Source organism: Erpetoichthys calabaricus, chromosome 3 (assembly GCF_900747795.2).
Source record: "Erpetoichthys calabaricus chromosome 3, fErpCal1.3, whole genome shotgun sequence".
Classification (NCBI taxonomy): domain Eukaryota; kingdom Metazoa; phylum Chordata; class Cladistia; order Polypteriformes; family Polypteridae; genus Erpetoichthys; species Erpetoichthys calabaricus.
The window spans coordinates 250,489,107-250,766,597 of NC_041396.2; the positions used below are offsets into that span (position 1 = coordinate 250,489,107).

Consider the following 277,491-nt stretch of genomic DNA (forward strand, 5'->3'; position numbering starts at 1 on the left):
TTTTTTTGCTAGCCAGTGTTATATAGGGGGGCGCTAAACATCTCTATATTATAATAAAAAAATCTTGGGTCGAGACGTGATCTTCTCAGAAAGACACTTTAATGTCCCGCGAGACAAGGTAGTGAGACAAAAGGACAGCTGCTGTACAGGCTTTTAAATGATCAACACACAGTGCAACAAGCAGAACACGCAGCTCAGCAGCAGCTGATCCGACAGCATCTCCTTAGTGTGCGTTCAGCCCCCCTTCCATAGGGTGAGCAGCAGAGACGCGAAGTGGCAGGCGCGTCATGCGACACGGGGGAGGGGGTGTGTGAGTGAAGTGAGCAGGGGGCAAAGCCCCCTAGTTTTAAACATTTTTAACAGCACATTTAATACATACAGTAAGTGCCTTAGGCAACAGTGATAATTCTGAAAAAGCACAATGTACTGGCAAATGCAATATAGTGAAATGCATAACTGTATATGAAAATGAATGATAAAGTGTTCCACTTCACTTAAAGAAACTATTTGTTGTTATTTTAGATTTTTATAAAATATGTTCAAGTGTAAGTAATTTAGAATATTGTATCCTGATATACACTCCCTTACTCTGTGTCCATTTTCTGAGGGAGATAAAGTAAATTAGTAAAGGCATATAATTTTTTACTGTTATTACTGCACTTTGTAATGTGTCTCTTTTATAGTGAAAGCATAGAACCATCTTTCTGGTTTTTGGTGCAACACATTTAATGAGTAATCAAACTCACAAAAGATTATAAATATAAACCCACAACAAGACTAGCTGCATATCAGTTTATCTGAGCCCAATTTTCAGTTACTTGTAATAGGCTTAAGACTGGAGACAGCCTGTTAGGTATGTCCTATAGAATGGTCTACATAAGTTCAGCAACATGTTACCTGCTCATAATTTTTGCACCAGTTGCAAATGTGTTTTCCTTCAACTCGGTTTTGGATATCAGAATGATGTATAATTGTGGGAAGTTTTCTGATACATTTCACCCTTGCTACCATAGTCATCCAGATGTAAAGGAATACAGTTTTCTGATATTTTCCCAAAACACAATCAGCAATAAAAATTAAAATATTTACTCCATTCCGTTTTCCACATATACCCATATATACCCATCTTGTTTTCTGCATCACCTGTTTGAGTTAAACCACATCATAAATGTGGTTTCATCATAAAATCTGGTTACAGCTTTATCTAATCATGTACTGACCTGCAGCACAGTGCTGAGGTCTCTGAATGAAAGGGACAAGTATCAACCAAGGAAAAGGGACATAAACCACCAGCCTCAATCTCTAAAAAGTTTATGTTAGAATCCATCATTTAACTGTTAATTGCAATATAATTTACAAAAAGAGAATATAAAAATGTCATTTTTATCAAGAGGTGCTGGGCCTACAGTATGTGAAAAGGTGGTATTATTCACTGGATGTGTTGGGCACTAGGACCAGTACTAAACATCTCTATCAGTAGCGCTTGTCTGTTTTGAATTGACATGATATGATTGCAGTGATGTACCACAAGGCACATGTGCAGACGGCAATGGCTCCATGAGTTACGACATTAAGAAATTTGTCAAGTGTAAAATACAGGAAATAAACATTTTTTAAAACTACATTAGGGCAACTAAATTGGTGTTGATGTAGAGAACTATCCCAAATTATGCAGGTAGTCTCATCAGACTAACGAACAACAGCTTACTTATTAACAATTGTCAAATCTGCAGTCTCCCTGTGCATCAAGTAAGCAGGTTAACCCCATCATCACAGCAGCACACTACCACTCTGGATTTCTTCAAAAGATAAACAATAATATTCCTTCTGTAATATTATATGTGTTTTTCTTCTTTGCATGAGACAAGCATATTTGTGGGCAATATGAGGCTGTCTTTACAAGGAGCATTATTTTAAAAAGTTGACAAAAGGACCAGATAAATTTTCAACAATTGCTTTTTGTGTATTTATTCTTGGCAAAAAAAACTATTGAATGGAATATAAATCAAACATTGAGGTTTAATTTTTTCTAGAATACAGACATAAATGTGTTTGAAGTCTTTATTACAAGTTATTATGGCTGCTTGCCAACTTTATTGTACTAATTATTTGTCAAATGGTAAATGTCAAATGGTGTGTATTCTGCCAATTCAGAAAAAGTCTTTGCATCAGGGTTCAAATCTTAGTCTGGTTATTTTTTGTATAAAGTTTACATTTTTTCTCTGGTTTCATTTTTCATATTGCATATTCCAGTGCATACTACTTGAATAATATTCTGTTTTCTTAAAATGAATGAGTGAGGTAGAGTGTGTCACGTGTTAGAATGGTGCACACCAAAGAATTTTGGAATTAAATATGTAAGCCATTCACCCTGCAAAAGCCTAGAATGCTCACATGTAGATTAAGAGTGGGATATGGAAAACTAATGACAAATTACATCATAAAGCCCCCTGTAACAAACATTCAGGCAACAAAGCCGGAGAGTGGCACTTGTAACATACAGAAAAAAATTCTACAGGTTAAACAAATAACTAACATTTAAGAAAATAAAAACACTGCCAGTTTACCATCACAATGTAAAACAGTTTCATCTTTATAACATGGTTAACTTTTCAAACATAATTTAATTTAGGTGCACCTATGCGAAATCATTACTGCTACATAATAATTCTCATTAACACCCCTACAAGCATAAAAAAAGACAATTGATACACCTTGTCTAGAAAATCCAGTCTTACTAAAAAGCATGAATGTTTGTTGAGCACCTTCAAAACTCTGTCCTCTGTTCTTATAAAATTTTAAAAGTTAATTTTAATTTTGAAAAGTTCAGAACCACATAATTAAAAAAGAGAGGTTATTCTCTTTAAATTCTTTTCAGAAGTGGTCATAGCAACTGAACAAAGTTTTTCATATAATTATACAACTGTAAACATGGCATGGCACTTACACAATAGATATCTGTCTGAAGTTTGTAGAACAGATGTAAATTAATTAGCATTTTTGAATCCATGCAATCCAATTCAGAGTCACAGAGAGTCAGAGACTATGGTGCAAGTACATCACATGAACCTATTCATGTATAAGCTACCAAACAACCTCACCTGCATGAGAAAGTCCTCAACACAACACAAATCAAAGGAAACCTGGAAAATTCTAAAACCATTTTTAGAAAGATACAGGCTGAGAATAAAACAAATAGAATCATTACAGTAAGATATGAATTCATGGGCTGCTTTACATATTGGAGCATGTCAAACAGCTAGTCCAATAGAACCCCACAGAAAGGGTTTTATAGCTTGTAACCCAGATAGGATTTCAAATTCATTCAGTGCTCAGCTCTCTTACAACCTCTTCCACGCCTCAGTTTTCACTACTATATCCAGGGAAAAGGTAATGGGGGGCTTGGCATATTGCCACACTTCACACATACCATAGGAGATGTTTGCAGAGAGGTAAGTGTAACTTTCAGTAAATAAACATTACAATTCACAGAGACAGGTCATAGCAGACTACTCTTTAAGGGTCATGCAAAATACTATTTATACAATGAACCAGATGCTGCAACACCTGGAGCACGGCTTTAGTTAACTATGATACAGTGCTACACTTTATGTGAAAGTTGTTTACCCCTAGATTGTTCTAAATGCCAGGTACATACAAAGTACCTTGCAGACACCAATGAAGAGGTATGTTTTTTCAGAGTTTGGTGGTACTTAAGATGGACATCATACATATTTACACTAAGATAAAGGTGAATAAAGTGTTACCACACCAAAAAACACTAAATTATAACATGATCAACATCTACTATGAAGAAGCCTAATGGCCACATACACTAACTACTGTATCTCTCCAAACAGTTTTTACACACTGGTTACACTATGGGCTCAGGTCTGTAGTGAAGAACCAGTGCAGGATGTAGACTTTAGCATGAGGGCTATTTACAGTCATTTGTAAAAGTTTGGGAACCCCTCTCAGCCTGCATAATAATTTACTTTCAACAAAAAAGATAACAGTGGTATGTCTTTCATTTCCTAGGAACATCCGAGTACTGGAGTGTTTTCCGAACAAAGATTTTTAGTGAAGCAGTATTTAGTTGTATGAAATTAAATCAAATGTGAAAAACTGGCTGTGCAAAAATTTGGGTCCCCTTGTAATGTTGCTGATTTCAATGCATGTAACTGCTCAATACTGATTACTTGCAACACCAAATTGGTTGGATTAGCTTGTTAAGCCTTGAACTTCATAGACAGGTGTGTCCAATCATGAGAAAATGTATTTAAGGTGGTCAATTGCAAATTGTGCTTCCCTTTGACTCTCCTGTGAAGAGTGACGCATGGGATCCTCAAAGCAACTCTGAAAAGATCTGAAAACAAAGATTGCTCAGTATCATGGTTTAGGGCAGCGTTTCTCAACCTTTAAGTATTTGCGACCCAAGTTTTCATAACAGTTTTAATCGCGCCCCACTAACGTTTTTTTGAAACCCTAATAAAATTTACTCCTTTATTTTTTGCTGCCGATACACCGCTAAAAGTTTAAAATTTCCCTATGAATAGCGAAATTACGCCACATATGGCAACACTCGAGCTAGGGGGCCGTGCCCCACAGTTTGAGAACTGCTGGTTTAAGGGAAGGCTACAAAAAAGCTATCTCAGAGGTTTAAACTGTCAGTTTCAACTGTAAGGAATGTAATCAGGAAATGGAAGGCCACAGGCACAGTTGCTGTTAAACCCAGGTCTGGCAGGCCAAGAAAAATACAGGAGCGGCATATGCGCAGGATTGTGAGAATGGTTTACAGACAACCCACAGATCACCTCCAAAGTTCTGCATGAACATCGTACTACAGACGGTGTATCTGTACATCGTTCTACAATTCAGCACAATTTGCACAACGAACATCTGTATGGTAGGGTAATGAGAAAGAAGCCCCTTCTGCACTCATGCCACAGAGTTGCTTGTTGTATGCAAATGCTCATTTAGACATGCCAGATTCATTTTGGGACAAAGTGCTTTGGACTGATGAGACAAAAATGTAGTTATTTGGTCATAACAAAAAGCACTTTGCATGGAGGAAGAAGAACACCGCATTCCAAGAAAAACGCCTGCTACCTACTGTCAAATTTGTTTTCATCATGCTGTGGGGCTAGTTCAGGGACTAGGGCCCTTGTTAAAGTCAAGGGTCTGATGAATTCAACCCAATATCAACAAATTCTTCAGGATAATGTTCAAGCATCAGTCACAAAGTTGAAGTTACACAGGGCTGGATATTCCAACAAGACAATGACTCAAAACACAGTTCAAAATCTACAAAGGCATTCATGCAGAGGGAGAAGTACAATGTTCTGGAATGGCCGTCACAGTCCCCTGACTTGAATATCATCGAAAATCTATGGGATGATTTGAAGCAGGCTGTCCATGCTCGGCAGCCATCAAATTAACTGAACTGGAGAGATTGTGTATGGAAGAATGATCAAAAATACCTCCATCCAGAATCCAGACACTCATCAAAGGCTATAGGAGGCATCTAGTGGCTGTTATATTTGCAAAAGGAGGCTCAACTAAGTATTGATGTAATATATCTGTTGGGGTGCCCACATTTATGCACCTGTCTAACTTTGTTATGATGCATATTTTCTGTTAATCCAATAAACTTAATGTCACTGCTGAAATACTACTGTTTCCAAAAGGCATGTCATATATTAAAAGGAAGTTGCTACTTTGAAAGCTCAGCCAATGAATAAACAAAAATCCAAAGAATTAAGAGGGGTTCCCAAACATTTTCATATGACTTCACCATATGACTTGTTAAAAGGCTTTATCATTTAAAGCACAGCAGCCACATGGTCACCACCTTTAAGTACTTAGCTCATCATTACTGTTGAGATGTGAAAATTGTACCCATAACCTGAACTAGATCTATAAGGCAATGAGCTCGAAAATGAAGGTGCAGTTCAAAACAGCATTTACATTACCATAAAAGACTGAATAACTACTGTACTACCATTACAAAATGACCAAATCCTTTGCCATGTAAAAACATTAAGATCAAAACTATTTCAATTATGTCACCATCCAGATCAAATGCTATTGACTGCACCAGTACTGGTTATGTAAAAACTACGTAATGCTGAAAATACAGAACCTTTAAAGCCACTCTGTTCAGCAAAGTCAAATGAAGATACTCTCAAAGTAACAAAGGAGATAATATTGTAGCTACATTTCTTATAACTTTATTTTATACATCGCTAAAGAAAGAGTGTCATTTTGAACCTAGGAACTCTAAAATGCTACTTGTATCAGTCCATGGGACTTCTGAATACATGAAGTATGGCGCTCATGCAGTGGTAATGAATTGGAGAACACAAAAGGTAATAGTGACTTGCTTTGTCATGCTTTTTTCATTTTAGTCATATATTGATTAGTTAAAAACCAACACCATTAGGACAATGGTATCACTAAGGAACCCATTTGCCTGAAACTACTGTACATACTCAAAAAAGACATTTCCTAAAACATCCGTTTCATAATGCTTATTCTCCTAAAGATAGCCACTTTATTAGGTACACCATAGCCCAAAGGTGCTATGTTGTATTGATATCTGGTAACTGTGGAGGCCATTTGAGAACAGTGAACTCAATGCCATGTTTAAGAAACCAGTTTGGAATTATTCAAGGATTGTGACATGACACATTAACCGTCTGGAAGCAGCCATCAAAAAATGGGTACATTGCAGTCATAATGGGATGGATATGGTCAGCAACAATACTCAGGTAGGCTGAGGCATTTAAATGATGCCCAACTGGTACTAAAGAAGCACAAAGTGCACCTAGAAAACATCCCCCACAACATTACACCATCAGCCCGAACCTGAACAACTGATATAAGGCAGGCTGGATCCATGCTTTCATGTTTTTGTTGATGCTAAATTCTTACTCTACCATCCAAATGCTGCAGCAGAAATAGAGACTCATCATAAGGGCAACATTTTTCTAATCTTAATCTGTGGAAATTGTAGCCTAAGTTGCCTGTTCTTAGCTGACAGGAGTGGCACTCAGTGTGGTATCCTACTGCTGTAAACAATCTGCTTCAAGGTTTGACATGTTGTGCATTCAGAGGTGCTCTGCTGGATACCTCGGTTGTAATGAGTGGTTGTATGAGTTACTGTTACCTTTCTATCAGCACGAACAAGTATGGCCATTCTCCTCTGACTGCAGGTATCATTATGGCATTTTAACCTAGTCAACTGCCACTCATTGGATATTTTACCTTTTTCAGACCATTCTCTGTAAATCCTAGAGATGGTTGTGCATAAAAAAAAATCCCAGAAGAGGAGCAGCCCGGCTGGCACCAACAACCATGCCATGTTCAAGAGCACTTAAAGCATGGTCTGAACTTCAGCAGGTTGTCTTGACAAATGTCTACATGCCTAAAAGCATGGAGCTGCTGTCATGTTATTGACCAATTAGATATTTGCCTTAACAAGCAGTTGCACGTGTGCCTAATAAAGTGGGCGGTGTGTATTTTATTATATATATATATATATATATATATATATATATATATATATATATATATATATATATATATATATATAGACAGACGGCCCTTGATAATGTTTAGGACAAAGACATTTTTCATTGATTTACCCCTCTACTCCGCAGTTTTAAATTATAAATCAAACACTTCAGGCGATGCAGATTTTAAATTAAGGCATTTACTTGTAATTTCTACATCAAGTGACAAAAACATAACATTATATATACATAGTTCCCTGGATTTCAGGGCATCATGTTTGGGACATGGCAAATGGTAGTACTGTATTGCAAACAAAATGAATTGGTCTACCAGAAGAGATTTGGTTCCAGGCTTCAAACCAAATGAAATGCTGTGGCCTGACATGGAGAGCCGCTTCCCAGAATCCCAGAAACAATTAAGTAAAAGATCTTTAAGTAGGAATCGTCTAAAATATTTCCTTGCTGCCGTGCAACACGTGCTAAGGAAATGATTGGTGGATATTATTGGTGAGGGTGGATCTACAAATTACTAAATACAAAGATTCAGTCTTTTCAAGCCTAGACTGTACCGGTTTCAACATTGGATTTCTGCATTTATTGATGATAAAAATGTAATCACTAAATCAAAGATTAATTCTTAATACAAAGATCAAAAGGGTTCATAAACTTTGCTTGCAACTTTTCAGATTTGACAAGCAGCTGCATCTTTACTTTAGATCAGTGTTTCCCAACCTTTTTTGGGCCATGCCCCACCTAGGCCTCTCTAAAATCATGATGTCCCCCCACTGTAACATATACCTTATTCTTATCATTACCTATTCAAAAACATGGAGGAAGCCCATAATGTCATTAAGTTGGTCTAAACAAGCTTCCAAAGAACATGGAAACAAGAGGGAAAGGATAGTTGAAGTACTGACAAAGAAATCACTAAAATTGGTAAAAAAAAAAAAAAAAAAAAAAATTACAAAAAAAAAAATGAATATGAAAATAGTTTTGAAAACATGACGTGATATTCATAAATATAAAAACTGACAGCTTTTTCTGTAATATTTTGATCATCTTATATTTGTTATATTGCAAAATTTTATAATCTGTTACAATTCATATTACTTTAATGGTAAAAACGATTTCTAAGTAGAAAAACCCAAGCCAGTTGTAAAATCAAAGGGTTCTTCACCATCCCTTCTATGTTTATATTAATGTCTCCGTAAAATTTTTTTTTTCTATTAACAGTGAATTTGTTTTTTCATTTTATATATTGTTTAACATACCTAAATTCTCAAATTGCCCCCCCCTAAAAAATCAAATCGTGCCCCACGTTGGTAAATAATCTAAAGCAGTGATTTCCAACAGACCTATGGAGACAGTTTGTCACCCATGTTTGAAGAATTGCTTCATGCTCATATCTTACAAATTCATCTCTGTTCTCTAAACCATATGCATCAGCTGTATCTTTATTCTGAAATTTAAATCTATTTACTACCCCTGTCCCCTCAATGTTTTTTTGTCTTATTTCCATATACAGACACCAAGTATGTTTACTTACAAAATGTATTGAAGGACAATTTTAGTTTTTATACGACTTCCAGTTTTTTTTTTTTGTTTTTTTTTAAGGCAATGGCTAGTAGAGAGCACTCAGTGGGAATCTATTGCAGCCTTATTAAAATATACTATCCACTCTGTAGATGTTGCATGCAATTTCAGACATGGATAAACAGGATACTGAAAACGCATTTACCTTAACTTACTGCGTAAACTCAAAAATAAAATCTATGATGCCTGCAAAATCAGCTTTTCTAGGGGCAGCTGTTAAATGGTCAAATTCCAACATGCAAAACCAGGTGTTACTCAAAGTTTAAAAGTCCTAGGAATTCTAATAATTTCCATATAATACATTGTGCCATTTGCAATACTGACTAGTACTTCCCATCCTAAACCTTTTTAAAAATGTGTAAAAAGTTGCAGTTGCATGTATTTTATTTTTAACAGTTCTGTAAAGCAAGTACTGTGTATGCCACAGGACCAGAGGTCTTAGGGGGCATTCCTTTTCTAGACAAAGGCTTGCTAGTTATTTCTTGGTCAATTTAACAACAATGCATGTCTGAAAAAGCAATATTTAAACAGTACAAACCGATGGAAAATTAAAGAATTTGTTGGTAATGTTCCATTTAATTACTACGTTTGTCTTATATATTGGATTATATTAAAAACACTTGCATTGATCTGGAGGCACAAGAACAATGGTGTTAACTTATTTAGAAGCATTATGAAAATGTCCCCACACTGCTGGAAATAAAGAACATAACACAGAGCAGTAAAAACAGGTTTAATTGGAAATTAAAAGTGAATACAAAAACCACACATTCTAAAAGCACAGAATGGTGGAGATAAACCAAGCAGTCAAACATTTTAAATATCTCTCGGTACAGCTTTCTATTCACATACATACACAAGTGGAGACTCTGTTTAAGCACAGCAAGGTATATCAAGTGCAGTCCAGTTACAAAGTAAGGCACCCTAAACAAAGGTGATGCGGGTGCGAGCCTGATTAACTTGCCAGACATTAAGCTCCTCATACTCCTCAAGGGCTGCTTCAAACTGAGCTGGCGTGAAGCCTTTAGAGATGCACCTCTGCTCTGCCTCAACAAATTTTACGCTGCGTACACCTCGGTCGGGAACCATTTCACGGAGTGTGGCAAAAATCACATCAGCAGGTCTCTGTGTCCTAAACCACAAAAATCAAGTCAGAAAATTAGTTGAAAATAAGGGTTAATTCTGCCCTTTGCTAATCCAATATGTACATGTCAGAACAAAAAAAGCTCATGATTGCTTTACAGAATGCTTACAATAAATGTACCTTTAAGGAAATTCATATAAATACACATTAAAGCTTTAAGACATAACTTTTGCTTTTTGACTAAATAGCACCATTTCCCTTCACAAACTGGTTATAGTATTAATGTTAGCATATAAGCAAAGGTTGATATCATCTTTGTTGGGAATGTTCAAAACATGTAAAAGGCAATTTACTTTTTAATGTTACTCTTAACCGAGCAGTCTTCCACAGGAGCACAAGCCCGTCTATATACCACTCAGTTTCTGCAGTATTACATGGTTCTTTAATCTCGGTACACTTGCAGTCAACTAAGCCTCTGGTTGTGTAAAATTACCAGAACTACTTCATTCTTCTGGTGAAAGAAATTATAGCATGGGCATATGGTAAACAATCATCAAAATATACAAATCTTGATTTCGTACTACAAGTTATGAACTCATTATCAGCTGTGTCCCAGGTTTAGTTCTCTATTTTGCACAGTTGCTGATGCATAATGAAACTGGGGATCTGATCCAGAATGCAGGATTAGTGAGAAATCTGTTTCAAGTGCTGTTTGGGGAAAGGGCATTTACAAATTGTACATGGAAATCCTAAGTAAACACTGAATTACACATCTGGAGATCTTGCAGAGTTATGCAAGCTATTACATCTTTCTGCAGAAAGTCACTGAATAGTTTAGTACTTGAATAAGAGTTACTACAATGTAAGTGATAACTAATGCTGTGAGGCGAATTTATACTGCTTCAAGCCAATGCAGTAGCTATTCACGTAGGCTATGTCATCAAAAATATATTTCTGAGCTGCACCACAGACACATGCTTGATTTAGTTACCAGTGTTTGTAGCATTCAAGAAAAGTGAAAATGCAAGCAACTTTTGAAAGTAAACAGTTCATTAAAATGCAAGCACCTTTTGCCCTCTAGTAACACCATTCCTCTTACTAAAGGTTTTCTTCCTTACAGGAAAATTTGTCCCTTACAGTTTTCCATTTTAATATTTTTCTTGCTTCCAAACCAACAAACAAAACTTGGTTTTAGGAAATATGTAGTTACCAAACTAGACACAATCAGACGTAAAAAGGGGTCTACATAGGGTTCACATTAATATGATGCATAGTCACATTTTTTTTTAATGACGTGCACGTCACAATACATTATAATCTGAGATACCTGACATACATTCAATGCAGAAATATAAATCAGCCTTAAGGTACAAGTCAGAAAACTCACGACTGTATCCCAACTAAGATCTCATTCATTAAGGGCAGGCTGCTCTTCCAATATACATGCAAAAACATTTCTGGAGTCAGCCAAAACAAACAGTGTTATTACTCATTTTTTAAATATACATATACACATGTCCATAACGAACACCATGTTTAAGCATTGGGGTGCACTTGGCACCAGGACACCCTAGGCCTCAGTTCGATGATCGACTGTGTGGTCATGTCGTAGGACTTGTGGCCACATGTCTTGGACACTCGGGTGAAGAGAGGGGCGGAGCTGTCAACTGGTGGTGAGTTGGTTTCGATGGTGGGGGAGGATGCCGGTCAGGCCTGGTAGGCCCAAACGTGTTGTGAGGGTCTGCTGGGAACGTCTGGCAGAGCCCCCTGTCAGAAGTAGCTTCAACTCCCACCTCCGGCAGAACTTCGACCACATCCCGAGGGAGGTGGGGGACATTGAGTCCAAATGGGCCATGTTCCGTGCCTCTATTGTTGAGGCGGCTGACCGGAGCTGTGGCCGTAAGGTGGTCAGTGCCTGTCGTGGCGGCAATCCCCAAACCCGTTGATGGACACCGACGGTGAGGGATGTTGTCAAGCTGAAGAAGGAGTCCTACCGGACCCTTTTGTCCTGTGGGACTCTGAAGGCAGCTAATAGGTGCCGGCAGGCCAAGCGAGATGAGGCTTCGGTGGTTGCGGAGGCAAAAACTCGGGCATGGAAGGAGTTTGGGGAGGCCATGGAGAACGACTTTCGGATGGCTTCGAGGAGATTCTGGCCCACCATCCGGCATCTCAGGAGGGGGAAGCAGTGCAGTGTCAGCACTGTATATGGTGGGGATGGTGCACTGCTGACCTCGACTCGGGACGTTGTGGGTCGGTGGGGGGAGTACTTCGAAGACCTCCTCAATCCCACTAACATGCCTTCTAATGAGGAAGCAGAGCCCGGGGACTCGGAGGTGGGCTCCCCCATCTCTGGGACTGAGGTCTGAGAGTATGGGGTACCAGACCCCCTGGTATGGGTTGTTCGCTCCCTGTACGATTGGTGTCAGAACTTGGTCTGCATTGCAGGCAGTAAGTCAAACCCATTTCCAGTGAGAGCTGGACTCCGCCAGGGCTGCCCTTTGTCACCGATTCTGTTCATAACGTTTATGGACAGAATTTCTAGGTGCAGCCAGGGCGTTGAGGGGGTCCGGTTTGGTGGACTCAGGATTGGGTCATTGCTTTTTGCAAATGTTGTCCTGTTTGCTTCATCAGGCCGTGATCTTCAGCTCTCCCTGGATCGGTTTGCAGCCAAGTGTGAAGTGGCTGGGATGGGAATCAGCACCTCCAAATCCGAGATCATGGTCCTCAGCCGAAAAAGGGTGGAATGCCCTCTCAGGGTTGGGAGTGAGATCCTGCCCCAAGTGGAGGAGTTCAAGTATCTCGGGATCTTGTTCACGAGTGAGGGAAGAATGGAGCGTGAGATCAACAGGCAGATCGGTGTGGCATCTGCAGTGATGCAGGTTCTGCATTGGTCTGTCGTGGTGAAAAAGGAGCTGAGCCGCAAGGCAAAGCTCTCAATTTACCGGTCGATCTATGTTTCTACCCTCACCTATGGTCATGAGCTATGGGTAGTGACTGAAATAATGAGATCGTGAATACAAGCGGCTGAAATGGGTTTCCTCCGTAGGGTGTCTGGGCTTTCCCTTAAAGATAGGGTGAGAAGCTCAGTCACCCGGGAGGGGCTCAGAGTAGAGCCGCTGCTCCTCCGCATCGAGAGGAGCCAGAGGAGGTGGCTCGGGCATCTGATCAGGATGCCTCCTGGACGCCTCCCTGGTGAGGTGTTACGGACATGTCTAACCGGGAGGAGGCCCCGGGGAAGACCCAGGACACGCTGGAGGGCCTGTCTCTCGGCTGGCCTGGGAACGCCTTGGGATTCTCCCGGAAGAGCTAGAAGAAGTGGCCGGGGAGAGGGAGGTCTGGGCATCTCTGCTCAAGCTGCTGTCCCCGTGACCCTATCTCAGATAGGCGGAAGAGGATGGATGGATGGATGGAACAAACATGTATACGGAGTAATAAACGAGGGTCAGAAGTAGAATACACACTTGTGGCCAAATTTAGAAGGGTTCAATCCAACCTACCTCGTGGTCTGCGTTTTGTCTGCCTGCAGAGAATCCTTGGACATCTCCATGAGTCTCATTGCTTCATTAACATCTTCCTTCTCAACCAAATCTACTAGTCGCAAACGAGCCTGTGGAGTTTATTCAAAAACAAAAAAATAAAAATGTAAAACTGCCACATGCACACAAAATAAGCAATGCAATTTCGAGACAGAACCCTGGATTTAAAAGTAAATGGTTTCTATGTAGCGCTGTGCCAGCACTGTCAGACCGAGACAAGTGCAATGCTCTCTTGGATTGCTAGCAATTGCTCAAGTCTCCGCCTCTCAACACTGGCCATTCAACTTTCATCCATTTGTGGAACAAGATGCAGTTTTCTTTAAAATGTCATAAGGAATAGACAGCAAGGGCCCAGAACTTGTGGCGATTAAATTGTATAAGGAATAAATGCACACTACTTTTCTACTGTACTGAGGTCAAAAATCCACTTTTGGTTGCATGTTAGAACTGTTTAAAGGAATTTAGCTGCCATAAAAAAATAACTAGATTCACCATTACAAGTAAGTGACTTGTTGTATGAGAATTTGTAATCATCAGGATGAAATGGAGAAAAGCAGGCTAGAATGGAGAAAGCAGTAAGATTATGAATAAGAACCCTTGTGAGGACAACCTAAACTAAAAAGTTCACCGTCATAAGAGTATTGTATTGAACCGCAATGAGTACATTTTTTTCAAAACCGATTACCCAGAACAGGGTCACAAGGAAGCTGGAGCCTAGCTCAGCAAACATAAGGTACAAGACAAGCACCCTATCACAGGGTACAAACAGTGCTACTGCTGTGCCACTCTGCAATATATGGTGCACACTAATATAAAAAGGTAAAGCAGTATTTGAGAATAAAAATCAGAATTACCCACATGTACACTGTCAAACATGTCTGACAAATTCGGTCCCTGAGCTTTTTATATTAAAGCTTGTCCAGGGCTGGGGAAACACTTAAGATGATAAACAAAAAAAAGAGAACTGTACTGGAATGGCTAAAAGATGGTCAATACAAGCAGACCTCATTACTTGAATGGTGCTGTTGCTGGAAGCAACACACCTATTAATAAGGTCATATTGTATAAAGCAGGGGTGTGGAAATCAAATTTTTTTCTACTTGCCCGCGGAAAAGTAAACTTAGAAAATCCACTTGTCTGCCAGTTAAATTCACTTGTCCATAAAAAAAATAACAAAAGTGAAAAATAGTTTATTTTTTCTGATCTCTTTTATTGATACCAAAACTGCCTTCCATCTTAAAACTGAAAAAAGTGCTTTCAGGGAGTAGTATTTTGCCACCTTGCTCTAGAACATTTTATAAAAGATTCCCTTATCATTTTAACTCACTAATAAACAATGCCTTCATTATAGCTACACTAGTTCTGTTAAACATACTACAGTTACGGTGGAGATTTTTATAGATATTTCATAACCTTTGGAAACCGTTAGAATGTTTTCTTCTTTATTTTTAATAAACTGACAGCGTGAAACCAACTTGTTTTATATGACATATTTGCTAATCAAAAACGATCTATTGACAGCTCATCAAAATTGATGTTGTCACGCAATAAATTTCTTAACTCCTCAATATATCACAACCTACACGAAATCGCAAATTTCAGGAAAGATTAACTGCCTAACAAGCTCTGTTATGTGGTGAAAACAATTGTAAGTAAAATGACTGCATTTTATGTAGAAACAATGAATTTTATCAATCTTCTTCTATTACATGCTACTGTGGCTGGCTGGCTGTCTGTCCAGGATTTTAAATCACCTGTAGCTCGCAAACCATTTCACCTTTTGACTTGAAATTTGGTAAACATACAGTATACTATGTGACGTCTACTATCCGCTTTCGGGGTGACGATTTGTATTACTCTTTAGTTTTATTTTAGTTTATTGTTGAATCAACTCTCGGCAGTGCGCAGCAGGGCGGCGCATGCTTATGGGAGCCGTTCTCATTCCCCACCACCTTCGCTAATAAGTCTTCAATCTGCCTCAAGAATGAAGTGCCAGTTTAAGTGAAAAATGAAAGAAAACAAAGTAATTGCAACACAAAAACTTAATCAGTTTTACCGCGAAAAGATGCCGACGAAAGAAGAGAAGCAGCAGGACGCTAGGGTCGAGAAAAGAAGGGCTGCTCAGGAAGCAACAAGCACATCAACCTCTGCGCAAATGTATGCTAAACGTACAGAGAAAGAGGATGAAAACTATGAATGCTTAAGTGTATTTATTCACTGCATGTTATCTAGTGTGCAGTACGCCGTTACTGGTAATGTACAAAAGTTATTGATTATAATGAAAAATCATCTGATTACACCGTAATGTCGGCATGAAAAAAATGACCGCATCTCCAAGTGTGTAAGTATTAGGGTAAAATACTTATGTAAGACCATAAGAGTGCTTCCCCTTTGAAAAATCAGCCGTCATTTTGTAAACAATATTGAAGTCCAATTTAAGACATGAAGAACATGCCTAAGTAGACTGTTTCCGCACAAAATACGTACCCAAATGTTTAAAATGTGAAAGTAGTGGTAAAAGGTGCCCTGCACAGCACATATATTTTTTTCTCCAGAAAATTGCACTTGTCTGCGGACAACTGAAACCAGGAAAAACACGCTTGTCCGACGGTCAATTTACCCGTGTCGGACGAGTCGGGCGTTGGATTTCCGCACCCCTGTATAAAAGTGACTTGAGAACATTTTAAGTTTATTGTGGTGCTGTCAATGTGAGGATGACAAACTTCTCCCATCATAGGTTGGGTACAAAAAAAGTGGTTGACATTTACTAACAATTCAATGTCAAAGGTTAACGTTACATGTGAAGTTTTACATCTCATGCTGCTAGGTATTGTATCCCGACAGTCTGGTTATCAGTCTACCGAGTGGCATTGTGTTAAGGTGATGAAGTACACATTTCTGCCATTTATTCCACAGCTGCGCAGGAGACTCGTTTTGTTACCTATTCCACAACCCTACGCAACTGTAGAAAGTGTAGAATGAATATCAGAAATGCATCCTATCACCTTAACACAATGCCACTCGGTAGACTGATTAACCGGACAGTAGGGATACGATACACAGTAGCATATTCTATAATACACCCGTACTCCCATGCTACTGGCCAACTCAGAGAACTTGCCTGCCCTGTATACCTTTGTAGCTTGGGCTGACCACCACTGGATATAATGCTAAAAGTTTAAGGAGACTCTTTCTAGGGATAGCTCTGCCAAATGTCAGCACATTCTCTGACCACTGCCTCTAAACTGGGATGACAGCATCAAGCAGAAACTACAAGTGAAGCACACAAGTGACAGAATGAGATTCCAGCGGAGTTGAGCCGAAAACGATCATACTGTAGTTCATGAAGCTAAATACATCCACAATTGCATAGAACCTTAATGTACAATTAAAGCACTGCTTTAATACACAAATCAAGCTAGTTAATCCACAGATGGACTCAACCTTTTGATATCACGGCTATGGGTTTAACAATTTAACATACAAAATATACAATGTGCACAAACAGTAAACATATAAAATAACCCAAATAACCAACAAACTATAATTGGTTTTAACATAGTATATAAAGCTTAGTGTGTCAAAAGATATTCCAATGGTGCAGAGTACAGATATTGACATGAATATATAAAATACAAATGTGCAGTGTTCTTCATTTGATTGGGTAGTCCAGGATTAAGGCCATTTTGTTTTGGGTCAGAGTTCTTAAATCAGAGTTTTAAATACTTGAAAAGGTAGCAGTACTTTAGCACATAAATATATAGAACAGGCAAATCAATGAAAATTAACAGGATACAATAGGGGTGTTTGAACCATGTTGCATAAAACCCAAAAAAAAGGTGGCAAAATAAATGCTCACAAAACAGAAAACCTGCAAAATAACTATATTCTAACTAACATCCACCCAGAAGAAGAATGATAACTTTGGATTTGTACTGTTGCTGATTTAATGCAACACTTGGGTTTTTATGCAGTAGTGCCATTTTCAAATTACATAAAATCACCATATACCAACTAAACTTGGTACAGCAAGTCCAAAATAACTTAATTTAACAAATGAGGATCTAATGTAGGACTTTTTTTTTTTTTTTTAATATAGACAAAGGGACTCGTCATTACTGTGACTAGCTTCCTGCTTATAAGATGTACATAAAAACAAAGGTGTACTTTCTATATAGCTGTATATTCTATAGCGCTATATACAGTAGATTCCAAATAGCTGCTTTTTCAGCACTTTCACCTCCAGTTTTTAATTCATGGTTTTTATCTCCAGGCACTCATTTTTAAAAGCCCCTTAAAAATCAAAAATATCAAATGAGAAAACCACTGGAAATTTTATTTTCATGTGCGGATTGCAACAAGTACCGCTGGGTTACTTTTGATTAGTACAAACAGTTTTAATACATTCTACAAATACAGCAGGTCTTTAAAAAAATAACCAACAAAAAAAACAAATACAAGTCCAGATACATGTTACTGTATTGTCAGAAGAAATATGAACTACTTCTGCATTACCTGGTTCATCAAGCCTCCTTCTACAGCAGTAAATACTAAAGTAGAACTGGGTGTACCTAGTAGCATCTACCCTAATTAGTGCACTACTATATAACCTTAATACTACTTTAAACTTTTTTCTCAGCTCTCTCTCTCTATCTATATATAGCTTGTATTTCACTATTAACAGAGCAATGACTTGATATGGCATGCTAGAAATAAGAATTAGTTGTACAATTTATCCTTAATTTTGAAAATGGCACCCATGTATTTTTTTAGCAGGCGATCACCCATTTTTTCCCATGTGTCATGCATTTGAATGAGCAAGCACTATATCCATTCTACAACTGGGAAAAATAAAAATCAGATTAAGGAGACCAGCAGGTGGTTTTTGAAGAGCCCAGTAGAATTTTCAAAAGAAATATATGAAAGCGTTAAATGATGTGACCAGAAAATATGCAAGCTTCTAGTAATAACACCTTATAAAAAGAATGACTGCCTCCTTCCCCTTACTCACAAACAGACTGAATGACAACTATAAATATTCACAAACCACTTCAGTGGTGGTTCTAGCCACAGTCAGTTTTGCATGGGTTTGCACAGTGGCAGATGTACACAGACTGACTGCAACCCTGCAAAACTGACCGTAACTAGTATATTGGTTTAGAAACCACAGAAGAATCCTTATCAAAAAAGTGTCAATGAAAATGTGGATGACTCCTGGTGGGAAGGGCTTGGATACCCTTATAAAAATGTTAAGGAAAAAAAAAAAAACAAACAAACATCTTAGCCTCTAGGTTAATATATAGGATACAAGGCAAAACATTTGCCTTCAAGATATTATTAAAAAAGCTGACTTGCCTGTACCCAAGTGATGTTAGAACCTCAAGGACTCAAGAAGTGCTGGCTTTGCAGTAGTTCTAGATACATCTACCTGCACAAACAGCACTTTGGAATCAGAGAGGCACTATAGACGAATGCTCAGAAGGGAAAGGGGGTGTATAAAAAACAACAAAAAAAAAAAAAAACACGTTATCTAGAGAACTAATCACCATCACCCACAGGCAGCAGATATGACAATGGTTCCCAGTCCCTTGTTATGCCTTCATGAGAAACAACTGTATAATGGTCAAAAGGTTAAATACAAGAGGAATTTAAACGTGGCTCTTGGGAGAATTAGCTCTTAGATAAGCAAGCCAATATTTCAGTAGCTGGCTAAACACAGTACTTCAAGTTTAACCCAGATCTCATGCTTCAGAATAGAAAGTTTGTAGCAACTAACCCACTTATGCTGCAAGTGCTCACATTGCAGTAGGCAGGACACTGATTCTACCTGCACTGTAAGCACTTTAGCACACACTGGGCCTTCAAGTGTATTGTCACATCAACACAGGGAGTACATTTTCATACATCAGGCATGAAAGTAGACTACAGTCTAAATTCCAATAATAAAGGAGAAAAGTTGTACAGACTCACAAGAGCAGTTGACAAACGAAGAATGGACAGCAGTGTCCTGGCTGATGTGAAAGTCATGTCTTTGTTGACCCTGGCCTCCTTCCTCATTTCCACATAGGCAGCTGTGATGTAATCTGCCAAAGACTCTGGAATAGCAGGCTGCTTTTTCTTGCACAGGGCAATATATCGCCTAAAGAAAATAAAATTGAGTTTAGTGAGAGACACACAAGTGACACCCATTCTGCTTATAAAATCATGACAGCCCATTTATTTAGCAACGATTAGAAATCTTTTGAAAGAGCACAAAAATATTTTCTGCATAAACTATTAAGCATTCAACAATGACAGCAATCAATACTACAAAAAATTTGGCTTTATGAATAAATTATATCTGTCCAAATATAATTTAAATAAACTGAACAATATATTTACACATGCTTGGAAATGCATAAAAGGTAAATAGACCCATTTTATTGCAGAACAGCAAAAAGTGTTCAGTGCAATGGTCGCTAAAACGTTTTAATCATGCCGACTTGCTCCAGAGTTAGAACATTGCATGAAGGCCCCAAGGATTTGTTTAATCTGTAGCATTCCCACAGAAAATGGTTTCCTTTTCAGCATTGTCAACTGGCTGTACCTCAATTATGACGCATTAACTTAAAGATTTAATAAAGTGTCGGCCATACAAGTCAAGCAACCAAAACACAAATTACACATGAGAATTCAGCTAAGCCTGGTAGAGAATTTCAATAAATGGGAAATTTGGTTTCCAATCATGCAAAGTTACCTGTGTTTATTAAAAAGGGGGGGGGAACAAACAAAAAAAAACCAACCTCATCAATTTCATATCAATAGGGACAAACTGAGATGGTGGCTGCTTGCTGTGCTGGTGGACATAGGTAATATGCTGAGCCAGACGAAGATCATTATCACGGTCAGGCTTATCTTGGATCAACCACAGCAGGTCAAACCTAGATAGCAAAGCAGCAGGAAGCTGGATGTTTTGCTCTACAGACTTCTTTGGATTATAGCGACCATATGCAGGATTGGCAGCTGCAAGGATGGAGCAGCGCGCATTTAGGGAAGTCATGATGCCAGCCTAAAAATGCAAATTAAAATAAAACTGACTTTACAGAAAACTCAAAAATGCTACTTCTCAGTCTATATAGTTATAAAAATAGATTGTTTTTTCTCAAAATCCTTCAGCTTTCCTCTCACATGTGTATTAGGTAAATAATGAAAAACTGAAGCAAGCAAATGTGAGAAGCCACAGCTACAATACTGTATGTTCCTTATCCAAGTTAGTCTCTACTTTATACAAAAACAAGCCGTATAATGCTCTATATTCTTGGGACTGAACTGGAAAAGCAAGTAAAAATTGCATACTGAGATCAACCAGAAGTTACAAGATGTTGAATGCAAGAAACAATGCAGGAATATGCCTCATCAGATGGATAGCTTACCTTAGCAATAGATATGGTCTGTTGTTCCATGACTTCATGAATAGCAGTTCTATCAGAGTCCATCATTTTATCAAACTCATCAATGCAACAGATTCCTTGGTCAGCAAGCACGAGGGCTCCCCCTTCTAACGTCATTTCATTTGTAATAGGATCCTTCATCACGGCAGCAGTCAAACCTACACCCGATGAGCCTCGTCCTGTGGTGTACTGACCTGTGTGTGAAGAATTTGTCAGTAACTAAACGGCATCATATAAAGCAGTGTAGAAGAATGTGGAAAAAGGTACATACTTCTGGGAGCCAGTCTGTCAATGTAGGAAAGAAGTTGTGATTTGGCTACACCAGGATCACCCATCAGGCAGATATTAATATTACCTATAAAAAGAGCAAAGTGTCAAACATGTAGGGTCATCACTTTAATAGTGAACAAAAGGTTAAGTAAAAGATTCACACCTCTGATCTTCATGCCTTTGGGAGACTGGTCTACTCCTCCTACTAGAAGGAGAAGCAATGCTTTTTTTACATCTTCATGGCCATAGATTTCTGGGGCAATAGAAGAAGCAAGCTTCTCATAGAAATCTTCCTCTATTAAGGAGAAAAAAAAAAATGTGAGAAACTTAGTTAATTTTTGTGTTGACACACTATTCATTGAAGACTCAACACTGAATAATTGTAGCCTGCAAGAAGTAGGGGTTCCCATATGCAACCTTTAAATATTTCCTCTAGACAATCTTGAGAAATTTGGGCACCTCTGAACAGGTGATTTTAATTAAACAGTCTATATTAACACACCTGTAATTTGCCGCAACTCTTCCTCACCAAGTTCTTCCATTCCCAGTTCATCATCCTCAGTTTTATTCATCATGATAATCCGATGAGCCTCCAAGTATGTCTCAGAAAGGAGCCCCTGATATAAAGTGTGAAACATACTTGAGTATAAAGCAGTCTCAATTTAACAGTAGCTGAAAATGCTTTGATCATTTCTCAAATCGGTGATCCCAAAAAGCTAATAAAATCAACAGTAACCCAAACAGAATTCAATTTTTCAACATGAGTTCAGATAGCTTTGATACCACATCTGATACCACACAATATATATTGTCTTGATGGCATCAATATTCTCGTGAAACTGACTGATGTCTTCAACACTGGCACCACAAAGGCTGGTACATAACAGGGGGCAATCACATGTGGCTAGGTCTGAAGAAAAAACCAAATGGGTGTGGCAACTCTTCACAACCACTGTTTCGCATTGCCCCCTTTGCAGTTTACAGTGTGAGCTGGGGCATCACAATAGTGTAGAAAAGAGTTGCTAAAAGTCTTCCTCATCTCTTTTCAAAGACTGACTGCTGCAAAAATCCATTATATGGACCATTTCAGGTATGCGATCATAAAGAGTCATGCCAGCACTGGATTGGACCTATGGTGATTATTCTAACAGCAACGAAATTCAACAGTAACTAAACTGACATACATGTTTCACCAACAGCTGTGAAATGCCCCTTCAGTTTCTCCTAGATAGAATACACAAGCTCAAGATCCTCCTTGGAACACTAGGTGTGGTGATGCTTCATTTTAGTAATGAACTACCTGGAAACTCTATACACGAAGTTTTTGTTCATATTTAACTACACATGAAATAAGCACTCAAATAACTCATAATTAATCCCTACATTATCTGCTATCTCATGAATGGTCTTCCTTCAATTCTCCATTACAATTTGTTCCAATCACTGCAGAAATCCGCTGCCCATCTCGTAACTGTTGGGATATAAAGGGGCGGGGTTCTGGTACATGTTTTGCAGTTTTAGGTATCCATGATGATCGATTCTGAAACAAGCAGCATACGCTATAAAGCATTAATATTAGAAATTTGCATATTTTGGTATACAGGACCCAATCGTTGGTCACTTTCAAAACAACCTCTCTAGAATGTCTCCCTTCAGGTTCAGGCTCAAAAACCAGACAAGTCATAATAAGTAGTTCAGATTACCCACCTGAATTTAGAAAATACATTGTTACAGATTACACTAAAAGAAAGCAAACAAAAGGGCTACAAATCTATCTAACATCTTCAGAATACTTTAGAATTTCATTGTAGGGAAAACTGGCAGCTAGCAGATAGTTTAATCTCCACACATATATTTCAGGAAGAGTAATGGACATCATGTTCTCTCTTACTTTCCTAAAGGCTAAAAAGAAAGTAATGTGACAAAATATAGCTTCCTTACCTGCACAGCCTGTCGAAATCCTGTTTTCAGTAATGGCAAAAAGACTCCACTGACTGCAACGTGGTCCCCTGGTTGAGCCAAACGTGTGTTTTCACCACGAGCAAAAATAGTCATACTACGGGGAATATTGCCCACTGGCACCTGGTCACTCTGTTAAAAAGCAACATTACCTTCTCAGAGTACATGTATAGACAATTACAATTAGGCTTTAAAGAAATTTTATCCACATTAAGTTAAAAAATGGACATGCATCATAAATGTTAAGGCTGCCTCAAAACAGAGGATATTCTCTCAACTGAAAATCTCAATGGTACCATGCTGTATGCATGTCCTCGGCAGCACAAAGAGTAGAAAATCTATTAATTACTATTTTTGCAAAAATATTATCCAAGATCAAAGAAAGGCAAGTAGTGTTGCCTAGAAAGAACTGGTTGAAAGCTGCATCAAAATATAAAAACACTAAAAAAAAAATAAAAAAAAATTCAGTTACCTGCTAATATTTTATGGAATTTTTTTTTTTTTTCTATCTGAATGTAGTTGTCTATGGGTTAACCAATGACATATACAGACTAGAGCAGTCATAAAAGGACGATCTGCTCCAGACTAATTTCACCCTTAATCAGCAGTGTTCTAACAGTTTTCCCATGTATGCAGCAAATTCAGGCAAGTTCAGGCTCCATAGTACATACATGGATAATATCGGGGTGGGAAGCCATCAATATGGGTTTTGGTTGGAAATGTTAGTAATTGGAAGGAACTATGCCGACTGAGTTTTTTTTTTTTTTTTTAATTTAAAACAACAACAACAAAAAATGGTTACAATCACCATTAGTCAATTTAGGTGACATCTTTGACACATTACAAAAATTATGTTTTTATCCATTAAGATTAAAATGTTTTCTAAATAAACAGAATAGTGAGAAATTTATTTTAGTAGGACGAACCACTGCAAAATGAATTAAGTTATTCACTATGCAGCTTTAAGCAATTTTCAAAATGCTGCTGCAAGAATTGTTACACAAACCAGAAAATACAAAAACATGACTGCAGTTTTCAAGTCCTTACACTGGCTTGCAGTTAAGGTCAGTGCTATATTTCAATTTATTCTTTTAAACATATAAAGCCTTAGACAGCCAAGGCAGCTTACTAATCTGAACTTAATGCTCACCCTGGTTTGCAAGTACTGTTAAAATCTCAAAAAGCCGGCCTACTTATGATTCCATGGATTAATAAAGTAACAATGGGATATTGAGCCTTTAGTTATTAGGCCCCAAAGCTGTGGAATGATTTGCATGCTAATATCACATATGCCCCTTCAGTCTCAACTTTTAAATCCATACTAAAAACACGCTTTAATATTTTGGTTAAAATAATATTTCATGAATTTTCAAGGACTACACAAACCATGAACTCTAAGCCTCACAAGAGTAACATTTTGAACTGAAGATCTGCCTCGCCCCCCTCAATTACTGGTCAAGAGTCCTGTCTTCAATTCAGATACACAGTATTAAGGCAGGGTACTTTTCCTTCTTATCTTTTACACCAAGTTTTCTGGACAAAATGGTATTCTAGCAAAAAAATGCATACATTTCGCATGTTATGAAAATATGAATGGATAACGAATACTGTATTCAGATTATGCAACATGAATTACACAATTTTTTTTCCTCCTCATGGATGTTTTTCCACATTTTTTGCCATTGTATAAAAGGGGGTCAATATTTAATATCAACGTATGTTATTTTAAACATCAGAAAATGTGGAGAAAGTTATTTGGCCCATCTTTCAGCTGTATTTCTGAGGTTTTAACATTAAATACTACAATTTTGCTGGAGAAGAGTGCATAAACTTTTAAGGACGAAACTCTGTAGAATTTTAACAAGTACCAGAACAAAGTTTAAGATATTAAAAAGGGAAAGGCCTTGTATACCAATGCAACAGTATGTATACATTCTATATGGGCAAAAAGCACAGGTGGGCAGAGTGTTTAACCCCCCAAACTCAACCCCATCTCTAAACCCATAACTAACTTTGGTTGGGTGCAACCAAGTACCAAGGCAGGTCTCATGGGACTAATTGGAATGCATGCTTCTATCAAATGTTATGCAAAGGTGGTGTCTGACAAAGAATGGGTCAAATATCTTGACAAAATCTACATGAGATTGCAGGATTTTTTTTTTTTTTTTAATGTGACCTATCGATTCCTTTATCATTAATTGCTAGGAGGGGAGGAAATCTCTTCATATTACTGTAGTAACTAGGTGGGGGGGGGGGGGGGGGGGGGAGTTCTCCAAGGTATAAATTATTGAAGTTCCTTATTTTAATCCTGACACACCAGCAGCAGTCTGCAAAATTAACACAAACCACTTCATAAAGTTTTAAGTTGCATCCCACAGGGATTAACGGGAACGCAACAAATTCACACATATTTGCATAACATAAAACCTATATTTGTGCTGATGGGGTTGGGGGACATAAAATGTTCCAATACTGCATCAAAATTAAAAGACAGGGACATTACAAATAGACTGAAGAATTCTTCTAAACCACACTGAATGATGACAGGTTTTATTCCTATCACTGTGCACCTCTGTGCAACTTCTTTACATACAGTCTGCTTTTCCTAGCTAATGCTACCAATATGGCAGCATGCTGCAGTTTAAGGGTGTACTCACACTAGGCATGTTTGTTCTATACCGTGGCCAGGTGTGATTGGGGTGGGGGTTTGAGATAGGGAAATGAGAGAAACTCCCCCAGTTGTCCTGCACTCAACACTACGATTAACGTTTTGGACCTGGGCACGCTTTCGTTATAAGCATGCGACTTTGTGTAAAGCCAAAACATGGAGTGAGAGAATGCATGTCAAAATGATTACTTATTTTGTGGTTGTTTTAGAGTCACGTAGGGCAGGATTAACACCCTACCCTCTTACAGATTTATTGAGTAGTGCTGCACGCACAAGATTTTTTACAGTGACAAATGATGTTAAGGAAGGAATTTGCAGCTTTTCTTGCCAATTACAATTCAGGCTCATATATAAGGTGAAAATAAAAACCAGTTTTTAACTCAAAAGACACTGAATGAAATGAGAATTGCACTGACTTGTCACATCAGACATCATGTCTATTTAGCAATCACATTGTTCCCAAATGCTACTGAACCGTGCTTGGACCCACCTCTTCCAAGCGGGCCAGGGCACGGCATGGTTGGCCCAGCACAGAGCAACCATACTAGTCTAACGAACTAGACATTGTGGGGTTACATGTGGACAAACGTGTTAGGGCATGGAGTGAACTGTCAGTGCGAGCACACCCTAATAAACCTGCAAAGAATATGGATTAAATGTCAAACATGTATTATAAAAAGTATTCTATCATGCTACAAACTCTATTCCAATCCTGCTATGGTTTATTGAATTGACCAAAGATTGTTGGGAGGGATACAGTCTTAATTTCTAATAAAGTTAATTTTAAATTAAAAAAAAAAAAAAATTCCAAACATCTTCAACAAGGTGCAGTCCACAGTAATAGGTTATAGTAATGCTTCCTGTATTTCAAAGCAGCACCATCCAGTGAACATTTACATGGCCAGTAGCTTCACCTGCCATTTATACTTTCTTGGCGGTCGGAGTTTAAATCAGTACATTAAAACAGGTAACTTGACTGTGCGTTAAACCAGAACAGAAGAAAAGTCTGTACTTCAGATGAAAATCTCAATTATGAAAGCCTGGTGATATCTACTGTAGAGGCACAAACCATCTTTAATGAGACAAGCAACACCAAAGATATAGAACAGAAAAATCTCTATACTTACATGTTCTTGAATCTTAATCTCCTGAAACTTGATGAATTTTGATCCCCGTGTCTGGATATACAGTCGACCCCCCGACTTATTTGTTACACACTCTTGACTTGGGCACATGATCAAGGGCATGAAGGAGGGAGACTGGATCTGAGGAGAGAACATACATAGCAACATGAATTAAAACCATGATGTCTAAGCATTCCTATGAAAAAGTTCAAAATTACTTACAAAATGCAGCCAATCAATTACTAAGTTGAAAAAGAACCTTACTGTTTATGTAGAACAGAAGCAACATTGAATATTCTTTTTAAGAATTTTAGAATTAACAGACTATATAGACAGTTACATTGGTAAGATTTTACTCTAGACATTAACATTTTGTCTGACAAACGTCTCTATGCCATTCACAACCATAGCGAAACACTATGCAAACTTTAGGAGAATGTATGGATTGAAAATGTACACCAAGATGTCAACCCTGGCATGCACATTTCTTTTACTCAAATAGGATTAAGTTAGATATCCCCAACTATTCTCTAATAAGACTTTCTCATTAAAGCAAATAGAAAAATGTAATTTTTTTTTATTACAACACTCCAAAATCCTTACTAAACACTATCATTGAATGCTGTGGCCAACTAATAGCATCCATATTAACCTGCCGCTGGTTTAACACATACCTAAAACAATTAGATGTAGCTGGAAATATTTATGCCATCTTTACAAAAATATTCACGATTATCACAGTTAGTGCTGGGCGGTATACCGGTTCATACCGAAAACCGTTTATTATTTTTTTTATGATATGGATTTTTCTTATACCGCAACACCGGTTTAAATTGCCTAAACGACGTTCAGAACGTGGCGCAGTGGGAAACTGTTTAAGTGGGGACCTTTTTCACTGCTACACCGCTAAACACATTTGTTGCACTAGGGCTCTTTTTCACTGCTACACCACCAAATAGTGGGCGGTAGCATAGGAATGCCGCGCGGTGAAAATGGACAGAGAGCATTCCGAAACTGAACTAAAAGTAAAGTTGAACATGTGATGAACAGAAGAACTTTTGTCGAAAAAAAGGAGTCACATCCGTCGCCTGGAGATACTTTAGTTTTAAAAGGTCAGATGTGTAAATACTGTTTCTATACTACTGGATAATACTGCAAGCCAAGTTGTACTTGTTTTTGTACTTGCTAGTGTATGTTTTGCTTGTATTCATTCTGCGATGTGCTATCGACTCGTTCAGAGATGGGCGCAACTCTGAATGGATGGCATAATTAAACATGTATAATGAAGATATTTTTAAAGTTCTGAACACTCCGTTGGCTAAGTTAATAACTAGTTTTAATTTCACAAAGACGTTTATCATGTGGTGATTGGTAATTATCATGTGGTTTTGGTAGAGAGCAGGAATATCATGAAGTGAATGGATTCTTTGCGGTGATTGCTGCAGGCGCCTGCTCTTAGTGCGGAGGAAGTCAGTTTACGAAGCGTAGTGATTAACGACTGGGTCGGGGAACACTTAACACAAAGTATTTGATGTGCTGCATTAACTTGTGACGGGGTTTGAGAAAATCTAGTAAATTAAACATTGATTTTAGGATGAAGTTTAGTTTACAACATTCTACTTTAATTACAAAATAGACTGAGAATAAAGTGGAAATGTCGACTTTAATCTTGACATAGTCAACATGTCGAATTTATTCTCGACATATAGTTTGTTTTTTTCTTCCATGTCCATATTTTTTTTTCTTCACAGTGGCCCTAATGCGCTACCATAGGGCTATACCACAAACAGCACTATTTATGCAAGTTGCAGTTTTTATTATTTATGTATATAGCTTAGCTTGAAGCAAGGCCCATATTAATGCAGTTTGCCTAAATGATGGTACAGTTGGTAAGATGTCATCACCAAGATTGCACTGGTTTTATTTTATTTTTATTTGGTGAATACTGTGTAATGCACCTGGGCTTGAAGCCTTGAAGTAATGGTGCAACTATCAGTAATACTATTATGTATTTTATTATTATTTATTAGTTTAAATATTATGCAGTTTAATGATGATAAAGTTGTTTAAAAAGTCACTTTAACGTGTCAGTGGACAGAGATTGTTAACATTAACAGAAAGTGTAGTTGGTTTACAAAAAATATTTACTAATTATTCCTTTTCTAAGACGTGTTCAGTGCAATCCAACTTTTGACAAACACCTCTGGATATTTTACTAAGTCTAAATGCCTCTTTGGATGGTTGAAAATATGTTGTCAAAATCATAGTGTAAGCTTCTGCAAAATTTGTTCAATTAAAGGTTCTATATTTTGACTGCATCCGTCATGCAATGTGATTCCTTCTCTTTAGTGCCACCCCCTTGAAAACTATCACTTTATGGGGCCATGCAAACCTGGATTAATACTTGTGTGCACATTAAAATGTCTTTTTGTACGATGTACAATTCTCATAACAGTCTAATAGGTTATTCTTAGCCAGTCTACTGCAGTAATTGCAGTGGAAAATGTGGTTAACATCAACTCATGCACGGGGAAAAAAAATGCTGTGAAACCGGCAGAATTTAGAAAAATACCGTGATATAGAATTTTGGTCATACCGCCCACCTCTAATCACAGTATCACGTCAGGGTCCACATAATCTACTTTCCCAAGTGAATCCACAGGTGCAGAAGACTGGCTTTCTAATCTTAATGCCATGATAAACAGTACCTTGTCCTTGGACAGTTCCAAAATATTAAAACAAGTTTGCCTCCAACCTCCACACCTTTTGCCTGCTCTTTCAATTTGCTCACCATTATCACCTTATTATGGACTTAACCCATATTCCTCCCGATCCTTGCCAGGTTCAACAAGACAAACCAACAGAAAAAACAAACCCAAGTCTTAACAATGACTGTGTGTGTCACAGCATAATTAATGTATTTTTAAATTGCTGGTGTACCAACAAAGCTTGAAGTGATAAAGACAATGTTGTCTGTGTCCCATTTGTAGTATCCACCTATTGTTTTGTGCTACAAATGTGTTGTTAAATGTCTTGCTGCAGCAGTGTGAGAATGGGAAACCACCTTGAGATCCACCCCAGTTTTAAGAGCACTTTTTGTGAGAGTGCAGGGCACCTCAATAGAATAAGTTCAGTCGCAGGGGTAGGGGATAAGGTTGAGATCTCACACCCAAAAGGTTGAACATTTTCAACTTACATACATAGCTGTTCATACTAGACTGAAAACAAGATGGTGGTGTTGATGCTTTGCTTCTATAGGCTGCAGCTGCTCATGATTTTGATGACTGAATATTTAAATAACAGTTGATCAAGCACTGCTAGGTTTTATTTCGTTACTGCCATTTGTTCTTGCTGCTGTTAGCCGTAACGGTAAGGTCTGTGTGAGACAGTTAGCACATGCGACACCCAGAATAATCAACCCAAGTTCAAATAAATCCTAAATTTTATTACATAACAACACAACTTATTTTTTGGCTAGTCTGACATCCTTATTTACTTTAAAACTAATTAACCATTTCACCTCAACAAAATAATGTTTCCCAAATTGTGAAACTTTGTTTCGCATCTGTTTCTACAGCTGTGGGTTCTCCCTCAGATTATTCAGAAGAAATCAGAACTAAAGACAGTAATGCTGCACTCAAGGGTTAGTTTAAGGGAGGAGAGAAGCTTCCCATCAAAATTAAAGTCAACACCCTTGCAAGTGTTAAAAGCCTGTCACACAATAGAAATAATTGTTAATTACTGAAGGTGTGATACAATGCTAAGTGCCAAACTTGGATCATTACAAAAACAAAACAAGTCAGGCAGAAGTAATGTTTTGTGGTCTTAAGTATGTTAGAATTGTGTAATATTTTTGAGAAACAAAACACCACTTCACTATTTTTGAGCAGATCAAGCAGCAATTCCATCTCATGCTTCCCTCAAGCAACACTGCCTGGAAAATACATTAACAGAACAAATTCCAACAGATCAAAAACGCAGAAACAGCTTTGTTCACCCTCCTGTTAACAGACATTATAACCATATGCATAGTATTCTTATGCCAAAATATCACAGCTTAAGTTTCTACAACACCTTACTTAACCAGACTTCAAATTGTCTTATAATGAAATTCTTAAAAAAAAAAAAAAAAATAGATGAATAGGAACTTGATACATGTAGGATTAATGAAACAAACATTCAACCTGTACAGCTAATCATTTGACCTTTTCTAACATTTAGTAATAGCCAACTACAGTCAGTAAATGTCTAGGTTTAGGTCAGTATTCCAAGGAGGAATTGAAAGAATGTACACACTAGGCAAAAGGCAGCTGTCAACGTACATAAATTCATTGTTAGGATTTGTTTTGAAGTTGTGGAAAGAAATCTTAGCAGAAAGAAAAACCTGACACACCTTATGAGATAGAGAAAAGGTAAGAATATGAAAAATGTTGGGCAAGGAACAGAATTTTCAGCGACAAACATCCAATGGGTGCTAGTTTTCCACATTTAGTGGAAAATGCAGTATCAGAATAAGTGAAGAAATAGAATCCAATGCTTGTGCTGCTTACATTACTCTGTCCCAGATCTAGATATGGACCATTTACACATATATTCAGGTTAAATGAAGCATTTAGCCTATGCATACACTGATGTAATAATGCAGCAATGGTGTAAATGTGGATAAGTACCCACAGCCCCCTTGTTAAAGCTCTTTGGTTTTCCACCCAGTAGTAGAAGAGCTGATTTTTCTAAATATGAATTAACAGAGGGGAATCATGTGCTGCAGGGTTTTCAGCTGTAATTTCCTCCAAATACATTTAGAGAAGCATATGAAGAAAACAGGAAGAGTCAAGAGAGGCAGGACTATTGTTAGCTACTTTGAAAATAAATCACAATAACTGGAGAACAATTTTTACATTTGTGCAACCATTGCTCCACCTACCATTTTCCTTTTAAAGTGGTGAATGCTGGACAAAAATGAAATCCAACAAATTCTTGAGCAAAAATCCAACCCGACAGTAAACCTGCATTAGACAGACTAGATCTATCAGAACAAACTCTAAACACATCTTTAGCATTTCAAAAGTATCGTTTTGCTCCTGATCCATTTCACTTTTGAACATGAGATCTCTGTTGTATGTAAAGTGCTTTATAAATAGAGTTGAGTTAACTGCGGTTTTATATTAAAGTCATTACGTCTTAATCATAACAAAATCTGGTTTCCTTTCTTATTAAATACAAAACGAAATAACTACCATACTACTATAACAGGTTTAAAAAAAAATAAAAAATTCAATACAGGTTAAATTCCATTATAATGAATATTTTTACAACAAAATTTTCATTACAACGAAGTATTTTTATGGTCCCGACAGCTTCCCCATATGACACGAGTCTATAGAAATCTCGTTACTACGAAGTACATTCAGCAGATTCTTTCATTATAACGAAGTGCACAAAAGACCTTAAAAATCTTTTGCCTGAATGAATCATCCACAGAGCAGTTACTTCTGTGGCTGCAGCTCAGTTGTGCACAACAATCCCCAAACACTTTTTTTTTTTCTTCTTCTTCTTCTTTCTTCGAACTTTCCTCGTACTATTTTTTTTTTGCCTTTTGTTTCCTGCGGTTTCCAGCGATACCTTTTACTTATTGCTCGTCAACATTTGAAAAATATCCATTGGAATTTAACTCATTGTCGCCCTCCTATAGAAATGGCAGACACAGAATAAAGGTAACAGTTCATATTGGAGGAAAAAAAAAACAAACTAATTTTTTGCAGCTCTCGATTGCTGCAAAAAGAAAAAGATGTTGCCAGTGAATTCGGAATTTCACCAGACACTGTCAACTTTCTTGAAAGACAGAGCAAAAAAGTAGAAAAATCTCGTGCTGCAAAAGTATGTGAACTGCTACATTTGAAGATGTTGAAAAAGCAGTTTTTATGTGGTTCAGTGATGCTCGTTCAAGAAACATTCCTATTAATGTGGCACTCATTCAAGAAAATGTGAGGTTTGTAAACTCTCTTGGGACCTCCCCCAACTTGACTGCAAATCCGAAGAGCGTCCCGAAGTGCGATCTCCGTGTCTGTACGAGGCAATAGCAGGCTCAGAGATATGCTATAACTCTCCGCCAAAGTAAACAGAAATGATCTCAATGGGTGATGCAAGGTTAGGAGCACGTAAATTGTAAATGCAGATACTGTAACAGGATTACTTGATCGCTGACCTGGCCACGATCCTGCCTGACTGCTATGATTGTGTATAGCAGAGTGGCAGATCACGCTACAATAAATAACTGCCGTTCCTGTTTCAAGCTGAATAAAGATGGTTTTGCTAAAGTACTAAGAGACTAAGCCTCGTGTTTTAGGGTGCAAGACAGGGGCTTATAGCTCGACCCCGATCTTTTATGATTTGCTTCTGTGGCGCTTCACTGCAGCAACGCGAGCATCCTATTGCCCTGCCCCAGCAACGGACAAACAGTCTTGCACAGACGCTGCAATTGCGCTTCAGAACGCACTTCAGCGTGTCGTTCCTGTTGGGTGGGGAGTGGGGGTCTCAAAAGAGTTCAGAAACCTCAATATGAAGAATAATGATTCGGCTCCTGACTGATAACTGTGCTGCCCACAACATGCTTCCACATTTAGATAATGTTTGCTTTGAATACCTCCCACCCAATTGCATGGCAGCGCTTCAGCCATTGGATTTGGGCATCATTCGCACCCTGAAAAGTGTATTATCGCAAGGAAATGCTGAGAAAAAAATTGTCAGCATAACTTGTAGGCAGGAGGAGATTAAAAGTAACGCGAAAGAAACTATTGAAATGATTGCAAACGCCTGGATACAAGTTAAAGCACTATAGTAACAAATACAGAATCTTATTACAACTAAATATTCGTTACAATTAAATATTTTTAAGGTCCCTGGGAGTTCGTTATAATGGAATTTTACCTGTACTTATTTCCCCTACTGTATTTTGGTCAAACAGGAGAAGAGTTTATACATTTGTTTTAAATGTACTTTGTGTTTTTACTGATCTTAAGCTAATCTTTTCATTTTCACATTTTTTATAAAACATTTTAGGCATTATTTAAATACAATGGCTGTGTCACTTAAATTTTTTTTTTTCTTTCAACTTTCACGTATTCTTCAGTCCTCATACAGTTCTCCATTCAAAAAGCCTGAAATGATGCTCGGCACCTACAACCAAACCCACAGTATCTTAAGCTATTAATTTTACACCCATTTGGGGAGGGGAGTTAGACTGCCTACTGATAACTTTAAAATTCACATTCACAAAAAATGAATCACTTGTTAACCGAGTCCACCACTTTGGAGTTGGAGAAAAACATAAAATGAAATCACACAGACAGGAAAAATTATTACTAGACAGAAAGAAAGATGCTTAACAGACTATAATGCAAGTTATAAAGTCAAAATATGAAGGACTGTTCCTGGAAGTGATCAGAAATTCCCCAATGCTTGAAAGCAGCTCAGTGTTTGAAATACTTGCAGTCACTTAAATGTATCAAAAAAAAAAGAAAAAAAAAACCCAACAGTGTACCTTAAAAAAATATCCCATTAATCAACTCTTGACAAAATGAACAGCAACAAAATGTTAACTTACCGGCTGATATGTCTCTGCCCCACACTGGTCACATGTGTAGGTAGCTACCACCATCATTGGCTTGACTTCTGTTGCTCGAGTGACTATACCTCTCACAGTAACCAACTTTCCAATACTGTCTGCTTTAACATCACGGACCACACGAGGCTTTAATGTGCTGGGAGGCTTAAAGTACACCTCACTATAAGAAACAAAACAAAAAAGTATATGTATGACACAGTCGGAGACAGAATGGACAAATGCGAACCTTTCATTTTCTATTAATATGCCTTATGTGCAACTATTATGTTATTCTCCAATGAAAATATGGTAGCTGAAAAGAATACCATGCCTCTACCACAATAAACTGTTGGCATTAAACAGCTAGGTAGGACTCACAATCTCCTCATGAGTTCTGCTGGATACTGATTCCTGGGGTCTCGGCTCTCATTCTGCTCACGGCCTCTCTGTTCCATCATAAGCCTGTGCTCAATATAGACATCTAGTGCATCTTTCATGACAACCTGAAACAACACAAGTCTTTTTAAAAGAATTCTAGCCACAACTCCGTCCATCACTTCACTGCATTTTTTTGTAACAGATGACAGTCCCAAGCAATCAGAATGCACATGGGCAAATCAACAGGCTACTAAAAGACATTTACAAATAACCTTATGAGCAAGGGGGGAAAAAAAAATCTGAGTTTCTGTAAATTTAATTCGTCCTTGAGGAAAGAGGAAAAATTATATTTTGTAAAAATTACAACAGATAAGCTCACCTCCCTCTCTTTATATTCTGGAAGGATTTCATGTACAGCATCTGCAGAAAGGTTCACATAACGCCTAGTATTTTCACAGATTGAATCAACAAGCTCGGGATCCTCTTCTGCCAGATCATCCAGATCAATAACGAGTGACACTTGCTCCCTGTGAGCTATCTGCACCTATTAAAAAAAAAAAAAAAAAAAAAAAAGTATTTTAAAGCCATTCACATTATGTAAAATTAAATATCAATCCAAGAGTACGGGTACACGGAGGAAGGTTTGAATTTGCCAGGCAAAAAAAGACTGGCAAAGTATACTCACCAGCTGTGTCCCATACTTGAAAATTTTCTTGCCGGACTCATCTTCAGTGTAGAACTCTTGAAGGAATTTCTTTAATTTATCTGTGGAAATAAGGTTAAGCATGTAAAGAACCGAACAGACAACTATAAGAGAGTTCAATAATACATAGTAATGCTCAAACACATTGTGCAAAGCTGGAAGACTTTCTCAATGGAATAGCTCTGGATAAAGTGGGTTTGAGTGATGGACAGAAATATGGATGTGATATTCAGTGAATAATGGTACTATAAAAAGCAGACTGTTCTCCACAACAGAGAAAGAAAATATAATAAACTGAAATATATTCAGGATATATTTACAAAGCCTTTCATAAGACAGGCAACTAGCACTTTTTGTTAACCAAGCATGCCTTATAAATCATTGGGACATTGCTAACTGGTGAATGGAAGGGTAAAAAGCTACACCAAACAGTAATATGTTATACTGTACTTTAGATACCTTCATTTACGGGCCCTGCAGTCAAAGCAAAAAGACTGGTACCTATCTATATAACTAGAAAAAAATTGTCATCAATAAGGGCTACTCTGCAAATGGGACATTGGTGAAAAGTTGGCTGGCGGAGAAAAATCGAGTTTTAAAATCAATTATCCTGTGGTATTATCATGCTCACCAGGAAGGGGAAAATCCACTGCACCCCCCCCCCCCCCCCCCCCAAAATGCATATTACGGTGACTTAAACAATGTAAACTGGAATGTAACTAATGTGTCCATACTTATTTTACCAATTGCGGCACGGGTTTGTTTAAATGGTGCGCAACGGATCATACAATGAGTCAGGCGGGAAATGAACCGGCAAAGTTGGGATCCAAGCATGCAGTGCCTTAAACGAAACAACAGTGCTTGCAGCAGTTAACCAAAAATAAAGTGCTCATAACTTGCGTCGTTGTATCCTTATCTATAAAAATGTATGTAATATGGCCAGGGATTATCATCTACCTCGCTAGAAAAACGACGGACATGGAACCAAAAAGAGAAAAAAAAGATGCGGGTGGTAAGGCCACCCACTCGTAGTAGGGCGGAGCGAAAGATCACAAACTCATGTCGCATAAGTGAGGCCACAAGGGAAAAGGAAACAGTCGAAAGCAAACCGTACAACTCGGTTACTGCGAACAATAAGTGAAACGGGGGGTGGGGTGGAACGAATACTTAAGTGAAATATACAGAAACCGTTCTTATGACGGGAAAAAATAGCACACATCGGAAGGTGGCCCATCTGGCCTCCATCCATCACTATAGCGTATAGGCCCGGATTCTGCCATTACCCTCGTAGCTCATGCTCCCCGCCTAAACAAAAGTGTTGCACTGTTGGTGCGCCCATGACACCACCCTTCCCCCACACCAATTATCTGTAAACAACAAAGGTTCACATGGTCAATTCCATACATTCTCTGCTCAAAATTAAACATCACCGTAACGTTAGCTGATCATCCCATGTCTCTCAGCATCGGAAAAGGAAAGATTGCTCACCTTATGTTCATCGCCACTGCCCAATCAATCCCTGGGCCCACAGAGGCCGCTCGCTACCTAGGCGGATGTGGAGAGCATCGACCCCATTCCGAATAAACCCACTCCGCAATAGCCAACTGGTAATCAGCCCAGGATGGGCTAAACGACTCGAACATTTTGCAGAATACAAAAATGATTTAAAAAAAGGGCTACTTAGAAAAGCTACGACTTTTTCACGCTAGCCGTTATACTCGCCCGCGCTCAAGCCCTTGTTATTGTAAACAAAGCAGCACATGGCTGCTGGGCCTCGCCACTCTCCGTAGGAGTCCCACAACTCCTCCGCGCGTAAGATAGATACCATTTATGAACAAGGGCATCATCATCACAAAAGCTGAATAAACATGTTTAGTTATGTGTTGCGACACACTTCCTACACGATTGACACGACCAGGTAAACAGTGGGATATGAAGTGAAATAAGCGTCACGAGAGGACAAGGCGGAGGTAGCGAAGTAGTAGGGGTGATGCGGCCTCCACAACAAAGCGAGTATTTCAGCTTCCCTCGCGCTTTTCGCAGCGCGTCTGCGCGTTGACGTCATGGCACACGCGCACACCTGCGATTAAAATTATTGACTGTGCAAAACATGACTTACGCAACTCCTTTTAATTTCTGTTGTTCAAAATAGTGTTGACAGGTCTGCTCATTCAGTATACTTAATACTTAGTAAGAAATAGCCCAATATACCGCGGTAATGCTGCGGCAGAGACGTTATCAGAGGCGCATGCGCAGTATAGTCCACCAGGTTTAAACTACACAGTGCACACTTGGTGAATTGTAAGACCTAAAAACGAGAAGTATCAAAGTAAAACACCGAGTAGCAGATTGAAAACGACAAAACACGCAAGTCTTGCCGGCATTTTTGGTAAACGCAATACTACATATAACGATGGCTACGTCTGCCACAACTGCGTACGATATAGTCATTAAAAAAAAAAGCTTGGTACAAACATCGCGCTCAGAAAGGAACCGATTAAGCCGGATGACAGGAAGTATGCACAGTGCAGACGGGTGCACTGTTTTAATGCGATTTTATTAACCTAAACTGTTGTTCTTAAGAAACTATAAACGCCAGGCCCCTCTATCTGCATGTCATGCTTACCTTTCTCAGTTGCGTAATCTTTCACAGGCATTTTAGAAGATCTTCCTCGGTTGTTATTAAACAAAATGACCCGATATAATTCCAGAAACCGTGAGCAGAAGGTCTGTATAGTTTAAAACAATTTTGAGCCCAGCACCGACGTTGCCCACAAGGTGCAAACGAATAGGAGGAGGGCTCTAAGAATGGCGCGAAATGTCTCCCTGGCAATCACATGCTCTAAGTTGCCAATCACAGGCTGAAACGTCTTGAACAGGCCTTTCCTCTGGCGCGAAAATGGACTGACGCGTTCCGGATAGGTCAAAATTCCCGGTGGGCTGGGCCAAAGAAACATGGATTCAGAGCTGGGAAGGGTAGAACAGAGTGTTTATCGAGTAATCTAATATAAATGCAGGTATCTTTGCGTCTCCTAAAGTTGTTTGACGTCTTATATACGTGTGACATATTTATTTGAATTAGTATCTTTTCAAAGAGAACGTTGACACTTACATTTTATATTTACATGGAATTAATTCCCTCCCTATTTTAGAAGTTGGTCCAACCTTTCCCTGCACGTTTGGCGCCAAACATTTTTGTTTCGTTTTAGAACGGCTGAATGGCCAGGGCGCTATTGAGATATTATTGGCACGATTCTGTTCCTTTCGTTTGAAGAAGTACGTGATGACATATATGAATTGTCTGCAGATTTGCATATAGCTGAGTAGTCCGTTTCGGTAACAGTACCATTTGTTGCTTGAATTCACAAACGTATGTGTTTGCATAGACGTATAATTAAAATTAGTTAATGCGTATACAGTACTTGGTTTAATTATCCTAATAGTTTAACGCAGATTCCGAAACAAATGGCAGTTTGCACGAAAAAAATGTGGGCTAAATGTCCCAAACTGAAGAATAAAAGCTGTAAAGTTTTTGGAAACCGTACGTATCGCAACAAATTTCTTTTAAATTCTTAAAAATGCTTAATCAGGAGGTTCTCTGAAAACAATGAATTGTGCTGACGCTGTTTTGTAGTATACAGTATATTTAGCAGGGCTTTGAGATGTTAATATGACCTGGTGGTTTCAAGATAACTCCATTCTTAATATAGGGTGCTCCAGATCTAACTATGCAGTTTTCATTACGCTATAACTTAATAGAGAATTCACAGCACCTGTCCTGCACATAGAGATTTCACTTAAAATTCTTTTTGTTGCCAATAGATGGCAGCACCTGCCCTGCATTCCAAAATGGCGGGGAGACGGTTGTCAGTCGAACAGTTGCATAATTAGATCTGGACCACCCTGTACTATTACATTGCGTGACTCGGAGCATGTTACCTGACCTGACAGTATAAATCTGGAAACAATTTTCCCGGATGCTACACAATGGTGGTGTTTGAAGTGCCTCTTCAATCTTAATATCATTTAGTTTGAGTATTAAGAAAACGCTATATAAATGTAATTCATTATTATTATTATTATTATACCATATGCATTCAATGTTGCAGGATGACGTTTGACTAAAGAAATATTGATTAATGTTGCCCTGTATAGTTGTGACTCTATTGGATTATGCACATCAAAAAATTAATAATATAAATATTTAATTAAGAAAGAATTGCAGCTTCAGCCTCCAGATATATTAAATCCTGAGTTTACACTTGTTTTGCTTTTTGCAATAAATTAAAACGATTTCAGTTACCCACTGATTGCTGCTGTTGCCTACCACTCATCTTTTTACAGTAGAGTGTTGTGTTCATCTTGTGTCTTTGTGGATTTTGCTCCCAGTCCTCAAATACATGTAGGCTGGTTTAATTGGCATTTACAAAGTGGCCCTGTGTAAATGTGAATGCATGGACAGGCCTTGCAATAGGCTGGCTTCTGCCATGTTCCCAGTGCTGTAGGAATACACTCAATTCTTCTGCAACTCTGAATTTGGTTATGCATGTTTGAGAGGGTTCAAATAGAGAATACAGTAGTATTCATTCTCAGACAGAGAATGATTATCACTTCATCATCCAGTTATCATTATATTCAATAATGGAACAGATTATATATATTTCTAATATCCTTAAATAGTAGTATGAATGCAAAACATATTTTCAACATGCATGAAAATGTTTAAAATTAAAAATTGTGTTTAGATAGAGATAGATAGATACTTTATTAATCCCAATGGGAAATTCACATTCTCCAGCAGCAGCATAGTGATACAATAAATGATATTAAATTAAAGATTGATAATAATGCAGGTGAAAAACAGACAATAACTTTGTATAATGTTAAATGTTAACGTTTACCCCCCTGGATGTAAATTTATGATAATAAATTTATGTTTATGGTTAAATAATATTTCCTTAGGCAACCCCAAGGGTGAGTGACATTTTATATTTTGTAAGTACACACATTTTATAGGATTATTTATTTTTTTCCTGAAAAGGACTGTCATTGTTTGATCAGAATGAGCTAGACATATTCCTATCACATAAGGCAGTAGTGGAAAGTGCATACATGTAAGTTGTTAATATAAAAAACACCAAACTGCATTCAAATCTTGCTTTCATTCATCTCTGCTTGTTTTAAATTCACTTCTTATACTTCAGGTTACAAGGGGCCAATCTTCAAAGCAGCAAGTACAAGGCAGAAAGTCATCTTCCATAGAGGGAATACACTTTCATAGTTACATCATTTTATTATTAACATTTTTAAAATGCTTCTGTATTTTGCTTGGTGGGAAATTTAATTGAATTACCACAAGCTCTTGAACAGCCCATATAATTTGCTTTGTTCAGCTCCATTATCTTTCACCTAACATTATTATCCTTATATCTGCACATTGCACTTACAAAGGACTACATTTTTCATTTTTACTAAATTATCTGAGTTTCAATTTTTTTTTTTAGTACCTTTGTACCTTAACAGCATTTTTACTTCTTGTCTCAGTTTCACTGGAATATTTGACAAATTAACTTACAATATGTAAATCTATATTGTAAAATTAAATGTAAATGAGTAATAATGTTTTTTAAAGGGAACCATTGATGACCTCATTTTAGCTTACTTAGTTTAATGCTCTCGTATCTGTACACTATGAATACCTGAATCTGTTAAAGTAGTAATATCTGTTAATTCAGTTTGTAACCTTGCTGAATACAATTCATAGTTGCAGGAGGTCAGAGTCTATGCCAACAAAGTAGCAGTCACAGAAAAGGAGTCAAACTTGAATGGGGTAACAGCAGTACTCGTACCATCAATTGCAACACAAGCCTTATGCCAAAGGGATTTAAACTACTACATGTCTGTAATTTGTTGCAAAGTGGTTAGGGGTAAAGGTAGGTGTGATAGCCCAAGAGGTACTTAAGAGGAGTAGATAATTGGTGTGATGTATATGGATGATCATGGTGGCTGAGGGACAATTTTGTAGTGCTTTCAATTGCTTGTGTATGTGTTTGTGTGCCACAGATCACATAATTTCCTACAGCACCAAACAAGATCTGTTTATCGTTTGCAGTGGAATCCACAGTTGTTAATGGATGCCAGAGATGTCAAAATATCCAAATGTTTACTAGCTGAAACATACTGTATACACTCACCCAGTTTCAAGCACACTTTAGTCCAATTCAAGGTAATGGGGTTGCTAGAATCTATCACAGCAGCAATGGGTGCTGATAAAACAATTCTGCACAGGGTTCTAGTTAATCACACTAGAACATCATTAGAAATAGTTTGGTGAGAACAGGCCATTCAGACAAACACAGCTTGCCAATCCTATCCACCTAATTTCTCCCAAATAACATCAAGTCATGCTTTGAATGTCCCTAAAGTCCTACGTTATACTATAATAATTGGTATTTTTCCATGTGTCTGTGGTTCTCTGTGTGAAGAAAAACTTTCTCATGTCTGAAATTTACCCTTAAGAAGTTTCCAATTGTGTCTCCATGTTCCTGTTTAAAGTAATGGTTTGGATTTTCTTTACCGTGTAGTCATTGTTATGCATTATGATTACAGAAAACATAACTCATACCCAACAGTACTTCAGTCAGCCTAGTAGCTCTTCTATGGACCTTTTCTAGCATGTGATACAGTACGTCTTTTTTTTGTAGCCCAGAGACCCAAGCTTTATCCAGTTTTACCATGTGAGGATTAACTAGTGTGTTATAAAGCTTAAGCATGACCTCCGTTGACTTTTACTCTACATATCATGTTATATAACCTAATATGTTGTTAGCCTTCTTTATTGACTTCTGTATGTTGTCTAGATGTTGATAGTAATGAGTCCACTATAAGTCCTGCATCCTTCTCATAAGGGGTACTTTCAAATTTTAGTCCTCCAATTGTGTATTCTAATTTAAAATTCTTACTTCTTATGTGTAACCCCTTACATTTTTTACATAAAATTTCATCAGGCATAAATCTGCCCAAGTCCCTCTGTAATGATTCTGCTGATTCTAGATTATCTGTCATCCAATACCTTGCTTGGTATTATCTAGGGAATCCATTCCCCAGGAATTCGGGACTCCCGCATTTCATTTCCGGGAATCCCGGGCGCTCAGGGATGACACAGTGCATGGGCATCTCACATGTGAACGGTTTTAGAACGGCCGACACTTATTTTTAATAAAACTACTGCAATATGTTGACACAAATAAAAGACTAACCTTATCTACAAGCAGTTCTTGCTGTCATATAAGTACATGTATCTAGTTAGTTGCAGTAATAAGAGCATAGAAAGCACAACATGTCCAGTGTGCGGTCGTCCAGGTTAGAGCGCACCTTCATGCAGAGTACGCCAGCCGCTAAGAAAGCACGCTCTGCCTCCACTGAAGTAGGCGGCACAGTCATCAGATACTGATACACTTGTTCTAAACAACACCCGCGCTTGCCGTTGATCTGAAACACCGCCATTTCAGCTTTTACTGATGCATCCAGTTTCTTGTCATCATTCTGTAATGGCAAGTTTCTTGGCACAGATAATGCGGATGCAACAGACTAACGCATTGCAATTTCAACTTGCTGTTTAAAGCTGTTGTCTGATGAACTGCAAACTGCAGCAATGGCGCCACCTTAATTATTTTCAACTATAACTCTTATTTCTTGATCGATTTTTACACGCTATATATGCGAGCTTGGCCATTCCCATTTTCCCGGGAATTACAGCAGTTTCATTCCCGAGAATGCGGGAATGAAAAATGTCCAGGAATCCCGGGCTCCTGGGAATGGATTTGCTAGTATTATCTACACACAAAATCAGCTTGTTGCTTCTATTCCTATTAGTATGATTTTTATATATTAAAATTAGCAACACTTTAGCACTGACCCCTGAGGGCCACCATTTTTAACATTGCCTAATTCTGATAAGGTCCTTCACAGCATCACCCTTTGCTAATTAACGTTTCACCCAGTTTTGTACCCATCTATACACTATGTCGTGAACTTGCATGTTTTAAGTTTTATAGCTAGCTCCTCATGGTTTGTGTAGTTCACTCATGCACAAACTAATATCCCTCCAATTTTAAATTACCAATCCATATAAATGGAGATTCGAAAAGAAAACCAAGGGTGCAGTATTTGTACTTGGGGCCCTCATTATGTGAGGCAGCAATGGTAATCACTGTGCCACCTAAGCATAAATACAACACGAGTAGTACATCCTGGATTAGGTCAGTTATATAATGGTGTGCTTTTGTTACAAAAATATAACTTCTAAATCACGTATATCTACAGTATGTGTTGTAAATCATTTAAACAAGACAAAACTCAGAAAAAGCTTTCTCTCATAGCTAGAAAGATCCTACCACTGAACGTTTAAATTATCATCACTTCAATTGTTCAAGTTACGTACACTTTATTACCAAACGTTTGGAAGTTGATTTGCTGTTGCCTAGGTGCTTAGAGGGCGGCACGGTGGCGCAGTGGGTAGCGCTGCTGCCTCGCAGTTGGGAGACCTGGGGACCCTGGGTTCGATTCCCGGGTCCTCCCTGCGTGGAGTTTGCATGTTCTCCCCGTGTCTGCGTGGGTTTCCTCCGGGCGCTCCGGTTTCCTCCCACAGTCCAAAGACATGCAGGTTAGGTGGATTGGCGATTCTAAATTGGCCCTAGTGTGTGCTTGGTGTGTGGGTGTGTTTGTGTGTGTCCTGCGGTGGGTTGGCACCCTGCCTGGGATTGGTTCCCTGCCTTGTGCCCTGTGTTGGCTGGGATTGGCTCCAGCGGACCCCCGTGACCCTGTTTGGATTCAGCGGGTTGGAAAATGGATGGATGGATAGGTGCTTAGACATTTCATTTAATTTAGAATTCATTTTAAAAGTGGTGGTTTTTTCATTTGTTCTTTATTTTTAGCAGGGCTTTAATATAATTTACACATTTCTTATTTGGAACGCTCTGAGCTAGTCATCTGTGAAAAAAAATATAAAATTTACTAATTGAAATACCCAGTGTTGCCCGGGAGGAAAATAAAGTGTTTTTTTTAAATTGTTTGAGAAAAACAATTAAAAAAAAAAAAACACAACCTTAAAAATAAAAATAAATTAACAAGCAATAAAGACTCACTAATGTCCTTGTCTTGCAGTCTTGTATGTATGTTATCAACCAGTTGACGCTCCGAACCGGACTTTTGCCGGTGTGCTGGCCTAGCTTGCGTATCGTCGGAGCTGGAGCCAACACCCCACTCTACGTCTCACTTCCTGGCTGGACAGACACACATACTTCCACGCGTAGAACCCTATTTAATTTCAAAAGCAACAGGGGCGCGGTGGTGCTCAAACATAAAGAATGCTGATAGTCACCTCCAGTTCGTCCTCTGGTGGTCGTTCCGAGTGTCAACTGAATGCATACAAGACCATAAGATCACCCCCACCCTACTCAGAAGGGGGTGGGTTAGGGCTGATTTCACCCTACAGTATTTTTAGTCGACCAAGGAGAAATATGTGTACCAGGATTCATGAAAATCGGACGTGATGCTGGAACATACATACATACACACACACATTGACTTTTATATACTGTATATATAGATTTTTGGGTCTTATAAGATCGGCTTATGTATGTCTTGGCCTTTAAGCTATTAGGTTGCTAGTTCAAAAACATAAATTTAGCAAACAGGAATAGACTGTTAATTCTATCAAGGTCAAGTATTTAGGTAACCATATAATTGTCCCGATATCTCTTCCAGATATTTTTTAAAAGTTGTCTAGGTTTTCACTTCAATGACTTAACACAGTAGCTTGTTCAGTTTTGGGTTTCTTCTTCGCCAGCACTTCTTCTGCTGTATTTGTCTCACTGTTCTAGTTTAATTCTTTAATAATTCTTTGCATTTATATAGCGCTTTTCTCACTGCTCAAAGTGCTTAGCAATTGCAGGTTAAGGGCCTTGCTCAAGAGCCCAACAGAGCAGAGTCCCTTTTGGCATTTGATTAGAACCGGCAACCTTCCGATTGTCACTGCAGATCTCTAGCCTCAGAGCCACCACTCCACACTTCTTAGATTGAAGATACCCTGTGGTCTATGGCCTTTTCAGTGCTGCCCATTCATTTATGAGAACCTACCTATTTATTGTGATAATGTTGTCACTGCTTTACTGAATCCCGTGCCAACATGAACTGCTATCCTTTAAAGCAGGCATGTCAAACACGCGGCCCCCCTGGCCGCATGCGTCCCGCAACAGAAATCTGTGCGGCCTGCATGACAGATCCTAGTTAGCACTAAACTTGTACAAAATGATTACTATCGTTTGTGATTGAATCATTCTGCATCTTTGGCGTTACTTATTGACTTTTCTTACTTCTGCCTTCAGACAAAAGCACGTTTTCCCATGGCATTACGGTACCGGAAACGTCATCTGCTAGTATAGCCACGAGCCTTGTCCAATGTTAATGAGCCGCGATGTCGCAACTGAACTGCTAGGCTGCAGCAGCCTGGCAGCAGGGGTGGCCTTAGGCATATGCATACTGTGCACCTGCACAGGGCCGCCACGCCAATATATATTGAATATAAAACAGAAAGAGAAAATAACGACACAGCTGACGGCAATGTGACCGAAAAACATTGTGTTTCTTGTTAATTAGTACGCTGTATTTACTAATGTCGCTCGAGTTGGAGAAGTAAGCTATATGTAGTATTATAACATTCTGCAATAATGAGAATATCATGGGCCGCCACTTGGTTTTCAAGTTACGGACACGCGCATATAGAAGCGTGTCATGAGCACGAGGTGGCTATGCTGTGTCCGCAATGGACGTGGCCATCCGCCGTGCATAAGATACCATATTGACATTGGCGGGCGAAGGAGCCACCGATTCTTTCTCTGCCCAGGGCCGCCACGAGCCCTGGCAGGCTACACTACTGGCTGGGCTGCTGAGACTGGCCACTGGGCAGAACTGACCATCACGAGTAGTAATAGCTCGCATATTTTCACGTTTTTTTTGCTCTAATTTTATGTCATTTTGTGCTAGTATTGTAACGAACAGTTAGTGCAGACTACAGCTGAAGATCTGAAGTGAACGCGAGAAGTTGGTGAGTTGTTTATTAACAAATTTTTGTGATTTTGAGTTTGTAAAATTATTGTAGGTCAGGGGGCTTTTTGCATATCGGCTTATTTTACAATATAAACTTTGAAGTAAACTTAGTAAAGTAAAATTTGATTTTTGGAGGATTTGTTTTCCAACTTGAATTACTGAGCAATGAATTCAGTGAGCATTTTCGTAATTTCAGTTCACGTGAACAGGACTTTGCGTTGTTTACGTCACCATACTCTTACAACATTGAGAATGCGCCTGAGAATATCCAAATGGAATTGATTGAACTGCAGTCAGATTCAATACTGAAGGCAAAATACAACGAAGTTGGTGTGCCACGCTTGTATGCTTACCTGCCACCCTCGTATGTGCAGATCCGTAAGTTGGCATCGAGAGTACTGTCTATGTTCTGAAGCACTTACCTTTATGAGCAATTGTTTTCGTTAATGAAAGCTACCAAAACCCCACATCGCTCAAGACTTACCGTTGAGCACCTTTCATCCCTCATAAAAGTTGCAGCTGCACAAGATTTCAAGCCTGATATTGACGAACTGCTTACTAAGAAGAGATGCCAAGTGTTGGGACAAAAGAAATAGATCTCACACTGTAAGACTCCTATATAAGCAATGAATATAATATAATAATATAAGGACCTAGCTAAGAAGCTAAGACTATAATTGTATGCTGTTTTACGGAGATTGTATGGAAATAAATTGCTTTTCTTTAAACTTTAAGTGTTACATTTTTTTAAGTTTTCAGTATGTTACATTGCGGCCCACTGACACATGTATGGCAGTCGAAGCGGCCCACCAATGGTAGTGAGTTTCACATGCCTGCTTTAAAGCACCTAAATTTATCATGTTTTCATACTTTACTTACTATTGCAATGTACTCTTTATAGCACTTGGTTTGTGTGCAGGAGCTAAATTGTCTGTTTCAACACACACCAGACTAAAAAGAAAGATAAAATCTGAATGGGCAGTTGCAGTCACAGTGAGGAATTATACAGAAGTACTGCCATTGCTATAAATGAGCCCCAGTAGCATTTCTTGACACACTTTTTCTGAATCCCAACGATTTGCTGCTTCACAATGATGTCAGATGGTTAAGCAAGGGCCGTGTGTTGGAAAGGTTCTGGAATCTCTGAAGATGTAGCTGACTTTCTGCAGTTCTTGAATACAAAGAAAGCTGCAGAATTTTTAACATTTATTCAAGACAGTGACAAGGTCGCACTGCTGGCATTTCTTGTTGATATTATGGGACATATAAATACACTGAATTTGTCAGTTCAGGGTGCAGACAAAACCGATGTCGAATTGCAAGAGGAATGTTGTGCCTTTGAAACAAAACTGAGCATTTTTCATCAATGACTTGGAAGGTGGCAAGATGCTGCATTTCCCAGACCTGAAGAGCTGCATGACAGCTTATCATCAGGCATGTTTTCAGTTGAGTTCTACATTTCTACATCATTTGAAGGTCGAGTTTGATGAACGTTTTAAGGATTTCAGAAAACTGATGCCTGTGTTTTTGTTTGTTGCTGATCCTTTCTTTGTCCAGCCTGACGGTGAATGGACATCTGTGGCTGCCTCAATTTTTCCGAACTCAAACCCGTCACTGTTGCAAATGGAAGCAGCTGATTTGCAAGCTCCTCACGTTTTGAAAGCAAAATTGAACAAAGTGGGCATAACAATTTTTTGGTCAAAGTTTGTTCCAGATTCTCCGTATCCGGCTGCAAAGAAACTGGCGATTTCCGTGCTCACTATGTTTGGTTCAACATATTCTTGTGAGAGTGCGCTCTCCACTATGAACACTATCAAGACGAAACATCGAAGTGTAATTACCGACCAGAACCTCAGGAATGCAATGAGAATTGCACTGACTGGTTACTCGCCGAACTATTCTGCCATTTATGAAATCGAAACAACAGTTTCACACTTCACACTGAGTGTCAATCATTTACGTACCAACTGTTGTAATTGGTGTGTTAATTGCAAGTAGTCATGTGACTTTTTTGAATTGTTTTTCATGTTTTGTGCATGTCTTGGTCTTCTGTAAAAATTTTATCATTTGCGTTGAATCTATTACTAGGCTCCTACAGTCCTACAGACCTACACGGTAAACCTGGCTATAGCGGACCCCGATGGTTGGTGGCGAACTGAATGTGGACCGGCATTCAAAAACTTTGAGTACCCCTGCCCTAGACCTTTTGCCAGTCCATCGATGGGCACACTAAGTTACACATTCATACTGACGTTTATGGGGCCAATACCACATCAATACTTAACGCAACACATGTTTATAAAATGCAGGGTCGAGTATTGTGCACGGGTTAGCTAGCGAAAAATCGGTTGGCGCACTAATAAGCTTGGCCTAGAGCACAAAATAACCTAGCACCGGCACTGATGAGATGAGATAAGAAAACACGCGCAGATACGGGGATAACGTTACCCTGATATTAAGAGCGGCAACGAAGCGTTCTGTGAACGTCTTTCCAATTTTATGTAGTATCACGTTAATGTTACACTTCTTTCGCAAACTTTAAGTAGATACTTGCTTTTTCGATTAAAATAATAAGCTTTAAAGTAAACAATAGCGTTTTAACGATGATTATTCTCATTTTAAAAATACATTAAATCGCCTGGAGTTGTGCAGTATATGAGGCGCAGAAAATATAAAGAACCTATACATTGTTTAAAAAAATAAAAAAAACTTCCAGCTTGAATACTGAGTTTTATCCATTATATCGCCTTCAAAAACATCGTTCAACGGACAAAACCCAAAACTGACAGTTCAGTGTAAATATGCTCGCAATGCCCGCCCCTAACATGAGGTAAGCAGAAGATTTCTCGGATTCTCATTGGAAGAGTCCAGCAGACAGTCACTTGATTGGTCCGTAGCGAACTTTTACGTTTTTTTTTTGTCTTGCGCTTGATCGGGTATGTCGATGCTGTGACTGCGTTTATACATCCACATTCCCGGTTGTATTCGTAATTCAGACCGCGGATTTTTGGGCCTACTGCGACAGAGACAATAAGTCATGTAAGGTGTTTCAATATCTTTTGATATATATATTTAAATGTTACTTAATAATTTAAGAAGCTGTATAGTGTGGATTGTGTTGGCCTGAAGAAATATCTGTAATTCTTTTACAAGTAATCTGTACTAATCCTACTTGAAATTCATTCATTCTAATATGTGCCTCTCCTTTTAATTACTAGAATAATGATTACGGCGCAGTTATACGCAAACATGGACACAATAAAAGCTTTACAAATGAAACTACTTAACATCTGCAGATTTCTGATATTTTTTAACGTTACCGTGCCAGATAGTTTTTTTTTTTTTTGTCAAGTCTTATAATAGGGGTCAAAACACTCCCCCACCTCACGAACCGGACACTCGATATTGAGAAAACGACATCACACTACTTACAGAAAAGACAGCTCGGCTAGCACAAACTAATGTTCACTGAAATTACAAAGTAAGCCATCCTACGGCAATGACCGACATAACCAGAATGTTATATTCAATTCAGTCAGACGCATAATTGCAGGATGTCATATTACAACAACGATACAAGTAAAACTGTTTAATTGCTGTGAAACGAGATGTCAAGCAAAATGGCAAATTGTATGGCTAACCATAAAGATTAAAATATGCAAGCTTTCGAGGCAACTCAGGCTCCTTCTTCAGGCAAGATGTAATTTTGCTTGACGTCTCATTACATCTATAATGGCTAACACGGTACGACACCCTAGTACTTCAGTGCCGTGAAACTAAAGCCAGACAGTTCTTTCTCATAACTCACTACAAATGCAGGCTTTCCTAGTCCAAATATGTATTTGTGGAAAAAAATGAATTTACACAGGAGTGAAGTGAAAGCAAGAATTTGAAAGGAGACACTATGTAGTCAGCTGGGAAATATATGTGGGAACAAAATGGAAAAAAAAAATATGTAGGTGTGTTGTATAATCTTTACAGTGCAGATTGCTGTTGTGCAAGTATTGAGTTATGTGGCACCCAGATGTGTCCTTATTAACCTATATATTACAAGTAAAATGATTGATGAAAGTGGTGCTGAAGTAAATTTTATATTGTGTCTTTATTGGGACAGTGCTACAGTCCAGGACCCACAACTCTGAATTGGATATGCAGGAGATGTATGGTTATAAGGTAGTACCAGCTCATATGGGGCAATTGTAAAGTCGTCAAATAGTCCAGTGCACACCTTTAATATGTATGGAGTACAATAGATTGTCTGCATAAACCCAAATGTAGATAAATGATGAATTTGCTATCACCACACAGAAAGTGACCAGGCTGTTTATTCAAACCCATTTTCCTAATGCTGTGAGAGAACTGTGCTAAGCAATGCACTACCATGTTGTCAAAAATGATGTATTCTAATTAACTTAGGTAGTAAAGTTAAACTCATTTGACTTCTATAATAATGTCTATTTCCTTACTGATAAGGCCACATTACGTGCCTGTTTTGGCCAAATACTGTAGATTCCAAGAAGATACCATTCACTCGTTTTACCTGTTTTCTGCTTTGCTGATCCAATTTAGGGTTATAGGGTGTGAATGCCTATCACTGTTTATTATATTGTGTCAGCAGGGTAGTGTACCGCACTCTTGCTGATGGGTAAGACAGCAGTCACAGCATCATTTTTTGAAAACAAGTATGTTCAGAAGCAGTCTTTTTTTTAATCTCAGAGCAATATTAACTACAGTTTTGTTCAATCCTTGTAATCTAAGTTGGAATAAAAATGTAGTTTGAGGCTGACAGTTAAACATTAGAAAACTTTGCTGTAGGCTGAATCACGATGATTGCTGAAAATCATCACAATTTCAGTTAAAAAAGAAAAAGAAAAACCTGCCTATGCCGATGCAAGATAATAATGGAATTTTTTTTACTTCTGATTTCTGGGAGGATGAATGTAGACTACTCATTTCTAACAGGAATTTATTAAAACTAATTTTTGTAAACTGATAAATACTAATTCTGTTTCTCTGACTAATTAACTTTGCATAATGTCATTTTTTTCCAGGAGCAGTGTCTTACAAGATGTAGTGTTAAAATGAGTTGTGGCGTTTTGTGCATTTAAATATGCACATTTCATACTTCCTATTTCATGCCATTCTAAAAACATTATGCTGCTGTCTACAGGTAAGAAGAAATGTCACAACAAGGAGGGTTTCTCCAGTCATGTGGGACAAATATTTGAATTTCTTGTTGAGAAGTTGTTGAGTTCACTTTGAAAGACTGGCACAAAGGTAGGTTATATTGTATATTTTATTTGTTTTCAGTATATTACAGAGCCCGATGATAGCGCCTAGGGGTATACAAAATTGTCCATTACATCACACTCAAATTCTAGTGTTATGTTTTGTCTTTCGTGTGTTTTGGATTAAGTGTGTCTGTGCAGATGACAGGACACTTTGAATGGTAATGCATTGTATGTAATGCATCTTTGAGAATATGGGATATAAAGACTCACAAAACCATGGAGAGAAAGTGAAAACTCTATATGGAGAAAAACCAGATGTGGCATTCAAACCCAGGATCTTTGAGACAACAGAGTTTCCACTTTGCTACTTGCTGCCTAAATTGCTTCACTCTTTACACATGCAGTGAATGTTTATATTTTTTACATTTAGAGCAAAGATTGGTTAAGTGACTTTTTCAGGTTCACACAGATGGTCGGAGGTGGGAAGTCAACCAACAAATTTCTGGTATAAAGTCCAGTTCCTTAGCTGCTACAACACATTGCCTATTATGTGCCATATTATTCAGCGTAGTAAAACTGTTATACAAGAGGATTCAATATTTATTAGCCCATTCATTGTGATAACGACTGTGATGACCAGAATCAATCTTTGTAGCATTGTGTACAATAAAGGAACCAGCATTCCCAAAAGGGCAAACTTATTCATAAAGAGACTGTTTGGCGATGTCAGTTAAATTAGCACTGGAATCCTTTGGATATGGAAGGAAAACGAGAGCACTACAGATAAAGTCCATGAAGATAAGGTGGAAATGTTCAACAGCACACAATCAAATGGGTAGGCTGGTATTGGACTCCAGTATCCTGGAGCTGTGAGGCACCAGAGGCAACCACTGCATCACAATGTCCCCATAAAATCATTATAATTTGTAGTAAACCAGGAGGTTTCATTCTCAGTTCTTTATTGATCCCACTGTACATGCTTCAAGTGATTCAGCTATTTAAATAAAACAATCCCAACATTTAATTTTAATACAACAACATTCACAGTTGGCTCCATTACTGTTGAAAGCACAAATGATTACAGAATTACACAATAATGCAATTTAGCAAAGCAGATTATATAATGCTTATTATGGAAGCTCACTGTAGAAAGAGTGTATCAGTCCATTGTTATCTTGATGATATTCATCTGGGCTTGCCAGTTAAGCCCAAGCAAATTTGTTTACTTGGAAGTCAAACTATTGTCTTGTATTAACGTAATACAATTTATATACTTACGAAATGACAACCAATCCAATAGACCTGATATAGACCCCATTATAAAAAAAAAAGGTAAATTTTCAGTATGAGAGCAGAAATATTGGGTTTATTCTTTATACAAAGATGTATATGAACATCCATCCATCCATCCATTAACCAACCCGCTATATCCTAACTACAGGGTCACGGGGGGTCTGCTAGAGCCAATCCCAGCCAACGCGGGGCGCAAAGCAGGAAACAAACACTGGGCAGGGCGCCAGCCCACCGCAGTGTATACAAACAACTTGTTAAAATTTAATCACAATTATAACAATTACATTAATCATCCATCCATCCATTTTCCAACCCGCTGAATCTGAACACAGGGTCACGGGGGTCTGCTGGAGCCAATCCCAGCCAACACAGGGCACAAGGCAGGAACCAATCCCGGGTAGGGTGCCAACCCACCGTAGATAACCTTAATCAATAATACATTTATTATTTGCACCCCACCTTCCCTGTGACCCTGTTCAGGAATAAGTGGGTTAGAAAATGACATTTATTATTTGTTAAAAAATAAGTTTAAAGGCCATGTCACATTAGACGATTTTGCATTACGAAAGAAGACTGCTTGTATTGGAAGAAGTGATGAGTGGCGTGTTCGAACGTGTACCCTGCACGTAAGCTGGGTAACGCTAAGAAGAAGACAGTTGCACTGTTTGACCAGATCCCAACCCTTCTTTATGATGCCAATGAAACATTCCTTCTCGTTCCTTGTGACTGGAATGGAATAGTCCAACAAAAAAAGATAATTTTTCTGTCTGTTGCTTACGCCCAGTTGCTTTTGATGATGCAGATAAATACGTTTCACCACATGTTTTTATGGAAAGTGGAGATCACGAAATTCCTTCAGTTTTGTATGACCTTCAGTGGAGACCTGTCCTGAACAGTGGTAAACAATATCAGAAGTATATAAAAAAAATCTCAAATTACTCATTTTGCATAATCCAAGTATTAGTTTCCAATATCCCAAATAAATGTATTTTAGCTAGAATATTATTAAATAAACACGTTCCAGAAAAATTGTCTCATGCACAAGAGAAGTGTTTATTAAAACATGATCAAACTATTTTATAGAAGGCTGTTTTCCTGCTAACCTCATATAATACTAGTTTTTACTATTGATGACACAGCATATCTCAGTACTTGGAATCTCATTAAATTCCTTCTGTGTGGAGCTTGTACTTCTCATGACTTGGTAGCATTTCCTCCCACATTCCAATGGTGTGGCATTTATCTTATTAGAAGTATAACATTGCCAAACTCACTTAATGTTTACAATATTTTCATATTGTGAACAAATGCTGTGTCTTTTGGGTCTCTGTTGACATGATTCTGACACCCCCTTTTAGATGTCGTGGACATCAAATTTTTCATTCCAAACCTATTTTATATTGATTCACCATATTAATTTGTAGTACTGATAATCCTAACTTTTAGAACAGTTGACATTTAGGAGCTTTTTCAGTTGAACAGGTTACATTTAAGGCACATTTACGACATTTAAACACAAAACCGGGTCATATTTGATCCAAAAGACGTTGTAAGGGTTAATCTAACAGTTTAGGGTTGCAGTGGCCAGAGCTTAACCTAGCAGCATCATGTGCAAGTTTGGAACCATTCCTGGACAAAGCACTTTAATCACAATTTGATCGGACACTGTAAATGTAAAGTTGTTAGTGATTGTGTGACTTTAGAAGGACTGGCATCCCATCTAGGGCTGTTGTTGGTGTTGTGCCCATTGCCACTGGGTTAAGTATGAATTTCATGCAAAATAATTGTTAGACATTATGCATAGGAGACTAGTTATGCCAGTTAGCAAATTCTCTTTCACCTCTGAGAGGTATTGCTACTTGAATGTATGACTTCACATATTCAGTCTTTTCTCCAGTTTCAAAGATACAGTGTTCATTGTCTAACGGAGATTTCATTCATCTGGGATATGTGTATCACACCACACTGACTCTCTGTTTGGAGTTCAAAATTGATTTTCCCCCAACAGACAAATCGCATTAATCTTATCAAGAGTATCCTTACAGAGAGGTCACAAGAAAGGAAGTACATAGCACCATTCTAAATATATATGAGTGATAATGTTGCTTACAGTAATACAACTGTAAAACCAATATTCTAATCTGAATATTTTGCAGTTTTTTTGTAGATATTATTTATATTATATATACTAGAGAAAAGCCAAGCAAAATGACACCTTTTATTGGCTAACTAACAAGATTAAATATGCAAGCTTTCGAGGCAACTCAGGCCCCTTCTTCAGGCAAGATGTAATCAATATTTTTACATACTATAATAGGTGGCAGAAAGCAAACTGCATGGATAACCCATCTTCAACTCATCTTCTGCATCTACGTCTCCTCCAGCATGTTACATTGTTATTTTCACTTTTATTTTTTTGCTGTCACAACTGTGAATTCAGTTGTCTACATGAAAATCATCATCTGCAATGTTTTCCAAACTGTCATGTTTCTACAAGATATGTAACAACCCTGCCATCCAAAAAATGCAGTACTCTGAATACATGCTTTTGATGTTTCACTGAATTTTAATGAGTCACACTTATTTTTTCCTATTTCTTTTTTTTAAAGCAATCATGATCCTGCAAGTGTTTCTTCTGTCTTCCAAAGGTGACCACCTCATCTACAAGGACTGTATCCTTGAATATTAATCAGCCTTCTAATATGCCTCCTTGAATCCTGTTTAATAATAAGTCATTAGGTTTGTTTTTGTAAAAAGACCGTGCAGCTTAGGGAACATTCATTTAAAATGTTTTGTACCAGGTAATTGATCTAATTATAACATCTCATTACTTAACATTTAAATAAATTTATTTATTAAGATGCAAGAAATGATAAAATAATTATTCTTATATTTCCTGTGAAAGAATGCCAGCAATAAAACATACCCATTTTTTTTAAATAAAACTCGGTATCATAATTTTCTTTTTCTCAGAAACAAGTCTCACTAAGTACTTGACACTATACAGAGATAAAAGCTATAGAAACACTATGAATGAAGTCTGTCTGAAAAAAGGATATTTAGGTATAATTTGAGTATATTTATCATCTCCAAGTTGTAATTAAATGTTAGAGAATGTAAGATGCATTATTTGTGTTTGATTTAATAAACTGTATGATTTGCTGTTATGTTATTAATTGAAAGAAAATTCCTTGGTGTAACTTTTCTCCATAATAATATATATGGATAGTAATATATAGCATTTAATTTTTAGTTCTCTGTAGAAAACCAATGCAGCACAGGGCTCACTGTTTAAAATACAGTTTTACCTTTTGATTTACATGTATATTTATAAATGTGTGCTCCGACTGGAGTCTGATGTTAGAAAAAAAAATATCTTTTAACTATTTCAGTCATTCCATAACTTTTTCTTTGTCAGTCCGGGGTGAAACAGATGCCAGCATCATCAATATTTTCTATGAAAAGGTGGTGGCACTGCCAGGAGATCAGCCCCCCATTGTCATGGTAAAAATGTCAATAAAGCTCATTTGTAAAATAGTGTCCTGTAGAGGTTGTGATTTTTTTTTTTTTACAGATTAGAGATTTGAGATTGAAATACTTAAGATTGCATAAAATCTTTACATAAAAATTGACAAAGATAGAACTCACACATAAAAGTGAAGTGAGAATATATTGTATTAATGATGCAAGACATATTTGTATACATTGTCATTCTTTTTTACCTGGAAGAGTACAAAGCCCTGACTTATAAGTAAACATTCACTTACATACCGTATTTATTTTAAAAAGAGATATGAGCTGAAAGGCAAAACTCTTGATTTACCATTTGGTCTATGTCCCTGTCCTCACCTCTGGTCATGAGCATTGAGTAGTGACCGAAAATACTAGATTGCAGATACAAGTGGCAGAAATAAGCTTCCTTTGCAGGGTGTCTGGACTCCGCCTTAAAGATAGGATGAGGAGTGTAGACAGTTAGAAGGAGCTCACAGTAGAGCCGATACTCTTCTGCATTAAAAGGACCAAAATGAGATGGTTTGTGCATCTGATTAGGATGCCTCCCTAGTGAAGTGTTTTGGGCATGTCTAATCAGGAGGAAACCTCAGGGAGGACCCAGGACATGCTGGAGAGATTATATCTTTCAGCTAGGTTGGGAATGCCTCAGCATTACCCCGGAGGATTTGGAGTAGTTCAGGAGAAAGGATGCCTGGATGTCTATGCTTAGCCTACTGCCCCTGCAGCCCAAACCCTGGTAAGCAGCAGAAATTGGGTGGATAAATAGATGGATTTATAGGCAATCTTCAAAAATGCCTTATGATGTCTAATTTTGATAATTTCCTGCCAACTGAATTCTGAATTTTCTAAAATGGGGTAGCACAGTTTAAATGTGTAGGGTTACAGTTACATGCAAGATGGCAATAAAGACCTGCAGTTCTAGGGTGCTTTGTAGAACAGTGGTGGCAGATATGCCAGTCTAGATTTGAAAGTTTGCACAATCGTACATAGCCATCAACACTTAGCAGTTATGTATTTAAGTGAATAAAAAATTAGTTTTTATTTATTTAGGCGGTGTCCGATACATGGCCATTTCTCATGATTATTATTTGTCTTCCAGTACCATGACGGACTGCACTTGATTCACATTCGACAAGGGGGTCTGTATTTTGTGGCAACAAGCAAGTCAAACCTTTCACCATTCACAGTCATAGAGTTTTTAAATAGGTAATAACAAATTTAAGTGCAATTCTCTTGTTTCTAATGTTGCTTGACTTCTTTCTAATGTGAGAACATCTACTAGTGATGGTTCCTCCAATGCCAGATGGTAAAAGTGTACAATTTAAAATATTTCTGGCTTTTAGTATGTTTTTTTGTATTGGATTAAACATAATAATATTCTCTTATTATGTGTTGCTTGGATCTAAAAAAATTGAAGTGTGAAACTGTTAATTCAGTACTGTCCAACTGATAACTGGACTTTGAGGATAAAGGTACCAAGGGGTGAACTTGTACAGACATACAAAAACCTGAAGAGGAATTTGAACCCAATCTCCTGGATTTGTGAAGAAGCAGCTGAAGTGCTAACCACTGTGTCCCTGTATTGTCCCTTTTTTCTATGTGTTTGTTTTAGTTAAGATCAAAACGGAGTGAGTACCATCACAAAGCATATTAAAAAACAAAAAAAGACAATATACACAGAACTGTTCTCAGGATTTAAAAACCCAAACAGCAAGTATTAAAGACCAAGTCTTGTTATGCTTAATTGTGATGAAAAATAAGTTTTGTAGTCAAAATAAGGATCATGTTGTTATATTACAGAAAACATTTATTACTTTTTACAAGTGTCTTGAGTTTTTTTTTTCTTCATTTTTCCTGCTGTTTCCTTATTTTCTAATTGTATAATGATTTCTCTAGACCAGTGTTTCCCAAACTCGGACCTGGTGAACCCCTGTGGCTGCAGGTTTTTGTTCCAACCAGCTTCTGTTTTTAATTGAACTCCTGGGCTAGTTAAGTGAACTGATATTTCCCAAGTTCTGTATTTAGGGAACAATTTAGAAATTAGAAAACTAAGTTTGCTAAAAAAAAAAAATTATTAAAATGTATCAAGCAGTTATATAGGAATAATGTTTTTTTTCTTCTTTTTAACAGTATTTTCATCTTGATTTCATTCTACTTTTCTAGGTCTTCTAATTGTTTAATCAATCCATTATTTACTCATTATTGGGTCGGTTGCTAAAGTACTTGCAGCCTTTGATTATTCAGTGTTGTTTGCGAGCATGTCTGCTCTGCTCGTTTTAAATTGTCATTATTAAGATACAACAAAGGGGGAAAAACTGCACAGAGAAAAGGCAAAATATAATGAAATCAACAAAAGAGAGTTAAGCATTTAAATCTATAGCAAAAGCAGAAATATTTCTAAATGTCTTATAAATGTAAAAATCATGCTGCTATGCTTTTCTGAATGTCGAATAAAAGAAAAAAAAATACCCGCTAATTAAATGAGATCAGTGCTATCAGGTGTTGTCACTGATTAGGAATCCGGTTGGAACAAAAACCTGCAGCCACAGGGGGTCCCCAGGACCGAGTTTGGGAACGCTGCTGTAGACTATTCATTGTTACCAAATGGCAAATAAGTTATATTCTGGATCAGATGTCATTTGATGAGCAGAAAATAGTTATTAATGCAGTATAAAAGTAGGTTTGAGAGGAGAATTGCATTTGGGCCATCAAAACTGCAGAAAAACAGACCAAAACAGCAGAAAGCACGAGAGCGAGAGACTGAGATCAGCAAAGTAGCAATCAGTTGATTAAAGAAAGTAACCGAGACCCACTGTGGATTTTGGAGGTTACTGTGAATGAGGCAATGTGGGTGGAACAGATGCATATTGGGATGCAAGGAGGTAAAGCGAAGACACAATAATTTAAAGGTCTGGCAACTCCAGTAAGGAACACTCCTGAAGGTTTGCTTAGTGAGAACAGTGCTAAAAACTTTTAATAGTTTAAACAAAGAAGATGCACAACCAAAAATGCCATGTTCATGTATAGTACACAGATTTAAGAATGTCTTTCTATTGTACAATATGAAGCAGACAAGGAAGGAAAAAAAAAATAGCAATGACACAAACGTTTGTTGCAAGAAAGAATTAGAAGTAAACAGAAATGCTTGTGGTGAAGTTTCTTACCTAGGGAAAATAGTGACAGTTATATCCTGTGAGGAGGTGAAAATTAATTTTAATAATTTGTAATGTATGGATGTTTAGCAGAGTATGAAAGAGCCCTAAAATATTTGTCATTCTCTTTGGCTTCTGTGTAATAGCTAGTGAGAAAACTTAAACCCGAGCTTTATTACACTATTGAGCCCAAACTGGAAATTGCCTAAACAGGAGAACTTTGAAGACTAGATAAAAAGTATGTCTGTTGAGGAATGATGCACCTTAGTGGGTGTGTGGCTCCTTACACAGGGGGTTAACATTTGCGAATGGAGAATACAGTCTTTAAAAGAAGCCAGTGTGACAAGACCTAATTGTTCTTTATTGATTTCAGGCTTGCTGCCCTCATTAAGGACTATTGTGGTGCACTGTCTGAAAAAACTGTTCGCATGAACTTTGCACTCATTTATGAGCTGCTAGATGAGATGATGGTATGTAATACAAAAGGAAAAATTGGTGAATTATGATCTTGGCAACTTATATCACACTAACAACAAGGATAGAAGGGTCTTTGTGTATAGGATGTTGGGTATTGATCTAGTGTCATCTACTTGTATGTGCAGTTATAGTGAGAGTGAGCCCTTCAACTATGCCATTTCTGGCTATGCCAGCAAGAGGCAGGCTCTGATGACCATAGCCACTATTTTTCCTTAAATATTTTGGTTGGCCAGCAGGCTCTACATTTCTATGCTTTCTTAAAATCTTTGTTAATTGTGAAATCTATCAAAACATTCTAGTTTATGGTTTGGAATCATTAAATATATTTATAGTCATGGGACACTGCCTTGTATTGTGTTATACAGTACATTGTAGTGTAGTTGTGTATTAGGTAATCGGTTCACAAGAATGGTAAATTGCAAATGATTCCAAACTTCTCTGAGAGCACTGTCAGCTTGAGTTTTAGTTTTCTTCTTCACTGTTTATGAAAGAACTTCTGCCACCTTAATTTTTCCTCAATTTTATTTTTGTCTCTTATACTAAGAGTTATTTTTATTTTATTTATATACTGTACATCTTTTTTTATTGTTTTGTGGATAGGTTATTTAACATAGCTAGGTATATTTTACTTTTATTAGCAAATCTGTGGAGTTGGTATGGGTGTGTCTCCTAACTTATAACATTTAATCTGATTCTTAGTACGTGAAATAACATTTGTATTTGTGCCTAATTGTGCCTGACAAGATTACATTCATAGTCAGAAAAGAGTGTAGCAAATAAGAGAAACTTTGATATGCATTTCCTGCAAAGTCATGTGTAATAAGAATAAGAATTGCTTAGCACTTATACAGAGATACTTTGATTTTAACCGATGACTGTTGTGCATGATTAATGGTTATTTTGTGAAAGAAAACTAGTTGCATTTGCAACAGTATTAGACATATACTTGTATATACTGCATCATGAATTTTATGAGATGGATGTTTTCTGAATTTTTGTAAAACTAAACTAAATTATGATCAGAGAAAAAAAAATACAAAATACCCTATACTATTATTCCTTATATATCAATCAGTTTTTGATTTATAAACTGTTTTATTTTTCAGAAAGTGTGCCATCAGATGGTACTTTATAAAGAACACCAGAATCCAGCTCATTTTAAATTAACCAAATCTCTACATCTAAAAAGCAAAATCTCAGTTACACGATCATGGCCAAAAGTAACATGGAAAACTTGATAAATACAATGAAAATAAGTCAGACATGTTTACCTTTAGTATGTAAGAGAGGTTGAGCTGTTTAGCGTAATATAACAATGAGAGATAGTAACTTCTGCTTGACCTGGATTTAGAAATATTACTAGAATTTGTTTGTTATAGTTGGATATATCAAGACATAAGATTGTCTTGTTCTTTTATCTTGCAGGATTATGGATATGTACAGACTACTTCAACGGATATCTTAAAGAACTTCATTCAGACCGAAGCTGTGACCTCAAAGCCATTCAGCCTCTTTGACCTCAGTAATGTGGGCCTGGTATGATTTGTTACTAGTTTTGTGCACAGCTGGCACAGCACTAAGGTTAGAGAAAAACGTACAAGCACTAGAACTGTCTGTAAACATTCATCACCCTTTCAAGCCTCTTTTATTTTGAAGATATCGCTACCAAGTCCAGTGAAGGAAAAAGAATACTTTTCTTTTGACAGTTTTATGATCATATTACTCCACTTTTTGAGAACTAGAAAATCTAAAAACCCGGATGGAAATTATGAGACAGTTAAAAAAGAACTAATGCTAGCACATTTGCCTCAGACAGTGATTCTGTAAAATACCAATGCAAGAAGATGATGCATTAAAGGTGAATTTTGATAGTTAGATATACAGATGTCTGTCTGTCTGTCTGTATCTATCTGTTTTTGTGGAGAATGCATCACTGAAGTGTAGTTGCATCTTGTGTAAACAAATCTGAAGGTTGAGCATTTTAAAATGACACTGGCCTTTTATTTACAAAAACATTTTTAATAATGTCTACACATGACATTTTACTCAGATATTTGTAAATCATGTCTATTTGTGTGAAAATGTATTGCTATATTATTACAAGGTCATGAAAACTGATGACACCACGACATTAGCCTAACATACTTCATTGAGTTCTTATTTACTCCACTTTTGAAAAGTATCAAGGCAACACTTAAATTTGTGCAGAATGCCATTGTCAGATATTAACATATTTAATGTATGTGTGATTTATCTGTGTAAAAAAACTGTTTTAGAACATTTGGGCAAATTGACCTTAACCACCTTTTATATGTGCCCGATGACTCCACCCCACCCCCACCAAGAAATAAACAAAATCTGTAAATATTATACAGAATGTATGCTATGGTTAAAATTCGGTTTCTTGGAGTTGTGAGGCAGTGGCACTGATTACTTTACTATTATAATAACAATTAGGTAATGTTTGCCTAAATTGGCCTTGATTTTTAAATAAAATATTTAAACCACCCATACTACTTATCATTTTCATTGGATTAAGGCCACTAACAGATTACAGTATGGTGTCGTTCTTTCAATTTGACACAACAAATTTAAGAAATAATACACTGTTTAATGCTGAAGCAAGTACATTCAATTCAAAATGTCTTGCATTATGCTGTGTTTGAACAACACTGCCCTGTGTGTATAAAGCATATTGTACAAGGTGACTTTCTTTTTCTGGTTTGTCTTATTTCTCTGTTGTTTGCCTTAGCAACAGAGATATGCATTTAACTGGAACTGACAGCTTTATTACCAAAAAATCATCTAGCCTTATGGGAAAGTATTCAGTTACATGGCATGCGCAGATATAGAGACACACTCAAGCTACACCAGTTTGCACTCCCTAAAGAACCTAACATGTGCCTTTTGGATGAGGTTTTAAACCAGAGTATCTGAAGAAAATTCACATGGGCATGGGGAAAACATGCAGATTCCATGCAGAAAATGAACAGATCCGAGCTCAAATGCAGGTTTCTCAAGGTACAAGGTCAGCTATAACCTCTGCACCAGTGCATTGCCCATGAAAATGTGAAATGAAAACAACAATATGAATATAAATAAATGATCTGAATCAAAGTGGTTATTGTACTTAATTGCATTCTAAAATAATTGGCAATTACATACTCATAGTGACAACACAATAAATGAGAAAGTAATCATAAATAGCATTCATAGTAATTTAGACAGATGGTGTGAAATGGGCTGTGTGGTGAGATGCTTATTTAGGCCTTCATAAAGGATATGTTCATTTGCCACTTCCAGACAAACTTGGCAGAAATGCAGCACTAAGACATGAAAGCACTGCATACCCATTATATTGGCCATTTTCATGCATGTGAGGTACAGTGGGCGGCTGATCTCTGATTTCTGTCTCCTCTTTTATCAGTTTGGTGCAGACACACAGCAGAGCAAAGTGGCACCGAGCACAGCAGCCAGCCGGCCAATGCTGACCACCAGGGGAGACCAAGTAAGTATGGAAGCTCCTCATCTTTAAGGTCTTTAGAAAAAAATGAAGTAATCTTCCTTGAATATTTGTTTGCTTTTTTTCCCTTCTTGTTTAAGGGTAGTAAAAATGAAATTTTTGTGGATGTCATTGAGCGATTGACTGTTGTCATTGGATCCAATGTGAGTATCTATTATTGATGCTACAAGAGATAAAATGAAATAAAAGCTTTACATAGCTAGTATGGGAGGTGAGTGGGCTGCTGTCTGCTTATATGACATTAAGAATTAAGTGCTTTTATGGGGAGAGAAAATTGAGGCGTTTTGTTTTGTTCACTTTTTCATTATACTTCAGTTGAAACCCATATACTCTCTGCAGGGCATTGTCAAAATGACACCTAGTTTTTCTTGTGCCGTAACATTTCCTGATATCCATGATTGTACTTTGTGCAGTCTTGTCCAATGAGAAGATACAATCTGTCCTTTAAAGTAATTATCACCAGCTACTCTCATAATTGTTGGTATGCAACTATGTATAATATCTCCAAACAGTAGTCCATGGAATTATTAACTGTTTATCAAATGTGAATAGATTTTCATTCAGTCCAACCAGGAACATTCACTGTTAAAGGGGATAGCCTCATATTGTTTTTCCTGTACTGCTAGTTTCCGTGCCTATTATTTGGTCTTGCTGATACATATGGCATCTTGCTTAACACAGAGTTTTTCCGGAAAATTGTTTAGCATAAGGTGAGGTGATTGAGACTTCATTGCTAGTCATTAATATCTGTAGACTATAGTTTTGCATTACATACAGTATGTTGTTTACTGGGACGTGTTAGGAAAACCCAAGTTGTAGCCATTGCTCATAGTTAGTCTGTTGTTTTCTAATGTTTGGTCTTCAAGTTTACAGAATAATTTTATACACCTGGCAATATGGCCTGGGATGGTAATTTTTACATTCTTTTTTCAAGGAACTTACCAGACACAAGGAAAAGAGACAATTGTCCCATGGTCATATGGCTTTGGTGCAGTTTAGTGTACTGTATGCATAAACACTCCTGTCTAGCAAGTTCTATCTTCTTATGATAGCAGGTAATATAATGCAGGCAGTCTGAATAGCTGTGTACATTTGTGGGGATGAGAAATATGTTGGTCATTCTGATATTAGTGGCATTAATCTGGCCCTTTAGTTTGTCACCTTATGCACTACAGGTGAATGTGTAAAAAGGGCAATTTTATCCAGTGCAATGCGCATATGGCTTTTACTTAATGCTGATTTTTTTTTGTTTGTTTTGGTGGAATTGTCTGACAGCAGCAGCAGAATCTAAATTAGTGTTTTAGCTATTTTTAGGAAACACCTTTTCTTTAGTGATGTTTTAAAGGCTGTGTGTTACAGATTGACTGAAATGTTTCTGTTTGCAGTGGAGAGTATTCTATAAAGTACTCCATACCCATAGTGGAAGAAAACAGATACCTTTCTGAAACGTTAATCAAGTAAAAGTAAAATTTACCCATGATAAAACTATTAAAGTAGAAGTTGAAAGCATCTAATACTAAAAGTAATTAAGTACAAGTAAAAGTAGGATCTTTCCCTATTTTTATATCTGTTCATCCATTTTTTAAACCCACATATATAAGAACATAAGAAATTTCACAAATGAGATAAGACCATTCAGTCCATCAAGCCCATTTGTTTAGGTAATAGCTAAGCTGTCCCAATATCTCATCCAGATTCTTCTTAAAGATTGTCAAGGTTTTTGCTTCAAATGCATGTCTCGGTTGTTTGTTCTATAGTCCCACAACTCTTCTTTGCATAAAGAAGTGCTTCCTGGCTACAGTTTAAGTGCCCTTCCCCTTAATTTCCACTGATGTCCTTGAGTCCGTGATTCAGCCTTAAACTTAAAGAATTCTGCTGGATCTACTTTATCAATGCCTTTGACGGTTTTAAATACCCGGATTAGGTCTCCATGCAGTCTCCTCTGCTCGAAACTAAACAGGTTTAATTCTCTGAGTCTTTCAGAATTGGACATGTCCTTAATTCCTGGGATACACCTGGTTAACTCTCCTCTGCACAGCTTCAAGTGCCGCTATGTCTTTCTATTACCATGGTGACCAGAACTGCTTACAATACTCCAGATGCGGTCTTACTAGAACATTATATAGTTTGAGCATTACTTCCCTTGATTTAAATTAAGCAGTTTTTATGATATAACCTAACATTTTATTTTCCTTGTTTATTGCTTCTGTGCATTGTTTAGTTGATGAAAATGTTGCATCAACATATAACCCTAAATCCTTTTCAGAGCTTGCTTCCTGTATGAGAGGGTCTTCCATCTTTTATTTATAATTGATGATCCTTTTGTCCACGTGTAGCACTTTTCTACATTAAACTGCAGTATCTAGGGGCCTCATGTACAAACAGTGCATATGCACAGAAATGTTGCATAAGAATGTTTCCATGTTCAAATCGCGATGTATAAAACCTAAACTTGGCGTAAAGCCACGCACATTTCCACGGTAGCTCATACCCTGTTGTACGCAAGTTCTCCGCTCGGTTTTGCAGACGGGTGGCACCCAGTGTCAAAGCAGTGGTACTGTTCCTGTGTGTTTTCCCTTTCTTTTTCAGGTCCACATTCCTGACGCTGCTTTATAAATACACTGAAATTAACCGCATATTGTTAATTAGTTTAAGGCATCTGATTGTAATTAACCTGTAACAATATAATGGTCAACAGAATGGTCAAACTATTCTAAATACAATAGCTGCTTTAGCGTTGTTACTCTCACTGCACCTTCTTCTTCTTCTTTCAGCTGCTCCTGTTAGGGGTTGCCACAGCAGATCATCTCTTTCCATATTCCTCTCACTGCACCACTCACAGTATTTATATCACTGTGTCTGAGCGTGAATGTACAGCAGCTGATCGTAAAGAGAATTATCTATATACAGTATCAAGCACACGCTGCCTCAGCCATTCGCTATTCGCGTTTGACCAACACTTCAGAGCCTTTCCTGTTTGGACCTCGCGGTTCACAAACAGTTTCATCCCAAGAACTCTAAACGCACTCAATCGGTCCATCAAGTGCTCCTTGTAGAACTGTTTGTACTTGCAAGTTTACAGTGAGGTAATTGTACTTATGATAGTTATACTATTGCACAACCTGAGCCACTTTATAAAGCGCGTATTTAGATATGATGACAATATTATTATATTATACAGATAAAACTTTAACTACACTGTGTCGCAGCACTAGCGAGCTTGAGCTTCGTTCATGGTTTGTTCCTGCCTTGCGCTGTATTCTTACTGTGGCTGGCGCGACACTGGAAGGATAGATGGATAGAATAATTAAACATTACGAATATATTTCAATGTTCCTTAAAAGTTTTGAAGAATCAGCGTTCTAAGTTTACAGATGGCTTAACGACTATTACAGAGCTGATTGTGTGGCGATTGGGTATTTGGAGGAAGAAAAGTAAGGACAGGAATTGGGGGTTAGTACGTTTGAAAAAGACAGTACTTCTGTAATAAAGCATTTCATCGAAGGTCACGCGTGGCAAAGCAAGCATCTTGCATAAGACATGAACAATCACTGCGCCACCATGTTCCTATGTTTAATAACATGCTTTAACTCCTATCATCATGAAAATGATATCGTATTTTAATTATTCAGAGAGCTGTAATATTACAAATGTAATGGATTCTGTGTCCTGTCAGAGGAAGACAAAGCCCGGAAGCACATAGTGATTCACAAACACAGAGCACATAGAAGGTCAAATACAAAACAAAGCATTTAACATGCTACTTTAGTTACGATGGGATTTGAGAAACTAGTAAATTAAAATAAACTACGTAATTAAAGTGGAAATTTCGAGATTATAGTTGACATTTCGTGCTTTTTTCACACTGTGTGCCTTTTTTTTTCCTCTGTACCCTAATAAGCTTTCATATGACACTCAGGCGGTGGGCTACAACTTGCCTTTTCACAGTGACTTTGATATGTGACAACTTCAGGCACTGTGTGACTTTGTGAACTTCAGCTTTTGAGTTTCTCCGACACTCTATGTCAGTTGATCAACTTCCTTTTGTTGTTTATACCACTGTTTAAACCAACAAATGCTACATTTTTCTTTGCCTCCACTTGGTATTCGCTGAAATTCTTCCATTTTTCCTTGTACTTTTGCCATTCCCTCTTCACATAACACTGAGCTTAAGGGCTATTTATACTGATTTGCATATTCAAAGAGGCGTAATTCTGGGAGGAGTTGGGGTGGGGCAGCAGGCACGTGAGTTAATTTCCACGCTGACCGGGATTTATGTAGCGGAAGAACGTGGAAGTTGGTGAACGCACAGATTTATGCATCTGGATTTTTTTGTGCGTAAGTACATTTCCGCTTTTGTGCTTATGTCATGTTATAGTGCGAACTCTACGCACGGCATTATGCATGAGGCCCCAGGTGTTTGCCCAGTTCTGATGCTTGTCCAGGTCATTTTGAATTATTTCTGCTGTCTCCTCAGTGTCTGCCATCCCTCCAATTTTAGTGTCATCAGCAAATTTCACAAGTTTATAACTAGAACAGGGTTACAGGGACTGGAGCCTGTCTTAGCGAGCATTGGCTACAAGGCAGGAACAATCCCTGGAGAGGGTGCAAGCCCATAGAAGGATGAACACACACACACACACACACACCAGTGGCCAGTTTACCATCAGCAGTCAATCTAACCTGCATGTGTTTGGACTGTGAGAAAACACATGTGGACATGGTGAAAACATGCAAACCCCACACAGGGGTCCCTGGGAACTGCAATCCTAACACTGTGCCACAGTGCTGCATCTTATTTTATAAGAAGTCAAGAAAGTTCTTTCAAACCTAAAATATTTTAAGCCAGTGTTTCTCATCCAATGGGTTGAGACCCACTTTTGAGTTGCAGGCTGCCACTGGTGGGTTGCAAGTTACTACTGTTTATAATGGTGGTGGATCAATCCACCCCCACTCTGATGGTCAGGCTCGATTCACCATGGTGGACACAGTAACCCCCTCCCCCTAGTGTTTTTGCTCAATTCACCAAAGGGGAACATCATAACCCCCAATCTGATTTGACAGTCGCACTTGACTCACAGAGTGGGACATCTCCTTTATGGGCTCTTATGATCGCCCTTGATTCACCTCCCCTTGATGGGTGGCAAAGACACCACAGAAAAAGTGGGTTGCGACTCCTGAAAGGTAGAGAAACACTGATTTAAACTACCTTATTTTTTGCATGTAATTTTTATTAGTTACTAAAGTATGAGTCAATCAACTGCCACCTGAAGAAGTAACATACAGCACAGGCAGAATTCTTAATAAATGTATCTTAATTTTTTGGGTTAGGGACCAGGCCTACAGATTTCCCCGCTTTAAGATGGAGCTAATCTATTCCTTGAAAATCTCTTTGTGAAGTGAATATTCCTAACACAAATATATAACTACAGATAATTTAAATGGAAAACATTTTTAAGCATTCCTTGGACCTAAAATGCTCTGTATTTTTGTTCAACTATCAGTAAGCTCTTCATGTAAATTAAAAGAATTAGTTTAATAATAACATTAGTCATCAAAACAAACCCTAATAATGTCTAATAAAATGCTTTATCCAGATTTCATTACTTCTAGTTTCACTTTCAAAAAAAATGGCCTTTTGGTTTTTTTCTTGGACTTTTCCAACTAGTTCACAATGTGTTTTGGAGCTGGAGTGCCCAAAATAATGTTAAAAGACATATCGGCAACACACATGACAAGGCAGGTGAAAACACAAGGACTCCTTGCTGCAGCTTGTGGATCAGCTCCAGACCATTCAGGAGGCTGAAATGAAGATATCATCAGGACACGACAATATTTGCTTTGAAAAGAACATGAGACTGGGATTGTGCGTCACTAACATCCAGCCCCACCCCAAACTTGTTCTGATAGCTGTGGTGAGGTGTGCTTGGAACAACTTTGTAGACGACTGGGTGTTAGCACCAGCAGTGTACATCTGATTCTTTGTATGTATGAAGTAATCTAAACAGTTGGGACAGTCCCATATTTTACATAATTGTCCTCACAGGTGGCGCAGTGGTAGTGCTGCTGCTTTGCAGTAAGGAGACTGTGGAAGATTGTGGGTTCGCTTCCCAGTTCCTCCCTGTGTGGATAGCGCTTTGAGTACTGAGAAAAGCGCTATATAAATGTAATGAATTATTATTATAATTGTTTTGTGTTTGTGTAGCCCTTTCTTTTCTGGTTCATTTTTGAAGTAACAAATGTGTTCAGAAAAATATATTCGAGCAAAATTAGCAAAGTAAAAGTAGTACATTTTATACTTGAGTAAAGAAAAAATATTCCTGAAGCATACCCATATCTTTTTACTGTACAACACTAGCAGTGAAACACTGAATTTGAACTTCTTTGTGAGCAGTATGCTTCAGGTGAGTATTTGAAAATGCAGATTCTAAATTTTCAGTTGGTACTGTGAGTAATCACGCAAATTTTGTTTTGAAGTTTTGGTAGGTAGGTGTTAAGATATGTGTAAAAGCAAATCTATTTGTATATGTAGTTTGTACCAACAAGATGACTGATTTTTGTGCATACACATGGCAGTTGTTTTCAGTTCAAATAGTTAGTAGAGACTGCTTTCCATAGGTTTTACATCAGAGGTGCTAGTCACTATCTGGTCTTATTGGTACATGAATGCACATTAATAAGAAGTAGCTTATAATCCTTTTTAAGACTGTTCTAGTATTCCTGCAATATGGTCTTCAACTACAGTAAATGCAAATAGTGGATAAAGAGAGTTTAATTAAAGAAATAACTTTTTCCGTATCTTTCTTGAACATGCTTATACAAAATTCACTGATTCACTAACAAGTAGCCTATTTTTTGGAAGATCTTCCTGCAACTGCTGTAAATGTTCCCCGTGTCAAATGAACCATCACTCGAATACTTTGTGCTTTGTCTTGCATTAACTGCTTGCTTCAAACATGTCAATTAGCCCATGGACATGACTCGAAGTCAGACATACCAAAATGCAAACTTTCAAAGAACACCACCAACTTACAAAATAAATAAAGCAAGTGAATAATCGTTTAATGAAAAAATAAAAAAATTCTTTGCATTTATATAGCGCTTTTCTCACTACTCAAAGTGCTCAGCAATTGCAAGTTAAGGGCCTTGCTCAAGGACCCAACAGAGCAGAGTCTCTTTTGGCATTTACGGGATTCGAATCGGCAACCTTCCGATTGCCAATGCAGATCCCTAGCCTCAGAGCCACCACTCCGCCAAAATAGTATAAATATATTTGAAATATTCATCAAATTTAACACATTTCTCCAAAAACAGCATACATACCTTCTTGACTTTATCTCATTTATAACACTTTGCAATATCATGTTGTGTCCTTACACTATGGCATTACCTGTAAGAACCACAGCTGGCCAGCCTCATTGAAACTGAGGCAGCCTTGCTGGCCACACCACGTTGGCTGAACTGTAAGGTATTCTGGAGACTGAGATCAGACAGTAGACTGAATCATCATCAGTTCCAACAGTCCAATCCCAAAAGACTTCACAGTGGCACTTGTGACAACTAACACTAACATGACGGATGCCCTGACATTTGTTTGATTCATCTTGATTTGTTACCCTGGAATCTGTTGCTTTACTGCAATGAGTCACTGTAGCCGTTTGTGCTAGGAATGAACTCTGTTGGTGTGACCTAGTTTTTGTTTTTTTTTTCAAAACTTACAGCTTGAACTTACAAAAAAGCAGAATGTGTGCAGTTGCATTTTAGCTACTTTTTGCCACATTTGCTTATGTAGAAAATGCAAATACTTGTATGTGAGAGAAAACCAGAAGCAAAGATGTTTCACGAAATACATAATTGGATTTTAAAAATAGAAAAATGTTTAAATATACTTCTGTTATTTTAATATTGTTCATTTTTTTAGAAATTACTGTAGATTTTTGAGAATAATTTTATTAGATAAAGGATCGTATTTTAATTTAAAAGACAGTATTACTTAATTCAGGATAACTGACATTTACTATAGAATTTTATGCCCATTTCAGTCATGAATATGCTGTTTACTTTCCATGTTCCTGTGTGAGGAGACTCCTGTTTCCATGTTCATTGTGCATCTATTGATATGAGGAGTAATGTGATGTGAGGGGCTTTACTGATCATGCCACTGTTATGAAGAGCTGCCATTGATTGTGTACAGTACCTGACCCAGTAAAAATCATTTGTCATGGGTCCATCCTTGAGAACTCAATAGAATGTGTAGATGTACCTTTAAGAATTGTGCACTTCAATGGTGATACTTCATTGGAGAGAGAGAGAACACACTGGCCCCACCTCCTATTTTTCAACACGACAAAGCCATGATCAGTTATGACTATATACCACGGATTCCCAAACGCGGTCCTGGGGGACCCACTGTGGTTGCAGGTTTTTGTTCCAACCTGCTTTTGTTTTTAATTGGACTCCTGGGCTAAGTGAACTGTTATTTCCCACATTCTATGTTTTGGGAACAATACAGAAATTAGAAAACTAAGTATGGTAAAAGATATATATATACAGTGGAACCTCTAGATACGAGTTTAATTCGTTCCAGCACTGAGCTTGTATAGTGAATTTCTCGTATCTAGAACAAACTTCCCCATTGAAAATAATGGAAATCCAGTTAATCCGTTCCGCACCCCAAAAATATTAACATAAAAATCAATTTTCCTAACAAATAACACTGATAAATAATATATGCTGTAGTCTACCTTTAATAAATAACACTGGACACCTGTTTTGATTCTTTTAATAATCAGTTATATTATTTACCAAAGTACAGTAGAGCATTCAATAAATCTTTAAATAAATAATCCTTAAAACAGTTGTGAAGTGGAGGTTTAAAATACACAAGAATAACAATCCTTTAACACGAGGTTAAAACGTCAACAGGAAGCAGTCTTTAAAAAACAGATGACAATCCCCGGTGCTTCTTCTCTGTTAGCGTCAGCATCTCACCTGCTTCTCCCATGTGGGCTCTGCAACAGGCGAGACTCTCTTAATGCAGCTGACCTTCTCTACACCGTCCTGCTTCAGCTGTTTGGCTCGCCTGTTCAGCTCACTGTTCAGCTACACGCGAGCCTGCACTCGCTCGCTCTCCCGCACCGACTTCCTACTGCTGCTGCTTCCTGCCTCCTCCTGCAACCTCCGTTCTCTCTCCTCTCTTTTCTTTTACTTCTTCTCCCCCTTAACTGGCTTGCGCTTCTCTATATATGCGGGGACGACATGGCAGCTGCAGCCCATCAGCCACAGGAACAATCATGGATGTGGGCAGTTTCCCACCTGTGCACTTAGGTGAGAAAAGCAGACACCGCAGATCACCCTGCGGCTCGCTACTGCTACCACGCCCTCTCGCTAAGCCGCGAGCTATACCCACAGCCTGGCTCGTGGCTCGTTATGCAAGCCAATGCTCGTATTTAGATCTGAATTTTTCGCTCATACTTTCCTCGAATCTTGAAGTTCTCGTATACAGAGGTGATCGTATCTCGAGGTTCCACTGTATGTGTATATATATATATATATATATATATATATATATATATAAATTGTCCATGTGCAGCAACCACATATGGACATTATTGCAGCAGTATAAGTAAATGTAGTACTATTCATTCTAATTACAATAACTACATCTATTAACTGTTATCATGGCAACAGCAAATGCCTGGTTGTATGAAACTCATTTAACATTCTATAGTAAATAATCACATAGTATAGTTTATGCATGGCTGCAATTGTTACATTTCGTTGATTGGAATGCCAGCATATTTTTCATTTAAAAATCTTTTTTGTTGTTGTTGTTGTTAATCAGCCTGGTGATCTGATAACTGTCATTCTTCAGAATCATGATTTGTAAATTTTTCTTTCCTCGACCCTTAATAGCAGGTATCCTCCAACATTTGGCTTACTAGCTGTATAACTTTTCCTTTCATGCCATTGGCGTGGTTAAGAAAACCCATAAACATGACTTTTATCATAATCCATAACAACATTAAGCTGTGAATGTCATGAAAAGTGTCAACACAGAGATTTCCTGTTTGATAAAAGTTAGTTTAAGATTGGAGCTGGCACCATACACAGAGTCGAGATAGCCCACGGTGCATGTATTTAAAGTAGAGCAGCGCTCAAGAGAAACTAACATCTCCGAGTGGTGTTGCTATCAGATATACTTGGGTTTATGGAGATGAATTACTAGGAGGCACGGAATTACAAGAGTTGTACTGGAAGACTGGTACATTGCCATCTATTGTATCTGTTTACCTTTTAGAAGAGCGCAGCATCTGGTGGAAAAGGCAATAAACAAAAGTGGCCAAGTGCTTGAGCTTTCAAAAAGATTAACGGATTATTGCAATAATGCACTAAGACTGTATAATAGGGCACTTTTAGATCTTTCTGTGTAACCCATGCGTGGAGCTTGGTACACGAACATTAAGAGGGATGATAAGAGCAGACATCTTTTGTCAGAGGGAATAATGAACAACGACCCTTCCATTTGAAACAGAAAAATAATACATGCAAATATAAAATGTACAAATTGTGCATTAAAAACAAAAATATCTGAAGGGTTGTGATGGAGATGGCTTTTTATTTTTTTCTACACATAAAGAAAGTGCAACTCCCAACTACTGTATCTCAGACCTAAAAAAACTTAAAGTTGGAGGTATTGGACTGGGGCATCATCATTTTCAGTGTTGGCAGTTAACCATCCCAATATTTTACAGTTGAATGCTGTCAGTTTTTTTTTTATTTGATAATTTTGCCTATTCACTCTTTGTTTCTATGTGTAGGCAGAAATATTGTTTGACAGCCAATCATCATTATTCTTTGTATGCCTAAAAAAAAAAAAAAAAGCATGCTCCAACATCATTACACGCTAAGGTGTTTGGTTAACTTCATGTTTGCATTTTTGTTTGTTTCAGTTTATTGCTTTTTAAGAAATATATTGTCCACAGTATGCTACTATGGCCAGAGTGCTTGACTTTAAACAGCAAGATGAGATCTTGAGTGAGTCAACTAACCTGCCTGTGACCCAGCTACAAATAACATGTTAAACAGTTGTCTGATAAATACAGTATCTATCTATCTCTCTATTATTAAAAAAAAAAATCCTGGGAGTGAAAGACAGGAGACGAGACGTGATCTTCACGTATATCTTGACGTAGAACATAAGATTCTTGCAAGACACGCCCTACTTACAACCAATATCAAATAAGACCACGACTAAGCGAAAAAGAAAGCAGTGCGGAGAAAAGAGACTCAAAAGCGTTGGAGAGAAAAAAGAGCAAAAAAGAATAAGAATAATCTAGGTACAAATTCAGAAAATAAGGAAAGTAATTATCAGCCCGGAACAAGTGGAATTGAAACAAAGCACTTCCAATCGGGCTCAGAATTAAAAGACGGAGTAAAAGACAAAGTAGAACTTCATAAAGATGTTCACAAACGTTGGCGCTATACACATGCAGAGCAGGTTAGAGATTATGAAAGCAGTGGAATTCGAAAGGCTCAAAAAAAAAAGGCGTGATACACATGTGGAAAAAGTTGAAAGAATATGAAAGAAGAAAGAATATGAAAGTAGGAAAATTAGAAAGTATAAAAAAAATGAAAGTAAAGATCGCAGTAGCGCAAACAAACAGAAATTATTACTCGAAAAAGGAAAAATAATCACCATGGACCAGGTGTCATTGGAAAAAAAAGCAGGACAAAGCGAGGTCAGAAATAAAAGACAAAGAGTATAAAACAAAGTAAAACGACATAAAGAGGTTACAAAACAAAGGGGCCAAATACATGCAGAGCAGGTCAAAAATAATGAAAACTGGAATTCAAAAGACTCAAAATAAAATGGCGCGAAACACATGCAGAGCAAGATACAGAATATGAAAGCAGAAAAAAACGACAGTGTCAAAACAAAGAAAGTAAACATCGCATTAGCACAAAAAAGAGAAATTATTACTTAGAGAAATAACTAAAAGGCGAATAGAGATCGAATATATGGACATAGGTGATATGTCAGAAGTATGTAAATATTGTAAGGCTTTGAAGTTTAAGTCAAGAGAATTTCAAAAACGGGGTTTACCTCACATGCATTTATTGGTTACTTTGCAAAAAAAATTATTAACTGCTGATGATGTAGATCGCTTTGTCTGTGCTGAAATTCCAAACAGAGAAACCTATCCTGAATTATGGTACAAAGTCACTAAACACCGGTCTCACTGACCTCATTTAAAAGATTCAGCATATTGGGACTTGAAAGATTCCAAGTATTGTTTTTACAGAAGTTCTGAAATAAAAGTGAAACTAATGAAATAGCAACAATTCAAAGAAAAAAAAATTTTAAAAGTGTGTATCCGGAAAACCAAACACGGGGGTTGGCGAGCGAAGCCCCCTAGTCTAATAAAACACCTAGGTATGTGTCGCTAGTCCATCAGAGCAATCTGATTGGTTAGTTTGGCTTTGGTGATGCAACGAAAAAGGAAGTGCGAGTGTTAGAGACACGAGGAATAGTAAAGACAAGACTTGAGAAAATTGCCTCAAAAATAATGACAGATTCAGAGAAGTAGGCTCTTCATTCAAGAATTCATTCAAGAGATGTGAATATAGAGGAATTGCACTGAATGCACACATAGGGAAAGCGATAGCAAATATTTTTGAATTATTCTATTACCTGTCTTTGTCAGGAACCATGGTTAGTACAATAATAAGAGCTGCTGAAGAACCTTTCTTGATCTTTAAATAGACTAAGGGGCTCCGCCCCCTGCTCGCTTCGCTCGCCCACCCCCAGGTTTGGTTAACCGGATATACAATTTTAAGAGATTGTTATTTTCATGGAAATTGTTACATATGCATTATTTCCACTTTTACTTTAAAACTTTAGTAAAAACAATATTTGGAATTAACTTTTCTTCAAGATTGCATTGAATTTTGATTCCGTGTTTGGACTTACATCGTGACAACACAATGTACAACTAACTGCCTGTGTGGGAATATCGTTTCTTTCTGTCTCATAAATAAAACGTCTTTTTCAATTGTTTGTCCATGCTCTGTCTTCGCTTAGTCGTTGACGTGTCATCTAGAACGTATAAAATTATTGTCCTGATAAAATTTATAAGAGCTGAGAGCACAGGAACTGTGTGAGACAAAAGCATTCACATGACTGAGGTTAGATGGCTGTGGTCTTGTTTGAAAATAATTGTTAGTAGGGCATGACTTGAAAGAATCTCATGTTAAAAGTTTCTGTCTCATGGGACTTCATACCATGCCAATGTTTTTGGAATCTTTTAATTCTTGCTGGCAACACGAATTAGATGATCTACAAGTCTCTGACTTAAGGTTTAAATCTGAACAATATATTCGATCTCTTTACGCTGTTCCGTAATTTCACCAAGTAATCATTTCTGTTTGTTTGCGCTAATGCGATCTTTCCTATCCTTTTTTTGAGACTTTCGAATTTTCGTACTTCCATTACCTCTAACCTGCTGTGCATGTGTACCGCTCCAACATTTTTTAATTCTTTATGACATTCTACATTGTCATCTACTCTTTGTTGTTTATTTCCGGCCCCGGGCTTGGACTCGTCTTGCAGGACGTATAAGTGTCTCTCCGAGAAAAATCACGTCTCGTCTCCTTCCAAGATTTTTTTTTATAATAGAGAGATATGATAAATACACCGGAGACAGACAGATAGGAAGATGCAATATTTGATTGAGTGATAGATAGTACAGAAGCTAAATAAATATTATAACAAACCCCCCCCCCTCAAATATACACCAGAATTATTTAAAAATTATTTAAAATTATCTCCTTCCCGCTCACTCAGATCAGCTGGTCAGCTGCTACTGGATGTGCCTAGGACTCAGCGAAAGCTCAGGGGGATAGGGCTTTTTCCGTTGTGGCTCCAAGGCTCTGGAATTCACTGCCCATTGTTAAGTCTGCTCTTAAGACTTACCTTTTTGGTTTGGCGTTTGATCCTGTGTGAGCAGTTGATTTTACTCTGTTTTAACTCTGTTTAGTTGTGTTTACTATGCTTTAATTAGTTTCATTTATTGTATTTTATTTACTTATTTATTATTTTGTTTTTGTTTAAAATTTATTTTAGCCTATGTTCAGCACTTTGGTCAGCGGCTGTTGTATGTAAAGTGCTTTATAAATAAAGTTGACTTGACTTGAAAACAAAGAAAAATGTCTGACCTGGTTAATAATAAAAAAAAAGAGCAGTCACAGTAATCTTCTCTCTCTCTCTCTCTCTCTCTCTCTCTCTCTCTCTCTCTCTCTCTCTCTCTCTCTCTCTCTCTCTCTCTCTCTCTCTCTCTCTCTCTCTCTCTCTCTCTCTCTCTCTCTCTCTCTCTCTCTCTCTCTCTCTCTATATATATATATATATATATATATATATATATATATATATACACTGCGGTGGGCTGGCACCCTGCCTGGGATTTGTTCCCTGCCTTGTGCCCTGTGTTGGCTGGGATTGGCTCCAGCAGACCCCTGTGACCCTGTACTTAGGATATAGCGCGTTGGATAATGGATGTATGTATGTATGTGTATATATATATTTATACAGTATATATAAAATCCTAAGCCTAAAAGTGCAGCGACTTTGTACAACGAATTTATGTGACGTTTTATGTCACACTTCAAATCGGGCTTATTTTAAAACCTACTTATACATGTTTGGTATCATTCTTTTCATAATTTATCAAACTTTAAAGTGATGTTGTTAGATTTTCAGATTCTTATTCCATTTTTAAATTATAAACTAAAAAATATCAAGAACTCGCATCCCGTGAGACGAGACTTTGTGCCAAGAGATTTAACCACGCCCGGGGTCAGAAGTAAAAGACAAAGAGTAGGACAGTTGTACAGGCTTTTAAATGTTGGAAGTGCTGCACGAGATGCAGATGACACTGCCATTGGTGTAAAGGAGCCCCAGCAGCGTTTCTTGCCACATTTCTGTTGATTCATTCGGTGGCTGTAAGTACTCAGTGTTAGTATGTCAGTAAGATGATGTGCAGCACTGTTCATGATGGAGTTTTTGTGATTTAACTAATTGCTTATCAAACGGACAACCTGCTTGGCTAAACCAAAGCTCCAGCATGATATCTGTAGGGTACATGGGACAAAAGGAAAGTACTAATAGTCACAAAACCACCTCTGATTGGATGGACTAGCTGTCTCTCTGTCTCTGCCTGGTATCTCTCATAGGGCACCCTAATGAAGTCAGATGTCCAAGGAGAAATTAGAGTCAAGTGCTTCCTGCCCAGCTGCTCTGGTGAGTCTCATTTTTTTCTGTACACAAGTTTCATTAAATCTCTAGGAGGCAAACTTGTTTCCAGTACTAGAAATGTAGAAGATGCTGGTTCCTGTTGTAAACAGCACTGTGTGGGGCTGTTTCAACTAATGCAGCAAAACAAAAGTCACCAGCTGAAACTATATATTGTGTATATTCAAATGGAGTGTACTGCAAGTAGGCTTAACTATCTCAATACTATTTTGAATTTGTTTTCGACTTAATCATTTGGTTAATAAAAATGGCTGTGCAGCACAAATGTAGCCGAACAAGTCTTTAAACTGGGGCAACATCTAGAATCTTACATTACATTTGACTGTCGAGCTTGACTGTTTGACTGAAACTTGACATGTTTTCTGTTTCACTCAGAAATCAGGATTGGCTTGAATGAGGAGTTCAGCGTTGGGAAGTCTCAGTTACGAGGTAAAAAAATTTTGCAAACCATTTCCACCGAGAACCTACTACATATCTTACCTTGGAGCTCTCCTTGAATCTGCCATTTCATCCCTCAAAGGTTATGGAACTGCGGTCCGTGTAGACGAGTGCCGCTTTAATGAATCTGTCCGGCTGGATGAATTTGAAAATTACCGAATCCTGAAAATTCATCCCAGTCATGGGGAGGTAAGGGTCCTTACACACTTATTTGCCTTGGAAGTGGCAGCAGGATTACAGGGTAAAAGTGCCGTATAGTATGAGTAACCTTATCTACCCAGTCGGTCCAGCTAGTCCTGTCTATAGAAAAAACACATAAGAGAGCCATCCACAGTACAGTGATCCCTCGCTATATCGCGCTTCGACTTTCGCGGCTTCACTCTATCGCAGATTTTATATGTAAGCATATCTAAATATATATCACGGATTTTTCACTAGTTCGCGGATTTCTGCGGACAATGGGTCTTTTAATTTCGGGTACATGCTTCCTCAGTTGGTTTGCTCAGTTGATTTCATACAAGGGACGCTATTGGCAGATGGCTGAGAAGCTACCCAATCAGAGCACGTATTATCCATCCATCCATCCATTTTCCAACCCGCTGAATCCGAATACAGGGTCATGGGGGTCTGCTGGAGCCAATCCCAGCCAACACAGGGCACAAGGCAGGGAACCAATCCCGGGCAGGGTGCCAACCCGCCGCAGGACACACACAAACACACCCACACACCAAGCACACACTAGGGCCAAGTTAGAATCGCCTATCCACCTAACCTGCACGTATTATGTATTAAATAAAACTCCTCAATGATATATGATGTGCTTCCTGCTCAATGCTTCGCATACTTAAAAGCCTGAATAGCACCAATTGATTTTTGATTGTTTGCTTTTCTCTCTCTCTCTGTCTCTTTCTGACAGTCTCTGCTCCTGACGCGCACTCCTTTGAAGAGGAAAATATGTTTGCATTTTTTAAATTGTGAGACGGAACTGTCATCTCTGTCTTGTCATGGAGCACAGATTAAACTTTTGAAAAAGAGACAAATGTTTGTTTGCAGTGTTTAAAAGTCCCCATCTCTACAAGGGTGTTATTTCATGTCTAGAGGGCTCTAATAATGTTAAAAAAACATATTTAGAAGGTCGTAAACAGGTTTTCTATACTCTAACTGCGAAAATATTCGATTTATAAATAAAGAATCCTACTTCGCAGAAATTCATTTATCGCGGTAGAGTCTGGAACTGATTAACCGCGATAAACGAGGGTCGACTGTATACCACTTATTTCCGAGTGGAGCTGATGAGTTTCAGGATGAATTTTAGCTTTAAATATAATTGGTTTGGAGAAGTATGAGGGCTGCTGTTTCCATGTTGTGTTCCTACCATTTTCCCAGTGCTGCCAGAATAGACCCCACTTCCTGCAGACCAAAAACTGAATTGAGGGCATCCATTAAATAAGTGAACAGACAGAATGTGGCTAATAGTCATTGCAACATAACTTGACTGGGTCAGGAACTTTGGGTATCTTTGCTAACAATTGGCACAATGAAAGAATGATATATAGTGATAATTTGGAATTCTCAATTCACTTATGACCAAGTAGTCCAGAATTATGTTAGATAGAAGCAAAACTTGGGAGAACTGCCATGTAATGTTTAGTGCTGTGTTTTTCCTGTTATTAATTTGAAGGCATGACATCTCATTTAATTGTATCATTAGAGACGCTCAGTTGACATTTCAATGAATTCGTGGATTTTTATGAAAGAGGATGCAATCCACTTGCTTCTGCTTTGATTGTGGCACAGTTGAGGAACTGATTTTCCTTTTTGACTGCTGTTTAAGATGGGGGAGTTTTACACTGACAGTTGTCCTTTAGATAGCACATACCCCGCATGCTTTAGCTTTCTTTTCTCCAACACTTAATACATTATGCTTGACCTGGACAGATTCACCAGTTGTGGCCAAAGTAATCTACAAACGTTTTTGGATATTTGTGGAGTGGATCACCAGTTAGATAGCACCAGCCTGGAACTCCACTCTACTGTAGCCAATTCACAGATGTTCCTGTCAGAAGAGGACCAATTCAGAATCTAGTAAATTGCTGCGGGTAAAGCATGTGGCTTCCTGGTAGCACAGATACAAGCCATTCTTCCTCTCTAGTCAAAACACAATTTTGCAACCCCCCCTTAATTTGCATCATTGCAAACAGTAGACTATAATAATGCATAAACGCTGTACACAGTACAGTATCTGCTCATACACAGAGTAAGTATTATAGCACTGTGACACATCTACTTTCAACACCCATTATGTCACAAACGTGATGGGCAGCTTGACCCCATTTGATTTCAGAGACTTTAATAACTGTCACTCTTTCTCTTTAATTTGCATGTCAGCAAACACGGACTAGACATCTCCAGGAAAGAAACTCTGCACAAAGCAGACAGGCAGTTGTAATAAACAACTAACTAAAAAGCATTATTACATTAATGAATATTATGTAAATTAGTTTAATTTAGAAAAGTGTACACACCAGAGCTTCATGGCTGAGAAGGTCTTAAATGACACTTTACATGCTGTGGAAATTGCAGCCAGTCCAATAACTGACATGTCATTATAATGTCCAGATAATTCACACTTGACTCACTTTTTAGCTTTACCTGATGATCAGTCTCATTTTTGGACGAGACACAGATGTTACCACTGTGCTTGGGAGCAGAGCCCTGTATGCCCACAGTTGTTTGCATCGGTAACTTGATGACTTATTCTTGGTATCTGAGTCTGAGATAATGTAGTTTAAAATGAACCTGTGTATTTCAGGAATGACTGTTCATCCTTATTTTGTGCTTGCAACCAGACAGATTTGGGCACTTGAACATGCTGCTCCTTACTCTTGACCCACAACCTCTCACTGTGCTGATTAGATTTAGCTCTATGGCCTTAGACTCGGAGGTGGGTGCCTTGAGCTGGGACTGACACATCAGGAATAAAGCGAGCTGTGACATCACATTCCAAATAGGTCACATAATAGTTAACATTTGGAGGGGGTCCTTGCTGTGGGAGGGTGGTAGTTGGTGGATTTGGCTGCCCTTCCTGAAAGTATCAATCTACGCAATCCCCTAGTTCTCAGGAGTAACTTAACACGTATAAAAGAAATGCATACAGCATGGCCAAAGGCCCCCAACAGAGTGCCAGCTGACTAACATTGACCATACTCACGAACATCAGCTGCTAGACATAACTAGTCCACTTGAATAACTGTGCCATCTGTTACCCCCACCAGCAAACTGTGATGCAGTACCAGCTGTACGATGAGCTCCCTCTAGCACCACCCTTCCGGCTGTTTCCCACCCTGGAGAGAGATCCTACAGGAAGGTGAGTGTCCCACCCCTTGATGGAAATTGGGGGGATTGGTTGGTTGGGGGTGTTGATTAACTTCAGCTATTGAGTGACCCTTCTTTTCTTCACTCACAGACTTCTCGTCTACATGAAGTTGCGTTGTGACCTTCCTCCAAAGAGGTGTGTTTTGAAAAACTAGGCCTGATCTGTACCTAAGTGTACCAAGTTAATCACGTCATTGATCAGTAACAAGGTTTGGAATTTTACCTTCATTCCTCTTTAGTGGAAGTGCTGCGGTTAAGCCCATGTAGGTGTAAATTAGTCTAGTAGTCATTGTAGAGTCCCTTCAGTACTTCCTCATATTTGTGAATGCACCAGATCTTTTGCTAAGCAACATACTAAGGCTGTCTTAGTCCCTGCTGTGGTACTCTAGGGTTTCACACGACATCTGGGATATTGTTATTTAAAAAGTATAATCTTGATCTGCTTATACAGTGGAGCACCTGAAAGGTACATTTGAGATGATGATCATTGCTGATGAAATACACACTAAAACACCACTGAGAAGCATTTCTAGTTTGAGTCAAATGTTGACACAGTCCAGGTCCAGATTTGACTAATCTTGTAACACGTCACCTTATCTTCTGTAGTGGAAAAGCTTTAATTGATGTGTTGGTTAACATGCTACCTGAGAGTAATGTTGACGCACAACATTAATACACAAGGAACTACTTTAGAAAATGAGACGTTTCACACATCCTACCATTTTGATAATAGCTTCCTTCTCTGATGACTTCACACTTTCTTTTTTATGCAAAGTCTATTCTGTTAGTTTGTTCTCCTAATTGGTGCTCATGAATCAGTTAATCCTCATCACCACATTTACTTGCTCCGTGCAGCTGCTACTGTACTGCTGGGTAATTAGGTAATACAGTGGAACCTCTAGATACGAGTTTAATTCGTTCCAGCACTGAGCTTGTATAGCGAATTTCTCGTATCTAGAACAAACTTCCCCATTGAAAATAATGGAAATCCAGTTAATCCGTTCCGCACCCCAAATATATTAACATAAAAATCAATTTTCCTAACAAATAACACTGATAAATTATATATACTGTAGTCTACCTTTAATAAATAACACTGGTAAATAATATAACTGATTATTAAAAGAATCAAAACAGGTGTCCAAAGTGCAGTAGAGCATTCTTTAACATGAGGTTAAAACGTCAAAAGGATGCAGTCTTTAAAAAACAGATGACAATCCCCGGTGCTTCTTCTCTGTTAGCGTCTCACCTGCGGGCTCTGCAACAGGCGAGACACTTTTAATGCAGCTGACCTTCTCTACACCGCCCTGCTTCAGCTGTTTGGCTCGCCTGTTCAGCTACACGCGAGCCTGCTCTCCTGCCCGCCTGCCTGCTCTCTCTCTCTCTCTCTCCTCTCCTCTCACTTCTTCTCCCCCTTAACCGGCTCGCGCTTCTCTATATATGCGGGGAGGACATGGCAGCTGCAGCCCATCAGCCACAGGAACAATCATGGATGTGGGCAGTTTCCCACCTGTACACTTAAGTGAGAAACGCAGACACCGCAGATCGCGGCTCGCAACTGCTACCACGCCCCCTTGCTAAGCCGCGAGCTATACCCACAGCCTGGCTCGTGGCTCGTTACGCGAGCCAATGCTCGCATTTAGAACAGAAATTTTCGCTCATACTTTCCTCGTATTTTGAATTTCTCGTATACAGAGGTGATCGTATCTCGAGGTTCCACTGTATGTACTATACAACAAATAAGACAGTGGACCCAAACAGTGTTTAAAATATCTGTTCTCTCAGTGAGCCTATTTGTGCAGCAGCAGGTTATTGGTGGTCTGATGCAAAGTGTACTTTCTCACGTGTCTCACATGTGCTGCATTCCCATAAAAACAAAAAAGGCTGAAGATGTGTGATGGCAGCACATCAATAATCCGTTGGATGAGAAATCACCTATGGCTGAGTTCTCAGGTCTTAGTTTGAGAACTTTGCAGCTGCAGTTCTTCTCTTAATGTCCAGTTTGGGATTTTGCATAATATTATCTCATTATATATCAGATAATTATCTCTTGTGATTCTAGTTTATAATTTTTTGTTTCTCGCCACTGCAGCTCGGCCTTGAACGTGTCGCTGAATCTTCCAGTTCCAAAAGGCACCCTGAGGTAAATAGCAGATTACAGGCAACTGATTCCATTTCCAACTCCAACTTGATTCATCCCATGTTCTCCCAGAATCTGCAGAGGCTGACAAGTGTGTGCTGCCTGCCTTGTTAGGAGTGCATGCAGACTAACATCTTGTCAGTTCTGGGCATGTGTGGCTTGAGAACGAATACTGTGAATCTCCACCTCTGCTGGTACCCTGCCTACTACCCCTTTATTCGTTGTATAGTATTCTGGGATTGCCTTTTTTTGCTTTCCACAATGAATAAAAGTCATATCCCTCCTTCTCTCTCTAGCATGTCACAGAACTTAAGCAGCCCTGATCAAAGCGCAGAACTCCAGCAGTCTAGCAAGTCCATCCAATGGGACATTGTCCGCTTCCCAGGGGGATCACAGCTTTCCGCTATGTTCAAGGTATGAGTAAAGTGTTCTGGTGCCATGGCACTGTGTCATGTACCTTTCCTTTCTTGTTGATGTTAACTTTTTGATTAAAGTTTACATTCTTACCTTTTACACAGGGATGTAAATAGGATGGTAATGAAAATCTCACTGTACATAGTTGTATGTTTAAATCAGCTTACTCGTTTCAGATAAGTTGCATTTCCATTTACAAGCCTGGAGTTCTATATACATTTTCAAATGTAAAAGAATGAAATGGTTTATGATATAATCACACACAAAAATCACAATGTAATAGCTCCCTTTATTCTGAACCTACTCGTTAGACTTTAGGGTTAATGGAATTCATCTCTTGTCATACGGCACATCGTTCTGTCAGTTCAGCCATTTTTATTTTCATGGCTGAGCAGAGCCTATCACAACAGCATCAGCTGCAGATGGGGTAGGTTCAAACAAACAAACACACACACAGTGACTTGTAGTGAGCCACTATGGATTTGTTAGTTAGTCGAAGTTGGACATCTTAGAGAACCTGAAGGAAACAAACCTGTACAGACACAGGGAAGACAGGCCAACAGACAGCATAGCAGGCTAGAATTTAAATCCAGATGCTGTCAGAACCACTACGCCACCGTACAAAAATACACACGTTTAGATCTTTTTTTTTTTTTACTAAGTTATTAAAACTTTACTATATTCATAAAAGTACAGTAATGTATAAATAATCTATAACAAGCCATGGCCCACCTGATGGGAAACAAACAAATCTGGCTGATGATATTTTGGAGAAATAATGGGACTAGGATTGGCAAGCGTCTTGGGCTGAATGGCCTGTTCTTCTGAAATTTGTTCAAAAAGTAAGTAAACTTCTGGCCGCCACACATACTTGGGAAAGGCAAGTCAAAATGAATAGACTGTCCTTCTAGCCACTCATCGGCATTCTACAGAGCACTATAATGCAGTCCAGTGTGCACATATTTTTTTTTAAAAATCCCCGTCTGGGCCATGCATGTCTATAGGCTTATAGGGTCATCACGTCACATGTACAAAGTAGAGTGAAATGTGCTAAATGACTTGCCACTCTGGCTCATTAACTAGTGAATATAACTTCCTTTTCTTAAAACTTATGCGTTCCTTAAATTAAAAATCTTAGAACACATCCAACATTAAATGTTTACATGCATGCTGATTAAAGGCTTGTCTGTCTGTCATGCAAAAATTCATGCACCCCTTGTCTGTAAAGCTTTATATTGGTCACCGTTGATTACGCCAAGACACCTGTAATACAGCCCTTGGTTTTTGCAATCATGAGATGGTGGGACCAAAATTGGGCTTGAAGTCCCTCGCACGGTGGCAGCGCACAGGAAGTCACTTGATATGCTATGGCCACATGCCCCGGTGTGCTACCTCACACACACTGTATCTGACATGACAAGTACAGTTACACGTGTGACCCACAGAGACTGCAATTTAAACCACTGGTATGACATACATGGCCCCAGGCAACACTGATTGACAAGGCCAACTGCGCACACCACCCTACATCTCCGACAGGTCAAGTACAGCCAAGCAATAATGGTGCATGTCAGTCACAAAACCAACTTTGGAAGATGGAGAGCCTCACAATAATCTCGGCAGAGTGACTGGCACTGCAGATGGTGCCCTGTGTTGCATAAGCAGGTTGATCCTCATCATCATTCACGCGAGACCGAGACAGAATATCTAGATCATGGAGATGATGATTTTTTTTTTTTTTAAGGAAGTTTTACAAACAGACCAGTAGTAGACTGTGTATTTTCCTGGGTAAAACTAATTACAAACGTTTGTTTTTTTGGTTAGTAGCTCTTTATTCAAACCCACTGTATAATAAGTTAGTAATAATGTTAGGTTTTGATACAAAATGTTTACCATTGTTTTTGCTTTGAATGAGTTCACTTTAAATTACCTGTATAACTTTAACAACCACTACTATTCAAGATATCCTGTAATAGAGTTCTGCACCAATCTCTTCCATGCCAAACATCCAACAGGACCCCCATACTGTAGGTGCTTTCTTCAGTCCATGGACCCAGGACCTTTACAAATAGAATATAAACCACAGACATAGACATAGACAGACATGCTACCTTTGTGTTCAAAATTCATATTCACGTTTTATGATCATATTGGTGACCTTCGCCCCTTTCACATCCCTTTTAAGTTGAGGACCAGAGGCCCATGTGTTCCCTTAGCACAGATGTAGATTGAGATAGACAGCAATGAAACATCCACTGATGAATGCAGCAAAGTGTCACTCTGTCTTCATCATATTTTAGCTGCCAATGAAAAACTTGTGGATGGAATGACTGCCTCCTTATCTAAGAGATGAAATGATGTGTGGTAACACCAGGTAACAGGCTACAGTACTACATGTTGAGGTAGCCACTGTGTGACAGCATTAGGGCCATCATGTCCCACAGCGGTGCAGGTTAGGCTAATTGACAATTCTGATTTGGGGCCCTGCAGTCTCTTCTGGAGTTGGTTCTTGCCTTGCGTCTGATGTTGCCTGGAGATGATGGGTTCAGATAATAGATGGATTGATCCTTTTTTAAATAGGTTTTGAATTTTATGTACTATTTTTAAATTCTAGAAATCTCATCCAGGTTTATAAAAAGCACACACAGTTTTTCATTGTAAAGCAATGAGTTTATTATGAAAATGTAAACCAGAACTCGCACCATGTGTGCCCATTCCTCAAGGACGTTGGGTGGATGTGCCACATGTCCGAATTCAAAACCGCTTATTTAAATGACCCCGAATGAATAAAGTGACAGACTTGGGATAGCAACAAAATAGTCTGTCTGTCCTACTAACATACAGTGGAATCTCGGTTCACAAACTTCTCTGAACACGTACAAATCGGGTTACGACCAAAAAGTTCACCAAACTTTTGCATCTGTTCACGACCACACACTCGGGTGACGAACAAGCCAGTTTCCCTTCCGGTTCGTACGCGCCGATGATTTCCGTATGTGTTCAGTCTCTCCCTGTGCAGCCAGCGAGAGACAGAGAGCTGGCTGCGTAAGGCTGAGACGGCAGTTAAAGATTGCACCGGGCTTGTTTTTAAAGAGACTGAGTTGAGCATTGTTTTAATCTCACATTTAATGAAGACTTTTTTCTATTGGATTTTAACCTCCACTTCACTTCTGTTTACAACGATCGGTTCATAGTGTGCATTGTTGCAATGTTACTTTTCTTGGTTGTTTATTAAATTACGGATTTTTCAAGTGTTAATGTTTTTCCCTGTGCTTAAAACTCAAAAAAAAAAAAAAAGTGTTTACAGCGATCGGTTCGTAAGGCTATAGCATGAATTCTTGCAATGTTACTTTTCTCTGTTCAAGGTTTTCTCAGTGTTATTTAATGTTTTTACATTTAGTTTACTATTACGCTGTGCATTCTATGGTATAATTATTTTTGTGCTTTAAAAAAAATATTTACATACAATCCTATGGTGGAAAATTACTTCGGGTTACGACCAGAGTTTTGGAACGAATTACGGTCGTGACCCGAGTTTCCACTGTATGTGGTCTTGTGTGTTTTATTTTTTTTTTCTGTTTGGTGGCTTTTCTCCTTGCAGCTTGAAGTTCCAGGTTTAAGCTCAGCATCTCTTTTGGAAGTTGGCCCAGCAAGTCTGTCTTTTGAACTGCCGAAGCACACGTGCACTGGTCTACAGATACGCTTCCTCAGGCTCTCCATCTCTCAGCCTGCTTTGCCACAGCGCTGGGTGCGGTATGTCACCCACTCGGATTCATACACAATCAGAATATAAGATGCCATCTTTCATCCTCAAGAATCAATTTGCTGTTGCCTGGTGGGGCAAATGCAAAGTGTTCAACTGAGGACTGTGCTTCTGCAATTGGAAGAGAGAAGGAATGGACACTGCTGCGTCTCCATGGGTGAGGGTTCATCCTTTCTGTAAGTCACTGGGTTGACCTTGGCCATCAGAACATGCGTTTCTATGATGCATGTGCTGCGGACTGCAGTGCTTTTAAACTTTGGTGGAAGACAGCGCAGTGCAGTTACACTCTCAGAGTAATCTGGACATGCTAGTCCTTAAAGACACTGTTCAAGAGCAAACACTCCAGCCTCCTCGTAGTAAAATAAAGAAGGTCAGGCAAGCAGCAGCAGAACAATATCTGTTTAAATGGAGGAACAACAAATTTTTGGTACTTAAATTTTAATATCAAAGATGGACATCCATTCTATTGCTAAATGGCTTTAATTCACTGTTTTAATAAATACAGGAAACAAAGTAATCCATTTTCCTACTGAAGGGCCTCTATGAAAATTACAAGTTAACAGTACATGGTGACCCAGCAACTAATGAAACGGGAACATTTAAATGGAGAAGGCCACACTTGTCTCCATACTGTAATGGTGGGGTGAAAATCCACAGAATACAACCTTTAAGTAACAAACCATACAGGGGGTTGGGTATCCAGTTAAATCACAGAACCCTTCTCCCAGCCCACCAAATGTGCAATATACTTGTATAGAAAGAATAAGTAGGCAGCTTCCTAAAAAAATAAAACTTGGATTTAAAGCCTAAATGGTGCTTGATGACCAGTGAGAATTTGTCTAACATAATGAAAATGTAGGCCCACCAACTCAAACGTAATTGGGCTTGTCACGTGTAAATCATTGCAACTGAACAGCTCTCTCTAATCTACACCAGTCAGACCTGTGTCTGCAACAACAAAAAAAAAACTGCATTTTGTTTTATAAGAAGGTGATTGTATTATGCACAGCTGTATGTACATTTAATAAAAACATTCAACACAGGCAAACTGTTTTGAGTGCTTTAATTTGCAAAACGCTTTTCAGCTTTATTGATGCATTAGCAGTAGTTTCTGAAAATGGTGGTCAATTCTAATGAACAAGCACAGCTATAAAATACAACATATCCTGGAAACGTGAAGCCAGTGTTGCCATTTATATTGAGAGGCTCACACGTGTGAAATTACAGAATTTTGAATCAGGCTTAGATAAAAATAACAAAACATTAGCAAGCGTCATTGGGACGATATTGAACATATGCCTGTGTTAAAGTCGCTACAGTAAGTGAACCACATCTTCACATCAAACCAACAGGCAAGCAGCTTCTTAATCATTAATACATCCATGGCCATTTTTTTTTTACATGTACAGTAGTTCTTACAGAAGGTTAAGCTGTTAACATTTTTTTGCACGATGAAACACTGCAAATAAATAATCTGCATTTTTAACTTTTATTGACACAAGAAATGTGAACATCAGAAACAGAAAATAGGAAACACTTTCAACATGTGAGACAGGAAAGTGCAACTTGTCTTTGACTAGTTAGGTTTCTGAAAATAAACATCTTACAACCCATGGAAGCAAAATCTTCACCGCACCTTTGTCTGCAGTATGGCCACGTTCAGGACTGTTCTAGGTCTGCTGTATGCTGCAGCTTCATAGTGGGACAGCATCTGTTTGACTGGCATGTCAAGCCACAAGGTGACTGCAGGCTTCAGTCGCCCTAGAAAACACAGCATGTTTGACAAGATTTTCTAAGTGCTGTGGGCTCGAGCTGGATGGTTTTGTGTAGTACTGAGCTCTGTCGAGACCCTGCAAGTCTGTTTGACAGCATAATGAATAACAAAGAAGGGTTTAGTAATGAGCCTCTGTGGGCATCTTGAAACTTTTTGCAGATAGCTGGTAACCAAACACAATGTCAAAGTCTTACCATTTATATAAGAAGGTTCTAATCAGCAACTACTACCTCTTTGACAGGATTATTTTACGTAGCTGTCATCAATACATGTTTGTTTTTAAAACCAAGTATAATTTTAATGTGCATTAGCTTGAAGGAGTGAGATGGTTCATGATCCTAAATCAGATGTGGCAGGTTTAACAATGTTAAAATGTGTTGCATTACTGTTGCCCCTAACATAAAAAAAGAAAAGAATTCCACTCAGGTTTCTTCTATGTCCTTGGGATTGCTGGAGTCGGACACTCACTGTGCCTTAGATAAGCAACAGCTTAGAAAATAAAAATACCACACTGGCACCTTACTAACCAGCTTTAGACATCAACATATAAAATCTGGCATAGTTGTGCAAATTGTATTCAGTGTATGATGGAAGTAAACAATGTTGAAAGGTGTTTTTATCCACACACCCGTTTACCTAAACACCCAGAGCTTTTAACATTTTTGCACCATTCTGTACAGCTGCAGAACTTCAATTACTACTGTACACCAAGGTGGTTATAGTTTTGCCTTTTTATATTAGTTTATTTCTATATAAACTTAGGCTAAGGGCGGGTGAGGGGACGCTGGTGCACGGATGTTGTTGCCGCTCCGCCCTGTTAACAACACTTTTCGCCAAATTCGCCTAAATTCTACACTTTCTTACGCTTGTTTTATTTCTTTTATCATACGTATAGTTCGTGGATAATGCTGACTCGAATTGTATGGATTTGGCTTAATATTTACAGATTTTATGGACTGTACTTTGACTGGGAACAGCCGAGTCTGTGGATCACGGGACGAGAACCTACGACCATGTCTTTGTACCTGGCGATCTAGCACCTCGGGATGATCTGTCTCCGTGATTATATCTGCTATGCTGATCTGCTCCCGTTTCATCTTACAGTACTCTACGACTGGGAACTGATCTGATGTTCATACTAATCTGGCTTTTGGCTCCGGGGTGATCACGCCTAAAATTACCAAGCGTTACTCCTTGTGGCTATGTATTGGAACCTCCAAATCCTGCTACCTCCTCATGTTATGCTTTCTGCTGCTTTGCTATCGCCGCTCACCTACACTACCACACCCGCCTGTCCTACCGGTTCTGCTGTGCTGCTTCTCCAGTGCTATTCAGATAAGTATTGCCCAGTATCATGCTAAAATACTCTCATTACAAACTCCTTCTTATTAAACAGTTTGTCCAGAGCAAATGGTCTGACTGGAACATCCTAAAGGACGCCGGTATTTTGCAGCGCCCGAAATATATACATCGCAGGTCAGGTCGCCGCCACCGCCGGGCTGCGAATGAAAAGACCACCAGCAGCATTTGCTCAGGAATACGCCGTCCTTCTCATGACCCTGGAAATAGAAGTGTCAGTGTGCCAAATTTACATTATGTGGAAATAAACCCTGATTGCGGCTCTGTGCAGAAAGAAGCCTCATTAACTAATATTGCACTGTTTAACTCGAGGTCTCTTAATGGCAAAGCATTGGTGCTGTCAGAACTTGATATTCTGTGTTTAACGGAGACTTGGCAAAAACCAAACGAATTTGCGTCTCTCACAGAGGCGACTCCAATTGGTTTCACTTTCCACTCAGAGCCTCGCAGCTCAAGACAAGGCGGTGGTCTTGCAGGAATTGTCAGAGAAGACTTAAACATTAAACGAATCCCGATTGACTGTCCATTGTCTTTTGAGTGCCTGGCTCTTAAACTAATAACGGAATCAGATCCTGTCTCACTCATTGTTCTCTATCGTCCCCCAAAATACAATGCATCCTTCTTATCCGATCTGATTGAACTTTTGACCCACCTAAGCTGTTACTCTAAGAGAATTATCCTTCTTGGTGATTTCAACATCCATATTGACACCCCCACATCTAAACTGAGAAATGAATTCCTATCCTTACTGGACTGCTTTGACTTGACACAACATGTTGATTTTCCAACCCATTCTGGCGGTCATATATTGGACCTGATCTGCACTTCTGGACTATCTGTTGCCAACATTTACAGCACTGATTTGGGACTCTCTGACCATAAAGCAGTATTTTTCACTGTTTCACTGCCTTTCCCTCCTCTTACTTGTAAACGACAAATTTCTTACAGAAACCTTAAAAATATCTGTCCCTCTATCCTTTCTGGATCCATTTCTGATCTTTTACTGCCTTCAGCTATTCCATTAACACTAGATAGTCTTGTTGACCACTATAACTCAGCCCTTCATTCAGCACTAGATAAAACAGCTCCTTTAAAATATAAGGAGGTTTCCTTTAAGCGTTCAGCTCCATGGTATAATTCAGAGCTATGATCTGTGAAAGCAGCTGGCCGACGCCTTGAGAGAATGTCACGTAAGACTGGCCTCACCGTGCACATCCAGGCTTTCTCTGACCACCAAAGAGCTTACAGAGAAGCACTAACTTCTGCCAAGCACACCCATTATGGCAGAATAATAGAAAGTGGCCATGATAACCCAAGGGTTTTGTTCTCTGTAGTTAATAAACTACTCGAACCCGCATCTGGCCCAACTACCTCTTCAACTGAAGTCTGTGAGGAATTCCTCCACTTTTTCCGTAACAAAATTAAAGATCTAAATAATTCAACTAACATAAATATATCATCTGTTTATATCTCTCCCTGTTTTCCCACTCCATCCAGCTCCTTCTCTAAGTTCTCACCAGTCACATCTGCGTTTGTTAATAACCTGCTTTGTAAGATGAGGCCGACTACTTGTGTACTGGACCCCATCCCCACCACACTACTTAAATCCTGCCTTCATGCCATAATCCCGACTGTTACAACAATAATAAACTCATCCCTTGACACTGGCTCTGTACCGCTCACTTTTAAAATTGCTTCTGTAACCCCAATGTTAAAAAAGTCTGGTCTTGATGCTGACAATCTTAACAATTTCCGGCCTATTTCCCACTTACCTTTCTTGTCAAAAGTTCTTGAGCGTGTTGTAGCTTCCCAACTCACCAATTACCTAACCTCTAATAATTTGATGGAACCCTTTCAGTCTGGATTCAGGGCGCGGCACAGCTGTGAAACTGCTCTGCTACGGGTAACCAATGATTTGCTTATGGCAGCAGACTCTGGACAAACCAGCATATTAATTCTGTTAGACCTCAGTGCAGCATTTGACACTGTCAGACATGACATCCTACAGTCCAGAATGGAGAACATGCTGGGTATCTCTGGCACTGCCCTCCAGTGGTTCAAGTTCTATCTGACTGATAGGCAAGAGTTTGTTAGTCTTGGCAAAAGCAGATCCAGCTCAGCGCCAGTCACACAAGGAGTCCCTCAAGGCTCTGTCCTCGGTCCTCTGCTTTTCTGTATTTACATGCTTCCCCTTGGCCATATTATCTGTAGCTATGGACTGGGTTATCATTTTTATGCAGATGATACTCAACTCTACTTCAATGTTAAAAGTGGAACTTCATCAGAGCTTTCTCAGCTCACAACCTGCCTTAGTGAAATTAAAACCTGGATGGAGCAGAACTCTTTAAAATTAAATTGCAATAAAACTGAACTCCTGCAAATTGGGACTAAAGTGCAACTTAATAAAATGAGCTCCTTCCCAGTCCATCTTGGCGGTGATCTCATCAGACCTGCCTCTACTGTAAAAAATCTTGGTGTCATTTTTGATTCCTCCCTCTCTTATTCCGCCCACATAAATCACACTAAGAAACTTTCTTACTTTCATCTCCGTAACATATCCCGTGTTCGCTCCTTCCTCTCCTTCTCTAATGCTGAGAAACTTGTCCATGCTTTTATCACATCCCGCATCGATTATTGTAATTCCCTACTGGCAGGTACCCCTTCTAATCTTATATCACAGCTCCAGCTTATTCAAAATTCAGCTGCAAGAGTCCTTACTCGAACCAGCAGCAGCGAGCACATCACACCCATCCTGCTCCATCTCCACTGGCTCCCTGTGTCTTACAGAATCGTATATAAAATCCTACTAATAACCTACAAAGCCTTAAATAACCTCGCGCCAAACTACATCAGTGACCTTCTCCATCACTATGTGCCTGTTTGCCGACCAAGGTCCTCCGATTCTGGCAATCTTGTTGTGCCCCTCACTAATCTACACTCCATGGGTGACAGGGCCCTCACCTGTATAGCGCCCAGACTCTGGAATGACCTACCGAATTTAATCAGGTCAGCTGACTCCACGAATTCTTTTAAAAAACAACTCAAAACTCATCTGTTCAGGAAGGCTTATAGCTCTACTTGACTTTATTACCCTTCTCTCAGTTTACTTCTCTGACAAGATGCTAATGTAACCTGTGTGTGTGTGCGAGACCATCAATTATGTTGTCTTTTTCTTTTTTTTTTTCTCCAGAATTCACTGTCTTAATCTTCTTTATTTATTTATCTGGTTTGTACAATGCTATATACTGTATACACTGTTGTTCTTTATTATATTCTGTAAGTGCCTTGAGCATGGGAAAGGCGCTATATAAATAAAATGTATTATTATTTATTATATTTTTTCTGAGCTTACTTGGAAATTCAGTTTAATTTTGCTTTGTGTATTTTTAGTTTTAATTTAGTTTTTATTTTACAAAAATATTTCATTTTATATATAGATTAGTTTCAGTAATTATGGTACGGTTAAAGAGCTACTATGGAGTTTAGTTCTGTGTCACAATCAGACAGAACTGTAGATTTAATGGATTTGGATATGCTAGTGGACGCTTACTATACTACATGGTTTACTATCTGGTTTTGTTTTTGTCTGATAAAAACAAGCAGAATCAAAACCAGGTACTAAATATTAACAATTATATACTTTTTAAAATATTTTCAATGTCATTTGTGCTGAACAAATTTGCACTGATTGTTGGCACTTTTCTTTTTATTACCCAAAATGGGCAAATTTGTAATGAAATTTGGGTGAATTTTAAGGTTTGAGGGTTTTTTACTCTTAAATATCTACGATACACAACATATCCTGCTCCAAGACAATGTGCTTATAATGAATGCCTTCAATATTGCATTCAAAAATCTCCCATATTGGGCTTTTTATTTTCTACTAGCCATATTGATCTCTGGTTCCATCTCAGGCACATACAATTTATAGACAGAATTTTGCCACCTGCAGACCTGAAAAGATATCAAAAAATAGAAGCTTTGTTCCAACAGGTGTGATCATGAAAATCATGGGGGCTTAAGAAGAACAGGGCTGTTAGGCTTGAATGGGAAACAAAGAAAAACAAGCATGTAGTGTCAAGGTTAGAGGCAGTGAGACTTGAATAGGCTATGCATAAAAACAGTAAACCCTTAATGAGCAGAGCAACAGTAGGGAATCACTGTATGGACGGGCACAAACCAACAGAGACAGCATCTGAGATTAGGAACAATATATACATTTTCTAAACCTGTTTATCCAGAGCAGAATGGCAGGAAACCTGGAGCCTATCCCAGCAGGCAGGGAATGCAAGGCAGGAAAAATCCCTGGTATGCAATATGTATGATATGGTTGATGTTAGGAATAAAAACAATATATTTCAAGTATCTATTTTAAAAGAAAGACTGAAAAAAGGGGGACACGTTTTATAATTCTGCTACAGGATTATTTTCACAATATCAAGTATTTTGAGCTGTGAATATCCATCCATCCATCCATTTTCCAACCCGCCGAATCCGAACACAGGGTCACGGGGGTCTGCTGGAGCCAATCCCAGCCAACACAGGGCACAAGGCAGGAAACAATCCAGGGCAGGGTGCCAACCCACCGCAGGACACACACAAACACACCCACACACCAAGCACACACTAGGGCCAATTTAGAATCGCCAATCCACCTAACCTGCATGTCTTTGGACTGTGGGAGGAAACCGGAGCGCCCGGAGGAAACCCACGCAGACACGGGGAGAACATGCAAACTCCACGCAGGGAGGACCCGGGAAGCGAACCCGGGTCCCCAGGTCTCCCATCTGCGAGGCAGCAGCGCTACCCACTGTGCCACCGTGCCGCCCGAGCTGTGAATATAAACTAAAAAAAGAAATTCAAAAATATAGAATAAATACAAAAACACATTAGTAGGTTTAGTTTTCACCAGTTGGCAGACTTTTTTTGCTTACCTACTTGTAGTTCAGTTCAGACAATGTCAACTGTGGAATTTTACAAGATTTGTATCACCTTGTTGTTAAGCGACTTTTTTAAAGCAAAAATGATTGGTGAGTAATAATATGCTGATCTTGTATGATGACCTACTCGGTCTCTCGATCAGTGTCGTTTTATTTTCAAAAAGGATTTCTCCTGTGCGAAGCGGCAGGTGAATTACTGTCAACAAAACACATGCACCGGAGAAATAAACTGAAATGTTACTCACTCGTGATTTTTCTGTCCATACGGTAAATATTTTGGTGACCAGCACATTCCGATTTCAGGCATTTAAAATACATCTTGATATACAGCACGTGCAAAGAAAGGCGGCACAGTAACTTCCTTAATATTTCACAAGCTTTAAGCGCCCATGTTCGGCTCGCTCTGTCACCACAAATGCTGTGTGAACACCCACCGTTCACTGGATGAACACAGTATATGCGGGCGGCTCGTGCTGGATTACTTTCTGTTTTAGAGTTAAAAGTTACTGGTGTCTTTCCAGCTACTTTAACAAAGCCAAAATGAAAAACTAAAAAACTATTAATTATTTTATTTCAGTTTATGAAAATGTTTTTTTAATATTAGTTTCAGTTTTGATTTTAGTTTTCGTTAACTATAATAACCTTGCAATACATCGACTATATCTCACTGCAGTAGACCTAATCCCACCTACTGCGACCAGGGATTGTCCACAGAGTTTAGGAGTTTCTCTGAGTGTTCCAACCATCACTTAATATCCACCAGCAAGGCCTGCATTTCCTCATACATGGATGCTGGTCTAAAGGACATCCCAACTTCCCTTTCATAGTCATTACATTGTTCAGAATTCCCATTCATCATACGTACTAACTGTTTCTTCTGCCCCTGCAACTTTCTTGGTGAGTTGGGGATATTTGGAAACTGGTGATTCATTTAAATATTTAGTCTTGCAATTTTGTATATAAGCAGCATCTATTCAGCCATCAGATGCACCTCCTACATACACTGGACAGAGTGGCAAAGCCAACCGTCTAGGTGTTTTAGATTAATTTATACACTACTGGTCTAATCCGTTGAAATGCAATGAATGACCTAAAATGGTGAAATGGTAAGCAGTCAACTCCCAGAGGTTTAAATTTATAGCTGAGGTTAGCAAAAACTGAAAAAGTGAAATATCAGATTATAAATGGGCCTTCTTCTGGGGACAAATAATAGGTTACAACCTACAGATGTTCTGCAACAATTAAAGTAAATTAAGCCTTGCACGTTGAAGTAAACAATTTGCACAGGTGACCCAACTTCTGCGGATTACTTTAAAACATTGTCTTAAAGCAGAGCTGGAACAAACTGTTACTACATGCTGTGATGTCCTACTTGGACAATAGTAGAGTGATACTGGCAAGAAAATGGAAATTAACAAATGAAATGAGACAAGAGAATTATTAATCTCAGAAGTGTAGGCCTTTCATTTAGAGAAATTGCCAAAAAAAACGTCAGTGAGTACAGTGTCCGACACAATCCAAAGGCAATTGGAAACTGGAAGAAACTCTGATAGGATGAGGTCTGGCAGATGCAAAGTCACAAGCCAATCAGAAGACAAGCTTCTGAGGGTTACCAGCTCAGCACCAGTCATACAAAGAGTCTCTCATGACTCTGCTCCTCTGTATCTACAGATTTCCCCTTGGCCATATTATTTGTAACTTTGGAAAGGGTTATCATTTTTATGCAGATGATACTCAGATCAACTGCAGTGTTAAACATGAAAGTTCATCAGAACGCTCTTGGCTCACAACTTGCCTCGGTGAAATTAAAACTCAGCTTAAGAAAATGAGCTCCTTCTCAATCACCCTTGGTGAGGGATGTCATCAGACCTTCTGCTAGAAATCTGTCATTTTTGATTCCTCCCTTTCTTATTTTGCCCACATTCATGTAACATCTTAATCGCAGTAGCCCCTTCTAATCTATTTCTGCGGCTCCAGTTGGTTCGGAGCTCTGCTACAAAGGTCCTGACACAGACCCACAAGAGTGAGCACAGAACATCTATCCTGTGGCTTACAAAACTGAATATAAAAGTCTATTAATAATCTATGAAGCTTTAAATGGTTTTGCAGCAGTGACCTCCATCACTATGCTTCTGTTTATCCCACTAAGGTCTATGGATTCTGGCTTTCCCTTTGTGCCTCAAACTAACTTGTGCTCTGTGGTTGACAGAGGAGCCTTCAGCTCTATAGCACCTGGACTGTGGAACAACCTCCCTAAATTAATGAGATCAGCTGACTCAATTTATTCTTTTAAAAAGCAACCTGAAACTCCTCTGTTCTAGAAGGCGTTGAACTTACCCCGACTTGGTGATCCTTCTCTCGGTTTACCGTCTTTGTTCAGGTACTCAGGAAGACTTGTGTTTGTATTACACATTAAGTTATTTGTTCAGAGTTTTCTTGTGGTATTTGTATTTTATTATGGTTTCTTGCCCCTTATTTGATTTCATTGCTTTGTATACCCTGTAGTTTGCTTTATTTAGTGTTTTATGCAGATATTTGTATCCAATGTTGTGTATATTCTGCTGTTTATTCTGAATTTCTGTGAAGCACTTTGAACACAGGAAACTTATTTAAATAAAATGCATTACTAATAATAATAATGCTTCTTTGGTTGATGCAAGTCATTTTCTTGTGCTCTGGTTTTTGACGTATGTCCCAGACTCTCAAGTTTAATGTAAATAACTAAGTTGTAGATAGACAGTTGGAAAAATACTTGTGTTTCTGCTGTTCCCCAAATCAGTGTACCTTTTTTTCCTTGCTGTCTTATGTAATTGATTCCCTGGTAAGTTATCATCTTACACTACAGACAATTCCGACTAAACGTATCTGCAAATCCTGTAGAAAACAAAGCACCTGGTCTTCAGGAAGTTAATTCCAAACCAGCAATTCTAACCCCTATATTAGAATGACACCTGGATCTGCATGGCTTTCCTTGCTGCATGTTAAGGCAGTGATGTGACCTCTTAACTTCAGATTAAGCTTCTGTTACTTACATCCATGCCGTCAAAGAGGTCCAGTAGGGATCTTGTTTTCTTGTACTTAGTTGAGGGCTGAAAAGAAAAAAAAATATATTTAATAGTCACAATATTAAACACAAGTTCTTTTTGTAGTAAGAATTTTAATTATATCATCTTACAAAACATATGTAAACGCTGCCGTTCAAGAATAAAATTTTACAAACAGCACCAACAGATCATTTTAAGGAGGATGAATTATTCAAATCACAACTAAGTGGAAACTGGGCATATCAAAAACAGCAAATGAATCTGTGTTTAAAAAATGTTTTAAAGTGGAAAATGGTGCAAACACTGTGAATCCTGGTGATGGGAGCATAATTGTATAGAAATGCTTCTCTGAAGTACAACACAAACAGACACGTTCTCTAAGAAAACCATCTGTAGTCTGCAGAAGATGTGGGACTTGGGATAATATTGTGTTAGAAGTCATTGTCTTGCTAGAAAATTAATGTTTTTGATTGGCCCATCAAAGTCCAGATCTAAATACATTCAGGAAATTGTGGCAGAAACTGAAAACAGCAACTCACCAACTATTCCATCTAAGACAGCCTAAGCAAAGGAAAATGGGAAAATAATATCCAGATGCTCAAAGCTAGTATGCTCCTAAATATTCCCTTTTCAAACCACTGTATTTGTACTTCTGGGAGGCATAATGAAGGGGTAAACACCCTTCTAGTTATCCAATACAATGCCAGAACTGTGACATAAGAGGTTCTATATTGTCCATTGATGTTCAAATTCTAAACAAAAACATTCGTACGTGACTTATTCCAACATTCCCACTGAAAAGAAAACTGATCCAAACTATCAAAAGAGACCAACAACCAATTGTTTCACATGCTGTTGCAGCATCTATGTTTAAAGGTGACCTGAGACAAAGACTGGACTCCTTTGGTACTGTATCTCTCTGGAAAATCCTTGGGTACCGTTGGTTTGACTTTGTGTCGAATGAGCGGTTGCTCATGGGGTCCCGAATGAGGCACATTACCTGCATTATGAGGGAGCGTCAGTTACGGTACTACGGCCATGTGGTGCGTTTCCCCGAGGTTGATACGGCTCATAAGATCCTCATTGTTGGGGACCAGAGTGGTTGGACCAGGCCAAGGGGTCGCCCATGTAACACCTGGCTGCAGCAGATAGAGGGTCATTTCCGGAGGGTAGGACTGGACCGCGTGTCTGCCTGGGGGGTAGCCAACCGGGATCCCGAGCTGTTTTGACGTGTAGTGGGTGCGGCAACACACTGTACCAGTGCATGCTCCCCAACTTGACTTGATTTCCAATGAGATGAGTGCATAAAGGCTACACGTGCATTTCAGGGTTAAAATGCACACCTGTCAGTGTCGATGAAAAATGGAGCACCAGGCCCCTTCTCAATGGAACACGACTACGTAAGGGCACCTGCTACATAGCTTAATGTAACGGCAATGTGATTAATTTTTATTCCATACTAACAATTAAAGCTGTAAGTGTAAAACCACATGTTCCCGCACTTCATGGAAAGAACGCAGTAAGAAAAGCATAATTAACATGAAAACCTAAAAAAAAAAAAAAAAAAAAAAAAAACCTTTTTTCCCCCAATACCAAAGTCAGTATTACGTTCATGCGTGACTGCAAGTAGACTAAATACTTTGGAAGGCATGGAAATGCTTTTGTGTTCTTACAAGAAAATTTAAGCACACAAGTTTAGAAATTGTACGTTATTTAATTTTAAAAAAGGGGGCAATGCACAATGCCTTTTATCCTATTATGGAATTAATTGAGAAACAGATCTGTGTGTGCCCTGGGAGCGAAATAACATTATAAATAAAATGAGGTATAATTGTTTAACTTGTACTGTCATGCATTTATAAGAGGAGATGAAAAGATAATGAGACTAATTTATTTAAATTGTGTCTGACGCACCCTGAAATGAAAGGGGGCTTTGCAATCATTCTCCGATTGTAATGAGCACTTCTACAGATGTCCATCAGTCTAAGTATCTGCCCATGCGTATGCAGTTCAAGGTCATGCTGGGGAGGCACTCGCACACATCCACAGTCAGGCATATGGGACAGTGGGAGGACTGGCAGCACAACAACAGTTACAGCAAGAAACATCGACAAGATTCAGATCAAGTGGCTATTTGGCTTGTCTTAACTAGCAGCAGCACAAGATGCTCTACTTGTTAATAACATTTTTTTTTAGTGTTTCAGTGCTTTGAAGGGCAAGGCACCTTATTATATGTTTTATCAGTTGCTTAGAAGCTATTTCCAAGCCATCAGTGCATGTTTCCAGTCCTAAAGACATATTAGCAAAACGGGTAACATTTTTGCACAATTGTAATATAGTCTTCAATATAAGTACATCACTCCCCAGTGTTAATTGACCTTTTTTTTTGCAAAACACCAGACACAGTGATCATCTGATAATACCAAAATCACCTGAAAAAGTCTCAGATCAAGCAAATCACAATAAAAATGGCCTTCGCTGCTAAGGCCCTTTCCCAACAAATCGACTCAAATTGGCCTTGTCTTGCAATTGCTGACAGATTTGTTGCAAATCTGCCTCTAAACCAATAAATATAAGCTATAACACATAAAAGGGGTAGGTGATGTGCTTTGTTAATGTAAAATGGAGCAAGACAGACCACCACAACTCCTAGAGGGAGAGTGGGGAGGACAAAGAGGAAGAGGAGAACCTGCTGGAAGGGGTGGCCTAAGAGTATGACATTGAACAGTGGTCTCTGATGAAAATCAGAGCAACTATTACAAGACATGTGATAAATCATGGTCTCTCTTTGCATGAAGACAAATGTTCCAAGCTAATGTGAGGCATGTGAGCATTGAAAGGAGACCTGCTGCCTGAGGGTAGAAGTGTGAACAGTTCGTGTTGAAGGTGGGTGGGGTCCCTGAGGATCGAGGCAGTTCTCCTTTCGGATTCTGCAGTTGTAGATTTGATAGGTATAGTGAGCAGTTGAAGGAGTGGAGACATCAGCATGTGCAGGTAATGTGGCAATGTTATTCATTCACTGCATGTTGTACTCCATATAGAAGTTTTGGAATGCATCAATGTTAAATAATAAAAAAAAAAAGTCAGTCAAAACTCTCAGCATACTGGCATAAGAAAGTTAGCAAAACATTTGTTGGTAATTAGAAACTAATTGCTCCATGAAAAAAGTGTAGATGCTGTCCAGTTTTGACAGTTTCATTGTAGAGTGCTTTTCTACAATACTTCTAAAGATCAATTTTAACGATTAAATAAGTGAAAGGAGATTCATTTCTCCTTTCCCCAATTTACTTGTCAATGCATCTCTTGTACATTTTGCTACTTCTGATGCTACCACCACTCTCTTTACAATGCCTGTACTGATAAAGTTGCCTGTTAACGTTGCACTTCAAATTAAGAACAGTTCAAATGCTTTGTATGTACTGTACTTTGATTTTTAATTCATCTGCTACATAACAAATACTAATGTTTGTTATACTGGAACACAATCAAATGTGGAAAAAGCTTTTGGGGGAATGGAGTGTGATTACTTTTTTTTTTTTTTTTTTTAATTTTATTGTAATCATTCATACAAAATCGATCAATTTTTACAAAAAATAGGATTGAAAAACAAGTTGACCCCCACCCCTGAGAGAGAGAGCATGGGCAACAGGGTAAAACTTAAATTGATGAGTTTAATAGGCCAGTAGAGATGAATGGAGAGGAAAAAGAAATGCAGAGATAATTATTTCCTCGGTGCTTTAAGAGCTTATTCTAAAATTTTATTGATTATATCCTGCCAGGTTTTAAAAAAATTCTGCACAGAACCTCTAACTGTATATTTGATTTTTTCCAATTTCATATAGTATAAAACATTGGTTACCCACTGACTTAAAAGAGGAGAGTTAGGATTCTTCCAGTTTAGCAAAATAAGTCTGCGTGCCAAAAGTGTAGTGAATGCAATCACAGTTTGTTTGTCCTTCTCCAATTTAAACCCATCTGGAAGAACACCAAACACAGCTGTTAATGGGTTAGGAGGGATTGTGACACCAATACTGTCTGAGAGGCACTTAAAAATTTTAGTCCAAAATGATGTTAATTTGGCGCAGGCCCAAAACATGTGACCCAGAGAGGCTGGGACTTGATTGCAGCGTTCGCAGGTTGGATCTTGCCCTGGAAACATTTTGGACAGTTTTAGGCGAGACAGATGTGCTCGATATATAATTTTGAGTTGAATAATTGTATGCTTTGCACATATAGAGCTCAAGTGAATTCTCTGCATTGCTACTTTCCACTCCCTTTCTGATATATTGATTAAGAGATCCTTTTCCCATTGTCCTCTTGGATCTTTGAAAGGGAGGGACTGTAAAATAATTTTATATATTGCAGAGATGGTATCTAAGTCCTTGAAATTGAGCAATATTTTTTCTAGCATGGACAAGAGTGCAAGATGAGGAAAAATCGGGCAGGTTCTGTTTAACAAAGTTCTTAATTTGAAGATAGTGAAAGAAATGTGTAGCTGGAAAGTTAAATTTGGAATGTAATTGTTAATAGGATGCAATGATGTTGTCTATATAAAGATCTCTGAGCAATTTAATCCCAGATTTTTTCCAGACATTAAAAACTGCATATGTTTGTGAGGGTTGAAAGAGGTGGTTCTCTTGCAGAGGTGCCACAGATAAAAGCTTCTCCATCTTAAAATGCTTTCTACATTGGTTCCATATTCTGAGTGAGTGAAGCACAATTGGGTTATTAGCATATTGCCGATACCTTGCATTTATTGGGACACAAAGCAGAGAATATAAAGAAGTACTGCAGGATTTTACTTCTATTGCGGACCAAGCCTGTGTATGTTCATCTATTTGTGTCCAGGTTTTTATAGCTTGTAAGTTTGCTGCCCAGTAATAAAACTGAAAGTTAGGTAGAGCCATGCCACCTTCTGCCTTAGGTCTTTGTAGGGTCGCTCTTTGGATACGTGGATGTTTTGAGTTCCAAATAAAATTAGGTTATTGTTGAATCTAATTGCTTAAAAAATGATTTATTGATGTACAGTGGTGTGAAAAACTGTTTGCCCCCTTCCTGATTTCTTATTCTTTTGCATGTTTGTCACACAAAATGTTTCTGATCATCAAACACATTTAACCATTAGTCAAATATAACACAAGTAAACACAAAATGCAGTTTTTAAATGATGGTGTTTATTATTTAGGGAGAAAAAAAATCCAAACCTACATGGCCCTGTGTGAAAAAGTAATTGCCCCCTTCTTAAAAAATAACCTAACTGTGGTGTATCACACCTGAGTTCAATTTCCGTAGCCACCCCCAGGCCTGATTACTGCCACACCTGTTTCAATCAAGAAATCACTTAAATAGGAGCTGCCTGACACAGAGAAGTAGACCAAAAGCACCTCAAAAGCTAGACATCATGCCAAGATCCAAAGAAATTCAGGAACAAATGAGAACAGAAGTAATTGAGATCTATCAGTCTGGTAAAGGTTATAAAGCCATTTCTAAAGCTTTGGGACTCCAGCGAACCACAGTGAGAGCCATTATCCACAAATGGCAAAAACATGGAACAGTGGTGAACCTTCTCAGGAGTGGCCGGCCGACCAAAATTACCCCAAGAGCACAGAGACGACTCATCCGAGAGATCACAAAAGACCCCAGGACAACGTCTAAAGAACTGCAGGCCTCACTTGCCTCAATTAAGGTCAGTGTTCACGACTCCACCATAAGAAAGAGACTGGGCAAAAACGGCCTGCATGGCAGATTTCCAAGACGCAAACCACTGTTAAGCAAAAAGAACATTAGGGCTCGTCTCAATTTTGCTAAGAAACATCTCAATGATTGCCAAGACTTTTGGGAAAATACCTTGTGGACTGATGAGACAAAAGTTGAACTTTTTGGAAGGCAAATGTCCCGTTACATCTGGCGTAAAAGGAACACAGCATTTCAGAAAAAGAACATCATACCAACAGTAAAATATGGTGGTGGTAGTGTGATGGTCTGGGGTTGTTTTGCTGCTTCAGGACCTGGAAGGCTTGCTGTGATAGATGGAACCATGAATTCTACTGTCTACCAAAAAATCCTGAAGGAGAATGTCCGGCCATCTGTTCGTCAACTCAAGCTGAAGCGATCTTGGGTGCTGCAACAGGACAATGACCCAAAACACACCAGCAAATCCACCTCTGAATGGCTGAAGAAAAACAAAATGAAGACTTTGGAGTGGCCTAGTCAAAGTCCTGACCTGAATCCAATTGAGATGCTATGGCATGACCTTAAAAAGGCGGTTCATGCTAGAAAACCCTCAAATAAAGCTGAATTACAACAATTTTGCAAAGATGAGTGGGCCAAAATTCCTCCAGAGCGCTGTAAAAGACTCATTGCAAGTTATCGCAAACGCTTGATTGCAGTTATTGCTGCTAAGGGTGGCCCAACCAGTTATTAGGTTCAGGGGGCAATTACTTTTTCACACAGGACCATGTAGGTTTGGATTTTTTTTTCTCCCTAAATAATAAAAACCACCATTTACAAACTGCATTTTGTGTTTACTTGTGTTATATTTGACTAATGGTTAAATGTGTTTGATGATCAGAAACATTTTGTGTGACAAACATGCAAAAGAATAAGAAATCAGGAAGGGGGCAAATAGTTTTTCACACCACTGTATATTGGAATGTTTTGAAATAAAAAAAGAAGCTTAGGAAGAATATTCATCTTAACAACGTTAATTCTTCCAGCTAGAGTGAGATGAAGGGTTGACCATCTATGCAAGTCTTGCTTAATTTTTTCCATACAGACGGCGAAATTTTGTTGATAAAGAACTTTGTGTTTACTTGTGATGTTTACCCCTAGGTATTTAAACTGATCTGCAATGATAAAAGGGAAGGTGTCCAATATGATATTGTGTGCTTGAGAATTCACCGGAAAGAGTACACTTTTATTCAGATTAATTCTGAGACCAGAGATCTTTTGAAATTCTGTAAGTGCTGTTAAGACTGCAAGCACAGAATTTTGTGGGTCTGATATATACAGTACCATATCATCTGCATATAGAGAAATTTTCTGTTCCAGTCCTTCTCTGATAATCCCATTTATCTGATCAGCATTTCGACAATGAACAGCCAGTGGTTCAATGGCGATTGCAAATAACAGTGGTGACAAGGGGCATCCTTGCCTGGTACCACGTTCTAGTTTAAAGTAGTCTGAACAAATGTTGTTAATACAAACTGAAGCTTCTGGATTGGTATACAGTAGTTTGATCCATGCACAAATGTTTGGGCCAAACCCAAATTTCTCTAGTGTAGTGAAAAGGTATTTCCATTCAATCATGTCAAATGATTTTTCTGCATCCAAAGTGTGTTTACTTTTACAGATGTTGAGTAAAATGTACTTATCAGTGAGGTTTGTCATTGGTGTTGGGGGCCTTAGCATAATCAGATAGTAAAAGTGGTGGAAGATTAAAATACCACGACAGTAAATAAATTCACTAAAATATTTATTATCTAAAGTTTGACAATACGCCATTTTGTGAGCATGAACCACACACATCTGTCAAACGTATTCCTCGCCTTTTCATTAAATATCATGGTTGTGGTTACAGAATGGCACATGATGTCAGTCATGCAGAAATGTGGTCATGTTTACCTTTTCTCATTTTAATAATTTCATGTATAGCAGTTAGCATTTCACCTCACAGTCCAGTAAACAAGACTGTGCTAAATTCCCTAAAAATCTTATTCTGCAGTTCAAATGTAAAGAATTGATGCAAAGATAATACCAAAAAATAGCATCTTTCTTTGGCCACATAAGTACACAGGGTTGGAAAAAAAGGATTCTCTGGACTACAGGTAAACCAAGTGTGTTAAAATATTTTTCTTCACTTACAACGAATAATTGATTACTGTCATCAGACGACTCCATGTCCTCCAGATCACTACTCCCTGCTTCTGAATAGTCGGCCTCCCCCATCAAATTCAACCTAACATGACAAAGCAACAATGAAAGCCGAAGGTGATGGAGTGCAGACTTCAAAGATTTTGGAACATACTTACAGCTGTAGTTCAGAGCTAAGGGTTTGTGTCATGGAAGAAGGGAAAAGCATTTCCAGTAACTCTGGGGATGTTAAGTTTGATGGAGTTGACTGTGATGCCTTCTTTGGGGTTTTTAAAGAGTCTCTGGCTTTGGCTTCTGGCTTCTTTTTTTGTTTAGGTCTTCGTAGTGGCTGGCTAAGGAAAGACAAAGATGATCAGGAGATGAAGACTTGGGAGAAAATTAAATTAATAGTCTGAAACACACAGTTTAAGACCAGGAATTTGGAATCGTGAAATGTCTTAGTTCAAAGGGCAAAAACCAGAATCAAAGTCTTATGGCAGAACAAGGTCACAATCAAAATGAAACACTAAGAAAATCTTGAAACTAAATATTATATTAGAATAGATAAACGTTATTAATCCTATGGGTAAATTCAAATATGGCTACAAAGTATTCTTTAACAAATCTTTGATCCAACAGATGCTGACAGTGTGTGCTGGACATCACTGGGTTATACTGAAAGTAGAGATTGCCTAATAACCAGCAACATGGTGGCAAAGGAACGTGCATCTTGACAACCACTTCTGAAAATTGGTGGATCCCAAAGTGGAAAACAAAAATATAATGCTAAACTAAAACTAAATCCTCACACAAAACAGTGGTAAAATGAACAACTGTAGAATTCAATGCCTTAGAAAAAAATTGCTTAAGATTTAGTAAGTTTAAAAAAAAATTAACAAAAAATACAAAGTCACAACACCTTTCATACAGTATAGCCGAGTAGTTTTCAACATATTCATTCTTTCCAAGTGATGCATTTTTTTCCACTTAATTCACTAGAACCTGCATAATTTGCATAGGCAGTGTAGAGCAGTAGCTAGGTCAGTGCATAACAGGTAAGCAAATCACCTGGGGCCTCATGCATAACGCCGTGCGTAGAACTCACACTATAACATGACGTAAGAACAAAAGCCGAAATGTGCTTATGCACAGAAAAATCCAGATGCGTAAATCTGTACGTTCGTCAATTTCCGCGTTATTCCACTACATAAATCCCAGTCAGCGTGAAAAGTAACGCTCGTGGTGTCCCGCCCCAACTCCTCCCAGAATTATGCCTCTTTGAATATGCAAATCAATATAAATAGCCCTTAAGTGCAGTGTTCTGTGAAAAGACAATGGGAAAAGCAAGAGGGAAAATGGAAGAATTTCAGCGAATACCAAGTGGAGGCAAGGAAAAAACATACTATTTGTTGGTTTAAACAGTGGTATAAACAGCAAAAGGAAGTTGATCGACTGACATAGTGTGTCGGAGAACCTCGAAAGCTCAAGTTCACAAAGTCGTACAGTGCCCGAAATAAAAAAAAGAAGTTGTCAGATATCAAAGTTGCCGTGAAAAGGCGAGTCGTAGCCCACCATCTGAGTATCATATGAAAGCTTATTAGGGTACAGAGAAAAAAAAAAAAGGCACACAGTGGGGAAAAATCACGAAATGTCAACTTCAATCTTGAAATTTCCACTTTAATCACATAGTTTATTTTGTCATTAAAGTAGATCATCGTAAACTTCACCTTAAAATCATGTAATTAACTAGTTTCTCAAATCACATTGTAAGTAAAGTAGCACGTTAAATGCTTTGTTTTGTATGTGTTCTTCTATATGCTCTGTGTGCGTGAATCACTACGTGCTTCTTAAACCTGCTCTCTTCCTCCGACAGGACACAGAATCCATTACATTCGTGATATTACAGCTCTCTGAATAACTAAAATACTGAGATGTATAGGTGATATTTTCATGATGATAGGAGTTAAAGCACGTTATTAAACATGGGTTTCACGGTGGCGCAACCATCGATGAAATAATTTATTGCAGCAGTGCTCGGTGGCGGCTCTAGGCTCATGGCGGCCCTGGACAGAGAAAGAATCGGTGGCCCCTTCGCCCGGCAATGTCAATATGGTATCTTATGCACAGCGGATGGCCACGTCCGTTGCAGACACTGCATAGCCGCCTTGTGTTCATGACACAAGCGTTTAACTTTGTGTTTTTAGCTGTGTTGTTATTTTCTCTTTCTGTTTTATATTCAATATATATTGGCTTGGCGGCCCTGTGTTGCACGGTTTGCACATGCCTAGGGCCACCCCCTGCAGTAAGTGTCTCTTTCAAACGTACTAACCTCCAATTCCTGTCCTTCCTTTTCTTTCTCCAAGTAACCGATCTCCACACAATCAGCTGTGTAATAGATGTTAAGTCATCTGTAAGCTTATAACGTCGATTATTCAAAACTTTTAAGGAACATTGAAATATGTTCATAGTACATGTTTAATTATTCTATCCTTCACGCCAGCCCCAGTGAAGCATACAGTGCGAGGCAGGAACAATCGTGAGCGGAGTGCCAGAGCCTTGCTAGCGTAGTAACACAGTGTCCTTTAATTATTAACAATATAGATTATTTAAATGAAGTTAGTTTTATCTGTATAATAAACATATTTTGCTGCATTTCATCTTAAAAATGATATCGTCATCATATGTAAATACGCGCTTTATAAAGTGGCTCAGGTTGTGCAATATTATAACTGTAGTGCAAGTTTACAGTGAGGTGATTGGACTTATAAGTACGAACAGTTCTACAAGGAGCACTTGATGGACTGATCGAGTGCGTTTAGAGCTCTTGAGATGAAACTCTTTTTGAACCGCGAGGTCCGTACAGGAAAGGTTTGAAGAGTTTCCTTTGTGAGAAGCAGTTCAAATACGAAGCATGGCTGAGGCAGCGTGTGCTTGATACTGTATACCGATAATTCTCTTTCCAATCAGCTGCTCCGAGTGGTGCAGTGAGAGTAATATGGAAAAAAGATGATCTTCTGTGGCAACCCCTAACGGGAGCAGCTGAAAGAAGAAGGTGCACTGAGAGTAACAACATTAAAGCAGTTATGGTATTTGGAATAGTTTGACCATTCTGTGGACCATTATAGTGTTACAGGTTAATTACAATCAAATGCATTAAACTAATAAGCAATATGCGGTTAATTTCAGTGTATTTATAAAGCCGCGTCAGGGACGTGGATCTGAAAAAGACAGATAAACCACACAGGAACAGTAGCACTGCTTTGACACTGGGTGCCGCCAGTCTGCAAAACCGAGCGGAGAACTTGCGTACGCCAGGGTATGAGGTACCGTGGAAATGTGCGTGGCTTTACGCCAAGTTTAGGTTTTACACATCGTGATTTGAACGTGGAAACATTCTTACGCAACATTTCTGTGCGTACGCACCGTTTATACATGAGGCCCCTGGTCTATCTGTGGTCCAATTGGAAATGACAATTACAAAGGGTGCGTTAGCTTAAATGGTAGAGAGCTGACATTTAACATGTGAGAGGCAGCAGGACAGATTTTTCCTACCCACTCCTGGTGACATAGTGGTTAACACTTTTGACTCATGAATCCAGCTTTCTGGGTTTTAGTCCTGTGCCTGGATATTCTCTGTGTAGTCAATGCATGCTTTTCTTATATCGACATTTGTTTTCCCTCTCACAAACCCAAAGATGTGTGTGTAGGTTAACTAGCAGCCTCAAACTGTCCCTTTTGTACGAGTATGGTTTATGTTCACAAGTTAGCTCTGTAATGGACTGGTGTCATATCCAGAGCTATTTCCTTCACCAACCCTAGTGATGTCAGGGAAGGTTCCAACACCTTCAACCATGCCGGTTTGAGAATTACTTAGTGACATATTTGAAACCTATAGCTCTCGTCCCCGGCCTCTTCCTCAAATTTACAACCAATGTGCAGAGAAAACCCAGCGTTCGCCGCTACTTCTGACGTTAATTGTACCACATTGCCTTCATGACCAGCACGGATACATCAAGTAATAACCAGACTTGCCACACACACACACACACACACACACACACACACACAAGTGAGCAACAGAGCAAAATTGTGCAGCAAGTCTGTAAAGTAAGTAAGGGAAACAATAACATTAACTGTAAAGCAATTGGCCAGAGAGTGAAAGAATGCCAAAAGTTAATCATATTCTTTCATTGTCTACTGTGATGTAAATAAGGAAATAATAAACACATACTTTTTTTTTAAACCCATAACAAAGAGAAGAGCACAAAGTGAACTGTCACACTACTGCTTCAATACAGGTTACAAATGAAAGGAATCATAGTTACAAGCAGCACTATGATAACAACAAAGGGAAATCATTATGAAATACTGGAAGAACTTTTTTAAGCTGATTAAATACAGAGGATATTTCATAAAGCAGTGTTGACTGCTGTACTGGGGATGCATGCAGAGGGCATCAAAAAGTGATTTTAAACATCTTAAAAATTATCCCTTGTTTTCAGGCAAAACTAATTTAGGATTGAAATTGTGAGAAAGCACTATAACATTAGACTGTTTACTATGAAAGTCAGCCTGCAAGACCTAGAAAGCCGATGGAGGGCATAGTCATTTAATGAAATGTACAACTTAGAAACAAAAATGTACACTAATGCAGCAGGTAACTCTTTTCAATGGTCAGGACTTACTACCATTGAGAAAATGACTTGAAATACTCAGCAGCTTGTTGATTGCATGTGATGACTTGAATATTCTGACAATTCTCCTGTCAAATATTTTCAAACATTCACCATTTTGGATTGGACATTAACTTTTTAAAATCAGAGGGCCATACTCTATTACAAATAGATCTTGTCTTATGAAATCACAGAAAGGGCACAAGAGGAAGACCAAAAAAAATAAGATGCTCAGCCTTTAACCAATATGGCTCCCAAGAGAAAATGGCACCTTCCTCTCTGGTATGTTGGTAGTTGTGAAAATGATCTTCACTATAACCATTAAAGACTGCAGGATGTTAACATGCGTTTTCAGGTCTAAATATAATTTTTACCAACATGATGACCTACTTAATGGTCCCAGTGTAACAAAGTTTAATGCTGTTGTATACACAGACCACAGGCTGTGGTCAACTAAAGGTGCACGACACTGTAAATGGCATACTGCTCCTCAGAATAACCCTGAAAATCGCACTGATGTTTTTGACAGAGAAATTAATTGTTGGGGTTTAAATTATGCCTGAAAAGAAAATTTGAGAATATTAATGCAGTATTTCCAGTTAATTTTTGAGAATGTATTTTGTGTAGTTTGGGGAAAAAAAAAATACACACTAACATGACAATCTTTTTTTTTTTTTTTTTTATATTTCTCTTCAACGATGCTTATTGTGTTTATATTGTGATAGAAGAATGCTATGCACTTCTGCACAACAAAACTTTACAAAAAAAGTAAACCACTGCTGTAAAACGTTGCAGGTAACCCTCCACCTTCTACACAAAGCTGGGCTACCAGAAAGTGTACCTGGACTACCATTTGCATTTATAATTTGTCCACGCCGCAATATAATTGGCAATGGCAGTGTTAGCTCTATTTAATATATTATTAATTCTTGATGTTTTGAATGGATAGTTTAGATTATGTTTTACCATTTTGCAATGAACATATACCATAAGATTAATTTAAACAAGAATTCAGGAAGATGTTTAAAAAAAATCCCTTTGAACCTTTCTCGAGGGTTTTATTCGTCATTGAGGAGAAGTTTCACAAACTTTAAATCCACAACACTGCGCTAAGCTTTGTCTATATCTTGTTAAGGGGGGAATTAATATATGATGCTGAAGAGATTAAGCACATATTTATTAGCAATATGTTAAGCAGCACAACTAAATGAAGAGTACTTATTTTTCTTATAGAAAAATATATATATAAAAACATGGTACACGGCACACACTTATTGTTTTTAGGCATTTGTGGGCATGGGGGCAACACAAAGTGCCCAGAGGAGACAAAGGGTGGTGGATTAATCCATACGAAAAACACTACTAAAGCATACAAAAGTAATGACAACTACTTTTAAATCATGGTACACTTTTAGTCCCTCTAAGACAACAGGCAGATGATCAATCACCAATCCATTTCAATTGGATTAGGATTTTATGGCACACGAGAAACATTCTATGTCCCCCCCCCCCCCCCCATCTAAATATTTAAAAACACAAGCAGTTCCAATAATTAGAGGCCTATGTCATTCCAAATATTATTTAATACTGGACTGATGCATGGTAGCACAGGAATGTTTTATCAAAGAACTGCTGTTTTTCTAATAAAAATCTAAACTTGATACACAACATATTTCAAATACTTCATATGGGGTAACTATGTTAGCACAAAAACCGAGCCTTGCTTACTTGCTATATTCTACACTTTTACTTAATTTTTTTTTTTTTCAAATACCTGTTAACAAAATCCTTCAGTGAATCATTGTCCGAAGCTTCCAAGACACTTCTTGCCTTATTTCGATGTGCTGGTCTAGACAGAGTAGAAACATGCAGAGGGACTGGTTCCTTGTCGGTCAGATTGCTGCTCTCTAACTGTGTCACATCTTCAGCTGGATTGGACGCTGAATTTAAATAAAGTACTTTCTCATTATGTTTAAGTTACATTTGCTAATCTGCTAAAAGGTTATCAAGAATACCAAGTACAGTATACATCAGAGATTGCCCAGCCCTAATCACCCCCTCTCACTCTCTGCCTGTGTTTTTCTGTGTTTTCTAGCTGGAACAGACGTTGGGTGGTGGGATCTTTTGCCCTTTTCAACCAGAAGAGTCTTCCGGTAAATGGTCAATGATGGAGAGGATGTCTGCTGTAGCCCAATCACTTTATCCAAATACTTCAACCTACAGTATAGAAGAAGAGGAGAACAAAAGAAATCTTGTAATGTCACTCACCATGTTATAGAAAACAAAGAGGGAGGTGTTTAGGTCTCATCAACTGTCAAACAAACTGGTGGCCAGGTGTATAGCACTAGTTTACATTTTATACATGAAATGTGGTGGGCAGGGATTTTTGAAGTTTTTCAATATACTTACAGCATTTTTTTATCTTGTTTCAGCAGCTTGGATGAGAACTCACTCATAATCTCAAGGAAGGCAATATTCAGTGGTGGATATTGAGGCCCTTTGGGATTTGGATGTCTTAATGCAAAGTTGAGGCCCTCCCTAAAAACAAGAGAGTTTTAAACAAAAATAATGCACGGTTTGACTAATCTCATAATCAGTATTTTTCATCATCTTCAAAGAAGGGCTTCCTTCATACATGCTGTGGAATTTATTGGGCAAATGTGGACAAACACTGTTGTACAATTATAAATTAGTCACATGGAATACAGTGTCGAAAGTCCTTCCCTCATGCATTACTGCATTCTAGATGACTAGGCAACAGCTCTTGTGCGTGAAGTTGTTTTGTTGTTGTAATCTTTTCTTTCAAATCTGACATGCAGTTTTAGAAACAGACCTGTGCAAAGTGAAAACTTGCTCCCGGACTCGAATCAGGTAAATTCCAAATGTGCGTGCCAGATGTTGAGCCAGTTCCTTGATCTCATTGAATTCCTGCATACTGGTTATGTCTTGTACTTCCAAGTCCATACTCAGCTCTGAGAATAACTGGACAACGATGATGAAATGAAGAGAAAAATTTGTTAAAGTTACTGGTGGGGTGTGCCGAGGTAGGAGGGGTGTAGTTGAAGTACAATGTGTGCTCACCTGCTGCAAACTCAGACATATAGTTTTGGCATACTGTATCCTGCCAATCTCTTGGGCCCTGCTCATGAGCTTCTTTATAATGTCTCCATAATCAGCATGAAACTGAAACATAACCATTAAATAAAATCAAAATCAATTAAGAAAACAGAAATAGTACTTGCTCCTGCAGCAACAAAGAATATACATCCATTCTCTAATACTCAAATTTAAGTTCATTCATGACGTTTAGCTGCAGATATTCACCCCAACCAATTTCATTTGCAGTTTTAATTGATCTCACTGTTTAAGTAACGTTTTATCCTTTTATTTTGTATTCAGAAAAGCGCTGCCGTTTCAGATCTACGTTTATAACAAATTAGGATTAAATGCTTGGATTAAATAAAAACTGTTTCATCATTTATTGTTAATTCACTATGTTCTGTTAAGTTTGCTCTCTTAACTGAATTTGAATACTGACAATTGATGACCCACACAGCGAACAGAGGTGCACTGATGATGCTGAATGCTAAAGGACTACAGCTACTTCAGCGTTATCCACTTCTATTCTTACTAGCAAATAATGGCTAAAATAATCTGAGCATTACCAAAAAACAAAATAAAAAGAATGAGTGCATCCATGTCTAGGAAATATAATTGCTTACTTCATCTAGTAATCCTTTAGCATAACCATTTTTTATTTTCTGGAGTAAATAAAGAATACACAAACTGGGAAATGACAGCTTGCTTAATTAATGGAGGAATTATATTAAAAGACAAATTAGTTGGAACAAAAAACCTACAACTACTGGAAGGGTCTCAGGACTAAATTTGAAAGCCCCTGCTCATTCAGACAGATTATTTTATATCTTCTGAGGTGCTAACAACTGTTGAGGAATAATTTTATCATTTACAAAAATGCTGAAAGAGAACACTTTGGTAAACCTTTATTGTATCCAAAGTGCTTGGCGTTTTGAAACGTTGTAAAACTACTAATGCCATTGATATCTAAAATGTAATTATCACTCATCTAAATCTGTTTTTCCCTTGGTGAAACTAGAGCAGTTAGAAACAAGGACAAATACCACAAGGCACTGTCGATCACTTCAAGACGACCTTAGGTGGAGGATGTCACAACAACTCAGCAGCTGAAACGGCTCCTCTCCAACTCTGACTGTGTTACGGCCACTTGTAACACTAAAGTGAATCACAACTGGGTGGTTGAAAAACATGGATTTAGGAAAACTGTTTCAGCACAGTACACAATTACGTACATGGCAACGCAGTGGGGCAATGGTAAGCATTGCTGCCTCACAGATCTAAATTTGATGGCTGGAACCTATTTATATTCTGATTGGAATTTGCTTGTTCTTCCTGTTTGTGCATGGGTTTTCCGCTCAAATCTCAAAGGACATGAAGGTTGGGTTAACTGGGAATTATAAACTGGCCCTGCATTAGTCTGAAAGTGGGTATGTGCATGTATGTGCGTGGGACCTGTGATGGACTGGCACAGAATCTAAGCTGGTTCCTGCTTTACACCTAATGCTGCCAGGATAAACTCCTGCAACCCATAATCCCAAATTGGATTAAGCAGATAAAATGTTATGGTAAATAATTCATTTGTCAATGAATTTTCACATTATAACCATAACAGTGTCATGTGTTACATCAAATTTTGAACGAACTCTTTTTATTAAGAGATTACTAACAGACAATTTGTGATGTATTATATGTGGACATTAGCAGTAATTTTACTATTCATTTTATAATTAAAATAATAAACATTCTTTTTTTTTTTTTTGCATGGTGGCACAGTGGTAGCACTGCTACCCTGTATAAAGGATACCAGGGTTACCATCCAGGGTTCTCTCTGCGTGGAGTTTGCATGTTCTACGCATGACTGTGTGGGGTTTCCTCCCTCTGTCCAAAGACATGCAGGTTAGGTACACTGGACCTTGTATGTGTTTGGTGTGTGTGTTTGCCCTGTGATAGCCAGGGCTTGTTCCTGCCTTGCACCCATGCTAACTGGGATAGGTTCCAATCCTCCCCAGCCCCCCATGTGATCCTGATCTGGATTAAGCAGGTTAGAAAATGAAATGACATTTTCTTTTTAAAAAAAAAAACATTTTTACGGAGAAACAATCATTTTGTAGGACTAGCATCAATCGTTTCAACATATCTAAAAAGTGTCAGGCTGGTTATTGCATGGGTCACTGATGAGTTCAATAGCATTCCAAAGTGAATATGTTGCTTGACTTAAGTGCAGCTTTTGAAACTAGCAACCAAACCATTTTTTAAACACAGACTTTAATGCTGAATTGTGTTTTCAGGTGCTGTTTAGTTCCTCTTTATTAAATATTTTCAACACTTCTTACTACAAGCTACTTTCTATAGAGCTCAAAATCATAATGTTCACTTTTCATCTGTACAAGAATGACAATCATTAGTAAACCTAATGTTTCCCCATTGTATGTTTATTCAACTTCAGTGAGTTAAAACACTGGATAAACTACTTGTTTTTACTGAAGGAAAACATGTAAATTAAATTAGTCAGTGGAAGTTCTGCAGACAGTTACAAAATACTGGCAGTGTAGCACATGGATTATTATTTTCACAGAATTAGCACACAGTATGCAGTTTTCTTTTACATAAATGTATTGTTTAGTACTTCCATTACTGCAGTTATCCGAAAGTTCTATGTTCCTGCTTAGGAAATGTAGTAAATTAAGGAGCCTTTCTGGTTATGCACCATATTAAAATTTCATGTTAGTAAGTGGCCTGATCACTTTATTCAAGCAGAACTGAAAACTATAATGTTTTATGTAATTTCTTGTTGCGGTATGATACAAGAACAAACTGAATTTTATAATGTAATTATACATTAATGAATTAAAAACTCAACTGGCCCACACATCAAGCCCATGTTTTTTTCCCAGTACTTCCCACAATATGTTAGTACCTTCACAAAATACTTGAGAACATCAGTAGCAGCACTGAGATCCAGAACATTATAGAGGATAAGTTTGCAATAACTGGCTAAGAGGCGCCTGCGCTTGTGAAGGTGCTCTATCTTCTCCAGCTGTCCACAATTATCCCTTTCCTCAGCATCTAAGAAAAAGATAAGACCATGAAAGTAAGCCATATAAATGAGTTCCTGGCAGAATTAAGTTAACACAGTATGGAAATATCTTGCCTTCACTATCTTCTGTCTCTTTATCCATAAAAACGTAATCTACCACAAAGCCAGCTAATTCTGCCCGGAGAGCTACAGATGGTTGGTACACTAATGGCTTCAAGTGGTCCCGGCCATTCTCCACAATATTAGAATTAAAGTATACAAGGAGGTCACATATTATGATAAAGGCCTATAATGAAAAATAAAGACAAAGTATTAGATTAGATCCCTTATAGGCCAGTGACAAACACTGCCTCCATCCAATACCTTGGATAATTGAGACAGGATAGAAGACCCAAAAAGGACTGAAATACAATACAGACTAAAATGGTTAAGAATGCTATGGGTACAATACAAGATAGCTTTCCCACTATGTTAACTGTATGGAGGTCTGGAGATTATTGACAAGAGTTTACATTTTGCTAATGCTGCCAAGCTCTCCTAGTAAACTCGGGTGTAAAAGGTGGTTAGCAAATGGCATAGGTTGACTAGTAAATTTGGATTTCCACAAAGTCTCCAAAGCCTTGCATTGGCAGGATGTCAGCAGGATAGTGGATTTCTTCCAAAAAAAAAAAAAAAAAATTGTGTGTGGGAATGTGTGTGTGTAGGGGGGTTTCCGGGGGGCGGTGGGGTTAGGTTTGGAACAAAGAGCAGCAGACACAAAGATGCAGACAGCAGGTATAAAGGAAAGCCAGCAGTATAAACCTATAAAATACCAGAACTTCTGTTAAAATGTCCTTCAATAAAAGATCACTTTCCAGTGGATTACCTGTTCCCTTATGTCTGCCATAAAAGAAGTGAGGCATTCTTGACAGATGACACACAGCAGTCTGACGTGCCTCTTCAAAAGAATCAGCTGCTCCTAGCAAGGTAAGCAATTAAAAATAAATAAGGATTAATCCTCAAGATTGCATTCTGCAATTAGTTTTTACCCAATGTTTAACTTCTAAACTTAATCATCAGGTGAATATCAGAGATCAGCCTACCTTGTTAGGAGTGGAGTTGGAGATGTTATAAAACTCCCACAGGATATGCAGAAATGAGCAGGATAGAGCTGGCAGCATGATCTGAAAATAGACAGACCAACACTACCACAAAATGTATAATTTCTAATAAAAGAAAATGGCAAACTTACCCTATAATCCACCTGAAACATGATTTTCCCTTAATGCCTCTGGATAGTCCTGTATATTTTCACTAGATGACCAGGAAAAAATTGGAATTATTACATAAGGTGTTTTCTGCTACGATAGAATGTTTGAGATAAGCATGTAGTTTGTTTTTAGTAGAAAACCAGGTGGACCTTCCTATCTGCTATGTACGATATAGCAGGCACTGCCCATTCTTCCAGGGTTTAGTGGCACAAAAGGCCTATGAAGACAGCAGATTTAACAGACCTCTAGCTGCACAAAACCTTCCAATTTAGATTCCCAAGCTACATTCCAGAAAGTCGCTGAACTCTTCATACTAGGATCTGCCTGTAGTTAACCTGATAACAAAAGTGTAAATCAGAGATGAACTGACATCTTTTTCTGAGGCCCTCCCTCCAGGAAAAGAATGTGAAATTAGACTCCAGGCAAGACAACCACCCAAGGGATGACAACCAGAATCGACAAAATAACTCTCCTATTAAAAGACACTGAATCTGTAACTGAAAGTGACTTTAATCCAATCAGGAGAAGATTCGTCATCCCTTTATAAACTAGTTGTACCCTACAGGGTTATTATGGAATGGCAAGTTAATAGAAGTTTAGGAATTCTCTCAGGACACACTCACTGAAATCCTGAAGGGATTCAGAGAAAACTCTGGGATTCTCCCCAGGGGCACTCTGTGCACATTTTCCAAAATGTCACTTTAAAATCCTTCTCTCAGAAACTAACAAGCTGTGAGCCGCTCTCTCCCTGGTGAGCTAGAAAAGTGGCCCATTCTTCCCTTTTGTGGACATGGAAGCTGAGATCCAGTGTGCAATAAGCACTATCTGCTGAGGAGTAGCCATTATTTCAAGAAGGGAACAGCAGCATCTAAAGTCTTGTGCTAGAAACATTGATGCTTTTCTCCATGAAGTTGCAGAGAAGACAGCAGAAGGCAAGCAGGGAAGTCAAAGCATGCCAGACAAAGAATCATGGAGCAAAAGGAAAGAATGCACTCCAATGTACGAAGAATCCTCTATTTGAACATGGATCAATAAAAAAGTAACAACTCCACACAACAATGGACATCATCCATAAAGGCTTTCTATTATAAAACTATTTGTATTAAGATAAATAAGAACTCTAATTAACCAACAGCTTACACGTTTGTCTGTCTAGTCTGTCTGCATCCAGTCTTATATATTAATGTATGTATGCATTTATCATACTTGTGTAATCCTTATATTTAGAAATAAATTGCACCACTGTGTTGCTTAAAATGAGTGTGCCTCAGTTAACTTGATATATGCAAGTCTACAGGCTTCAGAACCGCTTCCCACAACAGAGAAAGGTAAGGTAAACAAAGTAGGAGCCTTACCAAAGTATTTGGCCAGTTACCTGTATTGTAGATGCTAAGACTGATGATTAATTAATCACACAATTCCTACATCTTCACTCCTTTCTTTGAACTCCGCTCCATATTAGACAAAGGACTAAAAATTGTTTTCTTTGCTGAGCTAAACTAAAGCTAATATGCAGACAGCAAACCTATTAAAGTTATGTTAAAGTAACTATAAAGATAAGGAATCAAAATGCAAACACTGTATTGTGGCCACCAGGGAGCGCTCCAGCTCCCCAAACACCCGACACAGCAGATACAGGCACAAGTCCAGCAACACAACGCTTTTATTAATGCGTGGGAAATGCTTTCCTTTGTTTCCCACCTATAGCATAGTACACAACTACAATAAAAGCACAGTTTTCTTCTTTCTTCTGTCTATGTCTCTCAGTCCTTCCACCTCCATTCCTCCTCAGGCAAGTTTCATCCTCTTCTGACCGACTCTGGCTCTCTGAGGAAATTGAGGCAGTCCCTTTTATGCTGTACCTGGCAGCACTTCAGGTGGCCCATCAGCATTATCTGAAAGTACTCCCTGGTATGGTGAAACCCAAAGTAGGCCTCTACAGCAACCCCTGGTGGCCCCCACAGAACCCAATAGGGCTGTGCCAAACTCCAACTCCCATGGAACCCTGCGGGAATCCAATGAGTCGCTGCAACTCAGGGGGTCTGCCATCTAGCGCTCCGGAGAGCAGTGTCTTGTGCACATTTGCTCCCCCAGTCATTCCAATATGTTAGCCTCCCGGCTGGGAAAGCACCCCAGCCATCTGTAACAGTGTATATTACATGGTAATTTTTTACATTCAATAAGTAGGCATTATATAACACTGTCTTAGTAGCATATTGTTCTTTGTTATTTGAGATAAGTATTGTATTTGTGATAAACATACTAAGTTCCGACATTTTCAATGAACGTGCACTTTGTAAATAGGAATCTAATTTGAATTGAGGTTCAGTCCTGAAAGAAAGTAAAGCGAGATCTTTCCCCAAACACCTCATTAATTAATGGCTTTGAGACAATTATTAATATAAATTTTCACACATTACACCCACAATAAGAAGTGAAATCTCACATTACCTCTTCTGGAGCATCTCCTGTTTTTAAGCTCTTGGTAAGAAGATTACAGCAGTGCTCAAACATATCCAAATGAGTCAGGTCTTTAGCACTAAAACAAAAGTATTTGAGAAACATCAATTAGGTAAACAAAAAACATCCACTAATAATTTTCACTTTTAAAAATCTGTCCATGCCATGATTCTTAACGCAAGGTGAATATATCTCCAATAGAGAAGTGACAAGAAATCCATAATCATTACAGATCATTTTCAAGATTTATGCACACACCGCAAAACAGGAGAAAAATACAGCTCCCCTTAACAACTCTGAAATGAAATACTAAAAAAGTGTCAATATTAATTCATTAAGCGTATTAACAAACATTTGGGCAGTAAACTGTGTCATGGTGGCTAGCCATGTTGCCTCACAGTTACACAATCTTGGGTTCAAATGCCACACCTGCTAATTTTCCGTGTGGGTTTCCTTTTAGATACTCCAGTCTTTGTCCCACATTTCCAAATATGGGTTGGGTTAATTGCAGATTCCAAACTAGCCCAGAGTAAGTGAAAATAAGTGCATGAATTGGCCTTGTAATGAACTTTCATCCAGGGCTGCAGGGACTTTTATTCCTAAATTGGATTGTGTTGGCTTAAAAATGTTATAACACTATCATTTTGCATATGGAAGGGGGCACTCATTACTGCATCACATGACAAATTACAATGTGCTTCATTGGACAATCAAAAACGAGACTACTAAATTTGACTCAAATATCTTTGTTACATCAATTTTTAAAGAAAAAAAAGCTAAACATACTATATGATTCAGTTCTAAATTGCATCAACACAATACAAAACTCATAAAACATTATCAAAAGAGCTGAAAAATAAGGAATTGCTAGAAGCTTGGGACCACATAACCAAGAATATGCAGTTTATGAAGAGAAACTGAAACATATTACATCATTCAATACTTTTGCAAACCTGACTATTTAACAACAGCATTAACAAGTGCTGGAGCATACTCTGGCAGCATCAGGTACAAGGCATGACAAGTCAAAGAAATGGCACTTGTACTCATTCATACAAAACTAATTTATGTGAAGAACAAGAAGAAGCAACATTACCAAACTATATTGCACTTTAAAGCAGTTCTGTATTTATGTAGTAATTAGTATAATTAATACTTGTATTTTAACTGAGATTTGGTCACAGCATTCTGTGCCTGCACTCAGTGAAGAGTGCAATACAAAAAAAAAACATTTATAACAACAATACAACTTAAGTTAGACAAGGAAACAATGAGAAACAATTAAAAAGGCGTTGTAATGCACCAGGGAAGAATTCAATAATTATATTAAATCACCAATATATATATATTTTTTACTATTATTATTCATGTTAAAACTGCATCCTCACTCACACCACTCAAGTCTAAAAATGGGTGAATGTTTATCCCCACAGTATCTTAACCAGTGTTTTGCCATATACCAATAATACAGTAATAGTTCTTTACATTTATATAGCACTTTTCTCACTACAGACCTACAGAACTCTACTATCAAAGAAAATTGTCTGTACATATTCAAGTCTAAAAACACTAGGCGACATTTTTGACAACCGGGAGCTACTCATGTTCAAAACACTACATTAAACATTTTCTGTCCCTTCTACTTCTTTCTTTTTTCTACCTTCAACTCTGATTCAGTCCAAAGGACATGAGCTGTTCTGTAATCTTCTTCGCTGTCACATCATCCACCATTTCTTCCAAAAAAACAATTTCCACACTTTGCACTATTCACAATAAAGCTTCATACTTTTCCATCTCTGTCTGTACCAACTGTCCCCTTGATCTTCCCTATGTTATTTCCATTACCAAGGAAAAATATGTAAGAATATACAGTGGTGTGCAATAGTATTCAACCCCCTTGAAAGTCATAATTATTTCCTCATGACAAAAGATCTGTACACATTATTACCCATTCAGTATTTTAATGTGAACCCTTATGCTATAACAATACATTTCCAAAGTCAAAAATACATTTTCCGTAGATATTTAAACTCAAGAAGAAAAACTCAAAACATTACTGTTTGCATAATTATTCAAGCCCTACACATTAATACTTTGCCGAGAACCTTTTAGCTGCAATAACAGCCTTAATTCTTCTGGAGTAAGTATGTACCAGTTTTGCACATTGTTCCCTATTGTTCTTGGCTAGATAGATCCTCTAGGTAGGTGGGATGGCGCTTCTGGACAGCAATTTTCATACAGTGCCACAGATTCTCAATAGGATTAAGATCAGGGCTTTGACTAGGCTATTCCAAAACATTCACCTTTCTGTTTTTGAGCCATTCCAGTGTCGCTATGTCCTTGTGCTTAGGGTCATTGTCATATTAAAAGATTAATCTTCGCCCAAGCCATAGTTTTGCTTCAGACTGGAACAGGTTCTCCTGTAATATTATGTGTCTATTCATTGTCCCTTCAACTCTGACAAAATCCCCAGTTCCAGCACATGAAAACCATCCCCATAGCATAATGCTTCCACCACCATATTTCACCATAGGCATGGTGTTTAAGATCTTAGCAATGTTAGTTTTACACCACACCTACCTCTTCGAAGTTTGGCCAAAATGTTCTATTTTAGTCTCATCTGACCATATAACCTTCTCCCACATCTTAACTGGGTCTTTCTCAAGCTTTGTATTCAAATGCTTTACATGCTTTTATGTGGACCTTCTTAAATGGCTTCTTTCTTGCTACCCTTCTGCAGAGTCTGGTTTTATGGAGACGTCTTGAAATGGTGGACTCAGGTCTCAGCCAAAGACCACTGTAGACTTCTGAGAGTGACGGTTGGATTTTTAGTAGTCTCTCTCATTCGGTCGACATCTTGCTGTCATGTTTCGTTTTGAGGGGCAGCCTGTTCTAGTAATGATTTGGGTGCTGTGATGAACCTTAAACTTTCTCGGATATTTTTTGTAGCCATTTCCAGCCTTGTTCATTTCAATGAATTTGTTTCTCATAACAGCAGAATGATCCTTTCTCTTCTTTTTTGAACAACCACTGCAAAAATGACTTTTTATATTCAAAGCAAAATTAAGTACAGGATGAGCCAAAATGAAGTACTACATTTCCCAAGGTCATTGTGCAAGGTAGAGGCAGCCGAGTGGGTTGGGGTTTGATAGACAATCCCTTGTAGTTTTCAGTTGGCAACATGCCTTGGTCCGATGTGCACTGTGCTTTCGTTGTCTAAGCGTTCTTCAAAAACAACAAATCCATCATCACTACGCAACGTGCCTTCTGAATGCACTTCTGCATTCCTCTTAATGGTGAAGTCCCAAATTGGAAAACAATTCTTTAGTAGGTGTCTAAATTTAGACAGACAGATATAACATTGAACAGAATATCTCCAGGCCATTCTCGGACTGTATGAATGTCTGAAAACATCCCAGCTGTAAAGGCATCAATTTTGCAGTCTCCTAGACATTCAGCGCGCAAAGATGCTTCTGCCTTAAGCATTTCCAACATGTCTTTGAGGAGGATTTTCAATGAGGACCTTAATTTATATCCATACAAAATAATGGTAGTGTAGGAACTCACTGAGAGGGACTGGGAGAGCCGTACAGAGTTGTGCACGAACATTCTGCAAACCATTCATCAAGATGCCATTGTCATGTGCAGAGACGAGGCACATTTCCATTTGAATGGTTGTGTAAATAAGCAAAACTTTCGCTATTGGGCTGAAACCAACCCTTGTGAACTTCAGAGACCCCTGCACAGTAAGTGTGTTACAGTTTGGTGCGCAATTGCAGAATTTGGCATTGTAGGCCCTTACTTTTTTGAGGAGGGGGAGCAATGATCACCGTCACTTCAAAACGTTACATTGAAATGCTAGAGAACTTTTTGTGGCCCCAACTGGAAGAAATGGATGTGGTCGATGCCTGGTTTCAACAGGATGGAGCAACAGCTCATACGGAGCAGAGATCCATGTAAGTTCTGTGGGAGATGTTTCCAGGGAAGCAGATCTCCCTTTGGCGATGTCGGGTGGCCTTCACGTTTGCCCGATTTCACTCCGTGCGATTTCTTCTTGTGGGGCTATCAAGTGAAAGGTATAACCAACAGACCTCAAGGACACTATTTGCCATGAAATCGCCACTATTCCCCTTGAAACGACTGAACGAGTCATGCGAACATTCTCGAAGAGTGTAACGCTAATGATGACCACCACCCTGAAGACATCATTTTTAAAACACAGCAAAAAAAAAAAAAAAAAAAAAAATGTATTTTGTGTACCCTTTGTGTCGTAATGAAAATTTTACCTTCTAGCATTTTGGTAGAATACTGTAAATGTTTGAAATGTGGTGCTTCTTTCTGGCTCACCCTGTAGTACCTTATCATGTTTATTTATGATTAAATGTCTGACCTTTCTGTCATTTGTTATTAATTTATTATTTGTGTGAACCTAAAGCTTCCAAAACGCAGAGGTTTAAATTCTTAAGCAAACACTAACATTTGAATTCTTCTTCTTCAGTTACATATCTACAGAAAATGGTTCATTTTGACTTTGGAAATGTATTGGTATGACATAAGATTTCACAATAAAAATACTGAATGGAAAAATATTCATACAAATCTTTAGTCATGCAAAACATTATGATTAATTTCAACTGACATGAAAACTTTTGCATGTCACTGCATCTGTTATCCAAACATCCTATGAATGAACACATCAAGCTTAAAATTTGTATACCATATGCATCCTGAACCATGATAATGTGGCTTTGCCATGGGACTTTCTCCAAGCCCTTTATGTAACCTTTGCTTTGTTAACATCTCTGCCACCTTTTTCCACAAGATCTAGGATTGTTCTGCTGTTGATTCCTCCTGGTGTTTTGTCTCCAGTTCTTTTAAGATTTTATCTTCAAATACTCCTCTTCTATCTCATCTTTATCTTCTTTTGAATATGTCTGCATTATCTCTTTCATCTACTGTATATAGCATAGACTTTTCTTATTAGGCATCACAGGAGCAAAACTCTCAATGGAAGTTGCCTGGTTCTCTTTTTCTGAATCTCTGGAAATCCTATTTTTACAATTTACACCTTCTGGTGCGATATGGGGATCATTCCTTATTTTAAAAATGTAAAAAATGAATTTTATTTCTTGTCATTTAATTAAGCTATTTTGTACGGTGGCCCCGAAGGGCAAGTGATAAAAAATTTAAAGGTGTGACGCGCACAATTAAACAAGGTGACATGCAAAATAAAATGTGATGCGCTCACAATCATTGGGGTGACGACAAGTAAAAGTATAAGGAAAGGGTAGGTACTTTGGCAAAACTAAAGGAAAACAATGATTGGTGGCAAGATCTATCTGTCAGGCCACAGGGGAAGTTTCCAGTTAAGTGGTGTGTGGAGTGAGGGAAACTTAATATAGCATTCTTTTTTCAAATGAATTGTTGGCATTCACAGTTCTCGGTGTATGTACACAATGGTGTACATTAACAGACGGACATCCACTTCCTTGTAAGAGTAAAAAAAAAACCTGACCCCAAAGTAAACGGGGGTGATCCCCATATTTTTTTTTTTTTGCCTGCAGTGCGGTGCTTGCAAAGACAAAAAAAAAATTAACCCTCACGTTCATGATTTGTGTGCGCTCCAATTGTCCATATGTTTGACAGTTCTGGATATTGCACCATATCACTTGATCGAGACAACAAAGCATTCCTTTGAGTAGTGCAATGACATAACAAAAAATGCAAAGTTAAAAAAATAAAAACAGGGAGTAGTACTCCAGATTACTTTGGGGGTATTTTTTTTATTAATAACATTTTATTTACTGTACTCTTATTTGATTTTTTTTTTTTTTTTTTTTTTTTTTTTACTAATTAGGGCTTAATTTTAAATGTTGCATTTTTGTTATAAGTCACACCTTTTTGTCACTTTCCCTTCAGGCCACTGTAATTTTGACTACAATAAACTGCTTTACTTTTACAAACGTTTATATTTTACCTTGGTTTTTATTATATTCTCAATATTTCAACAAAATCAGTCCACTGGGAGTCAACCTGTTTCATGCAGACAGAAAACAGGGCAATCTCCATATGTGCTTTTTGTATTATATGTGAATGTATCCAAATATAATGTACTGAGAATCAAAGAAAATTGGGGGGGTGGGGGAAGGAAAGCAAGAAAATCACTGAGACAGGTTTAAAAAAAATATTTCGCGTTTATAAATTGCTTTTCAACCTTTAATTGCAAAGTCAATGCATTGTAAATTCCCATCTACTGGTAAAATACCCATGAGGATGTCTTGTGGTCATGAGGAATGAGATAAAGGATTGTAATTAGATGCCTTGAAGTTATCTGCCATTTTTTCTTCCCTGTTACTGGAAAACAACAATGTATGCATTTGAAAAGAATCATTTACAGAGCCACATAGTAATTTAATGTGTCAAAAAGTGAAAAAAAAATAACAAGGTTAGAGAAAGACATGAGGAATTTCAGGAGAAGGTGGTGATTTTGTAACAATCAGTCTTTAGCGGAGTTAATGACAATAAGGCAATGTGGTGTTAAATAGGTGGTGTTAAAAAAAAGTAGCAATGCTTAGATTCCTAAAAAAGCGGGAGAACATTGTGCCGGAATGAAAGTATAATGATAGTGGCAGTAATTCAAGTTTAACGTAATTTCTAAGCAATATGATTTTCGTAACTATGCTTTCAATTTTAAACTTGCTAGCACTATCAATATGTCACATATTGCTAACTGTTCTGTAAAACCTGGAATTACTTAAAAGAGTTTGACTACTTTGTAACAGAAGCACTGAAAATTTTGTTTAGGCCACATTTAAGTAGTGGCTGGGAATGTTACCATTAGACATTTGAGAAAACATTTTTTATATTTTAGGGTACCATGTACAGCTAATGAGCAAGTCACACACAATGCAGAAGCCATGAGTCACAATCCCCTGGTGTATGTGCCACAATGTCAAATTAATGTGTGCATTATGGTGTACCTAGTATTAGTGATCAAAACACACTAGTTGTGAGAGAATAATCTCTGGTGGCTTATGTCTAGTACATTTATTTACATAATTCACGGAGTTAGGAAGTGAAACTGACAGCCCAGCGTCTTGTTTATCAGTACAATTAAGCAAACTAGAAAAGTACCACTGTAGTCAATGGTTTCCTTAGTTATCCCAATTCCTATGCAGCAGAGTTTGGTGGAAGTACACGTCTGTCAAGTACTCAAGTTTAGACTTATAACATAGCCATTGTATAGCTACATTATCTTTCCATTTTTAATGAATATCAAAACAGTTTGTAATGTAATGCCACCTCAGTAAGTTTCTTTATTATTAAATATCACTGTTGTTTTTTTCTTAATTTGTTATTACTGAATAAGCATACGTACCATTAAGTTGAAAAGGCAGAAACAGTTAATGTATTACTTAATTTTATACACTTTCACCTGCACATGAAATGCCATCACACAAATGGTTATACATTACTTTGGTACTTCTAGGAGCAGCTAATTTTGATGCTTTTATTTTTTTTTTCTTCTTCAAATCAACCCACCCTCATCAGGACTGGCCCTTAACAAGGTGCTTGTGTCACATATTTCCTATTGCTGGATTTATACTCCAAGTAACTGAATTGACAAGAATCAGGCAGATCTTAATTATGAACAGGTGAGTTCAGGTTTGGGCTAGACAGGAAAATAATTTAGGAATCTGGTATTGGCTAACTACAGCTTCATTATGTCATACTCTTATGTAGGTAAATTAGCCAAGCCTTGAGCACAGAATGTATGGCTCTCCCATAAAGAAGAGTGCAAAGGTTCTACTAATTGAAAACAAACAAAGTGGACTAACTTGTATAAGGCAGAGAGTCTCTTGAGCGTAGTCGCAACATTGTATAGGTCATTCTCGTCGATGCCACCCTGTAAAATGAATAAGGGGAACCCAAATTAAAAGGTAGGGTAAAACAAGATATGTAGTAAAACTGAGAAGAATCTGTAACTAGTTCTTTAAATCAGGAGAAATCACTAGCTATCAAAACAAGAATTTCATCTAGTTACAAAATACACATTATATTTGCTTGTCAAGACTAACGTGTCTCCAACACATCTCAAAACAAAATGATTATCAGCAGGTGTTATGGGAAGGCTGTAGCCATGCAGCCTGTTGTCCATAGTCCATCCACAGCTCCAGAAGAAAGAATCGTGTCTTCTAAAATACTGGTTCTCTATTATTCCATCATTTACTTGTATCTATTATTTTTTTTTTATTCTTTTAGGATGGGGACACATGAACCTGAAATCAAGTATAAAAGTTAATTATTTACTTAGTATATCCTTAATGGATGAAATTGTGAATAGTTACAAACATTACACATAAATAAATGTATATATACATTTATTATGTTATATATACAGTTTTAAACTTATGTGTAGCAGAGAAGGGTTTACCAGACTGATAGCATCATTATATATGCCATGCGCACATCTTTATTTATGGACATTTTCTGTCCTGTAGCTGAAAAATAAATACTGCTTAAAATTAAGGCTAAAAGTTCAAACACATCATTGCCAATTTAATAAAAAGATCATTTAGAATATTTTCATTTGCCATGCTCAACAGAAAAAACGCTTTGGAATTGTGATATCTGTTGTAGTGAAATTTACATTTGCATAACTACATGGAGCAAACATAAGCTGGTTAATAACGATTACTTAAAAGAATAATGTACAGTCAAACTGACAACTGTTTTCAAATGTCATAAACCCTTGATACTTTAATGCAGAAATCTTCTTTCTTAGACTTGACACAACTGTAATGTTACCTGTGTGAAATCAGTCCTATCAGTTAAAGATTAATCCACTATTCAGAACACATAAAACAGTCTTTTTTCTGTTGTCTTTTATCTGCCTCACATAATTGATCAAACTTTATTATTGCTAACACCCATGTATTAATTCAGTGTTAACCACCAAATTAGATGGCTAGCTATATTAATTACTCCTACCTGGAGACTGCAACTGACCAACATAAATACTGTATCTGGACAGTGTAGATGTTTTGGAACACTAAATAAAGTTTGAAATGAGTGTATGGAGCAGCTCATTTTTATCACCATTGTTGTGAGATCTGTTTAAATGTTCAAAGGTGGCAGCCCATCCAAAGCCTTATGTCCAGTGCAACTAGAATATTCACTTGGACAAAACTGCACCCATGATCATTACAGTCAGAGGATGAATGTGAATACACCATTCCATTAGCAAGGCTATGTATGGTACTGTAATAAATTGCAGTTAATCACGCCATCATTTCAGTTACCTCATGCAAATGCGTGACACAAGTAAAAATTCTAAAAACTCGCATTAAACAATACAAATCTACTTCTATGTACCAAAACGCATGGAAATGGCAATGCATGTACTGCTGAATTTGAGGAGTACTAATGGGGCACTCAAAGTGCAAATACACACAAACAAACATCTCAAACTGTACTAAACAAAAACTTGTAGACACTGCTACACTACAGTGCCTCATTCTGTCTTAACAGGAAAACAGCATACACAATAAAAAAAAAAATAAAATCTAATACAATCCTTCCAAAATTTTAAAAAGTTTTAATTTAAGCATATGCATATGACTAATCTATATCTGTATATAAAATGCTAAACGTTGCCCTTAGAAGATTGATCTTGGTCTCAACTGACAAGTTATTGCAGGATACATGCAATACAACCCATGATTTGGACATCCAGTCCATGCCAGTCCCATAATTTGGCTTTGAGTCCTTCTCATGACCCAGAATGATGCAGCAGTGCACATCATCTGAAAGGAAATATATGGGCAGGAATGCGTGCACACAACTTGGCCAACACGAAAACTATAATCAAGTGAGGACACTCCAATGTCTGGCACAAAAACAAAAACTTCAACATACAAACTTCATGGCAAAACAAAGTAATGCACATCGTCACAAGAGGAACTACAGCCGCGACCACCACTAACAGTGATACAATCCACACATCAGTAATGCATGCACTGACTGTTAGACACAGTCTGTAAATCTCAGTGTACAGGATTTTATTCAGGAAAGTTGAATTAAATGTTTCAGTGTTGCACAGCTTGACACTCCAAGACTGACACAAATTCCCCCACAACCCCACTTTTTATAAGTTATGTCAATCACATTTAGCAACTTAAGGCACAGCAAGGACACCAGAGCCATACATAAAAGGGTAGGTGCATGGTCTCAACCCTGTCTCTTTCCCCTCATTGGTCCAAGGGTCCATTTCTTACATAAGGAATGCGCCTATCCTTTTCATTGTAGGAAACAGTGAAAAATTAGCAATAAGTAATAGGCTTTGTTAAAGCTATGTAGGATACGATACTGTTTACTATCACTTATGAAAGTAAAACATGGTCTTTAATAGGTGCATCACTATACTGTACTTGTTTAAAAAAAAAAAAAATAATAATAATAACTTGCCCAAGTGCACTGTAAACGGAATTCCGGGCACAGAAGGTAAGCTAATGGATTTCAATGAAGAAAACATTTCATGCATTAAGTAATATAAGTGAACATACATTGGTCAGCAATCCTTCATACACTACCAAGAGTTGATACTAAATGTACCTCATTGACACTTTTTTCTATTCATTAAGGTATTTCCTTTTTGACGTTTGAACTCCTTGATCTAGAAGCTAAGTGGATTAATACTTTGCAAAGAAGACAGCTGTTGAAATTGAAAGGTTGTCCTATTGCGGAAATTAGTCATTTATAAAACTACAGATTTTTGTATTTTGTAAAAAATTCTATTTTATGTATCACAGCAATTTAGTTAAACATCCTGGGGGCAGAAGTCAGCATGCTACAGGTGGGTGGGAAACACAATTGCTGTATACAGGTATTTGGAGAAATCCTTTTAATTTTGAAGAGAGACCGGGAGGGGTATTAAACTGAATCAGGAAGAGAAACACCATGAAATGGGATGAAAATTTGAATAACAAGAACAGGTCCTTCTTTTGTAGTATGATAAGATTTATTGGCCCACTGGTGCCAAAGAGTAGCAGAATTTATTATGAGAACATCAGGTAAAAGTATTTATCTTTCTTTCTTTTTTTTAATTCACTTAATTCTTTGTTGACTCATCACTTCTTTCATAAGTGGCTTCGGAGAAATTCTAAAAATAAAAGGGCTGTATGCTTGAAAAGGTTAAGAACCTCATATTAAAGTACATGTGAGTTGCTGACAATACTTGGCAGGGTGAAAATGAAACATCTTGAGGGTGCACGACAAGTAGTACAGCACAATGAAATGGTGAGAAAGAACACAACTGGCCTCAGATGTATTATGAATGTCACTGCTTTGCTGCCAGAAGTTAATGGCGAGGGGACACAATGAAGATGGAGATTCCGTTGATAATGGCAACTTCAAAGAATTTACAGGAGTGTCTGCTACGTACGCCAATATCTTGACAGTTCACTTTGTCATAATCTGTATATTTATAGAATATGGTATATCATAGTCTACACAATACGGTAGAAGTACTGCTACTATAGGAGGTTAAAACATCCTTTTTTTTTTTTGCCTGTCAAGTAGATGAGATAGCTGGCATTTATCGTGCACAGCTGTCCATTACAATTAGTTATGTAGATATTTTGTCTTAATCCAGTAGTGTTTCTTTGATGTATCAGGAAGGTGAGTTGCAAAAACTAATAAAAACTCTGGCACACTGACAAGACTATAAACATACTTGTTAATATTGAGCAGTATAGTACAGATGTATACTATTTTTACTACTATGCATTTTCTTTCCATTAATGGCAGACACAGTAAGAGATACATTTTCAAAAGTTCATAGTACCAGAAGAAATAACAGCATAATTGTATATAATGTTCTGAAATAATGCACTTCTGAAACAAATAAAAATGGGTTTCATCCTGTTGAATCATAAAATATGTTCTATAACTTATTCTGTGTTTAAGTTAAAAATCAGGCAGCATAAAATGAAAGTACATATGGACAGCATTGGAGTTATAGTGATGTGCTATGATGTGAACTCTTCCTCTTAAAGTACTTTTGGTATTTCATGTAACTAGATGGGAATTCTTTATTTGCTATTTTATTTTTTAAGATGTGTATTAAGAAAATAATGTAAAGGGTGCATAGTATAATTTCTGATAATATGACAAAGTCAGCCATCATGGACAAATATTTTTCAAAGCACCTGATGTTGCATGTTAACTTCCAGTGAAATTAAAAAAAAAACAGAAGAAAAGGCAGGCACTAATTTGTGTCCATGATTAAAATGTAAAAAGTGTCCCTTCTCCCCTTTGTGAGACACTGCCCTTCAAAAGCTCTGTATGTGTCACTAACAGACGCACCTGTTCAGATGAAGCATATAAACACTTTAATGCCCTCAAAATATAGACATCACTCCTCCTATGCTTACAAATGTTCAAGATTTGGAACCTTACACCCAACCCTTTACAAAGAGGGTACACGTTGAAGCAGAAAACAAACTACTAGCACTGACAAGTGTAATTTGGCTTCTAGAAGTTAAAGGTGTTTTCCTCACCACTATTACACAAGACCAACCCAGTTAAAACACACAGTACTTCAGGCTTTTGTTTTAATGTTTCATCACATTCTTGCATTGGTTCATCTTTGTGTTTTCCATGCTCTTTTTATTTTTATTTATATAGCACATTTTCATACAAAAAATGTTTCTCCCAATAACACATTAATTTTTTTGGACTTCCACTTTATGCTACCTGTTTTCATTTTCCATTCCCTTTTGAGGATTAGATGAACACAAGTATTAAGAGCTTCTTATCTTAGCCGCCCATGATAGACTCCACTGATTATCCCCAGTACATAATGCCTATGGGTTCAGAATTCATAATCAAGTTAATCATTATATTGGCAGACATCTTCCCTTTCAATTCCCCTTTATTTCAGGACTGGATGTCAACACGATCAACTAGTCTGTCTAGTAGAACAAGAAATATTTCACACTTTATGCCTATACCAGGATTTTGTTCCATTACCAGTTTGGGTAACACAATGTATGGATGAGTGGGGGTAGAGGGTGACAGTTTCAATAGAACTTTCCAAATATTTATTTATTTTTTAAACAGTAGAATGTCAATTAACACATTTTTTTCTACTTGCTGTAGGTATGTTTAAAAGAGATAGATAGGCCAGATGCTGTACGAAACAAAGCAATAAACCAACTGGAGTCTGCTTTGTCCCAGGGCTGCCAAAGACTCCTATGAGCCTCGCTGGGAATATAAAATGATGAGGACGGAATAAACTTCAATCAATCATTCTGCTACGGCGCAAAGACTGTAACGACATTAGCAAAGTCTGAAAGGACAATCTGCAATGCAAGCTGAAAATTAGAAGCTGGGTTGCTTATGTACAGGGTGTTAATAAATAGTTTTTTTTTTTTTTAAGTTAGGAAGCATTCACTGTTGCTGTTCTGCCAAGTATTATCTTCAAGCCTTGGAGTCCCTGATGACAGAACAGTTGTATATAATAATAATGACCACAAGGGGTCACTAGAAAAATTCTGAGGAAACAGAAAAAAAAACGCAGTGTTTAACTACTTATAATGTATTACCTTCTGAAGGCTATTCTTTTCATGCTCGCATAAATGTGTGCTGCTCTGCAATCCACCACAAACTGTGCACATTTTCATAAAAAAATTACATTATGTATCTTATTTGTAACATTTCACATAATATCCTATTTAGTCAACAATTTTACATATATTTAAAAAAAAAAAAAAACACTTTTTGCCTGAGTACTCCCTTCTTAGCTAAAAGGCACATATCTCATAAGACAGCACGTCTCAGTTATAGTGCTGTCAGTTAATCGGATGTATCAGAGGGACTATGTAACTAAGCACTTTTCTGTTTACAATATTTGTAGGTTTGTTCACTCAAGTACTGTACTACTTTGTGTTTTTGTCAGTTGTATGCTGTCCCGCTTTAAAGTCCTCAGATGTAAATGTACTGTATATGTAAAGAATTCTGGAGTCTAGGTAGACGGGGCATCGTCATTCAAAGTAAGCAAACGTGCATGTAAATGTAAACTGGGGTTCCCTTTTAAAGTCCATAGATATAAATTTATATTTACAATGCAGTAGCTCATGGGGCACCCATTAAGTTTAAACAAACACTGTTTGTCCAGACATATCTTGGATCGGAACACACCACATCTACTTTTGTGCTTCTCCATCCCTATACTGTATATCAAAATGTCAGATACTTACTGGCCTAGATGTACAATCCTGCTAAATTTTATTTTTTAGCTAAACTGTAGTGTTTTTTTGATGAGTAAGTGAGAATGTCAGTCAATTTGCCTTTTTGTATAAATTTTGGCTGATGCCATTATCCAAGGAGACTTGCAATATTTGAGATAAAATTAGCTACATTTCTTTTGTTTTATCAATTACAACACAGGAAGGCGAAATGACCTGCTCATGGTCACAGAGGGTCAGTAGCAGGAATTGAACCATCAACTTCAGAGTCTGAAATCCAAAGCCTTAGCCACCATGACACTATTCCATTGAACTTTTGCTGTTTTAAGCTTAATCGTGTTATTTTTTGTATATAGATGTTCCACAAGCTAGAACATAACTTCAGTTCTCAAATAAAATTGGTTATAAATAGGCAGTGGAAGTGCAGGCCAAAATTTTCCTGCTTCCTTAAAGTGCCTCCATACATTTACTTGTGTGTTCATTTTACAAAACAAGTTTTACTTTCTGCTCATTATGCATCAAGTTCATAATACCATGGCATACACTGAAAAAGTTATTTTCTAAACCATATTATGCGACAATGTTTTTAAAATAAACACCGAATTCGAAGAAGAATACATTTCTCTTTGGCAAAATCTAGTCATGTATGACAGCATCCCAGAATCATATTTATTATTGCAGGTGGTGTCTTTGATACTCAGTTATTCAAGGCCACTTTTTTTTTTTTTTTTTAACTGTACCTTATAATATTATATCCACCTAGAAAACTGTATGTGGAAAATTGTCAATCTTTTAAATGCTTTATCACACTATTAAAAACTGTAAAGTAATTAAAATCTTAGTCATCTATACTTATTCACCTTTCAGACCCTTTCCTAATTGAAACATACAAATTGGAGAAGAAAAATAGACAATCACATATACTGTTTTGCAGCCAAATTTATAATAAAGGTTTCAACGACAAAAAAAATAAATAATTCTAAGCTTGTAAAATTGTGGGGATGAATCTGTACTTAGTATAATGGACTTTGAATACTTTAGATTGTCTCATGGTATCACATAATGAATATGATACATGAATATAGACTTACAATTTCCAATAAGAACAATTATTTCTATGTAAAATTAAAGAGGGTGAAGAAAAAATAAGGCACATTGACATAATGGGGTAATACAATTAGCTATTTTGTGAACTAACATTCTTTAGAACCTGTTTTTTTCTTTCATTCTTTTAACCAACATATATTTTTTGACCATCATCACTTGCTCATTATGCAAAACTCAAAGTAAAATTCTTTTTATGGGTTTTAATATTCTTCAGAACCTGTTTTTTCATATTTTTTACCAATATGCATTTTTTGACAGTTCTGTCACTTTCTCATTATATATTATACATATGTGTAAAATTCTTTTTATGGGTTTTAAAACACAAACATAAAAACAAAGAAACACAAACAAGCAAAATCTGTGTAACCTGTAAAAGTTCTTCTTGATCTTGAAAGAATCGTTCACTTAGCTCCTCTACCATCTGGCTCAGTGACACTTCAACTCGACTTGCAAAGGTGTACTCCTCTTTTATTAGAATGGAAAAAACTGAAGCACATGTCTGTAGAACTTCAGAGTCAGTATGCTTGGTCATTATATTACTGATCTGAGTGATAAGAACTTCAAGATGCTGAAGTGTGAGGAAGATGAGAGAGAGAGAGAGAAAGAAAGAGAATGGGAGAGAGTAATAGACAGAAAATAGTTTTAAAAAAATGCAGCAACAAACAGCATTCATATTCAAAATAAGCTACATTATTATATAACATTCAAAGCAACACCATGTTGTTTTATAAAATTAATGCATATTTCACTAGTGCCATAGTACAGTAGAGGTCATTTACTGCTTTAGTGGTTTTGGCAAAACAGATGTACAGTGGAACCTTGGTTCTCGAACGTCTCGGTACACGTACAACTCGGTTTACAACCAAAAAGTTCGGCAAACTTTTGCCTCGGTTCATGACCACACACTCGGTATACGAACAAGCCAGTTTCCCTTTCGGTTTGTGCGCGCCAATGATTTCCGCACGTGTTTTCGGTCAGACGTGCGTGCGCGCTTTCGCTGTGAACTCTTTGTGCTCTATTTCATTTCCCTTCCGGTTCGTACGCACAGATTACTGTATTTAAGCACGTGTTCAGCCTCTCCCTGTTCATTGTTCTCAGTCAGACATGTGTGCTTTACCCTGTGAACTGTGCTCTACAGTATTTCGTGTGCTTTTGCAGTTAACCATGGCTTCTAAGCATTGTAACCTCTTCTCCACCCAGCTCCTCCTCACTTCATGCCAGAACTCGACTCATGCAAGGTTAGTTTTCTTGGTGGTTTATGGTTAGTTTTTGTATTACGGATTTTTCAAATGTTCATTTTTCGGTTCGTAGCGTGAATTGTTGCAATGTTACTTTTCTTGGTTGTTTATTAAGTTATGGATTTGTTCAAATGTTCCTTTTTTCCCCTGTGCTTAAAACTCAAATTAAAAAAAAAAAGTGTTTATACAGCGATCGGGTTGTAAGGCTATAGCGCAAACTCCTGCAATGTTACTTTCTTGGTTGCTTGTGGTTGGTTTTTAAATAAAGTTCGGATGTTCAAAATGTTCCCTTTTTTTCCCCTGTGCTTAAAACTCATTAAAAAAAAAAGTGTTTATACAGCGATCGGAATGTAAGGCTATAGAGCGAACTCTTGCAATGTTAGTTTTCTCTGTTGTTCAAGGTTTTCTCAGTGTTATTCAATGTTTTTACATTTAGTTTACTATTACGATGTGCATTCTATGGTGTAATTAACTATATTTGTGCTTAAAAATCTTTAAAAAAAATATATTTACATACAGTCCGTACGGTCTGGAATGGATTAATTGTATTTACATACAATCCTATGGGGGAAATTGCATCTGCTCATGACCAAATCGGTTTACGACCAGAGTTTTGGAACGAATTATGGTCGTGAACCGAGGTTCCACTGTACTATTAAAAATCTTATTACTGCAGTGCCATTCATAATTTTATTGAAAAAGCAACACTGAATTAACTATGCATTTTTACATAATAGAATCATAATCAATTCTCAACTGTACAAATATGGCAAAAAGTCAAGTAAAAATCCACTGATCTAATGTAGCAAGTGTTTGGTTACACAGTCTATATAAGTGGGTAGGTTGCAAGTAAACATCTTGTTTCCTACAACAGTCTTAGACTGCATAGAGTAAAAGCAACACAGAAAATGGACCATTACATACACACAAATCCAACATGATTTTATTTTTTCCTTCATTTCATAATTTTTATTTAACCAGTTAGAACACCAAAAGGATTAGCTTAGGTTAAATCTGACGTATGCTTGACTAGAGCTAATGACGCAAGAAATGGGCAGAAATGCCAAGAAGAGAGGAGTTAAGCAGCTGTTGCAGTTTAAAATGTCTTACCTTTTCCTTACGGTTGGCAGAGTACACTTTGAGATTGAAGTAATGTGGCACATGAAGGAGATTCTGAACCTTATCTACATCAGCAGAAAACTGAAAACGAAAATAACAAAAATTCAACATGAACTGAACCATGTAACTGTATGACGTTCAAAATAATAACTATAATTTATTATGAACATGGGTTTAAAAAATAATCAGTTCACCATATGCACTGGAGATTGGCTGATAGTTAACTGGCTTATAAATTCTTTTTCCTCCAATCTGTGGGACAAATTTTTAATCTATTTACTAATTTTGTTTAATCTCCAAATGGTATGCATGAAATGGAACTAGGCTAATACCATTAACATCAATGTCCAAAGAAATGCTATAGAACCATACAGCACGATAATTGCGGTCAATCTTGTTGGAAATTATAACAACAATAGAAATTTGAAGCAAATAATATTTAAGGAAAAAATAAAGCCTTCTGATAGTTTGCAGGGAATTGGCTCACTTTGGAAAGAAGTTGAGGCAGCACCGTGATGAAATGTTCTGTCAGTCTGATGCGGTCCTGCTGCTGCATTTTCTTCTCCTTTGCCGACAGGAACTGTAATAAGTGGAAGTATATATTTTTTTTCTCTTGGCACTACACAGTACATCAAAGAGCAATCAAAATGACTCCTTATCCCTGGAAAATATATGCTCATTTAAAAACAAGCAATCCAGTCCAGGCCATGCCCATTCAGAGCCATCCTGGTACAGTTTAATTAGGTTTACACAGTGTCACTCTTCATACTATACATAAAATAGACCTATCACATCAGTCCTACAATGTTAATATACTACAAGGATTCAAGAGACTTTAAAAAATATACAGTATATTACCCTTGCCACTTGTTTAAATTATCTCTTGTTAATTGGGATAAGAACAGAAGCACACACTTCAATCCAGCAAGCGTTAAGGGAAAAAAAAAAAACCTGAACACCTTTTTGGATAATAAAAGCTCATTAGAGAAGCAATTGAGCACAGATCTAAGGAATGAGGTTAAGACATTTAAAACAAGAAAGTTACTGTTCATCAGAAAGAGAATGAATTGGCTTATACGGCAATATTAAAAGATTACAATGGATGATGTGAACCTTCCTTCAGGCAAAACAATAATGATTCTAATGGAGAATCAAGTAATAACCCAGTATTTTTTTTTTTTTTTTTTACACATAGTACTTAAACTATCGTAATTAATGCATACAAAACCATAGAAACTTTACTTCTCCATGAAACACTGATATCGATTAAGTCTAGCCGCATAAATTATTTCCCATCTTGAAGTTCAGTCCACAAAAAGTACAACCTGCACTGCACTGCTTGGCTAGTTTGAGCTATACCTTGGGAACTAGCTGCTCCTGACATTACGCCTATTTCTCACAGACAGCCTGTGAAAGTTTAAATACAAGCATCCATTATACAAATTTATGCAAATTAATCTAAAAATGTTCCATTTGCAATCAATGAACAGTGCAGAATCTTAAAAATATGCATTAAACCATCTATCACAAGCAAGGCACATTCACAATACAAGAATAATTGATCTTAGTCTTTCCAGCATTTCAACCCAAGCAAAAGATCTAGAATGGAAAATTCCCCCTTTCTTAGAAGGAAGTCATAACGCAGGATAAGGCACTGCCTCCCTTCAGTGATGAGAGATGTGTAAGCTTATTACTGCAAATGCCTTGCATTTTAAAACTAATTAACAGGTATGGCTTGTTCATTTGAATTGAAAATAAAGGTTCAGAACTAATGAAAAACCAATTCTAAGATGGAAAAGATAGAATGACTCCACAGTAACGCCTAATTAGTTATGATTGGTAAACATGTGAATCAACGAAAATGAACGGCCAGGAGGAAAGACTTTTTACAGTTTGGATAAGTGATAGCAGTTCAACAGAAAACAGCACTAAAACTGAAGCAGAAAATTAAAAATGTGAAGTTCAGCTTTACACAAAGTAAACTAGAGTCTATTAGGAAAAGTAATGTAGCACGTGGCACTCAACCATCACACTGAACTCTTTCAGAAGACTATTTTCTTTGTTAGAATAAATGGATAGTCATGACAAACCACCAAAATGCCAGGAAGCGTGTTTTCCAACAGCTGCAATCAGACCTTGCCACTTGGACATCTACTAAAGAGGAATTACCTTCAATCCACCCAACAACAGAAACTACACAGAAAGCCATGTAGCTTCAAAAATGAAACACAGCTGAACAGCTTTCAGATAACTAATGAGTTAAACAGATTATTTCAGATAAAGGTAATAACTATGAACACAATCAGTAACACATTTTCAGTATTTTAGTAATAATAATATGGTCAAGAAGGAAGAGAAGTATATTATGAATTGTAAGAGTGAACTAAAGTACAGTATACTGACTGAAATATTCTAAATTTTGATAAGCTGCCACAATTTAACTAACTTTTCAGGATTCATTCGGCGATTTAAAAATTTGGAAGTGCTGTTTACATCGAAAAGGCTGAATCAAACAAATCATACTAAGTATCATTTAGAAGGTTAGAGAGTACATACGCAGCATACACCCTTGACTTGTACAACTACTACTACTACTACAACTACTACTACTACTAAGGAGATTGAAAGCTAGCAAATGTTGTCACATTATATTTAAAAAGGTGATCAGGCTGATTTTAGTAAGTATAGGCCGGTAAGCTTAACATGTATCACAAGTAAAAACTAATGGAAGAAGGAAAAGATCAAGCATCACATGGCAAGAACAGGTGTATGAGAAAGCAACAAAAATATTTAATCATAGAGGTTAGTAAATTATTATTCCATTTTGAGAAAGCTTTTGACAAGGTCTCACATAAAAGGTTACTGATGAAATGAAAATAAGTGGGAATGCAAGGTGTTATGTATAGACAGATGCAAAATTGGCTTAGACATCTGTTTGGTGGCATGGATTTTTTGGAATCAGGTGGTGTCAGTTATATACAGTGTGTATATATATATATTTTCTTTGCATTCGTAGTCTGAGTCTCAACGACCTGAATTGTGTGGGTGGTTACCTACCAGGCAAACATCCGCCACGGTGCCCTCTTTCAGTTGCGAGAAGCAGATCATGGAATGTTGCATAGTTTACTGTCTCGATTCCCCGAGAGGGGAAGAGTAGAGTGTGTACGCCTGGTGAGCCCAAATGAGGGCAAAACACATGTCACGTACTGTGCGCTTTTGACAGTAAACTATGCAATTATATATATTAGGAGGCAGCTAAAGGGCTTGAGTAAGTTTAATACTACATCAGACCAGGGCATGGCAGAGTGTGCTGACTGTCTCAGTTCCTTGCAGACCATTCCCGGAAAATCCCGCCAGGTTCCGTCACCTCTGATCCCGGCACCTCTGACAATATCACTTCTGGTTTGGGGGCATATGACGACGTCAATTCCGGTTCCGGAATAGATGACATTGTTTCCTCTACCTGTCCTTCAAACCGCCATCTTACCTCCATGCTATTCAGTTCTGTTTTGGACTCAGTCTTGTAAACTACTCAATTATTTTTCAACCTTTTGCAGCCAGGATCATAATATATGGGTTGCTGCTCCAAACCTTTTTGACTGTCTGGAGTCTTTGTGTGACTATATATAGGGCTGGGCAAGTTAACGCATTAATGCCAACAATTATTTAATCGTGCATTAACACAGTTTTTGTTATTATTTTGAAAGTCTCAGTCTCACTAGCAATCGATAGAGATCAGTGATCTTCTTGTTACAGAGTTTTTCAATATGCTTTTGCTAGAAGGAACGTTAGCTTTGTTGATTTGACCTCGATTCCCATGTGGATTGGCATGTGGAGAGATACCAAAGTGAATGCTCAAAGCAAAACTTTTTTTGTATTTTCACTTAATTGCACTCTGATTTGTCGGACTCAGATTTTGATGCGAGTGATCTGGAGAAGTAGGTCGAAAATGAAAGTGAATTATATATGAATATATGTTATGTGAAATCCAAAGTTAACTGACTGACTCTCTGTAACAAAGCTGAAATTTGATGGGATGGTAATCTAGTCCAAAAGGTATCCACCAAAAAAGGACATTTCGATATATCAATATTTAGTGGTAACCCCACACATTAGAAAAATTAAATACCTTAAAATCTCAAAAATGCTTTGATGTATTTGACTGAAATTTGACTACATTACAGAAAAAAAAAATAGCCGAAAACTTATTTGTCGATAGATTTTTTTTTCAATATTTATTAATATTATGCTACATATATGCACCACTAGCCAATAGGGTGGACAGAAGACTGAAGACAAGGCGGTGTGCTGGACATGGGGGAGGGGAAAAAAAAAAAAAAAAAAAGACATGGTTACGTTGTGAAATGGAAAAAAACAAAAGTTTGGTGAAGCCCAAGGAAGATAAGAAGCTCTCTGGTTAGCAAGCACGGTTTCTTGCTGTTGACTAGCAGCTCTAATAGAGTCCTTGTTGAAAGGGATGGTTGGTTGGCCCGAAATATGCAAATATTGGCATCCACAAACTTTGTGATGTGGAAACCTCTAGGGGAGTCTGTACAAACAGGCAAGTACTTGACTCCAAAACCAGCTGAGCAGCGCAAAGTGGGCCGTCGGCTAGAAAAAAGAAGCCCGAAGAAAGGACCATAAACGGAGAATCACTACGCAGCTGGATTCTCGGGTAGATATCAGAGTGGGTTGAGAAGTAGCCTGTGGCGTGCTGTGGTATCGAAACAGCAGAGCAGAGTGAAGCAGCATTCCAGGCATGCTTGTTATGTGTACACAGAGGACAAAACTTCAAGCCGTCTAAGTGTTGATCTTCCTCCCCAAATGGAAGGTTTTTACTTTATTCAAACAGCTCTCAGCCAATTACACTTTTTCGATGGATTTGATTTACAATACATGGGCTGTTGGCTCAAATGCTAATAAGTCTTTACACTATATTCATTTTCTTTACAAGCTCATATATACTCAAATTTTACATTATTCCTAACGATTACCTGTTTTAATTCAAATTAATATACTGTACTTTACTGTAAAATTTTGTTTTGCTATGACATTCAACAAATCACTAGGAAAAGCAGAAAAAAGCAGGACTGTTTTCCTCATGTGCAACTGTGTATGTAGCATGTTCAAAAGTAAAGAACTTCAGTGACCTAATAATATTATCACTACTTGACTAACATGTTTATTCAAGGTGACTTTCAAAATTTAAGATTGGTTACATTTCTTTCCTTTTTAAATTGGACCACAGGCAGTTGAAGTGACTTGCTCAAGGTCACACAGTGTCAGTGGAGTAATTTGAACCCACAGCCTCAAAGTTCAAAGTCCAAGGTCCAAAGCTTTAACCACTGCACTAAACTGCTAGCCAATATTGTCTTTGGTTAAAAAAAAATACAAATATTTATAAGAAAAGCACTAAGTTAGTTACATAGTGCTTCTGATTCACCCGATTAACTGATGGCACTGTAATAGACAACCACTGGGTAGCACAGCTAGTATATGTACTGATGTTGGATGAAAAGACCTGGCTCACAATCGGTGCTCCAGTCCATCCTAATGGTGATTAATAGGGTCATGGCCATGGCTTTATGCTTGCTACTCAGCTACTTGGTCTTCATGACCCTAGCTTTACGCACATGAACACACTCATGCAGGAACACATAAAGGTCTTTCCCAAACTGTTGCCACAAAGATGGAAGTGCACAATTGTCTAAAATGTTTTTTTACACTGTAGTATTGGTAGTACCCTTTGCTGGCACCATGGACTGTGAAAGACAGCTCCATATTATCTTCTCTCTTCCTCCAAACTTTACAGTAGGCACTACACGATCCAGAAGGTACTGGTCTAAATGCATCCTCAAAAACAGTTTTTTCAATCAGACTGCCAGATTGTGAAGTGTGATTCATCACTCCAGAAATTATGTATCCAATGCAGCATACTTTGTACCACTCCAGCCAACGTTTGGTACTGCATATAATCTTAGGCTTGTGTACAGCTGCTTAACTAAGGAAACCAATTTCATGAAGCCTCCAATGCATAGTTTTTTATAATAAAGTTGCATCCAAATGCAGCTTGGTAATCTGCTGTAAGTGATTCAACAGAAGATAGGCAATTTTTACAGGTTATGTGCTGTAGTGGTCAGCAGCTTTGCTTGCTAGTCTGCATGGTTTACCACACTGTGGCAGAGCTTCTGCTGCTCCTAGATGCTTCCACCTCACAATAATAGAACTTGCAGTTGACTGGACCAATTTCACATACTGACTTGTGGAAAAGGTGGCATCCTATGAAAGTGCCATGTTCAAAAGACTCTGAGCTCTTCAGTATGACCCATTCTATTGCCAAAGTTTGTCTATGGAAATCCATACAGCTTTATGGGTGCTGATGAAACTAGCGATGCTCTGATTGACTTTTTTTTCCACTAAAAAAAGACTCGACTGGTAAATTGGCCAATCACAAAAACGGATGTTTTCAGCCCCTGCTTTTGTATGCTTTATGGTAAATTAGGTGCAGTACTCTTTTACGCTCTATGGTAATTGAGCAAGCAAGTGTCTTTTATTTATTTTTTGCAGCAAACTTCCTGTAGTGCAAATAAAGCGAGTATATTTAACAAAATGACAGAGACAATTGGAATAATAGCCTTTATGTTAAAGAAAGTGAAATGAAACTGAGAAAAAGGAATCAGTGAAGTAATTCTGAGCAATTAGACAAGAAAAGCTACTTTAATGAATTCAGACCTTTTTATTTTGTCCTTTAAATTAAAATGAACAATGTGAGTTTGAACTATGAGCTTGTTTTAAGTGGAACAGCTTGCATCTTTTTAATTGGATAAAGAAAAGATAAAGATGAACTTGAAAATGCTGCTTAGTAAACAATAGGTTTGTTAGCTCAACAGAACAGTACGTCTTTAACTTATAAACTCATTAAGCATGTTAAGTTTTGTGTCTTGATAAAGAACTTATGAACATGATACATTTGCAGCTTTTTTTACATTTTTTTTTTTTTAAAGATTTGTAATGCATTTATTATTTTTTGCTGTGTGTCATACAGTTTAAGTTTTGGTAAGAAACAAGGATTGCATTATTAAAATGGTAATCAATATTTATAATTACACTTCAAGCATTATCAATGTCCAGCTGATACACTGAAGAAAAAAAAAAACACCTGTATAAATATAGTAAATGTATACTTTAACAATAAAAAAAACTGCAGTGTAATCAATGATTAAAAATTATTAAAACCTAAGTGCAAGCATATTTACATTTAAGCAGTGTTTAATTACCAATGCCAATCAATTGATTGTGTGAGTACATACAGTGTGATAGAGCTGGGAATCGATACACATAATTGTATTAATCATGATTAATCGCATCTAATATTAAAACATGCAATCATAAAATACATAAATCATTAAGCAAATATACACTGAATCACAAAATGAAAATGTAGAATCAACACAAAGGAATGTTTTAAAAATTTAAGACCACAGTTTAAACTTAAACAATGACCTGAAACCTGACCATTTAACAAAATACTACTTGAGCAAGAACAACCTGAATTTGAATGCCTTTGAAGCTAGTTGAAAAAAGGTCAATAAGAAAACAAGGCCAATGTATTAATTCTTAAATTGGTATGGCATATGAGACACAGACATGTCAAAGGAAAATTAAACGATCAAAACAACTGTAGAATTTGTATGCACTGCTAAAGATTGCCTTAACTGAAATAAGCATCTCTTAAATGGGCAAACATTAAAACTTGTGTTCATCACCATCAATAACTTTACAGTATAATACTCCAAACAATTGTTTTTCAACTGGTGCACAATGAAAGCTACCCAGGTGAGTCGTATAGGATTTCCACTATGAGTGGGCAAAGGGCCAAAGCAGCTGGGGAAATGCTTTCAAAGTGCTCACTAAATACTTGTGTTTGTGAATGCCAACCTCCAAACTGATATCATGCATTACTTGAGTAGTTTTGTTGTGTTCTTTGCATAAATTAGCAAACATACTAACTGGAATAGGGGACAGCACGGTGGAGCAGTGGTAGCGCAGCTGCCTCGCAGTAAGGAGACCTGGGTTCGCTTCCCGGGTCCTCCCTGCGTGGAGTTTGCATATTCTCCCCATGTCTGCGTGGGTTTCCTCCGGGTGCTCCGGTTTCCTTCCACAGTCCAAAGACATGCACGTTAGGTGCATTGGCGATCCTAAATTGTCCCTAGTGTGTGCTTGGTGTGTGGGCGTGTGTACGTAGTGTGCCCTGCAGTGGGCTGGCGCCCTGCCTGGGGATTTGTTCCTGCCTTGCACCTTGTGCTGGCTAGGATTGGTTCCAGCAGATCCCCATGACCCTGTGACTGGCAAGTTAAATATAGAGGTACTAGAGATTTATTTAGATTTTAGTGCCACTCAAAGAAAACGTATTTTGCATGTATGTGATATGACATTTATTTGTCTTCTTACAGAAACATGACATGAAAAAATAAAACAGTGTAATTTTTACCTTCGCTACTTTTCTTCAGTATTGCTCTGTGTATGTATATGTTTACATATATATATATTCACGGCATTCGAAGTCTGTGTCACAATCTGATTGTATGGGTGGCTACCTATCAGGTAACGCTTGTGGTTGGCCAGCAACCTGCTAACATCCGCCACGGTGCCCTCAGTTTGTGAAGAGCAGATCATAGAATGGTTGAAATAGATTACTGTCAAATAAATGCAAAGAGTACACGACACGTGTTTCGCCCTCATTCTGGGCTCATCAGGTGTACACACTCCACTGCACTCCCTCTCGGGAATCGAACCTCGGACATCAGCGTCAGAGGCGATGCCCCTAACGTTGCGCCACGGCGTGTGGTTCGTTTATTTGACAGCATGTAGATCGGGGTAATTATATATTATATACATATATATATATATATATCTCCAGCTGCAAATATGCAAACCGTATCACAGACCTTCTCTTCCATATTATATATATATATATATATATATATATATATATATATACAGTGGTGTGAAAAACTATATGCCCCCTTCCTGATTTCTTATTCTTTTGCATGTTTGTCACACAAAATGTTTCTGATCATCAAACACATTTAACCATTAGTCAAATATAACACAAGTAAACACAAAATGCAGTTTTTAAATGATGGTTTTTATTATTTAGGGAGAAAAAAAATCCAAACCTACATGGCCCTGTGTGAAAAAGTAATTGCCCCCTTGTTAAAAAATAACCTAACTGTGGTGTATCACACCTGAGTTCAATTTCCGTAGCCACCCCCAGGCCTGATTACTGCCACACCTGTTTCAATCAAGAAATCACTTAAATAGGAGCTGCCTGACACAGAGAAGTAGACCAAAAGCACCTCAAAAGCTAGACATCATGCCAAGATCCAAAGAAATTCAGGAACAAATGAGAACAGAAGTAATTGAGATCTATCAGTCTGGTAAAGGTTATAAAGCCATTCCTAAAGCTTTGGGACTCCAGCGAACCACAGTGAGAGCCATTATCCACAAATGGCAAAAACATGGAACAGTGGTGAACCTTCCCAGGAGTGGCCGGCCAACCAAAATTACCCCAAGAGCGCAGAGACGACTCATCCGAGAGGTCACAAAAGACCCCAGGACAACGTCTAAAGAACTGCAGGCCTCACTTGCCTCAATTAAGGTCAGTGTTCACGACTCCACCATAAGAAAGAGACTGGGCAAAAACGGCCTGCATGGCAGATTTCCAAGACACAAACCACTGTTAAGCAAAAAGAACATTAGGGCTCGTCTCAATTTTGCTAAGAAACATCTCAATGATTGCCAAGACTTTTGGGAAAATACCTTGTGGACTGATGAGTCAAAAGTTGAACTTTTTGGAAGGCAAATGTCCGTTACATCTGGCGTAAAAGGAACACAGCATTTCAGAAAAAGAACATCATACCAACAGTAAAATATGGTGGTGGTAGTGTGATGGTCTGGGGTTGTTTTGCTGCTTCAGGACCTGGAAGGCTTGGTGTGATAGATGGAACCATGAATTCTACTGTCGACCAAAAAATCCTGAAGGAGAATGTCCGGCCATCTGTTCGTCAACTCAAGCTGAAGCGATCTTGGGTGCTGCAACAGGACAATGACCCAAAACACACCAGCAAATCCACCTCTGAATGGCTGAAGAAAAACAAAATGAAGACTTTGGAGTGGCCTAGTCAAAGTCCTGACCTGAATCCAATTGAGATGCTATGGCATGACCTTAAAAAGGCGGTTCATGCTAGAAAACCCTCAAATAAAGCTGAATTACAACAATTTTGCAAAGATGAGTGGGCCAAAATTCCTCCAGAGCGCTGTAAAAGACTCATTGCAAGTTATCGCAAACGCTTGACTGCAGTTATTGCTGCTAAGGGTGGCCCAACCAGTTATTAGGTTTAGGGGGCAATTACTTTTTCACACAGGGCCATGTAGGTTTGGATTTTTTTTTTCTCCCTAAATAATAAAAACCACCATTTACAAACTGCATTTTGTATTTACTTGTGTTATATTTGACTAATGGTTAAATGTGTTTGATGATCAGAAACATTTTGTGTGACAAACATGCAAAAGAATAAGAAATCAGGAAGGGGGCAAATAGTTTTTCACACCACTGTATATATACACACACACACACACACACACATACACACACACATATATACATACACAGTATATCCAGTCTGTTTTACAGGATATAACAATAGTCTTAAGTTTGATTTAATAATAATTCATTTGTTCACAAAGGTAGCTCTGTGGTGTAGCGGGTCCACAGCTCACGTCAAAAAGGCCACTTTTTAAATAAATAATCGCCATACTCGCGGCTTAGCGAGGGGGTGTGGTATATGTGGCAAGAGCAGTTCCCGGGTGATGCGTGATGCGGATGATCCTCACGTAAGTGCACAGATGAGGAGTTGTCCGCATCCGTAATTGGTGCCGGGAGCTGCTAATTGGCATATCTGATCCACGTCCCCGTAATAAATAGAAGCGCGATGCGGCTAGGAGGGGAAGAAAAAGAAGGAAAAGATGAACGGAGGTTGCAGGAGATGAAGGCTGGAAGCAGGCAAAGGAAAGCTGGTGCAGGAGAGAAGAAGGAGAGCGAGCAAGCGCAGGTTCGCACTGTATGCAGGCAGCTGGGAGAGGTGAGCCCGAGTGAGGTGTTTGGCCGGCACCCGAGGGCCGACGGTAGTGGTCGCTCCTGCTGAGGGCTTGTTGGGAGCAGGAGTGACCAGGAGAAGGTTGGGCTGCCGCAGTGAAGGCAGTGGGAGTCAGAGATTTGGAGTAGAATCCCCAGTGTGAGCGTCCTGGCCATTGGGCGAAGCCAAGTCTCGATCTGGTAGGGGCTGAACGAAGCCAGGGATCGGAAGGCCACCAGACCAGTCGAGCAGAAGAAGGTCAGCTGCATGTAGGGTGACTCCCCTGGTGCATAGCCTGGACGGGAGAAGCAGGGGAGTCACCAGTAAAAGAAAGGCACCGGGTTGATTTTAAAAAGACAGCTTCCAGCCACTTTTAACCTTGTTTTTTAAAGGATTTTTTTCTATTATGTTTTTTAACCTCCATGATTTCATCTTGTTTTTATTGGATTATTTATTTGAAGATTTGAGAGACACTGCACTTTATTTAATTTGGACACTTTGTTTGCTGTTTTAATAAAAGCACTTTTGCACCATCCCCTTGCTTTGTTGTGCCTCACTGTCTAGCTCAGGGGTAGGCAACGTCGGTCCTGGAGTGCCACAGTATGTGCAGGTTTTTGTTCCAACCCAGTTCCTTAACGAGAACTCAATTATTGCTGATGAAGCACATATTGCTTAAGTGACATTTTAATGCTTCATTTTAGTGGTCTCGCTTGTTAAGGTTCTCCAACCTTAATTGCTTATTTCAATCTTAAACTGCTGCATTCAGTGTTTTAATTGCTCCTTATTAGCAATAAGATGTAAAAGACAAAGCGGCCAGCAGTTCTCCAGCTAGCTTTTTTCCAATTACATCTGTGGTGTTCATCATGCACTGTTTGATTTAATAAAACACTTAATAGAAAAATGTGACAGACTGAAAATGATCTGTTTTAGGCTTCAAATCATTTGGATGATATCCTTGGAAAGGAAAAAAAAATCTACGATATAACAGCCTTACATTGCTCAGACTAACAAACCATAAAATTAAATAAGGTCTGAGATTGGCAATGATTGGTTTCTAATTAAGCAATTGGGTTGAATGAAAACCTGTAGCCACTGCGGCTCACCAGGACCGACATTGCCTACCCCTGTTTTACATCTTATTGCTAATAAGGAGCAATTAAACACTGAATGCAGCAGTTTAAGATTGAAATAAGCAATTAAGGTTGGAGAACCTTAACAAGCGAGACCACTAAAATGAAGCTTTAAAATGTCACTTAAGCAATATGTGCTTCATCAGAAATAATTGAGTTCTCGTTAAGGAACTGGGTTGGAACAAAAACCTGCACATACTGTGGCACTCCAGGACCGACGTTGCCTACCCCTGGTCTAGCTCATTGGTGACATTAACGGCGGTGTTGGGTTCAAGGGCTCCCAAAAGCAAGATGGGAGCATGGAGCGAACCCACATCGTCACAAGATCTAAAGTTACAACAATTCTAAAAACGCAAGAGACATTTGGAAAATAAAGCAAGGTGTATGACATTTGAAACCTTGAGTAAATTTGACTTGTTCATTTCTATTTCTCTCTGTACATGTTAACAAGTTAATGTCTCCTTCATACATTTTCACAACAACATAAGTCACAAACTTGTCAAAGTGATTTTCTTACAAACCTGATTTGAAAAGTACAGTGTTAAAACAGGCAGGTTTAACGAATTTTTGCAAATGAACATTCTAAATTATTTTGGTATTCAGTAATTCACATGGAAATGGCACAATAATGCTTGAACTTTGTAGAATTGGCTTTAAGCAGTAGATTTTTCAATTAACAGACAAAAGCTACATATTGTATATGTACTATGTATGTAAATAAGTTTCGTATGTGCACATGGTGAGAAAATTGGGTAGTACATGATGATCATATCATTGTATATTAAGTCTACATTGAAATCCATCAAAGATCATTTAAATGCCACCCATTTGTTGTTACCCAGGGGAAGTGCCACACATGAAATATAAGACATACATACAAGCTGTTAATAAGTTATTAGATAGGTTTTGCATCACCTGAATATTTTTGGGGTATGGGGTGTTGAAAAAAAATATCACTTTAGTTTAATCTAATAAATACAAGTAATTTAGGTCAGAAAAAATGAATTTTTCCAATTGCTGGGTATAAAAACACAAATGAAACAGGTTGACAACTCCTGTTCCAATGCTTTAATGCACAAACTCTTTGTATGTACTTCAGAGATATGCGAGTACCATTCAGAGGCCTGTTGGTACTCCCCCAGCGCAAACAGATTTCACTTCAGGATTTTTCACAATAAAGTGTGATTAGTGAGTTCCAGAGTGTAATTTTTCATCAGTTTTCATTAAGTTTAACTCAGTGTTCTGTAAATGGCTTGAGTATCATTTACAAGGTGAGACTGGTAACAGACACACACAAATACCAACTTGAACATTAAATATGTAGTTCTAAAATCTTTGCATTCATCAATGGATTACTCTATTTAATAAAACAAGAGTGGGCCATATATTTTGAAATATAAACCTTAAGGCAAAAAATCCTAACTGTGCACAGGTAATACATTTTTCAATCACCCAATTATCACGTACTGAAAACTTGAAGCAAAAGGGAATAACTTCAAAGACAGGAAATAAAAGATCATCTTAAGTGAGAACTTAATTTACAGTGAAATGAAAGCAGTACAGTAATCCCTCCTCCATCGCGGGGGTTGCGTTCCAGAGCCACCCGCGAAATAAGAAAATCCGCGAAGTAGAAACCATATGTTTATATGGTTATTTTTATATTGTCATGCTTGGGTCACAGATTGTGCAGAAACACAGGAGGTTTGTAGAGAGACAGGAACGTTATTCAAACACTGCAAACAAACATTGTCTCTTTTTCAAAAGTTTAAACTGTGCTCCATGGTAAGACAGAGATGACAGTTCTGTCTCACAATTAAAAGAATGCAAATATATCTTCCTCTTCAAAGGAGTTCGTGTCAGGAGCACAGAATGTCACATAGATAGAGAAAACAATCTCTAGCAAACAAATCAATAGGGCTGTTTGGCTTTTTAAGTATGCGAAGCACCCACGGCACAAAGCTGTTGAAGGCGGCAGCTCACACCCCCTCCGTCAGGAGCAGGGAGAGAGAGAGAGAGAGAGAGTTTGTTTTTCAGTCAAAAATCAATACGTGCCCTTCGAGCTTTTAAGTATGCGAAGCACCGTGTAGCATGTCGTTTCAGGAAGCAGCTGCACAAAAGATAGCAACGTGAAGATAATCTTTCAGCATTTTTAGACGAGCGTCCGTATCGTCTAGGTGTGCGAACAGCCCCCTGCTCAATCCCCCATACGTCAGGATCAGAGAAAGTCAGTGCAAGAGAGAGAGAAAAGTAAGCAATCTAGCTTCTCAGCCATCTGCCAATAGCGTCCCTTGTATGAAATCAACTGGGCAACCCAACTGAGGAAGCATGTACCAGAAATTAAAAGACCCATTGTCCGCAGAAATCATGAACCAGCAAAAAATCCGCGATATATATTTAAATATGCTTACATAATAAAATCCGCGATGGAGTGAAGCCGTGAAAGGCGAAGCGCAATATAGCGAGGGATCACTGTACATCTGTTTATATGGACATGGCAATGTCCCTTAGCTACACTGCTATGCACATTTATAACGAAGATTCTAAAATGTTTGCTGGGTGTAGGTAGACAAGCCACTGGAACCTCCTGGGAATTATCGTGTGTACAAGCTGTGTGTATTTGTTAGGAGACTGCTCAAGCTCTCCCTCTCTTACATTTTTTATATCACTGGTTTAGAGAAGGTGCAGATACCTGGCACACAATATAAAGAAGAAGCCGAGATATATAGTGGCAGCTGCACAAGCTTGCTTCTAAGTCTTGAAAGTCTCTATTTCCGTAAGGTTCAGTCTATGTTCAGTTGTATGCTCTTTACACACAGCTTTGCTTTTAAAGCCACAAATTTCAAATCTGGCGTGAAAGTACCTTTTTACCTTAAGTCAGATTTTAACACACAATTTTTGGTTATCTCCTTAGCTTACCTTTCGTCCACTGATCCTTCCAGCTGGAGGGTGGACCTCTGCAGCTTGTCTGAGACAGCAAACTAAGATTTCAATCAGACCACTTTCTTCCTCATCACTCAGTCCTGACCAAAAAAAAAATCAGTAGTTTGAAAATAAAAACTACTCCCTTCCCACAGTGCAAATCAAATTTCTAACATTAATCAGCAGAAACAAGTAGTAAGCAGCTCCATCATTACAAACATGCCCAGAATGGGGCATTTTTAAACTGACCTTCCTCCTCATCATCTTTTGTATTAGCAAGCAGCAGTGTAGACATCCCCTCCCAGTCTTTAAGAACTGTTGCTGCACAATCCCATAGACTGTCCACTAAGTAGGTTGCATGATCATGCATCTTTTAGCGGAAGAAGAAGTAAGAGAGGTAACTGATTACACAAAATATATAATCACAAAAACAAGGAGACTATAATCTTATGTTCTCACCTTGTTCTGCATAAAGAAGGAAACAAGCAGTCTAATAAGAGGCCTTGAACCATCTTCACGCTTATACTGCAACTGCAGCCTGTCAAAAGAGCATTATATTAAATATAATAAAAAAAAAAATTAAATATGGTTTATACTACAGACACCAACCCCATATGAAATTGGAACTCGCTTTCGTCCCCCAACTACTTCACACTAACAGTATTATACAACTCCCTTTGAAGATAATAAAAAAAATAGCAAACTTCCACTTATAAGCCATGAGCTCTAAACACATTTTCCATCAATCTATTCCTAATTTATCACAATTCCCTATTAAAATTGCAGTGTTAAACAAAGTAGCTGTTTTCATATAAAATAGCCAAAGAGGGAATCAGCAACATCACTGGTCTAGTACTGCACTGGGGAAGAACTTAAAAAAACACAACAAATGCACAGAACAGAATATGCAGAGCTTAAAGCAAAAATCACACTCAAGTGACTTTTGGTCGTGGGTTATGTCAAATTTGCTGATCACATCTCCTGACCATGTCACTTTAAATGCTCAAAATCACAGCCTATGTCAAATTTAGCTGTTCAGTACAGCTGTGCTCAACCCCTTTTTTAACAGCTATATTGTGCTACTCTATGAAGGGTTAACAGCAGCAATCTTAGGAATTCATTTCTTTTTTTCTGTTTGATCAGGGTTCATAAAACATGAGATATCAGACAAGATAAGCTTCTCTTCTGTTTGTGAAGTCCAAAGCCCCTATGCTACCTGACAGAGCTGGCACTTTACGAAGGGTTAAAAGCTGAGGCGAGTGTTACCTGCAGTCTTGGCCCTTTTACTCATTCTGTTTAGACATAAACATTAACATACAAGATGTCAGAAAGACATGCCTCTCTTCTGTTTGTGAGGTTCAAAACACCCATTTTCCTTTTTTCTTCATCACTGCCATCTATGCACTGCACTCCCAGATGACCATTCCTTGGTTGTCAGCTCTCCTTCATACAAAGCCCACCCCACCAACTAAAAATAAATTCAAACCTCACTGATTTTACCATAGCAAATCGCTGGGTATGTCGCATCAGTTTCATGGGAGCATGCCTGCTGACTACACTTGCTAAGATTACGTAAAAGAAGGCTATGACTGACAAACAGCTGGAAAAGTGGTCTTAAGAGACAGTCTAGTGGAACTTTTCCTACTTTGCATTATGTTGGACAGGAAGCAGCTTACACAGGTAAATCACAAGGTACTGTACGCAAAAATTAATATAACATTAATACAGTTTACATGTTTGTAAACTACTACAACCTTAAAGGAGAAATTCACCAAAAAAAAAAAAAAAAAAATCACAGACACAAAATGCAGTCATTGCTTGCTCTTCATGGGGGGTTAGGTTCTAAGACCTACAGGGAAAAATAAAATCCACAAATTCCTCATCAACATCATCATCTGTGGCACAATGGCTAGCACAGCGCTTCAACTCCATAGGCATACTTTATAAAAGTCTTACTTATTAAAGCATTAAAAGCATACTCATTAAAAATATTAATTGGAAAAAAGAAAAAAATGCCATACAACTATTGCTGGGAGGTATACTGGTTCATACCGAAAACGGATTTTTAAATTTTTGTTATGATATGGATTTTTCTTATACCGCAACACTGGTTTAAATAGCCTAAACAATGTTCTGAACATGACGCTGCGGGAAACTGTTTAAGGGGGACCTTTTCACTGCTACACTGCTAAACAAGCATGCATGCAATGAGGTACATGTGTTAGTGGAGGTATTGTGCACTGAAAATGGACAGAGAACATTCTAAAACTGAAGCTGTAGCAGACGATAAAGTTGAACATGATGACACAGAAGAACTTTGGCTGAAAAAAAGGAGTCATGTCTGTTGTCTGGAGATACTTTGGTTTTAAAAGGTCAGATGTGGACCATTATTATCTTCTGTTATTATTTTCAGTATTCTGAGAATACTGTTTCTATAGTACTGGATAATACTGCAAGCCAAGTAGCACTGGTTTTATTTATTTTTTTCTCTCAATACTTGAATACTGTGTAATGTACCTGGGTACTGTGTAATAGTGTGACAATGCCAGTCCCCTACAGACTCCCTCTTCCCACATGTGAGTCTGTTAAACCAACACCGTCAATAGTTATGAGCTAGATGAGCTGACAAATCTCATTGAAGCCAGGGGATGGTGGAAAGTGCTCAAGTGCTTTTATTAAAAACAGCCAAAAGTAAAACCAAAAGTGTCCTTTGTGCGGTGTAAAAAAAAAAAAAAAAAACAAAACAAAAAAAACACAGTACCCAAATAAAGAGCAAACCCATAAAAACCAGTGAAACGTGGGGATAAAATCCATAATAAATAAATCCGATAAAATAGAGGTTAAAATGTAGTCTCTCTCCTCACCCAATCAGCCCACCACCTTCTGTCTTCCCGGCTCACCCATTACTGGTGTTGCTGGCGGAGCCTCTGCAGCACGAACTCCTTTATGGCGACCCCCATCTTTGCTGCCACCACGCTGCGCAGCCAAGACCATCTGAGGTCGGCACACCTCCCGTCTTCCATTGTACATACTCAGTCGCTCCTCGGATCCATTGTGAGGTCTTACATTTCGCTCGCCCCACTCTACACGCTTAGTCAGTGGGGTGAACTAGCCCCTAGAGCACCTCAGCCTGCACTCCCACACAGAGCTCCAGCTCGTGCTGCCTTCTCCTTCCTGGTGTCTGGATCGTCTCCCATGACTGCTTTTTCCCTTTTTTAACCTTCTTCTGTTCTAATCTTTTCTTTTTTCCTTCCCCCATCCTGCCGGCCCATAAATATATGTCTTTGTGGGAGCAGCACCTTAATCACACGCCACAGGAAGCCAATGAAGCAATTGAGAACGATCGTACCCACACATGCAGGTGCAACTCACCCCAATTATCTGATGAACTCCCCGCAGTTGTGCAATAGCGCAAACGGAGACGGACTTGGCTAACTGGATTTAAAAACTGGCCATATTTTTTGTTTGAAGCCGCGGACCCGCTATACCACAAATAGCATTATAAATGCAAGTTGCCGTTTTATTTATGTATATACTGTAGCTTAGCTTGAAGCAAGGTCCATATTAATGCAATTTGCAATATGATGGTTCAGTTGGTAAAGATGTCATCACCAAGTTGCACTTATTTTATTTTTATTTGGTGAATACTGTGTAATGTACCTGGGCTTGAAGCCTTGAAGTAATAGTATTATTACTGGAATTTGCACTATTATTTATTTTATTGTTATTATTTATTAGTTTAAATATTATGCAGTTTAATGATGGTAATCATTATGGTTGGTTATCCAGGAGAGACTCGGAGTAGAGTCGCTGCTCCTCCGCATTGAGAGGAGTCAGTTGAGGTGGTTCGGGCATCTGGTTAGGCCCCCTGGACACCTCCCTGTGGGGGGTGTTCCGGGCATGACCCACTGGGAGAAGGCCATGGGGCTGACCCAGGACACGCTGGAGGAATTATATCTCCCGGCTGGCCTTGGAACGCCTTGGGGTCCTCCCAGAGGAGCTGGAGGAGGTGGCCAGGGAGAGGGAGGTCTGGGCTTCCCTGCTTAGGCTGCTGCTCCCACGACCCGACCTCGGATAAGCGGTGGATAATGGATGGATGATGGTAAAGTTGTTTAAGAAAAAGTCACTTTAACGTGTCAGTAGACAGAGATTGTTAACATTAACAGAAAGTGTAGATGGTTTACAAAAAATATTTACTATTTATTCCTTTTCTAAGATAGGTTCAGTGCAATACAACTTTTGACAAACACCTCTGGATATTTTACTAATTATAAATGCCTATTTGGATGGTTGAAAATATGTTGTCAAAATTATAGTATAAGTTGTTTGCAAAATGTGTTCAATAAAAAGGTTCTATATTTTGATTGTAACTGTCATGCAATATGATTCCTTCTCTTCATTAGTGCCACCTCCTTGAAAACTATCACTTTATGGGGCCATGCAAACCTGTATTAATACTTGTGTGCACATTAAAATGTCTTTTTGTACAATGTACAATTCTCATGACAGTGGAAAAGGTTATTATGAGTCAGTCTACTGCAGTAATTGCAGTGGAAAATGTGGTTAACATCCACTCATGCATGGGGAAAAAAATACCGTTGAATACTGTGAAACTAGTATAATTTTGAAAAATACCGTGATATAGAATTTTGGTCATACTGCCCAGCACTACATACAACTACATATCTCTCTATTATTAAAAAAAAATCTTGGAAGGAGACGATACGCGATTTTCTCTTTACACTTTAATGTCCCAAGAAAGACACTAACATCCCGCGAGACAAGGCAGTGTCTTGAGACAAAAGGACAGCTGCTGTACCGGGTTTTAAATGATCGACGCGCAGCGCGACAAGCAGAACACGCAGCTCGATAGCAGCAGCAAGCCAGCAGCTAATCCAACCACATCTCCTTAGCGTGCGTTCAGCCCCAAATGCACAACACGAGTGTCAGAGTCAGGAAGTGGCTGGAGTGTAGCGCACCCTTTGGGGTTAGGGGTTTGCGAGCGAAGCGAGCAGGATGAAAGCCCCCTAGTAAAAAAAAAAAAAAAAAAAATATCTAGACTGTCTCGTCATTTACCTTTACTGTCTTCATTTTACAAATATATAGCCATGTCAATGTGTAGGGTTTCCACGTTCTTATTACCTCTGAGTGGGTTTTGAATGTTTATCATTTTAAATGTTTTTAATATGGTCAAAGAGTGTCTGATTACACACTCAAAGTAATGTCTTTGCAGCTTTCAGTGCATCAAAAGACTCATTCGTGCCATATTTATAGCCCACAGACACAAAGGAATGCCCACCTTTTATCACAATCAAAAGTGATACTGTCTTTTTCTGCAGGCTAATTTCTACTAAAACTGTGCACATTTCTGACGTACTTCCATGCTAGTGAAGACATGGTTTACCTTGGTTTGTGTTTAATGCCAAGACCGAAGACCTAGAAGTGCATTGCACAAGTGTCCGTCTTGAATTACCATCGCACTAGGTCCAATACTCCATCAAACCCCAACAGGTCGGGTCTGGTGTGTTGCTGTTACATCACGACATTGAACAGTCTAATTTAACTAAATATTAATTTATTTTTCAATTAGTTTTGATCTTTAAAATAAGTTGCACAAATTGAACTCTTATAGCAATGTTCAACCTAGTATGAAGATTTGGAAAATGGAACTGGCTTGTACATAAAAAGTACATATATTTTAAAAGTCTTAGTTAATTGTAACAAAGAATAGAGCAAGAAATCCAAGTACCACATGAAAGAAAGAGAAAAAAGCAATGCTGTTCTTTTAGATTGCTGTGTATTATATGAATGAATCAGTGTTTTAGATTGGACCAAACTGGAATTATCTGTGCACACAACAAAGCCAAGCTATTTCACTTTCATCTTTAAAAAAGAGATGCATTATTTAAAGAACTAATGATACAAAATTGAAAGGTAAAAAAAGGCAAATGAAAACATTAGATATCATTACCAAAGATGCAGAACAAAACTGCCAATGACTTAATCACTACGATTAAAGACTAGTGACATTTCTCATTTATCAAAAGATAAACAGAACTATAGGGATAATTCAGTAACAATACACAACTTCAAATCAGATTTTTTTCAAGCAACTCCATATTGAGTGTTACTCAAGGTAGCTACAAGTAAGGTCAAATCAGGTCAGGTCAGGGAGCTTACACTGGTACAGCGTGCTGCAGCACCCACAAAACAGCTCGGGATCCTGGTTGGCAACCACCCAGGCAGACGCGCAGTCCCACCCTCTAGATATGACTCTCTCTCGGCCACAGCCAGGTGTTATGAGGGCGTCCCCTTGGCCTGGTCCTGCCACTCGGGTCCTCAACAATGAGGATCCTGCAAGCCAGATCACCCTTGGGGAATTGTGCCACACAGCCATAGTGCCATAACTGATGCTCCCTCAAAATGCAGTTAACGTGTATCATTCGGGAGTTCATGAGCAACTGCTCAATCAACACAAAGTCAAACTAGTGTTACCCAAGGATTCTCTGAAGAGACACAGTACCAAAGGAGTCCAGTCTTCGTCTCAGGTCACTGGATAGTGTCCATGTCTCACAACCACATAGCAAGACAGGAAGCACCAGGACTCTAAAGACATGGACCTTCGTCCTTTTGCATAGGTATCGGGAGCACCATACACCCCTTTCCAACAACCACATAACCCCCATGCTCTCCCAATTTATCTAATGACTTCATAGGAAGAGTCACCAGAGACATGAATGTCACTGCCGAGGTAAGTAAACCTCTCGACAAGGTCAACATTCTCTCCGCAGACAGACACACTGCCGATGGCTGTGCGTAAGAGGTCATTAAAGGCCTGGACCTTGGTTTTTATCCAGGACACTCGCAAACCTAGACACTCAGACTCCTTGCTCAGTCTCTCAAAAGTCCCGATCACAGCCTCTATTGACTCCACCAAGATCACAGCATCGTCGGCAAAGGCAAGATCAGTGAGTCTTTCTTCGCCAACAGATAACCCACAGCCGCTGGATCCCACAACCTTGCCCAACACCCAGTCCATGCAAGCATTGAACAGAGCAGGAGCAACACACCCCTGACAAACCCCAGAATCAACTGGGAAAAATGCAGAGGTTCTGCCTCCACTCTGCACAGCACTCACAGTAACAGTGTATAGGCTGGCCACTATATCCAGCATCCTTGAGGGGATCCTGTCTCAGGAGTCCCACAGGGCAGCTCGATCAACTGAGTCGAAGGCCTTACTAAAATCGACAAAGGCTGCAAAGAAACTCTGCCAATATTCGCATTTGTGATCCACGAGAACCCTCAGTGCCAGGATGCTTTCGATGTTAGACTTCTTAGGCGTAAAATCAGACTGCTGCAGTTGCTGGTGGTGAGAAAGTGATTACAGATCATATTGAAGACAACCCTAGCAAGGACCTTACCCAGCACCGAGACCAGTGTTATCCCCCGTAGTTGTTGCAATTCAGGATCACCCAGGCACACCACAAAAAAATTACAGTGCAGTAAGCAAATACAAAGTCTTACATCTGGTACAAAAACTGTCCTGCAGCAGCGGCTAGCGCTCTATGAGCTGCAAACACCAATGTGCATAAACGACAACATTCTTCACCAATTAAAACATCTTCAGCATTCCTGTAGGGAAAAAAAAATATTCATTATAGTCATGTTCTTCTTTGTTACATTAACAAATACTTATTTTAATTTTTTTCATTTGGATATTTGGGAAAGTGTAACACAATGTACAAACTGCACATTTAATTGGCACATGTTCAAAGCCGATCTACTGAAGTGAGAATTTCTACCTTAAATCAAACAAGACAGAAAAAATATAAACTGCATGGCATTGCAGTACAGGCACTATAGCCCTCAAAAGGACCAAGTTTACTAGGGAGGGTCTAGAACCCTCTTAATCTATTTCAGGATTGTGGGGACCAGAGGCTATTCCACTAGGACTGGGTAAAAGGCTAAAAACAGGCCCAGACAGGGACCACTCTCAATCACACATGAACATAAATATACACACCATATTCATATACAATGACAATTTCTAATTTTCAACAAACATAACCTAAAGAAAAATATAAAGCCTACATTAATTAATTTCTTCTTTGCTTAAGCATATCTGGCCATAATAATTTTCATTAAATGGGACTTGAAAAGCTATTGGCAAATGTTAGGGAATAACATAAGTAATAAGCAAACTTTATTACAGGGAGTGACCATTATGGAAATCAGGTAAATGTGGCACCGATAGTAAATTATAGGGTGACCAGGTTTTCAAAGTACTGAACTAGGACACTTGTGTAGCATATATGTCCACGCATAAAGGCCATCCTCATTTACCTAATGACTGCTTTATCTCATCACCAGAGAAGGATTATGTCATGGAAAAAAAGAACTTTTACAAATAAACATATATGATTCCATACAGTGCTACAAGTGTAAACAAATATATACAGGTACTCTTGATTTTTGTGTGCTTCTTGTTCCTCCTCTAGATGCTGTTCACATATAAACAAGTTGTAAACCAAGCAGGGTCCCCCCACCTTGGAGTTTCATGTGCACTGTTGTAAATATACTGTGACATATTTGTTTCAGCAAAACAATGTTTGTGGCAATAAAAAAAACATTTTAGATGGGCAGCCCTGTTAAAACTAGAACATTTTGATATTCTTCAGTTATTTTTCTGGACACATGGCCTGAAATCAGAAATGTCACTGTCAACAGGAGGTCTGGTCACCCTAGTAAATTATAGTGTCCATGAAATAGTGAATCATTATAAACTGCAGATAATGGAGCTGTGAGGTTGGCTTAGTGTCTGATTAATACTTCATATCTAGATAACCTTTTTTTTTTTTTTTTTTACCTTTTTCTTGAATTATACTTTTACAGTTAGAAAAATTTGACTTTCTTGTTAGGACTTAAAGCAACGGAAGGAGTAAAATACTGGTGCACTGATTCTCTTTCCCTTTTTGCTCAAGCAACTTAGAAGACTTCATAAAACAAAAATAATTTGCTAATGCAGAGGTGTCTGCATGTACCAGGCTGTACTAGACAGGATTGACCACCTGCCCGCCCACGCAAGTAGCTTGTGACAGCGACTTCCTACCAGCGTAAGCAGTCTGATGGCGTTTCATTAACCTGAATTGATGCATTTTATTTATAGGGCACCTTACATTAGCAGTAAATCTCAAAGTGCAACATAAAAGGTTTAAACAATTGGGGCTCTTTTGCCATCATTAGCAGGAAATGTGCAAAAAATGCAAGTTGGTATAACCGCTGTCAAGGTAAAATTTAAACAGTAATGTAATTCATACTTGAACATAGACCAAGTTCACAGATTCACCAATGGTTTTCAATGGATGATTTTTAAATTTCAAAACTTTGAATGGTGTTATCTGCTCCAGATATCTTAATGAAAATTGAATTGTGTAGACAAATTTCCTTTAAGAATAAATGTGCCACATTTCAACAATACTGGTCCACTGGGTGTCAAGCAGTTTTATGCAGACAGACAGGCATGCACTATCACAATAGATGCTTTGTGTCTCATATGTAAACACACTTACAGTTTTTCACAATTGCTAACACACAAAAATGACATGCATAGCACAATTATTCAAACTGACACACAGAGAGCAAAACCTCTTCTCAAGTCTCTAAAACTCTAAACACATTTCCTGCTTTACACACATTTTGCAATTCAAAATGGCACTTTCTAAATGCACTGAACATGGTTCTCTGCATAAGACACAACAATCTGACATAAAGTCACATGTTTCCCATTACAACACACTGCCATTCAAAAGGACAGAACATGAGCTAATTGGCCAATATATGTGCCACCTGGCCAAACGCCTCAATGGTTAATTGTTACCACTTCAATCAGGAAGTAAGCACTATAAAAAGACCACAGGTGAGCACCTTTTTTTCCCAAGAACAATGGAAGACATTGCAGAGAGAAGAAGAGGGAGGGTAAGGATGAGAGGGGGAGGAAGAGTGAGAGGTAGGGGTAGAGCTGGTATAGAAGGTCATGGGCGAAGAAGACAGCAACTGTCAAATGAAATCAGAGCAACCTTAATTGATCATGTCATCAACCATGGGCTGACAATGCAAGAGGCTGGACGTAGAGTGCAGCCCAACTTGAGCCATTTTACTGTCGCCTCTGTCATCCGGACATTTAGACTGGAGCACAGGTATGCAACCAAAATGTCTTTCACACTGTGTAGTACACCCCATGTCATAGTGTATCAGTCGGGTGACACCTGTGTACTTCATGAATGGCTAATGTCATACACTAACTGTACAAGTTTCCTGTCCAATTTACTCTACTGTGGGGGAATCTTTAGGCTGCATTGTCCAAGCCCTATATTTTTGTTTTTTGTTTTTGTAAAAGGACTGAGAGACGCAACCATGTGGAGGAAGGGGCGAAATGTTCACAGGGGTACAGGAAGCTGCCATTGTAAACTTGGTCTTGTAGAATAATGAAATCAGATTAAGAGAAATTCAAAGCAACATCATCCAAGACAACACCATATTCACCAACATTCAACGAGTCAGTCTGTCCACATTGGCTCGCATTCTCAAGCGAAACCAAATCAGCCTGAAACAATTGTATAAGGTGCCTTTTGAGAGAAACTCTCAAAGAAACAAAGAGCTCAGACGAGTATATGTGGATGTAAGTACAATATTGACTGCAGCACATTACACGCAACATTGTTTCCCAGTGTACTGGATAACACCATATTGACTGATTTTAGCTCATTGTTTTCAGGGAGTACTGGAAATGGATGCTCATGCAATCCCACATGAGTTCATCTTCATAGATGAGGCTGGTTTCAACCTAGCAAAGACCAGAAGAAGGGGAAGAAACGTCATTGGCCACAGAGCCATTATAGATGTTCCTGGCCAATGTGGTGGGAACATCACAATGTGCGCTGCCATCTCCAATATGCATAGTGTCCTCCACCGTCATGCCAACCTTGGACCATACAACACAGGCCATATTCTAACATTTCTGGACAGACTCCATAACATTCTCATTCCACCAGAGCGTATGAATGATGCAGACCATGCAAGAACCTGGTATGTTGTAGTATGGGACAACGTGAGCTTTCATCATGCAGCCCCAGTCCAAAACTGGTTTGCTGACCACCCACTGTTTCTCATGTAATACCTCCCACCATTCTCACCATTTCTGAACCCCATAGAAAAGTTCTTTTCGGCATGGCGGTGGAAGGTATACGACCGGCAGCCCTATGTGCGCATGCCTCTTGTGCAGGCTATGGAAGAGGCATGTGATGAAATTGATGTGGGTGCGATTCAGGGATGGATAAGGTACTCAAGGCGCTTTTTCCCTCGATGTCTGGCAAGGGAAGATATTGCCTGTGATGTGGACGAGGCATTGTGGCCAGACCCAGCTGAGAGGCAAGATGCTGCCTAATTATTTTTCTTGCCTCTTTTTCTTCTATATTTCTTCTGCACATTTTCTTTTTCAGTTTACTGTTTTTTCTGAGCATATTTTTGTTCGCTCCAATGTAAATATATCTGCTGTGCATATGTTGCACTGACTTGTTTGGTGAAAAATAAAAAAACAAATGCATGTGTGTGTATCTGCAAATATTTCTGTGCATGTGAACACTCTAATTTTCTACAATTTGGACTATTTTAGTATTGTGGCAGAGCATACTAAAGATGAGAGTGCTTTTCATTTTGCCCAACAGTGTGTAGTTGGTTAGACAAAAATCTGGTGATATAACTGACATGTGTGCCATTTAGTGCAGTAGTTTGATTATGATCATTATATATGTAGTTTTGGTTGCAGTGTTTCATTTTGCAGGATATGTGAGGTGTTTTGCTCTTTGGGTGAGGTCTTTTGTGAATTGTGCTAAATGATTTGCAACAATGAGCCTTGTTGTCAAAATTGTGCTTTAGCAATTGTAAAAAACTGTAAAATATCATCCATTATTACACAAACTTGTATGACATTAAAATAAAATAGTCATATGCCAATTTATTGACAACAAGTTCAAGCAATTTCGTACTTGAAGTCAATGGCCATAGGAAAACAACAGGGTAATCACATTCTAGAATATTCTAGAAATTGCCAAAACCAGCTTACATAGAAACGGGAAAACATGTACTGATTGCTTACAAGACCCACTCGGGTCTTACCTGTGACCAAATGCTGGCAAACCATGGACCACCAGCAACAACCCAGGTTACAACCCAGTCATGAAGAAACACATGGCTTAGGCAATCCACAGTGGCCTCTGGCAAACCAATAATGTCAACCTTCGACCGACTGGTGGTACGAACCAGTGGTTGAGAAACACCGTCTTACAAAGACCTGGGGCCAAAACTCCAAGATCTACATGTGATGCTCAATTTAAAGTATGTGTACAAGTGACCCACACAAGACCACAGGGACTCAATTGCAATGACCTGTACGCTATGTGACCGATGTACAGCCAACTTGACATATGGCTAACTGTCTGGACCCAAATGGAACTGTAAGTCGATGCATTTCAGACTTAGGTTTTTATTATGCACTTTCAAACATACAGTGCAACAGAGTAATTACATAGAACATAAACAAGTGAGGAGATGAAAAAAGAAGAAAATATGAATGAAGATCTTGGAAACTCATCTAAGAAAGGAGCACTCACTGCTGGATGAGAAGAAGTAGATGAAGTGCTTCAACTGCTACATCACTCTCCTTGTCCAGGACCATGTACAGGATTCTGTCCTGCAAAGAATCACACCAGGTTTTAGTCCTCTAAACAGATAAAAGCAGCATAAAAAGCCCGTTAATGTTTAGTTTCTTTCACACACAGCACCTTGAATCTGCTAGTGAACAGTTCCAGCTTTGGAATAAACTGCTTGTTGGCATAAAGGCCCATGAGAGACTTCAGACAGGTGAGCCTCACATTACCCAGCTGTTAACAGACAAAAAATTATTAGAGTAACCCAATTGGATACATTTTTTTTTTTATATAACCAAAACACACTAGACCTAAGAAAAGTGAATGAGTAATATTATATATTCAGTATACACACACACACAGACACACACACACACACATATATATATATATACATACACTGAAAAGTTTAAACTTCCCCTTGGTGACGAATAAAGCACTTGTAAGAAAATCAAAAGGTTTGGAAATGAATGGTCTATTGTACAACAAAGCAATGCTGTAAAGCACATAGTGGACAGCTAAAAAGAAAGAAAAATGAATAGATTAAAATAAAATGATCACATTTTACAATGTAATAAAATATAAAGGGGATGAAAAAGAAGAATGAAAGTTACTACGAAAGATTTTATTTCTGTTTAATTGTCTATGATTTGTGGTAGAGTTAAAATGATATTTAAAGTTGTACATTGTACCCAGCTTTTCAAGCTCAACACATTTAAAATCCTATCAACAACAGATACTATCAGGCTCCCCAGCTGAGTCTGACCAAATGTTTTGTCTTTTCTTCTCTACTAAACAGATATTTTTATGTTGTAACAGGCCTTTTACATGTGGGTAAACTTCATCCTTCCACTGCCTTCCTAGGGAGCAACCATTGTGACTGGCCATTTTAACGTATCTGCCTTTACTGCACTGTTAGTTTACTATCTAATCTTGCTTGTCCATAAGGACCATGTACCTAATTTTACTTCACAACACCTAAAGGATATGTTCTAAAACCATTCACGACTCGAGATGAAACAGCCGAACATCTGGCATCCACTGCAGACGGGAAAGCAACGGCTACAAATTCCGAATGCAAAAAACTCTGAGACAGACTTGCTGCACTGGAAGATGGATGCAGAAGGAAAAATATTAGAATTGAAGGTCTTCCAGAGAATCGTGAAAGTCCAAACCCAGTGAAATTCGTAGCTGAGCTATTCTCTAAAATAAATGGAGAGGACTGTAAATCTGACACTGAAATAGCAGCAGCTTACCGCATATGGGGATCAAATACCTCTAAACCTAGGAGTCTATCATGCGCTTTGAGAAGTTACAATTTAAATTATATATAATGTCACTTCTCAGACAGAAACAAGAGATTATATTTGAAAATAACCACATCAGCATTTTCCCAGATTTCTCACCCTCAACAGCTGCTAAGCGTGAAACCTTTTACAACATTAAACAGCACTTACAGAAAGCCGAGATCAGATACAGCTTCTTGTACCCTGCCATACTGAAAGTGGATATTCAAGACAAGCATTACATCTTTACCACTACAGAGGAAGCAAAAAAGAGAGTTAAGAAAGCTGATTCCGACACTTTTTTGAAATACGATCATGAGTCGCATCCTGTCATGGCATGGCAAAGAAGATCTTGCCGGTTGTTTGATCCACTTGCAGGGATACTGGTACTTTAACTATACATCCTTTTTCCTTCTCGGACACTTTTTGTTTATGCTTTAATTATGTGTATATGATTGTATATGCTGAATAAATTAATGATTTTTTTTTTCCCCCCCATACGCTGCTGCTGGGGGGCTTGTTTTGTTTTGGACATGCTCTGTTTCTAGGTATGTCAGAGGACTGGGACTTTGGGAAGAAAGAAAGACAGCAAGCTATCTTTTTAATCATTGTAATTATAAATGCCAACGTAACAATAGCCTTCAGGGAAATAACTCCTGGGAAAATTGGAAATTAAGGTCAAAGCTGTCTTAGTTTCAGTTAAGACTAAAAAATGACAACAAAAGCTCAGAAGCAATGTCTCAAATACTGGACAGTTAGCTTTATGAGCGGGAATGTAAAAGGCCTGAATCACGAATTAAAGAGAAAGTATTCTCTCACCTAACAGGTCTAAATGCTAAAAGTAGTATTTTTATAGGAGACCCACTTATTAAGCAAGGATCAGTTTCGGCTGCACAAAAGACTTGACTGGCCAAATATTACATTCCAGCTTTACAAAGAAAACTAGAGGTGTGGGAATTCTTACATATAGAACAGTCTCATTTGTAGTATCAGATGTAGTATCTGATCCTGAGGGGAGATACGAGTATGTGATTGTCATAGGTAACTTATTTAACTGTGTAGCAGTAGAGGCTTTTATCGACCTCTTGAACCCTCAGGTACCACGCCAAACACCAGGTAAAAGACCAATTATTATTTATTAAATAATAATACTATGCACAAAGCACCCTCCACTCCATACTACTCATACAATAGCCAATATTCTCAATACAATAATCACTCCTCTCCCAAACACTTCGCCACCCTACCTCCCAGCTCATCTCAATGTCTGGGCTTTCCCAGCGTCCTTTTATATCCCCTGACTCGGAAGTGTTTCCCATCCTACAGTCCATGTGATTTCTTATCACCTCCGGGTCAGATAAAAAGTCCTTCTCTTCAACCCGGAAACACGTCGTTCCTTCAGGTCATATGATCATTACGTGTTTCCGGGTTATAGGGCACGTACAAGTCCTTGAGCCTCCCTGCAGCGTCCTCTGGTGGGCCCCACGGTGTCCAGCAGGGTTGGGAATAAAAACTCGATTGTCCATAATTCCCTGCTGGTCTTCGGGGCACTTCCGTGCTACAGGGAGGGCTCCATCTAGCGGCCTGGGGGTATTGGCCAGGATGAACAGCCGGCCATCTCCCACAACTGTAAAGTGATTTTAATAAATATTTATACACCCAATGTCGATGATAGGGAATTCATGCAAAATGTATATGCATCCATTCCCAATGTGAACACTCATAAAATTATAATGGCTGGGGACTTTAATGTTTTAAATCCAGACCTAGATAGGTCTCCTGCCACAGGGGCAATGACATCTAACACCACAAAGACAATTACACAGTTTGTAACTGACCACAACCTATCAGACCCCTGGAGATTTCTAAACCCAACTCAAGAGCATATTCCTTCTACTAACCAGTGCATCATTGCTACTCAAGAATTGATTATTTGTTTTGTAGATAACAACTTCTTTCCTACAATTAAATCTTGTAAGTACAACGCTATTGTTATTTCTGATCATGCCCACTTGATTTTGGAGCCAAAATCACTATGCTCCAAATACTCTCAACAAAATCTCGCAGATGGTGTCTTAATCCACTTTTATTAGCAGACGAGAACTGTACATAAATTTATATCCAAATCAATTTTTTTTAGAGACAAATACACCCTCAGAGATTTCTGCAGGAACACTCTGGGAAACCTTGAAGGCCTTTTTAACAGGTCAGATTTTCTCATATCTTTCCCACAGAAATAAATTGGAAACCAAGAAGGTATCAGAGCTAATCAACGAAATTACTAGAATAGACCAAGAACATGCCAGGTGCCCAAGTGAGACGCTAGGAAAAGGCAGGCTCTGCATTCAGAGCTCAACCTCTTAACAACTAAAGAAACTGAACAACTCATATTTAAATCAAGACTTCATTATTATGAACATGGAGAGAAATATAACGCACACATTTAGAGACTACTATAAATCCTTATACTCTTCTGAAATTAAAGACAAAACACAATCTAAGGCATTTCTGGACGCATTACAGCTACCAAAAAAAGATACTCTTAGGGCAGAGGAACTGTATAAACCTCTGGCACAATCAGAATTACTCGATACTATAAACTCACTGCAGAGTGGGAAGCAGTTGACCCCGATGGCTACCTTGCCGAATTTTATAAGAAACTAGCAAAATACCCGCGCTTCGCAGCGGAGAAGTAGTGTGTTAAAGAGGTTATGAAAAAGTAAAGGAAACATTTTAAAAATAACGTAACATGATTGTCAATGTAATTGTGTTGTCATTGTTATGAGTGTTGCTGTCATATATATATATACATATACACACATATACAGATATATTATATATACATATACACATATATTTTTTATATATACATATACACATATATTTTTTATATATACATATACACATATATATATATATATATACACACACACACACACACACACATACATACATACATACATATACACACATAAATGCACTTACAATAACATAGAAATCAATATAAACAACATTAACATCATTATCATATGAGAATATGAAGTAATATATAAGAAGCACATTTCATATAAATATAAATTATTAAACAGTAAAATCATCTTCTATAATTTGCTACCGTGGCTTTTCGTTGGTCTGTCCAGGATTTTAAATCACTTGTAGCTTGCAAACCGTTTCACCTATTGACTTGAAATGTGGTACACATATAATACGTCACGTCCGCTATCCGCTTTATGGGTGATGATTGTATTACTCTTATGTTTATTTTATTTTAGAATCAACTCCTATCTGCGCACACCAGGGCGGCCGTGGGCAGATGCGTATGGTGTATTCACTCCATGTTATCGTGCATTGCGCTGTCACTGGTATTTTGATAAAAGAATTTGAACAATATATAAGAAGCGTATAAATTATTAAACAGTAAAACATTGACATTTAAGAAGTAAAGTTACATTGAGTACTACTGCAGTGCCTTCGGGTATACCTAATTTTTTCTTTGCCCATTACATGCTTAAATGTATACATTTTTTGGTGTACCTACCCGAGAACATGCGACATATAACCGACCGTGGGAGAAGCATGGATTTTAAACACGCGTTGAGTTCATCTGCTGGTCTCCCTCGTGGAATAACTGGTAATGTTTGACTAAAATCTACAGCGAGTAAACGACATTACCTCCTTTTTTTTTTTTTACGATCTCTGAGATCTTGCTTTTTTCGGTTCAAGGCTTCATAAGCTCTTTTATGTTCAATGTTGTACTTAATAAGTACTAATTATCCCAAACCATCATCTTTGAATGTTGCAAGACTTTCGCCTTGTATGTAGATCAGGGTAATTACATTCATTGCATTCCTAGTCTGAATCACAATCTGATTGTATGGGTGGTTACCTGGCACTGTAGGGTTGCCACCCGTCCTTTAAAATACGGAATCGTGCCGCGTTTGAGAATGAAATTGCGCGTCCCGTTTTGAATCAATACTGGACGGGATTTATCCCGTATTTTTTTTATAATTTTTTTTTTTAAAGCAGCGTGTCATGCAAATCATCCCACACGCATTTTATGAAGATGCCTCCTTTCCTACTTTTGATTGGGTAATACTTGATGTCATCGTTAGTTTGATTGGTCTTTTTAACTGTCCAGTGAGGAGGGCGTGTCTTTTAAGTAGAGTCTGCAAAGTGTTGGCACTGAGATGTGGCGTCAGCGCCATAGTTGAAGCCCCTAACGTTGCGGTCAGCAAGTTGGCTAACATCTGCCATGTGCCGTCTTTCAGTTGCGAGAAGCAGATCATAGAATGGTTGAAACTGTTGCCCCTAACGTTGCGCCACGGCGTGTGGTTCGTTTATACCTCGTGTCTTCTCATTAAACTTTTATCTCGCGAATATGTTATTGCAATCCGCAGCGGGAGCATTTCTATAAACTTAATTTAAACTTACGTTTTACACCGTGCTTTGTTTCCCTTATGAACATGCTTGTATGCTTCACTCGCTCCTTTCTCAATTGTTTAATTTTTTGGTCTTCGCTGATTGCGGCTCTTCCTCCATTTCCCCCTACTTCGTTCTTTTATCTCGCGAATATGTTATTGCAATCCTTAACGGTAGCGTTTCAATAAACTGATTGAAAATAGTTTTGCATTTACCTTTTTAGTAAAAGGCGAGCTTTTAAGCCTGAGAAATCACCCCGTAAATGCAGACGTTTAATTGCACATGTGTTAATATGTATGGTTACACAGTATTAAAAGACAGTGAACAACGTCAGTTACCTTTGTTCCCGCGTTTGATAAAAGGTGAGCTTTCAAGCCTGAGAAATCACCCCATAAATGCACACGTTTAATTGCACATGTGTTAATATGTATGCTTACACAGTATTAAAAGACAGTCAAAAATTAACGTCATTTACCTTCGTTCCCGCGTGTGACTCGTGCTGTAAATCTCTTCCTTGTTTTTAGTTCACGTGATTACGTAGGAGGCGTGATGACGCGATACGTGACTCCGCCTCCTCCATTACAGTGTATGGACAAAAAATATGTTCCAGTTATGACCATTACGCGTAGAATTTCGAAATGAAACCTGCCTAACTTTTGTAAGTAAGCTGTAAGGAATGAGCCTGCCAAATTTCAGCCTTCCACCTACACGGGAAGTTGGAGAATTAGTGATGAGTGAGTCAGTCAGTGAGTGAGTGAGGGCTTTGCCTTTTATTAGTATAGATTATATATATATATATATATATATATATATATATATATATATATATATAGCTGATTACCCAGTGGATTCGCTCACTGAGTGCAAGAGAAAAAAATAAAATGTATGTATAAAATAAGTATAATTGCCAAATTTATTTTTCCACAAATAAAGAGCACTTACAATAACATAGAAATCAATATAAACAACATTAAGATCATTATCATTTGAGAATATGAAGTAATATATAAGAAGCACATTGCATATAAATATAAATTATTAAACATTAAAATGTTCTTCTATAAAACACTACCGTGGCTATTCGTTTGTCTGTCCAGGATTTTAAATCAGCTGTAGCTCGCAAACCGTTTCACCTATTGACTTGAAATTTGGTACACAGATACTACGTCACGTCTACTATTCGCTTTCCCACACATATGAACACATTATATATATATATATATATATATATATATATATATATATATATACACACACATACATATACACACACATACACATATATACATATACATACATAGTGCGTTGCAACACGGGCTGTGATGTTACATGGGAGGGAGACGACAAATCACAGCTTCCCGCTTTCTAATCGGGCTTGTGATTGCTGCTTTGACGGATGCCCAGATCCCACAGTATTTCCCCTTAGGAGAGGCGTTAGGCAAGTGTAATTGAATAGCGGTGCTGCAAGTTATTACTCTTTTTATGTTTATTTTATTTTATTGTAGAATCAAGTCACAGCTGCGCGCACCAGTGCGTGCGTGGCGGATGCGTACGGCTGACGTTTTCATTGTCTACCACCTTCGGTAATCATTCTTGAGGCAGATTGAAGACTTAAGTGCCAGCTTAACTGAAAAATTAAAGAAAACATACTAAGTTTTAAAAAAAATCAGTTTTAACGGGAAAAGATGCCGACGAAAGAAGAGAAGCAGCGGGACGCTAGGGTCAAGAGCTGCTCATTAAGCAGCAAGCGCATCAACCTCTGAGCAAACGAATGGTAAACGTACAGAGAAAGAGGATAAATACTATGAATGGTCATGTCAACTGTATTCACTCCACGTTATCGTGCAGTGCGCTGTTACTGGTATTTTGATAAAAGAATCTGAATAACATATAAGAAGCGTATAAATTATTAAACAGTAAAACATTAACATTTAAGAAGTAAAGATACATTGAGTACTACTGTAGTGCTTTCGGGTATAGTACATTTTTTTGTTTGCCCATTACATGCATAAATGTATACATTTTTTGGTGTACCTACCCAAGAACACGCGACATGACCCGGCAGTTAAAAATGTATCGCTCCAGCAATTTTAACTTTGTTACAAAGTCATCTAATATGGTATTGCAAACGGCAGCGGGGAGCGTTTCTATAAACTCAATTTAAACTTACTGTTTACACCGTGCTTTGAAGATGCATAGTATGCGACACGTGTTTCGCCGTAATTGTGGGCTCATCAGGAGTACACAGTCACTGCACTACCTTACGGGAATCGATCCTCGGACGTAGAGGCGAAGCCCCCTAACGTTGTGCCACGGCGTGAGGTTCGTTCATTTGACAGCATGTAGATCGGGGTAATTACATTGCAGGCATTCGTAGTCTGATTCACAATCTGATTGTATGGGTGGTTACCTACCAGGTAACGCTTGTGGTTGTTGAGCAAGTCGGCTAACTTCTGCCACGGTGCCCTCTTTCAGTTGCGAGAAGCAGATCATACAATGGTTGAAATAGTTTAATATATATAGCAAAATCACCGCGCTTCGCAGGGGCGAATATGGTATTGCAAACGGCAGCGTTTCTATAAACTTAAAGTTACGGTTTATACCGTGCCTTGTTTTATATTGTTTTCCTACCTTATCAATTGTGTAATGTGTTTTTTGAACAGGTTTCATTCATGTAAGTGATCACTCCTGCTGTGTTCAGTCACTTCACGTGAGCCACTCTCTTGTGTGATGTTGCGATGTGCACGGGTTTATTTAATGTTAGCTAAGACCCGGCAGTTAAAAGTTTCTCGCTACAGCAATTTTAACTCTGTTACAAAGTGATGCAAACTCTCGTTTATACCTCGTGTCTTCTCATTAAACTTGTATCTCGCGAATATGGCCTTGCAAACGGCAGCGGGAGCGTTTGTATAAAGTTAAGGTTACGGTTTACACCGTGCTTTTTTTATACCTCGTGTCTTCTCATTAAACTTGTATCTCGCGAATATGGTATTGCAAACGGCAGCGGGAGCGTTTCTATAAAGTTAATTTAGACTTACGCTTTACACCGTGCTTTTTTATACCTCGTGTCTTCTCATTAAACTTGCATCTCGCGAATATGGTATTGCAAACGGCAGCGGGAGCGTTTCTATAAAGTTAATTTAGACTTACGGTTTACACCGTGCTTTTTTATACCTCGTGTCTTATGAAGATGCTTGTATGCGTCACTCACTCGCTTCTTATTGTTTCGCTGCCTTGTCAATTGTGTAATGAATGTTTTCTTCTGCGCTCTTTGGGGCTCCTCCTTCTTTTCTATGTACTGAGTTCACAGTCAGTTCACGTGATTACGTGGGAGGCGTGATGACGCGACACGCAACTCAGTCTCCTACGGCCATCTTGCTGCCTACCATTACAGTATATGGACAAAAAAGAGGTTCCAGTTATGACCATTACGCGTATAATTTGAAATGAAAACTGCCTAACTTTTGTAAGTAAGCTGTAAGGAATGAGCCTGCCAAATTTCAGCCTTCCACCTACACGGGAAGTTGGAGAATTAGTGATGAGTGAGTGAGTGAGTGAGTGAGTGAGTGAGTGAGTGAGTCAGTCAGTCAGTCAGTCAGTCAGTGAGGGCTTTGCCTTTTATTATTATAGATTCTCAACTCAGATAGCTCCCTTTCTATTAGCAACATTTACAGAAGCTAGAGAAAATAAAATTCTACCTCAAATGTTTCGCTAAGCATTAATTACTGTCTTTCCTGAACAAATTAAGCACTTATTAAAATGTGCATCGTACAGACCAATCTCACTTCTGAATAACGATGTTAAGATACTTTCCAAAGTCCTAGCTAGGAGGATGGAGAAAGTGCTGGCTTCAGTAATATCATAAGACCAAACTAGATTTATTAAAGCCAAACACTTAACTTCCAATCTTCAATGCCTGTTTAATGTAATATATTCACCAACAAAGTCAAACACCCCAGAGATATCATTATCATTGGATGCAAATAAAGTATTTGACATGGTTGAATGGAACTACCATTTCACTACATTGGAGAAACTTGGGTTTGGCCCGAACATTTGTGCATGGATCAAGTTACTGTATACCAATCCAGAAGCTTTCAGTTTGTATTATGGTATCAGAATCAATTTGAATAATAGTGTGCTCTCCCCATATATTCTCAAGCATACAATATTAGATTGGATACCTTCCCTTTTATCATCGCAGATCAGTTTAAACACCTAGGGGTAAACATCACAATATAAAGTTCTTTATCAACAAAATTTTGCCTTCCGTATGGAAAAAATTAAGCAAGACTTGCATAGATGGTCAACCCTTCATCTCACTTTAGCTAGAAGAATTAACATTGTTAAGATGAATATCCATCCAAAGATTCTTTTTTTATTTCAAAACATTACAATATACATCAATAGATAATTTTTTTTTTTAAGAAATTAGACTCAACCATAACCTCATTTATTTGGAAGTCAAAACATCCACATAACCAAAGGGCGACCCTACAGAGACCTAAGGTGGAAGGTGGAATGGCTCTACCTAACTTTCAATTTTATTACTGGGTAGCAAACAAACACTAAAAACCTGGACATGGACAGAAATAGACGAAAATACACAGGCTTGGTCCGCAATAGATATAAAATCCTGCAGCACTTCTTTATATTCCCTGCTTTGTACCCCTATAAATACAAGTTATCACCAATATACTAACAACCCAATTGTGCTTCACTCAATAAGAATATGAAACCAATGTAGGAAGTATTTTAAGATAGAGAAGCTTTTGTCTGTGGCACCTCTGCACGAGAACCACCTTTTCCCACCCTTTCAAACATACTTAGTTTTTAATGTCTGGAAAACATTCGGGATTAAATCACTTAGAGATCTGTAAATAGACAACATTTTTGCATCCTACGATCAATTTCACTTCAAATTTAAACTTACCAGCAATACATTTCTTTCACTGCCTTCAAATTCGAAACTTTGTTAAACAGAACCTGCCCAATTTTTCTCATCTCCCACCTACCTCTATACCAGAAGAAAATATTGCTCAGTCTTGAGGACTCAGACAGCATTTCTGCAATACAGTAATCCCTCACTTATCGCGGGAGATGGGTTCCAAGGCCGACCGCGATAACTGAATTTCCGCGAAGTAGGGACACCATATTTATTTAATTATTTAACGTGTATTTGGACGTTTTTAAACCCTCCCTGTATTGTTTACAACCCACCCTTTACTCTATTAATAACAGGGACAACTGCTAAGCAATATGAAATCGGTAGATAAGTTTACACTTACTGTATAGCGAAGTACACGTAGCAGCTTGTAGGTGGTCATGAAGTCGTCGACCTTGTTGCAAAGATTCCTAAAGCAGATTCCATCCAGACTACTGCCTTATCACGTCCACTTGCAACTCTGGTTAAAGGACACTGCGGCCGTAGATCTTATATGCTTTTCCTCCTTTTTAAATAAAAAGCATCGTGGACTCATTGATGCTGTAATGGTGTCCTGCAGCGGTGTAGCTGTTCCCTTCCTTCAACATATCCAAAACTTTTACCTTTTCTGCAATCATTTGCATCTTCTGTTGGCGCTTGGACACGGCCCCTGAAGCAATAGCACGTTAATGCTGAATGAGTGAGATGAGACTTCCTGGTTAATGCAGCGCTCCGTCGCTGAGCCAATCAGCAGCACACAGGAACTTAACTGCGTGCTCTGATTGGGTAGCTTCTCAGCCATCCGCCAATAGCATCTCTTGTATGAAATCAACTGGGCAAACCAACTTAGGAAGCAAGTACCAGAAGTAAAAAGACCTATTGTCTGCAGAAACCCGCGAAGCAGAGAAAAATCCGCGTTATATATTTAGATATGCTTACATATAAAATCCGCGAAGTCGTGAATCCGCGAAAAGTGAACCGCAAAGTAGCGAGGGATTACTGTATATAAAACTATTTTACAGTCCCTCCCTTTCAAAGATCCAAGAGAAAAGTGGTAAAAGGATCTCTTAATATTTCAGAAAAAGAGTGGAAAGTAGCAATGCACAGAATTCACTCAAGCTCCATATACGCAAAGCATAGAATTATTCAACTTAAAATTATACTGTATATTGAGAACATCTCTCTCATTTAAAATAGTCCAAAATGTTTCCAGGGCAAGATCTAACCTGCGAATGCTGCAATCAATCTCCGGCCTCAGTGGGTCACATGTTTTGGGCCTGTACCAAATTAACATCATTTTGAACCAAAATCTTTAAATGCCTTTCAGACAGCTTAGATGTCACAATCCCTCCTATTCCACTAACACCTCTGTTTGGTGTACTTCCAGACGGGCTTAAAGTGGAAAAGAACAAACAAACTGTAATTGCCTTTACTACACTATTGGCATGTAGACTTATCTTGCTCAATTGGAAGAATCCTAACTCACCTATTCTGTCAGTGGGTAACCGATGTTATATACGATTTGAAACTGGAAAAAATCAAATTTGCACTTAGATGATCTAATCAATAACATTTTAGAATAAGCATTTAAATTGAGGAAGCAGGTTCTCTCCCTTTTTACTCCATTTATCTCTAATAATTTATTTTACCGATTCATTTGTCTTTACTAGCGAAGTTTTACACTGCTGGCCTAGCTCTGTTTCTCAGGGGTGGGGGTGGATATGTTTCAAACCTTTTTCTTTTTGTAAAACTCGAGTTATGTGTACGGAGTGTTATTTGATTTTAAAAAATACAATAAAATACAAAAAATAAAATAAAACCTATTAAGTAAAACTTTTCTTTTTTTGTCATGCAGTGAAACCTCAAGTTTCAATTCTGCTCTGTTTCCAAAAACAATTGGTGTTAATTGATTTTTAGAAAATACAGTACAGTATAAAGTATAGGGTAATATTCAGAGTTATTTGGGAACTTAATCTCTTTTGAAAATGGAAATGTATCATTTTTCCTTATTTTTTCATCAGAGAGACATATCCTCTTTATTATATATGTTTGTATCAATGGTTCATATCCAAAAATAACAGTGATAATAGAACGAATTTACATGTACTGTATTAGTAGAGTACTGTACATAAAATACAGTATATGTTGTCATATTTGCAGACGACACTAAAATTGGAAGGATGGCAGACACTGAGGAGGAAGCAAAACAATTATTAAAAGACGTGAATACCCTTCAGAACTGGGCAGACACCTGTAAAATGCAGTTGAATATAGAAAAGTGGACAACGTATACACGTGGACAAAACGAACATCAATTCTAAATACAAGATGGGAGACATTGTCATATAGGAAGTAACCTCCGTAAAGGATTTTAAGGCTATTTGTTGACTCAACATTATAATCTACTAAGCAATGCACAGAAACAATTAAAAAGGCAAATAAAATGCATACCAAATATCAAAAATAAAGGTTGTATCATAAAAACTGTTGAATTTAAGTCAAGGGACGTTAGGCTCAAACTATATGATGCACTAGTAATATCACATCTGGACTACTGTGCAGTTCTGCTCACCATGGTGTAAGAGCGACATACTGTAGCAGCTATTGAAGCTATGCAGAGGAGAGCAACCAAGTGAATCAATCCCAGGACTTAAGGAGAATTAAATTGTTTAGTCCCAAGCAGAAGAGACTGTGGGGACCTAATGCAGGTATTTAAAATCCTCAAAGACATTGATAAATTAGATCCAGCAACATTCCCACGGCTTGGGGGGGAAAATCACATACTTGAGGACATCAGTGGAAATTAAGAGGAAGTGCATTTAAAACTGAAGCCACAAAGCACTTCTTTACACAAAGAGCTGTGGGACTCTGGAACAAACTACCAAGCCATGTAGTTGAAGCAGAAACCTTGACAACCATTAAGAAAATTTTGGATGAGATAGTGGAGCACCTTGGCACTAGAATGGGCTTGATGGCCTGAATATGTCACCTATCATATGCAAAATGTCTTACATTTTAAATGCATTTTACAATGTCAATCACAAAACAATGGAGGCCAAATAAGCTTGTGATGGCTAAAATAACTTTTATAGATAGCACATTTGAACTCAATTGATAATACAAATTGCATTTTTTTACATTGTTAGTTGAGGGCTGTAGACAGTTTATGGTAAACTGTAATTCATATTTCTTAAAGAGGAATGGTCATATTTGTTTGTGTTTCAATAACTAAAAGTACTCTTTATGTGAGTGCCTTGGGGAAAGAGAAAAAAAAATTTTAAAAAAAATAAATCACAGCATGAAACAATGCACTAGGGATTCCCGGACATTTTTCATTCCCGCATTCCCGGGAATGAAACTGCTGTAATTCCCAGGAAAACGGGAACGGACAAGCTCGCATATATAGCATGTAAAAATCGATCAAGAAATAACAGTTATAGTTGAAAATAATTAAGGTGGCGCCATTGCTGCAGCTTGCACTTCATCAGACAACAGCTTTGAACAGCAACTTGAAATTGCAATGCGTCAGTCTGTTGCATCCGCATTATGTGTGCCAAGAAACTGGCGGTGTTTCAGAGCAACAGCAAGCATGGTCGTTGTTTAGAACGAGTGTATCAGTATCTGATGATCGCGCCGCCTACTTCAGTGGAGGCAGAGAGTGCTTTCTCAGTGGCTGGCATACTACCACTGCGCCACCTGTCAGGACGTTGTGCTTTCTACGCTCTTATTACCGCAACTAAAGATAAATGTACTTGTATGACAGCATGAACTGCTTGTAGATAAGGTTAGTCTTTTATTTGTGTCAACTAATTGCAGTAGCTTTATTAAAAATAAGTGTCGGTCGTTCTAAAACTGTTCATGTGAGATGCCCATGGATTCCCAGGAATGAAATGCAGGATTCCCAAATTCCCAGGAATGGATAAACCTGTCCAGGAATGGATTCCCTACAATGCACCCATTTTCTTATAAATAGCCAGAAAAGATTGTTTTGGCGATGTGAAAGTGTCAGGGGTATGAACTATGCCATTCATGTTAAAAAAAAAAAAAAAAATGTGACTGTTCCCTTTTAAAATACCACCCAATGGGGAGGTAAAAATCTGTTGAGCTCAAGGTAAAATCGCTGGTTGTAATGGTCTTGATTGATAGCATGTCATAATGTGCTTTGCTGATAAATGATGTCAGTAAAACACTGAATCATTAAAAGTAGCACTTAGGGAGCTCCTTTGTTTTCTTCCTTTGCACTTTATGAGATTAGGAAGATCATTTAATTTACCTGGTACAACTTCAATCAACAAACATGAGACTTTTTTAAAGAGGTTTGTGCAAATTGCTGTTGCAACAGGTTTTCATTTACACATGTGTGAGTATGTGTTTCAATAAATCATACTGATTATCTGCTTTGCCATCAGGAGCGGCAACTGGATGTGAAAAAGAGGAAAATATATGAGACACACAGGACATAATAACCTCTGTCAATGCTAATCTGAAACAGTAAATTAACCAGTAATTGAAGTCACATATAATGTTTCTCTGTTTTAAGGCAGAAAATGTGCCAATTCCTTATAAAATTAGTTTTTCAAATTTCATAAATTTGTGCAGTGTGCTCTATTTGAGATATCATAAAATTCAACTTTTCCAACAAATTACTTTGAAGAATGAGCATATCCAATTTCAAAGAAAGTAGTCTACAAGGAGTAAAGTTTTTTCACGGCAAATGACACATGATGATGATGACGATGATGAGAGCAGGTGCTTTTCATATTTTGTGTATTGGTTTGTACGCTCTCCCAATATTGGGATGTTCCTCTCACATCGCAAAGTGCAGGTTATATAAATAATCAACTCTATCATGGCCCAGTGCGAGAAGTAAATTTTGGAGGACAATTTAAAAGTAACGAATACCCAATTTGCATAATAAATATGTAATTTATTTTTAACTCAATCCTGAAAATGACTCCCTCAGATGATAGTTTCTGTCCTGATCTACTGGCACTTGCCAGCTTAAATATCCAACTACATCTCTCCAAATATAATTATATTAACGTAATTCTGATCAGAAACTATAGTAAACTTAAATATTTTAAAATTGGGAGTTCATTAGTGAGAAAAAGTCCAAAGTTATTTAGCTATTAGAAATAAGAATTAGTATTAAAGGACATTTTATTGTAGAGTGCAATAATTTTGTAAAGGTGTAAAGGTTCAGTAAAAATAAATGCATCATTTACATATTGTTAAACACTGCATTTAATATACGACTGATATTATATGAATTGCTGTTTTTGCATTTGAAAATGTTTTATAAACATATTGTGATAGTATGCCAGCACTGATTTTCTATAATTTGTCATCAGGTTTGTGCTAATTTTAGCAAATATAGTCCATTACCATATAACCCATTACTAAACTGGAGTTCAGTTCAGATATACTGCGCATTTTTGGTTATTTCCTATTACTAATTGTCGACTTCTTACCAGCTTCTACATTCTCTTAGATGCAAGATCGCACAGAAACACTGCATCACAATTTAAAATAAAATAAAAAATTTTTTTTAAATTTCAGGGGCGGCACGGTGGCGCAGTGGGTAGCGCTGCTGCCTCCCAGTTAGGAGACCTGGGTTCACTTCCCGGGTCCTCCCTGTGTGGAGTTTGATGTTCTCCTCGTGTCTGCGTGGGTTTCCTCCGGGTACTCTGGTTTCCTCCCACAGTCCAAAGACATGCAGGTTAGGTGCACTGGCGATTCTAAATTGTCCCTAGTGTGTGCTTGGTGTGTGGGTGTGTGTGTGCGTGCCCTGCGGTGGGCTGGCGCCCTGCCTGAGGTTTGTTTCCTGCCTTGCGCCCTGTGTTGCCTGGGACTGGCTCCAGCAGACCCCCTTGACCCTGTAGTTAGGATATAGTGGGTTGGATAATGGATGGATGGAAAAATTTTCAGACAAATATGGTACTTTTCAAATGTTCCACCACAAGTCTGGAAACTGTTTCCAGGATCACAAAGTAAAAAATGTTTCATGTTTAACATTATTTTACGGAGGAAAAAGCTTGAAAACATTAACTTCATCCAGCACTGGGAAAAAAAAAACTTCAGCATGGACTATAGCAGTGATGGATTGATAATAATGTGTATTTGTACAGCACCTTTCTCAAACCAAGGACACTTTAAAAAATACTTAAAAACCTACAAAGAGGAAGGAGTTCAAATTGACAAAAAGCATCACAACCTTCACAATTATAAGAACATTGTTTTAACAACTATGACAAGGTAGGGAGTACCATCGCTATTCAAATATTAACATACACTTTCTTAAAAAAAGAATGTATATTCTGGTGTTTATGGCTCAAATATACATAAGGGTATAAAGCAAATTACTAAAAAGACTGAAACATGATTATTTTAACCATTCTAAGTTTTGTTCATTTGTGACTCTGGATACATTAAGAGTATATATCATTAAACATTTTTATATTTAGCAGTGCAATGTAACGCTAGTCAAGAGCTTGTTAAACCTGAACTTAAAAAATACAACCCTGTAAAAAACAAACTGCATTACTTTAGCAAAGAGAAATGTGATATTCAGAGGCAGTTAGAGGATCAGACTTAACCAATGTATGGTAATTTTCATATTAAAACTATTTTGAATTACTAACTTTTATTCCGTTTTTGAAAACAAGAAAACAGACACTGTGCTAATGATTCTGCTTCAATTATTTGGAATTGCAGTTAATACAGGGAGAAAAAACAACTTTTTATTTGTTCTGTTAAATGGTGGTTTGTGATAAAAACTTATAGCCACAGAGGGCCCCAGGACAACCAGTGCATTATAGGAGTAGTTAACTTTAGAAAGTTGAACAAGGGGGATTAGGCCATAATGTTATTTGATTTCCTCAAAAATGGGAGAGAGAGAGAAAAAAAAAAAAGTGATGATGCTTTTTAGATTTCATAGCTACCTTGTCATTCAGGCACCAACCTAGATACTTAAGATGGCCATCCGTAAGAAAGCCATCACTATCCAGCTTCATCCATACTCCAATCTCCTGCATGCACAAAGCTCGGATTGCTGGAATAGAGTCTCTGCAGGGAACATTTAAAATATCAAAATATTACACAAAAATAGCATCAATCATCAAGAAATATTATTTATCCATATATATCCCACTGTCCACATTAATATTAAACATGACAGAAAGATCAAAATTTAGACAAACCTTTTCATAACAGGTTTGACCAATAAAAGGACACCTTTCCTTTACCCAGGCTTTTCTAGTACTTGACATAGAAAACCTTCACGCAAAATGTTAAACTTTTACTATTTTATGTCAACATAAATCATGTTTCCTCTGAATAAGGATATTAATTTAATAGTTTATCTTTAGTATTATTATGTCAAGATGCTTGCAAAATCAACATTATCTCACTTTAGTTCTTACAAATTAGTGAGTAAGGGTTAGATGTGAAGGACAAATGTACGAGAGTTCTCTCATAAAACTACTCAATTACTAAACACAAAATTATCTGAAATATGCAAATTACACAGCTCTTACAAAATCAGGTGATTTATGAAAATTATGCAATACCATAAAATCTGAATAGTATATACTTAATTATCCATGTGATTAAGCAGTTAGATTTTTGCTAAAGATGCAGTTTTCAGGTTATCAAATTGTCTACACTTATCATTGTGTTAATTCATTGGACAGAGTGACATAAAACACTGGGTGGGTCACTGTGCTAATGTACAATTTCTTATTTAATAATGGTTAACTAGGTTTTCTCCATAAAACCACAATTATGACTCTAACCAATACAGAGTCAAACAAGTAAACTAATTATAATGCATTAACCTCCACAATAATCAGTAAATACAATGGTAGGAATTACATACTGCTATTAAGATAGGGCATGGTACCCAGGTAAGGAAGATTAGCAAACTATAATAAATTCACATCAAGCTTAGATTATTTAAAGATGTATGCTTTAGTTAATCACATTAACTTACTCAGTCATTTTTATATGTATATTATGAACACAGTATTATATGACAATTACTAAGCATTAGCAATGTGCATTTTCTTGACTGCAGAGTAAACGTCAAATCAAAAATTTATAGGAGTTAACCTTTTAGTGTGTTGAGCATCATAATACAGTAGGCCTGGTATTAAAGCCATAAATATCTATTTGTCTACATCTAGTGAACCATAAACAAGTTCTTTATTCCTTAGCCTTGCCATGACAACACTGTTTTTCTCATATTAAGTCTTAGCACCAGGTTAGATGGTGCAACTTGAATTTAATTACTCTGGTTTAAAACATGATAGTAATTACTTATTTAAAAAAATAAATACATAAATAAACCAGCTGTGGTAGAAGAATAAAAATCAACACTGCCCACATTATTTGTGTGAAGTGTGATCCGTGATGTGGTGCCAATTTTTAATAGTTATGCCCAGTGTAGGTGCAGGCTCTAGGCAGGTGTGAGAATGTGCAAATGCTTTTTCGCTCCACAGTTGGCAGAGGCAAGCAGATCAATCAGGAGCCTCCAAGCTGCCGTGGAGGTAGTGGCTCCTCATACCTGCACCCAATTGGCTAATAGTTTTAAAAAGAGCTTGCACAGATCAGGAAGGAAGGAAGAAATTTGTCAGAAGAGAAATGGCTTCAGAGGTTTAAAAAAAAAAAAAAAAAAAAAGCCTGAAGAGCAGTCTCAGGCAGGACGATCCCCCCTAGGGAGGAAAGGCAGCACGATCAGGGGCTCCACAAAGGAGCGTAGGTTTTGGCATTCTAGGGACAGGTTTACCCGACTGATCATTTGTGTGGAGTGGGGTGAGTATGGCGGAAGAGGTCCCCCAGGATCTGGGATACAACTGTGGGTGCATGAAGGATGACGGGAGTACCACCGACCTTGGACGGTCTGGGTGGAGTGGTTTGGGGTCAGCCAAGATGGGGGTCAGGTGATGAACGTGGTTGGTGAGCCAGGGAGACGAGTAGAAGTAGGTGGGCTGGGACCATCCTGTACTAAAAATAACATTAAGGATCCAAGAACTGTTTTTAACCTCTGGTTTTAATGGATTTATCTATTGTAACTTTTTATTCACCATAAACACCTTTATTTTATTGGATTATTTATTATGGATATTGAAGCACTGCACTTTGCACACTGTTTTGGACATGGTTTTTATTAAAAGCATGTTTGTACTTTTTCACCATCTTCCTGCTTAGTGTGTCCTCATTTGCCTGGCTCATCTTGGTTACGGTACTGATGATACGGTTTCAAGAAGTGGAGCTGGACTGTACTGTCACAATTTGTATGGCATTATACATCTTTGCTTGGGTCTACACTGCTGTCAAAATATTCTTCAAAGATGCTGTATGAAAAGTTCAACATTTTTTTTAAAAACACAGATAAACTGAACTGCATTGGCTTAGGGTAACGGGCCAGTTTATTTAACTGTGAAAAGACTAACTAGACTGAAAGAGCCATGATCCTTTCTAAAATTACTTCTCTTAACATTAGATATATTATTTTTTTTAATTTTGAGTTGAATTATTTAAAAATTTTTGTACACATTCCCCTAATCAAATTCAGTTCTCTTCAGCATACAGTATGTGTGTTAAGTTTTTGAAACCAAGTTATTTTTTTTCCTCACCTACACAGTCTGGACTTGTAGGGGGATTCATCTTTTAACAGGAAGAGATTCAGATCAAATTCTATGCTAATTTTAGGGTAGGCTCTAAAACAAGTAAAATTGATACACTTCTAATGATATTTTTATGCATTGACCTTCAACAATATAGCAATTTAAAAGAAAATGATATATAACGAATAAGAACTGTGACTACTAAGAATACTGACAGTTGTCCATCTTGGCACCCACTATAATACCTACCTGTAACGGTGTACAAAGACTCCTTTAAATAAACTGTTTATCATGTCCTTCATATCCTCCTGCTTCTGTAACAGCTATAAAGGGGAGAGAAAAAAAAAAAAAAAAAAAAAAAAAAAAAAAAAACCTTACAATACAAGTCATCCATCTAACGATACTTAAGATTTCACAAGACGTGGATGTTGAAGCTTTTTGTACTAGATGTCATACTCAGATCCTGCTGGGTTAAAATGGCTGCAGTTTTTTTTTTTCTTCACTAGTTTTTATTAATTGTTAATCAATTCCAACACTGTTGTTAAGAGTATCATTCTTTTACCTTTTAATTTTGATTAACTGGTTTAGGATTCAGAACAACTCACTGTTTTTTCTTTAACTGTCAGACAACAAATAATAGGTGAAGAATAGGCAAAAAGATCACCAGTTAACTCTGGGATCTATAACTCAGTTCCTGACGGCTATCATTTTTACTGCAACCAGTTTCTGAATTAAAAGCCATTTTCACTCCTAATGAAGATTATTTAATTCAGTGGCTTGTTTGTGATTTCATTCCATCACCCATTTACAAAACCTTTGATGTTCTTTTTCTGCGAGTACCATGCAAATGTTTTATGGAGAACAGTGGATCAAAATTAGTCAGACCTTCACTTTTATTCGTTTGAAATATTTTATTGAAACAGGTACTGTATGAAGGAAATGCAGTTAAAAGTGGGATCAAGTTAGCCGATCATCTGGATTCTGAATTTAAGAAATTCAGAATTAATACAAAAATAACTCTATTCCATTACCAGCAGCAACTGGTTATTAATTAAGAACACAGCTGGAAATAAAGTGTGCTCTTCAGGACCAGTTTGTTACCTGCGTACTAGAAAATAATAACTTTTAACTTTTTAAAAGAAAAAGAAATTTTATCTGTGGCTCAGAGTACTGCAAGTCGGTTTCAGTCAAGGTAATTGGATTCATATATGTATTTGAACTAACTGAATGAAAAAATTAAAAATATAAAATGTTTAATAATGTTTGTTTTTATTTTTTACAATAAAGATACAGCACACTTATTATAAAATTGTCTTTCAATACAATAAATTGCTGATACTTAAATATTTATTAAACAAAATTTAACTACAAAACACCCTTTCTTTTTGTTCAAAATAAATGTTATTTCTTAAAAACCAGCAATTGGGGTGTCTCATTGTTGGGGAAAGTATTGCAACATAAAATGCACATACTTAAAGAAACCGCAGTGCAAGCACTTGCTTTTCAGCGTATATTCCTAATCAATATAATGAACCATTATGTTCAGGCATACGTCCATAAATCACCACTTGTTTCAGATACATTTTAGTTTTAGTCTGACATTTCTAATAAAGTAAAGGCAACATAACTTCAGAAGAATAATTGCAGGAGGGAATGACTTCTCCTGCCAAGTGTTGATAATTTTTTTAAAACCTTTGCTGCATGCAGTTTTAACCGCTGCCATGTCTTTTGGTAAGAAAAACACAAGAACTACTGTTATCTGATTTTGCTTTGGATAGCCTACTGAATATAGACTTGCTTTAACATAAACATCATTATCTATGTCATGGACCTAACGAAACTTGGTGGTACTTGCTTAGCTTACATGTACTCTGGACACTGGAATACGTGGTTAAACTTTAAATAGTTAAATAAATGTTTACATGCAGTGGTTTAACAGTTTACACAGAATCCTAAAAATGCAATTCTCCAGTCCACTCTCACTTAGTGAATGTGTCTTTTTTTTTGTTATTTATGCAATTAAACTAGGTGGGTATTGGCAGATTTTATAGGCAGTTATTTAAGCAAGTCAGAGAGAAAGGCAGACTTACTTACATAGCTATGAAGAACCTTTTATCAGTTTCAGGTTGATAGGAGATTTAGTAAGTTAGCATTATAGGACAGAGTTGCCTTGCCCTCCATTCTTATGAATGGCAATCAAGGTTTCTTATACCTGCAAACCAGAGCCACAGCGCCCAGCTTCACTGACATTTACCTTCAGTCAAAGTGCAATTTTTATGTGAAAATGAGCCTCTTTTTGGAAAGCAACTCCTGGGTTTCTATTGGTAAGATTATATCCCCTATAGTTGAATGACACTGGTGTAATATCCTGGGTGAGAGAAGTCTGCCCCTCCTTTAACCGCCACCTTATCGTGGTGGAGGGGTTTGCGTGTCCCAATGATCCTAGGAGCTCTGTTGTCCGGGGCTTTATGCCCCTGGTAGGGCCACCCAAGGCAAACTGGTCCTAGGTGAGGGATGAGACAAAGAGCGGTTCAAACCTTCTATGATGAATGAAAACTTTGGACGCCGTTTTCCCTTGCCCGGACGCGGGTCACCGGGGCCCCACTCTGGAGCCAGGCCTGGAGGTGGGGCTCGATGGCGAGCGCCTGGTGGCCGGGCCTGCACCCATGGGGCTCAGCCGGGCACAGCCCGAAGAGGCAACGTGGGTCCCCCTTCCCATGGGCTCACCACCTATGGGAGGGGCCAAGGAGGTCGGGTGCAGTGTGAGTTGGGTGGTGGCCGAAGGCGGGGACCTTGACGGTCCGATCCTCGGCTACAGAAGCTGGCTCTTGGGACGTGGAATGTCACCTCTCTGAAGGAAAAGGAGCCCGAGCTAGTGTGCGAAGTTGAGAGGTTCCGGCTAGATATAGTCAGACTCACCTCGACGCACAGCTTGGACTCTGGAACCAATCTCCTTGAGAGGGGCTGGACTCTGTACCACTCTGGAGTTGCCCCCGGTGAGAGGCGCCGAGCGGGTGTGGGTATACTTATTGCCCCCCGACTTGGAGCCTGTACATTGGGGTTTACCCCGGTGGACGAGAGGGTAGCCTCCCTTCGCCTTCGGGTGGGGGGACGGGTCCTAACTGTTGTTTGTGCGTATGCACCGAACAGCAGTTCGGAGTACCCACCCTTTTTGGAGTCCCTGGAGGGGGTGCTAGAGGGCATACCTTCTGGGGACTCCCTCATTCTGCTGGGAGACTTCAATGCTCACGTGGGCAATGACAGTGAGACCTGGAAGGGCGTGATTGGGAGGAATGGCCCCCCCGATCTAAACCCGAGCGGTGTTTTGTTATTGGACTTCTGTGCTCGTCACGGATTGTCCATAACGAACACCATGTTCAAGCATAGGGGTGTTCATATGTGCACTTGGCACCAGGACACCCTAGGCCTGAGTTCGATGATCGACTTTGTGGTCGTGTCGTCTGACTTGCGGCCACATGTCTTGGACACTCGGGTGAAGAGAGGGGCGGAGCTGTCAACTGATCACCACCTGGTGGTGAGTTGGCTTCGATGGTGGGGGAGGATGCCGGTCAGGCGTGGTAGGCCCAAACGTGTTGTGAGGGTCTGCTGGGAACGTCTGGCAGAGCCCCCTGTCAGAAGTAGCTTCAACTCCCACCTCCGGCAGAACTTCGACCATGTCCCGAGGGAGGTGGGGGACATCGAGTCCGAATGGGCCATGTTCCGTGCCTCTATTGTTGAGGCGGCTGACCGGAGCTGTGGCCGTAAGGTGGTTGGTGCCTGTCGTGGCGGCAATCCCCGAACCCGTTGGTGGACACCGGTGGTGAAGGATGCCGTCAAGCTGAAGAAGGAGTCCTACAGGACCCTTTTGTCCTGTGGGACCCTGGAGGCAGCTGATAGGTACCGGCAGGCCAAGCGGAATGCGGCTTTGGTGGTTGCTGAGGCAAAAACTTGGGCGTGGGAGGAGTTTGGGGAGGCCATGGAGAACGACCTTTGGACGGCTTCGAGGAGATTCTGGTCCACCATCCGGCGTCTCAGGAAGGGGAAGCAGTGCAGTGTCAACACTGTATATGGTGGGGATGGTGCGCTGCTGACCTCGACTCGGGACGTTGTGGGTCGGTGGGGGGAGTACTTCGAAGACCTCCTCAATCCCATTAACATGCCTTCCAATGAGGAAGCAGAGCCTGGGGACTCAGAGGTGGGCTCCCCCATCTCTGGGACTGAGGTCACCGAGGTGGTCAAAAAACTCCTTGGTGGCAGGGCCCCGGGGGTGGATGAGATACGCCCGGAGTTCCTCAAGGCTCTGGATGTTGTAGGACTGTCTTGGTTGACACGCCTCTGCAACATCGCATGGACATCAGGGACAGTGCCTCTGGATTGGCAGACTGGGGTGGTGGTCCCCCTCTTTAAGAAGGGGGACCGGAGGGTGTGTTCCAACTACAGAGGGATCACACTCCTCAGCCTCCCTGGAAAAGTTTATTCAGGGGTCCTGAGGAGGAGGGTCCGTCGGATAGTCGAGCCTCGGATTCAGGAGGAACAGTGTGGTTTTCGTCCTGGTCGCGGAACAGTGGACCAGCTCTATACCCTTAGCAGGGTCCTGGAGGGTGCATGGGAGTTTGCCCAACCAGTCTACATGTGTTTTGTGGACTTGGAAAAGGCATTCGACCGTGTCCCTCGGGGAATCCTGTGGGGGGTACTCCGAGAGTATGGGGTACCGGCCCCCCTGATAAGGGCTGTTCGGTCCCTGTACGATCGGTGCCAGAGCTTGGTCCGCATTGCCGGCAGTAAGTCGAACCCGTTTCCAGTGAGAGTTGGACTCCGCCAGGGCTGCCCTTTGTCACCGATTCTGTTCATAACTTTTATGGACAGAATTTCTAGGCGCAGCCAGGGCGTTGAGGGGGTCCGGTTTGGTGGGCTCAGGATTGGGTCACTACTTTTTGCAGATGATGTTGTCCTGTTTGCTTCATCAGGCCGTGATCTTCAGCTCTCTCTGGATCGGTTCGCAGCCGAGTGTGAAGCGGCTGGAATGAGAATCAGCACCTCCAAATCCGAGACCATGGTCCTCAGCCGGAAAAGGGTGGAGTGCCATCTCAGGGTTGGTAGCGAGATCCTGCTTCAAGTGGAGGAGTTCAAGTATCTCGGGATCTTGTTCACGAGTGAGGGAAGAATGGAGCGTGAGATCGACAGGCGGATCGGTGCGGCATCCGCAGTAATGCGGGCACTGCATTGGTCTGTCGTGGTGAAAAAGGAGCTGAGCCGCAAGGCGAAGCTCTCAATTTACCAGTCAATCTATGTTCCTACCCTCACCTATGGTCATGAACTATGGGTAGTGACCGAAAGAACGAGATCGCGAATACAAGCGGCTGAAATGAGTTTCCTCTGCAGGGTGTCTGGGCTTTCCCTTAAAGATAGGGTGAGAAGCTCAGTCATCCGGGAGGGGCTCAGAGTAGAGCCGCTGCTCCTCCGCATCGAGAGGAGTCAGATGAGGTGGCTCGGGCATCTGATCAGGATGCCTCCTGGACGCCTCCCTGGTGAGGTGTTCCGGGCACGTCCAACCGGGAGGAGGCCCCGGGGAAGACCCAGGACACGCTGGAGGGACTATGTCTCTCGACTGGCCTGGGAACGCCTTGGGATTCTCCCGGAAGAGCTAGAAGAAGTGGCCGGGGAGAGGGAAGTCTGGGCATCTCTGCTCAAGCTGCTGCCCCCGCGACCCGACCTCGGATAAGCGGGAGACAATGGATGGATGGATGGAGAGAAGTCTGAATTTTGTACCATTTACCACTCTAGTATATGAGCAAAATGATCATAGTGCAACATTTGCCAACACTGGCAAAAAAAAGCATAAAGCCTACTTTTCACATCTTCTCTACTGCTGGAACCATATTGTCTATGGCAGTGTTTCCCAAACTCAATCCTGGGGAACCCTGGGGCTGCAGATTTTTGTTCCAACCAACTTCTGTTTTCAACTGGAGTCCTGGCTTAATTAAGTGAGCTACTATTTCGTACGTTTTTCTGTGTTTTGGGTTCAATGAAGAAATTATTAAAGTGTGTTAATACATTTTAATAAAAATTAAGCAATTACATGTTAATAGTAAAAGTAAAAAAAAAAAAAAAAACTGGATCTGAGACTGAAGACAGTTGCACCCTTTTATCATTTAGTGTGGTTCGTGTGGATGTCTGCCTTACCTGTTTTTAATTGTCACTATTAGAATACAATGAATGGAGACGACTACACAGAATAAGAGAAAAATAATAGGTTAAACAGTTAAAGCTATAGCAAAACACAGACATATTTCTAAATGTACTGTAATTTAAACATCATACTGCTGTGCTTTCCTGAATGCAGAATAAGAGAAGAGGAAAAAAAGACCAGCTAACTAATGAGATCAATAATTACCAATTATTATAAACAATATTGTTTGTTTACTTGCAACAAACATGTTTTGGGTGGCTATAATTATGTTCAAACAGCAGAGAAAGTAAAGGTTGATTTGTCAAATATATAACAAACAGAATAAATGTCTAGTGTTTCACAGGCATATTACAATATATCACACTACGATTCTCTTACATTTAGTGTTTCTAATTATAGCTGAAGGGGTGTTTGTAAAGACAAGTGTGGAATTGTGATGGTTTGTCATCTTTCATTATAATTTTTTTCTTTTTGTAATTTTATATGGCAACATTATACAATAAAAAGTTTGCATTTAAGACAGCTTCAATGAGTGGGATGCGTTTTGGCACTGTCCTGCCATTTTTGTCTTCTAGACCCATTTAAGTTTCTCAGTTGGTAATAGCTACATGCACTGTGGATTAAAAGAGGCAACCAGTATATGAATCACTGGTTAATTATTAATCTGCACAGCATTTTCTTCACTTGTGACAAAAAATTCCTGTGGCTAAGTTGTACCATTAGGGAAAGGTCTCATCTAAATTATCAATGCATTTTTCTAAGAGCAGGATGGACCGATTCTATTATCAGTTAAACATTTTTCAAAACAAGCAATGAAATAACAAGGGACGATTTACACTGTATAGAGAATTACAACAACAAAGAAAATATCACAAAGGAAATGTCAATAGGCATAGACTAGTATTTCAAATATTTCAAAACAATACTTACCTTTCAAAAATAGTAATAAATTTGAACTGGTACTATATTTTTATTTTTACATATAAGAAAAAAACAATAGTGTAAAATTAAAATACATAATAATGTAAATTCTAATCCAATGTTTAAATGCAAAAGTAAAAAAAAAAGAGTAACATGTTTAAAATTTCTTGCCTCATTGCTAGAAGTGTCAAAAACAAAACAAGTGAGTTGGAGTTGTATTAAGCGGAGCATAATTCTGATTTTAAACCAATAACAGAAACCTGGCTAAATAAAAAAAGATGGGGATGAGTACAACATAAAGGGATACGCATTTTTTAGGGAGGGCAAAGAGAACATAAAAGGAGGTGGGATTGTGGAAGAGGCCTAATTTTAGAACTGTTATAAAAGGCTAAATGCAGACAGTAATTTCAATGCACATCATTTTAGGAATATTAAAAAGGCAAGATTACAGGGGGATAGAATAGTCGTGGGGGACTTTAACTACCCAAATATTAATTGGGATAAGCTTGCAAATACCAGGGTACAAGAGAAGGAGTTTTTAGAAGTAGTCAATGACTGTTTTTTAAAATATTTTATTAAACACAGTGCGTTAAAGCACCAATACGGGGAGAAGCCTGTATTTTGCAATAATCAGGACAGAACTGAGGGTGTAGAGGTGACGATTGAACCACTAAGGTCAAATGTATAATACAATTCTATGTGTTTTGAAAGAGCACTGATGCAAGGACGAAAACTGTTAAGTTTAACTTTCGTTGGGCAAATATTGAACAGATGCTTCAAAGTCTAAGGAGGATAGACTGGAATAACCTTTCAAGTGTGGAGACAATCGAGGAGCAGTGGAACAGGTTTAAACATGTTTTACATATAATACAGGATATGTACACATCTAAATTTGGAACTAGTAGGAAATTTAAAAAAAAAAAAAAAAAAAACACTGCAGTGGGTTAATCAAGAGTTGAAAAAAAAGCTGCAAAGAAAAAAAACAAAAAAAAAACAGCTGTATAAGGTGTACAAAACTAATAACTCCAATGTGAATCGTAGGGTGTATGAGAACATTAGGGCAACTATTAAGAAGGATATTAATGAAGCTAAAGGGCAGTTAGAAAGGAATATAGCAGATAAGGCGAAAGATGACCAAAACAGATTCTTTCAGTATTTTAGTACTAAAACAACAATCAAGGAGGTGGTGAAGTGCATCAGGAATAGTAAAGGGGAATTGAAATAAAAATACAGAAAATGAAACCGCAGATGCTATAAACTTGCATTTTTCAGAAACTTTCCAAGATAACATCCCAGCGGTAAAAGGGATTACTAAAGAGACTATTTGTGGAAGGAGATGTGCTGCTTAGATTAAATAGGCTGAAATCAAACAAATCACCAGGGGCATCATGTATAATATACTCCCATTTCCACTCTCAAATATCGATGTATAAAACCTAAACTTGATGTAAAGCCACACACATTTTCATACTAGCTAAATGCTTGGCATACGCAAGTTCTCCGCTCAGCGTCAAAGCAATGTTTTTGTTCCAATGTGGATTCCCTTTCTTTTTTAGATCCATATCCCTGATGCAGTTTTATCAAATACACTGCAATTAACAGCATATTTTTTTATTAGTTTAAGGCATCTGATTGTAATTAACCTGTAACAATATAATGGTCCACGGAATGGCCAAATTATTCAAAACACCATAGCTGCTTTAGCGTTGTTCCTCTCAATGCACCACTCAGTATATTTATCCCACTGTATCTGAGTGTTGATCAGATTTATGCATCTGGACTTTTTTGTGCATGCGCACATTTCCACTTTTGTCCTTACGCCATGTTTTAGTGTGAAATCTACGCACGGCGTTATGCATGAGGCACCAGGACCGGATAAAATTTATCCTTGAATTCTTAAGGAATTATTAAAGGAAAGATTGAGCAACACATGTCAAGACCAGAAGCCTCTTGTATAAACGGTGCGTACAATACAATTTATTTTTTTTATAGCCCAAAATCACACAAGAAGTGCTGCAATGGGCTTTAAACAGGCCCTGCCTCTTGACAGCCCCCCAGCCTTGACTCTGTAAGAAGACAATGAAAAACTCCCAAAAAAACCCTTGTAGGGAAAAAAAATGGAAGAAACCTTGGGAAATGCAGTTCAAAAAGAGACCCCTTTCCAGGTAGGTGGGGCGTGCAGTGGGTGTCAAAAAGAAGGGGGTCAATACAATACAAAGAACAGAAAAAATCCTCAATACAGTACAAAAATAAAAATTTTAAAAGTACGGAGCAGAATTTAACAGTAGATGATATCACATAATATGATTTGGATTTGTTTAGAGTCCTGGAGACCTCAACGATCAAGCTGCCTCCCCCATTTGGCCATTCCAAAGTTGATACAGCGTTGGGCCAGCCAATCCAATGAAAGGACACCTCTACCCCACGATTCCCGTGATCCTCCATCAGGGATGACTTTACCTTAGGCAGGAAAAACAACTTGGCAGGTGGGCCATGGCACCAAGTGCCACATTTGAGTACCGAGAAGAGAAACAGAATACGTGAAGGCCGGCATCTTGAGATCTTAATGTGCCCTCTGGTTTGTAAGTCATGATAAGTTCAGACAAGTAAGCCGGAGCTTGGCCATTTAATGCTTTATATGTGAAAAGGAGGATTTTCAAATCTGTCCTAAACTTAACCGGGAGCCAGTGTAAGGCTTTAAGAACTAGTTATGTGTTCATATTTTCTTGTTCTTGTAATAATTCTTGAAGCAGCATTTTGGATTAACTGGAGGCTGAATAAAGAACAGTTTGAACATCCAGTGAACACCACATTGCAGTAGTCAATCCTACTAGAAATAAATGCATGAATTAATTTCTCAGAATCCTATTTATTTAGAAAGCGCCTTAATTTCCCAACATTTTTAAGATGGAAGAAACATGATTTGGACAACTTTGTAATATGCGCTTTAAATGACATGCTAGAGTCAAAGATAACTTCTAGATTCAGTAAAATGAATGGTGATTCCAACTGAGTTAAATGACGACAAAATATTGTTGTGATCAGCGTCATTCCTTCCAACAATTAACATCTGTTTAATCTGTGTTTAAAGACAAGTAGTTCTCATTCATCCACTCCTTTAATTCACTAACACAACTAATTAAAGACAACATCGGAGAAACTTCATTTGATCTAAATGAAACGTATAACTGGGTGTCATCTGCAAATGTTGTGTACGCCCGTTTCCACACTCACATTGCGATGTATAAAAACTAAAAGCCACGCACATTTTCATGCCAGCTCAAACCCTGGTGTACGCAAGTTCTTCACTCGGTTTTGCTAACTGGCGGCACCCAGCGTCAAAGCAGTGCTTTTGTTCCTGTGTGGTTTCCCTTTCTTATTAGATCCACATCCCTGACGTGGCTTTATCAAATACACTTAAATTAACCGCATATTGTTTATTAGTTTAAGGCATCGGATTGTAATTAACCTGTTACAATATAATACTCCACGGAATGGCCAAACTATTCCAAATACCATAGCTGCTTTAGTGCTGTTACTCTCAATGCACCACTCAGAGTTTTTATACCACTGTATCAGAGTGTGGAATCACAGCTATACAGCAGCTGATCGGAAAGAGAATTATCGGTATACAGCATCAAGCACATGCTGACTCAGTCATGCGAACAATCTATTTGAACTGTTCCTATACAGCAAACACTTCAGAGCCTCTTCTGTAGGGACCTCGCTGTTCAGAAACAATTTCATCAACTTTCAAGAATTATAAAATGCACTCAATCAGTCCATCAAGCGCTCCTTATAGAAATGTTTGTACCTATAAGTTCAATTACCTCACTGTAAACATGTGATAGTTATAATATTACACAACCTGAGCTGCTTTATAAAAGTACGTATTTAGATATAATGACAATATAATTTTTAAGATGAAATGCAGCAAAATATGTTTATTACATTATACAGAAAAAAATGTAACATCATTTAAATAATCTATATTGTTAATAATTTAATATGTGAGGACACAGTGTAGCAGCACTAGCAATGAGCTGGCGCCCCATTCAGGGATTGCTCCTGCCTCGCGCTGTATTCTTGCAGGGACTGGTGCAACACTGTAGTACATGTTTAATTATTCTATCTATCCAAAGAAATTTCAATGTTCCTTAAAAGTTTTGAAGAATCGGTGTTCTGAACTTAGATGACTTGACATCTATTATAGAGCTGACTGTGTGGCAATTGGGTACTTGGAGAAAGAAAAAGGAGGACAGGAACGGGGGGTTAGTAAGTTTGAAATACAGTACTGCTGCAATAAATTGTTTCATCGAAGGTCACGCACTGCGCGGCAAGCATCTTGCGTGAGGCAGTCTCTGGATAGGGCGCCAGCTCGTCGCTATCACTGCGCCACCGTAATCCCAAGTTTAATAACATGCTTTAACTCCTATCATCATGAAAATGATATCAAGTATACATCTCAGTATTTTAATTATTCAGAGAGCTGTAATATCACAAATGTAATGGATTCTGTGTGGTTGTGAACGGCACAGGCAGGAGCAATCTCTAGACGTGGCGCCAGCTCATCACCATTACTGCACCACCGTGTTCCCATGTTTAATAAAATGCTTTAATTCCTATCATCATGAAAATTATATCACTGTAATATCACGAATGTAATGGACTCTGTGTCCTGTCGGAGGAAGAGAAAGCCTGTTTAAGAAGCACGTAGTGATTCACACACATAGAAGAACCCATATAATACAAAGCATTTAATGTGCTACTTTAGTTACAATGGTATTCGAGAAACTAGTAAATTAAACGATTTTAATATGAAGTTTATGACGTTCTACTTTAATGACAAATTAACTACATGATTAAAGTGGAAATCTTTAGATTAATGTTGACATTTCAAGCTTTTTTTCCCCCCACTGTTTGCCTATTTTTTTTTCTTTTCTCTGTACCCTAATAAGCTCCCATATGATACTCGGACGGTGGGCTACAACTCGCCTTTTCAGGGCGACTTTGATATCGGACAACTTCTTTTTTATTTTGGATACAGTGCGACTTTGTGAACTTGAACTTTCGAGTTTCTCCAACGCTCTATGTCAGTCGATCAACTTCCTTTTGTTGTTTATACCACTGTTTAAACCAATAAATAGTACATTTTTCCTTCCCTACACTTGGAATTTGCTGAGATTCTTCTATTTTCCCCCATGCTTTTGCCATTGTCTTTTCACAGAAAAGCTGAGCTTAAGGGTTATTTATGTTGATTTGCATATTCAAATAGGCATATTTCTGGGAGGAGACTTGGTGTGACGACAGGCGCGTGCACATGCGTTACTTTTCACACTGACCGGGATTTATGGAGTGGAAGAACGTGGAAGTTGGCATACGTACAGATTTATGTATCTGGATTTTTTTATGCATACGCACATTTCCGCTTTTGTCCGTATGCCATGTTTTAGTGTGAATTCTACGCATGCCATTATGTAAGAGACCCCAGGAGCTTTGCTGAACAGTCAACATGCTGGAATTCTATGAAGAAGCAACACAAGGATATTATCAAATTGGAGCATATAGTATTATTTAACTTAACTTTCAGAAAGCATTTGAAAAGGTGTTACATGAGAGGCTGGGCATCAACACTAAAAGAAGTAGGAGTTAAGGGTGTTGTGTGTATATGAGTGCAAAATTGGCTATGACACAGGAAGCAGAAGGTTATGGTACAAGTAATCCTATCAGAATTAAGGATATTAGGGAGGCTAAAAGAGTTGGAGAAGAATATAGCAGATAAGGCAAAAGATGACCCCAAGAGATTCTTTCAGTATTTCAGTAGTAAAAGAACAGTCAAGGAGGAAGTAAAGAGCATCAGGAACAGTAAAGGGGAATTAAAAGATAGACAGTGAAATAGCAGACGGTGTAAACTTGCATTTTTCTGGCCTTAACAAGTAAGGAAGTGGATAACCTCCCAGAAGTTAATGGGACTACTAAGGAGGTTCTGAGTGACTCAGAAATTGTAGAGGGAGAAGTACTGCTTAGATTAAATAGACTGAAATCAAACAAATCACCAGGACCAGATAATATTTTCCCTAGAATTTGTAAGGAGATTAGCAAGTATATATACTGCTCAAAAAAAATTAAAGGAACACTTTTTATTCAGAGTATAGCATCAAGTCAATGAAACTTCTGGGATATTGATCTGGTCAATTAAGTAGCAGAGGGGGATGTCAATCAGTTTCAGTTGCTTTGTTGTTAATGAAATTAACAACAGGTGCACAACAGGGGCAACAATGAGACAACCCCCAAAACAGGAATGGTTTAACAGGTGGAGACAACTGACATTTTTCCCTCCTCATCTTTTCTGACCGTTTTTTCACTAGTTTTGCATTTGGCTACAGTTAGTGTCACTACTGGTAGCATGAGGCGATACCTAGACCCTACAGAGGTTGCACAGGTAGTCCAACAACTCCAGGATGGCACATCAATACCTGCCATTGGCCAGAAGGTTTGCTGTGTCTCCCAGCACAGTCTTAAGGGCATGGAGGAGATTCCAGGAAACAGACAGTTACTCTAGGAGAGCTGGACAGAGCCGTAGAAGATCCTTAACCCTTCAGCAGGACCGGTAATGTGCTTCTTTGGGCAAGGAGGAACAGGATGAGCACTGCCACAGCCCTACAAAATGGCCACCAGCAGGCCACTGGTGTGAATGTCTCTGACCAAACAATCAGAAACAGACTTCATGAGGGTGGCCTGAGGGCCCAACGTCCTCTAGAGGGCCCTGTGCTCACTGCCCGGCACCGTGGAGCTCGATTGGCATTTGCCATTTAATACCAGAATTGGCAGGTCCACCTCTGGCTTTTCACAGATGAGAGCAGGTTCTCCCTGAGCACATGTGACAGACGTGAAAAGTTCTAGAGAAGCCGTGGAGAATGTTATACTGCCTGTAACATCGTTCAGCATGACCGGTTTGGTGGAGGGTCAGTGATGGTCTGGGGAGGCATATCCATAGAGGAATGCACAGACTTCTACAGGCTAGACAACAGCACCTTGATTGCCATTACGTATTGGGATGAAATCCTTGGACCCAGTGTCAGACCCTATGCTGGTGCAGTGGGTCCTGGGTTCCTCCTGGTGCATGATGCACGGCCTGATGTGGCGAGAGTATGCAGGCAGTTCCCAGAAGATGAAGGAATTGATACCATGGCATGGCGCCCACGCTCACTGACCAAAATCCCATAGAACACCTTTGGGACATTATGTTTAATCAAATTCTTCCATGGGAACTGGGAATACAATGAGGACTGATTGAGGTCATTGATGTTAGGTAGAATGCCTAGAGGGGGCTGGGCGGTTTTGTGGCCTGGAACTCCTGCAGAATTTTTTTTTTTTTTCTCCAGCCGTCTGGAGTTTTTTTTGTTTTTTTCTGTCCTCCCTGGCCATCGGACCTTACTTTTATACTATGTTAATTAGTGTTCCCTAATTTTAATTCTTATTTATTTTGTCTTTATAATGCACTGGTGATGCCTCATCTGGAGTACTGTGTGCAGTTTTGATGTCCAGGCTACAAAAAGGACATGGCAGCACTAGAAATGGTCCGGAGAAGAGCAACTAGGCTGATTGCAGGGCTAGTGGGGATGATTTACGAAGAAAGATTAAAAGAGCTGAGCCTTTTCAGTTTAACAAAAAATATTACGAGGTAACATGATTGAAGTGTTTAAAATTACGAAGGGACTTTGTACAGTGGATCAAGATTTACTTTAAAATGAGTTCATCAAGAACACAGGAACAGAGTTGGAAACTTGTTTAAGGTAAATTTCACACAAACAGTTTTTCTTTACACAGTGAACCATAGACACTTGGAATAAGCTACCCAGTAGTGTGCAAGGCAGTAAGACTTCAGGGACTTTCTAAACTTTTTTTTTTTTAAAAGAAGAATTTAGTGGCGAACTTTGTTGAACTGAATGGCCTGTTTCTCGTTTAGATTGTTCTAATTGGCTGATATTAAGAATGGTGTTCCACAGGGGTCAGTACTAGGGATACAGCTATTTTTAAATATATTCCTATCCAAATCATTTACGTATAAGTAACAAGCTGGTTACGTCTGCAAATGAAACCAAGCCAGGTGGATTAGAAGATAATCGCACATCTGTTGAATCAGTAAGGTGGGATTTGGACAGCATACAGGCTTGGGCAGATTTGTGGCAGATGAAATGTAATGCAAGTAAATATCACGTATTACACGTAGGAAGTAAAAATATTATAAGTTTGACTACGCAATTCTAAAGTACGCCTTACGAGATGGATTTAGGAGTCGTATTGGACTTGACACTGTCAATTTCCAGATAGTGTTCAGAAGCCATTAAGAAGGCTAATAGAATGTTAGGTTATATGGCTCCCCGATATGTAGTGTATAAGTCCTAGGAGGTCATGCTGAAGCTTTATTATAGAATGGCGATGCCTTATCTGGAGAACTGTGTACGGTCCTGGGGCCTCATGCATAACAGCGTGCGTAGAATTCGTGCTATAACATGATGTAAGCACAAAAGCGAAAATGTACTTACGCACAAAAAAATCCGGATGCAGGAATCTGTGCGTTCGCCAACTTCCACGTTCTTCCGCTCCATAAATCCCGGTCAGCGTGAAAAGTAACGCACGGGCGCGCGCCTGCTGTCCCACCCCAACTCCTCCCAGAATTACGCCTCTTTGAATATGCAGATGAATATAAATAGCCCTTAAGCTCAGCCTTCTGTGAAAAGACAATGGGAAAAGCACGGGGTAAAATAGAAGAATTTAAGTGAATACCAAGTGGAGGCAAAGAAAAATGAACTATTTGTTGGTTTAAACAGTGGTATAATCAACAAAAGGAAGTTGATCAAGTGACAGTGTCAGAGAAACTCGAAAGCTCAAGTTCACAAAGTCGCACAGTGCCCGAAATAAAAAAAGAAGTTGCTCACATATCAAAGTCGCTGTGAAAAGGCGAGTCATAGCCCACCGTCTGAGTGTCATATGAAAGCTTATTAGGGTACAGACAAAAAAATAGGCATACAGTGGGGGGAAAAAAGCTTGAAATGTCAACTTTAATCTCGAAACTTCCACTTTAATCACATAGTTTATTTTGCCATTAAAGTAGAACATCATAAACTTCATCTTAAAATCGTTTAATTTACTAGTTTCTCAAATCCCATCGTAACTAAAGTAGCACGTTAAATGCTTTGTTCTGTATTTGATCTTCTATGTGCTCTGTGTGTGTGAATCACTACCTTCTTCTTAAACGGGCTTTCTCTTTCTCCCTCAGGACACAGAATCCATTACATTCGTGATATTACAGCTCTCTGAATAATTAAAATAATGAGATGTATACGGGATATCTTTTTCACAATGATAGGAATGAAAGCATGTTATTAAACATGGGAACATGGTGGCGCAGTGCTTGTTCATGTCTCACTCAAGATGCTTGCTGCGCCATGCGCGACCTTCAATGAAATAATTTATCGCAGCAGTACTGTCTCTTTCAAACATACTAACCTCCAATTACCCAATCGCCACACAATCAGCTCTGTAATAGATGTTAAGCCATCCGTAAGCTTAGAACGACGATTCTTCAAAACGTATAAGGAACATTGAAATATCTTTGTAGTACGTGTTTAATTATTCTATCTATTCTACCAGTGTCGCGTCAGCCCAGGGTATAGAATATATCCGTGAACTAGCCGGCGCTGCGGCACCGTGTCCTCACATGTTTGATTATTAACAATATAGATTATGTAAATGAAGTTAAAGTTTTGTCTGTATAATATAATCAACATATTTTGATGCATTTCATCTTTAAAATGATACTGTCATCATATGTAAATGCGCGCTTTATAAAGTGGCGCAGATTGTGCAATATTATAACTGTTGTGCAAGTTTACAGCGAGGTAATTGTACTTAGCACAAACAGTTCTACAAGGAGCACTTGATGGACTGACTGAGTGCGTTTATAGTTCTTGGGATGAAACTGTTTCTGAACCACGAGGTCCGTACAGGAAAGGCTCTGAAGCGTTTTGCCACGGTTGAGGCAGCGTGTGCTTGATGCTGTATCCGATAATTCTCTTTCCGATCAGCTACTGCTGTGATTCCAAACTCAGATACAGTGATATAAATACCCCGAGTGGTGCAGTGAGAGTAATATGGAAAAAGATGATCCGCTGTGGCAACCCTTAACGGGAGCAGCTGAAAGAAGAAAAAGGTGCAGTGAGAGTAACAACGCTAAAGCAGTTACAGTATTTGGAATACTATGGCCATTTCCTGGACCATTATATTGTTACAGGTTAATTACAATCAGATGCATTACACTAATAAACAATATACAGTTAGTTTCAGTGTATTTATAAAGCCGCATCAGGAATGTGGATCTAAGAAAGAAAGGTTAACTACACAGGAACAGTAGCACTGCTTTGACGCTGGGTGCCGCCAGTCTGCAAACCGAGCAGAGAACTTGCGTACGACAGGGTATGAGCCACCGTGGAAATGTGCGTGGCTTTACGCCAAGTTAAGGTTTTATACATTCCGATTTGAGCGTGGAAACGTTCGCACGTAACATTTTTGTGTGTACGCACCATTTATACATGAGGCCCCTGGTCTCCAGGCCACAAAAATGACATAGTAGCACTGGAAAAAGTCCAGGGAAGAATGACTAGGCTAATTCCAGGGCTACAGGGAATGAATTATGAGGAAAGATTAAAAGTGCTGAACCTTTTCAGTTTAAGTAAAAGAAGATTAAGAGGAGACATGAATGACATGTTTAAAATTATGAAGGGAATTAGTACAGTGTATTGAAACTTACTTTAAAATTAGTTCACCCATAACACAGGGACACAGTTGAAAACCTGTTAAGGGTAAATTTCACATAAACATTAGGAAGTGGGTTTTTTTTTTTTTTTTTTTTTTTACACAGAGAACCATAGACACATGAAATAAGATGCCAAGTAGTGTGGTAGACAGTAGGATTTTAGGGACTTCCAAAACTAGACTCGATGTAGTTTTAGAAGAATTAAGTGGACATGATTGGTGAACTTTGTTCAATTATTAATTTCTACTTTATTAATTTAACATGGGCTTGTATAACTGAGAGAAGAAGAAAAAAAAAAAAATCTTCACCCCTTCATTAAGCCAAGAAAAAAAAATTACCCCATACGACTCTTATTTAAGGGATGTGGCCTACGTAATACATTAAAAAAGTAAATCATGTTGAAAAGCAACACCTTGGGGGAAGAATCATAAACTTTTGAATTTTAGGGTTACATGCTTTGGCATATTTAGAAAACAAAGGACAAATCAGGGTTATCCTGGAGCAGCTCTCTCATTAACTATGTCATGTGCACACTGACTACGTACGTTTTGCTTTTTTTGCTCCAGGACCTTCTTAACAGAAGCACTGTACAGATTTTGTTTAATTTCAAATCATAGTAGGACACTGCAGTAATGTAATTTATTATTTCCTGCATCTTTGTTAAGTTTGACTATAAATATCAGACAGAATGAGGATGTAAATTTTACTTAGGATAAATGCAGATACTTATGTGAAGGTAAACTGTGCATTCAACTGAAAAAAATCTAAATGAGATTTATTCGATTTCAAAAATGAATGTGATTATTCTAATTCTTAAATGCATTCAAATCACCCGAGACAAACTCTGGAAAGAGAAAAATAGTTTTAAACTAAGGTACAGATATAAGATATACTTTTTGCTTAGCTCCTTGCTTTTCAGATGAAAGTTTATTAAATTCACAGTATTTGTTTTGTCTGCCTGTAAAATATATAAAAATCACTTCTGAATTCCTTAACCTTCATAGACTGACATATTTTTTTCCAATTCTTCAGTAGATTTTTTTTTTTTATTAAATAAAAGGACACCAGGACATTAGAGAGACCCTCTGGCATCTCTAACCAATTATTAGCCATATTCAGCCATATACTTCCCTTGTATACTTTTACTGACCTCATTGTGCTTGCATTCAAGAGCTTCTAGTTTGTCATTTGCTCGGTTTTTCATTCCTTTTTTGCGTTCAGTTTCATACTGTCGCTTGTTTGTCTCAAATTGAGAATTTACATTTACAATAACCCTGACTAGGGCTGTCTCCAGTTTCATTGCTGAAAGAAAAGATTTAAACAATGAAACAACTGCAACATGCAAATGCAAGAGTAAAGGCAAAGTCTATGTACAATTTAAGAGGTTTCTCATAATATTTAACACATGAAATTGTCACCATATAAAATGAGGCAAAAAGTAAAGAGGTAGGTTTATTCATGTTTATCAGCAACAGAAAATCACATTGATTGCTCCATTTCAAGAAAACTTTACATAATAGTTAATTCATATAACATAATTATCCAAGTAGCATTACATACAAAGAAGGAGCTAATTCTGGATAGAACACCTATCCATCATAAGGCCCACTCATGCAGCACATGCACTCATGAATAATCTAACATGCCTGTCTTTGACATGTGAAAAGAAAAGCAAGAGTAGGTGAAAAAACTCACACTGACACTGGTAGAGTTACCAGGTGGGAGATCTGGACGCAGGATACCAGATAAGTAAGGAAGCACCATTTATCAATGTTACCCTAATGAAAATATTGTGCATTAAATTAGACACAATGAAAGAAATGTATGTAATAAGTAGCTATACTACTCAGCTTTAACCAGGAAATTCCCTAAGACAATGGGACAATTATAGTGCTTATGGTTAATCGGATGTATCAGAACTGAAAGTAATTGGGTAATTTTCTGATTTTTGTATAATATATTTGCTGACCACCGCCTCTAGCTCCCTACCTCTCCCCAGGCCTAATATTAGTTCACTAGAGCTCTTTACTCTTGAGCAAGCTACATAAAACTGCACACGAGGAAAACATTTCTGCCACAGATCAATTCTTGCTTTTCCTACTGTCCTGGCTTTTGTTGATGGTCATTACAAAACACAATTTTAGATCAAACTGTATTCTTTTCAATTCAAACTGGTAATCAGTAGAAATATTGGGAATTTGTGTATAAATATAAATTTCACCCCGTAGCAGAAAAAAAATGTCAGCTTCAGCCAGATTTGAATGAAATATTTTCATCTGTAATCTAGTAATATTATAAGGTTTTGGAGGGTTTACATTAAAATAAACATACATTGAATAATGTTTTCCTTTAACTTACTACATACAGCATTGCCATTTATAGCCTGAACATTTACATGACCCATGTAATGAACTAAATGTTTTAAGCACTGTACAGATAAGAACAGGTGAAAAAATATTGTAAATTGTGTACAATGTCTATCTTCTCTATGTTTGTTTCATAGGGACCCCTTTATTGAGCAACACAAGCATTTAAACTGACAAAGAAATGCCATTGCTCCCAGATTGCGCTGTACACACAGCATGATGTGGGCATGTACGTTCTTCATCTGTTCTGCTTTGCAAACAGCAGCATAGTGACACATTGTGGACTGACCTCCAAGGGAACACCGTAGTTCTAAGCAATATTTTATTTATTTTTTACCACAAAGTAGGCCTCCCCAGCCCCCCTGTTCTTTTAAGTTTATGCATATAAGAGGACTCAAAAATTGATTCCAGATTGAATTTGTAGGTTTTATTTTAAGAAGCAGACAGAACAAAATCTGAACCAAACTCATCAAGATTGTTATCTTTGATAACATTTCTGATGCACACCAAAATTTTACAGAATTTTTTAAAGTTACAATGAATAAATGCATCTGCTAAATAATTAAATGAGGAAGAAATACTTAAGATTATTACGATTAAAAAAATACTTTATTAAGTTACTTCTTTTGTCAAATAGACACACAGTGCCTTACGTTGTATAGCTAGTTGAATATTGGTTTTAAACTAATGACCACATTTAATAGGTAGCAGTCATCAGCAATGCTACTAGGATTTTTTTACTTTTTAAAAACAGACCTACTCAACTTGTGGTAACTCAGGGGCAAAAAGCTGTGAATTAGCCTGGCTGAAACGCTGCAATGCAAAACAAGTTAACATTTAGTAAGATTTTTGGCATTACTTGTTTCCTATAGATTTAAGTTAGAATGTTTTAAAACTAACAAATCTACTTTTTTTAAGTTTAATAAACAATCCCAAATTCAAAAGAATAAGAAGTGTTGCCATTAGCAGTTTATTTAAAATAAGCTAATATAAGATTTCTCTTGCTGTAATCATATCAATGGATAAAAACAAATTAAATAACATTTACCTGAAAAGGAAAAGGAAAAATATATCTTAAAATAAATATGAAGACTATTTGAAACTTTACAGTAATTTAGATACAGTAATCCCTCCTCCATCGCGGGGGTTGCGTTCCAGAGCCACCTGCGAAATAAGAAACTCCGCGAAGTAGAAACCATATGTTTATATGGTTATCTTTATATTGTCATGCTTGGGTCACAGATTTGCGCAGAAACACAGGAGGTTGTAGAGAGACAGGAACGTTATTCAAACACTGCAAACAAACATTTGTCTCTTTTTCAAAAGTTTAAACTGTGCTCCATGAAATTAAAAGACCCATTGTCCGCAGAAATCCGCGAACCAGAAAAAAATCTGCGATATATATTTAAATATGCTTACATATAAAATCCGCGATGGAGTGAAGCCGCGAAAGGCGAAGCACGATATAGCGAGGGATTACTGTATATTAACAATATCCAGTCTACTTTTGCTCTTGTGGCCTCCTTAAGAGTTAGACCTGAGCATTACTCAGGCTGTAGAAGTGCAGTCTATACTTCCATTCTTTGGAGATATTATGTCCAAGTGTAGGTTTTCACTAATTATGAAATATCTACACTTTACCAACAATGAAGACTTTGATGAGAATACCCATCCAGCACCCAAAATGAAGAAAATCTGGGTGATATACCTGGTGATTGTAGTAAAATTTCGGAGCATTTGCATTTCAGAACACGATATCAGCATCGATGAAATTCTTGTGGCTTATAAGAGTGGACTGTGATGGACGCAGACACAAAACAGGAAGATTCGGCATAAACCTTTACAAGCTTTGTGAATCTAAAACGGGATACATATGGTTCGGTTCTGTACACAGGGAAAGGGACAACGCTTGATCTGAAATACAATCAGTACAACGTTACTACGTCATCGGTGCCAACTTTGACAGATGCTCTGCTGGATCAAGGTTATTGTGTAACTATGGGCAATTTTTATACTTCGCCACAGCTATTTGACATCTTGCTGCAAACAAAGATGGATGCATATGGAACAGTGCATCCTAACCGTCGTGGCATGCCTGAAGACTTTGGCAGAGCTAAATGACAGTGAGGTACATGATTAGCTTGGCAAAGAGTAAGTAAAGTCCTTGCACTGAAATGAAAGGACAAGAAAGATGTTTGTCGTCTTAGCACTGTACAAAATGCAGCTATAGTCACTGTACAGGCAAAAGGCAACAAGCAGGTTACGAATCGTGCTGTGGTTGACCACATGAGCATGATTTGAGGCGTAAATCATGTTAATCAAGAATTGACTTTCCCATTATGCGAAGGTCACAAAAGAAATACTACAAGATGATATTGTGTCATCCAGTGGAACAAGAAGAAGCTGGCAAAACTATCTCGTGCGAACTTGACATTCCAGCTTGTGGAATAAATCATTGCCGCATATCTACGGTCTACACTATAGAGACGCAGTCGACCCAGAACATCACGGATCAATCCAGAGCGTTTTATTTGTAGATTTTATTGATTATATACTTCCAACAGAAAAAAAAAAAAAAAAAAAAAGAATCCAACTTGTACCGGCGCAATGTGCTGTTCAAAAACTGATTAATCTGGAAAGAAAATCCGAAAAGAAACATGCTATTATTGTCCCAACTGTGACATTGGATTGTGTCTTTCACCATGCTTTAAAATTTACCACACAAAGGACTCATTTTGAGATTATATACTGTTTTGGCATCATTAGTAGTATCATTAGTATTTTAATCATCATTACTATTATTTGTAACATTATTATACTTTCGAGATTTAATAAAAATGTAATTTGTCATGCCATAAATAAAATCCAAACGCTAAGGAGGTTAAATGCCTTCATACAAGGAAAATATGTAAGTTACAATCAGGATGCTTATTACCATTTCCTCGTCTACTTTAAACAATTTATTAACACAATTGCAAATCTATAAACAAATCTATAAACAACAATGTCAAAAATACTTTTAATAAAAATACCATTATCATACACACAGCCTCTGGTTTTTTCATGAAAAATCGTACTCTGCAGTTAGTTTAAATGATAACTTGTATGTCTATTAAAGTGCATTTAGTATAATACTATATGCAAAACACATACTGTAAACTTGGAAAATTAGTTAAATCTCTTTGTTGTTGAAGCGGTTTTTGATATAGAAGCAAACATTGAAACAAAACATTATTAACAAGAACAGGGAGAACATTCTTGTTTTCTTCTATCTTCAGATTTAGTGCGTTTAAATGCCCTGTGATGTTGGTGATAAAAGCAACACCCAGCATGAATTTTTCGTTATTGTCATTTTGCCAGATAAGGTTGCTCCCTCTGCTGAATAAACTGATGCATTATTGAGAGCAAATCAATAAACCTTAATAAAACGCTACCTTGGCTTAACCATCAAACTTCTCTGTGTAGTAGAAGGTTTTGATAGTGCGTTTCATATTCCGCCACTAAAGTCTGAAACTGTCTGGGCTTTAGTGATTGTCCTAACTACCTTTTCTTTGTCACCTTCAGAGTTCCTTTTTTCATTTTGCAACATAACGGATCTTGATGTAGAATGCCGTCCCTGTTAGGGGTAAGGTCAGATCAGCTGACTTGTCGATGTCCTGACTAAAATGTTCTACATTACTTAGCTTTTAAGCTTTTCAATTAGATCACTGAAGATTGTTTCAAATCTTCAATATCTGTTTTTAAAATCAGCGAAAACAGATTCACTACACTCCTTAATACACCACACTTAATAAGCTCACCTTCAGTAAAAGATCTGAGGCTCTTTACGACATTCCATGCTATTTTATTTGATGCTTATATGATGGAATTACTCATGAGCAGATTTTATGCTTTCTTAAATTGCTCTGAGGGGGATATAATTTTTTGAAGTCAGAGGAACATCTTTCATGATGATTCTCGATATATTTTCTTATTTTGGTACCACTAAAAATCTGACAAAGCAGACACACAGGTTGATTACTTATTTCAGTGGAACACGAAACTCCTTAAATGTCAAAGTGAAAAGATCCTCTGCAAAGTGGTGTAAATTAATTACAAACATAAAAATCAAAATAATTCAAGTGAGTATTTAGTAGCTGCACCTTTGGGAGCCATGACTGCCTCGAGTCAGTGTGGACAGGTGTCACTCTCATCTTTGCATAGTTAAACATTGAAACATTACAAGTTTTATCCATTTTTCTCCTTTGTAAAATAGATAAAGCTCTGTAAGGGTGCATGGTGATAAACAGCATTTTTCAAGTCAGGCCACACATTTTCAGTTTGAATTAAGATCTTGACTTCAGTGAGGTATTCCACAAAGCGTGCTTATGAAAGCAAGACTTGGCAGAGTACTATTTGCTTGAGTAAACCTTGTTCTCCAACAGTTAGTTCCATGAATGCAATGTTTTTCTCAAGAAGTGCTTCCAGAATGCACAATAATACACACTCTTCTGAGATTTGAGCACCCATGTGATCCAATCGTCACTATCATCAATCAGGGCTTTGGGCAGATTTTATTTAATTGTCAAAAAAACAGAGAAACATGTAACTGGGACTGTGGCAGTTTTTTTTCAGCAGTTGATCTATAACAGCACAAAGTGGAAATCTGTCTGCTATTAAGATAACAGGCGAGGCCACAAGGCAATCTATAGAAGACCAATGCTTAAGTACATTACAATTCTGAATTAGTGCATTACTCATTTTTAAAAATGTAAATGTTAGTTTGTAAACCTCATACTTTAAACACTTAAAACAAGCAGGTATTCAATAGAAATATGAAGTGCATTTGGCAGCAACTGAAAATTATACACAAGAACTTCTGAATTACCAGAATATACAGTACATTTATATGCAAACATATATGGTACATTTAGCAACCAAAAGAAAAGCTGCAGATTCTGCCACTGGTGCAGTGCCCCAATGGGACACCTGTTGAAGGAGTCTGCCCACATCAAAATGTCAGACTGGACAAAGAAATTCATGCCATTCAAGAGGGCTGACCTGTGCACTGATGCTACAGAATGATTTGCATTTTACATGTCCAGTCTCTTAATTAGTTTGGCAGTATTGTTGTTTGCATACAAGTGCATTCTATTGTGCCTACAATGATTGGAAAGCTTACATAATATCTAGTGTCAATGGTACATCTTGCATACATGCATTTTACAGAGATTCACTGATGCAAACAGTGTGTACAATGGTCAGGAATTTGCTGTGGCACATTGACTTTACAATGTATAGATAGGCTTCAACTAGAACAGCATAGAGAAAATAACTATTATTTTTCCCATAGGGAAATTGTTTTTTACAGAAGCTCTTTAAATTAATATATAAATGGATACACATACACACTATGGTCTGAACACACACCTGAATGACTAAAAAAAGGAAGAAGATTTAAGAAGAAAGAAAATTTTTAACTTGGCAGTCACAGTGAGGGATTATGTAGGTGTGTTTCTGTTTGTATAAAGGGGCCTCGGTAGTGTTTCTTGATACACTTCTGCTGAATAATTCATTGGCTGAAAGTACTTAGCCTGTCAGAGAAACGTGTGTACAGCACTGTTTATAATGGCACTCAGTTTTGATTAGACCTCTCCTTTGCTATTACCTCCAAGGAGTCCAGACTGCATCCCATAGCTTGACCTTTTAATTAATTTGTTAATTCAGTGAACCTCTCAAAGTGACGCTACTGGACCAACACACCACATTATAGAAAATAACACTGGCCACCACAGAGGTATAGAAGATGTGTAGGATGTCATGTCCCAAAGTAAAGGAATATAGTCTCCTACAGAAAACGTGCCTACTCTGCCCTTTCTTATATAGTTCCTCTGTGTTCTGAGACCAGTTCAACGTGTCATTGAAGTGCCAGTGGTCTGTAGTCCATGGGTGAAGAGGTGCCTGCTTTCTCTGGAACAGGAACAACGCAGGATGTTTTCTGCAGCAGTGGCACTTTCAGGAGCCTTAAAGAAAGACCGAACATGAGAAACAGGACACTACAGAGTTGGTCACCACAGGCCTTAAGAACTTGAGGACTGGCTCCATCCATTGTGAATTTCCTCTTGGGATTAATAAAGTATCTATCTATCTAATCTTGAATCCCTGTAGTGTAGCTTCTTCAGTTCTCTCCTTACTTGGTCTTCAGTTATGGACACCCTATACTGATGGTTAGAGGTAGACTTGTTACTGGCCAATCTAGTTGATGTAGTAGGGATGGTGTTGGGAGACTGGTCATTAGAAGAATGTGGCAGCAGGAGGAAAAAAATCTGTAAAAACATTGGTTCAGGGCATTATTCACATCGCCTTCAAGCAACTAAGTCCATGATTGCCCAGTCCATTCAATCATTTATATTATTCTGAGTTTGTTTTCTATTTAAGTTATGCAAGCTTCCTTTTCTTTACTCAGCTTCTTCTTTAATAATAATAATAATAATAAATCTTTACATTTATATAGCACTTTTCTTATTACTCAAAGTGCTCTCCAGACAAGGAGGACCTGGGACACGAACCCCAGATCCCCTTACTGTGAGGAAGCATTACTACCACTGCACCACCTGTGTGGCTCTTGCTGTGTGTCTTTCAGAGCCTCTGTCACCAGATTTGAATTCTCTTTTTGTCATTCAGGAGACCTTTTAGCTCCTTAATAATTCAGAGCTTGTTGTTAGGAAAGCAACATACAATCTTTGTGGGTACCACTGTTTCAACACAAAAGTTAACATTGTGTATGATGCGGTGGCTGAGCACCTTGATATCATCCCCATATGATGTGTACATCATTTCCCAGCCTGTCATTTGGAAGCAGTCATTCAGAGCCACTTCAGCCTCCAGGTTCAACTTCCTCACTATTCTAGAGGTAACTGCTTGTCATCTAATAACAGTCTTGTAGTTGGGAAGAAAATGTGGTCAGATCTGTCCAAAGGTGCCAGTAGTGTCCACTTAAAGGCATCTTTAACATTTGAATAGAGCAGGTCCAGACTTTAATCTGTCACACCTTCCATTCAAGTCACATGGTTGAAGTCACCAACTATTATAACTGCAAGGTCAGAATGAATCATCATTAAAGTGTTGGTGAAAGAAGAACCATTTCTATTTTCAGAGAAAGGAATATAAACATTAATAAGGATGATGTAATTTATCTCCCTGACAAATAACATTCATGAAGTCCCAACAGCCAGAATTTTCATGAAATCTGAATCACAAACAATATTTTTAACTGCAATATTCTTCCTTTTACACCATTCCTCATTCACAAAGATGACCAGTTCCCATCTTGTCTTTTATCTACATCGCACTGGATCTCTACTTAATTAAGATGAACTTTATTTAACATTAAAACAATGTCAAGTTTATCTTGTTTAAGACAGCTCTCTGCAAAATACAAAATGCCACTATACTTGAATCTATAAGAGCTGACCATTATTGTTATTTGACAGGGATCAAACATTGCTCATTACAATGGGTGCTGGACCAGTTTTGAAACCATTTTGCCACATTTATACTCACATGCTGGCACGCCGTCCTCCCTGTAACTGGACAAACAGCTCCTGCGGTAAAGTGAAACTGAGGAGCTTAGGCGCTCGCAACTGCAGGGCAAGTAGCTGATTACAGGAGTATTTCATACACCTGTGGAATAGTAGGTCCATGGGTTAACAATCAGGAGCCGGTTTTTAAATAAATAAATAAGATTGCCAGCTTGATCTCCATGGGTGTGTGTGCTGGCACAACTGTGGGCGGTTGGTATGGTGAGTGAGATAAAACACTTCTGCAGGTGAGGGTGTATTCTGTCTTGACTGCTTCATTGGCTTTCCACAGTTCACAATCGAGGTGCTGCACCCACAGTGGAGGATAAGTAGGAAGCCGGCATAGCGGAAAGGAGCAGAAACGAAAATAGAGAATCTCAAGACAAACAGAGGTTAAAGGAAGGAAAGAGAAACAGGCAGAAAGAAGGGTGACAGAGGCAGTGCAGGGGTGAACAAGAGAGAGCGAGGAGACAGGCAACTATGAGAAGAGCCCCTCACGGGAGCGTTAGGCCAAAAATCAGGACTGCTGAAGTACATCACTCCGGCTGAGCATTTTAAAGAGCTAGAGGGATCAGGGGTGTGACCTCTCCTTAGAGGTTGGGGAATGCAGTAGGAGAAAGAAGCTCAGGTTGCAAGTCTTGTTGGAACCATAGCCAGTAAGGACCCGAGCCTTGGTTCAGATGGGGAACCATGCTGTTGAGCAATGGAGCAGCAGGGACACGGACCTACTGTTTAAGAAGGATGGCTGTGCTGGTCACTTTAGCATCTTCTCCTCCTTCAAGGTTCAGTAAGGATAAGGGGAGGAGATGCCAAGATAGCGGAGTTGCAACATGGCTCAGAGGTTATTAGAAGGGCAGTTTCCTGCATTGTGCTTTTAACCTTGCTTTTAATGGAGTTAATGGTTTTGAAACTTTTAACCTCTACTGGGCACTATTTCATTGGACTATTTATTAATTTATTTATTTATTGCAGAGTATGCATTGTACAGTTTTGAAAACTTTGGTTTGGACAGATTTTAATAAAAGCACTTATCACTTTCACACCTATCCCTTGCTATGTTTGTGTGTTGTGTCCTTATCCACCGGCTCATCCCTCTGATATGTTATCGGCGGCAGCATGGTCAAAAGGCTCCCTAGAGGAACTAGAAGGGTAGAGGCAACCTACACAATCACAACAAGACACTTTTATTCTTCTCAGTGTCTCTTATGTTTCCAAGTATTCCAGACATAAGGTGGCCTTTGGGTCCATTTCGCAACTCCATCCAAGTTCACAGCCCATATGAGGTGCAGTGAAGATGGGCCAGCACCTGGGGTTGCATGCACTGCACTTTGATGGTAAATTTAAGACCCATCTATAATCCATTTATCCATTTTCTAAGGGCTACTCTCAGTGACAAGCAAGAAGCCAGGTCAATTCTAATCTTAAATAAGACTAGCAACAAGTAAATAGTTCAGAAGCAAAAACAGTGAGAAATACAGAGCTTCCGTAAAAGGATGCTGCTTGCACAGTGCCTGGAAGTTAAACCGATTGCATATGAAGTTCATTTTTGCAATTCTATAGTTGTTAGGAAATGTTAAAGAGGACTGTGCTGTCCTTTAACTATTTATTACAAATAATCCCATTTCCTCCTGATTCATCGGATCTTCATGGAATAGACACTCCATAGATGAACACACAGGGATGTTGAAAGTAAGCAGAATTTTTAAGCATTGAACATAACTACAAATGTCTGAATTTAAAAACTCATCACGAAAAACCAGACTTGACAAATTTTATAATTTGTGTTTCTATTTTACTGCCAAATTAGATTAGATAAATTATATATTCTCAATAACAGAACATTTTGTATTTTTAATATTTTACTGGTGGAAAATTTAAATATAAACAATTATAAGAGGTCAAACTCAATTAATTGAGGTATGCAATTGACTATTAATATGATACTCTTTGTTATTTTATAGGTGTACACACAAATACTACCATGATAATCAAAAACGACAAGGGTATGTCTTTCTAAATTCTTATTTGTGCTGCTGATTTAAAAGCTCTTTGTAGTACACCAAGGTTTATCATAGGGGGTCTTCAAGTACAGAATTTTTTCCTATACATTACACATCATTGCACTATTTTAGTGTTAAAGGTTTACTGACTTAAAATATTCAGTTATTAAAGGTGTAAATTCTAACATTATGAAATACATTCTTAACTTTTTATTATTACTCTTTTTGTCTCTCACTGTCAAAAAGACAATGGGAACAAAAGTCATAATAATACCACTTTGCAACAAATAAATTTAAACTAAGACCAGAGCGACATTAAATATGCTACAAAATCCTGTCAGTGACACAAAAAGGTGGTAATGAATGACAAAATTTAAGTGTCCATAAAATTTTGGAAAGTACAATAATTTAATTTTGGCTAAACCTGAGGAACATTTTAAAAAAAACCTCATTCTTTAAGTCTGGCTTTCCAGTAACTAAAACATTACATAGTGGTCTAATGATAAGTTTAGCTCTATGATGTATAAATAAGTGCCCGGCATTAATCCATTGCTTTTTTTTTTTTTTCCTACCATCCTGTGTGGTGGTGGTATGCACCTCCCACACCCGCTCACGGCACTCTGCACTCACCTGGGATACTGGAGGAAAGAACGAGGAATTAGAAATCTAGGTCATACCAGCTTCTACGATACAGAAACTGATTACCATCTGACTTAATTATTTGATTAGCTCACTCCTGTCTTCCAACCATGGCCCTACAAAGGTTTATTTTTCTCCTACTGAACCAATCTTAGGAGGTTTTTACTTTCCTCTCCTCCAGCTAGTCAACTAATCACATTCTAGAATCAAGAACTCCATCTACATCCTAATTCTACCATACCTGCTATGGATTTTAATTTGCTTTTGTATCTTTTCATTACATTCAATAACAAACTGTCTCTACTTAATGTGTTGCCATGAACACATGCTTATGTCAAATGCATGTTATATATTACACACACTGTATTTATTATACATGTAAATTTGATTTGGTTGTTCTCTTGCCTTCTTTATGTATAAAGCTTTTAATTATGAAACAATATGAACCGGTTTCTGATATGACTGAAAGTTTGTTTTGCATTTTATGTGGTAAAGTGAGGTCGGCAGCCGATTGCCTTGTTAAATAAATAATCGGCGCACTTGTAGCTTTAAGGAGGGGGCATTGTAGTGTGGCGGGAGCAGTTCCTGGGCGCAATGCAGCGCGGGTGTTTCTGCACTTAAGTGCACAGGTGAGGAATCGTCTTTGTCCGTAATTGATTCCAGGAGCTGCCAATTGCCACACCTGTGCATGCATTTTATTTTATTTATTATATTATATTATATATATATATATATATTATATTATGTAATTATATACACACACACACACACACACAGTTAGGTCCATAAACATTTGGACAGAGACAACTTTTTTCTAATTTTGGTTCTGTACATTACCACAATGAACTTTAAATGAAACAACTCAGATGCAGTTGAAGTGCAGACTTTCAGCTTTAATTCAGTGGTGTGAACAAAACGATTGCATAAAAATGTGAGGCAACTAAAACATTATTTTTTTTTTTTTTTTTTTTTTAAAACACAATCCCTTCATTTCAGGGGCTCAAAAGTAATTGGACAAATTAAATAAACATTTCTAATATTTGGTTGAAAACCCTTTGCTGGCAATGACAGCCTGAAGTCTTGAACTCATGGACATCACCAGATGCTGGGTTTCCTCCTTTTTAATGCTCTGCCAGACCTTTACGGCAGCGGCTTTCAGTTGCTGTTTGTCTGTGGGCCTTTCTGTTCGAAGTTTAGTCTTCAACAAGTGAAATGCATGCTCAGTTGGGTTAAGATCAGGCGACTGACTTGGCCATTCAAAAATTTTCCACTAATTTGCTTTAATAAACTCCTGGGTTGCTTTGGCTCTATGTTTTGGGTCATTGTCCATCTGTATCATGAAACGCCACCCAGTCAATTTGACTGCGTTTAGCTGGATTTGAGCAGACAGTATTTCTCTGAACACCTCAGAATTCATTCGGCTGCTTCTGTCCTGTGTCACATCATCAATAAACACTAGTGTCCCAGTGCCACTGGCAGCCATGCATGCCCAAGCCATCACACTGCCTCCACCATATTTTACAGATGATGTGGTATGCTTTGGATAATGAGCTGTTCCACGCCTTCTCCATACTTTTTTCTTGCCATCATTCTGGTAGAGGTTGATCTTGGTTTCATCTGTCCAAAGAATGTTTTTCCAGAACTGTGCTGATTTTTTTGAAGGTTCTTTAGCAAAGTCCAATCTAGCCTTTCTATTCTTGAGGCTTATGAGTGGCTTGCACCTTGAAGTGCACCCTCTGTATTTACTTTCATGCAGTCTTCTCTTTATGGTAGACTTGGATATCGATACGCCTACCCCTTGGAGAGTGTTGTTCACTTGGTTGGCTGTTGTGAAGGGGTTTCTCTTCACCATGGAAATGATTCTGCGATCATCACCACTGTTGTCTTCCGTGGACGTCCAGGTCTTTTTGCGTTGCTGAGTTAGCAAGTGCTTGCTTTCTTTCTCAGGATGTACCAAACTGTAGATTTTGCCACTCGTAATATTGTAGCAATTTCTCGGATGGGTTTTTTTCTGTTTTCGTAGCTTAAGGATGGCTTCTTTCACCTGCATGGAGAGCTCCTTTGACCGCATGTTGTCTGTTCACAACAAAATCTTCCACATGCAAGCACCACACCTCAAATCAACTCCAGGTCTTTTATCTGCTTAATTGATAATGACATAACGACGGACTTGCCCACACCTGCCCATGAAATAGCCTTTGAGTCAACTGTCCAATTACTTTTGAGCCCCTGAAATGAAGGGATTGTGTTAAAAAATGCTTTAGTTGCCTCACATTTTTATGCAATCGTTTTGTTCACCCCACTGAATTAAAGCTGAAAGTTTGCACTTCAACTGCATCTGAGTTGTTTCATTTAAAATTAATTGTGGTAATGTACAGAACCAAAAATAGAAAAAAGTTGTCTCTGTCCAAATATTTATGGACCTAACTGTATATATACAAAACTAGGTCACACCATCAGCTATGCAACAGGTGAATTTCCCTTTTTTTTCCCCTTCAAAACAAACAATTTAGCTTGCTGAGCAAAAAGAGTCCAGTGTCAGACACTTATAATTGAGTCTATTCCTCCAAGTGGACTCTGATAGCCTTCCAGCCCCTGTTACAGACAGCCAGCTCATTCCGCTCCCCATCATAGCCTAGCCCCCATTACAGGGTAAGAAAGCATGATGGGCAGCTCCAGGCATATTCTTTCCCAGCCCCAGAAAAGGCACGCTCTTCTACTATCGTAAACACATTGTCTAAAAACCATATATAACAGGGAGCGCACCTTGTGCGGTCCATGTTGAAGAATGGCAAAGAATACTTTGAAGCTATCAGGCCTTATCTTCACCCCATGATTACTTTCACTGGTTCCATTCTGTCATTTCTGTTTTAAGTTCTGAAAATAACTGGATGTGCTGCCACTTTTAACTCCTATAATCATTTTACAGACTTTGCATTTTATATTAATTTGTTTGTCATCCAATCTTTCATACCCAAACCAACTCCAGACAACCGAATTAGCGTTAAAGCCTTTCACAAGAGAAGTACTGCTCATGACATTCTTTACCATTTACAGTTTCAATCAGAAATAATCAACCACAGAAAGACAAAGGTTTTAACAATAAAGCTTTTTCAAAGAGACAGATACTGCCTTAGATAACTTCTTTATCAGTTGAGTGATACACAAAATCTACATAGAAAATGTATGATGTACTGCAGTATTCCTGAGTAACAGGATATTTTGTTAATACACCCCATGTCACAGTTATTCAACCAACATTTAATATTGCTGTTTTAAATCCTTCTTCTAATTATTATGGCCAAAAGTTGGGTTAAAACATAAGCCTTTGGGAACTCTATAATGATCCTTAATTTACTTCAGTTGTGTTGCATAAATACTGTAAGTCCCATTCATGAATGTGTTCAAAGTGCGTTACAGTCATAGTAAAACGAAGGAGCTTTCACAAAAACAGAGAGAAGAAATTATTTCATTTCTCCTGAAAGGGCATTGGGTACAAGAAGATTTTCTAAAAATGTAACATCCCAAGAGACATAACTGCGAGCATTATAAAGCGGTTTAAAACTTACTGTACAGCTGCACACTTGCCTAGCCGTGAGAGAAAGCCAAAAGTTTCATATGCCAGGAGGAATTTAGATACACCTACATAATTTCTGGAGACAGTTCTATGGACTGATGAAACGAAACTGGAACTGTTTGAACATGTGGACCAGCAGTATGTCTGGCATTATAAACGCCAGGCTTATGGCCAAAAGAGTACAATTCCTACAGTCAATCATAGAGGTCACTGATGATGTGGGGATGTTTATTTGCTGCAAGATCTGGCAATTTTGACAGTGTAACTGACACCATGGATTTCCAGAAATCCCAGGGTATTTTAAAAAGGAATGTGAGGTCTATTGTTAGGAATTTGAACCTTGCTGATCACTAGACTCTCCAGTAAGACAATGAACCCAAGGACAACTCCAAGTAAATCTTGGCTGACAAATAGATCCTGAAATGTTGTGGAGTGGCCTTCTCAGTCCCTGAATTTAAATCCCACAGAAAAATCTTTGGTAAGAGTTAAAGAGTTAAAGAAAGCAGTTATAGCACACCCAATCATCAATGAGCTGGAGGCTTTTACATGTAAAAGAATGGGCACAAATTCCAATATAGAGCCACAAGAAGCTTACCAAAACTAAAAATGTTAAAGTTATAAAGGCTAGTACTTTGTGGAGCATCCTTTAAAGTTGCAATTTGAAAAATATTGCGTACACACACACACACACACACACACAAAAAAAAAAACACACTTCTCTTTTAAACTCAATTTATGTTCTCAAAATTAAACAAAAAATAGATACATATTTGAGTAACAACTTTTTTTGGTATATTTTACTTAACCTCAATTTACATCACTATAATGTATTTGAGGTGAGGGGGGTTGAATATTTCTGATTGCAACTGCATATATTTAGACCGTATACACATGACCAGATGATCAAACTAAGGTGTTTAACCATACCATTTCATAAAAAACATTCACTAATTCACATTTAAATACTTCTTTCATTCATTATTTTAAATTAAACAATTTAACCAAAACAAAAACTCATTAAAAATTGCCTAACTGTACTTTTAAAACCAATTTAGGTGTGTCTTATTAAATGGGGTGAATTCTTATCTGTTGATCAGCATATAATAAAATGTGAACACTTCAAGGGTACGGATACATTTTCTAGGCAAATGATCTAACTTTCAGAACAAAGTAGTATAATAGTAACTACTAGCCAACCCGCGGCGTAACATACGCCGTATAATTATGTATTGATGGGTGAACACTTGCTGAACGACACAGTTGTCCAAATGGGGTGGGTTTGTGGATACCACTGTGAGTGAATGAAAAGATGGACCTCTGGAGAGAGCAACATACAATTGTCCGTGACTGAAAGCGGGATCGTCTGTGACGATGGAGGCCACGCTGGTGAAAGTTACTTCGTCGGTAGGGATAAGTTTCAGCACTTGTTCATTAAGGTGTAGCGAGTCTTCGTTGTTGACGCTTAATATAGCTTGCGTACCGAGTTGTTCCGGAGTCACAGTTGAGAAACACTTTTTTAATCATTTTTTTCCCTGTGCTTAAAAGACAACATGTGAAACATCCATAATGTAATAAGCCACCAAGAAAAGTAACATTGCAACAATGCACGCTACGATCTGATCGCTGTAAACAGAAGTGAAAACAAAATCGAGGCCGGTGCATTCTTTAACTGCCTTGTAGCGCAGTGGTAGTGTTGCTGTTTTGCAGTAAGGAGACTGTGGAAGATTTTGGGTTTGCTTCCCGGTTTCTCCCTGTGTGGATAGCGCTTTGAATACTGAAAACACCGGTATATCAATGTAATGAAGTATTATTATTCTTATGCGTCCAGCACGCTCTCTCTCTCGTGTGTGTATGTGTGTGTGTGTGTGTGTGTGTGTGTGTGTCGCTCGCTCGCTGCACGTGTTCCTGCAGGCATACCAGTAAGTGAATGAAAAGATGGAACCCTGGAGAGAGCAACATACAGCTGTCCATGACTGAAAACTGGTTTTGGCAGATACATGCACATCTTTTTGAAAGTTTGGCCCTGTGCCTTATCAATTGTCATCGCAAAGGCAAATCTAACAGGAAATTGTCTTCGTGTTAAAGTAAAAGGCAAATTATCTGCGACAAACAAACTGTTTTACACGCTGCATACCTACTGCTGCTGAGAAAAAAATGTGCCCGTTCTTTCATCATTTTGTTGCAGCCTATCAAAGACTTGCTGATCATGTTTTCTAGACTCAATATACAGTGGAACCTCAGTTCACGACTATAATTCGTTCCAAACCTCTGGTAGTGAACCGAAGCAATTTCCCCCCATAGGATTGTATGTAAATACAATTAATCCATTCCAGACTGTACGAACTGTATGTAAATATATTTTTTTAAAGATTTTTAAGCACAAATATAGTTAATTATTACACCATAGAATGCACAGTGTAATAGTGATCTCTCTCTCTCTCAGCAGCACACGAGCCTCCCCAGACCCCCTCTCTCTCTCTCTCAGCAGCACACGAGCCTCCCCAGCCCCTCCCTCTCTCTCTCTCTCTCTCTCTCTCTCTCTCTCTCTCAGAAGCACGCGAGCCCTCTCTCTCTGTAACATTGCAGCAGTTGTATAAACACTTTTTTTTAAAATGAGTTTTAAGCACAGGGGGGAAAAAAGTAACATTTCAACAAATCCGAACTTTATTTAAAAGCCAACCAAGATAGTAACATTGCAGGAGTTCACCATTTTTAATCAGGCGACTGACAGTAGTGGAGTCAGGCACAGAGAAGGTCAGCTGCCGAGAAAGCGTCTCGACTGTTGCAGGGCGGTGAAGCAGGTGAGACGCTAATGAAAAAGAGGCACAGGGCTTATTGGTTTTTGAAGACTGCTTCCTTCGTTGTGTTTTAACCTCAGTTTTAAAGGATTGCGCGGCTCTCTCTGTCGCGCTGCCTGTGTGTGTCCCTCTGTCTCCCTGTTGCGCTGCCTGTGTGTGCGTGGCGCTCTCTCTCGGGCTGCCTGTGTGTGCCTCTGTCTCTCTCTGGCGCTGCCTCTGTGTGAACCAAGGTTCCACTGAGGTTGATTAATGAAAAGTCAACGTGGCTCAGAGGTCCATGTGCACGGTTGCACTGTTGCACAGTCGAACATAAATGACGCCGTTTTTTCTGAGGCATCGCGTCCGAGGTGGTGGGCGTGGCTCTGCGAGTTGTCGTCGTATCCAATGGTCATAGAGTTGGTGGGCATGGCTCCTTCCTACTTGTCGGCGGCTTAGTGAATCCACGCCCCTTCCTGCGTGCTTTCATGGGTGTCTTGTTTTGGTGTGCGTGCTTTCATGGGTGTCTTCCCCTTCTGGCGTCGACTTTGTGAATTAATATATATATATATACTAGCAAAATACCCGTGCTTCGCAGCGGAGAAGTAGTGTGTTAAAGAGGTTATGAAAAAGTAAAGGAAACATTTTAAAAATAACGTAACATGATTGTCAATGTAATTGTGTTGTCATTGTTATGAGTGTTGCTGTCATATATATATATACATATACACACATATACAGATATATTATATATACATATACACATATATTTTTTTTATATATATATATATATATATATATATATATACATACACACACACATACATACATACATACATATACACACATAGATGCACTTACAATAACATAGAAATCAATATAAACAACATTAACATCATTATCATATGAGAATATGAAGTAATATATAAGAAGCACATTTCATATAAATATAAATTATTAAACAGTAAAATCTTCTTGTATAATTTGCTACTGTGGCTTTTCGTTGGTCTGTCCAGAATTTTAAATCACATGTAGCTTGCAAACCGTTTCACGTATTGACTTGAAATGTGGTACACATATAATACGTCACGTCTGCTATCCGCTTTATGGGTGATGAATGTATTACTCTTTTTATGTTTATTTTATTTTAGAATCAACTCCTATCTGCGCACACCAGGGCGGCCGTGGGCAGATGCGTATGGTGTATTCACTCCATGTTATCGTGCATTGCGCTGTCACTGGTATTTTGATAAAAGAATTTGAACAATATATAAGAAGCGTATAAATTATTAAACAGTAAAACATTAACATTTAAGAAGTAAAGTTACATTGAGTACTACTGCAGTGCCTTCGGGTATACCTCATTTTTTGTTTGCCCATTACATGCTTAAATGTATACATTTTTTGGTGTACCTACCCGAGAACATGCGACATATAACCGACCGTGGGAGAAGCATGGATTTTAAACACGCGTTGAGTTCATCTGCTGGTCTCCCTCGTGGAATAACTGGTAATGTTTGACTAAAATCTACAGCGAGTAAAACGACATTACCTCCTTTTTTTTTTTTACGATCTCTGAGATCTTGCTTTTTTCGGTTCAAGGCTTCATAAGCTCTTTTATGTTCAATGTTGTACTTAATAAGTACTAATTATCCCAAACCATCATCTTTGAATGTTGCAAGACTTTCGCCTTGTATGTAGATTGGGGTAATTACATTCATTGCATTCCTAGTCTGAATCACAATCTGATTGTATGGGTGGTTACCTGGCACTGTAGGGTTGCCACCCGTCCTTTAAAATACGGAATCGTGCCGCGTTTGAGAATGAAATTGCGCGTCCCGTTTTGAATCAATACTGGACGTGATTTATCCCGTATTTTTTTTATCATTTTTTTTTTAAAGCAGCGTCTCATGCAAATCATCCCACACGCATTTTATGAAGATGCCTCCTTTCCTACTTTTGATTGGGTAATACTTGATGTCATCGTTAGTTTGATTGGTGTTTTTAACTGTCCAGTGAGGAGGGCGTGTCTTTTAAGTACAGTCTGCAAAGTGTTGGCACTGAGATGTTGCGTCAGCGCCATAGTTGAAGCCCCTAACGTTGCGGTCAGCAAGTCGGCTAACATCCGCCATGTGCCGTCTTTCAGTTGTGAGAAGCAGATCATAGAATGGTTGAAACTGTTGCCCCTAACGTTGCGCCACGGCGTGTGGTTCGTTTATACCTCGTGTCTTCTCATTAAACTTTTATCTCGCGAATATGTTATTGCAATCCGCAGCGGGAGCGTTTCTATTAACTTAATTTAAACTTACGTTTTACACCGTGCTTTGTTTCCCTTATGAACATGCTTGTATGCTTAACTCGCTCCGTTCTCAATTGTTTAATTAATTTTTTGCTCTTCGCTGTTTGCGGCTGTTCCTCCATTTCCCCCTACTTCGTTCTTTTATCTTGCGAATATGTTATTGCAATCCTTAACGGGAGCGTTTCAATAAACTGATTGAAAATAGTTTTGCATTTACCTTTTTAGTAAAAGGCGAGCTTTTAAGCCTGAGAAATCACCCCGTAAATGCAGACGTTTAATTGCACATGTGTTAATATGTATGGTTACACAGTATTAAAAGACAGTGAACAACGTCAGTTACCTTTCTTCCCACGTTTGATAAAAGGTGAGCTTTTAAGCCTCAGAAATCACCCCGTAAATGCACACGTTTAATTGCACATGTGTTAATATGTATGCTCACACAGTATTAAAAGACAGTCAAAAATTAACGTCATTTACCTTCGTTCCCGCGTGTGACTTGTGCTGTAAATGTCTTCCTTGTTTTTAGTTCACGTGATTACGTAGGAGGCGTGATGACGCGATACGTGACTCCGCCTCCTCCATTACAGTGTATGGACAAAAAATGTGTTCCAGTTATGACCATTACGCTTTGAATTTCGAAATGAAACCTGCCTAACTTTTGTAAGTAAGCTGTAAGGAATGAGCCTGCCAAATTTCAGCCTTCCACCTACACGGGAAGTTGGAGAATTAGTGATGAGTCAGTCAGTGAGTGAGTCAGTCAGTCAGTCAGTGAGGGCTTTGCCTTTTATTATTATAGATATATATATTATATATATATATATATATATATATATATATATATATATATATATATATATATATATATATATATATATATATAGATGCTTTACATGGATGGTCCTCCTTGGTTTTTCCTTATTACAAGGATGAACAATTAGTTGAGGCATTCAACAAGTATCTCATTTGGACCATATAACAATTATGAAGCCAATTACTGGAGTTTTTGTAGCTCAGAAAAACCAAGTATACTATATAAAGCCTTGTTCTTCAAACAAACGAAGTAAGCATAAAATACAACAGCTGATGACAATGTTCTTTAAGATACAGGCTACTCTAAACTACATTCAAAGCTCCTCTCAATGTAATGGAGAAAAGTAACAGTTCATGCACTTTACTATGCTACAAAACATATGTATGTATTTGCACTCTCTCTGATAAACACTTCTCTGACATTTAATGTTTTCGGGGTGACAAAAAGTTTTAAACTTCACTAACCTGCCAATGTCCCAGTGTGTCGAAATGCTCGAATTTGTGAATCTGAAAGTCCAGTGAGAAAGGGGATCACAGAGTCCATCAAGCCCTCATCATACAAGATGTTATTCTGGCAGCGTTGTACTAGTATGCTTAGAAACTCGCTCATATTTGCACCAAACTTTTTCCATTCAGGGGTGCTCATGGACAAGGGATAACAGGATAAATCCTATGGAAAGGATGTGACCCATTAGCAACACCTCAAAATGTACTACACTTTGTCATTGGCATCATCATGGAAAATGCCTGTAGCTTCTGTTGAACATTTAGCCATTAGCTATCTCATTTTCTCCTAGCTCTCTCACCTTCCTGAACTCCTTGGTTAGTTGGTTAATGATTTGAGCATTTTGCAGGTCTTTGAACAACTCTGGTGTCACGACACCTAAAATGAAAACGAAAGGAATGACAGGGGAAGTTATAGATCAGACAGATTAACATAATTGCACATTCGTAGTGTAAAGATACCTTTGCACCCGCAGCAATGAATGATGAAGTTTATGAGCTCCAGCAGACCTAGTTTTCTCTCTGTCTTGTATCTGTCTATCCAATCATCCACCACCACCTAAGAAAAACGCAATATTTTAAAACTAAAAGTGAAACTAAGTGTGAAAGGGTGGCAGATTCTTTGGAAAATTATCAGATCAACTGTATGCTAGGTCATGTAATTGTGGCACAGAACAACATAAACAAATGCATCTACTTCATTTGATAAGATATGAATCAGCTCACACTTTAAAATGACTTTCAAAGTAACCTCAAAGCAGCCCTGCCTAACATGCATGCAGATAGGAATTTGGAACTAAACAGATGGTCCCAATACAGTAATCCCTCACTTATCGCGGGAGATAGGTTCCAAGGCCGACCGCGATAACTGAATTTCCACGAAGTAGGGACACCATATTTATTTAATTATTTAACGTGTATTTGGACGTTTTTAAACCCTCCCTGTATTGTTTACAACCCACCCTTTACTCTATTAATAACAGGGACAACTGCTAAGCAATATGAAATCGGTAGATAAGTTTACACTTACTGTATAGCGAAGTACACGTAGCTATATACTGTATGACGTGATGATGGTGATAATAAGCTACGCAGTAAAAATGATGACGATGAAGGTGATGATCCCCTGAATGCAGTAGCAAGAGCACGTTAACGCTGAATGAGTGACATGAGACTTCCTGGTTAATGCAGCACTCCGTCGCTGAACCAATCAGCAGCACACAGGAACTTAACTGCGTGCCCTGATTGGGTAGCTTCCCAGCCATCCGCCAATAGCATCTCTTGTATTAAATCAACTGGGCAAACCAACTAAGGAAGCAAATACCAGAAGTAAAAAGACCCATTGTCCGCAGGAAGCAGCGAAAAATCCACGTTATATATTTAGATATGCTTACATATAAAATCCGCGAAGTCGTGAATCCGCGAAAAGTGAACCGCGAAGTAGCGAGGGATTACTGTATAAGGAGAACAGTGGAGAGAATCACAGAGTCATATTGGGTGTTCAAATTAGCAGGTTTGAACCAGCAACATCACTAAGAACGTGCTGACCTCATATCATTTATATCAATAATACAAAAAATCTAAAATAAATTCTGTTTTTACAAAAAGTGTCTTCTTGTGTAATTACTTTATCTTTAAACATTAATGTATTCAATACAACTTGAATAAACTACCTCTATGGAAGCACTAGGAACCACTATCAAATAATTTAACTTTATTGCTAAATTGTTACTAATTAGATATTACTATGTCATATGATTCTGACAGTATGTTTGGGTAAAGAGTATATTATTTTGAGTGAAAAGCCCCAAAACACATTAGGTTACTTACCTGCATATGTGCCAACTAACTACAGTATATTTTTATTTAACATAACAATGCTGTGAGAATGCAGAGATTACATTAAAATATGTGCTATTCAAATAATAATCCCCTCCATCAGACTGCATTCTTATTAACTGTGCTGGGTGTTGTGGCATTCATAAAACCTGTGTAGAATCAGACAATATATGCAGACACGGCCCATATGCAGATAAATACTGCCAAGCATTCAGGCAAATAAACGCAGGTGAAATCTTATGACATAATATTTGATGAACATTAGGAGGTACTGTATTGCAAGTCACACTGCAAAAGCAAGCCAATATAATGAAATACATTTTTAGCATTTTTCTTTTTTGGTAAAAATAGGCTCCCATAATAAATGTTAACAGGAAGAAAAACCCCAAAAAAATGATTTCCCTTTAAAACGGACAATGCTGCATTTAAATGTACATGTTAAAAGTAAATTAAAATATAATATTCCAATGTTTTTCAAAATAAGCAGTAAAAACGTTTGTTATTTTTACACAAAAATAATGAATACATTCAAAAGTTAAATTATGCAACAATAAAAATTACATGCTATCATTAAATATGTCATGTACTTCCAAAACTGTGGAGATGGTAGCAGTCATTTTATTAAAGACAGATTTTCAATTTTCCCTAAAGGACAAAACATTCATCCTATTCTGGCTACAAAACTGGTGTCTATCATGGTCTCACAAGTATTCCCACTAAATAGACCATTAAGGATCTTTTACCACCATAGCACTTCTTGATGTTTTCACTGCATCAAACAGGCTGTCCATGTATAACCCTGACCGTTCCAAGCTGCTCACAGCCAAAGCAACATCAGGTATTGGAGATGTATTATGGCTTTCAGCATTGCCATGGCGTGCCCGCTTGGGTGACTGTTTTAAAAAAAAAAAAAAAAAACCTCTTAAGATGAAAATGAAAACACTAAAAAAAACACTTGTTACATTTGGTACATACCGTTTTGCTTACCGTAGGCCCTGGACTGGATGCCAATTTCAACAGCCTCCCTCTGGGGTTGATTGCAGGATTCATTCTAGACTTCTCACTATAAGCACAACTCATGTTAAAACCTTGAAAATGACAGTTAAAAATTTAATAATTCATCTGCAATTAAAAAGCCAGAATAAAACTGATTCAATATCAAGGCAGAAGAAGTTTCAAGAAAATACATAAAAGACTAATTTGTTTAGCACAGACAAAAAAAAAATTGCTTGTCATAAGAAGACAGATAAATTATGCTCTTGCATTTATTTGTCTCAATTATTAATCTCCCTTTCATCACTATCTCCATATACAGTTCTAGAGACAAAGTCATGAAACTGTTTGAGGGTTGAGAAAAAAAAAAAAAAAAAACAACCACAACCACCCTGGAGTGGTCTCCCCTAGACTTTCTCGTATACTCAGAAATGGGGATGAATATTTGTGGAGTAAACAGCAAGACAATGATTTTAAAATTATGTACATTAAAGAACTATCAACAACAAATCAATAAATATTGAACAATTATTATAAGAATAAAGTTAAATAAATCAGACTCGGCAGCTGCATAAATAAAAGGTAAAGTACCACCTCCGGTTAGTGGAAATAGCCCCAAATTTGATGGAAATCTACACTTTGTACCTAATTCTTGTATGCAAAATTTGTTTGACCTAAGTGAAAGCGTTCAAGTTATCGTGTTTACATACATACATACATACATACATACATAATTCCAAAAATTGTATTTTCGGACTCAAGTCAAGATTCATCAAAATCTCGAAATGGAATTTTTGGGGGATTCCAATACTTTCCCTATACGAGAAAGTAAAAACAGATTAATTGGTAAAATTTTGCTACTACCTATTCCACTCGACAAAAACATTCACTGCCATACTACTAATGTAGTATAATACTGTATGTGTTTATGTGTTCCATTAGTCTTTAAAAAGAATATTTGTTGTAGAGTTCAGAGTTAACATTTGCAGTGCCCCATGCAATGCACATGTCTGTGTTATTTGCCATTTGGTATGGGAGAAAAATCACACTGGCCATCAGAATTGCAGCTTATGTAAAGCTTTTAATAAGGCTAAAATGGGGGGGGTTTTGGATTATGGACACTGCTCTGCTCTTGCTTATATAGTTACTGTGTTACGAGACCAGACTGCCATTGATGTGGACAGCAGTCAAGTCAAATTACTTGAAGCTGTGCACAACTTCCACATACATTACCCTGAATAGTGACAGAGTATAGAGATGTTTTGGTACAGAAAACATTATTTGCTGTACCAGTTCTTTGGTTTTGCAGACATCAAGTTACAAGCAGTTGGTCTTTGCCCTACTTTGCTCTCATACCCTTGTCTCATTATTAACCCCCCAAATTATCAATAAACCCCATTGTTGCAGAATCATTTGAGAATTTCTACAAGTGACTTGACCTGGTATTTATAAGAAGAGGTGTACAGAATGAAAAGAAAAGGTGGTTACCAAAAAAAAACCTGCTTATAATGAAGTATATGCTGTATAATAATGATGGCAAGTATAAGCAGGGATATAACATATAGTCATATATTTGAGAGGATAGCAATAGTACCAAAAAAACACCAATGTATACAATATATTCCAGCAAGAATACAAAACTGGAGTACAATACTGTATACTTGTGTGAAAATGACAAACAGAAGAAAGGTAACAAATTATATATATATATATATATATATATATATATATATATATATATATATATATATATATAAAAATCAACAAAAATAGGAGTATCATCAGAAGGCACTAATTAAATATATACAGTTCTTCTTGATTGTGTTAAGACATATGAAAACAAAATATATTTTGAATCATACCGATGCCAAAAAAAAATGACACAGAAATGGACATAAGAAACATGATGGTACAGATGCCTTTTCAGGTGGTTAGGTTTCACCTAGTGAAATGAAATTAGATTGGATGCTTTATTAATCCCAAGGGGAAATTCACATGCATACAACAGCAGACACATAAAAACAAGGATACAGACTCACAGGATAAATATAGCCAATTAAATCAATACATAAATAAAAATAAAAAAATGTATATTGTCCAAATATGTCAAAATATGTCAAAATGTTATTTTTTACAATAAAACACCAAAGGAAGAAGTTACAGAATAACTAAAATGGAAGCTAGAGTGAGCCACATAAAGTTGAAAAAGGGAGCGAACAAATGTAGTTAGGTGTGTTGGAGGGTTTTCATTTGTAAATTAGTGATAAATCCAAAGCTTCAGAACTAAAAAATGAAAGGAAAAAACAAAGAACATGAAAAGTGAGGGTAAATGCAACAAGAGAAAGAGTAGGGGAAATACGTAAAATTGTCCTTACTAGAATTTGTTACTGTAGAGAAAGCAACCATCTACAACTTACATTAATGGAGGCATACAAAGGATGTCAGTAGAATTGAATTCAAAGAAAACAGGTAAGATAATATGCTTCTTTTAAACAAATAGTGTGCAAAGTTTAGTTTGCAAATCTAGAATGCTTCACAGTGAAGGAGAGACTCTGCAAAATCCACATCCCAGACAAGGTGATTTCAATATTTCAAATACTGTATATTTAAAGACTGAAATAAGTGCCTCAAGAAAATGTCCTGGAGCCAGGCATTTTAGAGATGTCTAACAATGCAGAGTCTAGCTGTACAAAAAGGTTTTACCCACATATATTAGTGGGCAGGGATGTGATAAGAGGTATAACACACCCTTGTTGCCTCAACTGGTTCTGTGTTTTAAGGTTACATTGCCATATGTTGTGGGAATTACATGTCATTTAAGTATATTGTTACAACAGCTGCAGTGGGATGCATGGGAAATGGCCAGTGTAAGACTGAACTGTGCTATTGTCAGAATACTTTAAAAACGCTGTGTGATCATGTGTGATTTACGACATTGTCTTTTAATTTACCACAGGAAAAAAGCAAACAGAAGTAGTTCTGAGATAGCAGAATGTAGGTTGAGAACATGGCAATGTTTTAAAATAATGCAGCAGCTTGTTAGAAAATATACAGTAAGATTACAGACAATCTGATTGTCGATGGTAGATTTATTATACAATAGATCTTTGTTAATTAAAGTAGCCCATTTATGGGCCTTATCTATACATTTTTTTGAACAACCCCTTAGTAAAATGTGCAATTTAAAATCAAAATCTGTTTTATCAAAATCAGTGTGCTCAGAACAGATGCACCTTATATGAAAAACGCAAGAAACATATTAATGAACAAGGATGAAAACTAGTGGCGCGAAGTGTTGCAATCAGTAGGTTTTCTATGTAAGGAGAAATGAAAACAATAATTGACTACATTAACTAAGACATTAAGAAATGGAACAGAATTATAACTGAATTAAGAGAGAATTTAAGACAAGGATCACATTTACAAATATAGTCATGCAAAACGTAATGAGGCAAAGTCACCGTTCCAAATAAAAACATCACTCTACTGTAGCCATACAATAATATGCTCTGTAAAACATTATTAAAGGAATAAACAAAAATAGCTCTTCAAATATAGACACAAACAAATTAGCAATACTCGGGCTAAAAGCTGTACCCATTGCTACACCCTTGTGTGGATTATAAAACTGATTGTTAAAGACAAAAAGTTCCAATTTAATGTTAGTAAGTTTGCAAATTAAATTAATCAAATCCAGGTGACAAGCAAAAAAATTGTTGTTTCAATACACTTTCACATGTTCAGCAGCACTTTGTGGGATACCAGTGTATAATATTTCTATATCCATTATTGACTGAAACTATAGGTATCCAAGAGGGTTATTGAGATGTGTGTGTATCTTAAGCAGTAGAAAAAAAATGTAATGGGGAAAACCAAGGCGAGGATTGGATAAAATGTTTTCTGTCTTATTATAAATTAATTCAATAGAGTCAATGTGGTTGATAATAGGTTTAATTAAAGAAATTATATGGGAAGTGAGGTCTTTCTTTAATAGTTCATTAACAGGAGGAGTCATTTAATTGTCATAAGCCATTGTTAATATCAGCAGCAGTAATCCATTACAACCACTTTCTCAGTGGGTCAGATAGTAATATTCAAATCTTGCACCAGACTATTTAGAACATTATGTTCAGTCCTACTTACAGTTGGTTGAAAAAGGCTTCTTACTGGAGGATTCAATATTAGACGCATCTCAGTGCAGTAGTTTGCAAAAAGTGTCAGTCTTAGGGGCAGTAGTAAGAAGAGGAGGAATTAAAGTAGAATTGTAAAGGAATGTAGTTAGTTGTAACTTTTGCAAGCAAAATGTTTCTGAAGAAATTAAAATAACTCAATGCATGAATTGAATGGACTGTATTTTCAAGGAGGAACAAAGCACACAGACCCATAGATAGAACAGGAAATTCTTCAGTAGTCAAAATTTTAGAAGAAATATTAATCACTGGAACAATACATGCACTTTACTAGGATATTTTTCTGGTTGATGAGGAAAAGAGTTCAGATGTAATCTGCCCAATTGGGTGACACGTTGATCTAAAAAAGGAGTGGTGGTAGGTACACCGAGAAGAATCAGAATCTATAGAGGAAGAAAACAAGGAGAAAGATGAGGGGGAAAAAACTCAGCTGGTGATGCATTCTGCAGCAGCTGGAAGAAGATTGTGCATTTTGGGGGTCTGGTATCAAGCCATGTCTACAAAAACCTGTGGTAAAAAGTCTACCCTTCATTTGTGTGTTTGTAGTGATGTTTCAAGCAAACCAATTAATTTTTTTTAACCAAGCTGGACATTGTTAAAACTGATGCTCTCTAAAGTATTTTGGTATTGTGTTTTTAACTCATCTATCTGAGCCTGTAGATTAATAATTTTGTTATTAGTTGTTTCAATAATATCACATCTAAGGAATTTCAAGAACTGCACACCATTTAGAGATCAACTCAGGTTTGTCTCAAAATAAGGTAGTACTTTTTTGAATATGGAAATTTTATAGGGATACGTTATTTTATACAATCTTTCAAGAAATCTGTAGTTTAAAGTGAGATGCTTCTTTTGTAATATTTAGAGAAAAAAAAAGTTTTCTGAATCAGTAGAAACCAATTCTGAAAAACCATAACAACAAACAAAAAAGTCTTTAATTTTATCCAATGTGTAACTAAAAGTATTACTTCATTCAGTCAACATAATTCAAAAATTCAAACAGACAGTAAATGAGCAATGGCTAAATCACAGTTGCCAAAACAAACTTCCAAGCAGAAAGGAAAAACGTCTGCTTATAATGAAGTATACATGATAATGATAATATTATTAGTAGTAGTATTAAGTATAAACAGGCATATTACATAAATAAAAATAGTCATATTTGGGAGGATAACAAAATGGTAACAGAAAATCAATACATACAATGTATTCAAGCAAGTATACAAAAGTGGAGCACAATAATGAAACTACAATGCCATAAACTTGTGCAAACATAGTAAACAGAAAAACATGTACAAGAATAAGAGATTTACAGCAAAAACAGAAGTATCAGAAGGCACTAATTTACAAAAAAAGAAAAAGACATTCCATAAATCAATTGGTAATACAAGTATATCTATAAAATAAACAGAAAAATTCAAAAGCAAAATTAAAGGGAAAAAGTGAAATTAAACTTTACTTTGTCCTTACTTTTGCATCTTTTTTCCTGCAAAGTAAAATAATGAAACTAAAATGAAATTCAAGTTACTTTTCAGTACTGCACTTGCACTTTATTTATTGCTTGCAAGGCAAAAAAGTGTCCCCTGACCCTCATGTAATTTTAAGAGACTAGATTAAGTATGGTTTAAACAAACAGCATCAGTAAATGGTTTCCAGTTCTTTATTTCTAGCTGAGAAAGATTTAGAGTGTTCCAACATTAGGCACGTTTGTTCTGCCCCCCACCCCCATCCCTACTCCTCTGCTGGCCTGCACTCACACTGCGCTTAATATTCTAGGCCCGGGCACACTTTCATTATTACCATGCGACTTCATGTAAAGCTAAAACAAGATCCGAACACAGAGTGACAACATGCATGTCAAAATGATTTTACTTATTTTTTGGTTGTATTGAAGTCATGTAGGGCATGATAAAGTTCTACCCACTTACAGATTTATTGAGTGTGCAGTGCAGAGATTTGCGGTTAATCGTGCTGCACATGAAAGATTTTTACTGAGGCAAATGATGTTAAGGGAGGAATTTGCAGCTGTTCTTGCCAACTACAACTCATATTCATGTGGAAAGTAAGACTAAAAACTGTTTTTTTTTTTTTTTTTTTTTTTTTTTTTTTTTTACTGAAATGGTATTGAGGGCAATTCTTATTTCATTATCTGACTTGTCACATCATCATGGTCATTTCTGTTTTGTGTGCTCGGGCATGTTTAGTTCCCAAATGCTACTGAAACTTGCCCGGCACAGAGCGATCACACTAGTAAAATGAACTAGATTTTGAAGGGTTAAATGTGGACAAAGCCTGCTCAGGCACAGAAAACATTACCATTGTGAGTACACCCTTAAACCAACTTTTTGGGATTTCTTTTCCCCTCCACTACTATATCTTCTTGGGAATTAACCACATGAGCAGAGTATATGCGATTATGGCATATTTTTATGATAGTTAACCTGAATACTACATGCATATATCATCTATGCTAAAGTGGAATTTATTACACTGTGACTGAGTACACAGTTAAAATTCCATGCAGCACAACTAAGTTGATTCTACTGTATATCATTCAGACCTTTTTTGCCTTAGCTCACCAAAAGACTAATGCTTAAATATATTTTAACTTTTGTTAATGAGGTCAGTTGGTCTGAGGTCATGAGGTCTGGTGGTTTGACAACAGCATAAATACTTAACTTGCAATATGAAATGCAAAGCAATGAACAGTTTTCTGTATGACACATTAAAATAAGCACTACACTATATAGCGCATTAAGCCTATGCCTAAAAAGGAGTTCAAAGAAAAAAAGCTATCAAGCATAAAAAAATCCAATTGATAAATCCTAAAAACCTATTTTACTGAACCAACTGTTGACCTTTTTTTCTAAACTACTGAATCACTATAACTTTAATACATCCGACATACTGTATTAGTTTTCTGTACTGTAGCAGGGTCTACAGATTATTTAAAATTAAATCAAATGAGGCACTTAACATTAAAAATTACTAAACTAAAATTTTAAAAGGCAAAAAACTTTAAACAGAGCTTAATGTGCATTTTTTGTGTTCCCCATCAGAACACTACATTTATGTTTCCCTTGAAACCGGTAATTTTCCCTCTGCCTCCATAATGATAGTTTTTTTTTGTGTTCCAATCCTCATTCTTAAAATTTTCTTTACAAAGGGATTATAATCTATCCCGATGGCATAAAGTGCAACACAGTAAGTGGAGTATGCACCAGTGCATCACAAGGCCAATTTGAAATCATAAAATAACTTAGCATGCCTCTCCATGTGATGTAGCAGAAAAACCTATACTGACACTGATAAAATGTGTCAACTCTATAAAAGCTTTAAGCCTACACAGGACATGGACTCTGGATGTTAGATAAATTTTACAAAAGCACTACCCACTGTAACGCCACACCAGCTATGATGTGATGTTGTTTTTACTTGCCTGTCCAATACACATCTTCCACACTGCACAAAATAAAGTTCTAGAACTTGAATTACTCAGATACTTACTTCTGTCCCATTAATGATTTATCAACAAAATACAAAAGCTCCATCTTCAAAACTAACTACACACAGTAGATTAAAACCATTTAAATTAGAGATAGACAAAACATACATCTAACCTGTTGGACTGAGAAAGCTGTAGAGAAACTTCAGAAATGAAATCTTGCGTTGACATCTTCTTAATCCTGCTTTTGGCTCTAGTTTGTATTGGCTCACTAGGTGAAGACAAGCTGTCTCTAGATGGACTGCTGGAGGTCTGGTCATCTTCTATATAGTGGGGGGAACTGGACTGGCTTTTATACCCTTGAGATCTCAAAGACCTTTTACGTGGATTACTCATCCCTGCAAACAATAAAAAGAACTAATAACTGAGAAACAGAGCATCAAACAGTAATATCCAAAAAAAGAAGCATTGAAGTGACTCATTAAAATGGTACAGAATAAATGGCTTTAAAAAAAAAAAAAAAAGTCAACTTTTTTGATTAAAGAGAAAAACAAATTTTTCACTATTTAAGGAGTCATTGTTAACATTTCCTGTGAATCATGTAAACAATCTGGTAAAATATTGGCCCCACTTCTATGATGCATTATTTAGTCAAAACCATATTTCCTACAAAGAACAGTATTAAGTCAAGACTCCCTCACTATAGTTTTTTTATACTAGAGATTAAAAGCACAGACATACAGAAAGTCTAAAATTATTGTAATACAAATAGGTACCCCTACCCCAACTGAACAGAAGAGCCCACAACAGAACATTGCAACTCAAAACCTCTACATTTGAGGATAATTGATTTTGATAAAGTACAGTAGCATTTTGAAACTAGCAAAAAAAATATTATGTAATCAAATATCAAAATATTTTCCATGTCTTTAAATTACAAAACCATTTTGCACATTCTGCTTGCCACCCTGCTATATACTGTACCTCATAATTATATAGATAGTGAAATACTGATCACTCTTATAAATTTTAATGCAGACATATTAACATTGAATGCCTCTTTGATTAATCTCATTTTTGCCTAGGCATCATGTTTGGGCAGGTGACCTGATGTATGATCTACTTTTTAATGATTATCTTGACTGTTGGTAGTATGTTGCATGTTCATTTGTACATACAAGTAAACATTTCGCTGTACTCTGCACATGTGACAATACTATAAACCTGTCTATAAACCTTTTCCAAAAGATACTGTATATTTTAAAATCTTTCAACAGCCATTTAGTGATCTAGACCTTTCCGTAGCACCATTCCAAAACCACAACACATAAACAACAAAGAGAACACCCCTGTAGATTTTATACGAAAACAAGCAAAAAAAAAATAGTGCATCTCTGGGCTTAGGCGCAGGACTGTGGGCATCCCGTACAAAATGAGTCATTTCAAATTTTACATTTTTATTGTGCAAATTTCCACATATATTTTGTACATAACCTCTCTTGGTTGTTGCAAGAATACTCAGCTTCTATTTCTGTAATTCCTGTTTTACAATTTTGCATAATTTGTTACTTAGGAATTCATTTATTCTTGGTATCATTCACATTTTGTTAAGCTCACATGTATAGGATGTAAAGTTATGTATAGAAAAACATATTCCTAGTTTGTAACTATTTGTAACAATTAAATAACTAAAGTCCAACAATACTTGCTGCATTTTTACACATCTGGGAGCTGGCCACCTAACAGAAGCAGACACACAAGAAAATGCAATAGTAAAACACGATTGTAGCCAACATGAGTAGACTGCACAATAATCAGGGCAATTAGATTAGGATACCATTAAAGGAACCGATAAATTCAGCACTGCAACATCAACACTGTACTTTCCTTTAGATCGTTTATCATTCATACTGCTCTTCATCCAGCATCACTTTGCTGTAATGTAGTCTATTTTTCGATATTTGTATTGTACCTAAACATATCCATAACTTATGGCAATGGCAGCAATAGTATGATGTTGCTTAAAGTATAAATACGTTGACCTGAAAAAGCATATCATTTATGATACGAAGCAGTAACACGTTTTTAATAGTATTTTGATTGTTTTTTTGGAACAGCTGAAAAGTTGAGGTGTTTTTAATTGAAGTGTTTAATTTTGTCATTTGACATTTATACATAGGATTGTCTAGTTATGATTTCATGTTTCTCATTTATGGAAAATTGCTTTTTATCTATTACATGTGTTTTAGCAATTAAGAAAAAACTGTAACACGATGGTTAAGTAAAGGAAGCACAAAAACATGGCTTGAACAACAATTGCCTTCTAATTAAGCAGCTGGGGTGGGACAACAACCACCTGCCAGGCGAACTTACGTATTGTACTTCTGATTTAGAAGTTTGAGAAGTTTTCCCCCCCAACTTTAACAATTTTTAGGTCTGATAAATAAGGGGAAATGATATACGACAAGACCCCGCATTAAAAATAAAAATAATGAAAAAATGTCCGATTATACATTTTCATAGCCTTCATACTTTGATTAAGTTAAAATCTCCAATTGGCTGTTGAAGATGCAGAATACAATTTATTCTCATTACAGGCTAGTATTTCTCACCACCTACTACCCGGTACAATACATACTAATCCACGATAAGAGACCCTTCTACGCACGTTGTACTTCACTTTAATCTAAAGAGTAGGAATTAAAATTCATTAAAAGTGCAAAAATAATCTTGTTGCAAATGTCCCTTAAAAATCATGTTAGACAAATCAACTTTTAATGAGCGACTAGCGACATTGGACACCTTCCGTTACGTAGGCCCCGCTAAAGAACAACTAGTCTTCTAACAAATCAAAACGTTCACTACAATGTACGAGAACGATGTGAATTAATAGAATGCAAAGGGTATATTCTGGTTCTTGTAATCATCTCTGTTAAATGTTTTTATTCCGAGAAAAAAAGTGTCAAAAGATCTTACCTTCTTTCTCAGCAACTTTCGCGCTGACTCCAAATTTGTGCGAGACACTGCGCTTCGTTTGGACGAACCCTCGCACCCAAAAAAAACAGACACACAAGAAAGAAACAGGCCTTCCGTTCAGAAGTTTTATTTATTGCTTGTAAAAGTACCTTTTATAAAACCCGTTTGATTCTCGAGATTGAACTCAGTGACCTATATTTTTACCTTAAACACAACCGTAACCGACAAAGCGCCAAATTACACATAGGTGAGCGTTTAACACTTCGTTGCAAGGTTTGTGCGCGTTTCCAGCGTTGTTTTTAAATTATCTGATTGGAATTGCTCGTGAGTTAAATGACAGCTTCTCGACCTGTCATCTCGCGTTTCTACTGGCGCCAAATTGTTTGGCCAATCAGAAGAACGCGGGGGTGTTCAATATTCAGGATTTATGGGTGGGGCAATAGACATTTATTACTATTTTGTCAAGCGGTCATTTTACTGAACCTATTCAATCCAGATTGTGGTTGTCGGAAGCAGGACAGTTTAAAAATAGTTTTTATGTATCTCCATTTCTAGATTTGATCTGTAATTGTTAAAATCCAATTTGAGATAGAAGACTCAGTATTAAATCCAGTGCCCACGGAAATTTTAAGATCATAACTTTTAACAATTTCAATACGGTAACGGCCTACTGTATATTAGACTAAAAACAAGTTCTGCATTATTCAGATGTAAAAGACTTGTGAATTCGGTTATCACCGTTGTTGGAAAACCAATTGAAATGCCACTCTACAACAGTAATCGACATTACATTTCTATAGAGAACAGCATACCAAATGTTTTTTCCAAAACTCGGGCAGATTAAGTGGCTTGCTGAGGGTTACGAACTGAGTCAGAAGCAGTGCTTAATGCTGGTTCTTAACCAGCACCTCTCCCAATTTCTACCTAGACTAGAGTACATACAATTTTTCTTACTTTACCGGAACCCAGAACCCCCTAGTGTTTAACTGAATGCTATTATACCGTATTATACCGTCATTTATTTGGTTTCACTTTCATCGAATGCTCTCAACCTTAGACTCAGTCCCTCCACCACAATTACAAATACGATCGATCTATACAAAAAATACGCAAACTTTAGAACGCTGGCATGTAAAAGAGCGGGGAAAGACTTAGATTAAGCAAATTTCGAAAAGGGATGGATAACGTTAAAAATAGATTATTTCTCTGTACCGTCATATAATTGTCCTTGTGTCAGACATAGTAGGGTTTACAGAGATACTAGATAGTAACAGAGTAAATCAGACAAATCTTTCTTTTTTAATTGAATTGACAACTGTACAAGTAATTATGTTGTAGCATTAATTGACACAATGCAGAAAACAGGCATCTGATGCAATGCCAGTCCTCCCAGTACACACTGCATACACCTTTTTTTACTGGGAAATGTGGTTTCAAAATTTAAACTATAATTTATGCCTTTGCTATATATAAGACAACACAAAAGATTTGAAAAATCCAAAAAGGGAGGAGGTGGCCATGCAGATGCCATCATACATTAACAAAGCTTAGGACAGGGCCCAGATCAGCAGGCCACATTGCTAGACACTGTACCACTACATTCCACTAATATAAATAGCAAATGTGAAAGTAGCTTTTCAAATCGTACGGTTACTCAGATGCCTAAGGAGGTAGCAGTTATATACAAATCCATGAAGTACATCTTGCAAATGTTTGCTTTCTGGGATAATTCCATAACACTGGAAACTAGCAATGTCTTTCCTTTATACGAAAAGATGATTGAGCCAATCCAAGTAGCATATGCTAGTTATTCTATTATTGATTTTAGTTTTCAAAATTTTTCATTTTAAACAATCAAAAAGTAAAATATATCACAATGGAAATTATTAAAATAATTAAAGGAATTAATAAGAAATATGTCAGCTTTTATTTTTACAGTAACAGATCACAGATTATAATTGGTTCAAGGATAAATTTTCCATAAACATTACAATGTATTTCTTCAAAAAAGAAGAAAAGATACACAGAGCAATTTACCAAGCAGTATAGTCATTAGTAGTACATTGGGGACTTTGGCATTTGAATGAAATAGTTAGAGCAGGGGTCCCCAACCCCCGGTCCGTGGCCCACTACCGGTCCGCAGCCGTCTGACAGCCGGGCCGCGAGAGAACTGCCGGCAACAGCGACTCACTCAGACTTTTCAGAACGCTTAGCTGGCGGGGCTTTGCAGCGGTGCAGAGAGAGGAGAGAGACCGAGTTGAGAGACTATTACAACAAAGTATTTTTATGGTCCCGACAGTTTCCCCATATGACATGAGTCTATAGAAATCACGTTACTACGAAGTACATTCAACAGATGCTTTCATTACAACGAAGTGACCTTGAAATGCTTGAACGAATCATCCACAGAGCAGTTAGATCTGTGGTCGCAGCTCAGTTGTGCACGTTTGCACAACGATCCCCAAACAGAAACATTGTAAAAAAATCTCTTTCTTCGAACATTCCTCGTACTGTTTTTTTTTTTTTTTTTTGCTGTTTTTGTTGTCTGTGGTTTTCATTGATTCCTTTTGCTTATTGCTTGTCAACATTTGAAAAACATCCATTGGAATTTAACTCATTGTCACCCTCCTATAGAAACGGCAGACACGAAAAAAAGATTGCAGTGTTAATGTTTGTGATGTGCAATCTGTTGGATTGGCAAATGTAAAGCATATGTCTTTGTTATATGCAAAAAAAGAAGAAAAATCTCAGATTGCAAACGTATGCGAACTGCTTAATAACTTTAATAATAACAGAAATGTTATATAAATTGTGTATAAAACTGCCCCCCCAACCAACCCCCGACCGGTCCGTGGAAAAATTTGCATCTAATAAAGTGGTCCTTGCTGTCAAAAAGGTTGGGGACCACTGAGTTAGAGTACTATTATAGCCACACTACGCACCACCAGGATTGGGATCCAAGTGCAGCAGGTGACACCTCAGCATCATACAGGGACAGTGTGAGTTTTTTTTTACAGTAGCTGGAGTGCCAATCCTGCCACCAACCCCAAGTTTTCCCAATAAGTGGGAGGACCTTCTTGCAGGGCAGAATGCAGATTAATGTCATAAGCAGGACAAAGCAATTGCAGGTTAAGGGCCTTCCTCAAGGGCCCAACAGACTAAGGTCACTACTGACATTTACAGGATTGGAACTGGCAACCTTCCAAATGCTGGCACTTCTAAAGTCAATGAGCCACAAAGATGAATAACAATTTGCTGAGAATTGAAAAGCAGATTCTTGAAACAGTAAGATGGCATTGTCAGAAAATCTCATCAATCTTATTAGAAATATAATGTGCAAAAAAGATGAGCACGCATTCTTTAGTGTTCGAACCAACAAGTTTTTAAGTAAAATGATTTCTTAAAAGAAGCTATTATGAGTGTGCCAGCTGATGGGTAATGTGAAATTAGTATTTTGTCTACATTAAGATTTTGGAAATAACCTTGTGTTACCTGTAAATGCTTAACCACAGAACTACAAAAATGAGAAATACATTCACTGAACCAAAAGTTATAAAGGCATGTCTGAGTATTTTAGAATTAGAGATAGGGAGGTAGAGTTGGATTCTTCTTTTTGGATGATAAAATTAAGCTTAGCAACAGAGATAGGGGACTTAGGGGCTAGACTGCTATCAAGTACAGCAGCACAGAGGAAAACACTTCAGTAGATCGTAAAGACTGCCCAGCAGATCATTGGCTGTTCTTTACCCTCTCTGGATGAACTGCACAGCTCTCACTGCTTCAGGAATGTGGAAACATCTTAAAGGACTCCTCACACCCTGCTCATGATGTGTTTCAACTGTTGCCATCAGGCAAAAGACATAGGAGCATCAAAACAAAGACTAACAGACTGAATAACAGTTTCTGCCCTGTTGCTATAGGGCACTGAATGCCACCTAATCACCTCCAATGCAACAGTGCAATAGATGACATCTTGTGTAATAGTGTTTCATGTGCAATAAGGTCTTATGTTGAATGTTTATGTTCTACCGCATTTCTTCTTATCCTTTTCTATCCTTACATAATTATATTTATTTATATTTTGACACTGCAAGAAACTGCACCTAATTTCGTTGTATTTGTTACAATGACAATAAAGATATTCTGATTCTGATTCTGAAGTACAACTCCAGGACTTCTCGCAGATTATTTTATAAGAACTGGAATTTACTGTAATGAGCAGTCCAGATTCTTTATTGGTACTCTGGTCACATGAAACAGGTTTTTAGACATTCAGGCACAGAGATGATTGAGGCAGGTAGTCAGCTATTCCACATGTATCTGGAAGTGAAATTAGTACTCTCCGAATCTAGGTGCCATCAGCACTGGAGTGAAACAGGTGGTCATGATGGTGAATTAAGTATCCCAATGAGTTCAAATTGATCAACCAGACAACACAGAGGGATGCCACAGGAGAGAAACTGATTGGGCAGGACACATCACTGAATTACACTTTAATGCAGACAGAAGGATAACATTTCATCCAGGAGCAGAAGGGTCCTATTAGTCTGGGAAAATTACATAGGTGTTTTAGGTAAATATTGTAATTAAGAGTGTGAAATGCAGCAAAGTAGTATGAAGTAGACAAATACCATCAGCTCTGATGAGTAGGTCGTACAAAGGCTGTTTAATTGTTGTAATGATGTCACAATCTAAACTGGAAAGGTTCATAACCCTAGGTACATAACCCTAGGAAAACATATGGAGTCAAGAGTTTTGTACAAGTTAATGTGATCACTAGAGAGGGATAGCAGACATAGAAAGTCTGAGAATGGCAGATAAACAGAAATATCAGAATCAGAGTTCATGGCACAATAAATGTGCCTATTATAGGTAAATGCACCTATGTATACTGTCTACTAGGTTGGAAATTGCAGAGACATGAGAGAAATACCTCTTCATTTAGCACTATCTCTCCCCTATACTGTATTTTTATTAGCATCTGACTAATTTGTCTATTTTTATTTTTCAAGTATGGTCTTATTTTCTAGAATATTATTTTTTTTTGACAAATGAATATATAAGTATCAACACCTAATTCACTTTTTAACTAGAGGCATTGATGTGTGTGTGTTTGTGTGTGTGCTTTGCAGATAGTATTGTTATAGTATAAATTGTAGAAAGTGCTATATAAAATTCAGCGTAACTAATTTTTTGCTAAAGAATGGCAAGAACAAGGGGACTCAGCAATTGTAAATTCAAACATCACAGTACTCTGAGATTTTTAACCAATACATTTTTGCAAAAGGAAAGCAAAAATAATAGAATATTCTTCTTTGGGTTTTGTTACATTAAAAACATAGAGTCAGTTGATTGACAACTGTAAATTGTCCTAGTACAACTGACAGTGTACAATTAAATGGATGGCATTCTCCTCAGGCTTTGTTTTCTGTCACATATCCATGACAGAAAGGTTTGGGCTCCCTATAACACTGTACTGGGTAAAGCAAGTTCAGAACTTATAAAAAGATAGTTGTGAGCTTGGAATTCTAAATTTTGTAACATCATCTATTTTTAATGTAATTTAATATAGCATTAGACTATAGAGATATTTTCACGAACATACTGGATATTTTCACACATGTACAAAATAAAGGTTATCCCTAATTTTTTTAATTGTGCAACTCACAGCTTCCATATTAGACACTTTCTGTCATTTTTTTTATTATCTAGTGCATAGTGATAAACAAAGATTTAACATGCTACACCAAATGGCGCTACATTTTAAACTGACATAGCCTGAAAACTTTCTAAAACTCCTCATATATGTCAGTTGCACATTTCTGCAATTGATGATATTTAAATTGGTTTTGCAATCTGCTTTGCAAAACTGCTGACAAGTTTTTATTTCTGGCATATAATATTTGGTTGGCTTTAAATAATGATGAAAATCATAGGCATTTTTGTGACTAATTGCATATATTTTTAAGCTCTGTTATAGCTTAAGGACTACAGACTTTATCAGGATGGGGTTGTAATGGCCACTTGCATTTGCTTTCTCTGCAAATATAATGAATATATTGTGAGCTCACCAGTAAATAGTATAACAATTTCTTGCAAAAGTAATCAAAGCAGACCATAGAAGTAAGAACGTGATTAAATATTTTTTTATGTCCCGTTTGCTCTTGATGTTTATGTTTACTCTTTTTCACTGTGCATTTCCATTAAAGTGTCTTGTAACATTTTATTTTTTTATTTTAAGGAACTATGTATTTAGCAGAATGCTACAACAGTTATTGCAGCTGCCTCATAAACAGAGCAGTCTTAAGATCCCATGCACTGGCACTATTTATGTTGAGCTTTCCCATTCTCCCTATGTCTCAGTATTTCCACTATAGGTACTCTAGTATTGCTCCTAAGGATATACAGTATATGCTAAGTTAATTTGTGCCATATGAGTAAACGCAGGTGGGTTTGTGGGAGTGGATTGGCAAATTGTTACAATGGGTTGGCAATTTGTTTTCAATGACTGAAACACAGGCTCTGGCCTCTGCGATCTGGATGAAGTGAGTTTGAAAATTTGTGGATGGAGGAGCTACTTTTTTCTCTTTAAAAATACATCCAAGGACCTGTCATATGTTAAAAGTACAAACACTTAAACAAAGTAAAAATATTACAAATATGTTGGGAAAAAGCTTCTCTCATAAAAACTGCATTTTATAGAGCATAAAACTGTGATTTATGTTTGTTAGTAGGTGTGCCTCAAACATCGTCTTGCAATGACCAGCATGTTGCAGATATTGTTCTGTGTGAATATTTAATTTCCAATCATTCACTTGCCTTACTTTTTCCATTATAATATAACACATAACATTCTGAACCCACTTAACTCAATTATAAGGAGAGAAAAAAATGGAGTATATTATGGCAGCATCATGCATGAGACAAGAACCAACCATGTACAGGCCATCGGCTCATTGTAGGGTTCATTCCTGCACACATTTAATCTGGAACAGTTTGGAATGACAAATTATCTCAACACCCTGCCTCTTGGAATGCAAAAAACCATATGGAGAAATACCTCATAAAACTGTAGAGAATATGTAAACTTAAATTAGAAATGGGTCAGGCATGATATTTGAGCACAGGTCTTTGGAATTGTGATTCAGAAGCAGAAACATCTCCATTGTTCAAAAATAAAATTAATGATTGTTCTTGTGTATTGTAAATGGAAACCATTGGCTGTGTGTATCTTTTTATTGGAAACTGAGTAACAAAACTAAGCTGAAGAACTGTTTTTGGCTTCTGGCAAAAATGCTATTAAATATTTCTGCATATTTTCATCTTCATCACTAAACACTTTTTAATTTTCAGCTCATTTCTTTGGTTTTGACCAAAATTAAATAAATGGTTTTGTTCAGTCTCTGCTTTTGAGAAAGCCAAACTTTTTAAATAAATGTTCTATTTCTGTGAGGAGAAAGATTTCAGTAAACAAAAACTCAACTTTATATTAGACTAGTTGTCCCCTGTGGCTCTGCGCGCGTAGTAGTGAAACAGGACAAACTTTAAAAATCAATAAACAAACAGGTATCTCTAGCTAAGCAGAGGCATGGTACACTCTAAAACGTGGCGGCAGGTAGACCGACTTAAACGGAGGCTGGCATGTGAGTGAGGAGGGCCCCACATGGCTCCCCACTCCTGACGTCACACTTCCCCCTCCCCTAGGCCTGCAGCCTCTGTCTCAGATTAGCATGAATAAATTGTTACTGTAAGCGAAATATGATACTTAGCACAATGAGAGAAGTCGCAAAATCAGTCTGAATGTTAAAGCAAATTATACAAAAAAACCCAATTTAAATCCATTAAGTAGTTCTGTCATTATAGCGGACAGACAGATATGCATTGGATTTTTATATATATAGAGATTAGTAGTTGAAGATTTATCACTTGAAGCATCTGATAAAGATGAAGGGTATTGTAAAAATGAGATTTTGAAGAGTTTTAGAAAAGCAGTCTATGAAAATTAGAATGACTAGACTAAAGCCTTTTCTGACAAAATCCACAGAAATAGTGGCCCATGTGTGAAGAAATAAAATATTTGCAAAAGGCCAGAGTGATAACTACTTGAAACCTTAGATATGTTATATATTTTACAAGAGTTTGAATATTGGATAATATCTTTGTCCATATTTCAAACCTCAACTACAGTGTAATTATACTGCTGCTGTCTCACAACTCCAGATAAGAAGTTCAAATCACATGATCTGTGTGGATTTTGGATGTTCTTAGTGAGTCTGTATGGATTTTATATTGGGATCTCCAGGCTTCCTTCCACATCCCAAAGAAATGCAGATTAGTTTAATTCTTATACGATTATAATTCGTTTAATAATTCCTATAATAATAAAACATAGTCATATTCAGGGCCGGATTTATATGAAAAGAGGCCCTAGGTTATTCCACTTATGAGGCCCTTTCACCTTCCATTTTTAAGTTTGTAAATTACATGAGAGATAATAAAATTTTGCTAACAATTTGAATGTAGGCCCCTCTTGATCTTGAGGCCCTAGGCTGAAGCCTAGTTAGCCTATAGGAAAATCCGGCCCTGGTCATATTATTAATAACATGTATTTGTTATTAAGTCACAATTACTGATTATAGAATTCCTTTTAGCACCCAAACCTCCGTAGAAAAAAATGAATATTTATGCTACTTTAAATTAAGTTTCCTGTGAGTTTTATGATAAACTGTTCTAACTCCTACATGTGACTCATTCGTTTCAGGTTAAAATTCAAGTTCAACATTTATTATTGTTTCATAGAGAAAGTGAGTTTATTGCACATTTCCAAGATTCAGATGACTTTAGTACTTTGGAAGGCCATACTGAGGGGTGATTAGATATCTTGTGGGAGAGGTAATTGGGAGTTTAGGAGCACTGAGATATTTAGTGAATCTTCTGTAATAAACAAAGCCCATCTTTGTGAAATGTAAAATTAAAGAATAAACACTTTTCTGGCTTAGTGCACTTTTTTTTCTTAGCAAAGAATTTCAGTTTATGTTTTCCTTTACTCAATGCATCTTGACAGCACTAATAATTAAAACATGGTTAACCTTACCTATATAATTTTCAATATTCTTGAAAAAAATCAAATGGTTTCTAATATGCACAAACACATACACATTTAATATGTCAGGGTAAGTAAAATGAACAACTTTTAGTGGTACTCTTCATAATACTACGCAGTTTGTATATCCCTACCCATGGTTCCTAGTAACCCAAGTATCAGCCTGTCACTATACTGTAACCCAGTTGTGTTCACCACTTCTTCATCTTTACTTGTCCCACTCTCTCTTTAATTCTTGGATTTTGCTATATTCTCTGCACTCCAACTATTGTTTCCCTTGCAATGCCCCGTGTCTGTCAGGTTGTCTTTGCTCTTTCAGATCTTTTTTCTTCTTTTATTTAGCCTGTTTTTAATTCATGTTTGTGAGCAACAAATAAAAGGTCTTTGTACCTTGACCTTTTCCTTCTGCTATGAACAGATATTAAACTCCACTGCAATGTACAGTCCATGTCCTTGGGCTTTTCCCTTTTCAGCCTGTAAGAAGTTCCAGTGGCAGTTTTCATAGACAGTGCTCACTTTATCTCAGTGCCTCATTCATCAGCCCGTGTTGGGTGTTAGTCTCCAATCACTGTCAGGACCCTGCACTGCTTGGCTCCTCCTCAGCGCACTGATGCTGGTTTAAATTACAGATCAATGACAGCCCCCCTGCACCTAGCCTCTAGGCCTCCTGCACTGTTATGGGTGTGAGTTACACATCACAGGCAGCCTGGTCCAAGACCAGCTGGGACTTGACAGCTGCCTGACAGCGCTGGTGCTATGTGTTTTGTGTATTCTGGGGGGGGGGGGGGAGGAGGGTTGATAAAGGGAAAAAAAGACAAGGGAACGGAAAGAAAATGACAAAGTGAGGAAGGAGCAAAAATGGAAAATGAAACATAATATAGTGATCAGGATGGGACCTGAATGAGGAAAGGAATTTGAAATAGAATGGGAGGTAAAAGCAGGCAAATAAAAGACATGAACATGAGAAATATGGCAAAGGAAAATTAGGGGACAGTGGGAGAAGAAAAACTGACAAGATAATGGGGAAGAAGTAGTGAATGCAATGAAGTGGAAGAGAAAGGAACAGCCTGGAAGAAGGGGGGGGGGGGGGTCTTGAGAGAGAGAGAGAGAGAGACAAAAGAGTGAGTGAGAGTAGAAAAGAATGAAAAATTGGGAGAGTGAGCCAGAGAAAGAAACAGAGAGAGAGACAGAGAGAGAGAGAGAGAGAGGGAGAGAGAGAGAGAGACAAAAGAGTGAGTGAGAGTAGAAAAGAATGAGAAATTGGGAGAGTGAGCCAGAGAAAGAGAGAGAGAGGGGGGGGGGAGGGAGAGAGAGGGAGAGAGAGGGAGAGAGAGAGAGAGAGAGAGAGAGAGAGAGGGAAAGCAATGATGAGCCTTGCCATCTAGGTCCTAGAGCCTGCCAAATATTCATATACAGTATGTCTGAGCTTTCTACATGTGAATATTTACTGGTGATTTTTACTTTCTGCTTTTTAAACAAATTATGTATGACTCCAATGTCGAAAATGTAACTGTACAAATTCAGTCCATACTAGAGCTTCCTAAATTAGGCAATGGGCTCTGGTTACTGTGTACTAGACTTTAGACTACAGGAACGTAGTTCAGTCTTCTCCTCTTCCTCTCTGTTTAACTCAAAGCAAAACACTTACACTACCTGTGGTCCAGTTTATATACATGCATAAATATTATATATATATATATATATATATATATATATATATATATATATATATATACAGTGGAACCTCGAGATACGATCACCTCTGTATACGAGAAATTCAAAATACGAGGAAAGTATGAGCGAAAAATTCAAATCTAAATGCGAGCATTGGCTCGCATAACGAGCCACGAGCCAGGCTGTGGGTATAGCTCGCGGCTTAGCGAGGGGGCGTGGTAGCAGTTGCGAGCCGCGATCTGCGGTGTCTGCGTTTCTCACTTAAGTGCACAGGTGGGAAACTGCCCACATCCATGATTGTTCCTGTGGCTGATGGGCTGCAGCTGCCATGTCCTCCCCGCATATATAGAGAAGCGCGAGCCTGTTAAGGGGGAGAAGAAGTAAAATAAAAGAGAGAGAGAGAGAGAGAGAGAGATGGAGAGAGAGCGCGCGCGCGCAGGCAGGCAGGCAGGAAGTCGGTGCGGGAGAGCGAGCGAGCGAGTGCAGGCTCGTGTGTAGCTGAACAGTGAGCTGAACAGGCGAGCCAAACAGCTGAAGCAGGACGGTGTAGAGAAGGTCAGCTGCATTAAGAGTGTCTCGCCTGTTGCAGAGCCCGCAGGTGAGACGCTAACAGAGAAGAAGCACCGGGGATTGTCATCTGTTTTTTAAAGACTGCATCCTTTTGACGTTTTAACCACGTGTTAAAGGATTGTTATTCTTGTGTATTTTAAACCTCCACTTCACAACTGTTTTAAGGATTATTTATTTAAAGATTTATTGAATGCTGTACTGCACTTTGGACACCTGTTTTGATTCTTTTAATAATCAGTTATATTATTTACCAGTGTTATTTATTAAAGGTAGACTACAGTATATATAATTTATCAGTGTTATTTGTTAGGAAAATTGATTTTTATGTTAATATATTTGGGGTGCGGAACGGATTAACTGGATTTCCATTATTTTCAATGGGGAAGTTTGTTCTAGATACGAGAAATTCGCTATACAAGCTCAGTGCTGGAACGAATTAAACTCGTATCTAGAGGTTCCACTGTATATATATTGTCAGAAAAACAACCAGAAGACACTGAGAAGGTTTGGGGCAGCCACCCATTTAATCGTTTACGGCTGCTAAGTTAATCAAAATACAGAGACATGCTCATTCAATCGAGTCCAAAACAGAACTGATCTCCAGAAAGCAAGATGGCAGCTTTAAAGGCCAATAGTGGAAGTGATGTCATCAAAACCGGAACCAGAAGTGACATCAGTGGCTGCCCCAGAGCCGGGTGGGATTTCCCTAGAATGGTCTGCAAAAGATCGAGAGGGAAAATTAGTGCACTCCGCCACCTCCTGGTCTGGCATGGAACTACCTGTATTTAAGCCCTTTAGCTGTCTCCTAAACACACGTGTGTGACAGGGCCCCCCCCAAAGCCCAGACCCGTCGGGTCAGGCGTCCTGCACCGAGAGGTCGTGAACGCGGGAGAGAGCATCGGCATTGGCGTGTAGAGAACCCTTCCGATGAGTGAGCGAAAACTTATAATGTTGCAGATCGAGGAACCACCTCGTGACTCGTGGGTTAGACTCCATGTGCAGGGCCATCCACTGTAAAGGGGCATGGTCCATGACTAGTGTAAACTCCCGACCCAAGAGGTAGTACCTCAACTGTGTGATCGCCCACTTAATCACAAGAGCCTCTCTCTCCACTGCCGCATATCTGGTCTCCCGATCCAACAGTTTCCGGCTCAGGAACATGATGGGGTGTTCAGCACCATCGACACTTTGGCTCAGCACTGCCCCTAGGCCTGTGTCCGAAGCGTCCGTCTGGAGGATAAAAGGCTGTGAAAAGTCAGGCGCCTTTAACACGGGTGCCGACGTCAGGGCCCTTTTCAAGTCACTGAAGGCTGCCTCAGTCATATCAGTCCATACCACAGTGTTAGGAGCCCTCTTCTTTGTTAAATTAGTCAAGGACACGGCTCTCTCCAAGAAACGTGGTACAAATCAGCGGTAATATCCCGCCAATCCGAGAAATGCCTGGACTTGCCGATTGGTTTGCGAATAGGGCCATGTCAAAATGGCTTCTATTTCAGAGCACTGCCGCTTCATCGTACCACGACCCACCAGGTAGCCCAAATACTTGGCTTCCTCCAATCCAAAGAAACATTTCTTTGGGTTGATGCGAAGACCGGCTTTCCCCAGCATCCGCAATACGGCTCCGACGTGCTGTAGGTGTTCCTTCCAGGTGCTGGAATAGATGACAACGTCATCCAGGTAGGCAGCACTATACGTGTTATGGGGGCGGAGCACTTTGTCCACCAGACACTGGAAAGTTGCAGGAGCCCCATGTAACCCGAATGGAAGGACACGATACTGCCAGTGCCCACTAGAGGTGCTAAACGCAGTTTTACCCTTTGCGGAGTCCGTTAAAGGAACCTGCCAGTACCCTTTGGTCATGTCAAGTGTGGTCAAGTATTCTGCCTGTCCAAGCCTCTCAAGGAGGTTGTCCACTCGAGGCATTGGATAAGCATCAAATAGTGAGACCTGATTAAGCCGACGGAAATCATTTCAAAACCTCCAACTTCCGTCAGGCTTTGGAACCAAGACAATTGGGCTGGACCAGGGACTATGACTATGACTCTCCTCCATGACTCCTAGATCCAGCATGCGCTTGATTTCCAGTTCCACTTCCGCTTTCTTTGCCTCGGGAAGTCAGTACGGGCGTTCTCGGACTATGACCTCAGGTTCAGTCACAATGTCATGGGCAACCAGAGAAGTCCTTCCTGGGATTTCGTCAACCACCTCCGGGACGGATGAGATAACTATCTTTAGCTCTCGCCTCTGTTGGTTATTCAAATTAGACCCAAAGTTAAGGGTGTTAGTTTGAGCAAAGAAGGAGTGGGGCTGGCTGGAGTTGGGATCAGGGTCCCTTTCCTTCCATGGTTTCAGCAGGTTCACGTGATATATCCGCTCTCTCGGTCCCTTTCGCTCTTTAACTTTGTATGGTCCTTGCCAGTGGGCAAGTAGTTTAGAGTGGGAGGAGGGAACCAATACCATGACTCGATCCCCCGGCTGGAACTCCCGGAGTGTCGTGCTACGGTAATAATAGTGGGCCTGTGCTGCTTGCTCCTCTTGCATGTGACTTTTTAATATGGGTCGAATTTTCTCAAATCTATCGCGTAACTGCGCGATATATTCTAAAATATTAGTTGAGGGAAGGGCCTCTCCTTCCCAACCTTCCTTTAAAATGTCCAATATGCCCCGAGGTTGTCTTCAATATAACAATTCAAAGGGTGAGAACCCCGTGGAGGCTTGAGGGACTTCCCAATATGCAAAGAGTACAAGGGGGAGGAGTTGATCCCAATTCCTCCCATCCTCGCTGACCACCTTGCGAAGCATCTGTTTGAAAGTCTGATTAAATCTCTCTACTAAACCATCGGTTTGAGGATGATACACTGCGGTCCTCAAGTGCTTTATTTTGAGTAACTTGGCCGTTTCCTTGAACGTCTCCGAGGTAAACGGCGTCCCCTAGTCCGAAAGGACTTCTTTAGGGACCCCAACTCGCGCAAAGACCTCCATCAGTACCCGTGCGATTGCTTTAGAATTAGCTGAGCGCAACGGAACAGCTTCTGGATATCAGGTCGCATAATCTACGAGGACTAGTATATATCTATGTCCTCGGGCCAAGGGTTCCAGGGGTCCTACTATGTCGACCCCTATCCTTTCAAAGGGAATATCAATTAAGGGAAGGGGAACGAGAGGAGCACGGTCCCTCCTAGGAATTTGCCGCAGCTGACATTCTGGGCACGAAACACAGAAGCGGCGAACCTCCTCGTTAATTCCCAGCCAATAGAAGCGGATCTTAATACGCTCTAAAGTTTTTTCGGTGCCCAAGTGGCCTCCTAGGAGATGGCCGTGCGCTAACTCACAAACTTGCCGCCGGAAAGTTCGTGGAATTAGCAGCAACTTCCTCACTCCCCCCTCGTGTTCACTGACCCGATATAATAAGTCATTCTCTAACACTAAGTGGGGTCCTTGTGGCATGGGCTGACTGGTGCGTTGGCCTTGGCGAGGACTACTACATTTTTAGCAAACTTAAGGGAATTGTCATTCCACTGTTCCCTTTTAAATGATGCCGGTGTTTGTCTGAATTGAAAGCTCAGATCCGAGAGAGGGTTTGGGCTGACCTCAAGGGGCGGAGAGACGTCCCGCTCTGGTGAGGTTCGGACGTATTAGTCTGCGACGGGCCGGGAAGCTCTCCATCCTCCTCGGGGTTTCCCATATCTCTCTCCACCGGCTGCGTACACGGTGTGGGGACAACCTGAGATGGTGGATTCCCATCTGTTACTAGGCCTAATTTCAAATAAGGCGAGATCAGTACTGCACCGCTTTTAATGTCAGACCAGTCTTGCCCGAGAATCACCGCACACGGTGGATTTGGAAGTACCGCTACAACGAATTTTTGGAGTATTCCTCCGTGGCAGATGAAACATCGGGCGGAGTTATAGGCGCGGACATCTCCGTGTATACAGGTAATTCTGGTCTTTGTTTTTAACCACTGTCGCGGCAGTACATATAGGCAATCAACAATAGAAATGTTGCTGCCGGAATCAAATAAGGCCTCTACCTTGTAACCATTTACTATGACCTCACCCTTATGAGCCAAAGCCAGGGGGTTTGAAAGTGCACACAATCCATCCCTCTCTCTCCACTTACATTCCGCCTCGCCTCCGAGCGAGGACAGCACCCGTGGAATCGGGGACTCCGATGCAAACTCCGGTTTATGTCGAGAGGGCAGTGTAAGAGGGACGTAATCTCTACGGCTTCTACTTAAGGACCGTTCAGCCCTTTCAAATTGTGAGGCTGCCCTAGTTGTTTCTAGGAGCTCAATGAGCTCGTTTACGTTTGCAAATTCTCCCCAGACTGGCTGGGTGAAATGCTCTGGCAGGCTATTTATAAATAAAAAACAGGCCACTTTTTTCACTAATTGGAAGGTGGTGCATTCAGCGGGCCTTAACCAGCCTGCCACCTCTTCCCAGAGAACGTCAAGCTGTTCTCGGGTAGACCGTTCAGGGTCAAACCTCCAGTTTTGTATTTTCTTCACCTGCTGGTCTGGGGAATGTCCACTTTCCTCTGGGAACTTAGCCCCAGTGGGACGGACAGCGCTCTCCTCCGAGAGAGCATAATAAGTCCCCATCGTGTCCCCCATAAAGACCAGCCCATGTCTGTGTGTCCCATCGACACTCTCCCTATTCAATTTAGGTGACCCAGAGATAGACAAAGGGAGCGGAGTCTGCACCGGTTCTTTCCGAAACCCGAGACGCACTCCCCACCTGAAAGCTCGGCCCAGTTACTCTCCCACCTGGACATGATTCAGGTCCGGTCCCGTTCTCTTCAGGGTTTTCTCCATCCTGCCGACTACGCCACTGTCAGAAAAACGACCAAAAGACATCGAGAAGGTTTGGGGCAGCCACCCATTTAATCGTTTACGGCTGCTAAGTTGATAAAAATACAGAGACATGCTCATTCAATCGAGTCCAAAACAGAACTGATCTCCAGAAAGCAAGATGGCAACTTTAAAGGCCAATAGCGGAAGTGATGTCATCAAAACCGGAACCAGAAGTGACGTCAGTGGCTGCCCCAGAGCCGGGTGGGATTTTCCTAGAATGGTCTGCAAAAGATCGAGAGGGAAAATTAGTGCACTCCGCCACCTCCTGGTCTGGCATGGAACTACCTGTATTTAAGCCCTTTAGCTGTCTCCTAAACACACGTGTGTGACAATATATATACAAGAAATTATCACAAAGGTTTGCACCGTCTGTCTCCACAGTTAGAAATGTACGTAGGAAATGAAAGGCCACAGGAACAGTCCTTGTGAAGGAAAGATGTGGTAGACCAAGAAAAATATCTGAAAGGCACAGCCGAAGGATGGTTAGAATGGTCACAGACAAACCACAGACCACCTCCAGAGAGCTACAATAACATCTGGCTGTTGATGGTGTCATTGAACATCGTCCCATAGTCCAGTGCACTTTGCACTGGGAACAACTCAGTGGAAGGGTGATGAGCAAAAAGACTTTTCTGAGTACTTTCCACAAGAAGAGTCGCATGAGGTATGCAAAAGCATATCTGGACAAGCCAGAAACATTTTGGAAAAAAACACTGTGGAGAGATGAGACTAAGGTAGAGTTATTTGGTCCCAACAAGAGACTCTATGCATGGCAAAAAAACACACAGCATTCCAGGAGAACTTGCTGCCTACTGTAAAATTTGTTGGAGGGTCCATCATGTTATAGGGCTGTGTGGCTAGCACAGATACTGGAATCATTGTTAAAGCTGAGGGCCGCATGAATTCCTCCAGTATCAGCAGATTCTTGACAAAAATGTTCAAGAGTCAGTCACAAAACTGAAGTTACGCCGGAGTTGGATGTTTCAGCATGACAATGATCCAAAGCACCGTTCAAAATCTACCAAGGAATTCATGCAGATGCACAAGTACAATGTTCTAGAATGGCCATCCCAGTCCCCAGACCTGAACATCATTGAAAATGTATGGATTTAATTGAAGCAGGCTGTCCACGTTTGGAAGCCATCAAACCTGACTGAACTGGAGGCATTTTGTATGAAAGAATGGTCCAAAATACCATCAGCCAGAATTCAGGGACTTGTCAGTGGCTATAGGAGATGTCACAGGCTGTTATTTCAGCAAAAGGAAGCTCTACTAAATATTAATGTGATTATTCCTTTGGGGTGCCAACATTTATGCACATGCCTATTTTGTGTTTAAATGCACATTAAATTGGTTCTGTTGGTCCAATAAAAAATATTTCACTACTGAAATGTTGCTGTTTCTATTAAGGTATAAAATATGTTAAAATTAAGTTGCTGCCAGAAGCTTAGCAACTTATAAATTGATACAGTGATTTTTATCACAGTTGCCCAAAATTTTATATAGCATCAAATATACAGTAGTGTATATAGTGTAATAGACAGCTGCGATTTCTACAAATGCCTTCATAAGGGAATGACTGGGGAAAAGAGATTGCACAGGGTGTACCTCTCCCTGGTTGACAGAAGGCAGCCCCCCTGGCTTGCTACAGTGCGATGGATTTGGAGCATGGAAGCTCAAACCTGTTGGGTCCCATGGCCACTGTCAGGTGGCACATGGGGAATGGTGGAGTTCTTCTCTGCAGGACTGCCATCATACCTGGAAGTACAGGGTGGCCTATATTTATGTATATGATGTTTCACTTGCTGTAGCATTTAAACTACTGCGTGAAAAGTATCGAAAATGGCATCAATGTGTAGCCTGAGAATGAGAGTAACAATGTGCTGGACCCCACCAGACTTTTTCCTGTGGGGTTACCTAAAAGACAAGGTGTATCAACATCTCATCCACAGTGTGGCTGAGCTACATGCAGCTATCATAGAAGAATTTCAGAGGATGCCAGTACAGATATGCCAAGCTGCCTGTGACAACATTGCTCTTCATCTTCAGGTGTGTATTGATCTTAATGACATATTGGTGGACCATGCCATGGAGAACAGATGATGAAAAAACATTTAAGGTTCTTAATGTTCATGTTCCGTTATGTTACTTAATAATAACATTGGTAGTTTTCTGACAATAATGCCTTTTCAATGATATACAGTACATAAATATGGGCCACCCTGTATGCCCTGAAGGAGATCACAGGACACCTGGCGCACTTCCAGGTGCTCTATTAGGTTAGGTTAGGTTAGGTTAGGTTTCTTTATTTAGTCATGTTTACACAGGAAAACATGAAATTTGCCTTCTCAGTTGCATCTAATAACAAGTAACAGACAGAATGAAATAAAACATACAAATAGAAATAAGAAAGGTTAAGGTAAGGCAGTTAGATAAAACATATCTATACCAAAAAAAAAAAAAAAAAAAAAAGGTAACAGGATATATATCAAAACCTTAAACATTATCTCCGATATTTCTTATTGAAAAGTCGTATGGCACTAGGAAGAAAGGAGTTTCTGGAGCGATTTGTGTGGGTTTTCAAAGCAACTATCCTTCCTGATTTACTGAAAGGAGCCACCTCACTCCACACTGGGAGCCAGAATTGGAAGGACATGGATGATGAAGCTTGCCGGAGGAGAAGTGGAGGCGGAAGAGAAAGTGAGAGAAGAAAGTACTCTATATTAGTGCTTTGTGCTGTATTGTGCTTAGATACTGGTGCAAGACAAAAAGGAAGAGTTTCCAACACCTAAATAAAAATGTGTGTGTCACTGGACTTGTGCCTGGTGTCTGTTGTGTCGGGTGTTGGGCATGGAGGGGGAGGCTCTAAGGGGGGGATTAATAAGAAGGGGTTTGGAAGGTGTTGGTTATACAGTATTTTTTATTATTTGGATGTTCTTTTTAAGCCTGCATATGCTAGGTTCACGTCTAAAAGCCTCACAACACATATACAGGAATATCGCAATGCCGTCAGATGGAAAGACCCAAAGTCTCTGATTTACACAAATACAAGTTCCATTGGACACACATTTAACTGGAACATTGTGAAAGTAAAATTCAGGGCCAATACTAAGAGTGTCAGAGAGCTGGCTGAATCTTGGCTCTCTAATGAAAATGCCATTAACAGACACTTGGACTTGAACCCAGCATATGTAGGCTTAAAAAGAAGAACATCCAAATAATAAAAAAAAGCATTGGTAAGGTGCTATATAAATAAAATGTATTATTATTATTATGATAATGGGTCCCCAAGACCAAGTCTGAAAACCCCTGACCTAGATGATGCGATTGTAGCCATTTTTGTGCCAGTACACACACTACACATTAGCTTTTAAGTGGTGAAGAGGTGAATGAGATGGAGGGAGGAGGTGATTAGGTAGGGTAGAATGATCAGGCCATGGTGGGAAGTTTAGACAGGACATAAGGAAACATTCTACTCTTTTCTAAAGATGCCCAGAATTTTTTATGACCACACAGAAGCAAGACCTTGGTTTAACATCTCATCTGAAGGACATAAACCATTTTTTATAGTATAGTGTCCCCATCACTAAACTGGGACATTTGTACCCACACACGGATGACAGGGTAAATGCCCATAGCTGGCTTTACCAATACCTCTTCCAGCAGCAACTCAAGCTTTTCCTGTTCTGAAGTCCAGATTTTATCTGTTCTGAGGTGCAGGTGGTATGGCCTATATCTGTAACCCGTGTAGGTTTTACCCAGCCCATCACAAGACTCACTCCCTTACACTCAAAGTTTGCAATCAACTAAAAATCAGTTGCTTGGTATCTGGAGAAAAACTGGAATACCTTTAGAAAATCATATGACAAGTGGGAGAACATGAAAATTCCAGACATGATGGCACTAGGCAGCAGATTGAGCCCAGGTCTCAAGAGATGTGAAGCAGCAATGTTAACCACTGTTCTAAGATTTCTCAGGATCTAATTATTCCTTTAGAAAATTGGAAAATTCGTAACATTTTGATGAGAACAGGCCATTCAGTCTGACAAAGCTTGCTAATCCTAAGTAAACAGTAAACTCAAAGGGACTCATGGGAGGGACATTTTGACTTGAAGACCTACCTCTCCCAGAGACTGGTTAAAAGTCCTATATTCAGTTCAAAAGTCCCTTCAATGAATCTTGATTTTCCTGTTCACATACAAGCTGGTAATTCAGAAAGTAACTATTTTAAAACATTTTAGCAAAAATACTAGCTAGCAACTGTATAAAAGACATGTGGATTATGTGACATGACTAACGGGTGATTTTTTTTCTCTTTTATATGGAATCCATTTTTTTACTCCATTTTCGTGTGGAGTATTCCTTTAAGGTAAAATAATGCCATTTATAAAAACAGTGGAGTTTTTTTATTGGAAGTGATTATTTAGTTTGTTTACCAAATACTATATGATGAAAGTGAGTAATAGCTAAATTACAGTACCTAGTAGTATATTTGCCCATTATTATCCATCTTAATCCTAATTTTGCTACGTGTATTGCTTTACTTGCTTTATTATATTAATTGTGTATTGCTTTAATAAGGGTGGAATGGTGCATAGTGTTACAACCTAATAGCTTTGGGAGAATGGGTTTGAGAGCTGGAAGGGGCTTAGTTGTTCTCTTTGTATCTCTGTTTTCCAAATCTCAAAAACATATAGCATGTGTTAGATTCATTTCAATCTCTAAATTGGTCTAGTGTGGGTGTTTACGTAAGGGCACCCTGAAATAGAGTGGCACCCAGCCCAGGACTAGTTGGTTGTGCTTGATGCTCTTTGAATTGGCTCTGTCCTCTAGACTGTAAATTGGATTAAGTGAGTATAATAGACAGATGGATTACTTTATAATAGTATTATTCAACAACTTGAAAAAGTAGCAAGATACCTGCTGTTCACTAAGGTGAATATAGATCAAATCTAAGGATTTAAGCAAAGTTGTCTAGTGACTCAGGCATGGAAGTGTAAATCCCAAGGCTATTTTTTCAGTCCCACCACTGACTCATTAAATGTAAGAGAGTGACTCACTGAACTCGCCTGTACTCAAGTTGTACAATGTGTAAACAATTGTTCATTGCTCTTGAGATTTGTAAATCACTTTGAAAAAGTGTCAACTAAACAAGTAAATATATTACAACAGAGCTTCATGTCCTAGACTGTAATAGTTCACTGATGATTCTATGTCCTCAGGTAACATCAACACTAACTTCATGCGCTACAGAAGATCTACTTTAGATTAACTAGTTATTTGTGTGTCCATAGTAGGGCTTAGAGTATGAGGGATGAAATTCAATCATAAATTGATGGCAAACAGTAGGGATATACCCAGTTTTATTTGCAGTACTATAGTATATATAAAATTCTATACAAATGCTATTAATTTTAAATGTCCACCTATTCAAGCTTCAACTTAAGTAAAAATCCATCCATCCATCCACCCATTTTCCAACCCGCTGAATCCGAACACAGGGTCACGGGGGTCTGCTGGAGCCAATCCCAGCCAACACAGGGCACAAGGCAGGAAACAATCCTGGGCAGGGTGCCAACCCACCGCAGCACACACACAAACACACCCACACACCAAGCACACACTAGGGCCAATTTAGAATCGCCAATCCACCTAACCTGCATGTCTTTGGACTGTGGGAGGAAACCGGAGCGCCCGGAGGAAACCCACGCAGACACGGGGAGAACATGCAAACTCCACGCAGGGAGGACCCGGGAATCGAACCCAGGTCCCCAGATTAAGTAAAAATGAATATGTGAATAGTTGCATACAGGAACATCACTCAAAAGGGATGCCAGACTACTGTATGGTACTCACAGGCATAGCTGTACAAAAGGCAAATGAAAGATGTTGAATGCTTTGATGGCATGGGTTTGAACTTTAGGAAAAACTGGAGGCTTGTGAGGAAAGTCATACATATGCAAACTGCCCATGAAAGGTACACTAGTTTAGAGATGAACATGAAGGCCATGCAATATAAGGTGGCAACACTACCTACAGAATTACAATCATCCTTTTTAAAACAATATTAAATTGTTATAAGTAACTTAACTTTCAGAACACATTTAACCTCACTGAGATTTGTGATACAGCTGGGAACTTGATAATGCCAGCAATGAGTGTATGACAGAGACCCACCATGATGAAGACATCAGTCAAACAGCTGATCCTAAATCTTTGATCCTAGTTTATTTAGGCCTCGTTCAACTAAGTGCAGCTGCTGCTGACAGAAGAGCAAGTCCCACCCCCACTGTTTTAGGAATAAACTTAAGAGATCTGCTGTATGTGTGTGAATCCCTTGAAACCCAGTGGCCTCTTTTACTCACTTTTATTTCCCTGGGGAGTTGTATTACTTATTTTCTGGTGACTTATCTGATTCACTCACTCAGCATTACTTTGAGGTTAGAAGTACAGTCTGGTGTTGGAAACCTCTCTAGGGAGACACATTGCTTGTTGTTCGTTGCTCTCTTTATGCCTAGTGCAGATTGAGTATCTTTTACTGAAGCATGCTAAAAGCTAATTATGAGTTTTATTATTTACAATTTGCAATGTATATAATTCAGAAGCATTGAAAAAAATTTTAAAAACTGCCACACTACACTCCTACATGAAGAAACACGTCCCAATTCTGTATCAGTTTTGCCAAAAAAAAATGATTGTAAACAACCGCATTGATGAGTCATAAGCCCCTGTGTGAATTATTCCCTTTAGCGGGAACATTTTTTCGAACATATCTTCTCTTCAGCTAAAGCTGTCAAAAAGGATATGAACTCTTGAAGACTGGAGTACACTTTTAAGGAGGTAGACTAGGTCTTGTGAATTGATGAAGCAACCATTTATTTCAGGGGTGTCTTGTGTGCTCTGTGCACTAAGACATCTAAAGAGTGTAATAGGTAGGAAGGAAGAAAGTTTTGGGAACTTTCTTGGAATAGTTAAAGGTACCAATTAAGTCCAATTAGTATTCAATTTGTCACTGTTATCTTTGTATTTATCTTTGTATTATTAGCTTTGCACTAATATGTATAGTCTGCTTATGAAATATTATATTATTTAGTATATATATAATTTCAACTTATTTTTCTTGTGCAACAATGCATGCTTTCCCTTTTTATTAGATAGATAGATAGATAGATAGATAGATAGATAGATAGATAGATAGATAGATAGATAGATAGATAGATAGATAGATAGATAGATAGATAGATAGATAGATAGATAGATAGTGAGTGAAACACACCAACCTGTGGTCCTAAAATAAAATGCAAATAAAATCCAAGTTAAAGACAAGGAGCTGTTTGATGTTACTTATGTTTTCTAAATAGTTACTTATTCCAGTTCCTTTAGAAGTCATAACATATTTTATTACTTCTGGTGGCTCATATAGTACACAAGGAACATTTCTATTTTTGAAACATATTCTTTTGTTTTCAACATTTAAAAAAATACTGCTTGACATTGCTCACATCGCTAATGTATCTTTGCAAACTAATGGTCTTCAAAGAAACGTCTTCTTGATTGTCGCTGTGCTTTGCTGTCTGTTGGGCATTCTTTCATTCTATATCCTGGACACGATGCCTATGAGCCATCATGGTTGTCTGTTGTTCAATTGCTGTGTATTCAGGATTAGTTGTTGTCAATGTGGTTAAGAATCTTGTCTCCTTATTCTTTTTATGTTCTTTGTTAGGTAATCACCTTCTGCACTTTGCTTAAAGTTCAGCAGATGTCATCGTTCTTCTTAATCTTTTTGCCATTATAGTGTTTATCACTTGGTTTTGTGGTCACTTTGCATACACACAACCACATAACCACATAACCATAGATAACCACTATGCCATCCTTTATTTACATTTAATTAAGTTTGATGTTCAATGATCAATAAATGCAATACTTACAGTGTGAACTGTGTCCTGCTGGATAAGACAGTGGTTTGGCTAGTACAGAAGTTTGTGCATATTGATAAAGATGACTTGTGATGCGCTTGATGCTCAGGTGATGTCACTGCTCTTCTTTTTCTTTCTGCCATTATGATGGTTATCACCTGTTTGCTGGATCATTTTGCCAAAAATACACTTCCACAGGTCACTTAGGTAGTGTACTGGAATCTCATTGTATGTGCTGTGCAATGACAATAAAGTAATCTTATTTTATCTTATCTTATCTTGTATTGCCTTTGCCAGCTTGTATGACCACCAGGTTACCACTACCTAAAGTTTTATATTCAGGATTACTTCTATGTGTTTCAGCATAATGTTTAGCATTCTTCTCATTCTTCATCACTTAATTGCCTTCTGGGATATTCTTGGTGCTCAGCAGATGCACTTTTTTTTCTTGCATTATGGTGGCCATCTCTTGGTTTCTCTATCACTTTGTCATAAACACAAGCACACAGGTTGCCAGTCTCTAATTTTTTTCGAATTTCCAGAATATATCAGGCCATAAGCTTTCAATTAAGATGAAGATAAAAGTTCTAGCCAGAGTAGTTTATGAGTAATCATGTGACAAACAGACAAACCTTAGCATTTTGCATTAATAGAAAGATAGAAGTATTTTTTTTCAGAGATTAAAAAAAAATAGGGAAGGCACCAAGTTAAGTAGTGACTGGTTCATTGTACTAAATTTATATTATCTTACAATTAGAAAAGTGTGACTACACCATGGCATTTGCAAACCCCACTGCTGTTTAACCCCAGACACACTAAAGCACTACAACCTACTCAGCTCTTGAATTGTGGCCTTCTTAACTTTCAGCTCTGAAAACTTCTCAATATGCAATAACAATACCTGGACAAGACAATAGACAGAGCCCAGAGAGAGAGAGAAAGTTTGAATGTCCTAACCGCTACAGCAAATTTTTAAAACAGGCAAAATATTTTTTATGTAAATTAATTGCTACCAGTTGAATTTGGATAATTGTTCATTTGCCTAAAAATTGTGAAATTTCCAAAGCCTTTCCATGAAAAGTACTTTGTGAAGTACTTTGTACCATGACAAAGTAAAGACTGGAAACACACAGAAAGGGTTAACCCTGCAATCACAGAAGTCCTCCTTTGTTTTATGTAGATACTAGGGGGCACCGCCCCCTGCTTGCTTCGCTTGCCCACCCCCGGGTTTGTTTAACCGGATATACAATTTAAAGAGATTGTTATTTTCATGGGAATTGTTACATATGCATTATTTCCACTTTTACTTTAAAACTTCAGTTAAAACAATATTTGGAATTAACTTTTCTTTAAGATCGAATTGAATATTGATTCTGTGTTTGGACTTACATTGTGACAATGCAATGTAGAACTGCCTGTGAGTGAATATCATTTCTTTCTCTCTAATAAATAAAACGACTTTTCGAATGTTTGTGCATGCTCTTTCTTCTTCGCTTTGTTGTTGATGTGTCATCTATAATGTATAAAATTATTGTCCTGATAAAATTTATAAGAGCTGAGAGTGCAGGAAGTGTGTGAGACAAAAGCATTCATACGACTGAGGTTGATGACCATGGTCTTGTTTGAAAATAGTTGTAAGTAGAACGTGACTTGAAAGAATCTTGTGTTAAAAGTCTCTGTCTCACTGAACTTCATACTGTACCAATGTTTTTGGAATCTTTTAATTCTCGCTGGCAACATAAATTAGACAATCTACAAGTCTCCAACTTAAAGTTTAAATCCAAACAATATATTCAAGCTTGTTTCGCTGTTCTCTTATTTTACTGAGTAATAATTTCCATTTGTTTGCGTTAATGTGATCTTTACTATCCTTTTTTTTGCGACTTTGGAATTTTTGTACTTCTGTTATCTCTGACCTGCTGTGCATGTGTACCGTGCCAACATTTTTTAATTCTTTACGACCTTCTACTGTTTCATCTACTCTTTATCCTTTATTTCCATCCCTGGGTGTGGTTAAATCTCTTTCTCGCGGGATGTATAACGCTGCTGGTGTTGTGAAGGGTTTGGCTGAATGCACACTAAGGAGATGTGGTCGGATCAGCTGCTGGCTTGCTGCTGCTGCTGGTGAGCTATGTGTTCTGCTTGTCATGCTGCGTGTCGATCATTTAAAAGCCTGTGCAGTAGGTTCGCGGGATGTCAAAGTGCCTTCCGAGAAGATCATGTCTCGTCTCCCTCGTCTCCCTCCCAAGATTTTTTTTTTATAATAGACAAATTTTGTTATCCTGTTGGGTTTAATGTAAAGTATGGTTTGAGATTTTTAATGTGAGTTCTATGCAAGGGGTTATACATTATGCCCCAGGTGATTAGTACATACAAGTAAGAATTTAACTGTACTCTGTACATGTGACAATAATAATCCTATAAACCAGGGGTGGGCAGAACACTTCTGCTTCACTTTAGTTGTCTTGCTCGTTAAGATTTTGAACTCTTATTGCTTATTTTAGTCTTAAACAGCTGTAGTCTTGGTTTTTAATTGCTCCTTATTAGCAATAAGATACAAAGAGTTGTGAGATATTGTAAGAAGTACAGATTTTATCCTTTTGTTGCTCCATTTAATTCTTTCTTGGAGTCCACCTAGAGTAATAACTTAGAAAATGGGAAAATAAACATTTTTTTTGCTTTTCAAAATAGAACAGAGAGTTTTTCAAATACAGTACACACCAATAATCAGGCCATTGGTCACAGTCAGTGGACACCCTGCATCACTTGCTTATTGGCATATAAATGCCTGCATATGAGTGAGCCTGCTTCTCTTTATAAACCATTATCTAAATAGTTTATTATACCCTACCTGCTAAACAAGTACATAGTAAAGTTAACTAAAATGCTATTGACCTTATGCAAAATAAATTTGCTATTGATATTTAAAATATATTTTTACTATTTAAAACATATGTAATTATATAAACATATTCTTTGAGCAAATATGAGCTCTTTACTTTAATCTCTTTTTTGCTTGTCTTGGGGACTCATTTATAAAACTTTGCATGGATTCAAGCCATGCCAAAAAAACCCAGAAAAATGCATATGCCAAAATAAATGTATAGATTTATGAAACCTGGCATACACACATTTCTACTCAATTTACCTTTTATTAAATCACAATCGCTTTGTAAATGTGCATGCATGAATGTGTCTTGAATGCCTCCCTGAAACTTCCATATATGGAGCATGCTAATCAACCTCATACATATGCAATTACTATACTGCAGAGCTTCATTGGCTGGTTGAGCAGCCTTGCACTTGAGACATCGAGACACTGCCACCTGCATTCAACAGTATATGGCTGTGCTCTGCAACTGAAAGAGCAAGATCATGCACAGCAGTATAGTTCCTCTCCTCTGCATTCTGGGAGTCAGGGAAAAGTGTAAGGTGCTAGCGCCTGAGCACATAACCACTATTACCTGGTGCATGTAATGACATAATTACTGTTATAATAAATAGTACATGTCATATGAAAAACTGAGAGTTCAGCCAATTACCTTATCAATAAACTAACCACCATATACAGTACTATCATGTCTGTCAAACCTGCTTGTGCTTTAACAGAATATAAATTAATCAAAGGTTGACCTAAGAACACTGAGCCATGACATCTGTCAGTCTCATCTTGGCGTCACAGATGACTTGTATGTTAAAAGAATGTCAGGATAGATAGTTAACAAAAGCTCCCTAGGTGCCCTTATTTCAATATGAGTGCAGTAAATTGCTCTGATTACATTAGGAGAACTGGACACTGGTGCAAATGAAAATTAGAGATTAGGGATCTTTATTGCCATAGACACTGCAAGAGTATTGTGAAATTCTGTGTAGTGATGTATAGATAAATAAAGCAAATAAGTAAGAGTAGCAGAAGATAAAAATGAAAAAAAAAAAAATAACATAAATATATACAGTAAGTAAGATAGTTTAAAATAAGTGATGTACAGTACAATTATACATAAACTAGCATATGGGTACAGTACACAGTGCAGAGTAAATAGGATCAGGTTACTGGGAATTCTGTGACCTTATGGCCTAGGTTAGAAGCTGTCCCTGAAGCGGATGGAGCAAGTAGTGAGGCTTAGGTAGCACTTACCCGAAGGAAGAAGTGAAAACAGGGGATGAGCTAGATGGCTGTCACCAGAGATGATGGATTCAGCTCTTTTCAAACATCTAGCTGAGAAGATGGCATGAAGCTGTAGAAGGTCAGACCCAATGATTTAAAAAGCTGTATTGACAGTACTTTGGAGGAATATGTGATCCTGGCAAGTCAGATTACCAAACCACACTGGGATACATCTGGTCAGGATACTTTCAGTATTACAGTGGTGGAAGTTCACTAGTGTTTTGATTCTCACCCTAAAGCTCTTTAGCCTCCTCAGGAAAAAAGAGCCTTTGCTGAGTCTTTTTGAGTATGCAGGTAAACCTCATATGTACTTGTAAAGCATTTGAAAAGCACAGGCTCTTCCAGGCAGCATGTTATTGGCTGTTAGGAAAAGGAGAGCACTCAGGAAAGTTTGAAAATGTGAAATTGTGCTGGAAAGTCATCATAGAATTGTGTAATTTGTCATGTTTTGCAATCTCTAGTTGTGAAATCTGATATACTCGGGTAAGTAAAAGCCATGTAATCTATTGGCCTTTGAAACTGTGAGCTGAACCTGGCAGCAGTGGTCATAGAATGAAACTACCATGTACCAGCAACTAGTTGTTCACAAGATAAATTTCAACCATTCTTTTCTAGATGCACTTTATGTTTTATAGGCTTGTAGAGAGATTGATTCACGGATATTTTGGGTTTTTTATGTATACTTTATTTAGTATTTTCTAGTAACTTCAAAGGAGTTAATAAAAATAAGCACACCTGATGAGGGCTATACAGCTAAAACTTTGTGTTTCTTGCCTTCTTTTCAGTATGGGAATAGCATTTACCTTTTTTACATTAAAGAGGATTGCTGATGCAGTCATTGACTAACCTCAAACAGTTTTATAGATCTAAAGAAACATTCTGCAAATGTACCGAGCAATAGACAAGTAACATAGACAATAGATTAATAGTGTACATAGATAGTATATTGTTTGTAGAGGAACCTTTCAGAGCTTTGTAAGTTAGTAGCAGGGTTTGCTGGCTTTTCTAAAATGATTAGGAAACCAATGTTATCAAGCTAGTGAAATGGTTATACAGATAAGAAACTTGATGCATTTGGAACTTTTTTACTTTACATAAAGTTTACTTTACTCTGAAGACCACTAGCAAAAGAACTACACTAATACAAATGGTTAAGAAGGCAATTAGTGGTTTAGTCAAGGTCTTGGTGGATAAATCACAGAGGCTGTCAGTTTAATCACCACCATTGACTCACTGTGTGACCCCAAGAGAATCATTTGACCTGCCAGTGCTTTGGCTATTGAAATATGGAGACAGTTGTACTTTGCTTCTGTAATTTGTAAGTCACATTGGAGAAAAGAGGCTTCTTTTCTTTGGAATCAGCATAAACTGCTATTTTACACCCTACCTCTCCATTGACAGTAGACTTAAGGTTGATTTATTATAATTTGGTTTACATTGCATTACCATTCATGAACATCACTACAATTAGGAGCTTAGTAGACTTTGAAAAATTGCAGAATTATTAACATCTATATGCATATCTACATTTTCAGACCTACTTAGTCTAACATTAGGATCTGACCATCTACTGGTATTAAATCAATAACTAGCTTTGAGTTTCTGCCAGGTGAAAGCAGTGTATATTTGTTTATTTTAATATTCTAACTGTATTATATTTGTAAATATATGGTTGTCTAATGAGAATAAAACAATATAATATTACATTGAATTGATTACAGCTATAAGACAATTAAATAATAATACATTCACTTATTTTAAGAATCCACTTATTCCAATGAAAGACTGGGATTAGGCAGGGCTTATTTGAATAGCAGATATTCATTATTGAGTCAGCAACTAACCTAAAGTACTCTTTTGGGGTGCAAAAAGAAACTGGAATACCCAAAATATCCTGGCAAACAAGTAAGGTTCTTTCATGCCATGATGTAGGATTGGATGTGAACCAAGAACAATAATGGAACAATGTAGCAACACTAACCATTGCACCACCATGTTCTTTAGATGCAAACATAATAGGTTTCATTTATTATTGTTAGGTTTGTCAGAGTCAGAGACTGATTTAGGAACAAAGGACAGAAAGCAGGGTACATGGCTACATGCAACTTTAGCAACATAAATGTTCTAGAAAAGTAATCCACATTAATAATGCCTTGGTAATGTATCCTGTATAAAATGTATATGTATTTACAGGTGTCGCAGTGGTAGTGCAGCTGCTTTGCAGTAAGGAGACTGTGGAAGATTGTGCTTTCGCTTCCCGGTTCCTCCCTGTGTGGATAGTGCTTTGAGTACTAAGAAAAGCACTATATAAATATAATGAAGTATTATTATTTTCTGTGTCCGCAGGGAACCAGAGTCTATTTCTGAAACCTAGGGTACAAAGCTGGAACCTTTGCACACATACCCACACAGAGATAAATTAGAGATACAAATAACTTCAGAAGTATGTGAATCTAGAGAAATCCCATGCTGGCAGGGGAAGAGCATGCCAGCTTCACAGTGAGAGTGATTGGCTAGGCATTGAACCAAGCTGCCAGAAGCCATGAGACAGCAGGTCCTGTGTCATTATATTCTTAAACCATAAAAACATGTCAAATAATATTTTCAAAAAAATAATTGTATTTATTGAAATAAGTCAATCAAAGTTACAATTTAAAAGTCCAAGAAAATTACTAAATACTTTTTATCAAGTCATTCAATATATAATATATGCAAATTAATTAAGTCTTTTCATAATGATAAACATCCAGTCTTCTTGTTGGGACTATTTATAGAAGATGACAGTTCTTGTGATGGGTGCCTTCAATATGTTAGAAAATATATACCAGTATTCTAGAAGGTTACATTTTGTTCGAAAAATAAGGGCAACATTATATTTCCAGTGATTTTAACAAGAACTGGGCCTTGTGACCATACTGTAGTTGCCAGATAAAGTCACCAATTTTATAAACATAAAATAAAAATTAAATAAATCAATCACAGACCTTCTTTCTACAAACATGCCTTTGTTAAATATTCTGCTAAAAGTGATTAAAGATACTTCTAGGTATGAACAAGCAGATGAAGACATAATCTTTCACTGAGAATTGCACAGATTTTGTGAAGTGTTCAATTCATGGAATGTTAAAAATGATCTAAAATACTGCAGCACAGTTTCTAGAGGTTCAGGTCATGCTTACAATGTTCACAAAATTTCATTATATGTAAATGAAATGCACTGCTTAGTATTGATTCATCAAATCAAATAGTTGATACCAGTTTGTTGATGTAAGCCACTTCTGTGAGTAAAGTATTGTCATTGTTTATACTTTTTGAATGCTTGGCTGTTTCTGCATTTTAAAATATTGAAATGCTGCCTATATTTAGTTTTTAAGTTTTCCTGAACAATTATTATCCTTCCTTGTTCATAATAGGGCTGAAAATGGGTCTCCCAAACCTTCAGATGACTCAGTAGTAGAAGGCAGGGCTTCATCCAGCTGTTCTCTGATGGTGAAAGAAACACTTTGAGGAAATGCTGAACCCAATAGATATGTTCTCTGTGGACAAGCTGATGAAGGATTAGTGCCCATTTTCCAGCCAGAAGTCACTAAGGTAGTTAAACAACTCCACAGGTGCATGGCCCCGGAGGTGGTTGAGATCTGCCCATAAATGTTAGAGGCTTTAGAAATTGTTGGGCTGTCATGGCTGAAACGCCTTTTCAGTGTTACACGGTTGTTGGAAGCAGTGCTTCTGTAATAGCAGACAGGAGTGATGGTCCCCATTTTCAAAAAGTGTGACCAGAAGGTTTGCTCCAATTATCGGAGGAATCACACTCTTCAGCCTTCCTGTGAAGTTTATGCCAGGGTATTGGAACGTAGATTCCACCAAGTTGTGGAATCTCAGATCCAGGAGGAGCAATATGAATTCCATCGAGGCCATGAAACAGTGGACCAGCGTTTTACTCTCATGAGGATCCTGGAGGGGGCATAGGAGTGCCCCCAATCAGTCTATATGTGTTTTGTGGACTTAGAAAAAGCATATACTGTAACTGTGTTCCTCGGGGGATCCTATAGGAGCTGCTGGTAGAGTATAGAGCTCTGGGGCATTTGATAAGGACTATTCATTCCCTGTATAATCACAGTGAGAGCTGTGTCTGTACAGTATACCCAAAAAAACATCAGCACATTTCCCAGTGGGTTTGGAACTGTGCTAGGGATGTGCTTTGTCTCCTATCCTGTTTGTAATTTTCCTGGACAGGCTGTCAAGGCATAGCCAAGGAAGGGAGGGTGTCCAATTCAATGGCCTTAGAATTGTTTCATTGCTTTTTTCAGATGATGTGGTCCTGCTGGCTTCACTGTGCTGTTGGCTTCACTTGTGCATGCATTAGGACAGTTTGTGACGAAGTGTGAAGTGACAGGAATGAGGATCTGCATCTCCAAATCAGAGCCCAATGTCCTCAATAGGAAAAAGTTGGACTGCTTCAAGTGCATTAGTTAAAGTATCTCAGTACCTTGTTCATGAGAGAGGGGAAAATGGGATGGTGAGATTGAGAGACAGATTAGGGCAACGAGCACTGTTATGAGGTCTCTGTACTGATACATAGTGGTGAAAAAGGAGCTGAGCCATAAGGCAAACCTCTTAATTTACCAGTCAATCTTTGTCCCTACCCTCATCTATGGTCATGAGTTTTGGGTATTAACTGAAAGAATGAGATCACGGGTACAAGCGGCCAAAATAAGCTTTCTCCGTAGGGTGTCTGGGCTCTCCCTTAGGAACAGGGTGAAAAGCATAGACAGCTGAGAGAGGCTCAGAGTAAAGCTACTGTCTCTCTGCATTTAGAGGAGCTAACTGAGGCTCAGAGTAAAGCCACTGTCTCTCCACATTTAGAGGAGCTAACTAAGGTGGTTCAGGCACCTGATATGGATGCCTACCAGTCACCTCCCTGCACAGGTGTTATGGGCATGACCACCTGGGAGAAGACCCTGGATAAGACCCAAGGCCCATGGGGAGGATTATATCTTCCAGATGACCTGAGAATACCTTGGGATTCGACAGTATGAGGTGGCAAGTGTAACTAAGGAAAGGGACATACTGTAGGTGCCATACTGTTAAGACTGTTGTCCCTGCAACATGATCTTGGATAAATGGCAGAAAATGTATGAATAATTTACAATTCCTTAGGTCTGAATTTTAGGGAAACACCTTTAAAGTAGACTATATTTTTAAAAAAATCCATTTCTAATCTTCTTAATGTTTCAGTCAACAATTGACTGGGCTGGTGACTCATTCCTTTAAATAGTTATGTTATGGCAGAGTTGAAATCGATGTCTATATATAGTGGTAGCATTATACATCACGAATATTTCCAATACCTGATGACTGGTTTGCGCTATGAAATAAAACTAATGAAAATGATGTATTTCCCAATAGACTTACATAGATGGACAGGCCAGACAGATGGACAACACTCTTAAAAATATAGGCGTCAAACTGGTTCTTTAAAACAATATCATGGGGGAGCTATTCTTGGTTCCCAAAAGAACCCTCTACATGAAGGTTCAAGAAAGAACCTTTATTTATTTAGATCTAAAGCAATTTTTATAAATAACCATAAATCAATCCTAATGAAAGGATGGCAGTGTGTCCATCCTTGCTATGTCAATGTCATTCCAAAAGATGGCAAATCACAAATATTTTTAGCAACAAAATGCATTGCATTTGTCATTCCATTAGATGCTGCATCACAAGCATTACTGTAACACTGCTTTTACGAATTCCATACGTTGAAGTTTATTTTGACTTAAACGGGTAGAACAGCTATTAGATGTTAACGGATTTGTGAAATTGCAATGGGTTCATGATTTTTAAAGGATTCTTTCTGCATATAATAACACAAGCTAGTTTCAGATTTTCTTTATAGGCCCTTAACCTGCAATTGCTAAGCGTTTTGAGTAGTGAGAAAGGCGCTATATAAATGCAAATAATAATTATTATTATTTATGTTTTAGCATTCTGCTAGGTAGCTTACTATACACTAAAGATTTATGTTTGTTCCACATATTAGGACCCATTTCAAACATCAAAGAACCAATTTCATATGTAAGTTACCCATCCCAAAATTAAATGGTTCTTTGTCATACAATTGCTCTACTAGTAACTGCACATCCTATTAAGAGTGTACACTTATTATGTATGCTCAAGAACAATCCTGCTGATTTCGTTTTCTAATTGTGTTTTACTATATAACATGTAGAAAAGGGGCAAATCTTTGCATATTTAAAAGGAAAAAAAATGTTTTTGCTCGTTCTAAACTTTTAATATGTTTTCACGGTGGAACTATCGTTTATTTCTCCATTTCATGCTTTTTGAGGTTTTGAGG

At 38.2% G+C, this 277,491-nt stretch overlaps 3 protein-coding genes across 5 annotated transcripts; 1 reads left to right on the forward strand and 2 right to left on the reverse strand.

Moving 5' to 3' along the window:
- Window positions 1-9,823: 9,823 nt before the first annotated feature.
- Window positions 9,824-38,692, reverse strand: mcm7 (minichromosome maintenance complex component 7). Of its 2 annotated transcripts, none has more exons than XM_028798026.2 (15): window positions 38,489-38,692; window positions 35,845-35,924; window positions 35,539-35,703; window positions 35,160-35,284; window positions 34,782-34,962; window positions 27,182-27,319; window positions 23,369-23,518; window positions 21,930-22,044; window positions 21,591-21,722; window positions 21,429-21,512; window positions 21,140-21,351; window positions 20,510-20,775; window positions 19,698-19,866; window positions 13,689-13,798; window positions 9,824-10,239 (listed from the first exon to the last, which is right to left on the reverse strand). In XM_028798026.2, the coding sequence occupies exons 1-15, from the start codon at window positions 38,517-38,519 to the stop codon at window positions 10,032-10,034; spliced, it is 2,166 nt and encodes a 721-aa protein (XP_028653859.1). In that variant the 5' UTR covers window positions 38,520-38,692; the 3' UTR covers window positions 9,824-10,031. The 2 variants fall into 2 exon arrangements, with proteins under 2 accessions (XP_028653859.1, XP_051781173.1); XM_051925213.1 differs by lacking the exon at window positions 38,489-38,692 and adding an exon at window positions 37,351-37,601.
- Window positions 38,693-49,854: 11,162 nt separating this feature from the next.
- On the forward strand, window positions 49,855-90,623 carry ap4m1 (adaptor related protein complex 4 subunit mu 1). 2 transcript variants are annotated; one of them, XM_028798027.2, is made up of 17 exons: window positions 49,855-50,010; window positions 52,142-52,248; window positions 56,105-56,167; window positions 56,914-56,999; window positions 58,108-58,214; window positions 60,534-60,630; window positions 62,063-62,173; window positions 64,065-64,145; window positions 64,241-64,303; window positions 79,392-79,458; window positions 79,846-79,899; window positions 79,991-80,097; window positions 83,184-83,275; window positions 83,375-83,419; window positions 85,376-85,426; window positions 85,720-85,837; window positions 89,439-90,622. In XM_028798027.2, exons 3-17 carry the CDS (start codon window positions 56,110-56,112, stop codon window positions 89,628-89,630), a joined length of 1,329 nt encoding a protein of 442 aa, XP_028653860.1. In that variant the 5' UTR covers window positions 49,855-50,010; window positions 52,142-52,248; window positions 56,105-56,109; the 3' UTR covers window positions 89,631-90,622. The 2 variants fall into 2 exon arrangements, with proteins under 2 accessions (XP_028653860.1, XP_028653862.1); XM_028798029.2 differs by lacking the exon at window positions 52,142-52,248 and having other exon boundaries at window positions 49,856-50,010; window positions 89,439-90,623.
- Window positions 90,624-90,634: 11 nt separating this feature from the next.
- On the reverse strand, window positions 90,635-243,146 carry LOC114648777 (cohesin subunit SA-2-like). Its single transcript, XM_051924767.1, has 34 exons — window positions 242,848-243,146; window positions 240,047-240,269; window positions 232,231-232,306; window positions 231,987-232,136; window positions 229,867-229,963; window positions 229,707-229,783; window positions 229,366-229,570; window positions 208,027-208,178; window positions 189,196-189,269; window positions 186,262-186,385; window positions 168,827-168,925; window positions 168,656-168,735; window positions 163,512-163,619; window positions 156,447-156,525; window positions 156,237-156,357; window positions 155,985-156,088; window positions 141,288-141,380; window positions 140,792-140,881; window positions 138,811-139,011; window positions 130,926-130,993; window positions 123,079-123,166; window positions 120,460-120,540; window positions 120,243-120,335; window positions 119,492-119,663; window positions 119,258-119,406; window positions 116,323-116,424; window positions 116,075-116,223; window positions 115,651-115,779; window positions 115,307-115,458; window positions 115,016-115,181; window positions 108,748-108,921; window positions 108,581-108,674; window positions 100,706-100,762; window positions 90,635-91,361 (listed from the first exon to the last, which is right to left on the reverse strand). Exons 2-34 carry the CDS (start codon window positions 240,265-240,267, stop codon window positions 91,353-91,355), a joined length of 3,834 nt encoding a protein of 1,277 aa, XP_051780727.1. The 5' UTR covers window positions 240,268-240,269; window positions 242,848-243,146; the 3' UTR covers window positions 90,635-91,352.
- Window positions 243,147-277,491: the final 34,345 nt, after the last annotated feature.

Bases quoted from the DNA above. Each gene is read 5' to 3' on its own strand.
- mcm7 (XM_028798026.2), bottom strand. From the start codon at position 38,519: ATGCCTGTGAAAGATTACGCAACTGAGAAAG. The intron at 35,285-35,538 runs GTGAGCTTATCT...GTGTTGTTTCAG, and splicing joins CAGAATATAAAGAGAGGGAG to GTTGTCATGAAAGATGCACT. The intron at 10,240-13,688 runs GTAGGTTGGATT...TTTGTGGTTTAG, and splicing joins GACAAAACGCAGACCACGAG to GACACAGAGACCTGCTGATG.
- LOC114648777 (XM_051924767.1), bottom strand. From the start codon at position 240,267: ATGAGTAATCCACGTAAAAGGTCTTTGAGATCTCAAGGGTATAAAAGC. The intron at 229,964-231,986 runs GTAAAAGATCCT...CGTTTTTCTTAG, and splicing joins CATCAAGAAGTGCTATGGTG to GTGGTGGTGGATGATTGGAT. The intron at 156,089-156,236 runs GTCAGTTTAAAA...TTTTTTGGTCAG, and splicing joins AAAAGATGATGAGGAGGAAG to GACTGAGTGATGAGGAAGAA.
- ap4m1 (XM_028798027.2), top strand. From the start codon at position 56,110: ATGATCCTGCAAGTGTTTCTTCTGTCTTCCAAAGGTGACCACCTCATC. The intron at 60,631-62,062 runs GTATGTAATACA...TTTATCTTGCAG, and splicing joins AGCTGCTAGATGAGATGATG to GATTATGGATATGTACAGAC. The intron at 80,098-83,183 runs GTAAGGGTCCTT...TACCCCCACCAG, and splicing joins TTCATCCCAGTCATGGGGAG to CAAACTGTGATGCAGTACCA.